We start from the raw sequence: 278,919 nt of genomic DNA on the forward strand, positions 1-278,919 counted from the left end.
ATGTCTGGTCTTATCTAAATAGAACGTACCAAATTAACACATTTGCTTGTACATATTGTGTTGTTCAGATACACAGGCGTCATGAGCAAGCATTAGGGTAAAGGTGGCCATAAAGTTGCTTGGAGAAAAGCATGGTTAAGTGGATGAAACAATACAAACTATTTAAAGCTAAAGGGAACGCGTACATTCGCTTTTTTCTCGAGAACACTGAGATAACTTCACAATTTAATATAAATAGTTAAAGAAAGCAAAATACTGACTAAGCAAACAAAAAAGGTTTTGATTGCTTTGATTTTGTTTTGTTTTTTTCTTTTTCTTCTTCTTCTTTCTATTAAGGATGAAAGTCAATTCTTAGATATTTAGTGATTTAACATCGGTGGTATTGATATACCCGTGACCGTCTAAACCGCTCCGGTGGCCTAGTGGTAAGAGCGTCCGCCTCGGATGCGGGAGGTCGTGGGTTCGATCACCGGCCGAGTCATACCAGAGACTTACAAAACTGGTCCTTACAGCTGCTTCGCTTGACGTTTAGCATTAAGAGGATAGTGTTAGGACTGGTCAGCCTGGTGTCAGGATAATGTGACTGGGTGGGTCATCATGCTATATGTCTGCGGCATGATGCCCCATTGTTAGACATCACTATAAACTGCCACATTGCAGACATCGTAGCAATATGACTGAAAAATTGTTAAAGCTACGTTAAAAAACAAAATCACATCACATCACATCACATCACGTGACCGTCTAAATATCAGTGGCCCAATGCTACACTGCTGACCGTATTACCAGTAGTGGTCCGTTAATATATCAATGACCGTATTATCAGAAGCGGTCCATTGTTGCACCCGTGACCGTATTACCAGAAGTGGTTCCCCTGACACATTGCATTCTTCTCAGCCTTATGGCTGTATCTAAATAATTGTTGAACAATATTTGGAGTATATATAGTTTGATCTAGAAATCACATATATACATATAGATGTCATTTATTTTTTTAAAGTAGTAATTCTGTTTTACCTGTTACATATATTGGATTTAATTTAATTGTTTGGAAGTTTCAAAACAAAATATTTTTGATTTCATAACATGTCAAAATAATGTAGTTTTGTTTACTTGGAACTCGATATTTGTTTAGAACATAGTTTGACCTTGACTCTTCAGTTGTAAACACCTAAAGCTGACCTAGTTCCCGACCTTTATTTAGAAATCAGTGAGAGAAGTAAAAAACTTTTATTTTCTAAGAGTAAAATGATTCGATTTTGTCAAGGTCATATGTAAATACTTCTCGAAGGTTCTGAAAAGTTGACCCTCATCCGGGAATTAATTTTTCGTTTCGAGTTACTGTCTAATCATTGTTTATAGAGATTTTTCTCAGTCGGGTTTAAAAACACTGGGACGTAAATGTGTTCTTTTGTTGTGTCAGTTTGGAGTTATTTTAATGTGTATTCGAATTATTTGAATTCAAAAGGATTAATTCTTTTTCCTGAAAATATATGAGTGCTCATACATAATTCTTGGACAAAGAAATTTTATTACATCTTATTGGGAAACTCAAACACTGGATTATTGTTTGCGAATAACACAAATCTGTAGACACATCACAGTAATAGCTACAGTATGTGTCATCGCCTTTCATCTTGGATTCTTCGTCGGGACTCGAATATTTGAGTTCATTATAACATTTCATTATTAGTACGTCTAAATTTTAATTCGTAAATTATTCTTTGATTATTTTTGGAGTTGATTCTTAAAACCGTAAGTTCCTTTGTATTTTATTTTTATTTTTTCACAGCTTTACCAGGGACATAAATTATTTGTTAAATTTTTCAAAGCTTGTTGTTTTCACTCTTTCTTTTGTTACTGTTTATTCGATCCTAAATACGTAGCATAAGATATCGCAAAATAAATGTTGACAGGATTCATATATATCCTTTGAAAGAAATGTTTCCTGAGAATATTTAGGACCGGGCTATATGCTTCATCCCCGATTGGGCCAGCATGTAGTCAGACAATCGGTATTCGAGACTGCATCATGTGATGTACTAATTTCCTTGTTTTGTTTGGTTGGGGGTACAGTTCCAAAAAAGAAAACAATAATAGGTTTAGTTAGTCACATAACGTCATGTAAAATCATGTCGATTCAGCTCGTGGCAATATCACCCATTGGAGCGAGTATAATTCCTGTACCTAAAGGACAATACAGATACTCTTAAACAACCTGTCTTCAGCCAACTGGAAAACCTGTCATGTGATCAATGGTGGCGCGAGGGTTTGATGCACCCTGGGGCTATGTTCTAGTAGCGCCCCTACGTTGCTACAGAGAACTGTTTTATGTAAGTTACCCGTCTCTGTGAGCTCCCGCAGTGGGCCCAGGGGCTGAACCCTGACCACCGACGATTTTCTTGCAATTTAATGCCACTTGGTGGCTTTTTCTGGTATCCAAAATCTTTCACAGCTATTTTGGCGTCCCAAAACCTCTGGCGCCCGGGGTGACGACCTCGTCCTCTTCCCCCCCCCCCCCCGCCCCAACCCCACACACACAAACTGATTAGATGTCTGTCCTAGGCGTACAATGTAAGACCTCGACTCTGATATTTATGTTTTGGGCTGAGATTTCTTACTGCTCAAATAATGGCGCTGTGTAACCTGTTCCGATTTTAACATCGAATGATAAGTCAAATTTTCCGGAATATCTCACACACTTGGCAGCCCACATCGTCGCTTTTCTACAAATGAAAGCTATAATATTTTAGTCAGACTTTACTTACTCAACTGTTTTTTTAATTTTCGTAATAAATTCAAATTCCCACACAAGCAAATGGACACGTTTTCAACTTCCGTTGGCCTACAGTTTAGTTTGCTGGAATGCGATGGTTGCCAGGAATACTGAAATCGGTTAAAAGGATGATAAGAATCCTGAACGAAACGAAGCTATCAAAACTATTTCTTAAATATTAGTATATTTTTATATCGTTTCGTGAAAGTATTCTTTAATTTAACCCGATTTCGGCATTCCCAGCTTCCATCGCATTCTAGCTAACTGAAACGTAGGCCAACGAAACATGAAAACAGGTCCATTCGCTTGTGTGAGAATTCAAATTTATTAGGTAAAAGACATCAGAATAAATAAAGTCTGACCAAAACATTATGACTTTAATTTGTAGCAAAGCGTTGTTATGAGCTGCCAAGTGTGCGAGATATTCCTAAAAATTTGACTTTGTTATGGTGTTAGTCGACATCAAAATACGCTACACAGTGCCGTTATTCAGGCAATAAGACCTCGGCGCCCAATACACAAATATCCAGGTCGAGGTCTTACAATGTAGGACTAATGTCTGCCCTTGCATCATAAATTTCGTTTCCGCATATAAGTATATTGTAGTTAAGTTCAATTTTGATCGATGCATGTAAACTTAGACTTTGTTATGGACTTTGTACGGACTTTGACGTGACCTTGGTGTATGAATTCTGTTTCCACCCAAAACTTTATGAAAGACTTAATCGACTGTAATCAAATCAAATTAAGCACGAGGATTTGTATACTGAGGGAACATAGGGCAAGTTCACTTTGATCAATTTATATAAAGACCGAGTAATGAATATTGCTTGACATTGCAGTTTAGCGTTGAATCATTAATGTTGCCTCGCTTGTTACTTTTGAAGGCCTGGGATTCAGAGTTTATATTGAAAGGATTGCGGTTTTTTAATTGTCACTAGTTTCGTAACCTGAATATTATAACGTCATTAAATTCTTGAATTTGCAAACTTTATATCTCTCCTTCATTTTTCTTCTCTGAATCTCACTTCAACCAATTTATATCAAAGCTCAAAGAAGTTATAAAATAGTATTCCGGTGGTGCAGGACGTTTATCAAGAAAGCATTTTATTCGAAGTTTATTCCCACTGTCAAACCCACCGTTTACAGACTTGACAGCCAGAATTTATTTATTTCTTTTCTTTTTAAAAATTAAGTCTCAAGCTTGTTTTAATAGAATTTCAACCTTTCAGCTGAGGACAGAGAAATGAGCTAGTAAATTAACATACAAGTGCGTGTTATATTTCACCATCACATTTTATTCCGTGTACTTTATTGTTATGTCATATAGGAGGGCAAGCTCATCTAGGATGGCTGCGGAGACTGAGACATAGCCAAAGTACGTGCTGCTTCACGTACCAGGCTAGACCCCGAATCGTATCAGATGCAAAGAAAACTATTTTTTCAGTTTTGTGTGTAGTTCTATTTATGTTTTCATATTCGTTTGCCTATAAATCCAAATCAACAGTTACGTTTACATGTTTGAGAACCTTTTGATAAATGTATTTCTTTGGGAGAGATATTGACATGTATAAATGTGAAAATGTATATGTTGAAACATTAATTATTTGGATTGAAAATATAAGTAATACTTGCATTCAGCCTCAATATAAATTAGAGACACGTAGGACGATAATATCCCTCTCTCTCTCTCTCTCTCTCTCTCTCAAATACGTTTCTCTTTTTCTCTCTAAAATACGTACATATGTATCATTTATACGTACATAAATTCCGTCTAGAACATCAAATAACTTGAAATCATTATTTTTTTATATTAAGCTGTCATTTAAACTTCTATTTAAGCATTCTACATCTATCAAGCATCTCGCGGCTAATATTCACACACTACATTTAGTCTAAACTACTATTTAAAAAAAAATATCTAGCCGTCTTTAACATATCCTGCAGCCTTTATCTCAATTAAAATCTAAAAGAACATAATTTTTTTTTTTATTCTACATACGCGTAATTTGATTCCTTGGCAAATCGTTAGATCTAAAAACCAAGACATGGAGGTTACCATGAGTCACTTACTTCATCTGCTGGTTTATTTTCATGTCCTTTCCCTTGCTTTTTTCTAAACCGATCTGGGTCAAAATGTACTTTATTCAGATGATAGCGTAATTAATATTAACCAGTCTAAAACGTGTCCCAGATGAAAATCCATCCCAAATGGATATCACATGATGGAAATGTTGCTATGGGAGTTGTTTCCAGATCTTTTTTAATCGCTCTTAGAGACCACACCAAACGACTGTATGCGCCATTGAACAAAGTTCTTAGAATATGTTGTCCAATCTGCGTGAAGAAAAATAAATAAATTATAGAAACCTTTTTATGCAAACTAACCCTACTACAGAAATACAATCAACTATATTTAAAGAAGTATTGCCTACAGTAGCATCAGCTAAAATAGTAGTAGCAGTTGCAGTAACAGGTGTCGTGGTAGTGTACGTGTAATGGCTGCGGTATTATTATTATTATTGTTATTATTATTATTATTATTATTATTAGTAGTAGTAGTAGTAGTAGTAGTAGTAGTGGTAGTAGTAGTAATATTAGTAACCTTCTTCTTCTTCTTCTCCATCATTATCTTCTTCTTCTTATGATTATTATTAGTAGTAGTAGTAGTAGTAGTATCGGTCTTTGAGTATAGCATATGCTATATGCGCCCACTTGTATGTCGTAAGAGGCAACTATTGTAAGCAAATGTAGGCAAAATGTTTTACAATGGGGTGCGTCCCGGGATAATATTCCGACTGAGGAAGTCTTGGACTTATTCAAAGGTGCTAGGGATATCCAAAGTTATTTGCACTATATAGCTATGATTGAACTAAATCCTATTATTATTATTATTATTGTTGTTGTTGTTGTTGTCGCGTTTATCTTTTCGATGGAAGAAGTCAATCAATAGAGACATCTTCAATCTTTCTTTCATACACGAATATCAGTATTGTCTATAAGGGCAGTCACACAGAAAAAGCCAGTTGCCTGAATAAGTACCGTATGCCCTACGCCTAGAAGTAGAAACAGAGCTTTCCCTGATCAAGTTTCGTTCAGAAACTTGTGTGCCTTTAAAGCATAATTGCAAATCAATTATCTTAACCATCATAAACATATGCTGTAAGTTGAGTTTGAGAACTTTTCTACGTGGATTGAAAAGCGGTTAAATCATCGTAATGACTGACATATCATGGCTTATTCCTCATTATTGCTATGACCGATACGATCAATTTTGTTAAATTTTAGATTCTGACATATATTTCTCATTGGCTTATATAATACACGTATTTATCAGTAAGCTTTTTACAGGGGCCCGGCATAGGGGCCCATCAGTAAGATTTTTACAGAGGGCCCATCAGTAAGCTTTTTTACAGAGGCCCACATAGGGGCCCATCAGTAAGCTTTTTACAGAGGCCCCGCATAGGGGCCCATCAGTAAGATTTTTACAGGGGCCCATCAGTAAGCTTTTTTACAGGGGCCCGCATAGAGACCCATCAGTAAGCTTTGCATAGGGGCCCAAATACCCTAGCTACGCCACTGAACCTACGTTTAATACTATAAAAGCAGGATCTGATGCATCAAATAGTTTGCTTAATTGTTATGGACCTTAAAAGAGAATCAGTTACCACTTAAAAGAACCAATCTGACAACATTACCTTGTTTAAACAAGGATGATGCAAATAAGATTTCTTACTTAGTTTATTTTTAAGTTTGTCTATTCTATTTGCACGTAATGCACGTCAGCATCGGCCAATCATTCTTTGCACTTAGAGACTTGTTATCCAAAAGTGGATTATGTGAACTTTGGGTTAATCAAGGGGTGGGTAATTTATTTATTTATGAGTTATTTATGGGTACTTTCTAACAAAGATTGACGGCTAATTTTATTTCAGACTGAATGGAGAGGTTACGGATTTCTTTTGAAGCTTCCATTTATGCAAATGTCGCATCCTTTTATTCCGCGTCGGCTGCAATTAGCGGTACATTTCCTCGGCATGATATAGTTAACAATGTTTTTGACGCGCATTCAAAACGAAAACAAATAAAGAAATCATTTTATCCTAAAATGTATCTGGATGACGTTCACCTTTTAAAATGTATAAGTGTTTTAGCTCCGTTGCGAGTTGATTTGGAGTGGATGCTGTTAGGCGGGAATGAGTATACAATCCAGTTAAAGATGGGCGATAACAATGGGTAATATACACTTACTTAGACGATATTAATATGCAATACACTGGATGATGATTATCATTTTTTGTAGATTGTCGCTCATACAAGGATGTAAAAATTAAATATATAATGATAAGTATTTCTTGAAAATGCCAGATATGCTGAATTGACCGAACTTGTAAATTATTAAATAAATCCTTTTCTGTATTAAAACAACTATTGATGTTAATGATGATGATTATGTTATCGGTGATGCTTATTCTTTTTCTTCCTATTTTTTTAATTAAATGTCCAAGTATCTTATTTGTAAATATTTCCAACTGTTATGAATTGGCGAAGTTTTCTGCAATGTGGTTGCATATACAGTCATAGGGTTCCTGACCTCGAACTTTATTTACATTTTGAGTGATTAGGTAAAATGTACACATCGATAAATACACAAACCTGATTATGTAATCCTATATTATTTTTAGTAATAACAAAACAGGTATGCTTCAGTTCTTGATCCCACTGAAATCCTTCTCCCCATTATTTAGTTTGACACAAGAAGGGAGTGGGGCACGGGTGTGTGTATGTGCGTATGTGTAAAGGAAGTACGGTTTATGTAACAATGCCACTCTTTTGATAACATTATGGATTTTTTGTTTTTGTTTTTGTTTGTCTTTTTGTGGGTTTTTTACGTTTGAGTGTGTTTTGACCTTCAATGAAACCATGTAAATATACTGACAAATAGGGCTAATGAAACTAATAGTCATGTCTTTATATATGATCTTTCAATACCTTTTTAACGAATTATTTGTGAGCACCACATATTTTCAATTAAGTTGTAATTTCTTTTTAAGCATTTTGTATGTATGCAGTATGAAAGCCTCATGGTAGACAAACGATTAACTAGGCCAATTAGTAGTATCATATGACACTAAAACATCATCAACAACAACACTATCAACAACAGCAACAGCAGCTGCAGCTGCAGCAGTAACAACCGCAGCAATAATAATAATAATGATAATAATAATAATAATATTATTATTATTATTATTATTATTATCCCATTGTGATTTTTATTAAAGTATATCTTTTGCAGCTATAATATATATCTCTTCAACAGAGTTAATTCTTAAATCTGACATATTTGATTAAATATCTTATAAATATCCGATACATTTTTGCACATATCGGGCTTTTAGCGGACAAACATTAATTTAGCTTGCCATATATGGGTGATAAAAGTAACATAAGGAATATCAAATTACGCGTATGGATTCTAAATAGTCTTTAATTTGGAAGGGTAGGTCTCACATCAATTGAGTCTATAAACCTTGAGAGTAACCTTCCTGCACCTCTTTAGTCTTTCGTCAGCTAGATTGTTTAAATTAGCAAACTTAAAACATAATGCATAAAAATATATTTTTTTTAATCGCAATTTTGTAACTTACAAGGTTACAATGTAGAGAAATTGCCAAGACTGCAACTCTCCGCACTGTCTCTTAGTTTTTATTCTCCTTAGTAAGTATTTTATAAACAAATTAAATCCTCCAGGTTTCCTTTTAAACGGCCATTTCGTATAATTTATTGCACTCTAGAAACTGGAACATAATCTGCGCAAAGAAATGCTAATAGAGCTGGAAGGAAAGCTTAACAGACACGTCAGACGACCCATGAACCCCTTTCACACGCGTCGGCCTGGGAATTATAGCAAGCTAAATAGACCATGTTGCGGATTCATCCATCATTTTGTGTCAGGACTTTGGTTTTGTTCGAGGCAGATCGATCCTCTAAGCGACAAAACAGCAGATATTAAAGAACTGGCTTGTTCAACTTGACTTTCATAAGTTATCTTTCGATGTGGAACTATTATCAACATACGGAATGTATTAATTTATTTAAAAAAAAAAACGTGAATTTAATTTGACTTTAATGAACTTCTTATAGTAATTGAAGTTAGATGTGTTGATATTTCGTGTCTTGGGCGCCAAGCACTGTCAAATGCTGGACCGATTATACTTTATACATTTTGGCGTTGGTAAATAAAAATAACGTCAGTGGAAATGAAGACATTTAACAAGTTGAAAGACAAATCTGAAGACGACTCTGATTCTGATGAACACGATAACGGCGATGACGATGATGATGAAGAGCATAAGGAAGGAGGAGAAACCGGAGATTATGATGATGGTGAGTTAGCTGACCATTCCAGTAGGAAACAGATCACTTCCTCTGAGGTATTTCAGACTATACACGATGTTTCAGTGCCACTAGACCCGTTGGTCCTTCCAAAGCCGTTTATCAAGTCTTCTGCAAACGAGTTACCGCGCACTGGTCGCTGGGGCGCTCAACGAAATTCAGGACCCAGGACGCAACGAAAGCCTCAGCTTCCAAACGTGGTCCCTCCGATTTCATTTCACCCAAACAAGCCGTTAACTTTCAGTGGCATTAGTACTACAAAAAGCAGCAATAATACCAAAATACCGACAAGTAAAAATGACAACCAACACACGATTTCCAACCCACCTATTCGGACTTCATATCCTGCTGTTACTGGTTCTATTGGAGGTTTAAGTGGTACTGTAAATGTAAATTTTAACAATGAAACAACAAATAGCGCGTCCCTGGAGGTTGATGATGGACAACAACAGCTACATGTAGGTAATCACTTGTACTCTGAAGAAAATGTTACGTCAGATTTTAATAATCATGGCAACCCACATGATGTGACAAATTTGCAAAGCCTTTCTTTTTCTGATGTAACTAGAGCAAAAGAAATGGTCCCAAACAGAGAAAACACGACTGCCCCAACCACTGCCGGCCAGGAAATATCGTTTACCGGTGTTACAATCCATCAGTCGTTTGTCTCTTCAACTTTAGAAATAGTTGCTGGACAAAGTCACGTTTCAAAGGAACAGAAATTGGACCTTAACTCCTTAGCTACGACAAGAAGTTTTCATCCCGAGACAGAAGGAATGATACCAAAGACCTTTGAAAAGTCCAATGTGCCTTTAGGTATCATGGGGTCATTGTCAGGTGGTGCTACGAATGACGCATATGCCAAAACTACTAGAACGTTTCAAGACACTAACCCAGACGTTCCTGACAATGTAGTATCTGCAAGGCTTCACGTGCAAAGGAAATTCAAAGACTTAGGCCAGCAAATGGCTTCCGATCTGGGCAAAGAACTACCTTTGGCAGAGACATTCTGCCATGGTAAGTATTTTAAATCCATAGTTTTATAAACAAGACGAAAACAGTATATTGGTTTGGTAGCATTAGTTTCAGTGTTGCTAGATACAAAATAGGATATTATGAGGTAGCACAAAATGTGTGTGCCGTCAGATAATTCTCTATAATCCAGCACAGAAAAATTTCGTTTGTTCGGATCTATGTGATCCTGATTATCGATTTCGTCCAAACATACGTAGTTTTCAAAACGTACTCATTAAATAACACTTATACTCTTCAAACTTCTGTTCATCAGAGAGGATCCGATAAACGTTCTCTAACTGTGATTGTATGCAGAAAGGAGACGTGAAAATAGCCGCGTTTCTCGGTTCGAGGAAGAAATGAAATAGTTCATCATGTGACGAATCATCAATATTATCTACCTTTAAAAGTACCCAATAATATGTATGACCTTTATCTTTCAAGATTCATTATTATTCTGATGATTTGATATACACGACCTTTTGCTTATAATAGCGGCATTGGAATTTGAAGTTTAATAAACGTTGGTAAATATGGGTACATAAACAATTTTGGCAAGTCTTATCACATTAGATCGCTGTCTAACAGACAGGTTTAGTCGAAGAGTTCAACTGATTTCGTTCACATCGTCTTATACCGTTTACATCGTCTTCAGAATTTAATAGATTGAAGTAGTTACTTTTGATTCCTTTTTCACAAATTTTAAAGGATTTTTTTTTATACTATACTATATATACTCGATCAATATCTTTAAATACTTATAAATCGATTATACATGTTATAATGTGTTTATCAGTGTTATGTTCATTGTGCCCTTTATCCTCAACATTTGGAAGAAAAGTTTGCATGTATTTGATCTTGCAAATTAATCGTTCTTAAATAATTAGTCAAAGTTATTTTTCTTATCCCTTGAACTAATGGGCATATTTGCTCTAAAAATGATAATGAAAACCGGTGCGTTACCATGACCTTTCTGGTGTGCCTCACCAACATGTGCGACGACATGTATAGCACATTATGTACGCGTAATCTGTCAGGTGTACCTCACCAGCATGTGCGAGGACAAGTATAAAACATGACATGATAATGATTACGATGACAAATGACAGTGCTGTTCTCGTGTCGATCTGTCAGAATTAGGCGAATAAACTTTCGACATAATGGTTCACAGATTTCACGGAAACAAAAGCTCAATCGATATTTTTTATGGCCCTTTTCGCATTAAATGGTGCTGTAAAATTTCATTAGATTGCACTATATGATGTATATGTTAATTTTTAAGAAATTTAGTACAAAAATATCTTGGTTTTGAAATCTGTTTCCTTCTATTTAGGTTCCAAACAAGAAAGCAGTCACTGTTGCAGTATTATTCCAAATAAATACATGTACACATATGTTTAGTATTTTCTGAACCATTTTGTTATTTTTAATAATTCCTTTTATAAACAAAGTTTGCATATGTATTTTGGTGTAAGAGAATTACAGACCAGCGTCACATGTTTCAAGGCATATCGTACTCAGAAATGATATGAAAATGCAGTCTTAGTTACATTAAACTTGTCATATTCTATATATAAAAAATGTTAGAAAATGTATTTAGTCTTCTTTAAATGCTAGTGTTTACTATTACAAATAGTTGTTATCACTGGGAGAAGATTGTCTATGTCTAGTAATGATTTATGGAATTAGAAGGAAGTGTTTTAATAATATTACCTTTGTATGGTCGTGTGACAGTAAAGTATAATACCAATACAGTAAGTCGTATAAATCAGAACATTACAGACCACATGCTAAGACTGGTTAATTATTTGACCTTTCCGGTGGCCGAAGTGGTTAGAGCGTCTGCCTCGGATACGTTAAGTAGCGGGTTCTAAGCTCGACAGTCATACCAAAATAGTATAAAAATGGTACTAGCAGCTGCATCGCTTGACGCTCAGCATTAAGAGGTTAGTTTTAGGACTGGTCGGCCTGGTGTCAGGCCAGTGCGACTGGGTGGGACAAGATGCTATCAGATATAAAAAGAACTGGCAGCTGTAACAACAGATTTGATAGCCGATAATGTGGCCGGAATCAGATAATCAGATCATTTTTAGATTAGCTTCAATACGTGTAGAGAGAAAGTGTGTGTGTGTGTGTGTGTGTGAGAGAGAGAGAGAGAGAGAGAGAGAGAGAGAGAGAGAGAGATCATAAAAAGGGCAAGTATGAGTTGGACCTGATAACTTTCAGAGATTAATGGTGACCGGATGTAAAACATTCTTTTAAAGACCACATGTTGATGCTTAAATCTTAATATTATAACATGGTGCTTTTGCTACGAAATATATTAAGTACCTTAAAATACAAGGAAAATTGGATTCAAAATAAGATGAATCCTGTCGGAGCATTGATTAAAGTGCTTATATTTCAAGTTTAACGCTAACATGTACTCCATCTATTTGCTACCGAGTAAAGAAGAGCGGGCACAGTAATATTGGTGTCAGATGCTTGGATATTACCAAAATCCAAGATCAGTTTTATTTTGCTTCTGCAAAAGGAGAAATATTACTACCGCTAAAAGTTAATGATTCAGGTTTATACTACTACAACTGCTGCTACTAGTACTACTGCTGCTGCTACTACTACTACTTTTACTACTACTACTACTACTAATAATAATAATAATAATAATAAAAGCAGTATCAACGTCTTTATAATCTGATCATGGTCTTTTCAGGTTTAAGTATTGTCTTCCATACCACAATATTCTATTTTTCAGAATTACTTTCCTTATTTTCACGCTTAGGACTGGATTTAGTTTTCTTTTCAGCGAACGAAGGCGTAAAAACTGGATTTCCAATCCAACTGGTTTTTTCTTGCACATTTGCCAGGCTATACCTGCCTATCACTACAATTACAAGTCAGGTGCAAGTGCAAAGGTCTGTCCACTATCACATTCAAAAGAAATAGTAAACTACATTGATAATTTCACATTGACGTTATCACTGGCATTCAACCAATCAAATACCGCTATCTGACTCATTCGAATAGGTGATTGACTCTGTTTTTATCCTTTTAGACCTTTGCCTTTGATAGCGGAGGAAATTAATCTAGCACGCTATTTTTGTTTTAAAACTAAATATATAATACCAATAACATGTTTAAATGTATTCAGAAGATTTTCTCAGATTTATTTTGAGAAATTCTTTGATAGCGAAATTTGACTCTTGTGAGGCAAGAAGAAGAAAAAGAAATGAATAAACCAAATATTTTCCCCTGGCTGATACGGGCATCAAGCCTGTTGTATAAAGATATGTATCAATTATCAATACCCCAACTTGGCATTTCATGTTGCATCTCCACCCCCACTTCCGCCAAAACAAAAAGTAAGAAAAAAAACTCTGTTCAAATACGTTTTTGCACATGCTTAGGGTGATATCTTTCTTATTTGTAATCTAAAAAAGATGCACAAGTGACAAAATTTGTTCAGGGCAACTTTCGCCAGCTGAAAGGGTATCATCATAATAGTACGCGAAGGAACGTCGCTGATCAGTGATCCCGAGTGACCGAGTGATCTAAAGCGCTTACCGTTACGGATCACTGCCATCTCACCTCTGTCTGCGTGGGTTCGAGTCTCGGGTTCGGCCAGTGTGGGTACGTGAAAAAGCTTGCCAGTAGCTTCTCGCGGGTTGGTGGTTCTTTCCGGGGTTTTCTCGAGTTCTTCCTCTACCATTTATACTAGCCGCCATGTATAGCCTGTATTGTGCTGAAAAATGTCAAAAATGGCTTTAAACCTTACAACAACAACGTCGCTGATCAGAGAAGGTTTGTCCGTAAACCACGCCCAGCACTTACGTCACGTAGAATAAATTGATATACAGTGTTCTATTCAAATGCATTACTCGTGATTAGATTGCGCATTGGAACAGTATCTGCAGCATGATGCCCCATTGCTAGACATCACTATAAACTGCCACACTGCAGACATCGTGCGATATGACTGAAAAACTGTTAAAGCTACGTTAAAAATACAAGTCACATACACACGAACACACACACACACACACACACACAATGAGTATCATTAGAACGAGAGCGCGAGATGAGGCACACGTTGACGATTTCTACTTAGTGGAGACTTCTTTGAGGTATAAATGTTTATTCGGAAATACAGCCAAACATAAACAACGTTTCTTTCCATCGTAACTTTTGCAGATTGTGAATCGTGTATTGAATTAACGTTACGATAAAGAATTCAGTCGCATGTTGCATACAGAAACAAAAAACTATGCTATAAGTGGGCCCAATAATTCTTACCTGGAATACATTTGGTATAAGAGGCCTTGGAAAGAAATATATTCAAGTCAGGAAAACGTCTAGCTATTCGGTAGAGATTGGTGGTATTTTACGTTTTTTTTTTTTTAGTTTTGGGTTGTTTGTTTCTTTGGTGGTTTTTTTTAGTGGTTCCTTTGTCATTTCTTTTTCAGTAAAAAAAACCATCTGTGTTTCTTCTTTAAGTAACTTCAGCTTGACTAATGATGTATTGGCATCATTTGCATATTAGAGTCCGCATGAATGTTTCCGTGGTAGGTGGGTGGGAGGCAAAGTCATTTTTCAGGGGTGCAAAGCCAGAGCCAGTGTAAAAACGACCTGGTCAATACTGCACAATGAATTTTGTAACAATCGGGGGAGAAACAACTGTCCTCTTTCCCCGTCTCCCTTCGACGGACGCACATACAATTGCATAAATGTGGTAGGTGTTTATGCTCATATTCTATTGATCTCACCTGATCTATTTTGATTAGACAGTTTTGGAGAGAAAGTCATTTTATCACACACACACACACACACACACACACACACACACACACACATATATATATATATATATATATATATATATATATATATATATATATATATATATATATATATATATATATATATATATATATATATATATATATATATATATATATATCGTTATACTTGATGTAAGATATCTACAATGTATGCCACACCATTGCTAGGGAAGCCAGCTCAAACACAACATAGCATGTCCCAACAAAAAATCCTAGCACGTTTGAATAAAGGAGGCTGAGCCGTCCTGGAAAAAAGTTGAAAATATGTCGTAATAAACATTCCTACAATGTTCAATTGCATCTGGCTCAGCCGCTCAGGAGGAAACATTAAAAATAGATTGTCCACCTGGTTGTTATGGAAGCCCATACCGTTGCGAAGGTGGGTGGGTGTGTCCCATAAAACAGGTTTATTTGAGTATATCCTAAGATTCATACCCTGCTTGACTGCAATTAGCTCCATCGTTCTGGAGAATAAGTTGAAAAGAGGATTTTCACCTGGCTGAAGAGAACGTCTCGTCATTACTACAGGAGCCAATACGATCACAAATTTGGTAGAGTATGATAGGCTTTAAATGTGGCCGGTGTATTTGGTTGAGAAAGAAAATATTAACACCCCGGGGAAGAACCACCAACCCACGGGAAGCTACTGACAAACTTTCTGACATACCCACGTTCGTCTAGTCGAGGCTCGAACTCACGCGGACAATAGTAACATGTATGAGCGATCTGTAGAGGCGAGCGCCTTAGACCACTCGGTCACATGTCCTAAGAAACATTCTTGCTAAGTTTGATCCAATTTGGACCGGTGATTTTATTAAAAGGGGAATTATGAATTCGCAAATGTTGCGGGACGACAGACACGGGGCTCTGCCATAATCTCCTGCATTGCTGCTTAGGTTTAGTAACGTGGAGGTTTCGAAAACGAGACTCGCTTCTCTTGGTTGTTATTTTGATGATTTTCTTGTTTCTCGATTTGCTATAATGCACTTTTTGAGCCAGATGTTAGGTCAGATTGAAATCATCTTATGGAGTCACTAGGGCAGCAAGAGCCCATGCCGTACTCGAGTGTATTATTGGTGGGCTGTGTACAGTTGCATATGCTAATTCTTTTCTCCCGTATGTTTACCCATGAGTGATGAACAAGGTGCTGAATATCATCCTAATTCATTTATGTCATCTCATCTATTCACCTCTATTCTACCACCCCATCCCTTTTATGACAGTGGTTTACAACTTTTGCAAGATATTTTTTAATAGTTTCCATCAGAAGAGACACAAAATCATGTGAATAGTATGTTTAACTTAGATTGTTTTTCTGAGGGAAAACAATTTCTGAATAGCTCTTGAAGTATTCATTTAAAAACTTTAAATCAAAGATTATATTAAATTTCTGCAAAGAGAATAAGTGTTTGAAGAACGACGGTAACCGTTACTCTATACATAATACGTTCAGAGTGGTACTGATTCTGAATAAAGCAGAAAATGTTTCGAGATTTTAGCAAGGATAATATTTTACACCAACCCACTCGCGTATGAACAAGAAAACATTCAAATAATTTGGAAAAAGTCATTTTAAAAATACCTAGACAGGTCAGACTTGAACATACCAGTTTTCGATACAAATGCTGAAATGAATGCAACATTGTTAATATTGGGAAACGATGGGGGGTGGGGGGGTGGGGGGAGGTGAGTGTGTGTGTGTATGTGTGCGATCTGGATTTTTAAGGTAGTTTTAACACTTTTTCAGTTATATCGCTACGATGTCTGCTGTGTGGAAGTTTATAGTGATATCTAGCACTGGGGCATCATGCCTCAGACATGTAGCACGATGTCCCACCCACAATATCCTGACACCAGGCCAACCAGTCCTAGCACTAACCTCTTAATGCTGAGAGCCTAGCGAGGCAGCTGTTTGTACCATTTGTATAAGTCTTTGGTATAACTCGGCCTGGGTTCGAACCCTAGACCTCTTCCATCCGACTCTCTAACCACTAGGCCGCCGGAACGGTCGGAAAACGATGGAATGAAATAGAACAAAACAACATCAGATATAACTGCATACCCGTTTCCAGCTTTTCAGCTGCTTCTCAGTTTGTGCATTAGAAGCTAGATTTACTTGTATTGTGTAAATCAATAACAGTGATGATGATTCATCCTCTTACGATCTGGAATTCATTGGACAAATTGCACCTGAAAGATAGAATCATACTCGATAGTCGAATTCCAAAGGATTTTTAAGACTTATAGCAGAATGTTTCATTTTAATATGCGAGTATATCAAATTATGAGCTAATTGTCGTTTTTTATTAACAAAATGAACCGTATCTTTTAGTATTGTGTAGAAGTAAGCTTAAGTTATCTGTATCAATGCCGCATCTCGCCTTGGCGTTGACCTGTATTTATATATCCTTTGCATATTCGAGCTTCATCATTCATTATTTCTTATCATTAGTTGATTTATTCATCAGTGTCTTGTATAATCAGTCATAGAGTGTATATTTTATTACCTATTTATTCAGGAATGTTAAGTCATCAATTATATTAGACCGCACGGACAGGTATTTTCTATTTACGTCCGATAAGTCAATATACACAAACTGAGAATGTATCTCACAAAAGAGTATACATTGAATTGTGTACATTGCAAACCATATTCGCTACAGAGTGTTTTTCGATATACAAGGTGAATTTTATTCCCCTATAATGATATAACGAGCAATGTATGCAATTTCAGCTTCAATTGTTTGTTGCTTCTAGAAAATAAGGCGATGTTTTTTAATGCAATATTTTATCGCTGAATAGTTACATAATCTAAACTAATGTATTTATTTGTTTAGAATTCATTATATCTTTGTAGCTTTGGGAATGCCCAATGGGTCATCTGCTCATAGCATATACCTATCCAAATCAAGCACCTGTTCAGAATAAACATCTTCCCATAACGAATGAATAGATTGTAAATCAGAATGTCAAAATACGTTAAATTAATTAATTAAAAACAGTAAGTTAATTTATTTATTTTGCTCGTATTGTTTATCATTGCACTGATAACAAAATTACGTTTACTTATTGATGTCATTTCACACAAATACTGTCATATTTTCTTGATCTGCTTCTGCCATCTTAATTGGTTAAACTATCCGGAAGCGAGTTACACCGAGGTGCCCTCTGGTGTTTTCAAGGAAAGATACTAACCGTGAAACCCCCTTATTGATATATTTGTTCTCTCTGAACATCCAACGTAGACACACATTTGTTACAAGCATACTAGTCTGCTTATAAAACAATAACATGCTATTGGACTTGATTCATTCATGCACTAACACTCAAAAAGTGAGAAAATATTATCAAATATTTTGATACATTTTCGGCTAGAATCTAATTAAGACGTATGAGATACAAAACTAATAGACTCCAGAAACCCTTATGGTATTAAGTGATTTATTATGCATTTCAAAACTATTTCATAAAAAAACTCTATGGTAGTCACAGAGGTAGATCAGCACTCTTTTAATTTAATAAACACATATGTAAGGGAAAATAAATCAAAAAGAAAAAAAGAAAACAATGTAATGGACCTTTACCAGCTAACAGGAAAGTATAGAGCAGATATCGAATTTAACTTGAACTTTTTATATCTAAATATTTACTACTGTTAACTGATAGCATAAAACGATCCCGATAACTGATGTAAGACTTTCTGGGCAACAATTAAACTATATTTAATTTGGCAATGAGTTCGCAGTTGATTTATGAAAGGAGGAAAAGAAATAAACGTTTCAGGGACAATCAAGTCTGGCCATAGCATGAGATTAATGGGACGGTTTACATAACAGGTACCTACAAATTTAAGTGATGAAAAGTTTACAGAAACACTTAAACAGTTCACATATCCAAATATAAGAGGACAAACGTTTTCCAAAGAAATGGATTTTAGTTTTGTTCTGTCGATTTATCATAGATTAAAACTGTCACCATTTAAATAACGGCAAATGCGTACGCTGATGCACAGCCCTTATCGCTAGATCAAGAGCTGATGCTGGCGAAGATGATTACGACTGTTCAATCCAAAAATCCTTTATAAAAAGATATTGATGTTAGCAACGCTGGTTATATTTTACATACTGAATGTTCAGTCGATGATATTGTAAATCTTGATGATTTTGGAGATGGTACTCAAATGGGATAAAGTAGAGTTTTACTTGAAGTTATTGCCATACACATAAAACAAAATACGACTAACAACCATTGAAATAAATGAATTACAATGCATCTTGGACAATAATACAGTCTTAAAATTCAAAACAAAACACACTGATATGTAAAACCAGTTGGTAAGACATTTTAAACCTCAAGGCAAGGTGTCATCAAAACAATGCTGTAAACTCAGAACTATAGCATTCCAGGATGGAGAAAAGACTTCAAAAAATTGATTTACATCAGGGTGGACAAAACAAGGCGACAGGTGGGTGTCACGTGTTGAAGAGATCGGATGCAAATAACCGTTTAAACCCACTGTTTTACAAAAGACAGCCAATCAAACCACGCTGTGAAATAGAGATAAAATATGTAAATGGACACAGATGAGACATTTGATTAAAAGAGAAGCAGATATTTAATATATCGATACCAGTGATACATTCAAAGCGGGAGCTTCCAGCTTCAGTGAAGAGACTATTAACTGCAAAAAGGGAGATAATTACTGGGTTATGTAAATTCTGCAAATGTTCAATGCAAAAATACGATCGTGAAATCAGATGCTGAAATGTATGAGGAACGGACCACAGATATTTAAAGGACATACGCAAATAAACAGATTGAAACAAAAGCATTCAGTGTTTTCCTTTACCAGCAAATCCTTTTCCTCCTTAAATTGTATATTGCAGTTGTCCACTCGTTGAAGATTTCTCTGAAAGCACCATGTATGTAATCTCGCGCATTTGTGTTTCTAGTGTATCATCCTAAGTGTATTAAAAAAATATATACCACTCTTTAAATGTATTTATATCCGTTGTTGTATTTTTCATATCTTTGCATGTCAATATTTCTTGCCTATGACTGATCACCCACGCGCCTCAAATGCGCCTTTTTGCAGGAAAATATTTTTCTTGTGTGCTTTTGTGATGTTTCTAGATTGTTTAATTAACCGTTCTTTCCATTCATTTGTTCTTTGCTTTTTGTCCGTTTTATCTGTATCTGCAATTGATATATGTATAAGCAACTGGACTTTCAAGATTGTAGATAAGATGTTTTAAATGCCGTTCTTTATCGTGCATTGAAAACGAAACAAAAGCACTGAATACATTATGCTTGGAAAATTGGATATCGGTATTATAAATACACCAATAGAAAAATGGAGCCTTTGTTTTCAACAATTTGTAAACGTTTCGACCCTTTGTGTTTATTTTTATTAGAAAATTTGTATTTTATTTCTAGTGGTATACAAGGACGATTTTCCCACCTGCATGTTTGTCCCCATTTTGATTCTGCCATTTTACCGGTTTCGTTCTCATATACGTACACGAAAGTACATAGTTTTTATTTAATTGCAAACAATATACATATATAATGCTTTTCATCTCTGCGACATCTAAACAAACTTACACACAACTTAGACAGTGTATCAAGAATCAAGAAAAAGGCTGGTATTTAAGGATGAAATTGTAACTTATTGAAATTTAAGTTCAGATATGAAACTGCATTTTTGTCCCCTTTTCAAATTACAGGTACCGTGTCTTATTTGCTAAATACCTCAGAGAAGAATCAGTATTTTGACTCTGCCTATGTTTGTTTATATTTTACACAAATTGAACCGTTTAAAACACCAAATGCACAACAAAAGTCTAGGCTCTAACAAATGATATTGGTCGTATCGTTGCTAAGCAACAGGAATGAACATGAAATTAGACGAGCCTTTACTTATTGTTGCTATAGTAACCAATAAACAGGTAGGACTCAAATGATCATAATTGTGAAAAATGTATATTATTGCCTGGATTCATCAGCAAAATGAGTGTTTTTCAAACCAGCATAACTTGATACATCCGTTGGGTCATCTAATCAAAAGTCTAAATTAAATATTCATTTTATGATCGGAAGGTTATTTATGAATTTTATTGATAATGGGTGATTGGTGGAAAATAAAGAAAACGAAAACGTATATTTTTTGCAGGCGATAAAGGAAAGTATCCTGAAATGTGCTAATAGCATTACCTTTGATACGCCCCGTTATGTCCGTATGCAGACAAAACTGGAAGTAAACACACACATAAAGATATATACCATCAAAAATGATATGTAACAGAGTCGGTGGTATAGGCATCCGTGCGTAGCTGACATATCGACATTTCAACCCAGTGTTGTAGTAATGTTCTCCCCAAAACTATTCTAGCTGTTCTTTTTGAGTGGCAGCTACATGGGAAATTAGCAGGTAGAGGAAACAGACACAAACTTTTAGGCTATATATTTACTGGTTTGTTATAAAAATTTATAATGTTATGCATAGTTGGTCCAAAATGAAAATGTTGTCGATCTGATATCCAATATACCTATCCGACCTCACCCATGTGTACACACCAGCAAGATACTTACTCTCCTCTTCTGACAGTCGTATACTCATTATTCCCACTATGAAAACAGTCATATGGGCAGCGTTCTTTTACATACCAGGGCCCAGCAACGTGGAATGAATTGCCCACTGAACTTAGACACAAAGACACAGTGATCACATTCAAGAGGGCTTTCAAAACGCACTTATTTCTACTGCAAGAACAAACTTAAAGACCTAATAATATTTCCTACCTTAAATATTTATCAGCATGTTTTTTAATGTTTTCTAATTTCATGGTATTTGCTTTTTGTAATCATATCATTATATGTTTTTATCTTATAGGTGTTGTCTAATGTTGTAAAGCGCTTAGAGCTTCTAAAGATTAGGCGCTATACAAAGTCCTCATTATTATTATTATTATTATTATATGGTCTCCATAGTAACCGTCTTGAAAAAGCAAACAATTATCACTACAATTTCTGATATCTTGTTGATCTTAATGATTTCATTTAATACACCTTCCACAGTAACCATTTTTTCAGAATCTTTTTAGGGCTGTTTCTCTTGAAATAATAGACATATCAGCATGGGGGTTTCACTGAAACAATTCTTAAGATGACTAATTAGCCATAAATCGAAATGGTACCGATCCGACGGTATGAGTGTTATCAATGCTTCTCCTATATGGTTTATCGTTGTGATTTCACTAGTAGACTTCGTATCATATATGTTTAGTACTAATTAGAAATGGTGAAAAATTTACATCGATTATAGCCATAAGGGATCCATCTTGAACTGTTTTTATCGTTCCAAAACGAAAATTCCCATGAACATGGAGTTTCCACCAGAAGACATATATATGCTCTGTTTGTCCCAAATAAATATGGTGTCAATCCTTCATCCAATATGTTCACCATAGTAGCTAATTTGAAGAAAACCAACCACAACAACAAAAACAAAAACGTTTTATCACTGAAGAATATCAAAGATGAATTCAACCTTCATCAGTAAATAGGAAGAAATCGTCTTTTATCTTGAATTCCTGAAAATTCTTTTCAGTCAGCTGAGCATCAGTCCTTTCGAGGGACTCTTCCCTTTATCTTGTTCCTTCCAAAACGTAACCTCAATATATATGCATGCATTACAAATTTACCCTTTTTCGTGGTCAATGAGGCATCATGGTTAACACTCAAAATATGCGCGACGAGTAAATTCAAGATATATATATTCGTATGCATGTATGTATATATATTTGATACTGTAATTGCCCACTTCAGGTGCTAAATCTGATTATAAATTTCAGTCAAAACGAATCTCTCGCTCAGTAAAATATACATTGCTTCCTTCTTATGTTAATTTTGATTTGGTCTCGGCTATCGAAGTTTTATGTCCGAGAATTATTATTGGTTCATATAAAAGGGAACATCCTTGTTGAACACCCCGCGGCAGTAGGAAGTGACATGAGCATGTAGTCGGTGTTAAATCAATGTATACTTAAGTATGGATATAAAAGATGGCGCATGTTACAGTACAGCAAAAAGATGGGAGTTTAAGTATATTTGGTAAGTAAATAGTATTGTGTTTTAAATGACTATTCCGCTTGCTGTCGTATCTTCTTAGTCAAAAATAGAACAAGTTCACCAACGAAATTATTTTCCATTTATGATTATATCCGAGAAATATGTGTGTGCATTATATTTAATATTAAAATAGCGTTAAAATAGACGATATTAAAGGGTATTTGTTGGGTACTCTCTCTCTCTCTCTCTCTCTCCAGACACTTTATCTCTTCCTAGACTTAACTTCTTCCATTTTATCTCCTAATCTCTTCAAGTTATCGCCTTCTTTCGTCAAATTTTGATAATTCGTTTGCATCATTTCTTTCTTCTAGCATCTTTTTCTCTGTGAGCTGTTGATTTTCCTGTCGATCTTGATATTTTTATGCGGTTCATGATAATACCTTTAGCAAGATCAAGCTAATATCTTTACAAATGTTGAGATTAATCGCCATTCTATCTTCTTAGAATTCACCGGTTTCTATTTATATTCACTATTATTTTTAAATTATCAAATTCATTTCGAAATCCGCAGCACAAAGGACTGGCCATGTTTTGAGTGTTTAGACGTGCATGATATATAATACATACATACATACATACATACATACATGCATGCACACATACATACATTCATACATAAGGCATCCATACACATACACACACATACATACATACATACATACATACATACATACATACATACATACATACATACATACATACATATATACACACATACATGCATACATACATACATACATACATGCATACATACATACATACATACATATACATACATACATACATACATACATACATACATACATACATACATCATGCGATAATTGTAAACAATTCAAGAGCATATAATTACCATATATAAAATATGCAAATTTTATATCACTGACTTTAGATCACATCTTACTTATTTGTCACCCACATGCATTGCCTAGTTATATCGACAGGTCAGTTTGTATGTATATGTTATGATGAATGTTATGCCATAGTAAAGGAATGCTCTCTGTCATCCTGTCTTGGGTATCTGTAAATAACATTTACCCTAGATTCTCTCATTTATATTATCACACTTGCATTGATAAAAATGTTACTTTGTCGAGGAAATTCAAAAATTAAATCATATCCAAACGTAATCAAATTTTTTATTTCCAAAATCCAACGTTAGTTCACAGATCATCGTATTCGCGGAGTGAACTCCCAAACCCAAAAAGAAACGTACCCAACCCACACAAAAACACACATAAGATATGGTTAACTATTTAGGCATTAACAAAAACCCTTAACCCGACCCCCCCCCAACTGAATCGTACTTTTCGGATAAATGAATAAATAACATTTATTCTCAAGCAGAGATTTGGTAAACTACATTTTCTTCTCTTATCAACCGTAAGGAAAGAAAAGAAGTCAGCATCCTCCCCGCCCAACCCATCAACCCCCTACGCGTTACATTGGCTTTGTCTATAAACTGAACACCCCGAGGGGACAGCGCATGTACTACAGTGCTTTTCTAAACCTATTACCTATTTGACTTTTAAATTGATCAGACCCGAGGCGAAATAAAAGTGTATCAGTCTAAAGGAAATGTCACCGATAAATGACAGTCACGAACGTTGCATAAATATGTATGAAATGAAAAACATGCTTGATTTGTTCCCGTATAAAATATTAACAAAGTTATTTACGGAGAAGGCAAAAGGTCTGGTGGGAGTAGATCATTTCCTGTTTTAGCTCACGACTATTTTCATCAAATCCACAAAATCAGGCCAGGTCCTATAAATCAACATCATTTCTCTGATGTTTGGTAGCATATCCTAAAACAATATGATAGTATCATTGCTCAAACTATTTTCTATTTAAAATTGAAGGTGTTCTCTGTTACTCAACGCGGGTCACTTACTAGCAAATCCCACAATGCAACCCTAAATGGTAAACATCCGCTTTCTTTTCTTTTTGTGGGACTTATCTTTATTCACCCTTGCCCTCATCATGCACAAACTATTTATCCTGACATTTCCAGCACATGAAAATAATAATAATACAAAACCAGTACTGATTCGGGATCGTCCAAAATTATCGCTCTCCACCCACCTCATTACCACCCTAAAAATAACAACGTCGAAGGCAAAAGGACCAGACTGTGGGAACAAACTCGTTTTCCTCTATCTATGTAGTCTTTTCTTAGCTGAATCATATGCACCATAACCAAAGCCGGGTCCAAGAACTATTAAGTTTCCTTGCAGGGTCTGCAACAAAGCCTGTAAATGGACAACACATTGTGTGTGCTGTGATTCATGCGAAGTATGGTATCATCAAGAGTGTATGGGTTTGCCAGATGCCGTTCTCAAAACCCTCCACAATGTAAGCTGAGAACGTATTCAGTGTGGTTTGCCAAACTTCTTCACTGGAATATTTGACACATTTATCTTCGATACCAATAACAGTTACCAATGCCTTAGTAACAGTACCCAAGCAGACAGTGAGAAAAGTTTTAACAACCCAACTGCTATTTCATCTCTACACAAACAGAGGAACACCTCTGCAACACATGGTCCCACTGGAATTAGCACTGACTTGTCGATGAGAATCCTAGTAATTAATTGTCAATCTATAAAGGGGCCTGGAAAGAAGGGACTGCTAAGCAATATGATCTCCTCTACCAAAGCCACCAATGGTATTGGTAAAGAATCGTGGCTAGACAGCAACATAAATTCATCTGAAGCATTCACTGCAAATTTTAGGTCCTACCGCAAAGATCGTCCTGAGGGATCCCATTGAGGCTGTGTATTAGTCCTAGTACAAGACCAGTATTCTAGCTGCGAGCCAGAAGAACTTAAGGCAAATAATAACTTGAGTTAGTTTGGGCCAAAATTATGGTTAAAGGGGCATCAGACCTATACGTGGATGCCTTCAATAAACCTCCATCCTTAACCGACCCAAACTACCTAGATCAGCTTCACTCATGCCTTACAAGAATCCCACGAGGTGCGCGCGTATGGCTAGTAGGAGATTCAAACTTGGCAGATATTGACTGGGTGAATGAGTGTCCACTACAATAAGCCACAAACAATGCCCAATGCCAACAGCTACTAAATATCATAAAGGACTCCTTCCTTTAACAGGTTGCAGATGCAGCAACACGTGTAACGGAATTTACTTTAAATATGCTTGACCTGTTCTACACAAACAACAAAACACTAATCAACAAGTGTGATGTCATACCAGGAATTGCTGGCTATGAAGCAGTCTACATAGAGTCCATCCTACGACAAAGAAAGTGAAGAAAGCAGCTCGTAAAGGTTTCCAATACAAGAATGCAGGCTATGGCCAAATACGGGATGAGCTGAAGTCATCACAAGAATCATTCATACGTGAAGCAGGTAACCTTTCTGCAAATGACACATGGAAATATTTAAGGAGAGCATCACACGGTTAATGGATACCATCTAAGATCTTTTCTGGAAACAAAACAAAAAAGTCTTGGATAGACAAATCCATTAGAGCCCAACACAGAAGACGGAACGAATTGTTTGCAAGACAGAAAACAGAAGGAAAAACAAGAGATATGAAACTTTACAAAGAAGCGAAAGCAAGATCACAACGCTTAGAACGGCCGGCCTACTGGAGATATATTGAAAACTTGATATACGTTGGTAATCCAAATAAAGAACAACAATCAAACAAGCAGAAGAGATTTTGGAACTACATTAAGTCCTTACTTAGATACAACTATAATGTGGCACCAATCAAGGACAACGGGAAACTACTTTCAGAGGCATCCGACAAGGCTAACATACCGAATCGTCAACATCAGGCAGTCTTCACACAAGAGGATAACAGTGATCTACCAAGCATACATGGAGACCGTTACCCATCAACGTCTGACATCCAAGTTACTGAAGAAGGAGTATATAGCATGTTGCGGAAAATTAACCTTCAGAAAGCCACAGGACCAGACATGATTCCAGCAAGGATTCTGAAAGATCTAGCGGAAGAGTGTGCACCATACTTGAGTTATATTTACCAGAAGTGCCTCTCAACAGGTTATGTCCCTGATGTGTGGAAAACAGCAAACGTTACAGCTATCTTCAAAAATGGAGAATGATTCAAGGCCAGCAATTATAGACCTGTCTCCATTACATGTATCTGCTGCAGAATGCTTGAACACATCATAGTCAGCAACATGATGCAACAGCTAGATCGCTACAACATTCGAACAGACTGCCAGCATGTTTTCCGTGCCAGACGAAGCTGTGAAGCACAGCTAATAACCCTAGTGGATGAGCTCACGAAATCCTTAGACAGCAGGGTTGAATTGTCCAGAGACCTCTCTTGCGAAAGGCACATAGATAATATAGTGAAAAAGGGGAACATAACCTTGGTTTCCTCCCCCGAACCTCCAAATCAACAATGAAGTAAAAGGTGCGGCATATTTCATTCTGGTTCGACCAGGTCTTGAGTTTTGCTCGACATTGTGGAACCCACATAATAAAGATCTAATAAATAAGATAGAGATGGTTCAGAGAAAGAGCTGCTAGATTCACCACAAATAAATATCGCAACACTAGCAGTGTCTGTGCAATTTTGAACAATCTCCTGTGGAAATCACTCGAATCCATGCAAACCAAGGCCCAGCTGACCATGTTGTACAAGATTGCGAACAATCTAGTGGACATACCAGAGGACAAATACCTGACCCTGGCATATAGCCAAACTAGGGCAAACCACATGAAAAAGTTCTAATTTAAGTCAGCATCGACAAATTATTTCAAGTTAAGCTTCTTCTCATGTACAATAGGGACTTGGAACAAATTACCTTCAGCAATTGCAGAGGATGCTGGCTTGGTATCTCACAAGCAGAAGCTTTCCAAAATCACGTTCTAATGAACTAGTCAGCAACAAGTAAGACCTAGTGATTCTTTGGGCTATGCTGGCTGAGGTTCCATACCTCATGGCCACTACGGTAGCCGGATTGATCTGAGTATGAAGGGATGAAAACTTACACTGACACTCCTTTACTTATTACTGTTTTTCCTATCATTACTCTTCTGACTGTCCTATCACTTCCACTTTTACTTTATCTATGACCACGCACCACCCGTTGCTAAATAGTCAAGTGTGACTGTGTCAACGCATTTATATATAAATATAGATAGAGGGAAGTAACATAAGAAATTGAAAGAGAGTCTTTAATGCGTGACATTATTAGCATGTCTTTTTTTTTTTGGTAAAGGGCAGAACATTTTCACTAGCCAAAGTTCCGATATGATCACATCGGAACCTTGACTAGCGAAGATGAGGACAGAAAGCAGAGCACGTGCCTCTACCGTCACGCGAAATGTTATCTAGGAAATCACATACAGCTTTTTAAATTTGATTTGCCCGAGGAACATAGAGCTACGGGAATGCACTGTGCACATGAAAGGGGAAATGAATAGTCGAGAATAGATAAGGGATGCTACAATAGATCAAATATTAGTAGCATTTGGTAAAGAAAACCTGTAAATGTTCTGACTCGACTCAACCTGCTTTTTCTGACAGCCGACAAGACACGAAACTCTCTTCAGTAGATATATTGTGAATTAAATTACTACCATTTCAGTGAGACATCATTTCAAACAATGAAAAGAAAGGTTAAATATTTCCTCCAGTCTAACAAATGAACGCAAATCTTGTTTCAGGGTGAAAACTATGAATATTATTTCTTTTGGATAGATTCTAATGGTAAGAACCCAGGAGGAAAGGAAATAAAATGCTGTGAGAATGCGCTGGAGTGTTTCGACGACCTGCGCGAGACACTGAAGACTGTGATTCAGTCAGGGTACAATGGAGAACTGGCACAAGTCTGCAAGTAAGTTTCTAAACTTCAGGAACATTAGAATGATATCAGTTTGAACAGAAACCTCAAGGTTATGGCAGTTTAAAAATATGTTATTTTTAACTTTTCGATGATCGTATGGAAACATAATGAACATATAAGTAAATAGGTATATAGGTAAGTAGGTGAGTGGTAATGTATTCAGGTGGTTAATATTCTTCAAGATCCCTTTTCGCTTAAATTTTTCAATCGCTGAAAGGAATAAATAATCAGACATAATTTTTATACTTTGGGAACGATCTACTTTGTCTATATTCAATTCTGTTCCAATACATAAGTGTCATTCCTTCTTGATTCTATTATATTCTGTTATAATTTATTATACTCTTATATTTTTCCGTCTTTCAGCTCTTTGGAAGAAGACATCAAGATGCAGACGAAATGCATCCAGAAGGTCTTGGATAAATGTGACAAGGACACAAGGGATATATTGCGAGACAGATTCGAGAGCAAAATGCAGCTCTTAAACAGTCACGTACATAAACAATGCTTTCACGGTGACTATTCGTTTGCATCTCTTCTTTGAATTTTTATGGATGGGTGGGCTTTACTGCACAAGTTTCCCTTGAACTTTAATAAGCATACAAACAAATAGACATTAGGTTTTCATTCCCCGAAATTGTAGGTACAATTGTAGGTACATAGTACACTCGCAAATGTTATCATACAATAACTTATTGTATCCAGACTTTCCTGAGAAATTTTGGAAACTCCTAGATTTTCCGGTATCCGGTGCTTGCGAAATGTAGATCAACTATTTATACAAATGGTATTTGAAACGTTCTTATTATTTTGTTATGGCCTTTTCGTTTCTTTGAACCATTCAATAAATGTAATGTCAATCGATAAACATAATATCGTTCTATAAAAAATAAAAAAAAGTATACTATACTACGCGTTCAGCATGCCGGGCACCTGCAGATATATGCATGTGACGTAACATACGTAAATGAGACTGACGTAAAAATGTTTAGAAAGATACATTTCAGCTACTGAGCAGAGAGCATATTGTAAAGTCCTGGAGCAGTTCGTGTACTCTCTGATATCTAGGCCGAGTTGGATGATGTTTACAGATGCAGTATCCCTATATTATCTATTATACAGGCTATCAGGTACTGTCTACTTACTCATGTTTAATGTTACTAATACACATGTACTGTTTATTTTCAGATACCTCTTCTGCCAACCAGGTAATCCCTCCTAAAATGCAGGCGAGTGCAGTTCAAGGAAGTGGAGTCAACAACGTTGCTTTTATTGCTGGCTCTGTGTTGGGTGGAGTTATCTTGATCGCCATCATCATCGCCATATTCTTTGTATGGGCGCGAAAGAAACGCGACGAGTAAGTAATCCATGTAGAATTTATTTCAGTTTGCTGTTAATTATTCTACATGAAAGGTCAACACTTAGTTCACGGTCTAAACGACAGCGATGACTGGATTGTGCAGAAGGGCCACCAGAAGGCACCAGTCTCTTCACCTTCTTGTCTCCTTTATTTGTTATAGACAAGTATATCGTAGGTAAGTGAGTGGCGCCTCGTCTAAGGCAGCTAGAAAACATGGGGGAAATGGGTTTAGAAATATTTACATTATAAAATAAAAGAATGTTATTTTACTGAACATAATGTGATATGGACGTCTTCAAGTCTAAACATTTAATTCATGACATGAGCTGCATACAGTAAACCGATGATAAACGGTTTGTTTTAATAATAATTATATCATCTGGTAATTGCTTGTCCCGATAAATATATTTAACAATGAGAATATATTTCACATTTTTTAAACACGTTAGGTACCCACGAAAGAAACGTTCGATGCTTTATTTCAGTGCCAATGAGCTGATACTTTGCATTGTCGCAATGTGGGTCCTTTAGATTACGAAGTCACACGCATACAAGTACTCACGTGAGATCTTATGTCCACAATAAATCAAAGATAAGTGAACTATAGGAGTTTCTAAATAAAGGTTAACATGTTATAAGAGTTAAGAAATTTAGTAATTTGGATCATTTTTCACTGCATAACCAATCATTATGTTGCAATCAGTCTGTGAGAAAATTTGTCTGAATATACTGTTTGTTATTGAATTGATACCAAAAGAGGTCTGTACACATATGAAGACTTCATTGTGTTCTCGATACTTTACTGTTTTTTGTTAAATACGTCACTAGTGTAGGAATGGGAATATGCGTGTAAAATCTTTCTGAAGATCCCTCATCAAGTTTTCTACTTTTTGCGCCACGAAACTGACAAATGACAATTCACTGAATGGACCGAACATGATCCGAAAGTGCATAAGATATATTCATTGTTGAGAAACGCTATAAACAAAAAATTAAAAAATAATTGACATCGAGTTAAAAGAAACAAACTTTGGTATTTTCATAGAATCTCCAATGGAAGCCCCAGAGGAGTCAAGCAACTTTTGCCTCAAGGGGGTAATGCAAACCCGGCCACGGTGCGGAGAGATTCCGTTATCTACGAGGAAATAGACGAAAGATTTGTAAGTTTAACACAAATATATCCGGTAGTTGTATAGACTATTTTCAAAAAATGAAACGCAAATTTATTATCACTGAACACCCAAATTGTAGACTGAATACAAAAAGAGCGAAATGAAAGGAGTAGTCAGTGCATATATCACACATCGCTCAATACAGCTAGTATTCTATCACCTATTATGCTGTTGTTGGAATTCATAGATTTAAAAGTTGGACCATCCTACTACTTTTTCAATAGAATATAAAGTTAAATTGTACCAGTAGTTTTTCTTGACTTAAGCAGGGACTATCTAATCAGTAATGGTTTATGGACTAATAAGACTGAACATCAGTTAATAATAACACCAATGTACAAACTATAAATAGTCCTTTATATTCACAACATATAGATGCCTTATGTTTTACAATATTATGGAAGAGTTGGCGAGTTCTAGAGAAGTCGCAGCTGAATTTCAGCAATTGTCTTCTTCAAATGGAACTGTAATTGAGTCATTCGCATGTTAAAATTATGTTTTCTATGACAGTGAAGTTGCCTCAACATCTCCCAAAAATGTGTATTTTAGTTGATTTTCAAGTGCAATGTAAAATTTGAACATTCAGACACCTAAAAAGCAAATTAAAAAAATAGCGAATGACCATAATCGATACTTCTTACTACTAATAACTTTTATGTATCGAGAAGTAATGATTGTGATACTGTCAATACAGCTATGCAGGGGATGGACGTTTTCAGTCCCATTAAGAAGCCAGTTAAACTTATCAATATTCCTACCGTGCAGGTTAAGAGTGGAATGGGGGTAGGGAGAGGGTAAAGGTGAATGCAAGTAATTTTGCATAAAGGTGAAAAGAAAGTCTGGGTTTGGAAATACATGCGAACTGGATTATGAGGGTTTTCAGTTTTGTTTTAATATTGTGTTTAATATTATCAACAAGATCGATATAGCTGACATATTAGACAATGTTATTTGATATAACCTATGGGATAATGTGGATTTTATTTTAATATTGCTTTAGATGGACCCAAAGTACGCACTGGAGAATATGCAGAATAACAGGAAGTTGATTCGGACTAGCGCCAATTTGACTTATCATGGGGACCAACGAACAATTGGTGCAAAACCTGTCCAAAGCGACAAAGAACCGTTACCGGATCCGAAACAGGAATACGAAAACGATGGTTTCGAAAATCCTGCCATCAATGTAGATCCAGAGTGGACGAAGGAAAACCAATACGAAAACGCATACGAACTTCCCAAAACTAACACAGTACACGAAGGAAAGAAATTGGGCATGGATACAAAAATGACAATGGACTGCTTAAAAAGCGGCAATTACGAAAATATAAACGTGGACGTAAATAGGTACGAGCGGCTGTCCGAAATGTCGACCATCCAACGGAATGATATAAAATTCATCGAGACGCAGGGACCTCCTCACCTTCTGACAATCGAGAGGAAAGCAAAGGAAGCTGAAAACGAATTACCCTACACATATTTCACACTGGAATCACAAAGCAAATTACAAAGTGATAGAAATATGTGAAAGAAAGTGAAAGTTGTCGAAGAAATCGGTTGGATGAAAGCTCGTGCTGCAGATATTTGTACACAGAAATACACATTGTAATATGTGGATTATCAGTGAACGACAATCAATTGCACACAATTTTGTTTTTCGTAATGATTATTATGTGCGTGTTTCTGTGCGTGTACTTTAGAGTGATTAAGGTTTACATGTAGCAGATGTGTGGCACTGTTTCGAGAATTTATATGGCTGTACTCTAAATATATAAATTTATATCAGTATAAATGTATATACTTTGTACAAAATCTGTTCCCATTTTGAATTTTGTATGGTGTTGAAAACAATGTACAGTCAAGACTTTAAACTATAATTGCAAAACAAAAACCAATTTTCCGCTTTTCGACCCTAATTGGTATTTGTGATGCACATGTTTAGGATCGACGTGGACGAAGATGTTTCCCAAACAAATTAGGTTCTAATTTGAATAAAAGGCTTTAAATTGTTTAACTTGTGCCAGTAACTAAATATGTTTCACACTTTCGGAATATCCACTTCTGTTTCTGCAGAAAGGCAACCATAATAGTCTGAATAGAACAGATAGGATATAGCCGGTACCATGCCTAAAATGACAAGCCGGTAATTAGTGGAAAAAAGTTTTCGCCCTATTACTTAATTTTTAGCCCTGTGCAAACAGTGAGCATACAATCAGAGAACCAAACTAATGGGTGCGGTGAATAATGGGAATAAAGTACATCGATTCAGCTGTACTCAGTTGTCAGCGTTACTTAATAGACTATAATACCGAAAAGGTCGGAGACGTTCTGATTGTTATCTCACATTGTCGTACTTATTTAGTATGGGTCACTTGTCTCCTGAATCAAGCTACAACTCCTGACACTCCGCGTCAGAATGAAATCTTTACGACCCCAATATACATGTAATTTTACTAGAGTAGTAACAAAATGGAAAAAATCTTTATTTTTCTTTATTTTTTATAATCTCTAACATAATCAATTATTTTTATGACATATACAATATCTAAATACGATGTTTAGGTTATTAAGTTTATTTGAAATCCTTCATTATTTTGATTTTATTTTTATAACGGAATTAAATGTGATTTGTCTTCGTATTTTTCAGGCATTTTTGACAATCACTGGCGTTATAAATTTGACACGAGTTACGTCAAAATAACCACTGAACAATTAATTATGTAGTTTATTATTGTAGTTAATATAATATTTACGTGTACGTACACAATACTAGTCGTTCGTCCGTCCGTTAGCATAAGTTTATCATCACTACTTTTTACCAACTTCATGGACGACTGTCGTGAAACTTTGCCCACATTTAATACATGTTCTAGTTGGTCCTAAATGAAAATTATTCTGATATGATGGACAATAGGGCAGCTGCATCGGCAGCCTTGAAAATCTTGTTGATTGGATGGTTATCAAAATGGGGTCTGCACTAACAGACTTCCTATGATGTGTAGCTGATCACAAATAAAAAATATGCCGAATTGATGTCCAATATTTATTATGTCCACCACATCACCTAATTTGAAACTCTCGTTATCGCTAAAGAACATCAAAGATGGTTCAACACACCGCAGTTAAAAGGAAGAAATGGTCTTATCTTGAATTCCTGTAAAATGAAAGGTAAGCCAGTAGAGTGATAATCCCTTCGAAGGACTCTTGTTTTCGATTGCATATGTAGCTGTAATCACATATGTCACATCAATAGAGGAATAAAGTGAAACCATTGATAAGCAAATACGTCGGTAACTGGAAGGGAAAATTATATTTTGCGAACGGTGGCTGCATGAAACAGAAAATTGCATCTAAAACACATCTCTTAAGAGCTTGACAGTGTGGATGGATAATTAGGGTGGCAGTTAATTAGATGCAAATTCTTCAAGAGATTTCACAATGTTATTATGTGTGACTCTCTTGATAAATCGGCAAATACTTTCATTTGCTACTGACTGTACAATTGTTCCTTAATATTATTTTATATCATTGAGAGTCGCAAAGTAAAATGTTCAGATGTTTGAGAATACGTTGACCAGCGTCTTTGAAATTTGTTTGATAACTAAAGTTTCTGCTTGTTATGAGAAAAATAAAAATTAGAGTAGTGACAAGTTGTACTTTTGTTTTTTTCTTTCAAGAAGTACATGCATGTGTTAAGAGCCCTAATTAAATCTATAAGTGTGTTCGTTACGTCTGCTCAAGACCAGCTGATCTAGAAGTTATAAACGTCTGAGCTTGGATTTGAGCTCGACATTTTGTGACAGCTAATCACAAAGGACTTTACCTTTGTAACGCTACTTTCTATTAGCTGAGATGAAAAATTTAACAGCAAACCCAAGTTCAGAATTCATTTATATATTTAATTTTGTCTTGAGGTCTGTACTAACTATACCGCGAAAAATAAGAATATTTTTAAATCAAAAGCGCAGAAAGTGTCATATATCTTTATATCAATATTACTAGTTAGAAGTGTGTTACTATCACTTATTTGGCCGACCGTAAGTAGAAAATTAAAGTAATTTCAAACGAAATTCCTGTTAGTTCTGGTAAAGCGAAAATTACGACTGCAAGTAGGTGAGACAAAAACTGTACCCATGTAAGATAATTAAGATGCATTGCTTTATCGACATATACACTCTGATTTTTTATATTTATATGTTTTTAAACATTTAAGATACAAACATGTAGTTTTGTATTTAAAATATCAAAGGATATAATACTCCACTGTTTTGGAAAATATTCAGATTTTCAAATAACGTTCAAGGATGGTAACACTGAGCTAATTAACATTAATTTTGCAGGAAGATGATTGAGACAGCGCAGTAACAAGGATAAAACATAACCCATGTGATATAGATAATTGCCCACATTTTGTTTGAGCTAAAGTTATAGCATAACTTTAAGATCTGATCAAATTTACAAGATCAGTCTGCTACGGTTCGAAAGAAAACCCCATATAAAATTTATGGAAAACAAAGTTAGATTAAAAACAGCACATGCTGATTTCGTACGTGAAGTATCTGTAAACCAGTCAACGACAACACTCATTCCAAAGGCAACATTTGACACAATTTTAAAAATAACAATAAACAATAAAACCTTGGTAGTTAGAGGAAAACGAAAATACCTCTTGGCTAGTTGATAAAACCAACTGACGATGTATCAGTAACATTATTTCGATGGTGTTATTTTTCTTATAACGATAGATAAATAAAAAAATATAACGCTAGTGTAGCACAGCCTTGAACGTTTTTAACACAATAAATGGTCAAGTAAACTTAATAGATAATCCCATTGCAAACATGAAGCGAATCTTGAGCGGAACCATTTTCCTCACCTGTATCCGTATATTTCTCACTTTATCTGTAATATTGCTGACCATGATTCTATGACAGAAGAAACTGTAAATGCAAGATCTTCTTGCATATGAGAGTAGGATAAAATTCAGACCTACGTGAGCTCATAATTCTTATGAAGAATCGTGTTGCCATAACATAGTATGGGTCGAACCCCATCCGAGTCATACCAAAGATTTTTGCTAACAGCTACCTCGCTAGGCGCTCAGCATAAGAAGTTACTGTTAAGACTGGTCGGCCTGGTGTCAGGATAATGTGACTGGGTGAGATATCATGCTATATGTCCCAGTGCTAGACAGCACTATAAACTGTCACACGACATATATCGTAAGCGATATGACTGAACAATTGTTAAAGCTACATTAAAAATCCGAATCGCACACACACACACACACACACGCACCTCTGTCTAGCACGCCATTAGAATATTATACACACCGAACAATAGTAAATCCAAGCAATGCAAAGCCTTGTCCAGTCATATCAATTTTACTAGGTAAGGGTTTTCTTCTGGGTTGATACGAAGGTAAAGATAGTTTATAAATATTGAAGTGGTGAAACAAATAGAACTGGAATACTAAAGAAGGACATAATCATATCCTGCAGAAGTGATGATCTTTTCGATGTGAATGACAAACACAATTTCACCACATAAAATTATTTCTTATTAGCTGATTTAGTTAAAAACAAGCTGGATTGAAAATCGTACGATGAGTCAAGAAACTTGAGCCCTGGAGCGGGTAATGCACAAAATACTGGCAAAGAAGCAAGTTCGCGGTCGATGGCAAACTATTTAGAATACCACTTGTCTTCCAAACGCTAGCGGTTCGTTGTTCATCGCATCTTGGTTTTCTTCTACAATATGTTGGATTCAACACGACACTTGCTAAAAAATCTGAAGTGACAGAGGGAGAGGTAAGTGGAAGGCAAGACTACGAACAAGACAAATACTTGCTTTCAGTACGATGTGCAATAATATGCAATTAGCTGATGGAACATAGAAAAGACGTGCTTTCTTTGGCAACTATATTACATTATAGAACATTTTTGATAGAGCAGCCTAAACAACTTTAACAAATGTCACTATTTTGTCCTTAGAGAATGAGCTTGATGTGTGTTTTAATAGTGTGCAAAGAGAGTGAGGAAAGTGATCAAATCATTTTACAACTCATGAATAGCAACAACTATAGTAACTATACAGCAGCACAGAGAAATACTTAACATGTCTGTCAGACAATCATTTTTACAGCAAGGACAAAAAAAGATCATCTGAAGAAAACCATCTTATCCCAGATGAGATGAAAGGAAATTGTGTTGATACGTTAAAATAAGAATTTCGGGGTGGGTGATAAAATGCGTTTAGAGTCTTTTTACTATATAGAATTTACGTTTCCGTACGTTAACACATTTACGTTTTTCAATTAAAAAAAAACATTCTAAACGCTGCTTTATACACGTCATGCTATTAATCTCGTGATTACATAATATGAGTTTATCTATTTATTTCTCATTTTCCTTGTGCTTGGCTAAACATTTATTCATTTCAAAATTCAAATTCTTATTGATTATAGTTTCATTTCTTTACAAACTTTCTATTTGTTCTTATCTGTTGTGAATAAATAAAATTATCTTATGGAGACACCATTCACCTCATCCTTAAGACTTAAGGAATTTCCTTATCAAGTTATTGGAAATCAAATATATGTACATTATCCTTTGGATAATGATTAGTGTTATATAGCTTGATCTTAGCTTTCAATGTAAATATTGTCTGTTTGCTAATAGACACGCCATGACTTTGTATCATTTGGATGACTCTTAACACTTGGTATCCACACTAAATTAGCTTAGTTAATTCGATTTTCTAGTTTGCTTGTTTTTCAAACTGACCAGTACAAAGACATCGTCAACAGTTGTTCACCTGGCGTCATTAGAAATTTCGTTTTCTTTTACATACGTTTTTAACACTTGTTCTCATTCCAACAGTTGACCGAATACAGTGCAGTCTTTTTGAAAATTATGTGTTGATTTTTTTTTCATTGAAATTGTATTCAGCTCAATTTTATATTTTTATCATGGTTGTTAAGCAGGCAAGATTACTGTATGTCTGTTCAGTTTAGAACACAATTACATATAAACTTTTAATTTTTGCAGCCAATGACTTGTGCCACTTTATTTGTCAACGTACATAACAGTTTTGATACCGCTGGATTTATACATTTCCAATAATTTGTATCTGAAATGAATTTTTCTGATACTAATAGGTGTCCTTGAAATAGTCATGAAAGTGTAATAGAATCTCCAGGTCCACTATTATAATAAAACCAGTATCATAGTCAACTGTATTTCAAGTACATTTTGTAAGGCATTGTTTGCGGTCTTAAGAGATCTTTAATACCTATCAACTTACAAATGTAGATTTTCTTTTCAAATGGAGTATTTGTTGTTGTTGTTGTTGTTGTTGTTGTTGAGGGTTTAACGCCATTTTTTCAGCACAAGATAGGCTATACATGGCGGCCAGTATAACTGGTGGAGGAAGAACTCTGGGAAACCCTGGGAAGAACCACCGACCCACGAGAAGCCACTGGCAGGCTTTCTCACGTACCAACGTTAGCCGAGCCTAAGACTCGAACTCACGCAGACAGAAGTGAGATGGCAGTGATCCGTAACGGCGAGCGCTTTAGAGCACTCGGCCACTCTGGGCACCCAAATGGAGTATAAAATGACATGAATTGTTCCACTTAAATACAAATATAAACCCAAGAGGTCTTCAAAGATTAGGGTACATGAAACATCAAAAGATGGACAAATAAATAAATAAAAATATAAATAAATAAATAAATGTATTAAAATTGCACAATATTGCACCCTTGTATGAAATTTACAAACCAATCACGAGAACCAGACAACAATAACACCCACCCCCCCGAGCTGCAGTTTTTGTAAAATCTGTGATAACGCTCCTAACGGCTCACTCCCAGAATCTTTGCTGATGTAAAGCTGGTTTGATTCATGGATCATCTAAACCTTAGTCACCTAGCGTTAGTACACAAGCACGCTGACTGGATTCTGCCTTACTTATCGTAAAACAATCTTATGTCATGTTTAAAAAATGAGAACAAGAACCAGACTAAGTAAAGCGGCTCTTGATATCTCTTGTTCGTAGATGTAATGAAATGGGATAACCTATTTGTCTGTATAGAATGCTATGGCAGCAAAAGCGGCATTCGCTGACAAATGCCTCGCATGTGTCGTGAGAATGCAGATGACTATCAGTTTTCACCTTATGTGAAAGCACAGAATCACCGAACTTTTTTTCTTCTCCAAGACAGACTGCGCTTATGCTTAGCGACTAAAAAATCACTGTTATTCAAGACAAAGTTCCCAAGCTAGATGTTACGAGATCACATGACTGTTGTGTGATTATCTTCACTGACTAACTAATCAATATACAGATGTTTTTAGCGGCCTGTGATATTGGCTTACCAGCGAAATGGCGGCTCAGATGCGCTAGGGGGCAGTGGCCATTTTTTATGTACAAATTTAATGCCGCAATCAGCGACCTAGTATAAAAAATCATACAAAAATCAAATACACAAGTGAGGTCAAAAAGGTCCATATTTTTGGATACGTATATTAAAACATAGCCTAAGAGTATCATCCACTTGACCAAAGAAGTCAATGACAGTTCATAGCAGAATAAGTTTATGCACCCCAAACCCAAATTTATATACCTGCAATTTTCATGACTATCGGTTATTTTTGACACCATGTGATGCTCACGGTGCAAACACAAGCCCTTTTCCTAGATGACAGTTTTGCAAAACAGTGTGTACTAAACAGGCTGATGCAATTGAAAATAGGTGTCATCCAAGCCGTTTTTAAGATATTCTACTTTCCCCAAACCCATTTGTTTACTGATATGGGAGGCTAGATCTTCTTCCTAGGCGACTATTAGTATTTCACTATCAACATACTGCACGATAACTATGGAAGGTGTACATGCCTGACATATATTTCAAGAACAACACAAGCCCAAAACACCACAGATGTATCCATATCTTTAGATAGTAAACAATAATAGCTGAAAACGTCACGCCATAGCCTTAAGTTAAGAAATTTGCCAGGGGCCAATTTACGAAACTGTACCTTGCCACCTTATAAAGTCATTGTTGAGTGTGATGTAGCTTTTAAAGCCAACTTTTTACTTCTCCAGATGGCATTTCAACCACAAATTTAAATAACGCACTGACATGGTTATTATTATGGTAATATCTTATTGCCACAAAGTCTATTCCACAAAATCACATGACGTAAATTATTTTATAGAAAAGACCAAAATGCAAAACAAGTTGAATATTTTCCTTAACGGTTTTTGTTTTTAACCAATATTTCTAAATTGTTAAATATTAATTTGGTACTCTTTAAAATCAAGAAGCCGCTACATTAGTCACACCAAAAACTGTTGTTCGCTTCATAAATGTATCCCTTTGAACAATGTATCCAATCGTATACCATAATTCCGCTTCAAGATCAATAAGAAACTTCCGGTAAAGGTTTTAGTTATCAATCAGACGATATTATTTCTACATACTATTCAGATTTTGTATATAAATTCTGAAATAATATGCAGCAATAGGTTCGAAAACCGTGTAATCAATCTCATTAAAATCGAGATATATTTGTAAGAAGTAAATCTGACAGGCACCAATGACGGTTAAATTCCTAGTCCATCTATGTTTAGTAACCTATCAAATAATGCGTTGTATTCGTATTAAGGGGATTTATCGTTATAAACGATATGTTCCGAATTAATTGAGTTACTGTCATAAATATGAAAATTGATTTGATTGGTAAATCTATACGTCAAAAGAGCGTGGCCTAGTAAAGATATTCAGTCAGATCTCCTTTATGTCCGCACTCTCGACATATATCGAAATGTAATTCACGATTTTAATCAAACTGCCGATTAAATATGACAAAGAACTCGAATGCCATAGATTCCATATTGCTGGCAACTAGATGGAATACGCCTGGCAACAAAGTTTATTTAATATTAAAATTTATTTATTTAATGTTTATCGTGCAAATTTAATATTTCATCCACTGATCAATGTCTCAGAAAAGCTAAATGAATACCGAAGTTTTGTCTCCATCTCTTAGAAAATGTTACTTTTTAAGACACAAAACTTAGCGCACCTGTCAACATCTTGCAACTGCTCCTTTCATCCTGAAGCTGTTTAATTAAATTCCTGTATAGTGTGACGGGACAAGGTAAATGACCGTCATTGTTAATTCAAAAACTTCCAAGGATGTCATATTGCTTAGAGCAAATGAAAATGTACACCCATGTTTTGCTACGGTTTTTCAGTGTCTGGATGTTTAATCATGATTGATCATAACCCGTTGATCATATGACTGTCTGATCACGGCGCCGCTTAATCAATGATCATATTCCGCTGAGTAAAAATATTTAAATTTACAAAATATGTTAATTTTAATTATTAGAGAATTTTGAAAAATATTACCCACCAATTTATTTTTAAACAAACTGAATGCTTATTATACTTAAAAAAAATGTACTAAAAAATGCTGGACTGAAACCAATAAGTTATTTCAAACAAAATATATATTGCAGTTAAGTGAATCAGTAAAGAACCGACAGAATCGTCGGGTAATTTTTAATTTTATTTGACTGACTAGTCGACATGGTTGATCTATGGAATTGCTTTGTATAGTGAGTGAATTTTTATACTGACTGGCAAAGTAGACCTACTGAATGGCTTCGTAGAATTTCTATTAGGCTTTGAGGTCACATATGTGTAGCTTTTCGACATGATGCAGAAATGTAAACCCTAAAATGTTTTTCTTCTATTAAATTTGGCTTATAAATTATTTTTTCTTTTAATTTTTTTTATCATTGATCGTTCATTGTTGAATAATTCACGAGATCGATGATTACATGTCCAGTGATCAAACTGTCCTTTGATCAACGGGTTATGATCAATCGTCCTATGATCAACAGGACAGTTATCTAACGTCTGTAAATCGTTCTGGTAACGAACTTTTTCCATCATCCTGGTCCTTTTTATTGTCTTAGGTTTTAATATTAAGGTTGTTTACATCAGAAATATTTATTCCTATTTTTGAATCTTAAGAGGAATCAGTTGTTTCCAGTTTTAATTTGAACAGATTTATTTATTTAAATTATTTGGAGGAATTACAAAGTGTTCAGTAATACTTTCGGACTATATCACTATTTTAGGATTATTGTTAAAGTTATTTAGAGACATTTTGGATTATTACATTGCGATATATGACTGTTAGTGCATCAACACAATTCCAGGCTATTGGTACATCCGCATTCACGACTGGAATTCATTCGGAAAACCATTGGAATTCATTTGCAATTCTCTGTACTTAAGGATTATTTAATTCACAATATTGTAAGTTCTTTTTAAATGTTCACTTTATATTCTTGAGAAATAAATTATTTTTGAATGTTGCTAAACATGTTGGTTTAACTCTCTTCATTTACTTAGTTTAATGCTTTAAAGTCATAATAGATAATGGCCATCTTCATTAAATCTTTGCTCAACAGCTTTATAAGGGAGACATAATAACACAGCAAATATCAAACATGACAAAATAATATTTTGTGAGGAGATAAAGTGTTACAGGTATATTTAATGAGGTCGGATATATGCCATTGTAAAAAACTGTACATTATTTTCGAAGAACGTTTTGGTGTTAATACATTTTGCTAAAAACAGGGATTTGATGTACTCATTTTCTCAATGTGGCTTATAATAATATAAAGTTTGAAAATATGTTGAGATCGCACGTATTTTTGTAATTCTATTGTTTGGTTCTTGACCTATTAATTACCATAGTGATCAGTAGTGTAGCAATAGTCATTTAAATACTTTCAATTTTGAAAGGATTGCCCTTCATTCATAACCTGTCATAGATTCCATACACTTAAATCTCAACATTTGCAAGTTTTTTTTATTATAGTAATGTCACTTAGATGTACACATAAGGGGAAGGTAATACCTAGGTCAACTTTTTTGAGTCATACTTTTAAAATCTAATTATTCATAAACTATGTAATCAAAATTTATAACAACATAAATGGATGATTTAACAACAAGTTTATTCAAAAACCTCTCTAACTGACCTTTAAAAATAGAAAAGCACAATAAATGTAAAGATTTGTTTTATTTTGCAACTTTGCTTATGTGTACAGTTAAAAACTATCAGATTCCATTTTCGAAGAATTTATGGTTTTGAATACAGTTTAGGCTAGCTGATGCACCCAATAGATGTACTAGTAAACAATCTAACAGAAAGAGCCACTGGCATTTAATATCTCTCTCTCTCTATATATATATACCACATAAATTAAAAATAACATGGCATTTAAAGTGTTGGTATAAAGCAAATTGATATACCAATACTACTGGTATATCAAATTGTGATCCACCCATGGCACAATAATATGAATATATAAACATTATTTCAACTTCATGCCTAAAGATCAATGATGAATTTCTACTCATTAATTAATCATAAATGACATATGAAAATAACTATAAAAGTATTAATAGTCCATGTTTTCTAAATGAAATTAAAATGGTACACAACTTCATCAGAATCCTTTCATTTTTTATATTCCCTTCTCCCATCTTGTGCGTGTGGGACAGAATAAGCAAAATATCTGGAGCCAGTCGACACTAGGCCTATATGTTATAATTTGTCAGTTACATACTGTAGTGATTTAATCCTTTTTTGTTGTTTCTTAAGCTTATTATGTTCTAAAAATCGATTATTAATTATTAAAAATAAAAATGTCCAAATGGTTGCACCCACCCCTCTATTTCTCTCTCTCTGGATTATCGTAGCTTGATATCGGGGCAAATCCATGAAAATACGAGTGCTGGGGATTTTCGCTTGTGTCATACGATGATGTCTCTGGACCTGTGAATGATGGTAAAGTTTAGTCAAATCGTCCAAAGGAGAGAGAGAGAGAGCGAGAGAGAGAGAGAGAGAAATTTTATAGTTTAGAAATGTTAATTAATGCAGAATGATGACTTAGATGAACTGTCAATATATTAAAATATTTTAATGACCTCTTGTTGGTTCTTAATTTCGCTTAGTTTCTATTCCAAGCTAATTTCGATCCGCCAGTATGTGAATGCCTGACAGTTCAGGTTCAGTGTACAAGAAGCTAACCATGTGTTTAGTGCACTACTTTCCAAACAAAAACCATGATTCATGTTTAAATCATGAGTGTGTCTTATATTGCTTTAATAAATGTAAATAAAAATAAAAACTCTAAAAGAAAACAATCAACTTATCCATTTGCATATGTGATTGTGAACAACAAGAAAAATCATAGAACAACATTTTGTAGCGGACACACTTGCAGGGATGTGAGGATTTCATTCACTTGGTCAATACATAGTTCCCCAGAGCATATAATAACTCAATTCAAAGTGCAAATATGTGTATTTTTACGTGATATAAATAAAAGATACGTAATGTATGTATGCTGTATCAATGATAACCACTCGTATATATTTTCCATTAAAAGGAAACTCAGCAAGCCTTGTTTTCTTTTAATGAAACATTTATACAAGTGGTATATCATTAATACAGCATACATACTATTCTATATATATATATATATATATATATATATATATATATATATATATATATATATATATATATATATATATGCCAATAGTATTTAATGAAATAACACTAATACCTTTGAACAGTACACCATATTACCCCATGTGTTTAATAGTCATCTCTGTAGATAAATTAAATTTTGTGCCACAATTTTGTTTCTTCTTTTAGTCAGTATATTCGACATTTAACCTCAACAGGCTTCTTCCTTGCTGCAAGTGCAAGCCACCAACAAAGCCTAGTCTTGTTGTCTGATGTAGAACTAATGTTATTTGTGAAAAACAATTTTTTTCTTTCAGTCTCAAAGACCTTGACCTGAAAATCAATACCCTTCTAGCCAAGTGCAAGCCAACCACAACAGATCCTACTGAAAATTGTGAAAAACTTAAGTTACTGTGCAGAAACATTTTTCTTCTTTGAAGTAACATGATTTTTTTAAAAAAAGATTATAAATGTAACTTTGATCTGACCATTTTGTAGCAGCCTGGAAAATAGTTCATGTGAACAGCCTAAGAACTGACCAAACAATAATATTATTCCACACTAGCACTTTGACATTTGTTTATTTTTCACATTTCCTGTTAATAATTAATGTAGCTCTTCTAAAAATAGGTAGACTTAGCTGACTTCACCTAACATTTATACAGTACTTGCTTATGAGTCCAAATACAAACAACAGAGACCCCAATCTGCCATTGCATAATGCACCAGAAGATCAGGATCTATGTTGCTTCTTCTACTGATTACTCATAACAGTACAGAACCAGACCCGCCAGCTCATTATACAATAGCATATCCTCAACTGTGCAGTTGAACTGGTCTTGTAAGCAAGTATACATAGTATTTTAAAGATGCATACCCAATAGAATGAACCAAATATACTTCAAGTCAAAATGCAAACAACAAAGATCCTGACCTGCCATAGTATACTGTATCTGCAGATCAGGATCTATGCTGTTTGTTCTACTGATTACTCCTGATAAACTACACTCATCCAGATCTGCCAGTACATTATGTGATCGTAAATCTGGGTCTGTGCAGGTTGCAGTTAGACTCATAAAAGAGTATATATGGTATATATTAGGAGGCAACTGATACATGCTTACATCTGTTTAGGTCAACATACAGTTCAAAAGACATCATCATATTTTGTCCCATTCTGCCATCCAGTGCATGTTTTATTTATTTAACTGGTTGGTATTAACAGCACTTGTAACACATTAATGGCTATGCCATGCCCTGGGAGCTAAGTGCATTTCCCAAGGACACACTGAGGCATTTCACATGTGCAGCTATGGAGTACATAAATCAAAATATAAATTATATGTAAGCATTATTGTTTAATATGTCTGCATCAAACAGATTGATAGCTTAAAGAATTTGCACTTAAAATAAATGACGTATTTAGCAGGAGGCTATATAAAGCAAGCAAAATCATATTTTTGACTGGCAAAGTCTGGTAATATAAAATTGTATAACACAGAAGAAGAAAAATAAATGCTGGTAAAAATATAAAAGAAATCTATCAAATTTGCTTGCAAAAGAGCAACTCGACATACTGAGGGAAAAAACCCTGTTACATGATAGTTTTCAAACTTGAAATAATTTTGTTACAAAATATGTAAAATCAATCTGTTACATAAGTTTTGTTTGATAATATGTTATAATCATACACTCAATCCTCAGTCAGAAAATAGCACAATAAAAACAATAGGAAAATAAAAATTTATTCAAGTTATTATCAATCAGATATTGCAAGAATGCATATATGGTTCAGAGAATTAAAAAAAAAGCATGCATTATTTTGTGCCAACTCAATTCAATGGCATCAAGGCATGAAAATCATGTGATTCATGCAATTAGGAACTGGTTTGATAATATATAAATATCATCTTCAATATACAACACTCCCTCACTATAATACTCTTCTTTATAACACCATTCCTATTTATAGGGTGACTATGGTTATAGATCCCATTTCATCATATGCTGGTAAAATTATATATACCCAGTTTATTTCATTATTAAGCAGTCCAACTATAAGGCTGTAAACTATATGACCCCCATGGGCAGCTTTACAATGAGGGAGAACTGCACTTCACAGTGCAAATTAATATGCTGACAGTTTGCCTTCTTTACAGACACTGAGGAGTGATTCCTCCTGTTATGATTTTATAATACATACATGTATAGTTTTCATGCCACAAAACTAAAGTGAGATTATCTCTGCCGAGCAGGCTTGAATTTACTCCTACAAAATCTCTATTTGATGACTTGTTAGTTATTTACATTTTTAACTGCAGAAAAAATCAACAAGAGGCCCAAATGGACATGTGACTGTTCACCTGACTGACATTTAGGCAATCGATCAAGAAATCTGGTTTTGCATACTTTCTGATGTTTAAAGGTTATTACATTTGTTTTCATAAAAAGCTCATATTGGCTGACAGAAGCCACATTAGTTGATAGTAGCCACACTGGTTAAGCAGCCATATTGGTTGACAGTTGCCATAATGACTTACGGAAGGGCATAATGGATGACATTAACCATACTAGTTGTTGTTGTAGGGTTTAATGCCATGTTTCAGCACAAGATAGGCTATACATGGCGGTCAGTATAACTGGTGGAAGAAGAACCCTGGAAAACCCCTTGAAGAACCACCAACCCACAAGAAGCTCATGGCAGGCTTTCTCACACACCCACGTTAGCAGAGCCTGAGACTCAAACCCAAGCTGACAAAGGTGAAATAGCAGTGATTCGGAATGGTGAGCACTATAGACCACTAAGGGCCCTACCATACTAGCTGACAGAAAGGCATCATTTGCGCAAACTCAACAGCTGTTATGTGATGTAAAATTAGATAAACTTCTGCTGACCAGTTTTGGGAAGAAGGCCTTCATGCCAGGATGCTTTCTGTTAATTTGCAAATTTGATGCAGTATACATGTACTTTGATAAGTCATTTAGAGGTTTTCTATTTTTAGAAACAGTGGCCATATTTGATGATTCTTTAGTATCATGTGTTTAAGTCCAATTGGCATTCATGCCAGAAGGCTTTCAGTAAAATTTTGTTCAGTGCTTGCTTAAAAGTTGTTTTTTTAAAAATTCTTGTTTTTTTAGTAATGATGACCATGATTGATGGCGTACTGACGTCATTTATACAAAATTAATAAAACTTAAATACCACCATGCTAGAATTTTTTTTCTGCTGTCAAAATCAGGTCAAATTTTATTCAGCTGTTTTGAGCACTTTTTGAGATTTTTCTATTTTTGGTAAATGTGACCTACTTTACAACAAGTTGGCATAATTTGTAAACATTTTAAAAGTCTTTAATAAAAATGTTTTCTGTGAAATTTGTAAACATTTTGCTAGCAGTTTTTATGCCTTTTTAATCAGTATAACTAATGTTTTGTATTGGCTGCAAGAAGTGATGGCAAATCTTGTAAAAATGTTTGTTTTTTCTCAATGCAAGGATACTTTCTGTTGAATTTGGTCAAACTTTGTTCTGAGATTTTTTAGAAGAATTCAGTGAAAGATTTTTCTTCTTTCAATTTTAGTAATGGTGGCAATAATTGATGGTGGATTGGTGTTATTTATATAATCTTGAAAGTCTCTTAAACCAGTATGTTTTCTGTCAAATTTTGTCTAATTCTACTCAGTGGTTGTTTAAAAGTTATTTAAAGGTTTTCCTATCTGACAACAGACCTTAATAGTAAAAGTGCTAAGGACGGTATGACAGAATGCTCTCTGCTAAATTCATGTCAAAGTCTGTTAAGTAGTTTTTCAGATGTCATATAAAGATTTTTCTATTATTAGTAACAGTGGCCATATTTGATTATGGATTGGCATCATTAGTATAAACTTGCAGGACCTTTATGCAAGGACACTTTCTGCCAAGTGTGGTTGAAATTGGTCAAGTGGGTTTAGAAAAGTTGAAAATAGCATTTGCTGATGCATTCTAAGCAATATGTATCAAACACAAGACCATACTGTAAAATCAAATGGCATTATGGATGGTCAACATCACCTAAAAATCATTATTCTCTCTCTATCTCTCAAAACTGAATGCTTTAAAACATGAATTCATGATAAATCCACCAATAAAAATATTGATAAATAGAAGAGCAAAAGTAGCAATTTTAAATTAACTCCACATTATAGAAAATGCTAGATATGATTCAGATTTTTATTTTCATATGAAAAGAATCTAACAATATACTGACATTATAAAATGAAAGGAAAAAAGACGTGGGCAAAAGGTAGAAAAATATTTATCCTAATAAATTAATACGATGGAATATTATAATATGTAATGTTTAGTTTAACTACCTTAAAAATTCTTCAGAATGCCAAGTCTTGCCTTTTCTGCAAAATCACTTAAGGTAGATCACTGTGACCTACTTTAATAAATATCAATATTAGCCTTGGAAATGAATTCCCTTATCAAGCCTCATAAATGTGCCAGCTAAGATTTGATCAGTGTAACTTACAATGCTATGATGAATGGATCCATTAAGTTTCACAGCCTTTAATGCAACATTGTCAGAAAAACTGTTTGAGCTGAATGAGCTAAAGTGTCGGAGATAAACGCAAACACTTTATTTTCATGCCTATGCTTCCATAACCAATGCTTTGCAGGTGATGTTGTTGTTGTTGTTGGGTTTAACGCCATTTTCAGCACACGATAGGCGTTACATGGCGGCCAGTATTAATGGTGGAGGAAAAACCTGGCTAAACCCTGGAAAGAACCACTGACCCATGAGAAGCTACTGGCAAGCTTTCTCACACAACCACATTGGCCTTTGCAGGTGAAACAAAAATACAAGTGGAAAGCAAACTTTTCAGCAAATTATGTTTCTCTGTGAATACTTACCCAATCACATTACATGTACATTAGGAATATTAGCCTTCTACCTCTTAAATGCAGCCTTACTAAAAGACAAAATCGTCTCATCCTGTCTCAAATAAGCAATGGGCAATAACTCTTGCCCATTTCCTCCCCTTGTCACTGCCAGGTGTCACTAGTTTTTAGTTGAGTGAGATACTAATGAGGATGAATGCATGGTGGGATGGTTGGGAGGGTTTTTAAGTAATGTGATTGGGTAAGTATTCTCCGAGAAACATAATTTACTGAAAAATTTGATTCTTCATCAAATATGTTCCCCAATCATATTACATTAGTAGAATAGGTAACAGGAGGGGATGCTGAGCATCTGTCCTCTATCTCAGGTATCTTTTCTTGGGAACGACAGATGGATACCCCATCTCACTAGCTTGCTCCTGAAGGCAGACGGTGAACATTCTGATGTCCGACATTGTCAAACTGCTAGTTGGTGTGCTAGGTGTATGATCAGCCAGGATACAGGCAGTATACAAAATAGTCTGGCTGCCACCAGTAATGGCTGCTCCAAAGGCTTGGCTGGACTGACAGATTTCTCACTGGACTCTCAGGCATAACCATGTTAAGTTGCCCATGGTGCAGCTGTCATTGGGATCCCCATATGATCTGTTTAGCTGGATTATTTCAATGAAAAGGTCCCCATATTGGAATGGCTGAATGGTTGGTGCTGGCTGAATGGCGGACAGTCAATAATGGTGGGGCAGTATTAAGAATCAGACTGAATGGCCCCATGCACCATGCACCTGACTTACAGGTCCAAAGGCCATTTTTGGTCATGTAGGGGGGACTTACACCCATTGGGCTGCCTAAAATTGGGGGAATACTCCCCCAATTAGTCAGAAAAAGGTGTAGGAGAAAGCAAGGAATAAAAATGGGTAATATTTGCCCTGATGTCAGGAGTTGCATCGTCGTCTCATGTAACAGACAAGCATTTGTTCGAAAGATGGTTGTAACCTTTCCACATCATCTTTCCCTTGCTGCTGCTGATGTGGCTGTGGCCAATGGTTGCACCTGATGAACTTTCCTGTGGGAGGGGAAACCAGTATGTCCCAAAAGACTCACAATCCAGGTTGGCTCGAGACCAATGCTGAGGGCAACAATGATTTCATTCCTCAATTTAGCCCATCATTCCTTCCCATTAGCTGCCGTTTGGATCACTAAGGCCCAAATGTCTTCTGACCATGTGTTACATATACTGTATGGAGTCAATGTACATTTTGTACATACTAAACTGGAGTCATGGTTATCCTCCCTTGCTTTAAATTTATTTGCACTTTAAGCACTTAGATGGCATTCCAACTGAAACAACACAAGAAAAACAAAGCATAAAACTAGTAATGCAGTACATTACAAACTTGTTAAATCACTGTCGTTACTAATGTAAAAGTTAACAAAAGTGACATGTTATAAGTCTATAGCCATGCTAAGAACTGATGCAGAATGCCACATTAACTGATGCAGAATGCCACATTAACAATTCTATGACAACAACACCAAACAAAAAAACTAAGCATAAATTAACAATACAGCATATTAAAACTTGATAATATATTCTTCATTATGAATGGAGTAAGCAAAATAAAGTCATGTCAATTTGTAATGACCTTGCATGAGGTCAGTGACAGAGTGTATAATGTAGTTTAAATACACAAAGTTCCTAAAGGCGATAAAATAACTCACATTTGGCAGAAATTGCAAAAAATAATGTATACAACCGTGTGCAAAATGATTAATCCACACAACAGATCCAAAAGGAACATTAAATGGTTCAATTAAAACACAAAAATGGCTTGGATTGTCAGAGATTAAGCAGTACATTGTTACTATTACAGCAGCATACCTGAAAACTAGCAACACCTGGTGGCAGCAAGAGAAGGTAATGAGAAAGAGTTATTGCCCTTTGTCTACATAACAGAAAAAGACACTTTTCATCTTTTATTAGGGCTTGATTTGCAAGGTAATAGGTTAATATTCCTTACATAATGTGACTGGTGAATGTATTTGAAGGAGAAACACATAAACACAAGCAATATTGAACATGTCATATATGTCAATTAATTATTCATTATTTAAACTTTATCAAATTATTAACCTTATCTCCCTTTAAATGATAAAAATTATCAACTGTTAGCCATATACATAGTAAATCATGCATAATCTTATATGGCAATGGTTTTGCCTTGTTAGTTTTATCCAAAATATAATTCTATTGTCAATATTGAATATTTTACCTTTGTACAGTAAATCACGATATTTTTACCTTCATAATTTTTTTTGTGCAAATGCAGTGAAAGAATGAAGTTAGTAAACAATTTATTAATAGTAATACAGATATAGATGAGCTTTACTGACAAAAGCAACCAATCAAACTTTAAAGTGACAAATGCAATGATATCCTAGCAGGACATACAGTATACATACAAACATAAATTCAAGGCGGATAAGAATATCTATATACTGGCAAACAAATTTATCCAACTTACATCCAGACTGCAAGATAAAACTTAAAGCTCTTTTGATACCAGAAGTGTTGCTGAAATACACAACAAAATTTCTGAAATCTAATGCCACTAATTACCTCAAATACTGCAAATTCATTTATTTTCATAGGCATATATAGGTGTTCGGAAAAACTATATTTTTGTCACTGCTGGAATTCACGGATTGAGGAATTCCTTTTGTTCTCACAAAAGGATCATAGTTCATTGGGACTTTGAATTCAGTTTGTAGCAAGCAAAATAATCCATAAAAACTGGTATCCTATGGTTTGAACTCACAGTATTCCTCATTCACTTAAGACTTTTTCATATCATTCTAGATACAGATATTTCATTATCATCACTTGATCCTAAAAAAAGGACATTACACCAAGTTTCAAAATTATATTCTTATATTCTTGCAATGTTCTTAACTCCTCAACATATTTCAGACTATCTTTAAATGGACTATTTTCTGGTGTCAAGACTTTTATCTCCAATATCCTGCTCTTTTAAAAATAACTTGACACTGACTAAGATAATTTGAAAATTAATACAAAAATAGATAGATATATGCAGTCTACTAGGTTTTATCCAACTGCCATTTAACCAAGAAAACTGCATAAAATAGTACTTCACATCATACCTATCCCTCAATGTCACAAGTAACAAGGTCCTTAAACACTGATTGCAGCAGAAGCCAGGGCATGAGATAGTGAGGGAAACAAATTTTGGAGAATACTAATGTGTGTGAGGGGAGGGGTGTCTGGGAGTGGGGGGGAGGGGTAGCTATCCACTTTCAATGATAAATGATGATCATAATCTTTGTCCATAACAAATATTCCTATAATGGACTTTTAAATATTAATCTATATTAGATCTTAAAAGGTCAATTAAAGTTAATAAACTGATGACAGACTTTTCATATAAATCAAGCTGACATGCAGTACCCACAAATTTGTGTATCAGTCAAGTCTGAGTTGCCTCCCTTTCTGCATCAAAAGCATATATTTCCCATGTTAGCAAACACAAATGAACTAACCTTCATAGCTAGAATTTAAATTGTAAACCTGCAGAGCCAAACCCATCATTATGTTCAAACCAGTTCATTTCCAAAGACAGTGATTTTAACTGTCACCATGCAATGTAAATAACCCCATTTCATTTGCACTCATAAACATATGGAAAAGGAAAGAAAAGACATGTACATTTTATTGGAACTTGCAAGTTATCATCAAATGTATCAGATAAAACTTTGAAGCACAATCAACAAATTAGCAAAGTGCACTCTCATGCACGGAATCCATTGTCTTCATCTGCATAAGAAATGCTTTAATTATATTCAATCTTAATTCATTAACCCAATGTTAATTATCCTGGCCAAATTGCTCTACAATCTGATGCTTACATCCCTCGAGGTGACAATAATGAATAACTGACATGTGTTCACAACAGAATGGTCAAGGAGCATTATGGTTATACTTCTCAATTACTTAAGTCTGATTACCAAAATGTAAACAAAACATCAGTGGTAAACAATGAACTCTGTCTTATAGTAAAACTTGCTTATTTGACGGTCACCTTTATCTGACAATATCGAGTCCAACGAACTTTGATGGATAAATTGGATCAGACCGTATATGATTGATCCATACATGATATGAAGGACACACAAGGACAGTAAGACAGAATGTAGACATATAGATTGCTACAGGGTATATGTATGGATTACACCATACATAATCTGGGAAACAAAATTTCCTTTGGGGCAAAAGAATATTAAGGAAGCAATACAATACTTCACACTTATAATTAAATAATAGTTACGTGTTAGTTTATTAAACATAATTTACAGCAACATTAATATCCACCATATCTTACATTTGTACAAGTTAGAATTTATTTTACTCTGAGATATGATTGTGGCAGCAATAATTGTTTCTAAACTATGAAAATTGATTAATTTTATAAATGCCATCTTGATCCAGAGGAAGCTGACTGGGAAACTGAACATGCTCTCAGCAGATTTGAGCTTGTGCCAAAATATGACAACATAATACAATTATTATTATAACATACCATAAAATAAAAAATGGGATGTTTTCTTGAAACAGCATAACATTTATTTTTAAAAATGAAGAATGTTTGTTTTCTTGTTATCTTTGCTTCCACATTAAAGCAATATGCCAATAAATTCATACTAAAGAGGAAACCTCACTAAGTCAATGGGACTTTTGTGCACACTTTGCAGCATCATACAAGTTTTTTCTTGTTATATATAAACTAGAAGATTTGTCTCATCAACAACATAAAACAATAACAAAAGGTACATGATTTATGTATACCCACAATTAATAAATTGTAAATATATGTTTTTAATCCATTTTAATTATTTGTCATACTATAAATATATATGTTTTCTGTAGTTATTATATAAATATTAGAAGTTAAACACCACTTGTGGGTCTTATAGCTTTAATTACATCAATTGCACTTTTAAAGAAATCTAGGTGGCTAATCACTAGGGACAAGTACCTTTTATTTCCAGACACTTGTCAAAAAAATCTCACATTATATTATTACAAATCTGCACCTACTTTATCACCATGAAATCAATACTTTGCATCGAGTCAATCTCTGATGTGATTTTTGAAAGCCTGTGCACAAACGTCCCTAGCTTTAAAGTTGGCAAACCCCGTATATTAAGATTAAAATGTTACTGATGAATTAAATACAAACATTTACTCCTTATCTGTCAAAACTTATAAAACAGCAAATATTCACATTTACCATGCCAGCATGAGATAATGTGAGATTGACCTTGGCAATGACAACCAAATTCTTAAATCTAGTTGATTACATGTGCTACGAAAACTAATGTTCTTTGCATCTTGATCTATATTTCATCACCGACTATCATCATTTATTTAATACTGAAAAACCCCTATGCAAAGACACTGTATATCAGGGTAGGTCAAATTCTGTTTGGATTTTTTAAAGAGAAAGTTATGCATTGTTTTTCTACTTTTATGCTTTTCTATTTTTAGTAATAGCAGTCATATCTGATGGCAGACTGACATCATTTGCACAAGTTGAAAATCCCTTCATGCCAGAATGCTTTCTGTAACATCTGGAAAATCCTGTATTGTGGTTTCTGACAAGTCAATTAAGAATTTTCAACATGATCTGCATACTTTAAAAGAATTAAAACACTAAAATGGTTTCTCTGCTAACCAGTTTCTGAGAAGTCATTTAAATTTTTCAAATATGTTTAGCAGTGGCAACCATTTTTGATGGCACATTGGCATAATTTGCATAAAACTGAACAGATTTCATAATAAGACGCTTTCCATCAAATTTGTGGCAAATTATATTCAGCAGTTCTGGAGTAGTAATTTAAAGGTTAGCATTTTAAATAAAAATGGGTTTATTTTATGTTGAAACAGCATCATTTGTACAAATTCAAAAAGATTTCAAGGTACGATGTTTTCTGTCAATATTTGTGAAAATTCATTCAGTTGTCATTGAAAAAAAATCATTCTAAAAGTTGTTTTATTTTTGGTAATGGTGTCCATTTTTAATAACAGATTGGAATCATTTATATAAACTTTAAAGTTGTTTATGCGAGGATGCTGTTTGCCAAGTTTGGTTGAAACTGGTCATGTGGTTGTTCAGGAAGAAGCTGATCATAGCAATTACTGACGGATAATGGATATTTTTATATTTTTGACATGGCAATCAAATATGACTGCAGATAGCATCATTTGTAACAAGTTTAAAGGTCTAAATACCATGATTCTTTCTGTAAAATATGATCAAATTTTGCTCACTACTTGGAGACAAAGTTGTTTAAAATTTGTTCTATTTTTAGTAATGGTTGTCATATTTGATAGTAGACTGGCATCATTTTACACCAACTTGAAAGACTTTGATGCCAGGATGTGAAACGATGCATAAAAAGGCCATGAACCTAGTCCACTTGGTTTATGGCCTTGTGAGCAAAATATCAAGAACATATTGGAAGAAAACTTTTTCCTAGAAATTTAAAAAAAGACAACAGTGGCCACATTTGATGATGCAACACAAAATGATCAAGCACCAAAAGAAAAATATAAAGAACTCTACTGAGCACAAATTCTGAATTAAAACATTAAAAATTAAAAAATGATACAGTGAATTCACTCAAGTCTGACATCTCTGTCAACCAAAATCACTTGAAACTTAATCTTGTTACTGCTCACATATTTTGTTTTTAATTTTAATAACTAAAGCTGTAGGCCCAAAAATTCCCTGAAACTATTCCATTCTGAAAATTGAAATAAATATTTGGTCCCAAATGTCAATGTTATATTAATGAAACCCACAAAACCAAATTAATGGATATGGTCAGCCAGTGGTCATTAAACAGGGCATGTGGTCAGTCAATGGTCATTAAACAGGGCATGTGGTCAGCCAATGGTCTTTAAAGAGGGCACATGGTCATCAAATGATTTCTAAACAGCCTAATGACATAAACAGAAAAGTAAAACCAACACTTAAACATGGATCCTATGAAATCCAAGTTACCACATTTATCTGACCAATGAAATTTTTACATTTACTTGAATATAAGAAAGAAACTGGGTAACATCTTATTCTTGGATAAAAACAATGAACCCCAGTAATGTGAAAACCCCTTAAAACCAACAAAATCATTTGGGTCCAAGGGATTTTGGTCTTGAAACAGTTCAATTTGAAGTAAATAAAGTGGATATAAAATCATATTAGTATGGTCTTCTTCATTTCATTAAAGAAAAATTTTCTAACTTCAACCGACTTCTGCCATTTCTTGGCTGCCATGTCATTTCAACCAAATGAAATATTTGTAACTTGAACTTGAAAACATATCCACTTGCTTGAAACAATTTCATTCCATTAGGAAAAAGACATCAGAGTAAGTATAGTCCAACTAAAGCAATTAGACATTAATTTGTGGAAAAGTACCAATATGGGCTACCATGTGAGTGAGATATTCCAAAAAATTCGGTCTCTAGTTCCTGTCAGTCAACTAGAGAATATGTTATACAAAGAAACTGAATAGTGAATGTAGAATGGATCTAAAGATGCTGAATGACTTTTTCCTGGAATCTAATGTTACTTTTGCTACTGATCCTGAAATCATTACTTATATATCCTTATATATCATCAACTCTTGGATTCAGCGGGTTTTTTTTTTCCAAGGCAGGTGCTTCCAAGGAACGTGGCCTGCAAATTTTCACATAATGGGTACAGACAAGTTGTCTATGTCTCTTCTGGAAATCTAACTCATGTTAGTTGCTGCCCATTTATAGGGCCATATGTGAAAGAGAAAAGAGATTTTGTTCCACTGTGACAATATCAGTAACGCTAAGATAAAATGTTGATCTAAGTCGCCCATGATAATGAAATTGCTCAGGTTTTTAACTTGAATTTCAGCTCAATATTTGGCGAGATTTAAGGAGAATATGTCCCAGGAAAAAATAACCTAACTGCAGATGCTGTCTCTTCTGGCATCTGGCAGAGAAAACTCCTCATCCATGCCCCGCCCTTGAGCAGCTGATACTTTACTAAACAAAACTATGGACCAGTTCCTGCAAGCTGCACATAAACCACATACAATTTTTTAATTTGTTGGGTTATAAAGCCTTCAGACAATTCCTGGTCATGTCGTACCACTGGGACTGCAAATGTGATCTACCTTCAGTACTCACTGATAAAGATGTCCTGGTGGAGTTTGTTGCTGTTGTTGTTGTTAGGTTTAACGCCATTTTCCAGCACAAGATAGGCTATACATGGCGGCCAGTATAAATGGCAGAGGAAGAACTCAGGAAAACCATGGAAAGAACCACCGAGAAGCTACTGGCAAGCTTTCTCACATACCCACATTGGCCGAATCCGAGACTTGAACCAACGCAGATAGGTGAGATGGCAGTGATCCATAACGGTGAGCGCTTTAGACCACTTGGCCACCAGAGTTTGTTGCATATTGCTACAAGATTATTCATATTTAGTAAACATCAAGATGTACTTGTGTGGCATGAAATATTTCCATGTCAAATTGGACATATATCATCCCCCTGATGGTGCATTATATTCATGCTGTCCAAGACTGCAAATGGTATTAAGGAATGTTAGGACCACTAGCACAAGGTTACCCATACCCTTCCATATATTGATGCACAAGTGTCCTGTGCTTGCAAATGGTTTCTTTGGTCCCTCGGAGGATGGTATACTGCATCTCCATTAGCTTTCTTTGCTTTCTTATGCTACAGTGAATTTTCTGTTATACCAACCACTGATATGGAGTACTTGCATATCCATGAAGTCAACATTGCTGGATATGTCTAGTGCAACTGAGGGCTTCAAAATCTGATCAATTCTGATATGGGGTGCGGAATAAGCTTTTTCCAGTGGATAACTGTACTTTCCCCATATAAAGAATTATCTAGCAATCTGCAGCAGTGTCGACTGTGTTAGGCCTCCCAATCTGTAATTTACCACAGATGGTATTAATCCACTTTCTAGATCAGTTATTCTGGAAAGGTTATATCTGCTCCTACATGTACCAGGCTATCCAGACCATAAATTCAATGACCACACATTAATGCAGTTACTGAGGACAACCTTATTATTATGCTGGGCCAATGGACTTCCGATTCATACTTGTGTTATATCAGGACCATTTTACACACACATCGACCATGTATGGATCTACACATTCCACAATACTACTGACAGTTTGATCTACTTGGATCATGTTCACTTTTCATTGTGACGAAGTGTTTGTGCACTAATTTAGGGTTAGTATATACTGTGTGTTCAGTGTATTCCTTTGTGATCATTGTGTTTCTTTGGATGGATGTATTCCTTGGAAGTTAGCTATTTTGCTAGTATTTCAGTGTTCTTTGGAAGTTCTCTTTATGGAGCAGGATCATCAGATTCTCTGTGCAATGTATTATGTACCACTAGTGTTTGTACCCCATCGTTGCATCATCTTTTGTTTATTTACTATTAGGCACTTGTCACTCCTATTTGACACATAAAGTTCAACCGATCTAGTGACTGTGCACAACAGGTCTGTTTCTTGCCTATCTACATCATTTATTTTACTCAGTCAACTTTAACTGTGGCTGTTTAGTGTCATTTTGTGGCAACTGTACAATTCTTTGGGACATCACGTCCTTGCTGATAACTATACCGAGTGTTTATAGTCTTCTTTACATTTTAGGCACTGACCACAAACAGGGAACATCACTTGCAGTTCAGAATATATATGCTTTGTTGCATTTTTCTTTTATGACACTCTTGCAGATTATTGTATATCATCACTGCTTCCAAATGCTATATAATTATATAGTGATTACATTCTTGCTATCGCCCATAAATGCTATAATTTAAATATGAACAGTGAACACTCTGTGAACATCATGATTGGTGTCTTAATTATCCTAATAATTTCCTCAGATTCATAATTGTTTATGTTTATAATTTAATGTGTTACTACTTTCCAGGTTTGCTTATATGGTTTGTCATTGTCCAGCTGATATTAACATAACTGTGGGTACGTAACACATGCAAATCTGTTTCTACGAGCTCTGCACCGCATACTACTCAAGTAATTCCTTTCGCACCATGCAGCATCATTTAGGCATTCTGTCCCATATCCACTCAACTTACAGACGTAACAAGTCATACTGACTCTGCCTCAAACATTGGCAATGCTGCCTTGAGAAATATGTCATTAAATAAAGTCATGGTGATTCTGTCTTGCAGTGTACATCAGCTCTTTGGTCTTGACAAATCTGTCATTCATTAGTACTGGCAATTTCTGCCTTCATAGAAACTATATGCTATTCTACCAGCTTACTGCAACTAACTTCATGCAGTGGAGGGTGAGATCCAAGGAATGCCAAAGATATATAAATATGTACTGTTTAATATTTATATAACAACTGTTTTATTAAAAGTTTTGCATTGAATAATTCTCTCTTATTTCTTCTTATGCTATAATGTATCGTATGTACAGTTCACCTGTCTGTCATTCGATCTAGCTGTACATGGGTAGTGAATGAACTGAATGGTTTCAGTTCTCATTCCACCTATCCATCATCCAATTTATTTTATAGTGTGTAAACTGAGATGTAAATCAGGTTATAAAAAAAATATTTTTTATATGCATAGTTATCTTCATGCAGATGTATATACCGGAACAATTGTCATGAGTATCGGTAATGTTGGGTCTGAGATACTGATGGGATAATGAAATTCTGAGAGGGTTGTGAATAAACATGAATGACCTCCTGCATCTGAGGCAGATGCTCTAACTACTAGGCCACAGGAGTGGCCAAATAAACAGGTAAAATGCTACTTTGCTGGCAAGGAGATAATCAACCAATGTCTTGTTATCGACTAAAGCATGAGAAACAAAAATAAAAAATTTGAATTGCACTTTTGTAATACAGAACCAGGCTTCCAGAGACATCATGGGTGTAAAAAAAAAAAAGCTATTTGAAAGATTTTATGCCCACTTTCTCTGCAAAATGGTCAAAAAGGTTTGATACAGCTGACGTTTCCTTGTATTTCTGTTTGCGTGTGATTTTGTTGGAGTAAGCATTGTTGAAAAGCCGTCGAATTATATCTAGTTTTTCTTTTCTTGGAGTTAGTTCCGATTCAGCGGCCTCTTCACATCTGAAGTATAAACAATCAAAAACAGACTATTAAAAAATCCTGAAATTTGTATAAATACACCAATATCAATACTATACACAGAAAAATAAAGGGAACAGCTATGATGAAAAGGGTATACCCTAGTGTGTTCTGCATTTGTGAGCAGGCAAGCTAACTTCACTGACAAACTACAGCAAAGTCTATGTTCCAAAATTTATTTGAGATACATATAATAAACTCTTCATTAATCATTTATCAGAAAAGTGTGTATAGGGCAGTTCTAGAAACATCTTAACCATTTCACAATTTAAAACTCTTTTTAAGGCTCATTTAGGGTAATACCCATCATGAAATGGGTAACTTACCAAATCTAGATTTCATTTGCATTTAAAATTCATTCTAAACTCATGTTATTTACACACTGTATGCATTCCATTCATCTTTGCATTTCAGGTATCATCTTGTCTTCTTTTTCTGACTGACGGTCTTGGAAATATTTTCTGATTTTGCATTTTGATTCATTTAGAACAAAATGGACATGTATTTACCAAAGCCCCCCCCCATTTTTGACATAATTAAAGGGAAAGAACTACTGTTGTAGCTTGCCTTTCTAAATGAGCCTTAATAAAACAGAAAATGCATAAAATGCAAAATGCAGCACTGAATTTACAAACAAAAATATAACTGCAACTGCAATAAATGTAAAATACATCTGAAAGTATGCATCAGCACAGTTTATATTTTATTTATTTTCATTGAAGTAAAAATTATACAGATATAATTGGTGATGATGTCATGACATCAATGGTGGCTGTTTTGTCTGCCTCGACAAGAAAATATGATGGCTTTTATATAGTGAAAAATTGTCAATCAGTGTAAAAGAACCTGGTCCCAAATTATCATGCAAAATTGTTTTTGACTGAAAATTCAGTGTAAGTCGGAAAAATAATTGATTTTATAATCTATTCAAGAAATGCTTTCCCACATCTGTCTGTTTTCACCATCCTACACTCTGAATTTTAAATTTGCATTCAATATTTCATCATTTAATTCATTCATTTTGCATTTCATTTGCATTTATTCTGCATTTCATTTGCATTAATTATGCATTTCATTTTTGTTTCAAGTGTACAAAATACAGGGTCTCTATATCTTAATCTATGCTACTTACAAACATATACTTAAATTATAAATATAACGAATCCTAACAGACAACTAGGGTCCCCGGGTTGGCAAGTGGTCTAAAGCACTCACCTTTACCAATCATTGCCATCTCACCTATGACAGCTTGGGTTTGAGTCTCAGTCTTGTTTAATGTGAGTATGTGAAAAAGCTGCCAGCAGTTTCCCACAGGTTGGTGGTTCTTACTGGGGTTTCCCTGGGTTCTTCTTTCACTGGTTATACTGGCTGCCATGTATAGCCTATCTTGCACTGAGAAATGGCGATAAATCCAAAAACAACAACAACAAAGAATAAGTAACTTACGAGTTTAACCATGGACTACTTGCACTGGAGCTGTACTGGGAACCGCTAGATGGGCCACTAGAACCCCCCATGATGGGCAGAGATATAACTTGCCAACTGAAAGTAAACAGGCATATTGAATGATAAAAATGTACAATATGCTAAAACCCAATTTATAGCTCGATTAAACTGAAGATTTGTTATAAGATGGCCTCAACTGTAAAGGGGAGAATGTTTCCCCTTAGGCTGGATAATATTCATATTTTCAGATCCAATCCACTGAAAACTTCAAAAGTAGTTGCATTAACATAATTCTGAAATATATTAATCCAGCCCTAAAACCTCACAAGCATAAAGATTTGTGAATATGCACATCATTAGATGATGACCATCATATGTGTCATATTTTGCAGTGATCTATTAAAAAACAAAAGCAAGATAAGTTGTGTTTCATAAGATTCAGTCTCACAATGCCATGAGCTACAAGAAAAAAATGGTAATAACTTAAAAAAACAAGTGTGCCACCATGAAGAATCAACAATAAATACATCTACAGATGATGGCCATAACAATTACTAAGTTTCAAAGTGATATATACATGTTGCGAGAAAAGTTGCATTCACAAGGTTCTTCCTTGCATTGCATTCAGCAGCAAGACATAAAAGGGCAATAACTCTGGCATAAGTTGGGAGAACACGGAAATTTGTGGAAATGCACATCTTCAGATGATGCTCACAATATCAACCAAGTTTCAAAGTAATTCATCAAAAGCTGGGATTAGTTGCACTCACATAATTCTGTCCATGGCAAGATAAAAAGGGCAATAATTCTAAAACAAAACATTGTGGAAGACCAATTTCTGAAAATTGCATGTGTGTGTAATTGATGGTCATGGTAGGTACAGTTTCATGTTAATCCACTCTTATTTTAATATCTTCATCCGTATTTGATTGAACATCCAAGGTCGATGCTAGGGGTGATTCAGGCAAAATAGTCCCCCTCAAGTCTGTCATGCCATTAAACACAGAAAAAGGCAAAGTTCATCTTTCCTTGCCTTGATTTCTCTTCATTTCCCCACACCTTGCTTGTGTATAAAATTGAAGTAAAACATCAACTTCTGTTTCATTTTCTATTTAGAGCAGAAGGTACAAAGTTTTAGAAAAAGATGTTTTATGCTCTGCACTCACTTCTGGTGATAACCTAATGATGATAAATGTCAGAAATGACATTTTTATCTATGGAATAACTATGAAAATGCACATATGATCATTGAAAAACAAGAGATATTTGATTATTTTTTAAATAGCTCATCTGCAAGTGAATTATGACTGTGGATGGTTTAAATCCATTAATCACTTTATCCAATAATTCATAATCATATTAAAAGATCACTTCTCCTATGAAAACATTGGCCAATTTTGTCTGTAACCTATTTTTGACCCCATGCTTATGTGACCATCCATTCTATAAAAAAAAACAGCAATAGCAAGATTTCAATGTGGGAGCCATGCTGGTTGCCTGAGCAGAATCATTTTCATTTAGGATCATCTAAACCTTGGGAAGAATTTGTGTAAAATGTCATAGCAATCCTTCAAGTAGTTTAGGAGGGATAGCAACATCAAACTTGTGCTAATCAAAAGACTGATAATGGAAAGACTGATAATGGAAAAACCATCGACAATGGACAATTTCCATCCCTTAAGTCCTTCTGGTTTATGACCAGCAGAGCTAAAACAAATTGCAAATGCATGGTTGATTTGTCAACTTCAGGTGATGACCATAATATTTACCCCGTTTTATGGCAACCATCAAAAACTGGGGGACTTGGGGACTGGTTGTTTTAATACAATCAAACCCACTTATTTCGACCATGGTTATCTCGAGAATCTTTGCATGTCAAGCATTTTGGTCTGATTGCAAAAATTCCATAATTGTTATGCTCATTCTTCCCCACATATCTCAACCCTTGCTAAGTTGACAACCCCGTTATGTTGGGCATAAGTTTTGGTGTGGTGTCTCTGAGAAATTTTACAAGAAATGATCCAGTATTTCCACTATTACCAGGATGCTGCAACAGCATGGATGAAAAAAGTTGGTACAAGACCAAATTTTAATGGTACAAATGCTAATCAATCAATCTCAAATTAAGTTGCAAACAATACTTTAAAGTAAGAAAATGTTTCTGACCTTTACAGGAGATGCGTTCAAAATGGACAGCATCACAAGGCAATGCCACAACAACATAGTTCATTGTAGACAGAATTGTGAATTTTATCTTATCTGTAACTCAGTAAATTATCAGTTCAACATCAATAAATGCAGATAAAAATACCTAATTTGTTTCACGTGATAAATTTAAAATGAATTAGATATTTTTTAGCTACATTGCACAGTGCTGAACTGAAAATTTCACGAAGTAACCAACTTAATCCATACAGAATTAACAAATTTGGTTCAGAGTTCACTTATAAATTAAATAGTTCCTATGTTTGGTGTGAGTGAAAGCATTAAACTTCAGCACGGCTTGATCACATTACTTACAGACATCTCTAAACAGAAACCGTCAAACTTCCAAACCAAGGCCATCTCCAGCAAACAAGCAAGTGGTTTTTAATTTATTTAGAACAAGAGTAGATAAAAGCACCAATGGTATAACAAAAATCCATAGCACCCTGTATATTTTTAAACAATTTTTTAAACCTCCAACTTAATCTAGATAACCAGGTTTAACTGTACTATAATGTAATGTTGACTTTTTTCAACATGAACATTTTCCATATGTGTAAATAATGTTAATAATGTTAACAGTATTCACCTAAAAATCTGCAACTTAAAAAAAAGAAAATCAAGGCATATTAAAGTTCATGGAATGTATAAATATTCAACAACCTAAATTTATTCTCAAATAAGTTCTATGAAATCCGTTTGTCTACTTTCTCACCAAGGTTTAACAGAGGTACATTTGGCAATTGTATTGGGCCTAAAGAAATATGCAACCTCTGAACATTCATGAAAAATACCATCTTAACTTATTTATGTTGAGTGCAATTGCAAAATGCACAGACCCAGATCTGCCATCACATAATGCTCCAGCAGACCTTGGTCTATACATTTTATTAAGAGTATTTAGTACAACAAACAACATAGACCCTGATAAGATGATGCATTAATTATCAGCAGATCAGGGTCATTTTTGCAGATGGACTTGATTTATACTCAAGTATATAAAGTGGGACCTGGATTTTCTGAGGATAGCACACTCAATATAAATCTCTGTGGTCCAAGGTTTGAGTTGACACATGTTCAGACTAACTGCTGTCCTTTGTTGATTTGTGGGCGTTGCCCTCTGGGTCCACCAGTTTCTTCCACTTAAAAGACCACTCCTTTTGAGCTGTTATCCGTTAACTGATGAATTTTCCTAAAATCTGCATTACTGAAATAGAATAAACTAAATAAAGTATTTTGTACCTTCCACATGAAGGAGAAGGGGATTCTGTCACATTTCTACGTGGTGATCTCCCTTGAACTGGCACATCCAAAGGACTAGATGAATGTGATAAAGGCAAGTTGTGTGCTGGCTCCATTGAAAGAATTCCAGAACTGTTGCTTGAATGTCTCTGCCTGTAGGAGCCACTACTGGGACTGAAAGCATACAAGCTAGAAAAGTGTTTATTGAATAGGAATACCCCTCCCCCTTTGTAATATATAAATGCTTTGACCTAACCGAAAAACAGGACCATGGTGTGACAGATGGACAGATGGAAGAATGGATAGGTTATATGTCCCACTGGTGACGTGTTATACACTTATTACAATATCTGTAGCTGTATAGATTTGATAATAATGACATTCCTCACTAAGATGATGAGTAAAAATAAATATGGAACTCCCTTATTACAATGCTATCGATGGGAGCAATAGAACATACCACTTTATAGCCAGACTGCTTGATAATGAGACTGCCATACCTTTGTGACAAAGTACCCATATTAGTTACCTGAGCATGTTCAGTCAGTGTTTAATCGATGCGTATTAGAAAGAGTACTGAAATGAAAGTGTCTGTCTGACTGTGACATGTAATGGTTCTAGCTTGAACTGATAAATGAAATAAAAATCCACCCAAAACAGAACTATTAACTTAAAGTCCCATATTTTTATTCAATGATAGTTCTTAATATCATGCATTCTTTCTTATGTCCAATCATACTCAGCAGAATCAGATGTAACTTCTGATGTTTGATTAAACAGCCCATTGATTAAAACTGAAAGTTTAAATTGGCAAGCAAGTTCTTCTATTCCTGAAAAAGTTCAGGCCTGACCCTAAGATGGACAGTAACTGAGACAGTTGTTTCTAGATTCCTGCTTCCTAACTGGCTCATACAATTTAATGCATATGGAGGTGGGGAGAGGAAGAGTCGTAAGAAGACAAGTGTCATAATTGTCTCACCTATTACACATAAAACAGCATTCTAGACTACATTTACAGCAACCATGCCATTATACTGAAGGCTGGGTAGCTTTGGGAAATACATCCAATTGAGTTCCAGGTTGTTAGTGATCTTTTTAGTTGACATATTTTACTTATATGACCTAAAGGCATGTAGCATATTATGCTCTCAAACAGCAATCTTAATAAACACCCTGTAAATAAAGCCAGATAAATACACATTTTATAACATGTTCATTTTCTTGCCAGAGGCATTAATAACTTGTTTTAACCTCCAATATGTCTGACATGTTATTGGAATTCAATACTGACCACTCCAGTGGCCTAGTGGTTGAAGTGTCTGCCTCAGATGTGGGAGGTTGTGGGTTTGAACCCTGGTCAAGTCATACCAAAGACTTATAAAAAAAATGGTACTAACAACTGCCTTGCCAGGCTATCAGCATTAAGAGGCTTGTAATAGGACTGGTCAACATGATGTCAGAATAATGTGACTGGGTGGGACATCATGCTACATGTCTATGGCATGATGCTCCAGTGCTAGACATCACTATAAACTACCAAACTGCATGAATCATAGCAATTATACTGAAACAAACATCCAAATCACACACACACACACATGCATTTAGTATTTTTTATATGTCCATTGGACATATGATAACACTCTGAACTCTATCTATTGTTCCAACAATTTTTTTATCAACAGAAACATTCTAATTCTTACCATGTACATCTAAATTTTGCTAACTCCTCAAATGTTACAAACACTTTCCACTTCTTAAAGTTCTTTATGCCATTAATTCTTCCACCCATTTACCGTAAACCTGATACAACCTAGCTTATTACAAAGCAGAAAGGATTTTCAGCCTTCAAAAATAACTTTGATGTGGTCATCAGATACATGCTTTACATCAATTCCGCTTACTTTCTTTTACCATGACATTTGATACAGTATAGTCTGCTATCTTTTCCAGCATTGTCAAGTTTCCATTCAATATCTTTAGAAGGTCACATCTACACAGAGCGGACATGACAGTGCTCAGGAAGCAATTCTGCTGGTGACACATTTCTGAAGACAAATATGCAGGGACAGTTTTTCTGATTTTCTGTTTTGTTGGTATTACAAGTTCCCAAGATAGTGGTCCTGGACGATTTTATCATACAAATGGTTCATATAGCCATCAAGAGTTGTTTTTCAGGGACTTCTCAAGGAGTTACAAAGACTTCTGACAGTTTTAAGGAATATGATTTTCCTTATCAAAACTTGTCTTTTCCATGTTATTTTTGTTTATTTTACAGTAAAAACATTTACAAAAAAACAAAGAAATAATAAAACTAATTGTCATGCACTCCATCAAAGGGATGTCACTCCATTTGGGAACTCACCCATGTAAAGTGGTTGATCATCCCAATTTTATCCCAATTAATTAATCAATGAATTTGTTTGTTTGTTCATTTATTAATTAATTCATTCATTTCTGTAAAATAGTTAAATAAAACAAATTCTTAACTTAAAAAGTGGCATGAACTTTGGCAGAAGAAAGAAGTGACTCAGGCTGCTGTAATGAAACAAGTCCACAGCATAATGCTCACCTTTACTAGCATCACAACATCATGCCACAAAAATCTTTTCGACACACTGTGGCATAAATTAATACTTATGAATCACACTCACAGAAGTAATCAAGTAATGCAAAGTACTCAATATCATGCAAAAATCAAAGGACTAACAATACTGATGGCCAGGAGAGGTTTCAAAAATATGGTACAGTAAACACAATTAAAAAAAATCCCTCCAATAACACAAAATTTGCAATAGATGTCTTAGGTCTTTTAATTTCTTTATCCCTTCATATGGAACTAATTAAAAAAATCACAAACTATTTTTTGGAAAGAAAGAATCTATGCAGTTTGCTTTTACAAACAACTTCTACTAAAATGATGCAAGAAGCAGAAGTTACTTTAAGTGAGGTAACCACTGTGACACGAGGCAGCAACTCTTGTAGTAGAGTTTGAGTTACCTCCCCTTAATGAGTTCATTTAACATTTACTAAACCTAAATCTAGAAAAGAACTGTTTTGAGAAATACAACCATTCATAGTAGCATAAGAGTAGACAGCATACCAAAGGAAGGATATAAAAGGATCCATTCATTTGACCTAATTGAATACACTACTCCCTCGATAACTTGTGTCCTTATCAATCCGCGAACCCACTTATAACATGGAGTCAGGTATAGATCCTAATTTTTTTTACTAGAAACTACTCCAAAAACTGAACCCTATTTCTTGAACTTGAAGAAAATCGTGATAACAATTGGTAACAGAAAGTCTGATATATCGCTCATTTTAATGTCAAAAACTGTAGAAAGGACCTGGAAATTTAAATCAACATTAAGAAATTGTAAACTTTTAAACAGCAGTTATAAGTTTTGTTACATTTTCTTTCCAAACAACATTCTTAGTATACTGCAAATAACAATATTCAACTAAATTTTAATTGATGAAAATATCACATCTACTGGAGACAGTAGTTAAATAAATAAAAAACAATTAAATATAAAAAAATTAACAAGTGAAATTTGTATATTAGTTTTACAGTTTAGTTAGGTTTGCTACATCAAATCTATGTCACTAGTTTTGAAAAAATAATCTTGTTTCATGGCATTACAACAAGTAGTCTGCTTCCCTGCTTCGCAGAATTCCAACTTTAAACTCTGATATAACATAATAAGCAGGAAAGCATACTAATCAACAACATAATTTAGTGATATACTACACAAATGTTTTCAATTACATGTGAATGGTTGTTGAAACCAGTTGGAATAATGTTCACAATCTTTCAGATGTTGGGCAACTTGAAATTAACTGTAATTTACACAAAATAATGAACAACTTCTTTAGAAAATGCTCCATATTAACAATTATTCTAAAATGTGATTATAAAATGAGTATTCAGCAATTAAACAGCCAAGTTTACACACACACACATACATACTTTTGTCCTGCAGGGATGGCGTAACTTATTTTTCAAAGGTCCCATGGTAACTTGTGCCCTTGCTTAAAGTGCAGTCTATGTTTTTAGACCCCACTGCATGTGAGTTATTGAGGGAGATGAATACAACAATAACTAAGTGAAGAGCACAGTCGATAATAATTTAAGCAAAATATAAATCTTAAAACATAACAATGAAATACCTGTTACAAAAAACCTCATCTTCTCCATGATTGTTGATAAAAAGAATCGGAGCAGAATCCATACTAGACAGACTGGTGAAACTTCCGTTGCTGACATTGTGTCTAGGGTCAAATGAACCTAAAATTGGAGATTTCATTGCATGAATTAATTTTTATAATATTTTATATTGCACCTGCAACATTTTCAATGTTATGCATCACCAAATGACAGTGAAACACTGATCAAAGTTATTCAAATGTTAATCAAGATCCTCATCTGACAAGTTTCCTCTTAACTTTGGTCTGGCATGGGATGCTGTCAGCTTAAGCCTAAATCACCTCATACCATCCAAAATAAATATATCAGTATTAGCTGGTGACTTTTTGTTACTCTGAAATCAGACATGTTCTGTACAACTCCTGGTTGTGACCATTGAAAATTCCTCAGAAATGCCCCAAATTTCTGCCCTGTCCCTGTTCAAACCAGTGAAATGTCCCACACCTAGACTTGCATGGATATTTAAATATTTTAATTTCACTGTAAGCACATAGCTTCATATACATACCATGTGATATTTATAACGAGGTACATAACTACAGCATCAGGTACATACTGAATACTTTAAGAAAACTGTTTTGCACCAAATTATGCATTCACAGATTCTTTGCAAAAAAAATAACATATGATCCCATACATCAGATGTTTTCCCACTGAGTTGGTCCTTCCAGAAATGAAAGGCATTGATATTTGCCTTAATTTGAAGAAGGCTGAGGAGAAGAGGAAGCTCCCTGACCCCTGTATGCCGCTCTCTGTATCGAATTCTGGCAAAAGGTGAACTCCCTAACCATATGCACTGGTTTAGGCTTCTCCAGAGGAATTCATGTTTTCAGCCATTGAAACAAGAATTGTGAAACCTTGGTAATCTTGTGATCAAGTGCACTGGAAAAAGGGTGCTACTGAGCCAACAGGGTCATTTTTAAAGGGGCCAAACAAAAGAAAAGAATATGGCCAAGTGGGATCAAATCTGCTCCGAGAAACTGCAAAAACTCTCACTGAAATCCAGATCCTGTTGGAATCAGACTCAACTAGTTTGACAATCTGTACAATAGGAACATGAGGAAGGCAGAACAGACAGCGATGGGTGAGAAATTCCATACCCAGGTGGACAAAACGTTAGAATGGATGAAGATCAGACATAACCCAGTTCATGAGAAACCCTCGATCAGTGGTTGGACATCTAGCAGCAGGGAAGTTCTACAGACCCCCTGGCACAGACCAAATTAACCCTTCCGAACAAACAATCTCCGTAGAAACCTCAGATTTCAAAAATAAAGCCTCCTACGAAAAATAATCCGCAAAATTTCACCCCAAGATGCATTTTCAGGCATAAAAAAAAACAACAAAATTTAGGGGGGGGGGTCATCTTCTCCGTGACACAAAAATAATCCTCGACAAAGGAAGTTCTACAGACCAGGTGGCTCAGATAAATTTAACCCTCCTACCAAACATTTATCCGTAGAAGCCTCAGAAAGCAGAAATAACGCCTCCTACGAAAAATAATCCGCAAAATTCCCCCCCAAATTGCATTTTCGGGCATAAAAAAAATGGCAGCTTTTTTGGGGGGGGGATATTGTAAAATTTATTTGCCATAATTGAATTTGGGTCGCGGATGCTAATTTTATTTCACAATAAAACAATATCGTTGAAAATAAGATGAGTAAAAAAATTAGCACAGTTGGAGAGCCTCACTCGGCTAGATTAGCGCGAGAGCAATTAGCGGCGGTAAAGAAGCTTATTCCGACAAAACGATTATTTAAGAAAAAAGTTCGTGAATACGACGACGAGCAACATCATATTGGTGAAGTATCGTCAAAGTGGTTGAGTCCAGTCACCGGAGTTATCGAACAAGTCGCATACGGTAAACAAACGAAAGATAAGGAACTTAGAGATCTTGGGCTTATTCCTATGACGAGAGATATTGAGCAACACTCTAGAATTGTTCCTGGTCAACTTGAGCAAATTCATCAAGGACAAGCACAAGCACGTCAAGAACAAGCACAAGCACGTCAGGATAAAGCACAATCGCGTCAGGATAAAACACAATTAAAAAAAGAAATATTAGTTTTACAAAAACAATTGCAAAAATCGCAAAAAGATAATGAAGAATTAATTCAATCTGGTAGAAGATCTTTATCACCGGATTGGCGACACGAAGAAGAAAAGAAATTTTTATTTGGACAATCTGAAGAGGAATATGAAAAAGAAAAACAAAAAAGAGAAAAAGAAGAACTAGAAGAAGAAGAAAGAGCAGAACTACGACGAATAAGAAATGAAGAAGAAAAAAAAGAACAACAACGAATAATAGCAGAACAAGAACGAGTAGAAAAAGAAAGAGAAGAACAAAAAGAACTAGAAGCAAAATTAGCAAAACCCGATCCTCTCGCGAATATGAAAACTAAATTTTTTACACCAGAAGGTTTTAACGAGGTATCTGGAGAATTAGAAAAAATTGATTCTAGTAATCTTGAAGAACTTGGATATTACGCAAAAAGAAGTTTTTATATTAGTAATAATTATTTAACGGTAGAAGGAAAGAGAAATTATAGTTCTAAGGAAAATTGGTGTAAAGCAATATATCGGATAAAATATAATTTATCTCAGGTTAGAAGTAATGATGAAACATATAAAAAATTTGAAGGTTTTGCATATGAACCGGATCCTCCTACAGTATCAACAGAATTTTCAGAAATTACTAATAAAAATCCCAGAGAATATTTTACAGAAAATGGACTTAACAAACTAAAATATTTAAAACCAATTGATGTTGCCACTAAATATAGCGAAAGAAGTAAATATTTACAACCCAACAAAGTAGATAACTACACCCGCGAACAATGGATACCTGTTGTGTATTTTGCTTCAAAGGATAAGAAAATAGACCCTGATAATCCCGGATTTATACATTTTTATAAACAAGCAAAAAAAATAGGTATAGAAGAAGAAGGAGTAGAAGAAAAAGAAGAATTTTTCTCGCCATCGTCATCACCAAAACCAAAACCAAAACCAGGATCATCAGGAAGCGGATATGGAAGCGGATATACTGTTTGCCCCGACAGTGTTGTCAACGACGTGTCTCGTCTTGAGGTATTAATCGGAGGAAAGCGAGCTGGAAATAACTCTCGTGAGATAATCAATGAAGCTTCAGATATTTGTCAGCGATTATTTCGCGGTGGTGTAATTGATTCCCACATTTATAAAGAACTTGTTGATGAGCTTATCGATTAAAACAACATAATTGAAATAATATGATTATTCACAAAAATCAACGCAGACCAACACTGGTTCGCGTAGTAAACTCTAGATTGCCAGTATATAAATATGTTCACGGCAATGGATTAGGCGATATCGTTGGAAGTCTCGTTACTCGAGTAATACCTAAAATTGGACCAATAGTAAAACAATTAGGATTGAAAGCGATAGGAAAGATTGGTGAGACCGCTGTTTCTGGTATTGGCAATTTAGCTAGTAAAGGATTCAACTTTGTCAAAGATAAAATATTAAATTTAATACGTAAAAAAAGACCGGTCAGATTACCTATCACTAGAGAGATGCCGCCAGAAATTAGCAAAACCATAAATGAAGCAGCAAATAAAAAAATAAATGATCTGGCGCAGGAAGTTGCTAAGACGAATATAGCACATGAAATTGCAAACACAAATCTGGCGCATGAAATTGCAAATACAAATCTTGGAAATACAAGTTTCATTTCAGGGGATGGTCTTCGTTTTAGACGATATCATTAATAATAATGTTTTCACAAATGTCAAATGAAGCGTTTGACATGGACGAGCCAGTAGGTAGAGACACATCAATGCGAGATCTTCAGTATTTCTCGTACGAGGTAGTTGAACCAAATACACCTAACCGCAAGGAAATTCAAGTTCACGATACAACAAGATATTTTCTTCCGTCTGAGGCGTATATCGAGGTTGTTGGGATACTTAATAAAACCGATAATACCAACTATGATGCAGAATTTAACGTTGGATTTGTCAATAACGGTATCATGGCATTATTCAAGAGTGCCACTTACATGATTGATGGAAGAGAGATTGAATCAATCACTGAAAATGTTGATGTAGCAACAACGATTATAGGCCTAGCAAGATACTCGGATGATTTCACCAGATCGGCTGGTCCTAGTATGATGTTTGCTAAGGATAATTCTAATGCACCGATATTCAAACCGTTTGTTGTTAGACGACCGAATAATAACGCCGGCAATGCTGCTGTTGATGTTGAAAATATGATAATTAATCAAACTGAAGATTATAATCTTGGATTTGCCACGCGAAAGAAAATGTTAGTTGGAGCCGAGAATAATTTCTCCTGTGCAATTCCGTTGTCTCACATTTTTGGATTTTGCCGGCATTTCAGGAAAGTTATTTATGGAGCAAAGCATACAATTTCCTTTATTCGAGATGCCGCGGGTAATGATAGAGCCATTTGGCGAGAAGCGGGTGCAGCCGGCGATGTCGGTAAGGTAACATTAACTAAAATTACTTTGTGGATGCCAGCAATAACACCATCAATTCGCGAGGAAGAAAAATTATTATCATTCATGAATCAAGGAGGAAAATCCATCATGTCCTGGCTAACAACAACAACCGACTCCTCCGATGTTAATATGAATGGAATATACACTTGGCGAATTGCGTCACAGCAAGGTGTTTCAGCGCCCAGGCATATCTTCATTGTTCTTCAAAATGCAAATAGATACGATCAAACTCACAGTCACATGATATTTGATCGATTCGAGGCAACAAACGTATCATTAAGAATAAATGGCCAACAAGAACCAACCGAGGAAATAGCTATCAATTTTGCTAATTATTCCACTGCACGCGCGTATCATCGATTATTAACTTATATGGGTCGCGATCAAAATATTGATACCGGATTGCAAATATCACAGTTAGATTTTAATACTCTTTATCCCATCTATTATTTTTCCCTGGAACATCTTGATTTGGTAAAGCAGTCGGTTGTCGATATTCATTTCAAAGCAAGAATAAACACTGGAGGGCCAGCGAGAGCCATCGCGGTTATTCTTAGTGATAGAACAATGATCCTAGAAGGCATCAGTGGTAGAATGAGAGTCATCGACGCGCCCGTAGAAAATATGTGATAAATTCTAAATTTAGATAAAGTGATTATTAATATGCCATACGAACACGTCAGCGTAACACTGACCCCGGGTCAGATAAAAAAACTTCAAGCAGCAACAAAGGCGCGGCGAGGATTGAAATTAATCTTGAAAAATAATCAGATTCACGGTGGACCTAACAAACTATCACTGACACGAGGTCAACACGGACGATTTACCAAAGCCAGATCAGCGAATTCTGGTATTCATGTAACTCTCTCCATTGGCGCAGTGAAAGACATGATCAAGGTAGGTGGATTCCTTCCTTTCCTATTGCCTATATTATCTGCGATCGCAGGACCATTATTAGGATTTGGAGTTAAAAAAATAGCAGAAAAAATTACCGGAGGAAGATACAGTAAAAAAAAATACCATCACGGATCTGGCCTGAGACTAGGACGACCCCCAATATACGGAACCGGCCTAAGATCATCACGCCATCATCGAATTTAGATTTAATCAACGAAGCAAAAAAAAAGAAAATAAAATTTTTCAGAGGAGTATTCATGCGAGATCAATTACCGGACAAACCAAACTCTACCGAGACAGGAATAATAAACCTTGATAAAAATTCCGGTCCTGGTACTCACTGGGTTGCCTACGCGATTAATCCTCGCGAAATCATTTACTTCGACTCATACGGATTAGCGCCACCAAACGAATTTTTCAAATATGTTTCCTCGCTGAAACTTCCAGTTTGGTATTCAACACTTCCAACACAAACATCAACCGATCCGCCAATATGCGGTCCAGAATCAATTAACGTTCTTGATGCAATTTCAAAATCATCCCGCCCTTATCACAAAATTTTATTTGAATATACCGTAGATAAATATCATGGTTGACATTTACGGTAGATCAATCTTTAGAAAGAAAGAAGAAACAGATGAAGAAAAAAAAATCGATACATCAAATTTTGCAACCAAAGGTGATATTAACAATCTTCTATCGTTAGCAGAGATAAATCCTGGTGAAATTGCTGTTTTTCAAAATACCGAAGGTCGATTACAAACTAGCAATGTCAAAGTAACTGATATGATTAGCCGAGATGAATATAACGAACGCATCAAACAATTTACTCAGTTATCAGATTCAGTAACAAAATCTATCGCTGACGTTACTAATATTATCGCAAGTTTACCATCAAAGGCAAATATCGCAGATGTAGAAAAATCTGATAAAGAACTATCAGCGACATTATTGTTAAAGTTGGATAAGGCAGTCTACAATGAAGATCAGGAAAAACTTACAAAGCAACTAACTAAACTAACTAACGATCTTAAAAAACTCGATGAAACCTTAAAACAACTTAGCAAGAAAGTTGATGATAATATAAAGAAAACAACTGATACTTCATTCGTCGCAGATCAACTAACAAAGAAAAAAGTTGATCAGGAATTGCACGATAACCTCATTGATAACGTAGAAAAGATCAACGAAGATATTACTAATATTATCGCTGACGTTTCTGAAATAAAAACAACAATGAATGAAAAAGGCGATAAAGTGTTATACGACGATCTTAGCAAGACAACAAAGAAAATCAACGACGATATTGCAAAAATCAATAAACACATCGAATCGTTACGTGGAAGTGATGATTACGATAATCTTGTTGAAAAAACAAAATCCATCAATGATGATATTGCCAAGATAAACAAAGATATCGAAACTGTGCGTTCACTAACATTCCAAAAAGCTGATAAAACATCACACGACGATCTTAGCGATAAAACAAAGAAAATCAGCGCTGATGTTGAAACGATGCGTGTGTTAATGAATCAGAAGGACGAGAAAACAAAATCTATCAATGATGATATTGATCAAATCAGCAAAGATATTGAAACAGTTCGCGGATTAACACAACAGAAAGTCGATAAATCAGCACACGACGATCTTGGTGAAAAACTAACAAGAACAACCAGGGATGTTACTGGTATTCTCGCAGATATTAACGCGGTTCGTGAACAGAAAGTCGATAAATCATTATATGATGAGAAAACAAAATCCGTCAGTGATGATATTACTAAAGTTAGTAAGGACATTGAATCAGTTCGTGGATTAACACAACAGAAAGTCGATAAATCAGCACACAATGATCTTGGTGAAAAACTAACAAGAACAACCAGGGACGTTAATAACATTCTCGCCGATATTAGCGCAGTTCGTGGATTAGCGATTCAAAAAATTGATAAATCATTGCACGACGAGAAAATAAAATCCATCAGTGATGATATTGAAGCGGTACGTGAATTAGCAAATCAGAAAGTAGATAAATCAGCACACGACGAAAAAACAAAGAAAATAAACGAAGATATTACTAAGATTAGCAGCGACGTTGAAACGGTTCGTGGATTAGCAAATCAAAAAGTCGATAAATCAGCACACGACGATCTTGGTGAAAAACTAACAAGAACAACCAGGGACGTTAATAACATTCTCGCCGATGTTACAAATATAAATACCGCAATACTTCAGAAAGTTGATAAATCAGCACACGACGAGAAAACAAAATCCATCAACGATGATATTAACGCGGTTCGTGATCAGAAAGTCGATAAATCAGCACACGACGATCTTCACAAGAAAATCAACGAAGATAATACTAAGATCATTGAAGATATCAACGCAGTACGCCAAATCGCAATTAAGAAAGTTGATAAAACAATACACGACAATATCCAAAGGAAACAAAAGAAAACTAATGATGATATTATCGCAGATGTTACTAAGATAAATACTGCGATAGAAGAAAAAGTTGATAAAAAAACAATTGATGATATTAATGAGAAAATAAAATCTATCAACGAAGAAATTGCTAAGGTGAATGCAGCAATAAGAGAAAAATTCGATAAATCATCCATTCTAAAAATCACCACAGAATTAAATGATCTTTCTATAAAAATTAACCAAAAAATTGATGAAATATTATACGACAGAGAAATTCTTAACATCAACACAAAACTATCACAGTTGAATATTCCTGAACTGGCGTGTATTGTGTTACCTGATGAAGTAGTAACAAAAAAGATAAATTGCATGATACCGTTTGTAGTTCACATGGATAAGGCAATCTGGACATTTGGTTCTGATGAATATACATTTACTCCGCAAATTAGTGGAATGTATCGAATAAGTGTTAACTCAGATGCTAATTATAAATTTATGATAAAAGAATCAAACGATGATCTCTCTCTTGATTATTATCCTGGATCTTGTATTAATTACATAGAAGCAAATGTCGCTACAAGATTCATATTATCACTACCAAGACATATTTGGGGAAAATTTAATTATACTATAATTTTCGAATATTTATCAAACATAAAAACAATTAATCAACCCCAACAAAATGATCAACCTCAACCAGATGAAATTGAAGAACCCAAGGAAAATGATCAACCTCAACCAGATGAAATTGAAGAACCCAAGGAAAATGTGAAAGTTACAATTCCTTATATCGCAATTGGCTAGATAAATAACTAATAATGACCGCATCAGATTACCGATATAATCTTGCGCGATCATGGCAAGATTCGCTAAAAAAACAAATAGACGAGTATCAGATAAAAATAAATAAATACCAGCGCAGATTGGTTATCATTGATGTTGTTGTTTATACCGCATCAGCTATAATCGCCGGTGCGGGTATTGTTTTATCCGTAGTAACAACGATCGCGCCGATGGTAGCAACGATAATAATTTCATCAACAACAACGATAGCTGGCGTTCTCAATATTATTGCAAGAAAAATATCTTCGTGCACAAGTGAGAAATTATTATCGTACAAAAACAAACTAACTAAGATCAATGACGCGTATTCGAAGTTATCGTCGCTGATTTCCGAAAGTCTCAACGATGGTATTATATCCGATTCGGAATTTTCCTCAATGATAGAAATCTACTTGGAGATTGAACAAATAAATATTAATAATGTCCGAGTTAGTCCAGATAGTGACAAACACAACACCGCCAACAACGACGTTAATATCACTAAGTTCAACGAAACCCGAGTTTAGTATTAATTTTCCAACTCCAATTAGCGTCAAGGAAATAGCATTGATACAACTTCGTGTTTATAATAGCTGGCCTAATATCAGATCAAAATCATTCGGTAAATTATTATCAAACAATTCACTTGTTGTTGCTGATAAGAAACACGCCGATGGAACTCCTAGTTGGTTTGTCGTTAGTATACCAACCGGCAGTTATGAGATTGAACAGATAAATAGCGAGTTCAACACTAGAATATCGAATATTACCGGCGATGCTAATCCAGGAATAAAGATATCAACACACGATCCAACGTTATCGTCGATCATTGAAATATCGTCGCCGTATATGGTAGATATTTACCGTTCATCTATTAGGACAGTATTAGGCTGGCCTGATATTCCGCCGGGTAGAATAACAACACCAGAACCAAAGAAGTCCGACTTTATCAGCAATGAAAAAAACTTCCACGGACTTGACTTGGACTATATTGATCAATATGAGAAAACTAAGGCGAGTCTTGATTTTTCATCAGGATCAGTTTATATGCTAGATTTGTTCGAGGATAGCATTACAATATTATTTGTTAAAATTATCAACGAATACGAAATACAAAAGAAATTGTTAGAACATTATTTCCAAGATTGCGTATTTAACGTACAAACTTCGTGTAACGAAATTATAATTACAACAGAACGGATAAATAAATTAGCTGCTGATATGGAACTTATTAACGAACTAGCAACGGGCTATATACAAAACAGCGCCGTCTTTGGTATGGGTTTTATTATTAACGCGTTTATGCAACGACATAATCTAACCGAGAGGACGTTGCCAAATTATAAGTTTCCCGGCTACAATGTTGATGAGATGAGAAAATTTGTCACTGATACGACTGATAAGTTATTTCCTAAATTGCATGACGCTTGGATTAAGAAGAAATCACAAGCAGAATCAATCTTGATGCATGATAACGATGGAATTGGACAAGGGAGACATATTTCTCCTGGGATAGTTAATATAACCGAAGTTGTTGCTGTTTATCTTCACGCTGATGTTGTAGAAGGTAGCTATAATGTTGATCCAGCAATATCAAAAGCGGAACAGGGTTTTGTATTATACACATTCTCTCCTAACGTCTCTCCTGGTTACTTGATAATAAAGGAACCGGTTAATCCGTTTTACCTACGCTGTCATAATCGATTATTATCAAGAATAAATTTCAAACTAACAAATCAAGATGGAAATTTACTTGATATTCGCGGAGAAACGCTGAGTATTAGTTTGTTGGTGAAATCATGAATCTATATCCCGGAAAAAAACAACGAAAAAAATAAATAAAAACCAGGAGAATTTTTCAAAAATTATTTTTTTGTGAAATTTATACCGTCTTAGGAATCAAGGATTCTCTTGCTTTATTCTCATCAACAAGTTTTTTCAGTTGTCTGACACGAGAACTTGTGATTTTCCTTGATTCATATGCGTCGGATAAAGTCGATCTAGCTTTTTCTACTAGCGTTGATAATTTAACGAAATCTTCGATGTGATCATCGCTGACTGTCGCAAGTGATTGATACATTGCAATTTGAATTTTCTTTATTAATTTATATTCTGACGGCAGGGTATATTTATATTCGAGTCTCCCTAGAATAATTGTTTCGAATTCTGATCTGATTTTATTCACATCAAGGTCCGATGGGAGATCTATCTTTTTTTTCAGATCATCAATTGCCACAATGATGTCGTTTATTATTTCTTCGTCCATTATACTAATTTTGTAGTATTCAATTAATTTTCATCGAATATTATTGGAATATAGGAGAATTTGATCCACTCACCAAGATTGTAGGAAAATGTTCTGTGAATTATTCCCTCAGCTGCTCGCCATATCGATACTGAACTAATTTCATAATACTTCGCAGCAGCATATATCGACACAAATACAATTTCTTCATTTGTTTCTTGATTTACCGACTTAATTGATTTGGCATCTTTAAAATTCTTTCCAGTGTTACCAAATTTTGAATTTTCACTTGGAGTTACCGCGCGAAGATTGGAAAGTTTGTTGTTGAGTTTATTTCCGTCAATGTGATCTATAACCAAATTATCCTTGATGAGTCCATTGAAACACTCGAACACAAATCTGTGAGCGAAGTAATCTGCTCTTCTTCGTCTATTATTTTTGGCGATTGAAATTTTGAGATAACCATTCATATTAATATGACCAACAAGATTTTTTGTCCTGATGTGTCTGATATTTCCATCGGTAGAAGCTTCATAATCATCAATGATGGGATGCGATTTATATTCGCTCATAGGAATCGTTGATTTTGTTTCCATATACAATATTCTCTTTGTTTAAATCGAAATTTGCTTTGAATCGATTAATATAATCTTCTTCGCATTTTATCACTGAGGAGGATCTTTTTTCATAATATCTCCGTAACTCACGATATTTCTTTCCTCCACAAGAGAAACACAATCTTGTCTTTCCTCGAGTTCCAACTTGACAAACTAAACATCGTTGTGGTCCTTTATTGCCTCGTCGAACTTCGTATATATGAGCGCCGCAGTATTCACCTCTGCAGGATTTATCGCATGATTTTGTTGATCCAACTATTATCCACGCACATTGATTCATTATATAATTAGATATTTGTCTAAAATATAATAATGGATCTATTTGATCTTGATGAGGCAGAATATATCATTCCCGAAGTAGATCGTGCAAAGAAAGAATTTTTCGACGATGGAGCGATTCATGTTTGGTCAACGTGGAAAACTAATTTCATTGATGCTACGATGAATCTAGAGCGAGCGAAAAAGATAATCGAACACATAAAATCTGAACACAAAGATGAGCGATTTATATTTGGAATAAAATTTATTGCACAAATGCCGGACGATAATTGGATTATTCGCGACAAACGAGATCCGGTGCGCGGCGGTAAGAAAAATGTTGTTCTTGATAAAAATTCGAAACCGGGATTGTTATTGGGAATTGATGGTCCTTATTATGCTAGAGCTTATCCTTCTAGCGCTGTTGTTTATGGAATTTATCGTCTGAATAACAATCCTGATGCGAAAAATCTGCCAGCGATGAAAGAATCTCCGATGATAAATTGCGTGGCTGAGCGAGTTATCGAGCACATGAGAAATGCTCGTCGCGGATCTGGTCTAACTCAATTGAGATTGGATAAAATTAATTTATGGGCAAGGACGGTTGCTGATGGCGCATCAATCGATGATGTTGCTGCGTTAAGTAAGAAACTTAAATTTCCTATTACGGTTAAAACGTTATCGGGTGAAATATTATATTCGTCGCCGTATAAATCTCGAGGAACTCCAATCGAAATTGTTGATCATAATTCACACGCGTGGTCGCAGTCAGTGATGATATTCCCGAAGGATCGTGTTGTTAAATTCTATCCCGCGGAATTTTCCACGGATGGCGCAAAAGACAATTCTGATGCAATGTTCCGATATATCAAATTATTAGCCGCATCTGATCCAATATCGGTTTGGTTATTCTCAAGTGAAGAAAAATACGATCAGTTTATTTTACCACGCGGAGATATTTACCGTGATGAAATATTACACGAAACAATGAAAAATATCGCGGAGAAATATTCGTCAAATCCAGATCGATTACTGACAAATTGCTTTACTGTTCCGTCTGTTGCTGCTCACGCCGCGAGAGAAAGAAATTCGTGGAAACCTACAAGGAATGAGTTTCTTAATGATATTCAACTTAGCTGTATCGAATATGGCCATGGAGGATTATGGAATACCAAATACAATTTCGAAGATATGATCTCCGTTGACATGAGCGCGTGCTATCCTGGAAGTTTCCTTGGGTATGGTGATTGTGCGGATTACTTTGCTAAATTCGGCCATCCCACCAACGAGATGACGAGAGTGGCAATTAACGGACCATTACCTGATTTTGTTATGACAGGATTCGCTAATGTTATTTCATTCGAACTCACTGAAAATTTACATAGGATTTGCTATATTTGGTTTGGTCGGCATTTATCTCAGCGAAGATGGATTCCTATAGTGCTGTTGAGATATATGTTGGATTCATCGATGTTAATATCGCTGACGATAAGTGAAGCGATTATATCCTACAAGAAACAAACCGAGGTGTGGTTGCCAACGGATTGTGAGAACGCGAAAGATATTGGAAGAAAAATAATTGGTAAATTTACTCAAGGAGGATCAGTTGATCATAAACACAGACACGCTAGGTTATTTATCAATGATGCTGAAATGGATTTTATTATTGCCGATACGGTATCGCGTGGAATATTTTGCAACAGGGAAAATATTATTATTGATGGAACGAAATTAGGTACCGTGATAACTTATCTCGATGGAGAATCAGCGCAGTATACTCATTTAAGATCATCGATGCTCGCTTATGTGAGTATTAATTTGTTGTCAATGATAAATAAATTTGCTGATATCGCGGTGAGGGTTGCAACGGATTCATTTTATATCGATAAGAAATATCAATGCAGATTAGAAAATTTAATCGCCAATGGAGATTGGGGAACCTGGAGAATAAAAAATGAGGATATTCTAGATTATTGTGAAGACGCCGATGTAGAAGATTGTGATAAGTTTCACAAAGACCAGCGCGATGAGGTATCAACGGCCGCATCCGCATTTGATCCGATTTCACGAAATAAATTTGTTTATCTTAATGGTCCTGGCGGCAGTGGTAAAACAACAAGAACAATAAACTTATTTTCAAACTCTGATATGATCGTGTTAACTCCAACACACAGATTAGCGCGAGAAATAAAACAACGTGGCGTTAGTTCTTGTACTTATCACAGCTATTTCAAGTACAGCGGCGGATTGTGGGATCCGGCTCGAATGGGAAACAAATACGTTAATAAGATTATAATATTTGATGAAATTTGCACAGTAAATTTAGTTTTGTTAAAATCATTCCTAAGTTGGCTAGAAGAAAAAAATACCGCAGTAATAATGTGCGGTGATCATGGACAACCGGATCCTATTGATGGTGAATCTCCACATGGATGGCTTAGAAACTTTGTAGATTATTATGAAGAGATTGATGCTGATTATAGATCCAATGATAATTTATTAACTGAGTTTAAAAAAATGATTCGGCTGCAACCTAATAAAATTCAATGTGATGTGATGAGAAAAATAATTGACGAGACTTCGATGGATAATTTTCTAAATTTGTGGCGTCCTGATCATTTGATAGTTGCTAGTAGGAAAATTATTCGCGATGCTATTCAGAAAATATTATTTAAACTTCAATGTGAGAGATTTCCAACGTTGCAGGTTCCGTTATGCTATAGGCCAGCTGATACTAGGAAACAAAATATTAATGTTACTTTGCCGTGCGGAGAAGAAAAAATAATGGTTTTGAACGATATTATTTTCGTCGATATTAATCTTGTCAATGATGCGATAAGCGCAGAAAGATCACCGTGGAAACTCGGATACGCAGCAACAATACACTCGTCACAGGGATTAACAGTAGATGGCCAAGTTTGGATTGTCGATGATAGAATTTCCTGGTCAAATTTAGTTTATCTGGCAGTTTCTCGAGTAAGAAAATTATCTCAGTTGGGTAGGATTAGATTTCACATTAACGACGACGGCGGTAATTGAGTATCATTTGGAATTACTTGTAGTTCTTCTTTGGTAAATCCGCGTTGTGGTGCCGATAAATCTAGAAAATAAATTGCTGGTCTTCCCGATGATCTTGTTACGGCCGATATTTTATGTGTTGTAACACTCCAGTTTGGATCGGTTGCTCTTTTTCTGCCACCTTCAGCTTCTCCCTCTTTATACAAATATCTAACCGTGACGCTACCTAGTACCGGTGAAATAGTAGAATCTCGCTTTAGTGGTATATTTGGTTTTGTAATTGCAGTTGCGGGTTTCATTGATATCGTTCGTGTTACTTCGTTATTTAGCGCATTAATCACGTGAGGTAATCTTGTTACCCAATCGTGAGATCGTTTATCTTGAATAAATTCTCTCGCGTACTGATATCCGAATAATCTTTCCGCTAGTGTTTTGTTGAATCTTTCAACGATAGCTTGATTGCGATGAACACCAACTATACCGCGACGGATTTTAACATTATTCTTTTTCATTAACGCAGTAACCGCGCCAAGAAATTCTCGTCCTGGATCAATCTGGAGAAGATTCGGCCATGTCAATGGAGATCGAGAATAAATTCTCTCAAATGCATTTGCTATTTCCGTTGCTGTTTTATTTGATAGTGGTTCTGCTTCTTTGTATCTGCTAGCAATATCAACAATTGTCAAAACATATTTGTATGTGATTCCATTAACGGTATCGTGAGGAAGAAACATTAAATCAGCTTGATGAACTTCGTTAGGGACGTTCACGGAGAAACTCGCATATGGTATTTTCTTAGGCGGAGGAAGATAAATTTGCCAAATAGCTTGTTTTGATAACCATAACGCAGCGGTGGATTGTTTTACTTTTGCAGCCTTGGCAAGTTTGGCAATTGCTGATTTTCCTTTCCAGAATCCTCGCGGAGAATAATATATTTGCTCCATTATAAATTAACCAGCACCTAGGACTAATTTACCTTTCATCGCTCCTTTTATCAACCAAGTTACCAATTTTTCTTTGAATTTTTTATTAGGAACGGCGTCTATTGCGTGAATTAGCTTCACATCAGCGAGATGTCGTTGTTCTAAATCTCTGCTGCGATATGCGAGATCGTGATAGTAGCACGCGTTATCAATAGCGTTTATTGGTTCTTCGCCAGGATTTGGTTGATCATTATTATTAAGTCTTATATCTAATCTTGTGCCAGGCCCGCAATAATTGTATCCTGGCAAATGTTTTTCTCCGGGATATTTTGCCCAAGGCAATCCTGGTAGATTTTTCATGGAGGCGGTAATATCTCCTCCGGTTCTACTTTTTTTTTTACAAATCTAAACTTAATTGTCTTGCAAACCGCACATTCTCCCTTAATTGCATTCCTGTTGTTGCGTGTAACGACTTCGATTGGATTTAGCGTAGCAGTTCGAGTGCGACACTTAACACAATATGAATCCATAATATTCTAATAACATGAATGTAATTGATTTTTCAGCCACAAAAAAACGCGAGCAAGTAAAGCACACCGAGGCATTACCAAATTCGATTAGAATGATAATCATTGGACCATCTGGTTCTGGAAAAACGCAATTGTTGCTAAATTTGATAATGAGATGGTTAAAATGGGATAAATTATACTTGGTTGCGCCGTCCGTTGATGATCAGCGATGTTATCAAGTACTAAAGGAATTTAGCGATAATACTGAGGATGGCACAATAGAATTTATCACGGACATCAATGAATCTCCATCAGTAGAAAGTTTAGATGGCGATACTAATAATCTTGTTGTTTTCGACGATGTGATGCTGGATAAGCAAACTAATCCGGCCAGGATATTCTCGCGTGGCCGACACAAGAACACCGATGTGATTTACGTGACGCAGCGATATACGCAAATTCCAAAGGTGATTAGAGATAATTGTAATATTTTATCAGTTTTCAATGGCGTTGATACTCACACATTGAGAAATATCCATCAAACTTGGTGTAATGGCGACATGGATATAAATAAGTTTAAAAATTTCTTCAGTCACGCTCAAGCAACTCCGCACGGTTTTGTCACGATTAATCTTCACGATCCACGTAGTAGGTATCGAGTCGGTCTTGATCAAATTTACTCATAAAATTACAACCCAAATTTGCAATCACAAATAAATTTTACAATATCCCCCCCCCAAAAAAGCTGCCATTTTTTTTATGCCCGAAAATGCAATTTGGGGGGGAATTTTGCGGATTATTTTTCGTAGGAGGCGTTATTTCTGCTTTCTGAGGCTTCTACGGATAAATGTTTGGTAGGAGGGTTAAATTTATCTGAGCCACCTGGTCTGTACGACTTCCTTTGTCGAGGATTATTTTTGTGTCACGGAGAAGATGACCCCCCCCCCTAAATTTTGTTGTTTTTTTTTATGCCTGAAAATGCATCTTGGGGTGAAATTTTGCGGATTATTTTTCGTAGGAGGCTTTATTTTTGAAATCTGAGGTTTCTACGGAGATTGTTTGTTCGGAAGGGTTAATTTGGTCTGTGCCAGGGGGTCTGTAGAACTTCCCTGCTGCTGACATCTAGGGCAGGTTTTGTGTGACATGCGAAGGGCAGCCAAAAATCTAGATTTTAGCAGTGTTACTCTCTTACTGGTGGCATGCACTCGTTTTGTAATTAATCTGGAAAAAAGTGGCATACTGTATAAAATAGGTTGCCGACCCCTGTCCTAGATGATACAGATTAGCCATATGTGTAGGGACATGAATGGGTCAGATGTAGACTGATGGCTCACAGAGTTATATAGATCTTACTGTTTCCATCTTATACTTCAATGGAAGAATGTACTGGTGATGTTGGTCACCTCAACTTGCTATTGGCTATTTGAATTATGCAAAGCCTCGAATAAAATCCTGGAAATTATGGTTTCTGTACAATCTCCATATTTGTTGATGACTGACCTTATCTAATGTAGAGAACATTGTTCTTCTAATCTGACGGCATGTCTGTTAGAAAAGGTGTCGAAGAAAGGGGAGGTTGGATAAATGAAATCCAAAGCCCTGCTCCCCCCTCTGAAATGACTGTGATCACCTATTTGTTTTGCTAACATAGGTTGATCCAATGAGACTAGAAATGCAGAAGTCTTACACCCATCAGGCGGCTATCTGTGGTTGGTGTGGGTGGCATGTCAACACTGAAAGTTGGGAGACCTCAAGAAGAAATGTTGTTTTTTTCTACCCGATTTGTAAGGTTGCCTCCTAAACTGGTGAGGTTATTGCTTCCTCGAATTGGGTTGAAGCCAGAACTGAGCTTGTGATGGAGAAGAGACTTTTCCTTTCCTCAACCATCAACCCTCCATTGTGGCACAGACAAATTGGATTTAAAAGACTGGGCCAGTTGGCAAGTTGGTAGAGAAAATCCTTATACTGCCTGCCTCCAAATGTTTGCAACAAAGAATAATAGTGGGGCACAATGTGTCATCCTTAATAACAGGGCATTAGCAACAAGTAATGAAACATTGTGTCAGGTCAAAATTTGACGAGGTGGTCGACCATTAACCTTAGAATGGTAAGCTGCCCCCCTAATAGCCCAAGCAATTTAGGCCACTGCCTCCCAAGCATGTCTGATGGACAACTTCTCAACAAGTAAAAAACAAATCAAACACAAGACAAGGTCTAATATCAAGGACATGGTCATACTATTCTGAACCAGCTTCTATGTGGCATGGACAGGATTCTTGTCTACTTTGTAGAAAAACAGAGCTGACATGTTAACCAACACTAAATTATTATCCAAAGCCGGGAGTCTGTGTGGAATGTGCCAGTGTGTCTTGTCTCAGGGTAATAATACATGATGCTGATTCTTGGCTCTTGTAGAAGGAAGCCTTAGAATTCTATGGGTTACAAATTTGTGCAAACAGGTGATAGTCTATCTGATCTTCCCTGATTGAGACAGCAGATGGAAGGCTGTGGTTTCTTTTCCATCATGATATCTGCCAAAACTTTGCCTTTACTGTCATGCATGATGGTACAGAGTGATGAGCATTAAGAAATTTGTAACACCTGGTATGCCTCTTAAATGGCAGCTCTAAAGATGATCTCAGTCAGCAACAAAAAAATGAGACTCGAAATGAAAATACTAACAAAACCTTTTAAACAGTAACATATCCACTGAAAATTGTACTACCTTACAACAGAGCATTAAAAGTTAACTTTACACAAAATTTAGTGTAAAGTTTACATGACATTAACATTTAAACATATTTTAAATGACATCTAACCATATCTATAGCTTTCAAAGAATAATAGTTGATATGTCTATAGTAATGGCAAATCACTGCATCTGAACTGTGTACTTCAGCTAGCTGCACAACGATGAAAATGTGAACAGGTCAACAAAAAAATCTCTTATCCACGAGAATAATTGAGTCAGGCAAAATATAATGAAATAGCCCTTGATTCAGCTTTGATGTAGAATTAATTTACCCTTCATATATATTAGTCTACGAGTCTCAATAAAGGTCACAAGGGAGGTAGGATAGAGCTATCCTTTGTGGTGCTCGATATGAAAAAACTAGACATATAGGAATGTGAGAAAACCCAAGTCAGACTGACCTGAAGCACCATTTCCAGCTGCCATATAACAATCAGAACTGGTCCTCCTGATAGGCTCCTGCTGTGGTCTGTGGGAAAAAAAGATCATGTACAATGCATTTTACTATCATTAAAAACATTCTACTTAGTACATCAGTATTTATCTGGTATAAATGAGAGAGAGAGAGAGAGAGATTGAGAGATTCCATTTTGACAATTCAGGAAATGAAACATTTATCTTTCATTTCTTCATTCCCTGTCTTCTCTCTCCTACATTAATTCATTATCAATGAAGTAGTGAAAATAATCACGTAATTCAATCTCTGTACAGTCAATTCAGCTTTAATTTACTCCCTTTAGTCCTGTATACGACTTTTACATCTCAAAAGACTTCTGATAATCAATGAATGATAAAAAGTGTGCACTACATCACAGATGGTGTTTATAAATACATCCTACAGTATTGTTTTAAATGATTGATTGATTGATTATTTTTAAAGGCACATCAGCACTGTATGGCTATTTAGCGCCAAACAAAATGTTATGTGTATAATCTTTTAAAAATTATAAAAAGTCTCATATCGACCAGCGATATAAAAAAACAACAAATAGTTGAAATTAAAATGGTAAGATGGTAATGGTGCAAAATAAAGCATCCCGACCAACGGGGGATGTAATTATTCTAAGTTAATGAAAAATGATGAAAAGGTATTAAAATGGGAAGGTAGTATTGTTTTAAATGAAAACAAACAATATTTTTTAAATAAGTAATTTGCTCAAGTAAACATATTTTCTCACATACCCACAAAGGATGAAGGTCACAAATCAAATAATATTTTATGTTTCCTGCCTATTTCATCATTTCTATTAGAAAAAAGTATTCAAAAAAGCAACAAAATATAACATTCTTACCTTAATTAAATGGCAGTGAACAGTAAAATGTGTATATTATTATGAGAAAAAAAAATCACATAACTGTAATTTTTAAAAACTTTTAGTCATTTAATTTTAATGTTTTCAACCCGATTTCTTCGTGGTGTTAATGTTTTGAAAAACAACCACTGAAAAATATCCAAGTTTTATTTGTAAAATTAAAAAGCAAAACTGACGAATACTACATATAATGCATTCAGCTGAAACTTAAATATAAAAAAAGTAAATAACTTGTGAAAAATAGCAGTGTATACGGACTGGTCACTAAGCATATCTTCTAATGATGACCACAATCATGTATATTAAGTTTCAGTGGAATCCATTGAAAATGGCAAGACAAGTGGAATTTACAAGATTCTGTCATATATTGTGAAAAAAACAGTAAGTTACCAGCAATTGCATGAACTACACATTATATCCCCCCCCCATATATTTAATAGTCCCACACGTGGGCACTTAACATTCTAAACTTAAAGTGCAGAAACATTATTATCTTATTAAACAAAACATTATTGATTGCAAGCGCTGCACAAACTTTGGTCAAGGTACTTGGTCAAGGTACTTAATCTCAAACTCAAGACATAACAATTTTTCTTCCTTCTGTCAGTGATCTGGACCTTTTGACCCCTTAAACCACTTTTCTCCATCTGTAAGTCACCCACAAACTTTGGTTAAAGTATTTGGTTTTTAAATGAAAATTCTGAGCTTCAGTTACAATGACCTGGACTTTCTGACCCCAAATTAATAAGGTTCTTCCTTACTCTAAGTGCAGGCCATCAAGAAAGTTTGGAAACTATAGACAAATCAGAATTTGAATCATTGTGTGAAAACCATGTTTTAACTTTCAGTGGCAATAACCTTGATCTTTGACCTCAAAATTTATAGGTTTCTTCCTTACCCCAAGTGAAAATCATCCTCAAGGTTTGGTAACTGGTTGGCAAGTTGGGTCGTGTTGTTGTTGTTGTTATAGAGTTTATTGCCATTTCTCCTTCAAATACGTTCCCCGATCACATTAACGTTAGGGGATATAAGCCTGCTACCTCTCGAATCCAGCCCTACTAAAAGACGAAAATTCGTCTTTTCGGTCTATCTCATATAGACCAAAGGGCAATAACTCTTGCCCCTTGCCTCCCCTTGCCACCGCCAGGTGTCACTAGTTTTTAAGCTTCGCTTGTACGGATAACACGTACATTATACCTCCAAACAATCCAAGCCATCTTAGCGTTAAATTGGACCATCTGAAGTTGTATACATTATTTTAACAATTTTTCTCAAAATTGTGTGACTTTGTCACCCTTACGGATTTTGTTTAGTGAAGACCATGTTACACACGCTATCGCGGAACTCGTGTTGTTAATTAAGAGTTAAAGCGACACTGACTAATTTCGCTTACTCCGTTAGTAACGGTTGTGGTATTAGCGAATTAATAACATGCTGAATTGCTAATTTGTGCTTTGTTTTCTTTTCTTGTGTCGTTTCAGTAGAAATGTCAACCAAATGCATGAAATGCAAAAAGTTCAAAGCAAAAGAAGACAACCATGACTCTTGTATTGTATGTACCAAGTGTACATCATCTATACCATGCAGCGTGTGTAATACTTGGACAGAGCAAACGTGGGCTGATGTAGTCCAGAAGGCAGCAAAAGGGAGGGATAGACAGAATAAGTCGAAGAAAGATAGCATTGATGTCCTCAGTATACATCCGAAGACAGCCTCCATTGCGAGCCTTATGGGGGATGTTGGGGTCCCCCCTCCACCTAAAGTTAGTCGCTTGCAACCGTCAGCCACAGTAACATCAGCAGCAATGGAGGAAAATAATGTTGACAGGGTACAACAGTCCAACTTTGAACAGATGCGTCGTTTGGTCCAGGAGACGATGATGCAGCTATTGACATCAGGCCAGATATTACCCTTATTTCCCTCGCTCGCTTCCACAGCTTTTTCTGACTCTTTGGGGGAATGTTCCCCCAATTTTAGGCTGCCCAGCATGTCCGAGAATGGCCTTCAGGCCTGTAAGTCAGGACGCATGGGGTTTTTACCGGATCCATTTCTTTATACAACCTCTACGTCACCGGCCGTCCAACTGTCCCAGCATGGGGACCCTATTGCTAAAATGATCCGACCAAACATGACTTACAGGGATTTTAGTGATAAATCCGTCCGTCAAGCTGTACCACCGGCAACATACCAATACCATGGTGGAGATTTCTGTGAGAAATCTGTCCATCCAGCCAGGCCATTGGAGCAGCCGGTACCGGTGATAGCAGGACCGTCGCCAACATTCAGACCGACCACAAGCCAGACAAACCAGCCAACAGGGCCGGCCATCCATATGTTCATGGCTTATCCACAAGGGAGAGTTAGTGACAGTGTTAAGGATGAGGGAATCGTGTCATCTATGCCACCTGGTATGCTCTATCCAGAAATGCAAGCTATTACAGAACACAACGCGGCACACAGTGAGGGTGATGAAACTCCTGCAAATCAGCTGTACACAGATCCAACCATGGAATGGACTGAGTTTGGCTTCAAGGCGGCAGTGGAAGAAATTTATAGGGTGTTGGCAATTTCAGAATGCCCTTCACCTCCTACAGCCACTCAAGACTACAAAGTTAAGGCGTCTGTAGATCTTGACAGGGAGGAAGAGACGCCGTCCTTCCGGCTCCTTCCCCAGTCGGCAAAAATTAAGGAGATCAACGATCATCTATCAGGACGAATAGGTGAACCGGGGAACGCTAAGGCATTCTTTTCAGAAAGCCAAGTACCAGCAACGTTCTCGGGTCGCTGGTACAAAACTCATTCAGACGCCTTCAGAATGGATCTTTCGGCCCTGGACAAAAATTTGGCAGCAGTTCACATGTCCGCTCCACTGTTTTACAAAGTGGACAAAAATGTGTTCCATGCCACGTCAAAGCTAGTCCGGAACGTAGTCGCTATGTCTTCAATGTTAGACTTGGCTTCATTAGCCATTTTCCGACTCGCAGAAAAATCCGACAATGACCACACTTGGGAAGCGACGGCCCAGATTGCTAGAGTTATTAACAGGGCAGCTCACCATTCCATGGCTAATGCGTTGACTGCTTCTGCCAACTTAGACCTGATACAACGTGACGCATGTCTGCAGTCCACGTCACTCAAGCCCCATCATACTCTGGCTTTACAGATGACTCCGTTTGGGTTGCCTTTACTCTTTGGAGGAAAAATTAAAGAAGTTCGGAAGCAGGCAGCTCAGGAACTGCCCCTCCAACTCGCCGCCCAACCCTCGCAGGCGTTTAGAAAAAATCAGCCCCTGCCACAGCGGAGGGATGATTGGCGGACCAGGGACAAGGGATCCTTACAATCAAATGTGCATTATAGATCCCAACCCAATGCCAGGAGACAACAGTCTAATCAAGCTAGGAGGCAACCATACAGAGGCAGTAAGAAACAAAGTTTCTCCACCTTCAAGCCTCCTAACTCTAAAAATTGACATACCCTCTCCACCACCCGCGGACAGCCTACATGGGGGCGGCTGCCTCCTGCAATTTCAGGACCACTGGACCACCTTTTTTCCTCAGAACGATTGGGTGATCCAGGTCATTTCAGAGGGACTTCGGATTTCATTTATCCAACCCCCTCCCCTGTCCTTCTCTCCCCTCTTCACGGACGTACTGTCCGATCGGGAGAAGGATACCTTTCTACAACAGGAGATACAGTCGCTCATAGAAAAAAGGGCAGTGGAGATTATGAAAAAACTGCAATCGCCGGGGTTTTATTCCAGGCAGTTTCTTATCCAGAAGGTAAACGGCAAGTTGAGGTCGATCATCGACCTGAGTCACCTCAACCAATACATTTTACCACCGAAATTCAAGATGGAAACAGTGAGATCAATCCGTCTTTTCATCCGGCGGGATGAGTATGCCGTCAGTCTAGATATGACTGACGCGTATTTTCACGTCCCTATCCACCCCACGTCATGGAAATTTCTCTGATTCGCTTACCACGATGCGGTTTATCAGTTCCAGGTCCTACCCTTTGGCCTCAACATCAGCCCTTGGGCTTTTACCAAGGTTATGGATTGTGTCATCACCCTGTTCCACTCGACTTCATCTACAGGGATGGCAGTGTACTTGGACGACATCCTCCAGAAACATATGGTAAGTTCTATTCTGCTCAAAGGCAGAAACGATCTTTTAGCACTTTTAGATCATCTAGGCTTTCTCATGAACTGGAAAAAGTCCGATCTCCGTCCATCTCAGCATTTTGTCCATCTGGGTATGGAGTTTCTCACCGAACTGAATCTGGTACGGCTTCCTCGCGCTCGCGTAATCTGGATCGTCGAACTCGTCGAGTCCATTTCCAACAAGACGTGGATTTCAGTGAGAGAATTCTTGCAACTCCTTGGATTATTCAATGCGGCGGCGGACTTGATCCCGCTTGGCTGTCTTTTTATGCGTCCCTTACAAATGACGTTACTGGCACAATGGCGCCCCTTTTCAAGTCCCCTCAATCAAACAATAATGATCACGCCCGAGATACGATCATTCCTGAGTCAGTGGCACCACCCAGGTTGGCTGTCCACGGGGATTCCGCTGAGATGCCCCAAGTGGAGATAACGGTATGTACCGACGCCAGTACCTACGGTTGTGGTGCCCACCTGATGCCGGACTTCGCTACAGTCAGCGGCATGTGGGAGCCAGGGGAGAGGCCTCTCCACATCAACCTTTTAGAAATGAGGGCTGTCATCAATGCCTTTCATTTCTGGAAGGATCAACTCTCAGGAAAAACTGCCCTCATTATGTCAGACAACTCAGTGGTGGTGACTTACCTCCTCAAACAAGGGGGCACCAAATCACCAGACCTGTGCATTCTGATCTGGCAGTTTCTACGTTGGTGCGACAACCTACAAATCAGACACATTCCCGGCAGACTCAATGTCTTGGCCGACACTCTATCCAGGAAAGGTCAAGTCATTCACACGGAATGGTCACTCCATCAATCAGTCTTTCTTTGGATTTGGACACTTTGGGGGCATCCGATGATCGATCTTTTTGCGACAAGGTGGAATCGCAAGTTGCCCACCTTCGTCTCTCCAGTTCCAGACCCAGAGGCTTGGGCTGTGGACGCTCTGTCAATCAGCTGGGAGGGGTGGAGGGCATTCGCCTACCCTCCCACGGTTTTGGTACCAAAAATAATCCAGAGGTTAAGGGGTCAGAACTGTCAGATGATTCTGATTGCCCCTCTCAGATGGAACAAGTCCTGGGTCACCGATCTACTCGATCTAGCGATAGATCTACCCAGGAAGATTCCAACCAGCCCAAATCTTCTCAAACAACCGCGGTCACGGGTGTTCCACCCCTGCCCAGACCGTCTTCTTCTTCATGCTTGGCTCTTGTCCGGGCAGTCTTGCGAGACAAACAATTTAAACCTTCGATTGTGGAGAGAATCTCAAGAGCAAGAAGGCTCTCCACTCTGAAGGCTTACGAGGGAAAGTGGCGTGTTTTCAGGGACTGGTGCCATATCAATAACATCGTCCCTTTGAGTGTCTCAATCCCTCAACTGGCCGACTTTTTTCTCTGGCTTTTCGAGGAGAAACAGTTGGCCCCGATTACTATCAAAGGCTACCGCTCCATGATATCAGACACGTTCCGCCATCATGGTAGATGTGATATTGGGCATAACAAAGATCTATCAGATCTTTTAGCCAATTTTGATTTCAATCGACCAAAATCCCTCACCCTGTTTCCAAAATGGAATCTGTCCTGGGTTTTAACATGGCTCAATTCAGACAAATTTGAACCTTTAGCCCACACTTTGTTAAAGCTACTATCATACAAAACATGTTTCTTGATAGACTTAGCTTCAGCATGCAGGGTGAGCGAGTTACATGCCCTTTCCAGTGACCCAAACTTTCTTCAGTTCAGATCAGATGGTTCGGTGGTCCTCCTGACACAACCAGGCTTTGTAGCCAAAAACAGGCTACCATCCATTGGCAATCAAAGAATCGTCATTCGCTCGCTCTCTTCCATAGATAAGTCAAGAGCAGCAGCCATGCAAGATCCTGTTCGTGCACTCAAGCAGTATTTAAAATGCACAGAGGCGTGTCGGGACACACGTAAGCGCCTCTTTCTTCTGGTCAAAGCTGGTAAACGGGATATCACCCCTCAAGCCCTTGCTTCATGGCTGATGTGGGTCATACGCTCAGCGTACTCTGAGGTCTCACAAGATCAGAGTCGCCTCATGAAGATTATGGCTCATGAGATTAGAGCAATCTCGGCGAGCCTGGCATTCAAACGCAATGTTTCGATCCGAGACATAATAGAAGCTGTTGGCTGGCAGTTTTTATCTCAGAGATTTGGCTTCGCAGAGGCAAACCTTGAATCTGGTAGGTCCAGTGTCGGCAGCCCAGATGACCACCAGACCCATTTAAAACAATCAGCACAGCCTATCAGCTTTGCTGGATTCGCCAGTGAAATTTCGTAGGTAAGAAGATTTCAAAAACTATCTTCTTAACCGTATATAGGGGTCACATATCACGTGACCCTAGGCTGTGTTGCTGACGAAATTAGGAGAACGGGTTATCGTTCAAATGGGGAATCCAGCCATCATTCCCTAGAAGGTACCCGGGGTGGAGGTAGGATGCTCAGCATTCCCTCCTCCTATTACTTATTCTCCTAATGTTAATGTGTTCGGGGAACGCATTTGAAGGAGAAAGCAAATTTTTAGTAAATTGTGTTTCTCCGAGAATACTTACCCGATCACATTACTTAAAAACCCTCCCAACCACCCTGCTATGCGAGCATCCTCATATAATATATATCGCTCAGCTTAAAAACTAGTGACACCTGGCGGTGGCAAGGGGAGGTAAGGGGCAAGAGTTATTGCCTTTTGGTCTATATGAGATAGACCGAAAAGACGAATTTTCGTCCTTTAGTAGGGCTGGATTCGAGAGGTAGCAGGCTTATATCCCCTAACGTTAATGTGATCGAGTAAGTATTCTCGAAGAAACACAATTTACTAAAAATTTGCTTTTTCAGCACAAAATAGGCTATACATGGCAACCAGTATAAATGGTGGAGGAAGAACCACAGAAAAGCTTGGAAAGAACCACCGACCCACGACAAGCAACCAGCAAACTTTCTCACATACTCCCATTGTCTGAGCCCAAGACTTGAACAAATGCAGACATAGGTGAGATGGCAGTGATCTGTAGCGGTGAGCGCTTTAGACCACTTGGCCACTGGGGGCCCACAAGTTGGGTCATTATGTGGGAACAAAATTTGTAATAGACCAATGGACATCATAACATGATACACCTAGCCTTATACTGTGATATAAAATGGGTTATAACTCAAACAAAAACTGCAGGAGCTCAATGATTTATTATACGTACGTTTTCTGATGATGATCATAATAAGTACCAAATATCACAGAAATTGATCATGAAGTCCTGAACCAGTTGCAAGACATAAAGAGAAATAACTCCAACAAAAATCCCTGAATCAGGGCACATTTTCTGATAATGCATTACATTCGATATATTATGACATCATACAAACCGAATTCCAAAGAGTTATTGTCACAAGGTTCTCAAATACATTCCATTCAGCTGCAATTTAAGGCAGCCAAAAACTAAAGTAATGAAATTTACAAAAGCACCACGACTTGTCAATATGCAAATCATTAGATGATGATATCAATATGTACCAAATCTGACTGTAATGCGAGATGAATTGTGTTCACAATATTCCATCACATAATACATTCAGGTGCATGTCAAAAAGGGCAATACATTTAACACAATTTGAAAAAGCATACCATAACTTGTCCACATCACATCATTTGATGATGAGCTTAATTTGCATAAAGTTTCACAGCAATCCATCAAAAACCAGTTACATTCACAACATTTTCTTACAAAAAGAATGATGGAAGGATGGTTTGGTGTATTACAGCAATGCAACATACATAGGTTATTTAGCGCTTAGGCAATTGCAGACAAGTGCCTTGCCCATGGGCACACCATTAAAATTAAACCAAGCTGATCAAATGATAGTGTTTAAACCAGCATCCTTTTGGATGCAAGTCCAGCATGCCTACCACTGATCCACAGGTACAGCCTCCATCATTAGGCATAAGACTCTTCTTTACCCCAACTTCAATGTGGCAAAGAATTAATAATGTGGAAAACATCATCTGATCATTGATTAATAAACACTTTCAAAACAAGAAATAAAGAGTTATAAAAGAACTATGAAAATATTTTTCTTGAAATGACTTACTTCTTGGTTAATACTGTGAATTCATCAGAGGTTATGTAGTACAGGAAGTGAAAACAGAAGTACAAAATCTGGGAAAAAAATAAATCCAATGTAAATAATTAATGAAAGCATAAATTCATTTTGAAATAAAACAATGCTTACAAAGAAACAAATATATACTGAAGTTTAAAGAAATTTACAGTAAATAACAATCATAACTTAGAATAATTACTTACTGTATAACATAAAATTTGAGCTTTGTAAACACACAGCTATTATGGAAAATCATAATACACTTCTAAATGTAACCCAGTTTCTCACTGGCTGAAAGTAAATATTTGTGGCAGTAAAATCTATAACACATTGTTGTAAATTATGATGCTACTGTGATGTGATGACTTTCCTGGTGACAGAACATAACTGAGATTCACCCTTTATGCTATTGTGATGTGACGCCTTTCCTGGTGACAGAACATAACTAAGATTCACACTTTATGCTACTGTGACGTGACGACTCTCCTGGTGACAGAACACAACTGAGATTCACCCTTTATGCTATTGTGAAGTGACGCCTTTCCTGGTGACAGAACATAACTAAGATTCACACTTTATGCTACTGTGATGTGATGATTCTCAAAGTGACATAGCACAACTGAGATTCATACTTGATGCTATTATGATCACAGCAGCACGTCATCAGTAGTATCATTTATTTTCGTTGGGCTCAATTTTCATGGTTTTGTAAAAATAAATTGCATTTTCGTGGGTACTTAAATTCATGGTTTTGCCTGATAAAGTTTGCAGATTAGTAGGTATTTAATTTCATGGTTTAACCTCTACAAAATACCCAAAATAAAAAATACAAAAGAATAAAACTATGCTGAGGCAAATGGCGGTCACTTTAATGTTTAAAACAATTACTACCACCTGTATGAGCACAAATCAAAGACCTGGAAAGTTCAATACTAACACCATGTTTTTGACCAAGTGAATAACATCAGTCAAAGCCGACGCAGCCCACAATACTAAAATAATAATTCAATCTCTATGAGCACAAATAAAACACCTGTCAAGATTAATCACTTTTGCCATGCTTTCGTTTGAATGCTCAACATCAAAGGAAGCTGAACCAACCAATAGTACTAGGTCAATCGGTTATTAAAGTAGGTATGAATGTTCTCTTACTTAAACTACTGTCCATTAAGTTGTACCATCTGTATTTTGTAATGATCATGGCGTTAACACAGTGGCTTAAGATTGGTAAAATTCAACTTAGACCCCCCCCCTCAATTCCTGGACTTCCCAACCCATTAGAAGCTGTGAACACGGCACAGGCAGTTGCTTATACGGAACCTAATGACACAGTAGAAAACTGTACCAATGTCCATCAAGTTGTACCATCAGTACTTTCTGACAATCATGGCGTTAACATAGTGGCTTAAGAGTGGTAAAATTCAACTTAGACCCTCCTCGGTTCCTGGACTTCCTAACCAATCAGAAGCTGTCAACACAGCACAGGCACTTGCTTACCAGGCAGCTAATGACAGTAGAATCTCTAATGTGGACAATGCCATCATTCCACATATGAACAAAACACATGACCAGCTGCCCCTTGTGCAATGCAATCAGAAAGCAGTGGCAATATCTGATGTGTTTAGAGCCCACCAAATTCCAAGATGCTAGCTAAATTGAAGGACAGTGGTATCACTCCTTTACTTGTGCCTGCCTCTTGTACAGACCGACTTCAACCACTAGACTTGACAGTAAATAAAGAGTACAAAGAAGAATTAAAGTTACACTTCCACGAGTGGTATGCTAAACAGGTCATGGATGCCATTACACAAAAAGATGTTACTGGAGAAAAACAGTGCACAGAATTAGTAAACCTTGCAACTTCATTAATCAAGCCAATTCATACTGAATGGATAACTGCAGCTCATGCGACAATGAGTGAATGATTGGACCTAATTATCAGTGGTTTTGAGAAAGCTGGATTTGTTTAATTCAGCAATTTGGGGATTATTTACCTGAGAAGCATTTGTGAGTACCATGAGACTTGATTGACACAATGTTGTTACAGTGACTTTGTCCAAAAATCTGTGAATGTGAGCTGTAATACTCTGTTGTAATTAGTGTATATACATAGTGTTTCATTATTAATAGTGTTTCGAGAAATAGTGATAGTACTTTACAGGATTGTTCTTTTAGATTAAAAATGCATGGATAAAATGAAATGTGCTTTCAGAACGATTTAAATGTTTCATCAACAGTTGTACTTGAATGAGGGATCAATTTGAATAAGTATTAAATTTAATTTTCATATACTGTTATTATGCATTATTTTTTCTTTCATTTTCAGTATTATTATTATTTGAATACCTTATGCTTTTTCTCTATTTTCTCTCTATCCTTACTTACCTCACATATCGATTTAAGGCAGTGAGTATACAATTACAGCTATCAGATACCTTATCGAACGTGTGCATTGAAACAATATAAAATGATTTATAATTCTTGTTTCAAAAGGTTAAAATAAAAAATAAAAAAACACATGAAAATGCTAATATTTAATTACAGATTAAAGCACTGACCTCGATTTATCAAATACTAGTAGCAGTGTTAATCTCTAGGAATGAAAGAAACACTGTAAGAAAACATGGGGGGGGGCATCATCCTATGTGGCTCATTTTTCGTTGGGATTTAAATTCATGGTTCAGGGCAACAACGAAAACCACAAAAATTGGTCCCCCCCAAAAAAATTAATGATGCTACAGTATATGCCAGTACTCTGTAAAATCAAGAAAATGTATTGCTTACCTCTTCTCCTCTATTTACCCTGTCAGAAAGACTATGTCTAAAAAATAAGAAATTTAAACAAATGAAATTTGTTTAACTAATACTTCAAGTAACTTTTATATTTTTGTCATTAGTACCAAAATTCAAACAAGACAAAAAGCTAATTTGAACAGTCCCATCAATAATTACTGAGACAAAGATCAATGATTACTGAGACACAGATCAATGAATACTGAGACACAACTCAATTTTAAACTGAGACAAAGAATGACTGCAAAGACAGATCAATGATTACTTAGACAATGATCAATGTTTAATGTGATTAAAAGACCAATACTGTACAATTTAATTTTGCTGACCTCTAAACTGAATATGAATGTTGATTAGAAAAAATATTTATGACATCTGTTTAATTATATAATGCAATAATCACATACTGTATAATTTTCAAAGTTTCAGAAATCCACTTTTTTTTCCCATTAAACAAACCCCATTTGTGAATGATGCTGATAAACAGTGATTACGCTATGTGGTAGGTGTCTGTCACCATGTCCTGTACAATACTTATCACACGACACAATCATATGGAATACAAATACTGAATGGCATAATATAATTTACAAAACATATGAACATGAATTGAAGAGACTACTTGAAAATATTATAGAAAACATAGAGAAACATCAAGAATCTGTACAAAAACAATATAGTTTTTCCATTGCAGTTGTGCTCTCCAATGTTCCTCGAAAGGTGATATCACCTTGACACTTCGAAAGAAAACTTATGGATTTTAATATTTGATTAGAACCATAAGACTAATAAACTACACATACCTGTGGAAACCTTTTGTTACCTGTACCAGTCTGTCTGTGCAGTTCCATATTCACAGGTGAAAATGTATGCCACTAAACCTACTTTACCTGTAATAGGATAAGAAATACACTCACCCAAAGAGATACCAGTCATAGGCAAGAGTGAGGTAGAGAATTTCAGCTGGTGAAAGTGAACGATGAATGACTCCATCTGCCCACAAAGACAGCCGTAACAGTGTCATGAACATTGGGGTTCGATCCCAGCCAGAAATACAGTGAACCAAAAGGCCTGATGTGCCTGGAAGGTAAATGTACTATTTAATATATTCATTGGTGACAGTAAAGTGTAACAATGTGTCTTCTTTTTGTTTTTCAAGTAATGTGTAACAATTCTTTTCTTTTCATTTTTCATGTATTTTTCATGTATTTATACAACATATATACATTTTATATATATAAATAATTAGTAACTGAGTGTGTCTGAAGCAGAAGGATAGTGGGGTTTTCTGATACTTTCAATTTCCACATTTATTTCACAGTTCATGTCATATTTTATTCTGTTTTAGCCATAACTACATTAATTCCAGCATTCAAATTTAAGTCATTGGTAAATATCAGAAAGTTCTTTAAATGAATGGAAATTCCTTGAAAAATTACGAATGACGGATGCATTTAATAAAGGATAGCATGCCTGATCACTCATGACCAAAAGTGTATGGGTTCAAATCCTACCATAAGATTGGCCTGGGTCATGATAGTTATCATGGTATGTCCCTTGGCAAGACACTATACTTCAACTGCCTCAGCACTAAATAACCTACTTGTGTTGCTGTGCCATAAAGCACTAAGAATAGATATTGCTGGTATTGTAAGTGTCAGAGTGTTCTGTATTGAGATTAAGCTAACTACTTGGAATACAGCAGTCAAATTTAAATCTCTGATATTTCTTAGAATGTACCACATCAGTCAAATGTAAATAACTTTACGTATTTGACCAATAATGCAACATGTAAGACTGACTGGTGTTTTGTTTGTTTTGGAATGTATTTACATATGTAAACTTGTGTTTTGGAGTGCTAATGGAGAGCACTTTTGCTCTATTATTATCATATTAAAAGTGTGCTTCAAAAAAAAATAACAAATACATAAAATGCAGAAGGCAGAACTGAATTTACGATAAACAAAAATATTTTTCATTTGATTTGTTCAATAAACAAATTTATGGATATAACCACCAGTAATGATAGCATCAAATCAATTTCAGATGTTATGGCTGCCTCGACAAGAACAATGTTGGCAATTATCATGCAAAGGGACTTTTATCCAGGGACATTTAGGCTGATTGAAAATACACGAAATTTAAATTCATCCATAAAAGGCATTAGTGATCAATTCTAATTTCATTTATCATTCTGAATTTTGCAGTCTACCATTTTCTTCAAAATGCATTTATCATTTCACTTGCATTATTTCTGCATTTTGCTTGTATTTATCATGCATTCCTATTTTATCACCAGTAAAATTAACCATTTCAGGGCTTTGTATCATTACATGATAAATTCAAATTTTTTTGCTTCCAATTGTTATTGACCACTCCAGTGGCTTAATTGGTTACAGCATCTGCCTCAGATGTGGGAGGTTGTGGGTTCGAACCCTGACCTAGTCATACCAAAGACTTATAAAAATGGTATTAGCAGCTGCCTCACTTGGCACTCAGCAACAGAAGGTTAGAGTTAGGAATGGTGGGCCTGGTGTCAGGGTAATGTGACTGGGTGGGACATGATGCTACATGTTTGCCCCAATACTAGACATCACTATAAACTGCCATAATGCAGACAATGATACTGTAGCAATCTGACTGAAAAATTGTTAAAGCTACATTAAAAAATCTAAATCTCACACACACAAACTAGGGGTGCAACGATACACCTGTGCCACATATCGATACAATTCATGATACACAGCTTGCGATATGATACATATCGATACACATATGAGCTTCATGGTCTTTCCATCTTTGGAAGTTAGGTGGTACCCCTTTATGTATGTTGAAACACTTGTTGTATTTCCAGCATACAGATTACAGATAGAGATATAGTTATCATATATTTATATGCAATTCTCTTTTATTCAATGTTTTAGGACATTAATGGTGACCCCTCTTAACTCAACTTAGCCACCAGGCCCTTTGTTTTGAATGACATAACATTTTGAAAAGATCTTATTACTGATTTTATGTCTCACTTAAATTTGGAAGACATTATAATGTTATCTTCAAAACAGAAGAAGAAATAAAGCAATTCATCATGCAAAGAAAATTCCATTTAGAACAAATACGGGCATGGGAATGAGGATTAATACCAACAAAATCTATCACAATCTACTTTCTGCAGATGCAAAAGGCTGCTGTGGCCACAGCAGGGTTGCATCTAGGATTTAATAAATGTGGGTACTTGCCGCCACTGAATCTGAAAAAAAAAGGGGGGGGCAATGAAGCCATGAGGGAGGGCTTTCAAGTATGGTGTAAAAAAAACTCAATGTATTCAAAAAGAGAAATAGCAAGTATAATAAGTGCATTAAATGCATATCATGTCTTCTGTATTATATAGCATAACACTTAAAACTGAAATTAAAGTCTTATGTTTTCTAATAATATTCTATCTACACACTAACCATCAAAGAATCAAACCATAGACTGAAAATAGTGTCATTTCTCTGGCCAATCTAAAAAAACAATGTCATGTACTTCCTGATTGACTACAAATTCATACAAAGAAAGAGCTGAAGAGCACATATTTTCCTTTCATGGATGAGAAACAATAATTTTTAAGGAAAAGTCCAAAGCTCAAAATGAATTAGGGAAAGTATAGATACAGTTTCTATTTAGTTAACTCTTAACTGGAACATATATACATCTGCATCCAGACTGACTGTAATTGTGACTGCATTATTCTGCAAATATGATCACTATTTCCTAAATAGCCCCCTGTCCTTCCTCATCCTCCACTCTACCAATGCCTTGTTAAAGTTGAAGTCTCTCAGAGGAGGTCCTTCAATTGAAATCATCATGAGTCTGTTGAGAACTTTTTCTTCTAGACAGCTTCTTCCTGCAGTTTTGGTTCAATTTTTATTGCTGAATCCTCTCTCAGAGTCAGCAGTTTGGTATGGCATAACCATGGCCACTGATGCTAACTGAGCACACGATAACCCGTTACAGTGATAATGAAATGTGACCTGTCTAGACAGGAAGTAATTTCATGACAAAAGAAATAGGTACCAATTAGCCAGCTTGATTAAAAATATTTTTGTTGTTGTTGTTGTGGGGTTTAATGCCATTTTTCAGCACACGATAGGCTATACATGGCGGACAGTATTAATGGTGGAGGAAGAACCCGGGAAAACCCCAGAAAGAACCATCGACCCACGAGAAGCTACTGGCAAGCTTTCTCACATACCCACATCGGCCGAATCTGAGACTCAAACCCACGCAGACAGAGGTGAGATGGCAGTGATCCGTAATGGAGAGCGCTTTAGACCACTCGGACACTCGGGGCCCCCTGATTAAAATAGGAAAACATTATCCACCAATAAACGTTGACAGTAAGTTATGACAATGAGCTACCGTACGCAATTATGTTGGCCAATCACGACGCTTGGTGCAATTGTTATTAACACAGGGATTCCTCAAGATATGCACTGATCGGAACCTAACTGATCATGCTTTGGTTGCTTGTTAGCATATACCATTTTTCCATCTACATTTCAAAAGCAAAAAATGTAAATAAAATAAAAGAAAGTATTTGAAATTCCTCTACAAAACCTCTTGACAAATATACTGAATTTCCTCCTACTCTCATGTTGCCAACACCAACACCCAGAAAGTCAACAAAATCCAACCGTGAGCCATATTATAGAGAAGCAATATTATCCTTCACCAAGTAATAGGCAACTGACATAGCATGAATAATTGATTCAGATTTCTTGCTGATAGCTGCCATGCATGTAGTTGTAATATTTTCACTTAGTTTTAAATCAAGAATTGCCTGTTTGTGAGCTGCTAATTCAATATGACTGTCAAGGGTTGATGTCCTGAAAGATATTTTTTTGTTGCCAGTTTTTACACACCATCTGCAAAGCATCTCATTTTTTCATTCATTCCATCCATGGTTTATTTTATTTCCAGTCAGAATTGAAAGAGTACCTTTTTTTCTTGCCTTAGTTTTGTTGCCACCATCTTAAAGCACATCATCACTAGCATTATCCAATAAGGGATTAGCCTGAGGAAGTCTTTGTTTGCTACCATTGTGCCTACTGACAGAAACTTCTGCACTCTGACTGTTATTATAAGTGTCCAAGTTTTTACTGATTTTGCCATTTAACACATTGTCCCGCCAAACCAGCCTCTGTATCAAATATGCTCTTCTGTCCTTTCTTATTAACCAATCAGAACTGAGCACACGACACACAGAAATATGTGAATATTTACAACTGTACAAGTACAACATATTTGCATAGTGACAACTGGGAATTTCACAGCAAAAAAATAATAATAAAATAATGCATTCTGCATGAAAAAATGGGCACAATTCTTATTTTTTGCATGATTTTGCCCACATAGGATTAAAAATCTTGTGTGAAATCTTATTATTGGGGGGGATTTGCATGATCACACGTCCTAGATGCAACCCTACCACAGGTACTTGTATCTGTTAGTGATGAAGGAAAACTATTGAAACACCATGCCTTATTATATAATTTTGTTTGAATTTTACACATGGTGATGAACTTGTCTGAGTGGTTTAAAATTTGTTTCCTTGCTAATTTTATTTTTGTCATCACCTACATTCACTGGTAAAATGTCTTAACATAAAAAGAGAAACTTCAAATTTGTTCCCCGTGTACAATTTAAGGAGAGATGTTGCCATGATTTTGATTTACGAGGGACTTCACCCTTTGTCACCAAAAGAAGGGGAGAGTAGAAAAGGAGGGGGAGGAGGAAATGGTCATAGTTCAATATTTACCTAACACTTCAATATCTGTCTCTCTTTCTTCCTGCACACGTTTTTAGAGCTCTACTGAAATCAAAATCTTTAAAAGATGTCACCACTAGTTGTACAAGTATTAATCTATTAATTATTTCTGAGCATACTCTGTTTCTCATCTGAGTATGAATATTTCTCTGTGCTTCCTTCTTAAGGGGCAGAGCTAGCCTTGTCAGCTTGAAAATGTCAGGGAACTGATCTTCATAGCTGTTATTTACAATTTTTTGGAGCTTACAGATATTATCTTTTGGATACATATGCTCCAAAAATAGGATTTTTCAATAAAATAAACTTACTTTCTTAAATCTAGTTTACTGACCACCATGTCAGATTTCTTATCTGTTCCATAATAATGTATTAGGGTTTTTAGTCCATCAATGCCATAGTCTGCTTGTGCAGATAGAGATATTCAAATAAATATCTTTACCTCTTTATTTTATTTTTCATCCTTATTTATTCAGTTTTGGCTACTGAGAGACCCTCGACATTAAGTTGTAAAACTCGTAGGGCTGGTCTGATGGATTGAAAGTCAGCAGACATTTGCTTTGCTAGTGTCACATAGCCGGGATTTATTGCTGAATTCGGTTTGCAAGTTGGATCCTTTGTTTCCACAGCCTCGGATGGAGCCTTGGCTGAGTACTTATGGGGAGCATGACATGAATGCAGATCAATGCTGTTGTTAAATGGCTGAGCATGCATGCACACGATAATATAATATATATAATATTTATTCGGTTTATCTTAACCCTGATATGGATGCTTGGTTTTGTAGCATATGATCCACAGGACTAAACTGATTGATAAAAAAGAATGAAAATTTTATTCTATTAAATTGTCTTTATTTTAAATATGCTCAGTATTCTGCCCTTTCTACTTTCTAATGTTGAAATACCTCTAAAAAGGAGACTGACAGTCATGCCGTCTAGTTTTGTCCATCCAACATACATGTCTGACTTACTTAACACCATTTTCAGGCCCCAAGTCACTAATTGGTATCTCCATTAACAATTTCCCAAGCTAACATAAAAATACTTCATAACTTTAAAAATTGTTGTAATCATCACTATCACCAGCCAGTATTTGCCAATCGAAAATGTAAAGAACCACGCCAGGAATCATACCTTTTGGGGTTTTCTAGGTAGCCCATATTTTAAACATGAATTTGTAAAACATTACTGATGGAAGGTTCAAACTACGCCACAATGCTTATTCCAGGGCACAATGTGCCAATCAAATTTAGTTTAACAACCATTCATGTCATGCTTGAAGAACCCAGATGTGTAAACAGTTGCTTACCAGAAAAACAGATGTTGCAACAAGAATGGTTCAATTAAAATTGTATACTTTGCTGAGCACATTCTTCTATGTGGGACTTTCAACTAATTTGCAGGAGTGCTTGCACATCAATGTTCAATGTTCTCTAATTGTGTGAATTTGTACAAATTTTGCATGATTAACTCAAATGCACACCCCGACAGCATCTCTGTTTAAATACTATCAATAACGTTTGCGCAACGTTTCTCCGTTGCTTTGTTAGTACATCTTGTTTGTCATGCTGGGAATAAGCTGCACTAATTTCTGATTGGTAGTTATTATTTAAGCTGGAACAGAAAAAACAATAACCATCAATGTGATATCAATGATAACATATTTCACTGTGTGACACACCAGTAGTGTACCAGTAGTTTTAAAATCATCCAAAGTAGAGAAGATAAATTCAATGTAGAAACTTCAAGTAAAAGTGTTTATTAAATGACAAGTAAAGTACTTCATCATATATGTAGAACATGTTTGGAATGTATCATATAAGCGGAACAAGCTGCTGGGATAAGATAATTAGCATAGAGTGGGGGGGGGGCAGATTATGAACCATGTCACTTTGTTTTAATTTGCAGATGGCAAGCGACTATTCTCAACAGTCCTTTCCATTTTTGCTAATAAAAATAAGTGCCTAGGATTGTAAATGCTGTTTCAGATGAATTCTATATTTAAGAAAAACAAGGCAAACTAATAATAATTATTCATGACTGCTGAAGACTCAAATAACTTATATACAGTAAGTTATCATTTTGTATCAATTCTCCATCCCTTGTATCGATATGTGCATCTTTATAGCAAAAGTACTGATGCATCAATATATCAATGAATCGTTTCACCCCTAATGCACACACTCATTTTTACTGTAACTATGCTTCTTACCTCCTTTTAATATGTGAAGTAGAAGTTTCAGATAATTCTGTGTCAAATGTATCAGGTTCCATTGCTGAAATACAAAGGAATATGTAATGCTACATGTGAATATACATGTGACCTAACTCTTACTCCTATATAACAAGTATAACGTAGAAGTCACCCAGGATCAGTTTTTCACATCTAACTTCTTTTGCCTGTACCGTTACTGTACAATTGAGACAATTAATTTTTTTAAACATACTGTTAATTATCATTTGTAAATAAATTAACACATTATAAATACATTACGACATTCAATAATGCTCGCCTCCTCAGTTATATATCATATCAAGCTTGTAACTGACCTCCCTCTGATACCCACTCACATCACCATGTATGCACACACATACAGCAAACAAACTGACCTATCAACAATTGTCAAGCAAGTATTGCATACTGGTAGGCAGGACCAGTTGACAAGTGATCAAATCATGATCCACCTCTCAGATATTATGTGATGTCCTCTGAAACATTTGGTTGTTTAAGACTTCACAAACTTATTAATTACATAAAATGTACACATCAATATCCCTATAATACCCCATAATTTGCCCAATTTTCAATTAAATCTTCACTGGATACTAAGTTGTGCTGTTAAAATAAACATTCAAAGTATACAAGATAAATACTCCCTCATTATACCTTATAATGAAGAACATGATATAATTGTACTACTAATTGATGAAATGCGATCCATAACCACAGTTGCCTTTTAACCGGAACTGTTATAATGGAGGTTGCTATAGTGAAGGAGTGCTAAAATTGATATGCAGATGAGCAAGAGAGCGAAAAGAACCGATAAAAAATAAAGGCTGAAGTACATCAGTTACTCACAAATGGTCTTAAAGCTTATTTCAGTATTATCTCCTGCACTAGTGTCAAATACCTAGTGCACAGGGTACTAGTGTCAAATGTATATTGTACAGGGTACTCTAGTGTCAAATGCATATCTGTAGGGCATTCTAGCATCAAATACATAGTGCATAGGGTACATTACTGTCAAATACATAGTGCATAGGATACTCGTGTCAAATACATAGTGCATAAGGCATACTGGTGTCAAATACATAGCGCATAGGATACTCATGTCAAATACATAGTGCATAAGGCATACTGGTGTCAAATACATAGTGCATTGGGTATGCTAGTATGAAATACATAGTGCATAGGGTACACTAGTGTCAAATACATAGTGTATAGGGTATGCTAGTGTCAAATACATAGTGCATAGGGTACACTAGTGTCAAATACATAGTGTATAGGGTACTAGTGTCAAATACAAGGTGTATATGGTGCTCTAGTGTCAAATACATAGAGCATAAGGCATATTGGAGTCAAATACATAGTGTATTGGGTACATTAGTGTTAAATACATAGTGCATAGGGTTGTTGTTGTTGTTGTTCTATGGTTTAACGCCATTTTTCAGCACAAGATAGGCTATACATGGCGGCCAGTATTAATGGTGGAGGAAGAACCCTGGAAAACCCAGGGAAGAACCACCGACCAACAAGAAGCTACTGGCAGGCTTTCCCACGTACCCACGCTAGCCGAGCCTTGGACTTAAACCCACGCAGACAGAGGTGAGATGGCAGTGATCTGTAACGGTGAGCGCTTTAGACCACTCGGCCACTCGGGGCCCCAGTGCATAGGGTACTCAAGAGTCAAATACATAGTGCATAAAGCATCCTGGTGTCAAATACATAGTGTATAGGGTACTTGTGTCAAATATATAGTGTATAAGGCATACTAGAGTCAAACACATAGTGTATAGGGTACTCTAGTGTCAAATATATAGTGAATAAGGCATACCAGTGTCAAATACAGTGCATTGTGTACATTACTGTCAAATATATAGTGCATAGGGTACTAGTTTCAAATACATAGTGCATAGGGTACTAGTTTCAAATACATAGTGCACAGGGTGCTCTATAGTCAAATACATAGTGCATAAGGCAGACAAGTGTCAAATATATAGTGTATATGGTACTCTAGTGTTAATACATAGTGTATAGGGTACTTTAGTGTAAAATACACAGTGCATTGGGCACACTAGTATCCAATACATAGATCATCTGATGGTACATATTTTCCATGAAGTGTCATGTTCTTGTAAATTTTCTTTTAGCTGTTTGAATATATGTACACTTTTTTATATCTAATACAATGGAATACTGGAATAAAATTAATTATAAAAAACAAGTAGTGAACTGGTGTCTTACCCTGTAATTTGACCAATCCACTTCTAAATTGGAGAAGAGAGAAATATCTGGAATGTCTAGACATGCATCAACATATCCCTGCAAATCAGATCAAGATGTGTTAGATATGAAGATAAATACAATGAAATCTACATTCATGGACACTTGCATTTAATGGACACCTGCTCATAACAAAATGTGTTTATGTACATCTGTGTCAAGTATAATTACATAAAACAATATATTACAGTTGGATGATGAAGGGTAGCCAAACAAAATATTTTGGTTTCATTTATTTTTTCCCCTGGATTTTTGCCTTTCAGAGTTTGCATATTTGAAGGCATTTTATTTTGTTGCGAAAACTCTACATATACCTAAAAAAAGATTAAAAAATAACAAAACTATATCAATAATAATGGTTACTTGAATTGTTAAAAAAATACTGCCACCTGTATGAACACAATTCAAATGCCTATCAAGATCAATCACTTACACTTTGTTTTCATGTGCATGCTAAACATCAATGGGCACCTATGCAGCCAACAACACTAAGCTAATGGATTACTAAGATACATGTGTAAGATCTTGAACATCAAACATTGTCCTCAAAGTTGAACCATCAGTATTTTCTAGCAATCATGACATTAAAACAGTGGCTTAAGAGTGGTAAAATTTGACATAGATTCATGTCAGTTTGGATAACAAAATATTTCCACACATGAAGAAAAGACATGACCAGCTGCCGCTTGCATAAAGAAATAGTCAGCAGTGTCCCTATTTGATGTGTCCAGAAACCATCAAAGTGCAAAGATGTTAACTAAACCAAAAGCCAAAGGAAGCACTCCTTTCATTGTGCCTGCCTTGTGTATGGACTAAATTCAACCACTAGACTTGACAATAAATAAAGACCACAAAGAAGAAATAAAATCACATTTCCACAACTGGTATGCTAAACAGGTCATGGAGACCATCAGGGAAAAGGAAGATGCCACTAGTGAAGATAATGCGTACTGTATTAGTGGATCTCAAAACTTCAGCAACCAAGCTTCATCCTGAATGGATAATTGCAGCTCAAGCAAACGTGTAAAAGATAAGACCCATCTATCATAGGCTTCGAGAAAACTGGACTTGTACCAGAAGAATTGACTTACACAATGACAATTAAGCGGTTTCCTGAATGTATAATTGCAGCTTAAGCTAAAACAGGTGAAAGACCAGACCCATTTATCAGAGCCTTTAAGAAAACTGGACTTATACCAGAAAACTTGACTGACACAATGACAATTAAATGGTTCTGACTAAAAATTAGTGAAGTGTTTGCTTCAGTACTTGGCTGTAATTAGTGATGTATGTATATAGTGTGCATTAGTAATGGTGGGAGTATAAAAAAGGTTATATACTTCAGATATGATCATATTAGCCAGTTCTCTGGTATATTTCTTATCCATTAAATTTTTTATTATTTTGACATAGAGTCTAAAAGAAGTCTAAAAATTGCATGTTATAACAAAAAGTGCAAAAGGCTTGTTTTTGTACTCGTAAATAAAATAAATTTGCCACATGCAACCAAAATAAACAAAAATATACAGATTGTGTATCTGATTTAGTCATTCAGAATAGTGTACCTGGCTCCAGTCAAACTTCATTTCTTCTCCAAGATAACAATTATCTTTCCAAGCCTTGAAGAACTCGCACCCTGTAAATGACACAAAAGAGAATAAATCCAATGTCTCTACAATAAAAAAAATTTAAATACACAGCAAAACTTCAGTAACTTAAACATGAATCACTTGAATGTTCAGCATATTTTGTCTCACTGTAAAAAAACATTGAAATGTCTGCAATCCAGGAAAATTCTAAACAACCAGAAACTTGAATGATATATTTAGATCCTTGGTGATTCAAGTTTCTGAAAATGTTTTCTCGGAGTAAAATGCCATTTTTCAGCAAATGACTGGCAGCCAGTATATCTGGTGGAGGACCAACCTGAAAAAATCTTGAGAAAAAGCACTAACACACAGGAAGATACTGGCAAACCCTCTCACATACCCACACTGGTCTAGCCTAAGACTTAAATCCATGCAAACAAAGGCAAGATATTGCTGATCTGTAAAGGCAAGTGCTTTAGACCACTTGGCTACCCTGGTAATGGTAGATCTGGGTCAATGCAGTTTGCAATTGGGCTCAAGTTTTGAGTATTACAGTAGCCCAGTTATAACAATTGTTGCAATCAGGTGGTTGGTTGGTTGGTTTTTAATGACACTTTGAGTGCTTTATTTGGCTATGGCATGCCATGGAAATTAAATGCCTTTCCTAACAAAAAACCATGGCAACCGAACTGGACTGACCTGGGCGAATATGTAGGATCACGAGTCCAATGCTGTACCAAGTGAACTACTTCAGCTGTGAAAATCAATCCTGACATAGTTATTCTACATTATTCAGGGGCCACAACTCCATGAAAATATGTCAAAAAAGGAATATAACTGATGATGATCCAGATCTTCTTAATGCAATGCCACATACCAAATTTACTTTTGATACATTAACTTGAATACATTATCAGTTACTGAGCATCAACAAATCTGTGCGATGTGATGAAAAGGAAAATTACATGGCATGAGGGGATGCAGGTCTGGCCTTAGGCCAATTGGACTGATTTAGCCTGATCAGGCCCCACGCATTAGTAATATTTAAAAATATAACTAAAGACCGAAAGTAATTTTAAAGCGATGGAAGAAATTTTTAAGTTCAATATCATAAAAATTTGTTTAAAAGTTTATTTCCAAATGCCGTGCTCACAGGGGGCCCTGCACCTAAATCCAGGGGGCCCTGCCAAAATTATCAAAATCAGGCCCCGTGTTTGCTAAGGCCGGTGCTGAGGAAATGAATAGACACAAGCAATGATAAATGTCCCCTCAACTGAAATGACAGGCATTAATACAATAATACTGAAAATATCAATTGCCCACAATTCAGACTTGATGAGATGGACAGAAATGAGCAGAACGACATGCTAACTTAATTGATGTGGAATTTATAAAAATGAAGAAAATGATGAAGAAACTCGACATGTGGTTTTAAGAGACCTAGATGGCCATAGGTAAAATGCAAACATATAAGACACCATGGACTAGTAGTTAGTATTAATGACACTCATTAAGGGGAGCTGCAACATCACATTTTACCACATAAATACAAGTAGCAATGCTGAGTACTCCAATTAGCACAGCTGCAAATTTGCACCAGTATGCACTTCTATTTTGACTACCTTTGCATCTGAGGTCATGTACGCTATGTAATTTCATGGCATTTTGATCCAGATGCACAATATAACTAGATGGACTCAAGTATGAACAGACTTATAGAATGATAAGGATAACATAATACTGTATGTACCTTCCACATTCATCACAGGCATAAAATAGTGAAGTGAAACAAACCTGGATATGGAATCGACATGATGTGGAAATCTTTATACCGGTTCTCCTTGTCAACTTTTTCTGATGATGTGATACTGGAAGATCAAAGAAATAATACAACAGTGGCTTTATTTCATCAATAACATTTATTTATGTTCTAATTTTCATTTAATACTATGGATCAAATACAGTTGCTGTTTCAGTCTGGTGTGTGTATCTATACACACAGAGCTTCCTGTACTGAGCATCCCTGCATTCAGGACTTTTAATTTCTGTTTTCTACAAGTTTAAATGCCGGGCTCCATTTTTCAAGTCCCGTGGTCCTGGATTGCCATTTTCACAATGTACAGATATCTCTGGATATTGTTATGAATAAGATAAAGTGAAACCTGTCAAAATTTTATAATCCTCCTTTTGAAATCTCACATACTTTTTTTCCCTCTATCTAAAATAATCTGTCAAAAAAGGGTCTTTAAGTGTCCTTTATAAACAGCCATTAAAAGTACTTTTAATTTGCTTACATGTAAATATCTACTTATAATCATTAAATTGTGCTTGTATAATTTTTTATTATGGTATTAAAATAACCAATTAAAGGAAATATAATCTAAGTTTGTAAATAATTGTTAACATGGTGACTAAAAACAAAAATCAAGGTACTGATAATACTGATGGCTTGGAGGGTTGATATGATACTAAAGTACATCAGATCATTTGGAAGAACATAACTCTTGTATTCATGTCCCTGTTTTCTAGCTTAACATACTGCTCTAAATAATATGACAGATTTTTCTACTTTCTTTTCTATATGTGACAATACAGAATCATTACCATCCAAAGCATTATTTGAGAAAGCAACTATTTTTCAGTAAATTATGTTTCTCTTATAATACCCACATGCTCACATTACATTTGGATAACTTTCTCTTCTTCCTCCAAATCCAGAACTCCCCAAAATATACATTCTATAGAGAAAGGGAAGCAATTCTTACAGGTTAACTCATCATTCTACCCTCAAGGTGGTTACCATTATGGTGACTAGTTACGGCAACCTCTTCTTAGGAAGAAACCAGGTTGTGTCATTAAAACAATTAACCATCAGAACAGATCTGCATGTAGTTAAGAGAACCGGATGTAGTTCAGATCTATGCATGTCATATGTAACTCACTCTGCATCCTGCATTTAGTGTTATTATAAGCTGCATTGGTATGAATGATAGCTTCAATGAAGGGGGGAAGCTGGAGGCTCAAACTTGGACATGTTTGGCTATGTCAAAACCAAGGAGAGATTTCATTTGGTAGTAATGTGAGTGTATTCTGGATATGTCAAATCTTGTTGGAGCCACAGTTGTCTTTTCCTTAAATTCTTAACATATCTGAGATCATAGAATAATATCCCTTGATTGTAATATGGGCTAACTTCTTCTCTTCCAAGAGAAAGAGTTGGAAGTTTACCATCAGGGAATGGATGCTGACAGTAAAATGGCATTGATGTGATTAACAACACATAATTTCCCCTTGTGTCTCCTAAAAAGCAGGTGATCTTCAGCAGATGCTATCCTCTTCACAAGTAAAGCTCCAAACTTTTTTTTTGTCAGGACATCACTTAGGAGATAATAGTGATGGTTTTTCTGGACATGGATGGATCTCAACTGCTTGAGATGAGTGGACATTGCTATGACTCACCTCATTATATCTGTTACAAAATCAAAGTCACTTTTGTTATGTACCCCTCATTTCTTTATTATCTTTATAATCAAGGCTAATGAATTGAAGATGAATGCCCACATTACCCCTTTTCTGATTATAAGAGCATGTACAGCCTGTGCTTCTGGGGTCAGGAAATTCATGAGAAAGAAATGCCAAGCAGTGGATGACTCCAAAAGGTACAGACCCGATGGAAGGTTCCTTGAGGGACAACTCTGTATTAAGCAGTTGGAAACCCTATATCATCAGTCAGCCAAGACAATGAGATGGACAGGAATGTGTCAGACTTGAATATAATCTAATATCAGGAATTTCCATGAAGGTATACCCTATCTATGCCTTGTGAATGTCTTGCCTTGCAGAGGTATTTCAGCACAACTGAATCATTTCACAATATCAGGGCCATGTTTCCTTGGAGATGTTCCACCCATGTATGGAAGAAACTGAGATTGACATCATTTCCAAGAGGAAGATATGAAAAACTTTCTCAATAAGCATCCACATTCCACTGATCATAGCAAGTCAAGTAATAACTGTGCTCACCAATCAGTTAAACTCAAACTGCAGCAGGTCCACCACCGCATTGAGAAGGAAGAGGAGCTATGAAACTTCCTCGCCTAAACGACTCATTGTTTAATGCTTTCTCCTTTGCATGAGCTATACTTTCTGTGCATCTGGGAGAAAGAAGCCAGGCTTTTATATTTTAAGAGTTTCATATCCTGATGAACAATATGCTGAGGGGGAATAACTCCTACTTCTCTACATTGATTATTCACCCAAACTGAATGATGAAGCAAGGTTGTTCATGTTGTGAAGCCAAAACCATACTTTCCTAATTGTTGTCCAGCAATGCTGCTTCTTTGTGGAAGATGTTTTGAACTTGGATATGGAATGGTCTAACATCTTATTGGTGGCCTACCTTAAAGGTCTTGGATGATGCCTTCTCTGATGCATGAATGATTCACTCAATGTATTTGGGAAGAAGATGCCAAGTTGATACGTGTTAAGGGTTCCATACCTAGATCAACAAAATGTTGAGAACAGGTAAGGTCTGCCTTCTCTAAATTGATTATCCACTACACAATGAATGAAGTAAAGTTGTTCATGTCACAAATCAAATATGAAACCATAACTTAGAGAATATTTTTGTGATGTGTCATGCAGGAACATTGTCATCTCTGCCGTCAACATCCTGAACTCTAAGTGAAAGACCCAAGGGCTTCAACTTTTGGGCTGTATGAATCAGTATACAGACAGACATGTTGGACATATCAAGACAGATCACATCATATGAAAAGAGTGTAGTCAAGCACCTCAGGTGGGTCACAAGAGGGTATAGGTATATTGTATCATTGACGATTGATCAGATGGCCTGGGCAAGTAGAAACTGTGTTTATTTGTGGGCATATGGCCACATATTTCACTCAGCCAGAAGAAAACAGAAAAATCCAGCACTGTAAAGACCAACCACTGCGACTGTTTCATGAAAATAGTCCCTTTTCTTGAACAGTCCCTAATGGGGTTGTGCAGAAAAAGGAGTTGTAATGAAAGTTAATGGGCAACTCTTTTGCCTCTTGCTTTTATACCTCCTCAATCTGATGCCCTTTTTAACAAAAGTGGAGAACTTAAAGGGAGGAAGAGTATTTAAAAACAGACTTATCCCCAGTGGGATGATAATATATAAATGCCATTTCTACTCACTGACATATCAACAACAAAGAGTCGAACTGATCATATGAGATTCTAATGCTTGATAGGAGTCACATATTCTTTCTACCGTATTCATGAATACAGTATGTTCAGGCACTGTTTCTGAATCTGCATGGGAAATGTCAATTTGATATCATCCATGAGATTAAAAATCATTATATTACATTCACTGATAAAGTATATTCTGTTGCCGTTTTGCATCATCATGTGAGCAGAGGGAGAAATTAAACAACACTCATGAGACTAATCAAAGATTATGTGGTGTTCACAGATACAGTATACTCTGTTGCAGTTTTGCATCTGTACTGGGAGTTGAGAAGGCATTTTGACATCCACCATGAGATAAATCAACGATTCTCCTATGAGGCATACATCTAAAAGCTTCCCATCACGTCTCTCAATGTGCTAAGTTTTGTGGCCCTTGAGATACTTTTCAAAATGTGTGACATTACATGCATGTGCCAACAAGCAATTGTATGTGAATACACTCAGAGATCTTAAATTCTTTAAACTTCTTGCACTTGGCTGCCATCTCTGCAATAAGGAAGAGAACAAACAGGTACATATAACAAATATACATAAATTGAAATAAATGAAAAAGGCAATACCAAAATGACTTAGAAGAGTAATAGGTGATAAGTACAGTCCCCAGAAATTTCTCGTGTGAACTGAATGTTACTGATCAAAATAATAACAGTATGATAATCACAAATAAAACAGTATTCTGACTTACCACAACACTGAAAACAAAAAATGGATGATGGCATCTAAGTATAAGATTAAAGGGAATCAATGGAGAACATTTTTAATGCATGATAGCAAAAGTGAAACCAGACACATCTGTGTATAATGGTAACTACCTAATAGATAGAAAGCGGCAGTAACCTGTAAGAGCTCATTTTCTTCATCTATATATTATATAGATAGATGATTTAGAGGTAGCAAAGAAAGTTATCCTAATGTAATGTGATCAGTTAATGTATCAGATGGAGAAATTACTGTGATTTCCTTTTAAATACATTGCATACTACTGTTCCAGTATTACTATCGGTGGAACAATACCCAAAGGGAAGTAACTACTATCAGGGTTAATCATGCACATAAAAAATGAGCTGTCTCCCTTGTGACTTAAATTGCAATTAAATGTCAGGGGACGTATAATTTCTTACTAAATTTTTGAAAAACTATAAACACTGTTACAAGTATAAACAGCAAAAATAATATTTTGCACATGAGACTGAACAAAATGCCATACTGAAAAACTTGTGGCAATAAATGCTGTCACTGTAACGTAAATAAGAATCATTTCTGTTGCATTCATTTTGTAATTTGTAATACAGAATAGAGAGTATACCGTATTTACTGTACATATTGGGATACAATAAAATAATTAAAAAATCCTGTCCCAAAATTTATGGTGAAACATTTTTACACCTAGGTCAAATGTCAAATCTGTGTTGAATTTGCGCCCTTCCCACTGCATGTTGCATCAAAATAGATAAACAAAACACATTTGATAATAAAATGAAAGAAACCAACCTCGTATTGTTATTATTTATTCCTCTTTTTTTTCATCATAATCATTAAAGAAAAAAAATATATTCACAAACTGTGTCACATTTGCTAAGCCCCAGCTATAAAGTCATGTATAAGCTATAATCTAGTGTCTTGGAAATACATTACTGCGGCCATGTGTTTGATGTCAAAAGGCTTCCGCAGGCTAGTGTTAATCTCTTACACAATGTTACCGTGACCAACCAGAAGACTGGAAACTTGAGCTGGCGAAGGCGACTGCTTGCATCACTTAACAAAGGCTTGCCATATCACACCTAGGTGTTACAGCTTAGTCCCAAGATCAGAGGGAAGCCCACAGGGTGAACGAGACATGTTCTTCTCTGTACCCATGCTGACAGACAGCAAGAGGGACATTGTCTGCTAGGTTTGATTGGATCGGTCCACAGCAATGTTCAATCAAAAATTGAAATTAATGGTGTGACTAAAATTTGACGCAAGTTATACCTTCTAACTAGCAAGCAAAAGTTTAGTCTCACCCCTGAAGATTGCTGAGCAATACAGGGTTACTCAGGAAGCCACTCATAATTTGGAGGTAAAACTTAGACGCATATTTAAAGGAAAGTAAGTTATTTGGACGATTTCTGCAGAATATTGCAGCATCATAATTTTAATTATGTGTACTTAATTACTAGCATCGTTTAGTCTGTAGAATTACCTTTGTAGTGTTTCATTTACATACATATTTGAGAAATGGGCTTGAATCTACGTAGAGAATTATTAGAAATGTGGCGGAATTATGTAGATTGTTAACTTGTGGTCAGAACTGTTGTTGTTGTTGTTGTAGGGTTTAATGGCATTTTTCAGCACAAGATAGGCTATACATGGCTGCCAGTATTAATGGTGGAGGCAGAACCCAGGAAATCCTTGGAAAGAACCACCGACCCTCGACAAGTTACTGGCAAGCTTTCTCACATACCCATATTGGCCGAATCCGAGACTCCAACCCATGCAGGCAGAGGTGAGATGGCAGTGATCCGTAATGGAGAGCACCTTAGTCCACTCGGCAACTCGGGGCCCCCTGTGGTCACAATTAATTTTGTAATTCACTATCAGGTTCCTTTGTAGTAAATTAGTGCATTTATTAATGTGTTATGTTTGAATTTACACATGCTTGGATTGTGAATTTGGAAAAAGGGTGAAGGGTTAATATGGATGTATGCATATATCAGAGCATGGATATTTGAATATTTGTTTACTTTGTATGAGTTGCAAATTTAGAAATGCATCTGATTATTGTGATATTGTTTAGTATAACAGGATTAGGAATATGTATTGATGTGACAGAATTTATTGATGTGTGTATAAGATGTAATTTATACAGTGCTGTATTATGAAGTTTATTTGACCATACAAGAACATATGGGTATCTCGATGTGAATGAATGCATGACCAAATTTAACAGCTGTTATCTGATGATAGCCTGTGTGTAGTGTGAGATGAGAGGGCTAAGGAAAAATAATATACCGTCCTGTGTTTTCACAGGAAGGTTTTTAGAGGACACAGAACCCCAGGCTTGATTGAGTCCTGAGTCTTCAAGAGTTGGAAATGGAAGTGAGACTAGCTGAAACAGTCGAAGTCGACAGAAGTATAGTCGGTGGAAAGTGGAGGAATTTGGAGAAAGTTGAGGAGGAAGCGAAGGAATCTGGAGAAAGTTGAGGAGGAAGAGGAGAGGGAGTTGGGAGAAATAGGAGAAAGAAGAATTCCACAGATGAGTAAATACAAGGACAAGTGGAAATCGATCTCACACTGCTAATCAAGTGATGCAGTAGGTTATTAAAGGGTCAAGCAGATGGAGTGTAATTGGGAATTTGAATCATTTGATCATTGATGTGTTATTAAATTGTTATTCATTGAAACTTCAACATATTTGTATATTTAACCTTCTAACCATCGGCATTGCTGGCTGGGGACGAGGAGCTTTACATCTATCTTTCACTAATTTTACTTCCAACCAAAAATCTGAGCCTGGGTGGGACTTCTATAATAGTTTAAATAAAATATTGGGAGAACCCCACCACAACTATAACAACCCTCACAATCTGTATATATAGCATAGGCATCCATACTGTAGTGTGTATTGCTTATGTCAGATAACACACAACATTGTTCATTGATGTGAACATAGAGAAACAAATCATGTTTAATTGTACTCAAAGGTTTTAAGATGTTACCTGACTGAAAACTGGATCCAACAAAATTGCCAACGAGAGTGAAATAATCAACTGATTTCTTCAAGGCATGTCATTCATGTATGACATAGTGTTATATGCAAAATAACCATGACCTTATTTAATCCAGGTCAACTATATAACAGTATCTAGGAAATAAAAATCATTATTTGAAAATATGTTCACTTGATTGTAAATGAAATTTTTTTTGTTAGCATGGGTTACAAAAGCATTATTAAAGCAAGCTACTGCTGTGCATAATATTTACCCACAAACATCAATGCCTGTTTGTATTAATTATGACTACAGATGCTAAGCAAATAGAAGTCGGGTGGTGAATAAACAACACTGACAGCAAGGAATAACTCATTGTTTGAACTTAGAGACAGGATATCAAAGACAAAGGTTATTTTTATTACAAAGCAAGCTGATCTTGGAAGCCGACTTTGGATTCTTTTAAGCCCATTTATTTTTAAAGGATATCAATACAAAGGTTATTTTATTACAAAGCAAGCCAAAGTCAGGAGCCGACTTTGGATTCTTTTAAGTGTGCAAATTCCTTTTTTTTTTAAATACAAAGTTAGTCGACATAGATAGCTAACTTTGGTTCTGTTTCACAGGAATTTTGAAAATAAATCAAACATATTTTAAAGAGACACAATATAGTGCTTTGTTCATGAACAATGGTGTCCCAGTGTTGCCCAGAAGATCTTAAGAAAATAAAATCATTTGACGAATTTGTGAAGGAAAGAAAAGAAGATAAGATGATTTCACCTACTAAATGATCATTAAGATGGATGAAATTCCAGTGTACATTGATCTTATTCCTGGATGGACTGTCGATAAGATGGGGGTTAAAAATGTGAGAATTAGCATGACTCATGCAGATTTAAAAAATCTGACTTTACTCCTTGCAGTTTCCACTTCAGGAGATGTGTCACCTCCAAAGATAATTTTTCACGGCATGAGAAAGCTAAAAGATATTCATGCACCGCAAGAATAGATCATACATGTGCAGGAGAAGGGTTGGGTTGATGAGATGATGCTGCAGTGGAGTTTTATCTCAAGTACACATTTTTATATTTTAAAAAATTAAATTTCAGTTGGAGTGCATTTCCTAACATGTAATTTTGAATGATTTAAAATGTGTCACAAAACTTATGACTAGAAAAAAACAAACGACGTGTCCCAGAACATGTATTGCACAAAAAATTACTTTACGGTGTCCCAACACATACGGTAATTACAGTATGGAGATTATTTATAAATTTATATTTACTCTGAGTAGGTTTATATTATAAACAAGTCTGTACTTGTACAATAAAACATCATAAATACTTCATTATCAAATATTTTAACACTTCAACAGTTCTGGAGACACATATATCAAACTAATTTTGCATTCCTTGCTTTTGTCATACACATAAGTAACAGAATACATACGCCATTCCAAACTTGACTTTCTTCTTTTCAACCATAAGATCACAGATATAATCAACAGAGAGGGATTTTAACAGCTTGATGTCCTGACCTCTGTATCGATCAAACATCTGCAGCTCGCTGAAAAAAAATGAAATTTCCACCATGCAAATAAGTGCATGTAAAAAGTTTTCAAAAGTGCTAAAAAATATTCAAATGCAACTTTGAATAATATGTACTATTAGACTGGTTACAAGGAGTATTAATGAAGTACCTTGTACAATATACCAATAAAAATAAACTGATTTCATAAATGTCATAATGATTATTATAAGTGCTGAATCTTTCTGTCAATAAATCAATTCATGTACCTAAGTTTAAAACCTTGATGGATTAAAATATCTTGCATACATCTTAGTCATAATACAGCGATCTCCACTTACATAAAGTTCTCTAATTAAAACGTAGCTTAATATCGTGAATTCACTATTTTTCACAGGGTACCCATTTATGTGAATATCACGACTAACAGTCAATAATAATCCTGTATGGAAACAACAGGCTCCGTTCCACAGTCGACAAATTAAAGTACTGATATAAACACCATTTGTTAAAAATCCACCAAAAAACTGATATTCACGAATTGAATGAATTCACAATATTTCTGGAGTGGGGGGTGTATGGTCACTGCAGATGGGCCACTTCTTTTAAATTACCTATACGGCTTTTGTCCTGTCCCTGAGCTCAATGACGAATCTTCCCCACCTGGAATAAAAGGTTTAAAAAATTAAGTTGTTGTCCTTGTTTTTATGTTTTCCTTTATCTTTGTATTTCACATTTAGTATTAAAAGTCATGCCTTTTTGGATTCTTATATGAAAAGACTGGCTTGAATAGTTTTGATGTGGCCAACTTTGTGACATCAGCCATCCTAAAACATTCCAAATGCATATTAAACTAAAGTATAGTTTTTCAAGTTTACAATGTTCATTTGCAACAGAGGTATTTGGTGTATAATTTATGTACTAAATAATTGAGAATATATGAATAATGATTATATATGGCATACTATGTGCAAACCGTTAAGTGTCAGAAAATACTCAAAATTAAGGCTGAAAAATATGATATGTATCAGAACTAGCATAGACATATGTTCTAAATAATTTTGCTTGTAAGAGTGCATGAAAGACACATAAGGAGAAAAAAAGAGACCATTTCATCATTTGAAGACTGACCAGCGTTAAGTTAGAAATATATGCACACTAACAAAATAATTATTTACATATATACACACACCAACAAATAGCAATTAGTAGATATTATTTTTGGTCTCCTCACCCATCCAAAGACATATATTTTACTTATTCTCTGTAATTTCATCATTAAACTAAACCATTGTTAACCACACTTAAGACACCCTATACATATAAAGACTTACTTGGAAACAGAAAATCTATCCCTGATCGCCCATACATCTCTGCTCCCCCAGCTAAGGTAGCTGACCGGCAAATATGCTGAATAAAGGAATGGAAAATTGATTAGAAATGTAACTGGTAAAAAAAGAATAACATTAGAAACATATAATCTATCCTTTGTAGCAGGTGCCCTGTTTTTGAACCATATTTTAAAAAAAATGAAGATATCCAGTATTGATCAAAAATATCTTTGGCTTCAAAGCTAGAAATATGATTGGTTACAGATGACATTTTCTTGATTTACGTCATTTTCATTTCACAATCTGAGCTTTATCTATGAAAAAGCTGAGGAATACTTGAATATTTCACTCTTAAAAATACATTATATAGCTGAATACTGTACATATAAGACATATTAGGTTCAAAAGGACTTTTTATAATAGAGACTTATTACGTTATCAATGATACTGTGTTTACAACATGAAAAAAATTATTTGTATACTGACATGGAAAAATGATTTGTATACTGACAACATGGAAAAATGATTTGTATACTGACAATATGGAAAAATGATTTGTATACTGACAACATGGAAAAATGATTTGTATATTGACAATATGGAAAAATGATTTGCATTGACAATATGGAAAAATGATTTGTATACTGCCAACATGGAAAAATGATTTGTATACTGACAATATGGAAAAATGATTTGTATACTGACAACATGGAAATATGATTTGTATACCGACAATATGGAAAAATGATTTGTACACTGAGAACATGGAAAAATGATTTGTGTATTGACAATATGGAAAAATGATTTGTATTGACAATATGGAAAAATGATTTGTATACTGACAACATGGAAAAATGATTTGTATTACTGCAGTGTTTTATCTACAAATGGCTTCATGTACGTCATTTGACTCATCAAGGCAAAAAACTGAGTAAAAATCCAAACCTGAGTCTTATTTAAGCTGATGATCAGTTTTCAGTAGTTTTAAAAAAATAATTATATTGTTTAAATACACAACAAAAATATTAGTTAAAAAATGTGACTAAAGCCAATAAGCCAATTCCCTTGCCAGAAGCATCTGAACATTTTATACTTGTTAAAAATCTTCTTGATGGTTTCATGTCATCAGAAAAATTCTAAGAATATATGACAAGACGTTTATTGTTGGCTATGTCATTACTTTCATCTGCCATTGCTGTCACAATTGATGAATGTTGCAGGTCACATATAAGACTATCCTCAACATTTGATTGGCCCCTGCAGTAACTCTGAACTGGTAGTAGCCAAGTCATACTGATTGGCAGAATTCTTCAAAATGCCAATGGCATAAATATCTTCAGCCATTAAGTCATGTATTAAGAAGAGATTTGTATTTTAAAAAAGGGTTGTCTTCTAAACTCAGCCAATGTACGCACTTACACACTTAAGTAGCACTTTCACTGCTATGTCTTGCTTGGAAGAATGTTTTTGTAAACCTGCATTCAAATCAGCCTGGTGTTGTGGACCTTCAATCAGCAGTTTGTGTTCTGGTGGTGTACTGTTCTGAAAGTTATTTTTTTTGTGCTTTTGTAAAGGAGTTTTTTTAGCCTCTGCACATATATGGTAAAACATAAAGGCATCTTCACTGTCACATCCTTCACTTGAATTAACTTCTTTTTGAAAATGTAGCCACTGTGTTTTCAACCATTGCGGCACAAATTACATTTCATCTTACGAGTAACCATTACCTCATCTTTGGATGATGAAGGATTCACTGGTTCAATAACAATACTATTATCATCATTGTCACAAATGTGGTCCAAAAGATAATTTTGTTTCTTTCGGATCTATTTTAATATTTTTGCCTTGGATGCAATTTTCAGTTGAACACTGACAGATCTTGGAACAATGCAAGGCACACAACTGAGTGAATGGAAATTGTTGCTTCATTGCATGACAAAGGTGCACATAAAATAGTTTCTCATGAGAATCACTTTAAAATCACGAGTTTCTTTTCCGCCTTTATTGGGTGGTTCTAACATCCTATTGTTACAAATGATGTGACAGTTACAGGTCACATAAGGTCAGCTCCAGGCTCCACGCTCCATTGAAACCCTATGTATTATAATAACAAACGGATTTGCATGTTTTCCTTGTTTGTGAGAATTGTAATCTAGCCATTAAAGTAGGTAGACCAGACCTTAATTTTGTGTTAATCAGCAAAACATAATATTGAGGTGTGCCAATTTATATACTGGTGACCATTTTTAGATGAAACCTTTGTTTTTTGTTAATAGGCAAAACATAACATTGGGGTGCATCAACTTTCGTACTGGTGACAATTTTTGTGCATCAAATCGGAAAAGTCTGTGTATTCGACACATGGGTAGATAAAACACTGTTACTGTATTACAAGGTTCTTTTTGTAAATTCTTCATAAATTATACTATAATTATTTATCATACTTTATCAGCCTGCTCCTACAGCTAGTACCAAACAACTAGGTCAACGTAAGGTATCTTAGTAACCAATGTTCTGACTGGACACAAGCAAAAACGTGAAAAAATGGGATAAGAGTAACAACAGACAACAAAGCAATAGTGGTCAACAGTCAATTTAGTTTTAAAGGAAAAGTAAACTAAATCAGTTTTCAAATTACAAAATTTTTTTAAAACAATTTCTAATTAATGAATCACAAATTCTGACAACAAAATCCCTTTTAAAATAAGTTACTCCTCTCTTTTAAGAACAGTATCCAAGAGAAGTAGAATAAATTCATGAGGAATTCCGTTTAAAAAAAGACAATCTCTTGTAAGGGCCATAATATTCTTATTCCACTGGCAAGAATGTGATATGGATGGTCAACTACTCTTATGTAATAATGTTAAAAAAATTAAATACAAAAGTAATTATCACTTGCATGAACTGATGGTGTGCAAATTAACACATAAAATGTAACTGATAACTTAAGTCATCTGCCAGATATCAGCTACTACAAGCATCTGGGAGTAAATAAACTTAAAATTTTAGCTGTCTTTTTAAAATTAGTGCTGATAGCACAGTATATTATTGCCAATTTAGATATAAGGTCGTTTAATAAAGAAAATTCAGCACCACTCAAATGACATGCTTAGCCCTGACATTGTTAGTTACATATTAGTTTACCATGGTGTATGGATTGTTATAACCATCCTGAACTCCATATATAAAAGTCAATGTTTGTGGAATAGAGGGAGCAAGGTGATCTTAACATATGTAAATGTACAGGTAATACATTTTGTACCTCATAAACCATCTTGTTGAAAAAATAACGCTTAAGAATCTCTTCGATTCCATAGTTTGCTATGCAGAAACTTGTTTACAAAACATGGGCTAGTTACAGCAGCTTGGACATTGTCTTTTGTTTTTGTTTTTTAAAACTCTGCCAAATGTCTAATATATCAACATTGTTTAATTAAAATCTAGCATTCCCTGGGGAAGACAGTTTCCACTGATGAACAAAGTAAACTCATTTCTATTTATCAAAAATATTATTTCATCATAAATCAGAAACTTACATTTTCAACTTTTGAAACAGAAGTTGCCTGCCACTTTCTTTTATACAGTTGTGCATTAACAGTTGTTACGTGACTGATATACAATGTTTGTAATTCACATGATCTAGTTACAACCTTGTTGGAATTATTACACACCACTGCAATATTTTCTAACAGAAATACTGATTTTACATTGTAATAACTGATGACTCATTCCTAGAATATCATGTACAAGTTAACAATGTGCCTTTTGCCAACAACTCTGAAAACTTTTAACTTGTAGCCTCTAGCACATAGAACTTTGGAATATCCATTATTTAAAAAATATAACAAGAACTCTATTATAGTAATCTCCATTATATAAAACAAGTTCCTATACAACATGATTATGGAATGACTCCCAAAATTTTAAAATAATTTTTAACAACTTTAAATAATTTACAGTTTTAGTGGCCCACAAAGAGCGAAAATTTAATTTAGCAATTTGGCAAGATTCTTGAAGAAAAAATATCCTATCACTGTCTTTTATATACAAATAATGATGTTAAAAGTTTAAAGTGTAAGCATTTGTTTCAACTGTGTCAATATTTAAACAATGTACTTTGAGCTTAGCTTAATTTTTGAAAGGTCAACTCTTTAAAGATCTGATATTTGTTAATCTAATCATCATCAAACACTCACCCATAAAGCTATTAAGTCCACTTTGTGTTTGTCTTAAGTGTATCCCGTGTATAATTGTTGCTTAGTCCGGGGCAAAACAAAGCTGACAGTTATTTCTTCACTTAACAGGCACAAACACACACAACCAAATACCAAACAATCTGGTGGTTGCAAAGGTTTCTCACCCGAATTTGTAAATCAATTAATTTACCACCTAATTAATAAGACAATCACTACTGACAATCATACAGATTATTAAAATTATGAAAGCCACAGTTATACACAAGTAATTTTAGTGTGTTGTGAGACAGACATGCAATCAATCAAACAGTGAATCACAATGCCCATTCCTGTAAAAAGTTACTCACTAGTAATCAGTCATACTGTAGCCAGTATTCAGATGTCTATGGAATCTAGCATAGAACAATGCTAGTGGGTTTAAATTTACACAGATGCCACTTAATAAATTCAACATGCATACATAATGTGCCATAATTGTTCCATTTGTAGATCTTTGGGGATAAACATTTAGTTAATTGACTTGTCAGGTTATTGTAACAATATGTAGCTTAGCACAATGGTACCTGCAGACCCCAACCACTATGTTGTAGCAGAGTTTTAGTGCAAAGATTTTCATGACATTTTCCACATTTTTTCAAAATCTGTAAGGGTGAAATACAGCTATTCATTATAAATCCTGCCTAATATTAACCACCCTGATATTAACAACTACTAAAATAGAACAATTAAAAATGTCAAGATTAAAATTTTTCTAACTGGTAATAAGTGCACCTTGTCAATAAGAACACCCTGATAATATGACCATTTTTATCAAGTTCTGTGAGTAGTCTAGTCATATCAATGAGACTGAACTGCACTTGAACTTTAATTATAACACGATTCTTTCTCATAGTGATCATTATATTAATATGCAATTATCTATTTTACAATCTCAATACTAGTGAGAGAGCTAAAATAATTACCCTTCCTTCATACATCATGACTGGTACCACAAATCTTGAACGACATCGTGCATACCTGGCCTGCTTGAACAATTCCGTTAGTTCATGTATGTTATACATGCTCTCCATCCTGTAAAGTGGTTAAAAGAAAAAATCACACTCGAGTCACTTCCCACAAACCTAGAGAAGAAACGATTCCACACAACTAAAATACTTTTGACAACTTGTAGTTTTAATGTGCTGCGTTAAAACTCAGATCTGACTTCCCCTAGCAAAAGATCTCTGCCTCTTTTTTTTTTAAATCTTGCTGAACTTATTATCGACGGGAAGCAATACTTTGGTAAGGTATTATAAGACAAAAAATATTGTACTGTACTGGACCTTTTGGTTATATAATTATAAATATCATACTGTTATTCAAAGAAAAATAATGAGATTTGTTTTTAAATTAATTTCTAAAGTACATTTCTAATACAATTTCAGGCCAGACAACACCCTTGTATCATTCATGCCCATTTATCTGAGATGAAGCAATATCTTGAACATGAAAGGATTGTGATAAAATGCGCAAATTGTAACCATCTATGTGCATATAAATGGAATCAAGTTTCCGGCAAAATAAATTAAATATTGCTAATTCATTTCCTTTTGCAAGCCAGCTACAAACTATGCAGACACAGATCTGCAATCACATAATGTGCCAGCCAGTCTGAGTCTCTGCAGTTTGTTAGAATCAGTAAAACAACATGGACCATGATATGCTGGCACATTATGTGATGGTAGATCAAGGTCATCATTGTTTGCAGTTGTACTGGACTTATAAGTCAGCAATTACTGTAGTCTAATGCCCATTCCACCAATGATAATTTCTTTTACAACAGGACCTGCAAGGCCATGACAGTATCATGTTGTCATTAATAGTTTATTGATATAATGATACATCTGACTGGTTGCTTTTATGCAATTAGCTTTATATCAAGAAATGATGAAAACTGGCCATCTAGCAAGCATGTTGTTTGCAATGCAGCAGTGGCATTCATTGTGATAAGAAAAAACATTGAATGGTACCAATTCTGGAGACTTTTCGTTCAAGGGAATAGACAGAAACCTAGATCAATCTGAATTTAAATCAGTTTGTGAAAGTGATCTTCAATAAATGTAATAAGTTATTGGTGTAGTAAAATCCATGACCCTACAGGTAAGAAAACATTCCCCCATCCCCTTTTAAAACTGACTGATGGGACATCTGGGTCGCTATAAATGAAATCCTGGCATGAACACTGTTAATGTAAAGCCAAACTACAACATGGCAAACTGTGAATCCAAAATCCAAGGGAGATAACTATGCATGACAAAAAACTTCTATATCTGCAGTAAAGATAGTCTTCATAGATATTATCCATGGATAATGTGAAAATATCAGACATTTTATTACACAAATAAAAAGAGATAAAGTTTCTAAGATAAACCAGGTATTATATTTTAAAGGAAAGAAAGAAAGCTAGTTTGTAAAGTAACTCAAGCTTAAAAATTCAAATTTCACTTCTGTATTAAATGACATATACAACAAAATACTGAGAAATTAAAAATAAATAATTTCAATTCAGGCACTGACAATGAGGGAAGGACTCACGTGCAGAAGGAATGGAAGCCATTTAATTTTCTCTAAGTCTATCTAGACAGAACAGTTATTTCCAGCTTCAACCTTACAATCTGTGGATTTTTCTCTTAAAATTACTCATACAAAAGAAAATTGAACTAGAACCTTGTTCACGGAACATGTATTCCTACCCTAACCTCGTTGTCATATAAGAAATCACTGACCTATATGCAAAACTCTACCAGGTATGATAGATGGATGTATGAGTGGACAGAAAAAAGACAGATGGACAAATGTTTAAAAACAATATGCTATTCCCACAGTGAATTTATGATGGGGAATAAGAACAAATAGCTCTTTGTACTGATTGGATTCCAATGATGGCTCCTTGATGGAGGCAGGCTCCCCCTGTGGGTCTGGTTTTTCATATTCCAGCAGAACAATCTTATTGGGGTAGTGACCACACAGCTCTCCATTGAAGTTTTTCACAATCTATAAATGAAATTTGTTTTCTGTCAGTTGTGCATTATACAGATTAAGAAACACATTTCTAACAACAAACTCTGCTAAATCTGAATGATATAATTAAATATACTATACATCTACCTTATCAAAAACCTCCATATAAAGGTACCTTCACCAAATGACAACATAAAATAACATCCCTCAATTAGTGTTATATTAAACCTATACATTTAGAATAACTGCCTGCAAGGAGAGATATTTGGTAGTCCTTTGAATGTCAAGGGATTCATTAAGGGATCCAAAGGGCCAATAATGGACTCCTGTCACAGTGAAACTTATTTTAAGTTATGTCAAATTTTCAAATTTAGCAATTTATTCCAGACAATTTTTTTCAAATTTTAATTCCCATTCATCCTAGAAAATTCCTTGGTGTTTTTATAGGCTGGTTCCCTTCTATTTTGGCCTGCAAAGGCTACAGGCATCATCAAATGAAAGCCAATGTAAACCCATCTAATTTCAACTATACTATACATTATAAGGTCACTGTAAACCTATCTTTTTCACATATGCTGTGTATCAGAAGGTCAATGCATACCAATCTGTTTCACATACTATACATTAGATGTGCGGAATAAACCAAATTAAACTGTCAAAACCAACCATTCTGGAATTTTACAATGGGACAAAATTTGCTTGTGATTTGGATTTTTAATGTAGCTTTAAACAAAAATTCAGTCTTATCGCTATGATGTCTGCAGTGTGGCAGTTTATAGTGATGTCTAGCTCTGGGGCATCATGCCACAGACATGTAGCATGATGTCCCACCCTGTCACATTATCATGACATCAAGCTGACCAGTCCTAACACTAATCTCTTAATGCTGAGCGTCAAGTGGGACAGCTGCCAGTACCTATTTTTTATAAGTCTTTGGTATGACTCGGCCATGATTTGAACCAGCGACCTCCCACATCTGAGGTCAATACTCTAACCACTTAGACACAGGGCCTCCCTTGAAAATATTTTTCTTTGTGCCATGAAATTTGCCAAATTAAAAAATTTAGAGCCACTTTTCAACCAAAAGAGCCGTTTATGCCATGATGCAGCGAATTAAAATATATGCATAATATTATATTGTCCCTATCTACATAAACATGACAATAAAACAGTTTCTAAATGTTTTTTATATTTCAAAGAGGAAGAATAATTATTAATAAATAAAACAATACCATTATATACACATGAAGTTCAATGTATAACATATGAAAGGCAAGAATGCATAAGAATATTTCTTTATAACTGATAATACAAAATACTGCTTAGTCTTTACGAACAATGTCAATGCTTCACCAATATCTGTCTCATGTTTTCTCAGACCATTTCTTAAATGCCTTCCTAAAATAAAAATGTACAATACTGGGACCATCAGTAGAAAGAGGGGTGATAAGTAACCTGGTAGCTGCTTCAGATGCAGCTGGATATAAATCTTTGTTTCTCAGAGCTAGATTAGCCAATTCTTTGTGCTTAATACAGACTTGTTTTATAAAGTGAACTTTTTATTTTTCATTGATATAAGCATCTCTGGCCCTTTACAGTCGATGACTGGCATCCCTGTAGCAGCATCCTGTGTTATTCAGTTAAGTTCAGACCACAAAAGCATGCTAAGTAAATAATCCCTAAAACAATGATCAGTCCCAAGTTTACAATAAACATAAACTAACAACACAATGCAAATAACACTGAATCTTTTTGCTGACCTGTGGAACAATAGAGTATATAACCTAGTCATTCCTTATTTCTTTCTAATCACATTTAATTGCTTCTCAAAACTGACTGACAGCTTGCAGTTAGCTGCAGTCATGTTCGAATGTCTTATTCATCATTTACCAACATGATCCACTGATGCCGCAGATAGTGAAAACAGGTATTAAATGGCCCGAGTTGCTTATATAAATTAAAAATTACAAATTTACCTTATAAAAATTTGCCACCAGCAGCTTTCACTGGTCAGAGAAAAACAGCAACTTTCAAAATTCTTTTGCATTTGTCACCAAATGTGAAGCCTAGCAGAGGCCTGTTAAGACCACCAGAGCAGTTATAATGGAACAAAAAGCTGCCATTCTAATGCTAATATCTATAGTACCCAGATCTAAATGATGAATAGGTAAAAACTGCATCATGTGATGAGGAGAGCTAAGAATTATTAGTTAATAATGCCAGTATGGAACTCTTTATTAATCTTCCCTTCCTTTGTGCTGGATAGGCAATATTTGTAAACAATGTTTAAATAACAGTTCTGTGATTTATATCTTGAGAGTCATTAATTTATAACAATTTGTAATTACAGAAATTTGATTCATATTTTACTGGATATATGAAGTCATGAAGCTTGAAAATCAACTTTGCAAACCTGTTTATTGTATAACTGATTTTCAACCTTCAAAAATTCTATAAAATATAAAGTTCAATCCATAAAAAGTAACAACACTTACTGAATATTCATAATCCTTAGAAAACAGCTCCAGGCATTTCTCTGTGATAAACTCACTCTGAAAACATATTAAGAAAGAGATATATATATATATATATATATATATATATATATATATATATATATATATATATATATATATATATATATATGATATATACTTATACATGACATTTGTTCCAGAAAATTAACATCGAATCCATATATCTCTTTATCTGTGAAATTTTTCATAAAAGCACTCAAAGATATAACAAATTCTGGCAAACTTGACACATAGTGTCTACCCATGCTACCAATCAATGTGGCCATGACTGTGTCCGCTTAATATACCAGGGCAATGAGCTGATTGGAATACTGCCATCTCATTAGTCGACTAAAAGTGACAGTGCATCCAATGTCAGTCAACCAACAAGGGGGCAGTAATCCATTCAATGCACAGTGATAGTGAAGGAAAATGATCTGGCATTCTTTAAAGGTATGTTAGTAAATCAGAGATCTCAGAAACACTTGATCACACATATTTGGACACAAATTGTTTATTTGGGATGCAGAAAACACAGGAGTCCTCCATACACACTTTTTTGTTGCAAACAGGAAAGTTTTGCGGCACAATAAACATGTTCTAATCACTATGAAATATGAAACAATAATTTTATTGTTGCCGACTTCCTTTGATCAAAGGTCGTTGGTTTGCTTTGATGAAGGTGCATGTGCTATTTAAGGCGCCGCTAAAGGCTCTCTTTGAATGACCAAATAAATATTTGTTTGTTATTGCTATGGCAACATCAAATAATTGTAAAACATTGAAACAGATTTTTTTAATTTGCTTGGTATATATCGGTATATCAAATGTAATCAGTTTTCTTTGAAGTTACAGTAAAACTATTTTTTCTGTTACATTTTCTTTTTAAATTGCAGTCCTCTGGTCAATTGTAGTCATTGTCCATTCTCACTTTCAGAGGTGGTCGACTGTAGCTAGTCAGTTGCATGGCTATTTTGGTTATATTACAGCACAGAGTACCAAGGCCAGACACCAGGGTAGGCGGATTATGATATAACAATGCACTGTTGGGGTGGTTTGTGAATATGAAACAAGGATTTGTTTATGTAAAAAAAGATTCCAGTGCATTTTTATATCCAAGTTTGAGGGGACCAGTCATCATGCCTTTGAATTTCTCCAGATGTATTATTTTGTTGCTAATCAGAAGAAGAAAAAAAAATCACAATCTGTGACATTGGCGAAGCCGAACATGATCCCTGTTATTGTGTCTATCTCTGACTGTAGCCATATAAATATTGCATGCGACCTCAAAATCAAGGCACATCAAAACTTGGACAAAATGCCATGTGCAAATTTGGATAAGTATTTTGGGGATAAACGGAAAACTTATGCAGATTTTAATGAGATTCAGAACTCTGCTAAAGTTGCTAGAACTAGTAGTTTGGATGGAACAGTAGCCAAGTGTAAAAAAGTGTGATGCCTGACTTAGTGTTTGGAGTAAAAACTTTCCCTGGATTTACAAAATTCATTCTGATTGACAAACTAAAGCTATATGCCAGTGGTGTAAAGAATGTGGAAAATTAAACTCAATGGTAACTACTGGTTCTTCTAATCAGCAAAGTTCCACATTTTCTAGGCATGAGATATCTTGAGACCACCTAGTTGCTAGGTAGTCATAAAAATCATTGAACTGCACACTGACAGAAGCCTGTACAACTTTACTTTAAGAGTACATAGACTTCCAGACTCTGCAGTCCAATCTGTGATTGTATTGGTGTCACCAATGACATCCATGACATGCAAGAGAGGTTTCAGGTTGCAGAACAAAGTCAAGACTAAGGGAAGGTCCACAATAAAGCATGAGACCTTAACACAAATGATGCGAGTCAAAGAAGAGGGACCTAGTGTGGAGGAATACAATCCAAAGTCAAGCATCAGAAAATTTTGTGAAATGTGAGAGACAAAAGTGAACTATATTGTAGTTAAAGAAAATGATATTTGTACATGATATACATTTTAATAAGTTTTTTTTATATGTACAGAATAATAAATGATTACAAATAAATAAAATTGACAAAGTTTTGTGTCTGTTTATTCCAGGCATTTTAATGGACATTTAGCCACTTCAACATGTTTCTGGGAGGGGACTGCAACTTTTGCTGGTGGGATTCCGACTTTTACAAAGTTAGGAGTCTTGGACTCCTAGTTTTAAAATCCTATTGAGACCTCTGGTAAATCAAACTTTGTGTAGGCATACAATGTTGAATGCCTGAGCTAAACATTGGTACCAAGTTTATTATGCTAAGCAAAGCGTGGCTTGAAATATCAGCATTGATTCTTAAATTTGTGCAAGGAGGGAATTGTTCCCCTTTGTTGGATTATATAGTGCAGGTTACTAAAAACACCAAAATACACTGAAAAAACTAAATAGACCAAAATATGTACCGAAATACACATGTATTTACATGTTCTTGGTGTATCTATCAGAGTACACAAAAGCAATTATGATTTTTTTTGTTTGAATAATAATATAATAATATAAAGCAAAATAAAATATGATTTCTGATTTTTTTATGTTTCCTATTTAGAGCTAATTTCATGTAATGGTGTCACTAGGTCATACTTGATTCGACATATATGATACACAGAAGTGTAGTAATGCATACACAGAATTAAAGTGAAAATTAATCAAGAGTATTCACCCACAAGTGACATTATATTATATATTTGCTTTAACTTTTAAAGATACAGTTACTGTATTTGATAAATAAATATGAATTAAACTGACATGTACTGTCTGTTCTGGACATTACCTACATTCCGGAATAATCAGTCTGTCATACCATCTTTGTTCCTGAACGGAATGATCAGCTGTTTATAATACCTGTCTAATACAGTATGACCAATTGATGAGCACTATAACTAGCAAAAAATAAAATAATTCATACCAAAGTTGCTCCAATCATATTTTATTTTGCACTATACTATTATTCAGACAAAAAGAAGCCATAATTTCTGTTTGTACACTGATATATACACCTAGAACAAGTAAATACATATGATTTCAGTATGTATTTATTTTTTCTTCGCGTTTCTAGCAACCAGTAGTACATGTATGATTTGTAGGTAAACTGATAAGAGCACAAATTACCTTCACAACATAGATTTTTTTATGGCAGTTTTCTTGATTTCTTGGATTGGACAGGTGGATGTGTTTGATAAATGGAGGGTCAGTTTATATAACAGTAGATAACACGCTTGTATCTTTGTTCTTGCTTTCATATCTAACATGATGCTTCAAGTCACCAAAATTGGATGACTGTGTTAACTGTTACATCATTGTTAATAGTCAGTAAAATAGCTAGTGTTTCTTACTGAGTTAACGCAATTCCATATGGAAATAAAAGTTTGTCTTATGTCCATTTGCCATATGTTGGCACCATGGCAATATTCTGTATGTGGCCCGTCCGTTTTCCATATACAATGTTGTCAGGCATTTCTGCGCACTTTCCAAAACCATTATTGAAGCAAAATGCATACCAAATTCAACTGATTGATAAAAAAAAGTACAACCATCCTTACCATTTGAAAAGAGGCAATTGTCACCAGAATATTCTGTTTAAAAAAATATTAATTTTGGACACATGGGATACCACTCCTGTGTTTTCATGACTCGTGATATGTCGGCCTATTCTGCGCATAGCTTTGAAAAGATGCAGTATTTATCTATCAGGCTATGGAAATGAAATACATTACATGTACTTTGGACAATTTCTGTCGGCATTTCAATTAAATAATTAGGTCAGGTTTATGGCTGGCTTTACAAAATTCAACATAACTTTGCCAATAAATGTCAAGAGATATTAAGCAGAATAAACAGATCTTGTAAAAAAAATTAGTAAAGTTTAACATTTTGTAAAATAAATAAGCTATTATGTTGAAGAGAAACAACAATGAATAGGATGTAATAAGTTTACAATATCTCGTTTATGGGAAAAAAATACCAAAGAATTTAGAAACAGACTATACGCCTGGCAATTTCTTGAGAATCCCGTTCTAGCTGCTAGTTGACATTTTGGATAGCAGACGATTTTGTGTGAGACAACTGGTTACAAATTTGGAAACTTGGATTAAAAAACAGTTTCATTTTAAGGTATATATTTAAATTACAGTCAAACCCGGTTATCTCGATTACGTCGGGGGTGTAAAAAAATCGTCGACATAACCGGGTCCCGAGATATCCGGGTTCATAAAAACCGGTAATTTTAAAAATGTCCTTGAGCATTACTCCTGTCTCTTGCTGGTGTTTACTGGAATCCCCTCCCACTGCATGTTACAATAAAATAAACAAAACGCTTAATTGATAATAAAATGAAATGAACTAACCTGGTGTTGTTATCATTTATTCCTTTTTTATCATCATAAGTAATTTATTAAAGAAAAAATATATCTATGAACTCCTTATATCACATGTAGCGTATGCATCCATTACTGTAGTGTGCATCACTTATGTCAGATAACACACGACGGAATTTTTATAATTGATGTGAATATTGAAAAACAAATCATGTTTGGTTGTACTCAGAGGTTTGAATATGTTATCAGATTGAAAAATGGATCAAAGAAAATCACAAACGAGAGAGTGAGAGAGAAACATCCACCGATTGCTTTCAGGCACCCGCCATTCACGCATAACGCGGTGTTAGGTGCAAAATAACCAAGATTGTATTATATCCAGGTTAATATATGACAGTATCTCGCAGATAAAGATCAATAAATGTTTTTGAAAATACATGTACATGTACATGTACATTGACTGTGAGTGCAAATGACACTCCTTTCGCTAGCATGGGTTACAAAGAGTATTTATTAAAGCAAGTTAATGTTGAGTAGACTACTTACCCCGCAGGCATCAATGCGAGTTTGTATCAATTATGATTCCAGATGGCAAATAAATAGATGCGCGGGTGGTGAATAAACACATCCGGTAGCGAGCAGTAAACTAATTCTTTGAACTTACCGGCAGGATATCAAATACAAAGGTTATTTTATTGCAAAGCAAACCGACCCTAGATCGCCACTTACAGTTTGAAAAACGAAAGATCGCATTGATAATAGACAACTGCCGTGCTCACCCACGTGTAGAAGGGTTACAAGCAATCACAGTGTATTTTCTTCCTCCCAATGCTACCAGTAAGCTTCAGCCACTCGACCAAGGAATAATTCAGGCTTTTAAAATCCATTATCGGAAAGCTTTAGTTTGCAATTATTTGCTTGCAGTTGAGGAAAAGCGATCCTATAAACCAACTCTGCTAGACACCATCATGTATGCCCGTGCAGCTTGGAACAGTGTATCGCCGAAAACCATTCAAAACTGCTGGTTCCATTGTATTTTTCCGGAAATTTCTGATGAAGAATTTCACCAGCAGTGTTTAATTGCACAAGAAATTAAAGAGCCTCAATCAGAAATAGGTCTTGAAGCGATGGCTGATGAGATTGCGGACTCCATAGGCATTGCTTGGGATGAATTTTCTAATTATGTTCACGTGGATGATGATGCCAATGCCTATGGTGAACTTACTGATGAGGAAATAATCCAATCGGTGACAACGAAGCAGATACAATCATGCAAGCAAGATGATGATGATGATGATGATCAGCCTATCACTATCCCAAGCTACAGTGAAATGGCTGAATGCATTAAAAAAATGAAATTGTTTGTGGCAAGTGTCGACGGTGCCGAGCATATGTATGAAAACGTAAGTGCTTTTGAATCGTTCGTTACAAATCAGCACCGGAGTAAACAAAAGCAGACTGATATTACTTCATATTTTCTACAAAAATAATGTAGTGCACATTATGATATGTTTATGTACTTGTGTGTTTTATAGATGTATAGATTCAAAATGAAAAAAGTATTCATTTTTTTATTCATATATAGTATGCGTTTATTGTACATGTACGTGTAGGTAATTTTACCATATATTTTTGTGTTTTCGTAAAATAAAGTTACATTGTAATTTGTACACACTCTTGTCTTTGTGAATCCTTGAATATTTTATGTAGTGAACATGATATATTCTTAATAAACTAATCGATTAAGCTACTCTTACGAACCAAAAATAGAAAGAATATGAAATAAACATGTGACTACTGCCGTAACGGACCAAAATTGTGCCTGAAAATCGATCGCTTTTGCTGACTATTTCTTGTACAATTTCTGTGAGATTGACGTTAAAAAGTTGCATTTCGTCAAATTAAGCGGGTCCACATGTTACTTCGGACCGAAACTTATGCCCGACATAACCGGGTTATCGACTTAACAGAGGTCGAGATAAGCGGGTAAAAAATAGCATAACAAAGAAGAATTTTTTCGGGACCGGACCAAAACGCTCGACATAAGCGGGTTGTCGAGATAACCGAGGTCGAGATAAGTGGGTTTGACTGTATTTATATAATGTATTTATTTGTATGATTCGAAAAGATAAATAGTAAATAGGACTTTCTGGGTTAAAAGTTCAAAAAGGTCACGGAGTGTGTCTTCATGTTGACAATTAGAAATCACATCTTCATATGCGTTTAGGGTAGAAATATGGGATATTTTTGTACACTTTATGAATATTACTTTCCCTAATTAAAGGATGATCATTCTTTCATCATACAAATTGGATTTTCTACCAGAAAACATGTGATCAAATGTTTGCAGGAATGTCGTATCATTGCGCAGAATTATAGTCTGACTATACCAACCCGTTTGTTTGTACCCCCCTACCGATTTCAATAATGGAAACCTTTAATGTGATAAAAAGTGCAAGGAACTTAGTCAATTCATTCATTGATTTATACTATCTAACGTGACCGTGTGTAGAGTGGCCCTAACACCGTCATCATCTGCGCATTTCATGCTAAATTGATGTTTTCAATATAATAGACGGATATGCTCAAGATCCATTTCCAGTTCCTGAACAACTCCATTTTCAACAATGGGGTGTCTGCACAACTACAGCAGCAGAGAGGGTGAACAGACCATAGAATTCCGACAAAACAAATAAAACAAACAAATAAATCATCTCGTAGAAAGGTCAAGATTTTGCAAATGAACTTTTCCTTGAGATGTTTTATTTTTGCAATGACCGATTGTACTAATAAAACCTCAGTTTGAAATAGTATCTGAAAAAATAAAGTACTCTACGTGTTTATTTATTTCTTGTTTATTTTTTTGACGACCAATGTTGGTAGGTACCCTCTCTGCTGCTCCTCTTCTGCTGATATTAATTAAATTATTATGTTATAATAAAATGGTACATCCAGAATCTCATACTGCAAGAACAGCACGAGAACGATTAGAAACAATTAAAAAATTTCTTCCTGTCAGAGACTCATTTAGAAAAAATCTGCAAGCGCAGCAGGTATCACGGTACCAATTGTTTTTCCATATACCTCAATGCTAATGTTTTGTGAAATAAATATACTTTCTGTCCTACTTGGGCATGCATGTCACACGCTGTCATATAGAACAATGCTAGATTGTCAATTTGACAATGACATAACCAGGTACTCCATTGCATTTAAGAGAGATAACTCTACTGGAACTAGACAGGGGTAAGAGTTATCTAGTCACAACAAGCACATTTTCAGCCATGTGTACCATATTTTAAAAAAATCATAAAAAATACAAAATATGATCTAGATAGAAATTAACACAAACTCACATGTTGCCAAGAGGCTCAACTTTTTTTTAAGCCAAACAGAAAGTACAAGTCTTACATAATGCACCAATCACAGCTAGTTTTGTTCTTTAATTCTGAATACAATGTTCCATACACCTTAAGCTCCGCCCACCTGGACTTGTGCAATTGGTACCGTTATACCTATAGCAAACTTTAATTTTTCCAATAATCTGTGAAATAGTTCGGGACTGTATAAGTAACAAATATACTTAGTCTCACTTGTGAAAAACAATTTGCTGAGGTACTAACCTATGTCTTATATGAATGTGTATAGAAATGTCATTGAGCTGTTGGAACTATTGTTTTCATACTTTTGCTTCACCATCAAAATCATCTTTTGAAATAAAATGAATTCTTTCAACTATGAGTTGTATCTTATTCATATCAGCACTTACTGAACTTCACATAGGTGATATGGGATAAATCACATTATATCATATTATGTAATAACTAGGTCAAAGGTCAGTGTACCAAATAGTATGCACCTGTCCTACTTCAAAATGTACAATTCACCTAAAAGAAAGGAATTTATATTTGTTTGGTAGGTGCAGAACTTAACATGAGAGACAGGTGGACATGACCCAATCTTATTATAAAGTATAAGCTTTGACCACTTTACGCTATCTGCAGATACAAGAGGTCACTAACCACCAGTCCTCACACAAAGGTCCACCTACTCATCCTCTTTGTAACACAAATAGTAAGCTTTCCTCCTTTGTAATGTGAATAAAATTGTTTCAATAAGCCAGTCAGTCACCAAATATAGTAAATCACAGCTTCTAAGTGGTTATGTTGGATTGGGAGGTGAAATTAGGGGAATAAAATACAGAAAAATGCCAAATATAAACACTAAGTATAGCACATCAAATGGAGTTAAAAACAGGAGGAAAGTGTTTATCTAAAAGGGAGAGGTAGCTTATGATAAAGGAATTAAAGGAGGCAAAATCAGCAATGCGAAAAATGAGAAGTGAAAGTTTGATCACCTTACCTTGGACAAATATTTGGGGCAGGGCCCAACAGGTCCAAGGACAGCCCAAAGGCAACTGTGCTATAACATCCCTTACAGGACCCAAATTTCAAGTGAAGTTGTGTTCATTTCCATCTAATATAAAAGGGTGAATAATTTAGATAATATAGATACATATAAAGTATATTTCTTCTACATAAGAATTTAATAATAATTGGCATAAGATAGAGAGAAACTTATCTCAGATCCAAGCAGAACATACCTTATCAGTTTTTAAACTTGCAAACTTTACTGTGAGAAATTATCAAATTGCTTCTACTTACATTTGCATCAAGATTGAGTGCTAATATAATACTTCACAAATCTTCTCTTTATTTTCATAATCAATCACTGAAAATGTGAGATTTTATTTCCTTGAAATGTTATGACTGGTGTAAGGGAGATAACTGAATGATATACATAAGGTGTGGTAACCTTGAACACATTATCCATGTAATATAGATGAGTTCATCAACAACCTGTATTAACTTCATTGCAATTAAATTATCTCAAAATACATTACTGATAAAGTGAGAACCTAACATTTAGACTCCTATGTTTAGTGGAGACCTCAACAGTCATGTAATTTTAATTTCTAAGATGACGCAGCTCTTTCATATCACATAGTTCATATTTTCTACAATGCCGGCATGTAGAGTGCAACCTTCCATAACCATGCAGATATCATCTCATGCCAATTTGGATTCTTGCAATGGGATGCAAAGTTTCAAGAACAGTGTGGATTTGAATGGAATGAATACACACTGTGTGACTAAAATGGTTATCATTCTGTAATGTTGGACCAAACATGGAAATTCCACAAGAGCAGCTTGACAGAAAGAAATAGGATTAATTGAAAGTCAATAGTAGATTATAATTGGGCTTATACAAGTGCCAATGGGAAATGCTGACTTAAGGAAACTGTTCTTGTTTGTTGGTATTCACTGCTACTTCAACAAAAGGGAATGCAAGAGAACTGAACTAACTACATGAACAATTTCAAAGCAGGAGAGTGTAAAAAAAAAGGGACAATTAGAGCAGGACAATTCAAATCAAAATGGGAAGGAATACCATATCCTTAATAAATTACCTAAAAATTACTCATGCCAGAACATCCCACATGGTACAAGTGATCTATCTACAAGTGTACTTAGAGTGTTCTCTATCCTGGTTTATAGCATGCCTTACAAGAACAAGATAGCTGTTTTTGTACACATGATTTTTCATCTTTTGCAGGTAAAATAGCCAATATTTGACCAAAATCAACTATATTATGTTTACATAACTTATTTTGTTGCATGCATTCCAATCTAGGAGGTAACAGCACATACATAAAGGCATCAGGTAACACAAGTCTATATCTATCATAGCTATAGTTATCAAAAGTCCCCATCCAAAGCCATCTTGTGCTATTTTCTAAAGATTTCATACATTTTATTCTTAAAGAACTTTCAATATTTGACCAAATGTGTTCAGCACACATTTGTTTTCCTACGTCAAACTAGTATAGTTCATAAATGCCGCCCACATGTATGCGTTTCTATGGAAACACTGTGAGGCTATTCTTTCCTTTAGGTATCACGGTACCAATTGTTTTTCCATATACCTCAATGCTAATGTTTTGTGAAATAAATATACTTTCTGTCCTACTTGGGCATGCATGTCACACGCTGTCATATAGAACAATGCTAGATTGTCAATTTGACAATGACATAACCAGGTACTCCATTGCATTTAAGAGAGATAACTCTACTGGAACTAGACAGGGGTAAGAGTTATCTAGTCACAACAAGCACATTTTCAGCCATGTGTACCATATTTTAAAAAAATCATAAAAAATACAAAATATGATCTAGATAGAAATTAACACAAACTCACATGTTGCCAAGAGGCTCAACTTTTTTTTAAGCCAAACAGAAAGTACAAGTCTTACATAATGCACCAATCACAGCTAGTTTTGTTCTTTAATTCTGAATACAATGTTCCATACACCTTAAGCTCCGCCCACCTGGACTTGCGCAATTGGTACCGTTATACCAGCAAGAATCAAAAGTTGAGTACGAAGAAGACACTAAAAAACTATTTAAACCCGTCACTGCAGCTACTAAGAAAGCTGCAGCGGCTGTTGAAAAAACTATATGGGGAGATATTGCGGAGGAAGATGAGAAGAGGAAAAAGGGTATTTTTCCGGTATTAGAACAAACTGCAGTGCAGGCTGAAAAAATAGCAGCGAGAACTAAACAGACAAAGAAGATTTTACGAGACCTTCCAACTGACATAGCTGCAGCTCAACCTCCACCTGTTGATGAGGAAATACTTGAAGGCATTGAAGAACTTCGTACCGAAGTCGCCGATGTGAGAAAAAAACTTGCATCTAAATCCAAACCAGCAGGAGAAAACGTAGAATTAATTGCAAAATTTAAAGAAGGAGTTGTTGAGGAAATTAGAAAAATTGAAAGAGAGAGATTACCTGAAGCAATATTAAATAGTATATCTAATAAATCTAGTATTTTAAAACCCCGTTATGAAAAAACAAATGATGATAATTTCATTAAATGGATATATCGCGTATATTACAACAAAAAACAAGCTAGAGGTCCAGAATTTGAAAGACTTAAAGAAGAAGTAAAAAGACTTTATAGAGAGAGATGGGAACAACTAGAACAAGGAGAGTCCTCCCAGTATCAGCTTCCTCCACCTCTGCAACAAATAGAACAACAACAACAATCTTCTTCCCCGCAGCAAAGGTTGAAGTCGGAAATTAAAAGGACTAAAGAGCTAATTAAATTACTCCCCTCGAAGAAAATTTCTGCACCGGATGTAACATTTACACCGACAGGTTCACCACATGGATTTCGAGAAGGTGACTCACCCCCGGCCACCACTGAAGTACTTGCTCCGGTAATGCAACCACCAGTATTTAAAACACCTCAAGATGAACCTAAAACAGGATCTGGTTTATGTCCTGATAATATCATCAATGACGTGTCACGGTTAGAAGTTCTCATAGGAGGAAAACGTGCTGGAAATAATTCACCAGAAATAACCAATGAAGCAGCTGATATTTGTCGGCGACTATTTCAAGGTGGTATCATGGATATTGGCGTTTACCGAGAACTTATTGATGAGCTCGTTGATGACTAGTTGTTAGATAAATGGTAAATAAAATAAGATGATTGTGCATGATAATCATCGTAAACCCACACAGGTTAGAGCGGTAAACTCACGATTACCAATCTATAGTGTTATTTACGGAGATGGACTTGGTGATGTCATTCGAGGATTATTCACGAGGATAGCTCCAAAAGTAGCACCTGTAGCAAAACAATTATCGATGAAGGCTATTGATATTGTTCGTGATAAAGCTCCTGGTGCAATTGTCAATGTTGCTGGTAAGGCGTTCTCGGCGATCAAAGAAAGACTAGCACGATTATTGCGACGAAAACAACAACCACCGGTGAAACTGGCAAGTACTGAGGTGATGCCTGCAGATGTTAGTAAAATAATAAATCAGGCTGCAAATCAAAAACTAACGGCGTTAGCAGATCAAGGACTCAATGAATCTGGAAATAATATCTCAAGTTTGATATCAGGAAGTGGAACTTCCCGAGGTGGAACTTTCCGGCGGCGGTGATCAACGTGTTAGACGAAAAATAATTATAATAAAATGTTCAAGCGCGTATCCGACACAGCATTTGACATGGAAGCACCCGTCCTTAAGGATGAATCTGTACGTGATTATCAATTTTATTCCTATGACGCAAAACAACCAGATCAACGTGGAAGAATTGAACTACAAGTTCATGACACAAGTAGATACTTTTTACCCGCTGATGCCTTTCTTGAGGTAGAAGGTACAATTATAAAAATGGATGATACTAATTACTTAGATCCAGTAAAAATTGGTTTTGTCAACAACGGGATCATAGCATTATTTAGTGGCGCCACATATATGATTGATGGAAAAAATATTGAATCAATTCAGAATGATGTCGACGTTGCTACAACAATAATTGGTCTGGCGAGATATTCTGATGATTATACAAGATCAGCAGGTCCCACAATGATGTTTGTGAAAGATAACTCCGATAACCCTGAAAGTGATCTGTATAATATAAGACGACCAAGAAATTTTGCCGATAACGCTGATGTTGATATGTGGCCAGTGGTTCATGGTTCTAATGACAATTTCAACTTGGGATTTGCAGCACGTAGAAATATGTTGCTAGGAGGCAATAGAGGTTTTTCATGTACAATTCCATTATCGCATATTTTTGGATTTTGCAGGAATGTTAAAAAGGTTATTTTTGGAGCTAGACACACGGTTGTTCTTGTAAGAAAGAACGATGATAATGATGCTCTGTGGAGACCCGCTGGTGATGCTGGTAAAGTAATATTATCGAAACTTTCATTGTGGATGCCGGTAATGACTCCAACGATCGCAGAAGAACAGCGATTAATTTCTTTCATGGATGCAGGTGGTAAATCCTTGTTGTCATGGTTAACAACAAGCATGGATAGCATGCAAACTAACGTTAACGGTCAGTTTACATGGCATATAGCATCACAACAAGGTGTTTCTGCACCACGGCATATTTTTATTGCGTTTCAGAACCGTGATCGTTTAAACTCACAAGTTCGCTCTCATATGATATTTGACCAACTAGGTCTCACAGATATTTCCTTACGGATAAACGGACAACAGGAACCAACAGAAAATGTACAACTAAATTATGCATTAAATCACATAGGACGTGCATATCATCGTTTGATGTCATTTATGGGACGTGATCAAAATGTAGATACCGGGTTGCAAATATCACAACTAGATTTTAAAAAATTGTATCCGATTTATTATTTTTCATTAGAACATCTTGATCTATCAAAACAATCTGTCGTTGATATACATCTCAAAGCAACATTAAATACCGGTGGTGTTGATTACAGAGCGATCGCGGTCATACTTAGCGACAAGGCCATGTTACTTGAAGGTGGTAGTGGTCGAATGAGGGTCGTTGATGCACCGGTGGAAAATCTTTAATCGTGTTATTTAGAAAAATATATTTTATATAAAAATGTCGTATAGTCATGTTAATGTTACTCTGACCCCGGGTCAGGTAAAAAAGCTTCAATCAAAAACCGCCAACAAATGCGGAACTAAAATATCACTAAAACGAGATCATATTAGTGGTGGTCCAAACAAATTATCGTTGACAAATAATCAGATTAAACATTTCAATAAAGCCCTAGAATCAAAAACTGGAGTTCAATTCCATCTCTCCCCGAGCGCCATCAAAGACATGGTTAAAACAGGTGGTATATTTCCACTACTTGCGGCCATTCCGGCATTAATAGCTGCGGCTGCTCCAGCCGTAGCAAAAGCGGCCGCGTTAGGTGCTGTTGGAACAGCCGCTGGAATGGCACTAAAGAAAGCAACAGGGCGGGGATACAAAAAAAAGGGACGCGGCCTAAGATTACCGGGATCTCGTTGGGGGAGAGGCCTAAGGCTTCCAGGATCATTTCGTTAGGCGTTCCAGCATCAAATTTTGATTTACTTGATGCTGCTAAAAAATTAAAAATATCTGCCTTTAGAGGTGTTTTTATGCGAGATCAATTACCGAAACAACCAAACAAACTTGAAACAGGTATTATTAATCTTGACAAACGTTCCGGACCTGGTACTCATTGGGTATCATACGCGGTTGATCCGCGTGGAATTGTTTATTTTGATTCGTACGGGCTGGCTCCACCTGTTGAATTTATCAAGTATGTCGCACCACTCCATGCAACAACTAGAGGTTCCAAAGTTTGGTATTCAACGCTACCCACACAAACAATGACAGATCCGCCAATATGCGGCCGTGAAGTAATTAATGTACTCGACGCTATATCAAAATCATCCAAGCCGCCACATAAAGTCGTGCACGATTATACAAGCAACCGATATGTTGCGCGTAAAGCATTTTAAACAACGGATCTTATTATAATGGTTGACATTTACGGAAGATCTTCTACTAGTAAGAAAATAAAATCCGACGTTGATCTGTCAAAGTATGCGACTAAGGATGACCTCGCTGATATCATGAACCTGGCTGGAGTTGATCCAGATGAAGTTGTTATTTTTCAGGATCGATATGGTAAACTAAAAACCAGCAATATCAAATGGAATGATATAGTCCGGCGAGTACTCGGTGCAGTTGCAGATAATATTCCCGTGTTTACTGACGGTGGTAGAATCAGAGATTCAGTATGTCACTTAAAACCATCAGAGATGAAATTACAAAAAGTGTTGCTAATCGCGTGAGAAACACCGGTGACACAATGGCAGGTGAACTTAGCATGAACGGGAACAAAATAGTAGCTGTAACAGCTCCAAAATCTGACAACGACGTCGCAAACAAACTATACGTCGACGACGTGGATGGAAAACTATCCACGCTACGGGCCGAATATGATGTTCACGTAAACGCGTTCACAAATCTTCGCAGAAATTTTAGAAAAATTAATGAAACCGCAGAAGATTTTTTTGGTAATCCGTTGGTCGCTGATATAAAACTCGTTGATATCAAAACTGACCTAGACACGATCAAACAAACACAGCAAGACATCGTAGCAGGAATTCCTGAGATTGTCAACAAAACCAATTTGATTAAAATTCCAGCTGGAATAACTCCCGGGCATATTACAAACATCGTATGCACGGTATCATTGGGATTTGCAACATGGTCGCAGCAAAATAATACTATCAAATATACCGCAACAGTCACTGGCGTGTACAGGCTATCTGTGTTTAGTGCTGCAAAATTTAAAATATTTACAATGTTTCCATGACGTCATTCCACCGACAGGTTTTCCGGGGTTGTATCTGTTGTATTAAATATTGGAACCGAAGAAATATTTATCCTGGATGCAGATGATAAGACATTAACCGCAACATCCTTCTGGTGGTGTTTGGAATTTGTAGCTGAAACACCTCAATTGGTTACTGCATAAAAATATATATGGACGGTGCACAATACAGATACAATCAAGCGCGTGAATGGCAGGCGGCGCTAAAAGATCAAGTCGATCAATATACAGTAAAAGTAAAAAAATATCGATGACGATTGGTTATCGTTGATGTGATTGTTTATTCAGTATCCGCTGTTGTTGCTGGAACCGGTGTAATATTATCAGCGTTGACAACGATGGCACCAGTAGCTGTAACTATCTGTATTTCAGCAGCAACAACTATTGCAGGTGTGCTTGGTATCATCACAAAAAAAATATGTACTTGTACGAACGAAAAGTTATCCGATTACAAAATAAAATTACATACAGCTACGGTAGCATACTCGAAATTATCCTCGTTGTTATCAGCGAGTCTCAGTGATGGAATTATATCTGATTTCGAATTTTCAATGATGACCAAAATATACGATGAAGGTATCGGTATTAAAGATACAAGTATCAATAATGACAGAATTACTCCAGCAGATCGTGACCAACACAACTCCGCCAAAGATAACGATGATCTCGGTAAGTTCAATTAATCCTGAATTTAGTGTTAATTTTCCTACTGCAATTCCAGTAAAAGAAATAGCACTAGCACAATTACGAGTATATTACAGCTGGCCAAATATCAGATCAAAATCATTTAATGGTACACCAGCAAATAATTCACTCGTATTTGCCAGTAAAAATAAACCCAATGGAACACCTGACTGGGTTGTTGTTGGAATACCAACCGGCAGTTATGAGATCGAACAAATCAGTGAGGAATTTGCGCGTAGAATAAAATCAATAACAGGAAAAGAACCAAAAATATCAATTAATGTTCATGAGCCGACGTTGTCCTCGACGGTTGAAATAAACTCGCCTGATTATGCCGTTGATATTTATCAATCTTCAATCAGATCCGTGCTAGGATGGCCTGAAATTCCCCCGGTGCATGAAGGATCACCAGAACCAACGAGGGGTGATTTTATCACAGATGAAAGAAAATTTATGACAGTTCCTGAATATAGAGGTAAATATCCATGGATCCAGACCGGTGGTCTTTCCGTGTTTACAATTACTCCTGATGGTGACGTTCCTAAAATAATAAATAATGTACGTAGTAATCGTTCAGGTGTTAGAGTATATCCACTCGTAGATGAAGAATTTATTAAATCATATTCTGATCCTGTTAATTTTGAATTTAAACAATCAATCAACAAACTACGAAATTTCTTTACTGATAGCTACAGCGATGACGTAAAACAAAAAATCATTGAGACGATAAAACATCTAAATCAGGTCATATCAGATATTAGATACGTTAATAAAACTATCATTGTGAACATGGTTAGACACGGTGATGAAATTATTGATAATTATAAAGCTGGACCATGGTTTCTCAATCATTACAAAATAACTAAACAACAATTACCAACATTTGTAATACCGGGGATTGATGCTGGAGAACTAGTAAAATTATTAAACGATCTTATCGACGAAAACTTCCCTAAAATACTCGATGCGTGGAAAAAACTAGCACCACCTCCAACTGTTCTCAGATATGATAATGATCCACATGGCGGCGGAAGACACGTATCCCCGCGGATCGTTAATATAACACCGACGGTCGCGGTCAATCTGGTTTGTGACGTAATCGATGGCAGCTATCAAATAGATCTCGGAAGATCAAATCAAGCTCAACAAGGATACATCCTGTACACGTTCACACCACAAGTTCCCCCTGGAAGTTTAATCGTGCAAGAACCAACTAATCCCGTGTATTTGCGGTGTCACAATAATATGTTAACACGAATCAATTTTAAACTCACAGACCACCTTAATCGCTTGATTGACATACGTGAAGAAGAGCTTGTAATAAATCTGTATGTAAAGTCGTAAAGACTTCCGTCGTAAGACTTTATCGTAGATCTTTATGTGGAGGAGGGTTTTTACACGCGAGGATTTCTTAACAGTTAGAAGAACATTTGTAACAGAGATCAGACTCAAATTCGATCAACTTAGAAAAATATTTTATTATTACTAGCACAAATTTGTGTTTGGTACAAATTAATCGGCCCAGGCAACTAAAAAAGCTAGTCGATGAAAGTAAAATTAAAATTTCTATCACAAAAAAAAATAATATTTATTAATTTTCCTGATTTTTACTGAAATTGTACAAATTACTTGATTTTGACTACCAACTACCCCGTCAGAAACATAAAAATGCACGAACTACTTGATTTTGACTACCAACTACCCCGTCAGAAACATAAAAATGCACGAACTACTTGATTTTGACTACCAACTACCCCATCAAAATCAAGAAAGTTCTAACCTTGTCAAATTGTTCCTAACAAATTTTATTTATTATAAATTAATTTTATTTATTAATAATATTATTTTTACTGAGATTTTTTTTTTTTACTAAAATACAACGAAATTGCTCAATTTTCCTGATTTTGACTACCAACTATCCCGTCAGAAATCAAGTAGTTCGTGCATTTTTCTTTGATTTTGACTACCAACTACCCCATCAGAATCAAGTAATTTGTGCATTTTTCTTGATTTTAGTAAAAAAAAAATAAATCCTCAGTAAAAATAAAATTTATAATAAATAAAATTTATAATAAATAAAATTTATAATAAATAAAATTTATTAGGAACAATTTGACAAGGTTAGAACTTTCTTGATTTTGACTACCAATACACGTGGTCAGCGTTGACATGGACCCCAGTTACCAAAACTTTCATTTTCATTATCACCAGTAACGAGGTTACCTTGGATCGTTTCACCAGTAACGAGGTTACCTTGGATCGTTTCACCAGTAACGAAGTTACCTTGGATCGTTTCACCAGTAACGGGGTTACTCTCTGACATAATTTTTCTTAATAGTCTTATGCGAGTACTAATCGTTTTCTTTGCCTCATACTCGTGGGATAATAACGACTTAATTCTTTCTACGGCGGTAGAAAGAGGAACGAACTCCTTCACATGATCATCTTCTACGGTAGCTAGCGACTGAAACATTGCCGATTGAATCCGTTTCATGAGCCTGTATTCAGATGATAGTGTGTGTGTCCCCATGGTTTTACGTTCTTGTAAAATCTCAAAATCGGAAACTATTTTTTCAGGATTAAGTTCATCAGATATATTAATTCCATCTTTTTTTAATTTTTTAATAGCGACAATTACATCATTGATATTTTCATGGTTCATTATATAATATATAAATCTTTAAAATAAAAAAAATATCCCTAGAACACCTATCGAGTGTTTAGCGAGTTCGTCGGGATGTTTCAGGGACGGCACAACCAAGAACTCGTAGCTTGCCACCGCAATCTACCAAGTTCATTAGGCAAATATTCCCTCTACGAGAGCCCCTAACCCGCCAAACAACGGTCTAGAGGCCCAAGAGGGAGGACGGCACAGTCCTCATTAAACTCGTAGCTTGCCACCACAATCTACCAAGTTTAGAGGATATACACATAACATATAACTAACTAAGGACAGCACAAGGACAGCACAGTCCTCATTAAACTCGTAGCTTGCCACCGCAATCTACCAAGTTTATCGGACATACATATAACATATATACAATGAATGGTTATATACAATGAATGAAGAGCCCCTATCGAGTGTATTAGCGAGCTCAGATTATGAATGAAACGGCACTAACTAAGGACAGCACAAGGACAGCACAGTCCTCATTAAACTCGTAGCTTGCCACCGCAATCTACCAAGTTTATCGGACATACATATAACATATATACAATGAATGAAGAGCCCCTATCGAGTGTATTAGCGAGCTCAGATTATGAATGAAACGGCACTAACTAAGGACAGTACAAACATGTACGCTCAGCAAAATCACACCCACAATAATTAATCCAGTGGGTGATACGAAAATATGTATCAACCACAAGTCAATATTGTGGTTGTGAATTTGCTGAGCGGGGTGGGTTCTTGCGGTTCCCCCCACTATTATAAAAATCGCAATTATGCGCACCACCGACAAATTGTCAGCCATGGGGATTCGATCCTGGACCGCGAGCGTCACAGTCCAATACCATACTGATCGAGCTATCAAACATTGTTACGAACATATGTTTCGGAAGTTAATATATAGCTAAGGAACCAATATTTACACTAAACAGCGGTTTCTGAATCATAACAGTTTCTGTATTTAACAGTTTCTGTATTTATAACAGTTTCTGAATAATAACAGTTTCTGTATTTATAACAGTTTCTGAATAATAACAGTTTCTGTATTTGTAGCGGTTTCTGAATAATAGTTTCTGTATTTGTAGCGGGTTTCCCAAGTAGACTGAGAATCAATAATAATAGTTTCTGTATTTGTAGCGGGTTTCCTAAGTAGACTGAGAATCAATAATAACAGTGGCATTAATGCACAACTGCAGGTCGATTACAATGAGCAACGGTTTCTGTTTCACACACAGCTTCCTACGGATCAATAATATTATCATGTGTTGTATGATGGGGAAATATTTAAAAACCATAAATAATACTTATGAGTCTAATGAGTTAGGTTCGTCGGCACTATACGATGTAATTAGTTAAACTGACTAATTACGATCATAAAAAACCAACCATCTACGAAGAAAACTATATATTACAAAGTAATCTCCCCTTATGTAATCAAAAAGTCAGTAGTGTATGGAGGACCTACTGTGACATAAATTAAAAAAATTAATTCAATGTGGTGATGATAGTTAATAATGTGGTGATGATAGTTATTGATACTTAAAGATAATTTTCTGTTTATATTTTTTCGATAAAGTAGATCTGGTTATATTATCTGCTACTTCTTGTACTGAACGCGAGTTAATATCAAAATATGTCGCAGCCGCGTTCATAGACTGAAACATAATTTCTTTCTATGTTTGTAGAAATTACCGCCCTCTTTCCGATTGTCTTATATCTTCCTGTATTTCCACGTGTATTATTCTCGCTGTATGTAACAACACGAAGGTTGGATAAATTATTGTTTTGAGTATCCCCGTCAATATGATCAATAACAAGACCATCATTGATCAAACCCTTGTGACATTCGTACGTAAATCTATGACATAGATAATGTTTCTTCCCAACTGTAAATCTAAGATAACCAACATTATTAATACAACCAACTGGTCTCTTCAACTTGCAGTGTCTGATGATACCATTAATATTTGATTCATAGTTTGTTATGACAGGATGTGGGACAAATATATTTTGCTCCATTATAATAATATTATATGTTTAAATCATTGTTTGTCTGAAATCTTGATATATAATCCCTCACGGATTTTATAGCGTTTTCACCGCTATTATTTTTTTTGTCATAATATATTTTGAGTTCTCTGAACCGTTTCCCGCCGCACTTCCCACATAATTCTGTCTTTCCTCGCACTCCAATACCACACCGTAGACATGGTATTGGTCCTAGACTTCCTCGTCGTATGTTTTGTGAGTGCATCCAACAAAATTCCTTTCTACAGGATTTGTTGCATCGATTTACTGAGCCGATCATCAACCATCTACATTGGGACATTGTATATATATATATAATTTTCTTTATTTAAATATTTGTTTTAATTATATGAACGAGTTTGAGAGATTATCCCAAACTAGGCCTGTTAAGTATAAATTCAACCTTGACAGATTATCTTCTGACTTGCCAGTGCGAGATCTGGTTGATCCGAAAAATAAAAGTTTGATCTCGAAAATTCACGACGCCAAGAAAGAATTTTACACGGATGGTGCATCTCATACATGGTCAACGTTCAAGATTATACGCAACACTGTCACGGACGCTACAATGAATGACAAGCGAGCGGCAACTATCATTAACTACATCGCTGAATACGAGGGCAATCAAAAATATTTCTTCAGAGTAAAATTTATTGTATTAACAGAAACAGATAGTTGGATTATCCGTGACAAATATGATCCTGTCCTTGGTAATAATAAAACTATCATATTAAGTAAAAATTCCAGACCGGGTCTATTGACAGGTATTGACAAACCGTATTATGAACGAGCATATCCTGTAACAGCAGTTATTTATGGAATTTATGAGATAAATAAAAAACCTAACGTTGATAAACTAGCGCCGATGAAATTTTCAAGGTTAAATTGTGTGGCTGAACGAGTAATAGAACACTTTACAAACGCGATGCGTGGAAATGGATTAACTGATTTAAGGCGTGAAAAAATAAACTCGTGGGCTGATTCAGTTAAGGACACCGGTGCTACAATAAAAGATGTTGCTGAGTTAGGAAAAATATTAAAATTTCCAATAACTGTGGAGACAATAACGGGAGAAGTACTGTACCAGTCGAAATATAAATCGAAAGGAGCTCCAATAAATATTATCGATCATAACGCGCACGCATGGACTAACGCAGTAACAATATTTCCACGTGATCGAACTGTTAGATTTTATCACACAGATAGTATGTTTGATTTTATCAACGAAATAAGTAAAACCGATCCTGTATCGGTATGGTTATTTAAAAGTAATGAGGAGGGTGAATTTGATCAGTTTGTCAAACCGAACGGTGAAATATATCGCACAGAATCCCTCCATGACGAGATGAAAAATCTCGCGACGTTTTTACAGTGCAAGCACGCGGAAAATACTGACAAATTACTAACTAATTGTTTTACCGTTCCATCTGTTGCGGCTCATTTCGCCAGAGAACGAAATTCATGGAAACCAACACGATTTGATTTACTCGAGGACGCACGCGCAAGTTGCGTCGAATATGGACATGGCGGATTATGGAATACCAAATACAATTACAATGATGTTATTTCGGTTGATATGGTTGCATGTTATCCAGGAAGTTTTCTGGGATACGGAGATTGTTCTACGTACTTTGAAAGATTTGGTCACCCTACAAACGAGATGACGCGAGTGGCAATTAATGGACCATTACCTGATTTTGATCTGACTGGATTCGCCTGTATTGAGTCGTTCGAATTTAACGAAAATCTTCACAAGATTTGTTATGTTTGGTTTGGTAGACATTTTTGTGAAAAACGTTGGGCACCTATAGTTTTGTTGCGATATATGCTAGATTGTATGATACTGACATCGTTGGTGGTCAGTGAGGCAATTATATCATATCATGCACAGACCAAAGTTTGGTTGCCCATGTCAGATTCTGAAGTTATTAGCGAGTTTAAGAATGATATTCCTAATAAACTCAAAACCGCAAAAGATCTCGGTAGAAAAATTATAGGTAAATTTACTCAAGGTGGTGCATATGATTATAAAAGACATCACGCACGATTAATTCTAGATGATGCCGAGTACGATTTTATAATCGCTGATACAACGGCGAAAAATACATTTGTAAATCGAGAGAGTGTTTATTTATCCGACGGAACAAAATTAGGTACGATCGTTAGTTACATAAATGACGTATCTCCGCAATATACTCATCTAAGATCTTCCATGTTGGCTTATGTTTCTATAAATTTATTATCGATGATTAATAGATTTCCTGAGACCGCAGTCAGAGTCGCAACGGACTCGTTTTATATTTCAAGTAAATATTTAGAACCTGTTATGAAATTTACAAGTAATGATGAACGATGGGGTTCGTGGAGAATAAAAAAGGAACTATTACACAATTATGTAGAATCAGCAGATGTTCCAGTGAGAGATTTTTATCGTAAGGGTAATAAAATATCAGAAATGTCAAAGGCACCATCGTTGAGTGATCCAATAACTAGATATAAGACAGTATATCTCAATGGACCTGGTGGATGCGGCAAAACAACTCGAACGATTAATGTTTTTAGAAATTCAGATATAATCGTGCTGACACCCACACATAGACTTGCACGTGAGATGAAACAGCGGCAAGTACAATCGTGCACGTATCATAGTTTCTTTCGGTGGCGCGGGGATACATGGACTCCTGAACGGATGGGAGAAAAATATATACCTAAAATAATTATTTGGGACGAGATATGCACGGTCTCATTGGATACATTAAAAATGTTTCTTGATTGGTTGTTGACGAAAAATACCGCTATAATAATGTGTGGCGATCATGGTCAACCTCCGCCTTTTGTTGGACCATCTCCACCTGATTGGTTAAAAAATTTCGTTGATTATTACGAAGAAATAGATGATGATCATAGAGCTCTTGATGCAAATTTGAAGGAGTTTAAAAAATTAATCAGATTACAATCAAACAAAATTCAGTGTGAAATAATACGTGGAGTGATCTCAGAGACATCAATGAGTGATTTTTTGAACTCATGGAGACCCAACGATTTGATCGTAGCAAGTAGAAAAATAATCAGAGACGCTTTACAACAACAGTTATTTCAACTACATAAAGAACAATATTCAGAATTACCCGTTCCGTTATGTTATAGACCATCAGATACACGAAAACAGAATATTAATGTTGATATTCCAGGACAGACAGAGTCAAGGAAACAGATTCTCGTATTAAATGATATTGTCGCCGTTGATATCAGTGTGGTCGAAGATGCATTACGCGCTGACAAATCTCCATGGGTGTTGGGATACGCCATGACAATCCACTCGTCTCAGGGATTAACTATTTCTGATACACGAGTCTGGATTGTAGACGATCGCATCGAGTGGTCAAATTTAGTTTATTTAGCGGTATCGAGGGTCAGAAATATATCTCAATTACGTAGAATTATAATTCCTGAAATCGTTGATAAATTTAACATCATCGATGATGATATAATAAGAAAAAAATTAATCGGATACAAACAATCTGACAAAAAAAATAAACGTGACTTTGATCTTGATGTTGAATTTATTATTGAGTTAAAACAGCAGCAGAACAATCATTGCGCATGTTGTAATTGTATAATGTTATGGCGGTATTCGAGTAATGATTCAAGACAATTTACCGTAGATAGAAAAGATAATAGTCGCGGTCATACACGAGAAAATACCATGTTAACCTGTCTTGAGTGTAATCGACGTAGAGGCGCTAGTTAAGTGATCGAAATCACCGAAGTGATCGCGGCGGTAGTTGTGTATCCGCGGGAATTATTTGTAGTTGTTCACGTGTAAATCCACGTTGAGGAGCGGCCGAATCTAATCTGTAGATTGCAGGTCTGGAAACGCCTACATTTCTTCCAGTGGATCTTGTCACGGTAGATATTTTGTGTGTGGTAACACTCCAAATAGGATCAGTCGCTCTCGCTTTACCACCTTCAAGTTCACCAGGCTCATATAAATATCTGACTGTGACATCACCTAATATTTTTTGTTTTCCAGCATCTTTTCGTTGTGTTGGTATATTTTTTTTTGTGACCGCGCTAATGGGTTTCATGTTGGTTGTTCGTGTGATTTCATTATTTAATGCAGCTATCACGATTGGTAATCTTGCAACCCATTCGCGAGATCTTTTATCCGGAATAAATTCCTCTCGCGTATTGATATCCAAATAACCGCTCAGCAAGTGTTCGATTAAATCGCTCAACAATTGCTTGATCACGGTGAATTGCAGTATGACCTCGTCGTATTTTGGTATTATGTTGTTTCATCAACGATGATACTGGACCAAGAAATTCCTTGCCAGGATCAACCTGTAGTAGCTGTGGCCATCGTAGACCACCTTGTGGTCCGAGTCCTCGTTGATAAATTCGTTCAAACGCATCGGCTACTTCAGATGATGTTTTCGCTGATAGCGGCTCTGCTTCTTTATATCTACTTGCAACATCAACTACGGTTAGTGCGTACTTGTACGTTTTTCCACGCACAGTATCATGCGGTAAAAACAGAATATCAGCTTGATGAACTTCATTAGGAACACTGACATCGAAATACGAGTACTGAATTTGTTTAGGACGTGGTAGATAAATTTGCCATATTGCCTGCCTGGACAACCACGTTTTAGCAGTAGAATGTTTAACCGATGCTGCATCAGCGAGTTTACCAATTGCTGCTTTGCCTCTCCAGTATCCTCTCGGTGAATAATAAATTGATTCCATTATTAATTACCAGCCCCAATCGCTAATTTACCTTTCATCGAGGATCTTACTAACCAATTAGCTAATGATTCTCTAATATTTTTATTTTTATAGAATTTAATGAATGAATTAATTTTACATCTGCAATATGCCTATCTTGTAGATTTTGACTTTTATAAGCTACATCATGAGCATGACAAGCTCGATCAATAGCATTTATTGGTTCCTCGCCTGGTTTTGGTTGATCTTGATTATCGAGCCTGATATCGAGTCGAGTACCAGGACCGCAATAATTATATCCTGGTAGATGTTTTTCTCCGCTGTATTTAGCCCATGGAGCACCTGGAAACTCTGACATCAAATTAGCAATATCACCACCGCGCCTATTAGGTAAAAATGAAAATTTCTTTCTACAGCATACAGAACATTTTCCACCGTACGCTATTTTTTTATTTTTTGTTGTAACTGTAGCTAAATCAATAGTTGGAGTTTTAACTTTACAGCGTAAACAATATAAATTCATGTTATAATATATATGGATATAATTGATTTCTCAGCAACTCGGCAGCGAGAGCCAGTTAAGCATCATCCTGCGCTACCGAACTCCATCAGAATGATTATCATAGGACCATCTGGATCGGGTAAGACGCAATTATTACTTAATCTGATAATGAGATGGTTGAAATGGGATAAGTTGTATTTAGTAGCACCATCCGTTGATGATCAACGATGTTATGATGTACTTAAAGATTTCAATGAAAACGCGCGATTACTGGATGAAGATAATGATGTTATAGAGTTTATAACCGATATTGATGAAGCACCATCCGTAGATTCCATAGACGGATTTATTAATAATTTAGTTGTATACGACGATGTGATGCTAGATAAACAATCAAATCCAGCCAGAATATTTTCCCGAGGGAGACATAAAAATACAGACGTGATCTATGTTACTCAACGATATACACAAATACCAAAAGTGATCAGAGACAACTGCAACATTTTAGTTGTGTTTAATGGCGTAGACACACACACGTTGCGAAATATTCATCAAACCTGGTGTGGTGGTGACATGGATATAATTAAATTCAAAAATTTCTTCTCACGAGCGCAAGCTACCCCGCATGGATTTATAACAATAAATTTACATGATCCAAGAACAAGATATCATGTGGGTATTGATAAAATATTTGGGTAACAGGGGTGATGATAAAATTAAATTTAATTAAACAGATATCATTAATATAATGAACAACTGTGCGTGGCTGCGTCAAGGAACCACTAACAATTGTAATAAAAAATGCCGTGGAGAATATTGCAAGAAACATAATTATCTTATAAAGAAAAATCCTCATGCTGGTCCATGAAGATGTGTTGGATGTAACAACGGCGTTAGAGGATTATATCAGATTTGCAAAAATTGCGGTGGAGATCGATATCGAAGTTTGATGATATATTATAAACACAGAAAGAACATAAATCCCAAAATAGAAAAACCACCATCAGAACTTGAATATTACTTGAAACATAGAACAAATTCCGAAGATTCAGATGAAGATGAAACAGATGAGGAAAAACGACAGCGAGAACGCGTTGAAAAATATTCATCAAACTTGGTATGGTGGTAAATTAATAGCAGCAGAGAGGGTACCTACCAACATTGGTCGTCAAAAAAATAAACAAGAAATAAATAAACACGTAGAGTACTTTATTTTTTCAGATACTATTTCAAACTGAGGTTTTATTAGTACAATCGGTCATTGCAAAAATAAAACATCTCAAGGAAAAGTTCATTTGTAAAATCTTGACCTTTCTACGAGATGATTTATTTGTTTGTTTTATTTGTTTTGTCGGAATTCTATGGTCTGTTCACCCTCTCTGCTGCTACTACAGATGTACATAAATAAGTTGTCTGCTTCCGATATTTACAATGTCAAATCAAGCAAAGTAAAAGAATGATTGCAACAAATTTGCCTTTTACATGGATTTAACAAGCGGTTTAATTTCTATGTTCATGTGTGCAAACGGATATAATTCAAAATTCATAATGTTATGTAATTTCCGGAATTATCCGGCAGTTACCAAACAGGATGAACTATGTCATTATGTTGTGTGATGGAAATAAACTAGCCCATAAGGTACGCAACATGGCGCCGTGTTATGTTAAGTCCGTTAAGCATTAAAGGTACAGGGGATGCAAGTATTTGTGCCATTCTGATCACAGTCACGATAGAAATTATAAATCAATGATTCAGTTGACTTAGTTTTGTGCACTTTTTATCTCACTAAACATTTTAATTACTGAAATCGGCAGGGGGATACAAACAAACGGGTATGTATAGTCAGACTATACCTGATGCACAGAATTGGCTGACATGGTGGTGTGTGTGATTTGGATTTTTACCATAGCTTTAACAATTTTTCAGTCATTTCGCTATGATGGCTGCAGTGTGGCAGTTTATAGTGATGTCTGCAAACATCTACAATGATGCACCACCCAGTCACATTATCCTGACACCAGGCCGAACAGTCCTCTTAATGCTGAGCCCCTAGCGAGGCAGTTGTTAGTAATATTTCTATAAGTATTTGGTATGACTCGACCGGGGATCGAACCCACAACCTCTTGCATCCGCTCTAACCACTAGACCACCGAGCGGTGTCCGACGTGATGGTATATTAATACTACAGTATGGCGACAATCAGTACGCTGTCATGACTGTTATACAAAGAAAGATTTCCGACACACGTTACAAATAGATTTTTTTGTTTACCTTCAGATTTGCATCTTTAACTTTGTAGGTATTTTCATATATGTGGGCCAGCAAGTCATGGATATCCTCTGGCTTTATTCGATCTTGTAGATTTTCACACATTCTAACATTTTCTAAACCAGATAAGCACTGTAATGATAAACCAAACACGAGACCAAACCTTAGTAAATAAACAGTTTTGAGAGGGTTTATGAAATTTACTGTGATTGGATAATCTTTAAGAATACACAGGAAGTTCTGGACATTTTGACCAATACAATGAAAGGATAGAAACAAGTTTCGACGTTATAGAAGGGAAAATCCACACCAAAGCACTATAATCCGGATAAGAGCAACATAAGAGATATCCGGATAAGGCTAAACATGAAAAATAATGCATAAAGTGTATCAGATATAAGCTTAAAAATGTAATTAATATTTAAAGCATGCTTATGAGTCTTAGCATCTTTATTGGTTTCTGTCATACTATATAATAAAATATCCGAGGATGATAGTTATGAAAAATTTTGGGAAGTTAAAATAAACACAAACAAAAACAGGCTACACAACCAGTCTATCAAAATGGAAGTGCTCATGAACATGTGTCGTACCATTTTCAATTAGCAACAGAACATTTATGAATTTGACGGGAATTAATAAGAATGTAATAACTGCTGATACTGTCAGAGATGATAAGAAACATCAAAACAATAGTATGCGGTGTCTCAGGCGGAGTTGACAGTGCCGTTGCTGCCTTGCTTCTCAAGAGAAAAGGTGACAGTCAAAACCAGACAACTACAGTACAGTCTGAATATACCTCCCTACTGATTTCAATAAAGGAAATATTTGATGTGATAAAAGTGCACAGAACTTAGTCAATTCAGTCATTGATTTATATCTTCTAACCTGAATGTGACCAGAGTGGCCCTAACACTTGCATTCTCTGCGTGCTGATCAATCCATCTCTCTAGTCCTACAATGTAAGACATAGTACATGATGTCTTTGTTTTAATGCTATGTCTTACTATCTCATTTTCCAATGTCGGTTGTCATCAAAATGAGTAGTCAAAGTTTCAGGAACATCTCACACACTTGGCAGCCTATATCAACACTCCTGCACTAATTTATGTATAATTAATATACTTATTGCGCTGTCTTTATCCTGGCGGAATGAAAATATGACACTAGCAAATGGACACATTTTCATGTTCCATTGACATACCTTTAAATTCGTTGCATTGCAACGGTAGTCAAGGTATGCCAAAGTATGTTTTAAGTAGGTTCATGTACGAGATATGTTTTTTGAACAAAACAAAACATTGCTTACAGTTCCAATAAACATAATATATTTTTATTGGTTTCGTTATAGAATAATATTTCAACTTAACCTGATTTCGGCATTCTAGGCTTTCATCTCTTTCCAGCTAATTGAAATGTAGGCCAACGAAACTTGAGAACAGGTTCATTTCTTTTGTGAGAATTTTAATTTATTAGAGAAAAGACATCAGGGTAAGTAAAGTCTGACAGAAACATCACTTTTTTTTGTAGAAAAGCATCGTTATTGGTTGCCAGTTATGTGTTATATTCCTGAAAATTTTCCTTTTGTTACACTGTTAGTCGACATCAAAATACACTACACAGCAACGTTAGTGAGGCAGTAAGGCCCATCAGCCCCCAGAACAAAAATATCTGGTGATGTGTCTTACGATGTAGGACTATCCATCTATCCATCCTATGGGATGAGTATGTCTTCAGTCTCGATCTAACCAACTTATTTTTCACGTCCCTATCCACCTGGCTCCTGGAAAATTTATCTACAGAGTAATAAATTTTTCATCTTTTAAGTTTTAGTTGGCTGGATTCATGTGGAGATTTTTTTTAATTGGCAACATTGTTGGCTGTTTAAACCTTTATATACAACCATTAGTTTGGAGTGCAGAAATTCAGAGGCCCTATGAAAGGAAGCTACTAACTGGATATAAAATGAACTGAAATTTATCTATTGTTACATAAACAGATTCTTTATCCATATTGACAAACCATCTAAACAGTGCATTGTTATATCATAACCAGCTTATCTTGACATCTAGCATGAGTTTTGTATGTTGTGAAATAGCTGCTTTTTTGTTGTTGACATTTCTGGTAACGGAGATCAACCAGACGAGGCATTATATATGTATCTCATAATCTATCTTTTGTCACATTTTCGGCCGCTTGCTAGTAATTAATATATTTACAAAGACTTCAATAGGCATAGAGGGACAGTAACTAGAATAGTCCAAATGATGGCCAATTCCTTTTTAAAAATGTACCCAGATAAAATAGTTTGCTGAAATTTAAAAGGAACAATTACCTTTGAAGCACCGATTGTTATGAAAACGTACTCAGCAAATGGAAAAAATACCAGTCTCAATCATGCAATACAATTATTTGATGTTGCCACCACAACAAGATATGGGCATTTGTTTGGTTCTCCAAAGCTGTCCTTTAACAGTGACTTAAATAGCTCATGCACTGTTCATCAAAGAAAGCCAACTACTATCTTTCGATAAAAACAAGGAAGACAATACCAAACTTATAAAAGTGATGGAATCTGATGGATTTTTGCATTTTCCAACATCACTGGATTGAAAGTTTCCATTTTGTAGGGAAAAAGTTTTTGCTTACAAACGCTACCAACGGTGGCTTAAAACACAAACTAACTTTTACCGACTTGCAATGTACTGAAAAGTAAATGTGCTTTGTCATTCGTTACATGATTGTGCTATGTTTTTCCACTGAATTCAGAGCAATATGACCTGTTATAAAATTATTGAATATATTAAAGCTGTGTGCATATTTTCGATGGAATTACTTGTATTGTGGATTCAATGTATATGATAAGGTTCACAGGTGAGTAGACAATGTTGATACTCGATTCATGCTATACATTAGACCAGTGCTGTCCAACCTTTCTGACACCATGGGCCACTGGAAAATGTTTTTCTTGAAGCTGAGGGTTGCAGCAGAAACACTGAAAAGCAACGACTAAATAGCTGCTCGAGCTCTGGCGGGCCATTTAAAATCAGCCGCGGGTTGGACAGCACTGCATTAGACATTTATACATAAACATGATTCATGTACATGTATATGTACCAATTCGTGGTTCTCTAAATAAAGAAAATTATTATATGTCTTCTCTGTTTTCACTACAGGTGTATTTCTCATCTAATATGCATCAGTTTAAGATGGTAGCTGTGCCGATGAAGCACGTATTTTACCAACCGCATTTATTACCTACACCTCCCACCCCACACAACGTTTTTGGGGTACATTTTCTTCAGCTAACTGACCTGGTTGCTTATGACATGGTTCGGTCTATAATGCGGTCTGGTTTTATGGCTCCCAACTACCATGTTATAGCGGGGTCACACTGTATTTGTATGACCCTTTTACCTTAAGATACAACTCTCAGCAAAATAATATTTGCATACAGGTGTGGGGTAAAGTTTTTTCATTTGATTATATTTCCTAAACCCCTTGATGGATTTTAGATGAATCATTATGAACTTTTTTAATCTCAGGATCAAAGTTGTGCATTGTATAACAATGCATTGATCATGATTGATATAAAAAATCTTAGAAAAGGTTGTTCTATCCCAGCTTGTATCTCATCTGAATTCAGTCTTTCTAGCAATGTACAATCTGCATATTGCCCTTACCACAGTACTGAAACTACTCTTCTAAAAGTAGTTAATGACTCTTTCTGCATTGGATAGCGTAAAGATTACAGTCCTCACCCTCCTTGATTTGTCTGCAGCATTTGACACCATAGACCATGATATATTACTTCACCATCTCCAGCATGTATTTGGCAATCATGATACAGCCTTACTGTGGTTCAAGTCCTACTTGATGTGAAATCATGGATGATACGTAACAAGCTGCAGATGAATGATGATAAAACTGAGGCCATTCTGATCACAACACAAAGACTTTCTCATTCACATCCTTTATCTCAGACAATAAATATCAGCAACACCAACATTAAATTCACACAATCAATACGAAACCTAGGTGTTTTAATCTGGACAGCACTCTCACATTGTACCAACATGTCATGAACATATGCAAGGCTGCATATCTTGAGCTGAGATGCATCAGCTCAATTCGCAAATATCTTTCAGTTGATGCCACTAAAACACTTGTGTGTTCATTAGTACTTTGAAGACTGGACTATTATAACTCAATTCTGTCTGGATCATCTCAATATCTACTCCAGAAACTTCAAAAAGTTAAAAACACAGCTGCTCAGATCATACTTAGAGTACTTTGATCAGAGCATACCTCCCCGCTGCTCTGTACCCTACACTGGCTATCCATTTGATCCAGAATCAAACACAAAATTTGTTCTCTGTGCTATGTTTCACTGTCGGACTCTAGTCCAACATACCTATCCGACCTCGCCCACGTGTACACACCAGCAAGATACTTGTGCCCCTCTTCTAACAATCGTATACTCATTATTCCCACTATGAAAATGAAGTCATATGGACAGCATTCTTTTGCATACCAGGTCCCAGTAACGTGGAATGAATTGCCCATTGAAATTTGACACAAAGACAGTGATCCCATTCAAGAGTGCTCTCAAAACTCACTTATTTCGACTGCAAGAACAAACTTAAAGACCTAATAATGTTTCCTACCTTAAATATTCTCAGCATGGTTTTTTAAAAGTGTTTTTCTAAATTCATAGTGTTTGTTTTTGTAATCATATCATTATAAGTTTTTTCTTATAGGTGTTGTCTAATGTTATAAAGCACTTAGAGCTTCCAAAGATTAGGCGCTATGCAAAGTCCTCATTATTATTATGAGCACAATATGCAGCCCCCGGCCTTTATTTTAAAAGCGCTAATAGTCCTTTTTTTTATAAAAGTTTTGTAAATAATAAGGGAAAGTAAAGCATTTATGCAGGTGTAGAATTTCCAATTTATTCTCAGACTTATTCTCAGACTATTTGTACAGGTTACAATGTCATTGGACTATTCATGAAGAATTGGGATGTAACAGATGAGAGGGGCGTCTGCAAAACAGACCAAGACAGAGAAGATGCAAAGTTTGTCTGTGACCACCTGAGAATTCCCTTTTATGAAGTCAACTTTGTGAAGGAATATTGGAACCAAGTCTTCAGGTTGTTATTTGTGTACATACTCATTATTAAGTCAAATCAGATATTTGGACCTAATAATGCACCACCTGATCTGGGTCTGTGCAGTTTGTTAGGAGTAATCAGTAGAAGAAACAACATACACCCAGATCTACCAGTGCATTATGCAGTGGCAGATTGGAGTCTATGATGTTTGCAGTTGGACTCGACGTACAAAGAATATATAAAGTATATCTTAATTTCACTGTGTATAGTCATCCTTTATAATAATACTCATCACTGTACTGTGATCCTTTCTTAAGATCTATCATTGCTAGTTATTTTATTTTTCTTGATTGAAATCCCAATAAAACAATCAATTTGGCATTCATATGCATGACCATTTGTACATATGTATCAGTGTTTCCCATTATGCACATTTGTGTGTCAGGGACACATGCTGGAGAAAATTGATGCACACATTTCTTTGCAGTGTGTCTTTTTTTAACGCAAAGGATTCACATAAATCGATCTATATTTATTTAATCTACAATGCTTTGGATGAGGGATGGCATCTTGTATACTTTGAGCATAGGCATAGTCTGGTTCCCTGCTTCGTATGCTCCCTGTGTTGCACTCCGCTATTCGTACATTTGTACATATGTATGTACATTTGTGTATATCTATCCATCCACACCCGAACTGCAATTATTTGTTCTCTTACATTAAGCTCACTTTAAAAAAAAATCACTATCCTAAATATATACCTTTTCTGGTCACATAACAGGCAGGCCCTTCTTACATAAGAGATTCATGAATTGAGGCTACCAGAAGAGAAACTTTGGTCAGAGATGCAAGTTTTCTACTAAGGAGCAAACTGCATCACTTTCTAATTAATTTCAGCCGGGTTAATTTTTTTCCTTTTTATGTTTGCTTTATGTTTAGTTAGCTTTATGTTTAGTTATCAGTTTTCACTGAATGCCTAATTGATAACAGTCTTAGCTTGAAGAGATTTATGTCCTCCTAAGCTTTTTGCATGGTATGCATTCTATTTTACCAAATACAGCTTGTGTTACTACTAGCAAACTTGATGGTCTTACTAAAATTAGATACCAAGTCTAGATCTACTGGCCTGTCATTTCAGCTTTATATGTCAAGGGAGGCCAGTAAAATTTAGCTCAGATAGTGGTTCTGACCCATGGAAATTGTTCTGCTGATAGCAATGTTTGAAATGATAATGAAATTGCTATTAAAAGGAAATATAAAAAATTATCCAATAGAGTTTCAAATGTTAATATTAATTCTCAAGTGCTGTATGAAGAAAATAAATTGTAGAAAAATATTAGACACATTTATAGCAGTATGTTTACGATAGTGAAAATGACCATAAGTGTGTGTGTGTGTGTGTGATTTTGATTTTTAACATAGCTTGAACAATTTTTCAGTCATATTGCTATGCTGTCTGCAGTGCGGCAGTTTATAGTAATGTCTAGCACTTGGGCATCATGCTGCAGACATATACCATGATGTCCCACCCAGTTACATTATTCTGACACTAGGCCATGCAGTCCTAACACTCACCTTTAATGCTGAACACCAAGCAAGGCAGCTGTTAGTACCATTTTTATAAGGCTTTGGTATGACTCTGCCAGGTTTGAACCTGCAGCCTCCCACATCCGAGGCAGATGCTCAAACCACTTAGGCCACCAGAGTGGTATGAAGAAAAAAAAGAAAATGACTTTGAATGGCATTATCTCTGGAGTTATTTTTTCCATCTTCACGTTGCTTCAACCCACCAAGCTATCAGTATTCGTTATATTTTGTCTTCTGCATCTGTTCGTTTCAGTTCCTTTGTTAAAGATTATCAAGCTGGCCTGACACCCAACCCTGATGTCCTGTGCAACAAATACATCAAGTTTCATGCCTTCTTCCAGTATGCTAGAAACAGGTTTGATGCCAATGCCATAGCTACAGGTCATTATGCCAGGACTGATGTGGGAGAAGATCTCGATAAAATAGATCCCAAGAAAGGTATGATATGCAAGGCTTTTAAATCCAGAATTAGAATGACATTTAAGTTGCAAGTAAGAAGCATTCACTTCCACAAGAGACATCTTGGCGTCTTAATGGATTACAATTATGCAGTTATGGTGACAATTGGTCATGAGATTGATGAAAACTGTTCATATTATATCAAACACACAAAGTCATTATTAATGTATTTTTCCTAAATGAACATGTTTTCAGGACAGTTTTTAATAACTTGACATGATTTTCATCTGTAGTCATCTCAAAGATTTATTAGAACTCTAGAGGTACAGTTACTAGCAAAAGTATATTTCCGAACATAATCAAAATCTTGTATACAGTCTTATATGCTCAACTGTTTCTGCATAATTAATTCAATCCAGATCCTTATTATTTGCTGTCAGTTATCTTGAACACTTAAACTAGTGCATCATGCTGCTGATTTGATAATTTTGTATGAAGAAAATATTTCCCATTAAATAAAAAATGATTCCAAGGTATTGATTATTTATATAGGTTGTTTACTTACAAGGGCATTTGGGTGGCATATTAGTGCAAGGCCATTGCCTGTCTTGATTACTCCTATCTCAGCTCTGGCCACGTAAGTTTGAGTGTCAGCTTGACCAATGTGGGTATGTGTGAAAGGTTGCCAGTAGCATCTTGTGGGTTTTTTGCTTCTTGCCAGGGTCTTCCTGTGTTCTTCCTCCACAAAATATGCTGGTTGTCATGTATAACCTATCATGTGCTGATAAATGGTGTTAACACATTAACCCCTAGCGACGACTTAACGGGGCAGGAGGTAGCAGCCTACTGCCGAGCTCTGTAGAGTCATGGTCATGCATGATACACTAAAGTGAGTGGTAGTATAGAACGGTAGACAGATGTAGCTCTACAATGATACCAAATAATCAAGAATATCTAGTTGCACTACAAAATACAGATTAAAAAAACTCATTTTTTTTGGACCCGACTTTTTTCTACCCAAAATTTGCTCGTGGTCGGAATCCGATTTTGTGTCTGGATTTTAGACTTTTTGGTCTCAGATCTAAGGCAAACCGGTATGAACTGCAAACAGACAGATGAGCCTTTGCAAAAATTAGGATAAGATGGGCATTTGGAATAAAGAGTGGTCTCCATACAAAAATAATGGCTCCGTTTAGGAACAAAAAGGAAAAGAAAAAAAAGAACTCCAACTTTTACCCTTCTGCTCATGAGCAAGTCAAATAGCCAATGAAAAACAATGTTTCTAACACAGCTAGGCAGTATGTTATTGAAAGATGACTGGGGGTTTGGTGTTTTCGAGTCTATTCAGAAAAAGCTTTCAAAATGTGTTTCCTACTCGATTTAAGGCGAAAATGACAAAAGCTCCAGGGGTTAATTTGATAAGATGCACAATATTAAACCTTTGCAGTTACAGTAAAGGATTTATCCCTGATAATAATCAATCTGTAATGAATCTTGAAGGTGTAACAAGAACTAAAGTTGTATGTGTTGGCATGCTAATTATGTTGAGTGTTTTATGAGTGCCAAAAAATAGATTAGCAAACAAGTAGTTCCATGTATGAGTGATTTACAAAATATATTTTGTAACATGTGAATAATGGTAAAATGTATTGTTATGCTAAATATAGTTAGACCTATACAGTGATTACCTGCAAATAGGAAACTTGAGAATTTCAAGTACAGTAGCTTCCCTGTATAAATAAATAACTTCATATAAAGACAATCAGTCTGTTGACGTGGACTTCATTTTCTTAGCTGCTTCCCTAGGAGTTTGTTATGTACAAATTTGAGAAAATAAAAAAACTATATAAATGTTTGCTTTTATGTCTTTTTCCAAGATATAAATAGCTGTTCAGATTGGTTTATGCTGGGCAAATGAGGGCTCATTACCATTCATTTGTTGTAAAAATTACTTGACATTTTCATGAAATCATTATTAGACAAAGTTTATAGTGTCAGAATACACTGAACCAGTTACAGTATGTAAGTTTTGCAAGAAAGTCAGAAGCTCAGATAGATCAGTTGGTAGAGTGCCTTAGTAGAGTTAGATGGATTCCAGGTAGGGGTGAAACGATTCATTACTTTTGCTGTAATGATACACATATCGATACGAGACAGAGAATCGATACAACATGATACTTACCATGTGCAATTTTTTTGTCTTCATCAGTAATACTTATTATTAGTTTGCCTCATTATTCTTTAAAATTAAACTACATCTGAAACATGATGTGCATTCACAGACATTCATTTTTACTAGTAAAAGCCAAAAGGACTATTGGGAATACTAACTAGCCGTCTATAAAAACACTAAGTGACATGGTTAGTAATTGCCCCCCCCCTCCATGTTCCATACTAATTATCTTAACCCAGCAGCATATACTATACATTCCAAACATGTTCCACATGTATAATGAAGCACATGAAGTACTTTACTCATCATTTAATAGCCACTTTTACGCAAAGTTTCTATGATAAATTGTATCATGTCTGCTTTGGTCGATTTGAAAGCTACACTACTGGTGTGTCACATGGTGAAATATGTTATTTTGAATTCTCTTTGGTGTTTATTTCTTGTTAAACAACAAACACCAATCAGAAATGAATGTAGCTTCTTCCCTGCATGACAAACAGGAAGTATTGCCAAAGCAACAGAGAAACTGTGTGCAGAAGTCATTAATTGATATGTAAAATACTAAACAGTTGTCAGGGTGTGCGATTGCATGAATCGTGCTAAATTTGTGCCAATTCATGAACTTGGAGAACATTTATATGTGAGAACTCCTGCAGATTAATTGAAAGTCCGGGGTAAGAAAATGTGCTTGGCAAAGTATACAAGTTTTATGTAACTGTTCCTTGGCATAACATGTTTTTCAGGGAGGTAACTTATTGCACATTTGGGTTCTTCAAGCATGACATGAATGGTTGTTAACTAAATATGATGGCATATGGTGCCCAGGAATAAGAATTATTATGGCATAGTTTGAACATTCCATGAAGGAAGTTTTACAAATGCATGTTTAAATTATGGGTGACCTAGAAAACCCAAAATGTCTGATTCCTGGCATAGTTCATTACGATTATGTTTGGTAAATGCTGGCTGACGGTAATGATGATCACAATAATTTTTAAAGTTATGAAGTATATTATTGGCACTGGGAAAGTGTTAATGGAGATACCAGCGAGTGATTTTGAGCCCAAAAATGGTATTAAATATGAGTTAGATGTACATGTTGGATGGACAAAAATAGACGGCATGGAGGTCAGTCTAACTTAAAGCGGTAATTAGAAATCAAATGTAGAAAGGGCAGAATACTGAGCCTAATTAAAAATCAAAATTTATTTACGTTTAATGCGGTTTTATTTTTTTTTTAAATCAATTTAACCCTGTGGATCATATGCTTCAAAACCATATATCCATATCAGGGTTAGGATAAATTGAATAAATAAGGGTAGAATAAATGAAATTACCATACATACTCACATATAAGCTGAATAATTTAGGAAAAAATAAAGGCCTGGAAGAAGAGAGGGCTCAGCTTATCTGCGGTCCAGTGTCTAAACTTGACAGTTTTTGGGGTCTTTTTGTTGACTTCTTTAATGGCTGTAAATCTTAGGAAATGAAGCAATAATATTTTCCATGTCCTAAGATGAAGGCATGTAAAAAAAAAAAGTATCTTTTGGTGACCCGACAATTATTAAGCTGTTATAACGTACTATGATTGATTTTGTTATTATTTTGCATGTGCATATTTTCTGATTTTTCCAGCATAAATTTAAATAAAGGTAAATACAGACTTCATAATTCGTTGGCCAGTTGAGTTTACCAGGGAGACCAGGCTGAACTATAATGTACTGTACTTACATAGTGCAAAGCGTGCATAGCATCACTTGAATCCTTACTTATTCCCAAACATTAGATGTAGATTTTCTTTATTCATTGTTTCGACCAAATTGCATTCTTCCAGATACTGATCTGTTATCCAATATGCTACCACAGCCCATATCTTGAAAATCGTGTTGCTTCTCCTTCTAGTTGGAACGTTATGATTGAAAATTGATTAAATAAAAACAGAAAGAAATAAAAATGGTATTTTCACTTGTTCTATATACATGTTTTACATAAATGAGCTATAACCAGTCTAGGGGTAACTGGAACTGTTCCTCTGCAGTGGTATGTGGCTGAGTCATTGGATTATGGCAAACATGTGTGCACAACAAGCTGTTAATTATTCTGGAAAGTTTAGGCCAAAAAGCATGATAGATTTTGAGGTGTTGTAAGAAATAAAGAGATCAAAGTTGGTCCATGATGGTTTCTGAGTCTTTGAGTAAAAATAAGCCATTCTTTAGTGAATTTGAGATATAAAAAAAGGAAAGACCCACCAGAAAAAGTTTTTTGGCAGAAATACTTCAGTAAATAATGGAACACTGGTTAGTCATTTTAAGCAGCACCTTTGACCAGTCTCAGAAGTATAAAGAGAAACTATATAATGCTAATGAACATAAGATTGCTGATCCAATGAGTAAGATGGGTAATGATGGAGCACTTGAAGAAGGGTTGACATCAGGACCTGGCTGAAAACTTTGCTTTTTGTGTAATATTTTTAGATTTTTAATAAACAGAAGTCAATTTCATATAATTTTCTTTATTTCTTTTGATATTTAAAGTAAAGCAGTTGCAGCATTGTGTGAAAATAGTAGTAAAAATGTAGGGTCCTTTTGGTAATATGAAATAGTTGTAGGCTTGTGGAATTCGAGTCAGGGCTTGTGATTTTTTTTTAAATCACCATACCTGGGCCTTTGTGAGAAAAAAATTGCTGAGCACTGGATGGATTCAACACTCAGCAGTTTCAGGAAGAAATGGTCTTATCATGAATTCCTGGAAATTCTTTTTTGGGCAGTAGAGCATCTGTCTCCTTCAAGGCTTCTTCTTTTAGGATGAAATTGTTAAATGATTGTGGTAAATTATTTTCCAGAACTAATAAACAGCAGGCCAAACATTGCTACAAATATTTTGAACATCAGCATCATTGTCAGGGTTTTTTGGCCAGTATTTAATTTTAATCTTTTTTTATCTCAGGTGTTAAACTGTTGACAGCATATGACAAGCTGAAAGATCAGACCCTTTTTCTGTCTCAGATTCCACAACACGCACTTCAGATGACAATCTTCCCTATAGGCGAATTCACCAAGGATGTTGTCAAGAAAATAGCAGCATCAGCTGGCATGGAGAAAATTGCTAAGAAAAAAGAGGTATACTGTTAATTCACCTTTGTTCATGACTTTTTGTGGATTACATGGTTGATTGCTACAGTGTATTGTTACCCTTCTGGAAGCCATATTTCTGTCTGATCCCATTTTGATGAAACTTGCAATATGGGGTTTATATAACCATGGTCATAGATGGGTTTAATAATGAGTGAATTCTAGGCACATTAATGAAGCGATCTTGCATCTGATTGGCTGAGAGCCAAATCATTTTGGAAGAAGTCATATTTCTCATTCTTTTAGGGTCAGGTTTGAAGTAGATGCTTATATCATCAAACTCTTGGATGGGTTTGATAATGAGCCAGATCTGCACATATAAGATAATCTTGGATAGGACAGGCAGACCTTTTTACCACTCTGGAGGCCAAATTTCTGATCAGATTTTAATCAGACTTGAAATATATGCTTATATCATCAAGATCTTTGATGGGTTTCATAAGGAATGAGATTCATACATAATAGGTGATGTTTCATCTGATTGGCTGAGAGAGTTACTGTTCAGCCTCTCTTTTTGTGTGTGGGGGGATCCAATATTGATGATACTAGGAATATATGCTTATATCATCAAGATTTTATACAAGGTTGATAATGAGTGAGATGCATGTATATTAATGGGTTGATATTGCATTTGATTGGTTGAGCTTGTTACCACTCTGGAAGCCATATTTGTGAGCTGATTTTAATAAAACATGGAATATATGCTTCAGTCTTCAGGATCATGGAATGTTTCAGCAATGAGTGAGATCGATGCATGTTAACAAGGTGATCTTGCCTCTGAAGTCATATTTTTGTTCTTATGTGGTTATATTATCATCAACACCTTGGTGAACTTCATTATTGAGCAAGAAACTGCATAATAGTTAAGCCTTCATCATTAGAATGAATTTTAACAGCAAAGTAGGTAAAATCTTCAAGACATAACATTTAGGAAATTGTTCATATAGCTCGTGTTCTTAAACTTCTATGTAAAGTAAACCAGGTGAGTGATATCAGGCCCACCTGGGCTTCTTGTTAGAATATGATATGGCCCTTTGTCCATCAACAACAGCTTTTTTCATCCTCTCAAAACCTGTCAAACCAGTTTCAGCCAACTTGCCACAATATCCTGGTATAAAGGCCTTTCGGGTTTGAACAAATGATGCCATCAGATGTAGTTGCCATTAAAAAAAATAGGAAAACATGTATGTGAACGATTGCTAATTTTCAGCTTCTTCCCAAACACCAATCTGAGCACAGAGCATCCTATCATGATGGTTTTTTAGCTTTCAACAAATACTATTAATCCACAATTAAAGATGGCCACCATTATTAAAAACTTGAAAAACTTTTTACAGTACTTATTTCCAAAATCAGCTGAATAGAATTTAATAAAATTTGACAAAGTATCATGACACAAAGACTTTAAAAATTGGAATCATGCCAGCCTGCTATTGAATATGGCCAACATTAAAAGAAAATAGGAAAACGTTTCCACAACCTAATCTCCAAAACTGCTCATTAGAATTTAATAAAACTTGACAGAAAATTTCCAGACTTCATGATATTGCTTTTTTGTTTGTTTTTGTTTTACAAATGATGCCAATCCACCTTTGGGACCCCAAATGGTCTAAAGCGCTCTCCTTTACGGATCACTGCCATCTCACCTCTGGATTCAGCCAATGTGGGTATGTGAGAAGGCTTGCCAGTAGCTTCTCGTGGGTCGGTGGTTCTTTCCGGGGTTTTCCTGGGTTCTTCCTCCACCATTAATACTGGCCGCCATGTATAGCTTATCTTGTGCTGAAAAATGGCGTTACACCACACAACACCAACAACAATCCACCGTCACATGGTTACCGTTGCAAGAATTTAAGACTTCTTTAAAACTGCTGAATAGAATGTGAGCTAATTTAACACAAATTACCCGTTGTTAAAAACTTAAGGTTGGTAAAGTGATTCCTATTCACCATCAAATATAGTCAGACATACGGCTCACTTGAGAATTTTATTTTTGGAAATTTTACATGTTGCCATTGGTAAGATGAAAAACTGTATTTTGCCGAAATTTGTTTGAATATATCAAGGATAAGATATTATTAATATATATTCTCAAGATAATAAAGTGACATTGTTGCATGTCAGCAAAAATATAAAATAGGAGAAATAGTTCCATAGCCTGATCTGAAAAGCTTTATGTAGATTTAATTATAGCAGGTCAAACATCATCATCATCATCACAAAGGTTGTGTTTTTACAGATTTTATTTTTATGAAAAGTTCTCTTTCCTTATTGCAATACTCCAGAATTAGCATTGTGCAGATAAGCTGTCACATCCAAGAACATTGGTACAGACTGCTCAACACATCATCAACAAATAAGGTCCAGTATATCTGAAAATAGATTATCAAATATTAGCTTTAGCAAATAACTATTGAACACTAATGTAAATATGACATTAAGTATTAATTTAAATTTAGGGATGTAGCTATACATTGATTCATATCTGGTATAATTGTGATAATTTCTTGACAGTACAATATCTTTATGATGCCCCCCCCCCATTACAGTTCTCATTATATGGTTAAATAAATCAGATTATATTCCATTAATAAAAGCATAGTATATGAAGTAAAACGTCAGCATGCATTGAATGGATGCAGTTTGCAGTTTTTCCAGAATGGCAACTAACATTATCTGAAAAGTAAATTGGAAAAGTTGAAAAGTCAAGTGTTAACCAGAAGTTTCTCAAGGTTTATACAGATATTTGGACTGTAATAAAACAGTCTAAAAAAAAGGAGTTAATTGTGTTTGCTCCGGTGTGTGCAAGTCAGATTTTTCTGTCCCATGTGATGGTTTAAGTGATATAAAAAGACATGTTGAGTGCAAATCTCACAAGGATTGGGCCAAAATAAAACCCACAAATAAATCTTTGTCCACATTCTGTAAAGGACAATGTCAGGCAGTGAGGAAGTGAACATTATCAATGATGAAGCGATGAGAGACTTTTTGGCGGAGTTAAACTTGCTATTGAAAACAGCTGATTCACTGAGATGGAATTTATAGAAAATGTTTTCAGACAGCAAACTACATCATGAAAGGTAAACTATTCATGAATGTATGTAGAATAATTGAGTGATACTGGTTTTAGGAAAGGGTATTTCTTTTCTTGGTAAAAGAAATAATTATGTATTTTGACATTATATACAATAAATGTATTTCTGGATGAAGGTTTTGTTATTGTTGAGCTGTTTGCTTTATATCCATACTACTGACAACAGTTGAAAACAAAAGACAGACTGCTTTTGGAGCCAGAAAAGGGTAAACATGTATGTAATATTCATCTCTGATACATTTGTGTGACTATTTTATGGTTTATGGGCCCACTAGTCATACAATTAAGATTCCTCCCTTGATATTTGCATTTTTTAGGTTGCCACCTTACAGCCTAAATAACGGTATTGTGTAGCATGTTTTAAGGTTAACTATCATCATATCGATGCTTTTCTACAAACTAAAGTCATATTGCTTTAGTTGGACTATCACTTCTCTGATGTCGTTTATCTAATAAATTCAGATTCTTGCAGAAGTAAACCATGTTTTCAGGTTCCATTAACCTGCAGTTCAGTTGGCTAGACTGCCAACATCAGATTAAGTTGCAGTATGCTTCTGTAAATAAATGTTGTTGTTGTAAGGTTTAAAGCCATTTTTCAGCACAAGATAGGCTATACATTGCAGCCAGTATAACTGGTGGAAGAAGAACCGTGGAAAACCCCGGGAAGAACTACCAACCCACGAGAAGCTACTGGCAGGATTTCTCATGTACCCACATTAGCTTAGCCTGAGACTCGAACCCACACAGACAGAGGTGAGATGGCAGTGATCCGTAATGGTGAGCACTTTAGACCACTCACCCACTCTGGGCCCCATAATGAAATGAATAAAAATATACTACTATTGAAAATAAAGAGTTTTAACAGATTATGGCATTCCCTGCTTCAGTCACATTCCAGCCAACTGAATTGCAGGTCAACAGAACGTGAAAACATATTTGTTTGCTTCTGTCAGAATTTGAATTTATTAGAAAAAAGACTGTAAGATGGCAACCTAAAAAACACAAATATCAGGGAGGCATCTTACACTGTAGGCCATGGGGCCCTCATCAGGATACCAAGGTCTTATAATAATCACTTTTTTGTCTGTCAGTTCATCTGTCCAGCCATTCACATCTGTTGCAGCCAACAAAGCTTTGCAATCCTTATACCTAATTTTTATGCCATTTTGTACATTTATTGCCTGTTGCATGTATATTGTACAGTAGGGGGCAGGGGCATTATGCTATGCACTCATTGCTTAGGGCTCTAATTTGTCTTAAAATCAAGAGAATGATGTTATACTGCCTTATAGTTATGCAGTTATGTTATTGCAATGTGTATTGTAACAGGTCATTCATATTGTGTTACATAAAGTGGTGATATACATCCCTACATGAATCAGTATAATATATTCTGCTTTATCTTTTCAGAGCATGGGAATTTGCTTCATTGGATCTAGAGAATACCACAAATTTATTGAAGAGGTTTGGAATATTTATAATTATGTGCTCTAATCCATGAATCATCTGTGTTTACATTATCCAGAATTCCCTCAAACAGAATACTCCATGGATAGAGGATTTGTTTTCATATAATACTAATTGTCCACACAAGCACCTTGTCATGGATTTGTTCAGCCCAACCTTAATAATTTTTTAACTGAACTGAAAGTTAGACAAATTTCACATTTTAGGAATGATTTTTAGCTGTTAAGTATTTTTTAATTCACATGAGCTAGAAATATTTAATTTATTTTTTAGATCTACTGGTCATAAACCAGGAGAGCTTATGGAATGATTTTCTTTTCTTCGTTTGATGCTCTGACATCCAATGTCCATTCATCTGTTAGCAAAGTTTTTTTTATCCCTACTCCTCCTAAGCTACATGGAGGATTGCCATGAAACTTTACATACACATTAATCGCATGATCTAGTTGGTTCTAAATGGAAATGGTGCAACTCAGACATCCAATATGGCCACCACAGTGGCCATTTTGTAAAATTAATCTTGTAATCACTTCTTCTGAATGAATTATTATATCATCATGTGGTTTTCACTGAAAGACTGCAATTTATACCTAGTTGATTGTAAAAGAAAACAGTGTCTGTCTGACTTCCAGTATGGTAGCCACAATGACAACATTGAAAATGTTATCACTACTTCAGCTAGATTTCTGGTCAAATTGACAGTGTTCTTTCACCGAAATACTTCTTATGATGTCTGTTTGGTCCTAAATGGAAATGGTGTTTATCTAATATCCAGTACTAGCAGGGAATACTTAAAGAGGGCATCTGTGTTTAACACTGAGTGAAATTAGGCTGGAGAAATGCAGTTTGGAGAACGGGGAAAGGTTGTTCTAGGAGAAATATTTCCCTGAGGGAGCCATTGAGTGTTGGGGTGAGGTTGGGGGAAACATTGGTCATATCAACCAAATCACTCAGGATTCATATCTCAGTGCCTTTATATTTCAAATAATGTACAAAAAATGGACAAAATAAATATACCTTATGTACTTGCTTATAAGGTGAGCACAACTGCAAATAACACAGACCCAGATTTGTCATCACATATTGCACCTGTCCAGCAGATCTGGGTCTTTGCAGTTTGTTAGGAGTAATCAGTGGAACAAACAACATAGACTCTAATTTGTGGGAACGTTATATGATGACAGATCAGGGTCTGTTTTTTGTTGCAGTTAGTCTCAACATATAAGTGAATGTATACAGTATATTGGGGTGGTAGTGTATACTACAAATGATACAATTAATTTCTCAGTTAACTAGTTTTCATCTGTCAGTGATCAGTACATAAATGAGCACTTTTGTTATACATTGCATTGAAGAAAAAGACTTTATGTGACTGACACATGTTTTCCGTGGATATTAAAGATATTCATTTATCTACATTCAGTTAATACATGTCTTCCTGTATACGGTACATGATATATTGTGAAAAAAATATTTCTTCACTATATACTGTCGGTCTGATACAGGGTGATATTTGGGTTGAATTTAATTCTTCACAACTTTGACTCGGGTAAGAATCACAACTTTGTTGATCACAGCAACTGCTGAGTTTAACATGATTACATGATTACAGTCCAAAGAATATTGATGCTGACAGTGCCATCAGAAAGAAATATTGACCAGCCGAGTGTGCTCATGGCAAAGCACAGTTGCCTTTCCTTTTATGTTTTTTCAACCTGTTCCAGGTATCTGGGCAATGAACTATTGCTGCATTGTTAAAATAATTGAAACTTTGGATAGGTTAAGCAAAATATTTGTTACATCAAAATTGTATCAAAGAATTTATGATAGGGTATAACAGTTTGAAAACTATGATTTAAAGGAGCAGACCAGATACAGAAACACTATATTTTACAAGTTTGGTTAGTTTTATCTGATAGAGCATTGTGTCTTAGTATCTGGAAAATATTTCTGAACATGTAAAAAAAAAGTACTGGGTAAACTTATTTTCTGCCATTTAGCATTTGTACAATGTCACATACTCTCATAAATCTGGTAACCCTGCTACAATGGTCATCATTATAACACAAATTCAGGTTTAACGCAGTCATAGCATGGCTTCTGAAAATTCACAATTTCATTGATCACTACAAAAACATTATTGCCAAGGTAAACAAGAGTTTGATTTATTAGTTTGGTAAAATATATTTTATTTTTGAAGAAAAAATGTCTTATGACTACTTCTTATCTTTATTTACTTTTTTACAAATTATTGTTTGACAAATTAAATCAAAGATACCATTGAGTGAAAAAATATATTTTAATTTACATAAGCTAAAATAATTGTTATACGTTTAACTGGTATTTTGTTTATTCCTCACACACTTCACCCATGCCACAACAGCATTCTCTGTGTACTGCCATTCCGTATATAGCATGATTGGCAGTTATGGACCCCAGCATCCACATTATAATGCAGTGGGGCTGCATTTTGAGCTCTTTTGCATATTAGCCATAACCTTTTGTCATAGGGCTACAGTACCTATCACATGACTGATATGCAAGAATCAATGGATCAGGAAAAGAAATAACTTTAAAAACTACGATTTTAAATATTAATGTAGTTCCTTTTCTTTTCAGTACGTTGAACCCAAACCTGGTAGATTTATTCACCTTGAAACAGGGGAAGTCATTGGAACTCACAAAGGTACGTTCTTCAGTAAGCAATAGATCGATTGCTTTTCATTAATTTCAAGATATGCTTTTAATATTATCATTATGCTTTAACTTGTTTTTGTTTTGTTTTCACTCATTCAGTTTTTTATGATAATAATACTCTGTCTTATTTGTCACATGAACCACTTGTTATGATTATTTTAGAAAAATGAACATATTGAATAAAACAATAATAATGGTTTTTGACAAGCTTACACTTAAATTGAAGGCTTAACAACCCCTTAATTATAGGTCTGCTTTAGACAAACCAGTATGTTCAATGTAACAATTAGAAAACCTGAACTGTTTATGAAGGTAGCTGAAATTCTATTTATTGATCATAAATCATAATAAAAGTTTAATAAATGGCCATATATCTTTGTTGGTATTTTTAAATACTCCTGGCATTCTAGAGTCAGCTTGTCCATCTCTTTGCCCATCATGCCTTTGTTTACTCAAGAACTCCTGAATCCTTTCAGATCTCTTCCTGAAACTTTACATGCTTCGTACACCTCTCCCTCAATAACACAGAGGGGTCCAAAAATATAGACTTGATAATGAGCAAAGGTGCAGTTTACCAAAAAAAATTAAGAAAGAGATGGACAATAACAGTGAGAAGGGAAGAGTTAGGTTAAATTGTTGAATGCTCAATTTTTAGTCTCATTGTGAATAATGGACAATATCTTGGCATCCATCCGTCTATGGGAGACGATGGCGTAGCTCCAAAGTAAGCTTTTGTTTATCCTTCTTTCTAGCTCTCTTTTCAGTTTGTTTTATTTTTCTCTCTTCCTCTGCATTTTGAACTCCCTGCCTGACAGCTAGACACCAGCTGGAATGGTTGTTTGCACAGCTCTCCCAGCCATTGACATTGATGTTTGCGTCTTCATATCCTTCTTGCAGACATCTTTGTTGCGCAGATGTGGTCGTCCAGTTGGTCGTGCACCTTCTGATAACTCCCCATATAACAGGTCATTGAAAATAAGGCCTGGGTCCATTCTCTTGACATGGCCAAGCCAGCGAAGGTGCCTCTCACTGAGAATGGAGAACATGCTGTTCATGTTGGCGTGTTCTAGAACCTGTGTTGGGGACTTTGTCCTGCCACTGGATGTGCAGAATGCGCCGCAGACATTCTCAGGTGGAAGCTGTCAGTTTCCTCTCGTGTTTTGCATAGGTGGTCCATGTTTCGCTGCTGTAGAGAAGTGAGCTGAACACGCAGGCTTGGTAGACATGCAATTTGGTCTTCTCTGTGAGGTTGGGGTTGTTCCAGACCCTCTGGTTAAGTCTGGCCATCACTGCTGCTGCCTTGGCAATCCTGCCGTTCACCTCAGAATCAATGGAGAGTGAACTGGAGATGTTAGACCCGAGGTATGTGAAGTTCTCGACAACTTCCAAGTTGTACCCATCAGTGGTGACAGAGGGAGGGGAGTCTGCGTCCTGCGCCATGACGTTTGTTTTCTTCAAACTGATGGTCAGTCCAAATTCCTTACAAGCATGGGAGAGGCAGCATACCAGCTGCTGAAGTCCATCTTCCGTGTGTGATGTCAAGGCTGCATCGTCGGCGAAGAGCAATTCATGGATGAGTACCTCTGTGACTTTAGTCTCAGCACGGAGATGGGTGATGTTGAACAGCTTGCCGTCAGCCCTGGTAAGGATGTACACTCCCTTGCTGCACTCCTTGAATGCATACTGGAGAAGCATGGAGAAGATGGCAAAGAGCGTCGGCGCAAGGACACAGCCTTGTTTGACTCCGCTGATGACTGGGAATGCTTCAGATGTTGCGCCATTGAATGTGCATGTTCTTGTGGAACGACATGATGACAGCAAGCAGACATGTGGGGCAGCCGATCTTCTGCAGGAGTCTGAAGAGTCCACTCCAACTAACCAGGTCAAACGCCTTCGTCAGGTCTATGAAGGCAATGTAGAGGGGCATCTGCTGCTCGCGACACTTCTCCTGCAGCTGATGTAGTGAGAAGATTATGTCTACAGTTGACCTGCCAGCTCGAAATCCACACTGGGACTCTGGGTAGACGCGGGAGGCTAGGATCTGCAAGTGCGCTAAGGCAACGCGGGCGAAAGCCTTTCCGACGATGCTGAGGAGGGAGATGCCCCGATAGTTGTTGCAGTCGCTACAGTCTCCTTTGTTTTTGTACAAAGTGACGATGTTGGCATCGTGCATGTCCTGTGGGATGTATCCCTGTTCCCAGCAAAGGCAGAGGAGTATGTGTAGGGGCTGGAGCAGTGCTGGTTTTCCGCTCTTGAGGACTTCAGGCGGAATGCCGTCACTTCCAGGAGCCTTCCCACAGTCAAGGCAATCGATGGCTTTTCCGAGCTCTTCCAGGGTGGGCTGTGTGTCTAGCTCCTCCATGACAGGCAGGTCTGGAATGGCATCCAGGGCAGTTCCAGGGACATTGTTTTGGGTTGAATATAGCTCGAGATAGTGCTCAACACATTGCTGCAGTTGTTTCCCCTGGTCTGTGATGACTTCACCCATCTTGGACTTGAGGGGGGCGGTCTTTAGCTGTGGGGGCCTGTCGCCTTTTTGATACCCTTATACATTCCTCTTGTATCCCCGGTGTCGGCAGCTGTCTGTATACTGTTGAAAGGTTCAGCCAGTAGGTGTTGGCACATCGGCGGGCCGTCTTCTAGGCGTTGTTCCTTGCAATCCTGAGGATTTGTAGAGTTCTGGGGTTAGGTGCAGCCTTGTATGCAAGGAGGGCTTTCCTCTTTGCCTCAGTCACGGGCTCCATCTCCTCCCAGTTTGCCTCGTACCAGTCAACATTCTTTCGTTCCCTCTTCCTGTAAGCTGTGATGGCTGAATTGTACACAGAGTCACAGATATGGGACCACTTGGAGTCATTGGTGTTATCAGGTGTCACTTTGGTGAGGGCTTCCTTCAGTTTGCTGATGAACTGCTGTGTTTTCTCTGGGTTGCTTGCACAGCAGGTGTTAATGCGTGGGTGACCCTTCTTCTTGGCATGGTGCAGATTCTTGGGTAATAATCGCACCTTGCTGGCCATGAGGGAATGGTCCGTGTCACAATCGGCACTGTGGTAGCTGCGGGTGAGGAGAACACTGGCCAGTTCTGCACGCCTGGTGATGACGAGGTCTAGCTGGTGCCAGTGTTGTGAACGTGGGTGTCTTCACGACACATGGTGGATCTCCTTGCATTTGAAAAAAGTGTTGGTCACACATAGGCTGTGGGAGCAGCACATCTCCAGCAGTCGCTGACCATTCTCGTTGATCTTGCCTCCTCCGTAAAAGCTGAGACAGGTGGACCAGGCCTCATGGTCAGCTCCTACTCTAGCATTGAAGTCTCCTAGTAAGTAAAGGCTTTCATTGTTGGGGATACTGGATATTGCCTGATCCAGAGCCTCATAAAACTTGTCTTTCTCCTCGTGGGTGGAGCAGAGGGTTGGGGCGTACACGCTGAAGATGTTGACTGGGCCTAAGGATGTTGACAGCCAGAGGGCATGGATTCTCTCAGTACCTGTTGATGGAGGTTCAATGAAGGTGATTAGCGTGTTCTTTACGGCAAAGCCTACACCATGCTGCCTAGGTTCATCCGAGGGCTTCCCGTGCCAAAAGAATGTGTAATTGGCTTCCCTGATGGTGCCGCTGTCAGCCAGTCGGGTCTCCTGGAGGCAGGCAATGTCGATGTTCAGTCGGGAGAGTTCTCTTTCAATGACGGCAGTCTTCCGTGCATCGTCGATCTGCTGTAGGTCAGCGGTCAATCCAGGACACATGGTCCTGATGTTCCAGGTTGCAAAACAAAGAGTTGGAGTCTTCTTATTTCTTTTTGTCTTTCCTGGTGCAGAGTTTTGTGGCCCACATGTCAAGATGGTTCTCTAAGCTCCACACACCCAGTGAAGCGGGCAGGCCATGGCGGGCAGCACCTTACTGACTGGGGGCTGCCAGCTTGAGGTGGTTGGTAGCTGTCCAGTGAGACCTGGTGATCTCTCCCACCATCAGAAGTAACCCCTGGCGCCAAGCTCTATGCCAATCGAGCTTTGACTTAGAACCGGTAAACTGCTACTTCTCGTGTTGTGCCGATGCCATACAACGACACTGGAGTGTCCTCTCCAGTGAAGCTATGAAGCCTGGGCAGGGTGGTATGGAGAATCAGCTGTTGTCCATGCAGCAGATCCCCCCTCTCCACGCAGCTGGTGGGCCCAAGGGAACGACGAATGCCGATACAGCTTGGCACCAACAGCGTCGCAGGAGTTGCCGGAATGACGTTGAATTCAATGTCAGACCGCCTTAGGGATTCCATCTCCATATTTTCTGTCGGGGTTTACTCCCTTAGCCTTTCCCATGAGTGGGTATAGCCACAAGGCAGCAGAGGTTTGGAATCGGAGTTTTCCTTTTCCTAGATGAGCTACCATCAAAGGTTTACGAGTCCCATCTACCCAAAGCAATTGGTTTTAAGGCGCCAGTGGCCCGCCTTCACCCCTTCTCCTGTTAGTGGAAAACATTGTCTGCCGGACTTCAAATGTAAGTCACTCGCGAAGGCCAGGAGTTGGATTTTAGTTGACAGGCAATCAGAGACGCAAGCCGTATGGTGCATTTTTGGAGGATTGGGGCACTTGTCTCCCACTCCCACCCCAGGCAATGTCAACCTTAGACCACAATGGACAATATATAACTTTTGTAATGAGTTGTTTGATTTTCTATAAAATTTACCATTTATTTTCAACATAACCAATCTATGAAAGAATGTTGAAAATACAGCTACAAGAGATTTCAACAGACCACATATGTTCCAGTGAAAACATTTTGTATTATGTCTCTGCTGATTGAATGTGAATGGGGATACATTCTGGTATCATTGTTGATTCAGAACAAAACAAGATTTTTTTCTCTCAAAACAATGGACATTTTTTTTTTAGAGAAACAGCAACATTGAAACATTTTTTGTTCCTTTTGTAAAATATTGATGCTGTGAATTTATTGCTTGTAATGTAATTTATGTTCATCCTAGTTCAAGTCTTTGAGGACCAGTTCACTAATTTTAAGTTCACTTTGATCTTTGCACTTTGCTTCTTCATTATGAACCCTCTTTGTGAAACAAAGCTTGTCTCGATGATGCCTTTCATTTGGTTCCCTTGATATCCTTGATCAATTTATAAATGTGAATGATAAACCATGATCACTGAGTAATATTAGATACATTAATTATATTAAATACATAATATTTATACCAAAATTCATTTGGTTATTTAAAATGAGTTCACTTGACACATGACCACTATAGTTTATGCAGGTGGGATTTGGATGCCTTTTAACTTTTGATATTCTACCGCCTTTACTTGATTTGATGCAGAAGACATAATTAAGCAGTTTAATCGATAATACAAAGCATGTCTGTTTTTAATTGATTGTAACAATGAAGCAAAGCACGGCAAATGCAAATAATTAGGTTTTCACATAAATGCTCACAGACATAGCTGTGATGGTTAAATGAAACTTTTTACATTTGAACACTCAAGGACATGTAACGATTTTGACAGTTACACTGGAGCTGAATTAAAGATTAAGCTAAAGCATGATCTTCCCTTATTTAATTGCTATTTGTTATGTTGCCACCTCTAAGCCTTTACCAACATTTAAATATTCATAGTGTATTGACAATAGTGTTTGGAGAGAAAAAAATTACCAAATGAAATGTCTTTATGTTAAAAGTTGCAAACATTTTATGTTGATTCAAATTTCTGAGCACTAATCACCATTTTGGATAATAAATAGACAATATATCAAGGTTTCATTTACCAGTTTTTATCATGCTTTTATTCATGTTCAGCAATCAAGGGCCTATTTTATTGTGCATGTTTTTAGTAGAATAAATGGGGTCCACTTTTGCCTCTGCATTATAAGCAGATTTATGGGTTATCCAGGCATTCTGTAAAGAGAGAGTGGTGTATCATTATTTTACTTTGTGTCATGTGATAAAATATTCTGTCTGATCAGCATTGTAAGAATTATCCCCATTTTTATTTCAAATTATGTTTGTTCATGAAACTTGGCATGCTTTCATTACATAACTAGATATGTCCTGTAATTATGCAGTGTCTCGGATTGCGATTTCAAAAGTTATCCCCATTTTTATTACAAATTGTGTGTATGTCCACCTGTCACACTCTTTCAGTGTTTAATGGTTCCTCGGTCATCTAAGATAATTTCATGAAATTTGATATATAAGCATTTGTATCAGGACAAGATTTTGTGCCCCATACACAATTTGACTTTTTCAGTTTAGAACATTTAGTGTTGGCTCTCTCTTTTTGAAAATTGTATTACATTTCCTGAACCATTTGATGAAGTATCTTCATTACACTTTGTATGTTTTTGTAGCATGACAAAATAGTCTGTTTGATGAGCATTTTAAGAACCATTTCAATTTTAAAATAATTGTGTCCATCTGTCTCTCAAACACAAACAGTTAATATCTACTGGACCGTTTGAGATATCGTCATGAAATTTTGTGTGCATTTGTTTCGTAACAGAGTTTATGTCACATATAAGAATTGGCTTTGATGGATTATTGCTTTTATGGGAAGTGGGAGAGGTATTTTTAAACACTCTTAGATCTAGTTTAGTGACTGATTTTTAAGTTCTTAACCAATCACATTTTACAAAATGAAACTTTTGTGTGTGCTTGTTGTAATCGGCTCATCTTCTGCGTGTATCATCAGAAGATCAGTGGTGTTTCAGAAATGGAATGATAAGATTGTATTGATTAGATGAAAGTTATGAGATATTTTATAATAGGTCATAGACATGTGCTCACAGTGTCATAGAATGCACAAAAGCCATGCCTTTATTAGTCATGTACTCACAATGTCATAGAATGTACAAAAGCCATGCCTTTATTAGTCATGTACTCACAGTGTCATAGAATACACAAAAGCCATGCCTTATTTATTAGACATGTGCTCACAATGTCATAGAATGCACAAAAGCCATGCCTTTATTTCAGTACAGTGGCAAGTAAGTAGCAGCATCTGAAGGAAATTCTCCAAATTCTTAGAAATGCAAATGTTTTCTCCAAACATATTGTTTGCATTCAGGGTTACACTGTAAAGTTCAAATCGGCTGCTTTCGCAATTTTCTTTTCTCGTTTATATAATAGACAAAAATAGGAGCATATTGGCTAAATGACCAGACTGATCAGCCTACAACAGATCATATAGAATAGTTGGCACCATATTGAATTGACCTAATGTTTGAAGTATATATTTGAAGAAGTCCTTATGGTTGCATACTGTGGACCTAAAATTCTCAAGGACCATCTGGTATGTGCCAGGGTAACTTCAAGCATGACTATAGATTCAGGCACACACTACTGCATAGAAAAGTGTTGCCTATTTTGCAAACATATTCCTTTTAGAAGTTCAACAACAGGAATTAGCTACAGATCAGTTGGAAGTTAGGATGTCAAGCCATGAATCTGTCTTCTGTCATGCATGATCAGTGCCACACATTAAGTTGAGGAAGTTGTTGATTTCCCAGGAGCAAATGAATAATCACAGAAGCCACATTCACAAGAAAATCAATGCGAAAGTCACCAACCATTTATCGAAATGGTACCATTTGAATCAAACCTGGGATGGACTGACATAGAATGCACATGTAAGGAAATATACTCGATATTAAAACTGATAATTAATGAGGAATTTGGCCTTAATGAAAAAAATCTAACCTTCCAGTTGTAGTCTTAGCAAAATTACAGCCAGTCATCTGTTTTTCACCATAAACAATTATTGCAACAATATTTGCCCAAATAATTACATGTATTATCGTATTATTTTAATTATATTATAGTCATTATTATTTTATTATTTTTATATTTCTTGTCCATTATCCTCCTACACAATTCTCTTGACATCTTTCCTTGAAAAACATCTATGCTTAATTCTACAGGGATATAATTTCTTTACCTACTCTTGTAGATGGTATTGATTTTTCATCATACCATGTTTCATTTGTTCACAACCTAGAATTAGCTAAAAATGTTGATTCTCTATGTGATGGAAACAATAACCTGCTCTTTTTTTATTGTACACAACCTTTTATTTTACAACATATTGTATATTCCCTTAGTGAGCCTCGAATGTTTCTCAGAAATTTGTGTTTAGTTTAAAAAATGTAAATGATAAAGATATTTCATTCATTCAAGATTTCAGTTCTTATTTTAAATTTTGGCCAATAAATGATTTACCAAGACTATCTTCATGGGTGAAAATGTAAAGATGCCCTATGCAAATTATAGCAAGATAAAAGAGATCATTCATCAATTTTTGTTGTAAGACTAGGTGAACTGATGACATAGCCATGCAGCCATTATGTGTTGTTGATATACACCATCAGTTAGAGTCATTCCTCAACATTTCCTTCAGAATTTGACCACATTCGACAGCACCATGGCATGAACGGCTTTCAGATTTCTTGATACATTTTTGTCTTCAAATACTGTGAACAGTAAAGGGCCGTCCATTCATAGTACCTATGCATGGGTGGGGGGGTAACCCAAATGCATCTGCTTGTGTATGGGGGTGGTCTAATGATAATGTACATACACATATGAAATGGGGGGTGGGTGAAATCTCAATAATAATCTGTCTAATACATAACCTGTTCAACTGGGTTCAGTCAGCATTTGAATTTTAGCTGACACTAGACAAACTGTTTAAAGTTATGCAGCTTATTTCTTTGATGCAGCCAGACATTCAGTGTCAGTGGACTATCTGTTTTATTAAACACGTTAATATTGTTAATCCTTTATGGTTTCTGCATGGATTAAATATAGGCCATTCTATATAATTGGTGTGTGTGTGTGTGCGTCAAGCGTACATATGCAGGTGTAGTTTGGGGGCCCCGAGTGGCCGAGTGGTCTAAAGCGCTCACCGTTACGGATCACTGCCATCTCACCTCTGTCTGCGTGGGTTCGAGTCCAAGGCTCGGCTAGCGTGGGTACGTGGGAAAGCCTGCCAGTAGCTTCTCGTGGGTCGGTGGTTCTTTCCTGGGTATTCCAGTGTTCTTCCTCCACCAGTTATACTGGCCGCCATGTATAGCCTATCTTGTGCTGAAAAATGGCGTTAAACCCTAGAACAACAACAACAAAAAAGCAGGTGTAGTTTGTGAAAAATGTCAAGCTTTGCCAGATTTTTGCATACTAACTAAATGGATGGCCTCTAATAAAACCAGACAAACCTTTAAACAACATTTCATCCAAACCATCTACCAGATTTCACCAAATTTGACAGAAGCATCCAAGAATGTCACGCTTTCAAACTTCTACCAGTAGTACAGATTATGCATTTGATACAGCCAGTATTACTAAAAAGAAGCAAACCTTTAATACTTATCGAAAAGTGCTTGACAGAATATGTATAACCTTGACATAAAGCATCCTGAAGGTCTTTCAGTTTTATTCTAAATTATGCCATTATACCATCAAATATGGCCACCTATACTAAAAATAGATAAATCTTGAGATTGCTTATTACAAATCTCTTAATAAGACAGAAAGCATGTGGACATGAAGCATTTTTAAAAACTTGTACAAATGGAATCAGTTCATCAAATATGGACACTATTGCCAAAAATATATGCATCTTAATGATTTTTTCTAAAAATCTGTTGAACAAAATTTTCCAAACTTAATATAAAGTATCATAACATGAAGATGTTTTAAATTTCTACAAATGATGCTATCAAATATGGCCACTGTTTCTATAAATAGATAAACCATCAAACCACTTGTTGTCATGCTCGCTTTGGCAGAAGCTTGACACATTGATCACTTGGTATCATTTTAAATGTTTGTTCATACATTCATCTGTCTGTCTGTCTGTCCCTTCACACCCAAGATTAACCTCAGTGCACCCATCACTACTAGTGCTAGTTTCCTGTCCCAAAATGGGTGCTTGACAATAAAAGTGTCTTTTGTTTTCAAAAACCACTGAACAGAGTTTAACCAAATTTGACAGAAAACATCCCAGCAGGAAGGGCTTTTTAACTTTGTACAAATACAAACCTTCAACCCTTATGATTTGACCTTAAGTCTTATGAAAATGACCCTTAAAATAAGGACTTATGGAATAAAAGCAGGAATTACAAAAATATGATTGTTGCTGTAAAATCAGGATAGTGACTTGTCCTTGTTTGATTTGGATACATTAGATTGGCCAATAAGCAGACTAACTTTACAGAATTACCTCAGACACTTTAAACTGCACATATTTACATATTTGTTCGCGCAAAACATCAGCATGATCAAGCTTTTGCTTATACAATTTTTTAAAATAGTATCCAAGTTTTACGTGTTCAAGATGAAAGGGACAATACACCTCTTAAAAGGTTTTAACAGTACTGAGGAATGAAAAGGAATATTCCGAGTCTTGTGGATAAAAGCAAGAAGGGCAACAATTATGTTTATTTGGACACCGTTTGTTGATTTGATTATGTCTAATAGCAGTAGAGATGATTACAGTCATTGCATGAAATTGGAAAAAAAAGCTAAGGATTATGTCAGGTTTAAAGATAGCAAGGAACCATTGAGCTCCATAGGACTTGGAATTGCAGTTAAGAAACTGTTCTGGAGGTAATTAAGGTCCACATCTATTTTGCAAACTTTTTAGTCGAAGATATGTTTACCATCACCGTATCAGTCTCAAATCACACTTTTCAGCTTTTAAAATGCATGCTTTCCAATCGACACTAGCAGTACATGATTTCTTACTTCTGAAAAGAAAGTACTGCCTAAATGAGAATCTCTTGTTAGTGTTGGCAGGTCTGCAAATGATGCCAGTTTGCCAAAACTACAGCCTTTATTATTGAAAGTAGAAAGACTTGAAGTGACTTCTTGAAAACTGCTCAACACAGTTTTATTAAATGAACAGAAAGTATTCTGGCATGAAAGGGATCTAGGTTTGTACAACTGATGCTTGTCTGCCATTAAATACGGCCATCATTACTAAAATTAGAGGGGCCCCAAGTGGCCGAGTGGTCTAAAGCGCTCACTGTTCTGGATCACTGCCATCTCACCTCTGTCTGCGTGGGTTCGAGTCCAAGGCTCAGCTAGCGTGGGTACATGGGAAAGCCTGCCAGTAGCTTCTTGTGGGTCGGTGGTTCTTCCCTGGGTTTTCTAGGGTTCTTCCTCCACCAGTTATACTGGCCGCCGTGTATAGCCTATCTTGTGCAGAAAAAGGATGTTAAACCCTAGAACAACAACAACAACAACAACTAAAATTAGAAGAAGAAAAAAATTCAAACATCAGAAACTGCTCATCAGAGTGACCCAGTTGGATGGAAAGCACCCTGGATTAACTGAAAATTTTACAGATGATGCTGATTCATCATTACTAAAAATAGAAACCGTTAAAACAAATTTTTATTTAAAAAAGTGCTTACAGTTTATCAACTTTGACATTATTGTGTGAAGGCCTTTCAGTCAAATGTTGATGATGTGCCTTCATATGGATGAACACGGGGTCATGCTACCAGGCAAAGTAGGCGACTAAGTTGCCTACAAAAATGTCAGTTTCACCTTCTTCTGTTAGGAAAGCTGAACGACTTTGCCCTCTGTTTTTTGTTAGAGGTACATTGCATGGCCATACATTTTGAGATGCCTCCTTGCCTTAGCCAGGTTAGTTCTAGTGTTATGTGTGTGATTTTGATTTTTAACAAAGCTTTAAAAAAAATTAAGTCATATTGCTACGATGTCTGCAGTGTGGCAGTTTATAGTGATGTCTAGCACTGGGGCATCATGCCACAGACATGTAGCATGATGTCTCACACAGTCACATTATCCTAACACGAGGCCGACCAGTCCTAACACTAACCTCTTAATGCTGAGCGTCAGGCGAGGCAGCTGTTAGTACATATTTTATAAGTCTTTGGGATAACTCTGCCAAGGATCAAACCATGACCTCCCGCATCCAAGTTGGACGCTCTAACCACAAGGCCACCAGAGTGGTCTAATGTTGTGTAATGTAGCAAAATGTAGTCATCAAGCCATCAGTAGCTAGGCATAATTTTGATATCAATTATGCTGACAAACAAACTATTGCACATTCACTGGCATGTATTTTGATAGCTGATTGACCATTAACCATTTCCCGAGTACGTTAGCAACTATCATTGCCCGGTTTCTGCATGTTATTCCTTGATAATAAAAACATACAACATTGTATTTCGAAATTTTAACATTAGTATGTAAAAAGCAATTTGTGTTTTAAGAACAGAATCAGTTATCTGGATATTTTAACTGCCTCTTGTACACTATTTCTTAATGAAATTCATTTGAAACTTTAACTGAAACAGTAACAGGAAAATCCCAAATGGCGGACATCACTGTTTGGGAAATAACAGTTTATTAGATTGTTTTCATAAATCATCGGGCAAATATATTCAGAAAAATATTCAACTCATAGAAAGCAAAGCCCATATATTGTTTTACTTAAGATTTAACATTAAAATGCAATTATGTAGGTCAGAAACGTATGGGGCAATGCTATGTTGTTGAATTAGAAAGATGCAGATGCGCTGTAAGGTCAGAGTTATTTTCTGACTTGACTGGTATTTGTGAAAATACAGCAAAAAGCAGTGAAGCAGATACTTTTTAACTAATGCCTAAAATTGCTACAAGTACATAGATAAATAAATAAATCAATAATTTACAATCCTCTCAATGGATTGTTGTAATGTAGTGAGTGAATGCATTACGAAAACCCCTTCTTCGAAAAAAAGATGCACTCACATGTCTGTGTTGATTCGATTGGAAAGAAGGGTTTAGTTCATATACTGTAAAGGAGCCATGTCTGTAATTTTATGCATTTTATTGTGTTAATTATGAATAGTTATGGTAGAGTTTTATCCACAACAAAGAAATTAGGATGAACAGTATTGATCTGAAGACATCTGTTCATTTGCCTTCATGTACTGGGGACAGAGGTTGTTTCAAATGCATTTATAAATCTTTAAAAATGCCATTATTTTGAACTTTCAGAACATATATAAAAAAAGTTAAAAAATTAAAAATCGATTAAGGGTAGTTGATTAAGCATTTTTACTATCTGATAATTACAGTAATATCTGGTTTGTTAGTTAAAATTCGTTAAAATGCATTTTTTATTTTTCTCTTTTAGAGCCATATGGCCAAAATAACTCAGAAAATGTTCTACTTGGGAAAAAAAGTATTGCTTAGATCAATGTTAAATGCAAATATGAAAATACTGGGAAATAGAGGGCATAATTCAATTAAGAGAGCACACACACACACATATATATTTCTTGCTTCGCTTTCACTTCTCTCTACTGAGCTGCACTACTGCCTGTTCTGTCCCAAAGGAGAAGTCACTTCTCCCTAAAATTCAAGTCCAGCTTGACCCATGGATGAATGTATTAAAACAGAGAATCCTTGAAACAACCATTGTAATAAAATATGCAATTAACAGCTAGAAATTTATATAGAAAGCAACCTAATGACATAGATGTTTTGGCCAATTGCTCTTGCTATCAGTCAAATGTTTCAGATGAGTAATCTCAGGCCCACATGGGCCTCTTGTTTTTCAGGGATACATTACTGGACACTAGGTCAGAGGGCTCAAATAGGAGGCAAAAGTGGAGCTCTTTTTGTTGCTGATAAAAACACAGAAACTCAAGACATTACAGTGGTAAGATGTAGAATTGGGCTCTCCATTTAAGTACCGACTAATCAGAAGGTCTTCTTTTCATCGCTGACACATGCATGCACACATTATAAGTATCAATGTATTCAGCAGCCCAAGTATGAAATTTGTCGATAAATTAAAATCGAGGGATCTCAACAATTTGTCCTTAATGGCCAGATGTTCTTTATGTGAATGTTAAATATATAAGTAAATTTAAGAAACAAGATTCATGAATGTTACAGTTTATTAGCATGTGTCCTCATTATGGAGGTGTCCACTAAAATAAGTTTCATATTATAATACTTTTAGAATTGCATCCTAAATTGTAAAAGCTGATCAATGCACAATTCAACATGATGACTATAATTAAACAATAAACATTTTTTGTTAATGGAACCGTTCTGTTAAATGTCACCTGTGTTGTTATAAATTTGTGATTTTTTTAAATCCAAAAGCATTTTTGTTACATAACACCAACGAAGTTAATGTGAAATTGTAATTTTCATGCTCTTTCACACTTATTGATTCCACATTTATTTCATCAGTAGATCAGCTATTTTAATGAGTGTTCATTAAACATGAACATTTTGAAAACAGTCCAGTTACATGATATGCCTTAGGCATACGAGACATGAATATTGTATGCCACATGCATATCATATCATTGACGTTGTGATGGTATATTTTAATTTTCTTTGAGCCTCATAAATTTTGTTACTTTTTAATCATGATTTTAAAAAATTCTACATTTCTTTAAACTGTTGGGTTTTTTTGCGGTCTTTGTAGCTGTCATATTACAGTTTGACATACTATTTGTATCACATAACTATAGAAACAATTTACATTAATTAGTAAAAAATTTCAACATGTGATTTCATTTTTTTTCTCCATAGGTGTATGGAACAGATCATCCAGCCTTGTTCAGCCAGACTATGTTTACAGAGCCAGCTCACTGGATTAACCAGCCTCCACATGAGCTACTCCAGGATGAGAAATGTGATATGGACTTTAGATTCCAACACATTCAAAAACTAATAAAGTGTACAGTCACATCTAGTGGCTCAAACTGTCTGACTGTCTCTCTTCAGTATCCTCTAAGGGCCATAACTGGAGGACAGTATGCTGTATTCTACAAAGGAGATGTGTGTTTGGGAAGTGCAAAAATTCTACGTCCAGGACCCTCATTGTACATGATGAACCAAAGAGAGAGAGTGAGAGAACCAGATATCTACTACTACTGATATTTAGGATTTTTTTAATGGGGGTGGGGAAATGTTAATATAAACTAATATCAAACAAGCCTGTTTTTGTGTTTTGCCCCTAATTTATATATTAGTATTTGCATATTGTTTTACTTTCTTTATAGGATGGTCTTTTCAGGATTCAGTATATATAGGTTACTGCATTTGTATGGGAAAATATGAACGAGTTTTTGGGATGGAATACTGCATGACCTTGGGAGTGCAGTATATCCATCCAACAAAACGAGTTTATATTTTCCCATATAAATGCAGTAACCTTTTTATTATATGCTCATTTTTTTATTCTACCTATGGATTAATTATATAAACAAAATACACTACAAGAAACAATGTAAATAAATGTATGCCGTATTCCAAACTAAAGATGCAAGGGCATATTCGTCATTACACAACAACAACATTATTACTGCACACATAACTGCCCAGATAAATTTGAACTTAGTTGCGCGTTCGACATAACTTTCAAAAGAAGATGGCGTGTCAAGTTAAAATTGAAATTTGGAGTCATATTGTGAATGAATGTGCATTGCACAACTTTTCCATTTGATCTGGAATGAAAAGATTTTTTTTTTTTTTTTATTCTACGAAATTTTTTGATTATGGACTGGATTTGTATGTGACAATTCCACATGAAGCACAGGGGATTGAAGAAGCTAGGGAGAAGCATGTTGACATCTGCAGATCTGTTTCTGTTTCTGTCATTGAATGTTTGAAATCATAATGTGGCAAAAATATGAAGTCTTTCAGTTGCAATTATCAAAAAGACGCTATGGAATTTAATGGATATTTCATTTTGAGTGCAGTAAGGAGGATGTAATTGCACTTATTATCAAAATTACAGTACAATTTCGAAATATGTAATCAAGAAGATTGAGAACCTATGACATGGCTCATGTAATTCAGATTTGCAGAACTAAGAAAGTACATTTTGAGGAAATTCAGGATGTAAGACTGTAAGTATATTTTTTTTGCCATTCTTATCACCAGCTAAAGAAGACAGTATATGACTTGTCACTTGTATGTTATTTGTAAGGACCTGTTCTTGCGTCTGTTATATACTGTAGCTAGCCTAAATCCAAAACATTGTATCAACGTGGAATGTGCCAAAGCAGCTGGTATGTGGCAGTCCACAAAACATATGTTTTAGTTCATTCAGAAACAAATTTAAACAACCACAACGTAAAGTGCCTCTTACGCGAGTGTACATGATTTGTTTACAAACCAAAGGTGCTGGCATCTGCGTCCATTGATTGTTTACAATAGAAAGTAGTTCCTTCATGCACGTGAATGCTATATGTGTAAGGCGCGTGGGTGCAGTATTACCTGGTATCAGGTAATGCTGCACAATTCTGACAATGTAAAGTTAATGGGGGGAAAAAATGAGCATATAATAAACATATATATGTGCACACACCACTCCCTTGATAACTTGCTGCCAGATAACTTGTGAGCCCACTTATAATGCAGGATCATGCATGGATCCTATCTTTCTTTTATTAGAAAATACCCCTCCAGATATTGGCCCCTATTTGTTGAGCCTCAGAAAAATCACAATAAAAATTGATCTATTAAACCTTGAGTTATCTCTCATCATATCATCATAAATGGTGATTAGTACCCCAAAAGTTTAATCAGCTTCATGAAATTTCTCCGCTTTTAATGAGAAGTTATATATTTTGCTGAAAGGACTATAATTAAACTACCTTGCATTAGCCTTCTTATTCACAAGTCTGATCAAAGACAGCAAAGCAACAAAATGAGTACTTGGTGAATAAACTGCTTTGTTTCACAGATACTCATTATAGAGAAGTGAGTTTCAGAATTTGAAGTAAACATAAAATTCTTGAACTGGCATTCAGATTGTTCCTCAAGGATGAGAAGTTTCATTAATACTTGCAATGAAGTCATTGCATCAATAATTTACTAACAAAACAATAAAAACAATGTTTTTGAGTATACATGATGGTTGTAGAAACCTCTTGGAGTAAAGCTGCTGATGATCTGTCTGAGGTTGAGTATCTTGACAAAAAGTAATTCATACACAAAAGTGAACAACTTCATTACAAAAAGTTTTTGTTCCCAATTTTTTTATGGAACGAGTTTTCAGTCATAAAACAGTGTGGTAACCTCATACCCTACACTGACGCCTTCCCCCGCTCCAGTTTTTGCAATGTCCAACAGTAAAAACATCCTCAATCTTAATTTTTTTGAGGTCCCTCAGTAATTCATGCCCTCAATTATAGTATTGTCTATGTTTCTGAACCCCTTTGTTATTGAGGAAGAGGTACATCCAACTTTCAAAAAACCATTTCTTACTGAGGAAGAGGTGCCTCACGCTTTCTGAAAACTCTTTGTTACTGAGGAAGAGGTGCATCCAACTTTCAAAAAACCATTTGTTATTGAGGAAGAGGTACATCAGGCTTTCTGAAATTCATGTATTTGCCAGATATGTCTTTTAGTTCAAAGGTTTGACTGACACATCAGCTGAGAAACCTGATTTTGGTCATAAAATAGGCAAAAAATATGATTATATCACACTGTCTTTGTTTATCCATGAAAGTGTCAAATAAATATCAATAACAAAATAAAATCCAAAAGTCACTGTGTCTGGTTTACTAATTGTTCTGTTGGACATTCAGTAGAGGTGTCACCGACTGGGCTTGTTACAGTTCAACTTCCTGAAGGCTATACAACTCGTATTTAGCTAGTTAAACAGTGTAAAGAGGGGTAACAGTGTTTTGTTTAGGCTGTTTTAAATGGTAACAAGACAAGAGTGAAGACAACAAGCTTTGTGAAATTTAACAATTTATTTCCCTAGAAAAACAAGGTAAAAATGAGAAAAAGAACTTATGGTTTTACGAATCAAATCCAAAAATAATCCAAGAATAATCCAAGAATTAAAAAATAGAAGTCCTAGTAATAAACTTAGTTCAAATCCCGATGAAATTAAAAATGGAAGTTAATGACTTATGATATGGTCAGTGTTGTACTGATGTGTCATTTCGATAACTGTCCTTGTCCAAGAATTAATTAAGAGCACAAATATTTCCAGGGGAAAAATAATCTCTTGGAATCAAAATAATTTGAAGAAAAATTAACAAATTCAACTCAAACTGGTCACAACATAAAACACTTTGACTTCTCAAGTGTTATGACAAAAAAGACTGTTATTTCTCAATACATCGATATTAAGTCTAGCAATGCACAAAACATATGCTCGGATGTGGGTCAATCCTCCGGAAAACCCAGAGTTTGAAACAATTGCTACATGTTATTTGTCACATACTTCAAGTATGACCTCAATTTCACTTTATGAATCTACTCTAGGAAGGAATTTTTAAAAAAGTTGTTTACTTCAACTCCTGCTAATTTCTGAATCAAGGTCAGGAACTAGGTCAGCATTAGATGCAAAGTTTCTATTATTAATGTTTACAAAAAATCAGTCAGGTCAAACTGAACTGAATTTCCAGAGAAAACAATTCTGAAAAATGAATTTCTGGAAAATATCAAACCCAGTAAATAAAATTACGATAACATGGAATGGAATTTGAAAAAAATTAAAACTAACATACAAACAATTAAATTAAATCAAAAATAAATGAAATCAAATATACATAACAACTGAATCCTTTAGTAAACAATTTTATAGTAAATTTCAAAGATGGGCTTCACTTTAAAGATATTTCTTATTTTAAAAGGTTTATTTAATACATTGATAGTATTATATATGTCTAGCTGAGGCAATAAAATGTATGTCATTTGATAGAGCACTACTCATCTTGTCAAAGTATAATAATGGTGAAAACAGAAACCTGTCTAACACAGCTAGAACTATTTCCTCAGCTGAGGGATGACAGCAATGTTTTGTAAACTCTATCTACCAAAATCATCATAAAATAACTTTATCACTTTGATATACATACTCTAGGAAATCTGCATTAGTGGATCGTGCTGCATGCAATAGCAAAGTTGATATCAGTGAAAGCCTGTAATACAGCTGAGGACAAGAAGCTGTTGACATCATTAAATAATACACACCTAATTTCATACCTAGATCATTAGACCCATTACGACCCTGGCTTTTTTACTTAACATTGCCTCATAAAAATTCATGTTTTGACAGCACTTTGCTGTACATAACTGCAAAGCAACTCGTTGATGGATTTTTTACATCACTAAAACTGTAGGAGATACAAAGAGTTTCTTACAGTCAATCACGAGAGACATCACAGCAGAGTTAGAAAACTGAAGTGTTTGTCACGTGACATTGACTTGCCAACCAAATCAGTGCAGTGTACGCAGATGATTCATTATGGTCAACCAATCGAAAACAGTGATGTAGTCCTCGCTGCCAGTGTAGTTGTAGCATCAGACTGTAAACAAAAATAAGTTTCTACAAAATTCAAAGGTCTCAATCAATGATGTATCTAGAACTCAAACCTTGCAACCATTTTTACCCAACATGACATTAGGCATGTAGGCCCAAAGATTTAACCTCAGCTGTGGATAAAGGACAATCTCACAATACAGATTAAACATACATAGCAGAATACATGGAGCACGATGAGTTGGGGTGGGGGGTGCACACCAGAATAAGATTTTTTAAAAAGGCAGTGTTGACATTCTGTGTGAACTTGTAAGAATAAATCTTGATAATGCTGATATCAGAGTTTGATCAGATGTTGGCAGTCAGGAAATGGAAGAGAAAATAATGTACATGTCTATTGACAAAACAAAAAGAATGCTATCACCAAATTTATGTTCTTTAAGTGAGCGGATATGCCATTGTGTAAATGTGGTAGCATCATGATGTGTATATATGTATATATATTAAATAACATGCACACATAAGTGATGAAAAGAAATCATAGGAATAATTGTAATGTTTGCTACTGCCACCCTGAGATAACCTATGGGGGAACTGAAACAATTTTTTTGATAAAAGAATATCTAATTGCAAACAGTAGTGTGTCTATGAAATATTGCAAAATCTCAGGTTCCACTAAGGAATATTTAATGATCAGTACTTTATATTATGTCAGAAAATTCTGAAAATATGACAGGTACAAGGTATAGGTACAATTATAGAGTCCTACCATGCTATGGCTACATGCCATTACAATTATGGGGATCTTGGTGATAAATCACTCCATCTCACCTGTTTTACGGCTCCACAAACATATTGTGCCAGGAATGTTAGTGGCAGATCAGTGGGCTATGTCATGCCCTTGGCTGGGCTTATACTGGTATCAACTGGACTGCCATCTGCATGCTCGGTAACCATGCCAATCATCCTTCAGGTGAACATCCATCCACACTGGTACGACACATACATCTGGCAGTGCCAGCTTTATGTTCACAGCTAACCCGCAGGGAAGCTACCATGTCTTGTGTACAGATGACAACATTACGTCATCTAAGCCATTCAGGATGATTTACCCGGACAGGTGTGGAACCAGAACAGGATATTACACACAGTGAGGGGGAGGAATGTCATGAAGAACAGCCTTGCTCAGATGCAAACATGCAACAGTCTGCATTTAACATAAGGTTGCCATTGAAGAGATCTACATGATGTTGTTAGGTTGAAAATGCCTTCAACTTTCTAATGTTGTACATGATTATAAGGCCAAGGCTTTGTTAGATATCAACGATGAGGAACAGACTCCATACATCCAGCTGCTTCGGATCCCCAGTCAGTGAAATTCATTTAGATTAGTATTCATCCATCTGTAAAATATGATTATGGGGAGGCTAATTTCTTTTACACTGATACACAAACTTTCTGATGGCTTCAATACTGAACGAAAGACTGTGGATGAGAATTTAGCAGTTGTCCATGTGGACAATCCACTTTTTTATAAAGTGGACAAAGATTGTGTTTTCGTGCCACATCGAACCTAGTTCAAAATATCGCCACGTCTTCAACTTGGCCTCATTGTCAATGCATGGGAAGCAGTGATCTGAATTGTTCCAGCCATTAGCATGGCAGCTTGTCATACCTTGGCAAGTGTGCTGGCTCCTTCTGCTAAACTTTACGAGTGTTTTGCATTCCACGTCACTCAAGCCACAAAATTCATAAGCATATTGGATGACGCCGTTTGGTTCGCCATTACACTCGCAGCAAAATTGAAGAACGTTGTCCGCAGGTGGGTCAGGAACTGACTCTCCAACCTCTCAAAATCATTTAAAACCAGTCGGCCTATCCACACAAAAATGGACTATATGGAAGCAAAGGAATACGATCTTTTACGTGAAACAGTTTAGGAGGCAACCTAATGAGGGTAGAGGTGAGCAAGAAACTAAGTTTCTCCTCCTCCAAACTCGATGCTGACCTATCAACCCGGCCGCCTGCATCCAACCTATTGGGCGCCAGACTCCTGCAATTCCAGCTTCTATGGCTCATACTATTGTCTCAAAACGAGTGATCCAAATAGTATTTGAGGGGATTCAGATTTTATTTATTCATACCCCTTCTCATTTTCCGCTTGTCTTCTAACATAAATATCTGAAGAAGGGCGATATTCTACAACATTTGATACGTAGCTTATCGACAGAAAGGCGATGAAGTGTTTAAGAAAATCATAATTTCCGATGTTTTTTTCAAGACTTTTCTGTTTACAGCATCTACCGGAATCGCCTCATTTAATACATTCTTCCGCCGAAATTCAAGATGGAGACAACAAGATCGATACACCTCTCCATCAGAAGGGACGAGTATGCCATGAGTCTCAATCTGACCGATGTATATTTTCACCTTCCTGTCTGCCTGACATCACGGAAATTTCGTTTTCCTTACTGCGACAAGGTTTGCCAGTTTCATGTTCAACTGTTTGGTCTCAGAATCATGGATTGGGTCGTCAGCCCACTCCGGACGACTTCGTCTACAACGACATCATCCAGTAATAGGTATGTTTATTCTAACAAAGGTCTGGAACAATCTCCTATTTCTTTGGAATCGTCTCATTTTTTCCATGTCAACTGGGGAAAAAAACACCCACACCCACCCCAGTGTTTTCTCCACCTCGGTATGGAATATATAACCAATCTCACTCTTGTATGTATCCCTCATATCCGCAACATACTCATTGTCGAACTCCTAGAGTCCGTTTCCAACAGGACGTTATTTTAGCATGTTCTTGCAACTCCTTGGGTTATTCAGTGCTTCAGCAGGCCATCTTTATATACACCCGTTACAAATGACTGCTGGCTTACCGGTACCCCTTTTTCAGCCCACTTAAACCAAAGGTCAATATCACAAAACGACCTGTGTCAGCAACGCAGCCGTGGTTAGCTCACAACAGGGTTCCCTCTGGAAAATACCCTTTGGAAGTGATGTATGTACAAAAACAGTACGTCGGTTGGAGAACCTACTTGTTACTGGAGATCAATACGGTTAGCGGTAAGTGGGAACCAGGGGATATGCCTCTTGACATGAACCTCCTCTAAATCAAAGCTGTAATAAGATGCTTTAATTTCCAGTGCCCCGACCATCGCTCCAGAAAGTGTCGTGGTTATTTATACAAAATCGCCCATCATCCATCGGTCTTTCATCAGATTTGTGCACTGTGAGGTCGTCCGATGATCGACCTTTTCGCGACAAGGTGGAACCACAAATTGTTCACTCTTGTGTCACCGGTTCCTGACCCAGAAGCTTGAACAGAGGACGCACTGTCAGTCAATTTGAAGGGTTTGTGCAACTCCCCCAGGTCTTAGTACCGAAAATATTAGAGAAGATAAGGGATCAGAATTGAAACATAATTATTATAGCCCTCTCAGATAAGACAAGTCCTGGGCTACCGATCTAGCGATAGACCTACCCAACAACCACGGCGGTGACAGATTCACCCTGCCAGGACCATCTTCTCCTTCACGACTAGCTTTTGTCAGGCCAGCCTTGCGAGAGAAAGCGTTTAGACTATCGATTGTTTAGAAAAGGCTTATAAAAGAAAGTTGCATGTTTTCAGTAACTAGTGCCGAATGAATGATTTCGTCTCTTTGAGTGCCTCGATCCTTCAGCTCTCCAACTTTTTTCTCTGGCTCTACAAAAATAAAACGTCGGCCATATTTACAATCAAAGGCTACCTCTCCATGATATCTGACACATTCAGGCATACAAAAGATATATCAGACCTGCAAACGAATTTAATATAAATAGACCACAAATTCTTCACCCTGTTTCCACTCGGAATCTTTTCTGGAACTTAACATATCTCAGTTCAGGTAAATTCGATCCTTTAGCCCGGACCACACAGAAGCTGCTATCATATAAAACCTGTTTAACTCCAGAATGCATGGTGAGCCAGTTACATGCCATTTCATTCGACCCCATCTATCCAGTACATATGGAATGGTCCGGTGATCCTCGTGACATAACCAGGCTTTGTAGCTTAGATTCTGATAGGATAATGAGCAATCAGAGAGTTGTCGTATGCTTCATTTCGTCTGAAGCAAAGTCGATCACGGCGTTTATGCAATATCCCGTCTGCACCCTCAAGAACTACTTGAATGGCACAGAGACAAGCAGTGGCGACCGCGAACAACTCTTTCTCCAGGTGAAGGTGGAAAAACGGTGTATCACCCAGCAAGTCTTATTTTTGGAGCTTAAGTGGGTTATACGCTGTGTGTACTCTGGAGTCTCAACGGATCAGCAACACCTCATGATGATTTCAGTCCATGAAATTAGAGCGATTTCTGCGACCCTCGCATTAGAACGCAATGTTTCATTCCGAGAAGTCACATGAGCTGTTGAGTAGCATGCAGACTCAACCTTCTGGAGATTTTATATTGGGGATTTAGCTTCGTAGAGACCAAACCTAAATTTGGTGGGTCCTGTGGCTGCGGTCCAACCGACCGCCAAGCCCAATTAAAACCAACACAGCCTCTTAACTCTGCTGGATTTGCAGAGAAAGTTTGGCGATAAGAAGATTTAAAAAATCGTCTTCTTAACTTGATATGTCGGCCATTTTGAACCATGATAAACAATATAAAGTGAAATAACATTATTTAAAAGCAGTGTGCCGCATTGTTGCATGATGGTATGAAATTACGTCGTTCCTAAACAAGTTGGCTCTTCAACTCGTGTCTCGTATTTCAGCATAGCATGCCTATGCAGCTATTTCCTACATTTCATACCCAACCTTCATTCTTATTGGGATCATATTGCAACAGAATGTGAGAGTGAGTTTGCCTAAATCTCGTTCTTCCACATCTGGTGTTTCAAGCTCTTTTCCAAGGTTTTTCACAACAACTGTAGCTGCGCAACCAAGCTGTATGAAGTGTGCATCAAGCTTTGTTTAGAATTCTTTTGGCATTTTCTTCAGCGCAATTTACAAGTAATAATATCATGCATTCTGTATGAATCCGTGAGAAATATTTGTACAAAGGAACAAGTTTAGTATTCTTGATACTTTCTAAAGAGCATTCTCGAGTTGTACATAATCTCTTATTGTGTGGATATCCTATGAATTCAGACTGCCGCGTTCCCGATATGCTTTTCACTGAAAAGAATGTTGATCCATCTGTGCTTTCATGTGCCACGCCAGCTGATGTACCAGTATGGAAATTTGGCAAAATATCTTCGTAACAAATTTGCAGTTCGTTTGGTTACTCTTGGATAATTTATAATGACAACTAATCGATCAGACCGGACCAGTTCATATTTGTAAAAAGTACAGTTATTGACCCTGCACTGGAAATTTAGTGTTTTCCCCATAACTGTTTGGGAATTGTATGCATGGTCCTTGCACCTGGTCTGAATAATGTAGCAGACGGTCGGATTTGATTCCGAGAACGGATGTACTTCTCAACTGATAGGTTAATACGATAAATATATTGTTTCGTCTGCTGATTTTTTTTTTTCTTCTTCTTTCCTTTATTCAGTTTGATACAACTTGATTTTAACTAAGCTATGATACTTTTAAATTATTACCTACCCATCCTTTCTTATGGATGTATTAATGCGCCACTGACATTTAGCCCAGTGCTTTCTTATTTCATGTGTGTGTGTGTGTGTGTGTGTGTGTGTGTCTTAACGTAGCTTTAACAATTTTATGCATATCGCTACGATGTCTGCCGTGTGGCAGTTTCTAGTGATGTCTAGCAATGGGGCATTATTCCTCAGTCATGTAGCAGTCACATTATCCTGACACCAGGCCGACCAGTCTTAACACTAACCTCTTAATGCTGAGCGCCTAGTGAGGCAGCTGTTAGTATCATTTCAATAAGTATTTGGCATGACTCGGCTGGGATTCAAACAAGCAATCTCCCGCAACCGAGGCGGACGCTCTAACCACTTAGGCCACCGGATCTGTTTCCTTATGGGGGGTGGGGGGAGAGGGATACTTGACAAGAGAACACAGTTAGATAAGCTGTTAATTTAAGGCACATAAAATCAGAAATTGAAAACTATCATTCGTACTGCTTTACAACTAAAAACGTGGAATTTGTCACAATGAACCCCATATCTTATACTTTTGCAAATCGTATTGTAAGAATTTATCATAGTGCGTTTAAGACTTTTACAGATACGATCTTTTATTGTGGGAATTTGTCATAAATCACCCTCCATCTTAGACTTTTGCAAATATGGCCCAGTATTATGGGAATTTATCGTAGTGCGTTTAATACTTTTACAAATATGGCAAAACGTTCCAAGCGCAAAACTGAAGCTCAAACCCCCCGAAACTATATTTGTATTTGATACCTTAGGTTTAACACGCATTTAAAACAATACACGTTAATGAAATCCGGGGATTTGTTTGATCGTAACTTTGATCTAATTAATGTTACTTAATACCCAGATATTTAGACTTTTGGCTTTATATTAAGTTTTGTGCTAAAATATTTTAAAACTGAGAGTCGTTGAAAGATAATATGAATTACTGCTAAAAATTGCATCTAAAAATGCACTGGCAAATGTTTCACAGTATTTCAGGGCTATAATTGCATTTCTAAAGAATCTCTGCTGAATCACCAACCAAATTTGAAGCATTATGCTGTATACTTGAGAAAAATGTGGATTATTTTAATGCCCATTCGAAATGTGTTAAAAGTGAGCAGATGAATGCTTCATGGGGTTCTTTTGAACGATTGGAGAGGGGGGATTTAATTGACAGAATTTACGATCTTCTAGCATTTTAGGGCTTTCAAAAACCTTAACATTGAACACTTATTTCGGCTTAAGTAAGGAGACAGCAATAATCTATTCAAAATTTGTAAAGCGAGGGTACATTTTTGTTCAAATCCGTTTTTAAAAAAAAAATGCTTTCCTATTATGCATTCTTTCTGTTGTTTAGGCACGAAAGCATGAAATGTATTAACTACATAAATATTATAGTAGCATATGTTCATCACCGGAATCCAAAACACAATCATATACTGTGTATGGTTAGGTCTGGTGAGTGGGGGAGATGTCAGATGCAATTGGGTATTTGTTAGATGCAAGTAGAAATTGAAGTCAAAATTACAACGAGACAGGCTTTCGACTTCAAACATTCTCAGGATACACACTTCACGGGAATTATCGTGTAATTTGAGTAAGATGGAGTCGAATCACGTCGTTATTTGAGTACAGTGAGAACCTAATCACATCGTTTTTTGAGCACAAAGAGAGCATAATCACTGTTTTGAGTACAGAGAGACTTTTGACATCGTTATTTGAGTACAGAGAATCTTATAACATCGTTTCTTGAGTACAAAGAGAGCCTAATCACTCTTCTGAGTACAGAGAGAGACTTTTGATATCGTTATTTGAGTACAGAGAGAATCTAATAGCATCGTTATCTGAGTACAGAGAGAGCCGAATTGCATCGTTATTTGAGTACAGAGAGAGCCGAATCAGATCATTATTTAAGTACAATTATTCGAATGGCACTCAATTGGCCTGTGACTTTAACCCTGTATATAATTAAGAATGGTTTATTGCACTAGTGTATTAATAACATGGTCCCTTTGTAACATATAAACTTCACCAGAATTAAAAATATCATTGAAATTTGACTACCATTTTCGTTTCGTTGGTACAGATTGCATATATTTGATGTGATATTTAAACTACGGATGGATTGTTTTTAGTATCTGTGACAGACATTGTGTTTAAAATATATAAAGGATGTGTATCTATGAATCTACCTGTATGTCTGTTTGTTAATTTGTACAAGTGTTTTCTACCAATCTCCTACAAAAGTCGAACTATATATATATATATATATATATATATATATATATATATATATATATATATATATATATATATATATATATATCATTAGAAGTATCTCGGTTCCAAAGAGTTATCTTTCCATGTCTCTACCTACATACCAATCTGCCTTTCTCAATTGATAAAGCTATACCAAACAGAGAGGAAAGTACTTATCCCTGCATTCCACGTGATATATTTAGATACGTGACTGTATGAATGAAATTTGTATATAATTAAAACAAGATCATCAAACAGATTTAGAGAGCTGTATTTCAAACCCATGCTGCGAGTAACGGCAACTATCGCCAGGCTCTCCTGCACCAGTATCTTAATCTACGTGACGAATCGATTATTATCTTGCAGATAACGAATGAAAGAAAACTTTGAATAAATTATGTCTCTATTGCAAAGAACGGATACTAAAATTAATGCTGACAAAATATATATTGGTATAAAGGTTGTCTAAAGGTTTCTTTTTATATTCGAAAACACATCACCTAGAAATAGCTTAGTTTTTATCTTTAAGACTGCTTTGTCAATGCAATGGTTCTTTGAATTCGAATATAAAAGGGAATCACTGTAAAAGTTATAAAAAGTTTGTCGTACATAAAAAATAATATACATATATTGCATGGTGAAGCTGTTAAGGTTCCTAAGAGTTTTTGATCAAACTTAAAGCCATTATATTTTGAATTAGACTTATAACTGTAGCGTTTAGTACACATTTAAACATTTTATATGATATTATGTTACACTAGGTTGCTGTTGTTGATGAATGATTTTATAACTGATTAATTTTTGTCTGTCATTCTCTTCTGTTGGTTGGCTGAGAGATAATTATATGCCAACCTGGTAATTTGGTGTTTTGATTCCCCTAAACGTAGAGTTTACCCGATGTTTGAAAAATCTTTAAATATTGAACCTTTTTAGCATGTATATAGCAAATGTAGAGAATAAATTTAAGTTCCGCACAACGATATATAAGTTTTCAAAATGAAACTGGAAACAGTTGGGAAAGAAAATGTGAATTATATGTCTCATGAAGGTAAGTGATGAATTTCTTAATATGTATCAATATTTTGTTGAAGTGGGGGGCGTCCACCACAAATGTTAATGCAAATTTAGCAATCGGCAGACTAAGGCACATCTTACAGATAAGAACAAATCATTTTATGGAACTCGTATTGTAGTCATTCAGTTCACATATAAAAACTCAGACTGGTTATGCCCATCACCGTTACCTTCCATTTTGTCATGTATATCCTAAGTATTGATTAAAATATGTCTTTCTACCATTTCCTCTTCCGTCTATTATACTACCACCAATATAATTTTTGTTTGTACTAAATCTGATAATTTTTATTTATACTTAATCAGTTATGTCTGTTCTTAGAACTAAGATGCTCAATGCAAATTAGTTCTGTTCTTTTATCATTTTTTTGTTGTTGTTTTATTGCATTTTGTCTTGATAATTGATTTGGGTTTTGTAACGGATGCGAGAGAGAGAGAGAGAGAGAGACTAATACAAAGCGCACTATCGTTACTTGTATGATTATTCTTCTGTACGCATTGGTACCCAACATATTTGTAAATTACCATGGTCTTTTGACATTATGGTTATTTGGACTAACAGTAGAAGTGCTCGTTTTATCATCCATTCGCAAGTATCTTTCAGTTGATGCCACTAAAACACTCGTGTGTTCATTAGTACTGTCAAGGCTGGACTATTGTAAATCAATTATGTCTGGCTCATCTTAATATCTACTCCAGAAACTTCAAAAAGTTCAAAACACAGCGGCTCGGATCATCCTTAGAATGCCACTATCAGAACACACCTCTCCGCTGCTCTGTACCATAAAATGTGTTCTCTGTGCTACATTTAACTGGCGGACTCCAGTCCAACATACCTATCCGACCTCACCCATGTGTACACACCAGCAAGCTACTTACGCTCCTCTTCTGACAATCGTATACTCATTATTTCCACTATGACAACGAAGTCATGTGGACAACGTTCTTTTGCATACCAGGGCCCAACAACGTGGAACGAATTGCCCACTGAACTTAGACACAAAGACACAGTGATCCCATTTAAGAGTGCTCTTAAAATTCATCTATTTTGACGGCAAGAACAGACTTAAGGACCTAATAATGTTTCCTACCTTAAATATTTTCAGCATGTTTTTATGTTTTCTAATTTCATAGTGTTTGTTTTTTGGTAATCATACCATTATATACTTTTTATGTTATATGTGTTGTCTAATGTTGTAAAGCGCTTAGAGCTTCTAAAAGATTAGGCGCTATACAAAGTCCTCATTATTATTATTATTATTATTATTATTATTCATTCATTCTCTATGACACGAATGTACACGTTCACAAAATCGATAACCGTCTTAATGAGCATGCATGTATATGGGGGCGCTCTACAGATATTATGAACTTCTGAGAAAGTGGTGGCTGTAATGTGAATTTGTTTACATTTGCAACATGCACAATGTAGAGATTGTTGGCATACTTCTATGTTACTGACATGTACTGTGGCTGAAATTTCATTGGATATTGTACTTGAAGAAATTGTAAACGATCATAGCACACAGCTAATTAAAACGACTGTTCCCTTGTGCTGAAAAAAATCAGCCTGAATTAGTCTGAAGTACACTATCTTTAGCAGTTATACTAATAGGGAAAATGAAATTTGCCAGACTAGACAAAAACAGTTTCTGAAAGTGTTATGCAATTTACCTCTGAAGTCCAGGAAGTGAAAATGAACAAGCGGAGCTTGCAGCTTAAGATGTACATTTGAAGTAAGGCCAAGCTGTATACTCTATAATCCATATTACTCCCATCAATCATATACCAAAACAAAGGAAATTAAAGGTTCTTTGAATAATACCTAAGATATACAATGTCTTTTTTTAAATAGCCAATATAACCAGTGAGGACACCCGGGGAAATTCTTTTTTTTTAAAATTCTAAACCCTATGCACAATACGAAACTGGTTAGCGCCACCTATATCGAATGTTAGCCCAGCGCACGTCCGGGCAGTTTTTATTCACCAGGTTTCATTATTAGTTTATTCATCAGTTAGGTATATCTTCTCAAGAACATAATAGAGGCAACCGCAATCAACCCTGGCTGGCATGTTAGGGCATCGAACCCGCTATATTATATTACGAATTCCATGCTCTACCACCATACATACCCGAGTTCCTTTATAAAGTAGTTATATATGTATATTTCATAAGTGGTGATGCTACAGTTTACACGAAACGTAATATTATTCGAGCAGTGAAAATTGAATTCATTTGTACTCAGGCTGTTAACTTGCCTAACTTATCAATTAAGTAAATGAAAGGGCTCCTGGGAGAACGGCCAACCTGTATGTTATGCGATTTTATTAACACGAGGATCTTTACGATGCATTGCTTTGCGCAGTGTATGTTAGCTCAATAAGTATTTCGGATATTATTTGCAGTATGGGTTAAGTTGATAGGCAATCGATGCTTTTAACAAGGATATTTACACAAAACATGGTAATTAATCATACCTTATCACAACCTGCGTCAGACAAATGTATTGCCGAATTAATTGTGGCCTCCTTGGCGGTTCGAACAAAGGTATCGTGTAATACTTAAAGTAAAACGTGCTCAGTAAACACGTATTTCTTGTAAACGAGTTGTTATCTCCTCGTCTCCCTTGACACAAGCATTCAATATATTTGACTCTTTGAATGGTGAAAAAGATCAATCTAATTTGATAGCGAGTCTCTCGAAAGGTTTATGCATCTGCCCTCTTGGTGAGTTAGCATTCATTTTTGCCACAGGACTGTATCGACAGTGTTTAATACAATCGAATAATTATTTCTTTAATTTCTTTCTTTCACTTGCAATTAAATGTGTATGCATACTTAATTGTTCACTTGGAAAACTGAATAGATCTATATTTTCAAAGTTACGAGTAGGCAGGTCCATTTATGGGTTACATACATACATACATACATACATACATACGTGTGTGTATGTGTTAGCTGTAAGCCTAACGTGCAGATCGGAGGATATGTTATGCTTCGAATTGGTTCGATTAAACGGCGGCGTTTCATTTATTGTATTATGTACACGTTTATAATTTTTGGGAAACGTTGTAGCCTAAGCATTTTCAGTATTTAATTTTCTCTGAAATAAGAGCATGAAATCGTCTTTCACAGTTTGTATACCTCCTGCCCCTCAAATGTATGTATGTATGCATGTATGTATGTATGTATGTATGTATGTATGTATGTATGTGTGTGTGTGTGTGTGTGTGTGTGTGTGTGTGTGTGTGTGTGTGTATGTAGGTAGGTATGTATATAGGTATGTAGGTAGGTAGGTAGGTATGTAGGTATGTTGTAGCCTTAGCATTTTCAATATGTCTTAATTTTCTCTGAAATAAGAGCATGAAATCGTCTTTCACAGTTTGTTTACCTCCTACCCCTCAAATGTATGTATGTATGTATGTATGTATGTATGTATGTATGTATGTATGTATGCATGTGTGTGTGTGTGTGTGTGTGTGTGTAGGTAGGTAGGTAGGTATGTAGGTACGTATGTATGTTGTAGCCTTAGCATTTTCATTATCTCTGAGTTTTCTATGAAATAAGAGCACGAAATCGTCTTTCACAGTTTGTATACCCACTGCCCCTCAAATGTATGTATGTATGTATGTATGTATGTATGTATGTGTATGTATGTATGTATGTATGTATGTATGTATGTATGTATGTATGAGCACCAAATAATTAGTTTGAAAATTTCTGACAAAGAATAACGACAATTAAGCTAGAAATAAAGATAGAATGAAAGGAAGAAAGAGATTAGTAAAAATGTACATATTCTGAAAAGTACCTATTAAACGGATCAGGAAAGATGAAGATAAATAAAAGAAATATTGAAAGAAAGAAAAAACAGTGGAAGAAAGAGGGAGAAATATTCGAGAAATTTGTTTTGAGTCAGCATGAATCATAATTATTTTGACTTACATTATTTGTACTGCAAAATACTTAACCAGTTAGGATACACTGAGAAACGCAAAATTCAATATAATTATGAAAAATGTTTTATGTCATCACTTGTGTTATGTACGAGTTTTCACTAAAAGCTATTATTATGTCAAATAAGCTCAAGATCAACAGTAACGCTGCAGATTGTGGAAAAGGAAAGGTTTTCATTATTATTTACTTACCAAATCATCATTGTTACAAATTCTTAATGAAAATTCAAAAAATCATACCTCACATGCTTACAATTAGACAGCATCCGTCTTCGATACAACGTTTTCTATTCTAATCATATTTTAACTACATTTCAAGCTTTCATATTTTTGCGACATATTTATTTTCGACACGGAGAAGAATCTCATATGAATTAAAGATAAAATGTGCCAGAAGATCAGAAAGTCTAGAGTCTCTTGCCCGTTCTAACCTTTCTGATGAACTACTACATAAATCTTATCATTCTACTCGAAAATAAAGATGGTGTTTACCACATTTGCAAAGCCGACAATAGTTTTTCTTTGTTCACGATCTGTCTAATTTGTAATTCGTGTTACGAATGGTGGACTATTCATTAATAATCAAATAACAGATCTTTTTTCTGTGTTAAAATGAAAACATGTAGTACATATTTGTCCAGGCTTACATACCTGATTTGAATCCTGTTATGTCCTCATCATTACCATCTTCAATAAGCAGGTCGGCTATTACTAAATGGGGAAGTGCACGTTTCGAGGCGTGTCCCCGGCATGTATGCTGTGTAAGGTCACCAGAGTCAATATTTTTCAACACACACACACACACACACACACACACACACACACACACACACACAGAGCCTTATTAATGATTTGCTTTTGTGTTTTATTTTTCGGAAAATAATCGATACTAAAACTATTATACGGTTTCGATCCAAATATCTTTCATAACCTGCCTTCTCATTAAGATCAAAGATAATAACAGTTTTCTGCTCTATTATTATTGGTGTTCATCAACAATGTGACAAAGACATTGATCCGTGCTATCTTTCTTCATACAACCATTACAGTTTCAACCAAATGACTTACATAAGCGATGTGAATAACGGCAACTCGTATAATGAGGGAAAATTGGGCACTTCAATTGAAATCACTTGTAACCGATCTAAGATCCTCTGAGTATGGAAAAATCAATTTGATATCCTGATTCAAGTCGGTGAAATAAAATATAGAACATTTAAGTAAACATGGAAAAATAAATTTGACATCCTGATTCAAGTCGATGAAATAAACTATAGAACATTTAAGTAAACATGGAAAAATCAATTTGATATCCTGATTCAAGTCGGTGAAATAAAATATAGAACATTTAAGTAAACATGGAAAATTCTATTTGATATCCTGATTCAAGTCGGTGAAATAAAATATAGAACTTTTAAGTAAACATGGGCATGCTCTGCGATATCATAAAACTATAGAAATGGATCGTTACATGAGAGTGTTAAGGAACAAGCAACTATGCAATATGTATAATGCAAGCGCTTACAAAAATGAATATCACTTTCTGCTTGTTTGTCCATTTTACAGGAAAATGAAAAGAAAATACGGACCACGATATTTTTTCTTGGCTGACTATTGACAAATTTCAAGCCAGTAAGTTTGGAAACTCCAGAAAAATCTTAAAGGCATTGTCCAATTTCTATACTTGGCGCAGCAAGAAAAGGTCAGAAAATAATTCATTGTATATAAATAATCAGTTATGAAATTGAATTATAGGACTAATATAATTGATCAGAATTTTATCTTTTCATTTTATATAAATTTAATAGACTTTTTAACCACATGTAATACATTTTATATTTAATATTCAATAGAATTATGTTCCTTATCGTTTGAAGTAAGATTTGTTTCCATTCTCACTTCTGTATTTATAAAATGATTTTGCACTTTAACGCTAAATAAAATTTGTCTTCTGTTCTCTTCTATTTATATACCTAATGTTTAGTATCAGACTGATCCATTTCTTTTGTGGCTCCAGTTTTATGAAGGCGTCAAAAGTCTCTTGAATATTGTTTAAACAAAAATCAACAGGAGATATAAGTTTGATTTTATTCGCTGGTCAGTTTAAAAAATTACCATCTATTGCTTATAGCGATTACTTTCTCCAGATGTGAGTTTTACTGTTGTTAATGTTAGGGAATAACGCCATTTCTCAGTGCAAGATAGACTATATGTAGCGGCCGGTATAACTAGTGGAGGAAGAACCCGGGAAAGCCTCGGTAAGAACCACCTACCCACAGACATATAAATTGTCTTTGCCAATACTCCATCTTCACAAAAACGTATACATGTAAAAATGATCTTTACTATTTTCACTTATTTATGTATTCATTTATTTGCTTGTTTGTTTAAATATCATCACTGAGATTAGCTGTACGGATGGATATTCAAAACATTTAAATCGTTTTCACTACATAATAACAATTCCAATTTACTATTGCTAAAATGTAAATTTATATCTCATGACAGATGCAAGAAACTTTTCGTTGAGAAATGTAATGCATACTTTCTATTTTCACTTAGCTAAGCTCGGTCAGGAAATCGAACCTAGTACTCCACCATAGGCGAACAGCATGCTATCCCACACATACAAATATGCATAAAGCTAAGAAAAATATAAGTAATGCTTAGTTGCGAATCTCTCAAAGATATTAATTCATCTAACAAAGAATTTTAATATGGTGCAAATTGAAGTTTTGTCAACCACTTCACCATTTCAGTGACTTACAGTAGGATTTTCAGGCCAGATTTTAGTCATTAAATTTATCAAATGCAGGTTAGATTAGGCGGTTGCTATGGGTTATTGGTAATATAAATTGGCCTAACTGGTGGATGGGGAGTATTGCCCGATTACATTGCAATTATCTTGTTGCATGAAGAATAATCAGATGCAACGAGCGTTACATTTTTCATATACACTAAATCGTGCATATATTGCACGTGGGAATTATCACGATGCCAGATAATGGGGTCTGCCATATTGGACTTCTTACAGTCAACGCGGTCCCTTGGTACCTATAACCCCATGGATATCAAACTTTCCATTTTGAAAGTACAGTTGTGGTCGGTGCTGTGTTACCATCGGGTTCAAAGGACATACAAACACCAAGTAAGGGTCCTACAACTTTATGTAACATAAATCTAAAATCTTCACAAAAACTAAAAATCCAGTGTTGCTTACAGTACCAAACCCATAACTGCCTGCTATACCAATCTGCTCTTCCTTTAGTAAGAGTTAAATATAAGGGATCTCAATTAATTTAATATTTGTGCCTTATCGAAGGGCATGACTAATCCAGGTTCAATTAGTCATGGGAAGATAAACAACAGAACCGGACTTGTTGACAGTCTCTAGAATCAAATATCTCAAATGTTTGGATTAATTTTGTGGCCAACTGTCACTACTAACAACTAAAATCTGCTAGAATCTGATACAGGTACTGAGCGTGAAATCATGCTTACAACACCTCCCTTCCTACGAGGAAACTTTACATTTTCGATACAACATTTTGTTTTTATAAAAATAACTTGCTTGCTTGGTACATCAGTAAAATGATAAAACTTGCATAAAGCTTACGTTACTACTAAAATGCATAACACTTAGAGCCACTACTATTAACCTCTGTAAAATTCTTGAATTCCATTAGTGACCATCCAGAATAGAAGAAATCCAACAAATTGGTTGCCGTCTATGTCCGCATAAATTCCTTATGAATAAAAAAACAGAACACACTGAAATTCGAACAATACAGGAACCATGAGCTATTCAGTGGGTTTCTCGGCGCCTTTGAAGTGTACTAAGCACGCCAGTATCTTTTGTCGTTTAATTCCTACATAATTCAGTTGCATGCCCGATAATCCATCTGCATTATCATGTTGCTATGCGCATTTGTGATTTATAATGAAGTTATAAGGCTGGAGTGCCAAACATCATCTAAGCAGACGCCGATTCTCGCTTTGCATTTGATTTAACCATGTCAGTGTGTTGTGGTCAGTCACGATTTCAAATGTTGTCCCTGACAGGAAATACCTTAACGAATCAATCGCCCACACGATCGCGAAATATTTTTTCCATAGTTGCATATTTCTGCCCTAGCGGAAGAAGTTTCTGGCTTATTTAGGCCACCGCATGTTCTTCACCGCCCATTGTCTGGCTTAGACCATCCTGAAATTTGTCGCAAATGTTATGTATATTTGATTTTTGATTTTTGTATCTGATTTAATTGTTTGTAAGTTTTAAAAACTTTCTCCTTTTTTAAATTTCATTATATGCACAAATAATAAAGTTCTGTTTATTAGGAACTCGTACGTTTTCCAGAAAATAGTTTGACCTTGACTGTTCATTTTAATAAACACATAAGGCTGACCTGGTTCTTGACCTTAATTCAAAATAAGTAACAGTCACGTGAATAAGCTATCTGTTTAGATTTATTTTTACTGTGGGATTTTAAAAGAGTGAGATCGAGGCTGTATTGAATACGTGATCCTAGACTTGTAAATAGTTTTTAGTGAAGTAAACAACCTTTATTCTTGGAGTAAAATTATTGGTATTTTCAAGGACACACAGGGGCTATGTGATCTATTTATATGCAAACATGATCAAGTGACCCTTATCCGGGGCGTAAACTTTAAGTTTTAAACCATCGTGGTCGAGAAATAATCACAGTCTGGGCATATAACATTTGATGTCAAGGTGAATTATTTGGATTCAAAACGATTAATTCTTTCTTCCTGGAAATATACGTCTGTTCATACGAAATTCTTGAACAAAGACATTTCTTTTTAAAATTTATTCGCATTTCCAGAACCGGAGTGATATTTCTTGTTTCTACAAAGAACTATAAACTTCAACGCAGTACAGGTTACAACATACGTCATCGCCTTCCATCTTGGATTCTTCGTCGGGACTTTATTATTAGGACTTCTAAAATTTTATTCGTGGATTATTCTTAGATTATTTTTGGATTTGATTCTTAAAACCGTAACTTCATATTTTTTCTTCATTTTTACAGTAGTTTTCCAGGGAAATAAATTATTATATTTTTCAAAGCTGTTGTTTCTTGTGTTACTGTTTATTGGAGCCTAAATACGTAAAATAAGACAAAGATTTATAATATCCTCTCGTTGCTCTTGTGCCCGATTTACACCCATCTTGACGTCAGCATCACCTTCACCTGCTGTTGGTGGAAAATCATTGTCCACTTAATCGTTCTCGTCTGTCTGCGTCGTCAGCAGCAAAGTTCGCTTGTATCCACGCAGTAAATTTACATGATATGTTACGTTACCGCGCCTACCGGGTACAGATACCTGGTGGTTAACATTGTTTACCTTTCGGACCACACGATAAGGTCCCTGTCATTGTGCCTTCACATTGAACGAACTTGAAGGCAAGAGAATAAGGACTTCATTCCCTGGACTAAATTCTCTTGTTTTCCTGTGACGATCGTACCTGTAATACCCTGATGTTCCTTTTGGCGATTCAACTGTTTATCTGTGAGAAGAATTCCGACGTCTTCCACCTCCTCGTGCATATTCACAATATGCTCCACAGCTGACTTCTTACTGACATCGTTTTCTCCTATAATCATGCCTCGAACATTCGGCTTTGGACCTCTACTGGGCCAACCATGCAACACGACTGGGTCTTTCTCAAAGGATGAGAATCCAATCGCATCATGCGGCACTTCGCGGTATGTAAACAACAAATATGGTAACATTTCATTCCATTCATTCTTGTTGGCTGTACAGAACTTACGCAACATTGACTTCAACGTCCCGTTAAAACGTTTTGCCGTTCCATTCGCCTGTGGGTGATAATGCGTTGTTGTAACTCCACGGATACCCGATAGCTCATACAACTGTTTCAATAAGGTGCTCGTGAAATTGGTCCTTTTGTCTGTCAATAAGATCTTTGGAAAACCAACACGGCTAAATAACGCAAACTGTGTTCTAGCTACACTCATTGTCTCCATATCCTTCAAAGGAAAAGCTTCAGTGTCACGGAATTGTATAAATCCTTTTATTTATTAAATACATGTACTTGGGTTTCGTTTTTTTTGTGTACAACGATACCCGAGGGTGATTTAAGTATATTGTAGTTCGGTTCGTCCTATGCCGCACGTGTGAAGTGCTTTCGATGAGAAAAACCGAATGCTTCCAGCACACAGACAATGTATGATGACTTCGTCTGTGTATAAATGCCTCACCGTAAGATTAAATCTTCACATTACGGAACGTCTTGTCAGTGAGCGGTCTACTTAAAGGACTTGCAGATCTACAGCTGTAAAGCGGACCCGAGCGATCACAGAATGACGATAATGATCGGAGTGGTCGGACTGACCCGAACGACCAGAGTGACCCGATTGACCGGAGCGATCCGAGTTATCGAAGTGATCGGAGTCGATGTGGTGCCAGCTCCAGAGCTAACCATAGAAGTCGACCATATCAGCTGTGAAGCTGAACCATAACAGCCGTACAGCTGAATAAGCGGTGTTGCTGGCCGAGTAGCAGGTGATCGGGTGTTGCTGACTGAGATTGGTTGGCGCTGATTGCTTGATTGACCAACCTGGAATACTGACGGCTTGATTTGCCAGTGTGACTGGTAGCTGAGTGTGCTGGTGACGGAGTACGTAACTCAATACATGTAATCGTTTAGCCGTGGGCTATTTTTGGGGGTTTGTAAAACCCAGTGTGGTTTTGGGACTGTAAAGAGAATTTTTATTTGTCCCTTTTGTTTACATAATTTCACCTTTTCGAGCGAATACATTTTACTATATGAGTAAAATATTACATTTAGTTTTACTAAAACACATTAATATTTTCATTGTGTAACCACTGTGAATCATTCACCTCTTGTCCTTGTACTGTGTAAGGTCATTTATTTGTATTTTCATTATTAGATTCGTGCGTTTTATGTTAATTGATCCAATATTTGGATCATATACACGCATATATTATTCATAATTAATTGCTCATTAAAGTCGTTCGTTATTAAATATTGTATTTGTATCACCATCAAAGGTTTCCTGTTGTAAATCCGAAATCCTACCCGGTTATCTTATTACATTCGGAATACCTCGTTGCATCATCAACCACCGTTAGAATGTATTTGTGTCCAGACTTCGTTCTAAATAACGGTCTTACAATATCCATTGCAATTTTTAAAGAACGGTTTAGTTATCACCGGTGGGCAAACCATTGATGCTTTCTCACCTGCAGTGTATTTTGCTGTCATATGACATTCATGATACGATGTACAATATCATTTTACATCTGAAAACATTCCAGGCCAAAAGAACTATTGGAGAATCTTCTCTGTTGTTTTCTCCAAACCCATGTGACCCGCAAGGGGTCCATCATGTGCCAGCAATATTACCATTTTTCGTAATATTGCTCGTACAACAATTTGCTCCCCTCCACGCGAATATCACCAGATTCCCATTTCCGCAGCAAAATATCATTCTCCCAGAAGAATGTCACTGGCTCCTCCTCATCATCTTCACGAGTAGCAAAGGACTTCTCGCTAATACTTTGCAGTGAAATATCTACAATCTGTAGCTGCGACAGCATGTCCGCATTCATTGCTGAAAGTTTGTCAACTTCAGTGTCATCACGCTGATCAGTATCTTCTCTGTCGATGCTGTTGTTGACAACTTCGTTCTTATCATCATCCTCACATTGGTGAGTATTTTCCACAGTCATCTCATCGACGAGTCCTTTTAAGTTCTGAATATTCATCTTTTTATTATTCACATTTATGTTCGGACGAAACTTATTCCTCTGCCATTGCTGTTGTAAATTGGTGGTAATATAATATTCCGTAGCCTCTACAACTGGACTAGAGCAGTCTTGTTCCTCCTAATCCACTGTGCTTGATCTTGTGACAAGGTATTCAAGAAAAAGTCCTCACGAAGACAAATAATTGGGTCACGATCCTCCAAGAAACGCTTTATGTGCTGATCAATCCTGGCCATCAGACCACGTTACATCTCGGTGATTTCCTTCTTAATGCTCACCAACGCAGTGAAATGTTCATGTGGTCTCTTTCCAAAGCGATCAATCAGTCCTTTACTGAGTTCCAGGTAATTGCCACAAGCTTGAGTTGCAACATATCTAGCCTCACCTGTCAAAAGAGTTCTTAGCTATAACACGTTCAACTCGTCAAACCATATAGCATGTTTTGCAGTTGATTCAAACTCTGCTAGGAAAGTTACAATATTTTTTCCTCGTTCATGGTCATATGCCTGAAGCTGTACTTTAAATGGCATTGAAGATGTTTTTTTTTTCCGTCGCGTTTTCTTGATGTTTTACTCTTTTTATTTCAATTTGCATGCGCTTCATTATTAATCTTAATTTCTCTCTTCCATTTCCCATTCAAGCTCCTTGTGTCTTAACTCCAAATCTCTTTCATGTTTCTTTACACCAGGTTTTCGCTTTATTTCCTTGTGTGGATGCGTGTGCTCAATGTTCAGTTCCTATTCATACTCCGGGATCTCATTATCTGTAAATTCCATCAAATCCTTTCCTGCCGCTTTTCTTCGTGGTCGCCCTGAAGCAACCGTTGCACCCTCGACTTCGACGTCATCAACAACCGACATAATGACAAACTATATGTACGTACTGTAAGTTCTATCGCGGTATTCACAGCCACTGGACTAGATTTTCTTATATATGAATTTCTGGGCTTATACGTTTACACTCGTTACAGTGATACACACTTTTCACTTAGCAATCAACAACTTTACGTTGTACACACAATATAACCAGTCACTGCTAATATTGCACACATATTCGCTGAATTCACTGCTTTCAGAATTGTCAAACACCATAACAACGTATTGAAAAATTCCAAATAATTCACATATAATTATTGGAGTCCGTACCGCTGCCACCAAAAGTTTACCTTCGGGTTAAAAGGACACACAAACAACAAGAAAGGGTCCTGCAACTTTATGTAAAATAAAGCTACAATCTTCACAAAAACTAAAAGCCGGTGTTCCATACAGTACCAAGCCCATAACTGCCTGATTTACCACTCTGCTCTTGTGTTAGTAGGGGTTAGAGATAAGGGATCTTAATTAATTTAACAGTTTTGCCTTATCAAAGGGTATGACTAGTCGAGGCTCAATTAGCCATGAGAAGATACACAACAGAACCGGACCTGTTGACAGTCTCTGGTATCGGATATCCAGAATGCTGGGATTAATGTTCTGGCCAAATGTCACTACTAACAATTAGAATATGTTATAATCTGATACAGGCACTGAGCGTGAAATCATACTTATAACATACAAACTGAAATGTAAAGATATACAAGCCGTTGGATACTTTCCAAGATGGTGGATGTCACGATTGTCACTAATCCCGATTGTTAAAGTAGGTATAAGGCAACATCCTGCTTAGTGACGATGAATATGGCATCCATGCTTGAATATATCCATGTTCTTCTCTGCGTTGTATTATATATCGAACAGGCCATGTAAAGAATTGACACGTAAGTAGTGCAATTAGTTACGTGCATGTTAGTAATGATTTAGTGACATTTTACTGTATTTGTAATTACGCGTTATTTGTGTTCTTTGTGTATGACATTTGAACACTGGATAAATTTGTTTTTATCATTTTACAGTGTAAACATTTGCCAAGATGCTTTAGAAAGCAGAACCCAAGGAAGCAATTTAATGTGGCCTATGGACTAAATAAAAAGAAATTAATAGACCAATGTCTTATATTGTGTACATTTTGCCGTGAATCCATTATTATGATACCAAGAAAGTTGTTTGAGATTTTAACTCAAAATTAAATAATTAGTAAAGTTTAGACAACTGAATTACCAATATTTGTACAATGGATCGTTCAGCATGTACAGTACGACATGAGCAGCAGAAAATATGAATATTCCAGACTCTTCATTTTGAGGAATATCATAATGTTGTACTTGGCATTGTCATTATAGTATTTATTACCAAATTATATTGAGAATTGTGTTATTGTCGTCATCATAAAATGCTGCATATGGCCGTCATACGTTTTTAGAAATTATTGTCACGGTTGTTCTGAACTAATTAGAATCCATTTTATTTGCAAAGAGTACGTGCAGAAAATAGCTCACGTTCATTCTCTCCAAGTTTTATTTAAAATACTCTTCTTCTTGCCACTAAATGAATTATTCATTAAGTGTCAGAGTCATTTCATTTTCACTGCATACAGACTTCATATTGCTGTACACTGCATCAAAAATAGTGGACCAAATGTAGGAAACTAATTTATTACAACTTATAATTTAACATAATGATTGCTAAATACTGCACAATACTTAATTGAAACAGATGGGGCATTGATATTACCATGATCTTTTAACCATTTCTTCAAAATAAGAGTACTACCTCCCACCCACCTGTACTGCATTGTGCATTACCAATAGTCCCTAGTCCCTAACATTGTAAATTTCACAATATTGATAAAAACCACATTATGAATTGCCGTTGTTAAATTCACAGTGGGATGAAGATTAAGAAACACTCGACACAATATTTAAGATAAACAAATCAAGTTCCCAGTGGGCAAAAGTAACAAATCACGTACACTTGCCTTAAAAATAACAAAGACACTTATTACACTGGTCAACAGTGAAATCATTACTGACTTGAAAAGGCCCTAATCTGTAGTATTTTGGTGTGCCGAACACGAATATAACCGTGAAAAATTTGTATTGGCTCTCGTTTTGAAGATATTCATATACCTCATTTTCTATGTTTCACTGTGTAAATTTCTCCAGTAGGACTGCAGCAACATCCGGAATAATGATGTAACATTGCATAATACCATCATGCTCACATCATCCACAGTTGATTGCATCATTTTCTGATGCAATGCAATACTAATGCCATGCGGCTGCTGAAGTAAGTTGACGTCAGCAGTGTACTATACATGTGTAGGCCTATTATACTAATGCCAGGCGGCTGCTGAAGCTGACGTAAGCAGTGTACTATATAAAGCCCAATCAGATAGGTTCAGCATTTAAAATATTTTAGACGTTGTGCGAGACAGTTCAAGCTACTGTTACATAAAACTTATTATTTTATCCATTTACGTACAATAAAGAACAGTAATGCCTCGAAAGTGTGTTAATACCGCGGACAATTTTTGCTATATTTGTGGGGAAGTGACATTTGCCAACCAGAAGAAAAGTATCAATTCTCAAGTGAAGAAGGCATATCATCTTTACTTCGGATGCAAGGTTGGTGACCAAGACAAGCCTTGGGCTCCGCATATATGCTGTGCTACATGTACAACACAGCTTTCACAGTGGTTGAATTGCAAAAGGTCATCAATGCCGTTTGCAGTCCCAATGGTGTGGAGAGAGCCAAGCAACCACCTAAATGACTGTTACTTCTGCTTGGTTCCTCCTCTTTCCGGCGGAATAACGAAGCGAAAGAAGTCGAGAATAGTCTACCCAAACATTCCGTCTGCATTGAGACCAGTTCCACATGGTGAGGGACTTCCTATTCCAGAACCTCCAGCAGAATATTCTCTTGATTCATCTGACGAAGACAAAGGTGAGTCGACCTGTTCTTCTCCTGGTCCATCAGCATGCAGTGATCCAGATTTTCACTGTGGTGCATCATCAACCCCACACAGAATAACACAGGAAGAACTAAATGACCTGATTCGTGATTTGGACTTATCAAAGAACAAGGCAGAATTGCTAGGATCAAGACTCCAACAATGAAATCTTCTAGAAGAAGATGTCACAATTACTGCATATCGAAAGCGCCACCAGCAATTGGAGCCTTTCTTCAGAAAGGAAAGTAATCTGATATTCTGTTCCGATATTGAGGGCCTCATGAATGCTTTAAAAATCACTCATGACCCACAAGAATGGAGACTATTTGTGGACTCTTCGAAACTGAGTCTCAAGGCTGTGCTTTTGCACAATGGAAACATTCTTCCATCTATTCCAGTAGCGTATGCTGTCCACATGAAAGAGACATACGATAACTTAAGGCAGCTACTGAATTCCACTGAGTATAACAAGTACAGCTGGCACCTCTGTGGTGATTTGAAGGTAGTTGCCCTTTTAATGGGACTGCAGCAAGGATATACAAAATACATGTGTTTCTTATGCGAGTGGGATAGCCGAGCAAGGGAAATGCACTACATGAGGAAGGAATGGACTCACAGGCAGAATGTAGCCATTGGAGAGAAGAATATCCAACACCCAGCTCTGGTTGAGGCTCAGAAAATCTTGCTACCACCCCTTCACATCAAACTAGGTTTGATGAAGAACTTCGTGAAAGCCATTGACCGGACTTTGCCAGCATTCCGATACCTGCATGAAAAATTCCCTCGACTCAGCGAAGCAAAGATTAAAGAGGGAGTTTTTGTGGGTCCTCAGATTCGAGAGCTTTTCAAAGATGACCGGTTCAACAACTTGCTGGAAGGTGACGCGAAACAAGCATGGAATGCTTTTCGCCTAGTTTCTACAAACTTCCTCGGAAATGTTAGGGCAGAAAACTATAAGGAACTAGTAGAAGACATGTTGATGAAGTATAAGAAACTTGGCTGCAATATGTCTCTAAAGATTCACTTCCTTCATTCCCATTTGGATTTCTTTCCTAGCAACTGTGGTATTGTTAGTGATGAACACGGCGAACGTTTTCATCAAGATATCGCAACAATGGAACAAAGATACCAGGGAAAATGGTCCACTACAATGCTGGCTGACTACTGCTGGACACTCCTCAGAGATGCTCCCGAACAGCTGTACAAGAGACAGGCGAAGAAATCTAAGATGTAGTCAATGACTTGATTTTTTATAGGTAGGCTATTACAGTTGACCTTTTACTATTGGAATGCATTTCGTTATGTAAACATTAATTTCTTGCAGATTACAAAAAAACTAGAGCCAATTTTGCAATTTGACTGTCATATTCGTGTTCAGCACATAAAAATTGATAAGAATTGACTAATTTTATTTCAGTAACATGACTTTTGTAAAAATTTGTTGTCCAGTGTTATCAGTGACAACAGTGAGTGCAGGAAGAGGTACTAAATGGGAGACGCTTTTAAATAATAGAAAACTAATGCAATTTTGAAACGACACTTTTATGAGAAAATATCAATGAAACAGATATAGGAGGTGGAACAGCCATGTATTAGAGTTATGACACGTCTTGGTGATGGCAGGGAAAAAATTGTACACTTTAATCAAGAACGCTGAAAATCAAAGATTTAATTAAATTTCTTGAATAGTTTGTCCTTATTTCACGATTTTATCTCGTGAGATGCCCTTGAAGATATCAGGCTGCTAATGCATGTACAAATATATCTAAATTACACAAAGAAATTCAGTTCAATGTGTCGTTAAGTTTTCCATGAGCTCCCATGACGACGGGAAATAAATTGAAACAAAGGTATAAAAAAGATCAAGTTGTATCAGTCTTCATTCCGTGTTGCCGATTCTGATTATAAAACACCATTATATCCCGTCTCGCAACTTTGCAGGATGGGAGACAGATCGGAAGTTGATCTTATCAACAGAGATCCAAACAATATCAACGATTACTTACTGGTAAGAATTTTATATAGTACAACTTAACATGTGATTTAAAAATATACGTATCCCAATAATAATGGCCGATCATGCAGTTTACTGAACCTAATTCCAATGAATGATTCAAATGTTAAAGAGGAACAAATGCTAGTCTGAGTTTTGATTTCAATTCATTATTGCAAATATTTCGCTGAAGTGCCTGGTGGATTCCACATTTCGTGCTAAACAGCTATTTGTCTCCGAATCATCTACTTATTTAAATTTAAACTGGGAAATCTCCAGTTTAAAAAAACAAACTACCATATCAGTAATTTACGAAACCAAGTTAAATCTGTTATCTTATAACGAATTTACTTTCACTTTATAATTGAAATGTCCAATATATCAACTAAAAAGGCTTACTATATGTTTGGAGAGATATTTACACCTCACATGTTGTGACATTCAATTTTTGCAATTCGTGTTTACCTAATTAATATATTTATAGTGCTGTTAGTAGAATTGTTCTCTTTTTCTGTTCATTATAACCAAATACCCCTATATAAACGAATGAATATATATATATATATATATATATATATATATATATATATATATATATATATATATATATATATATATGCGCGTGTGTGTGTGCGTGTGTGTGTGTGTGTGTAACTTTTTTCACCATTCATAAGATAGCAGCATTCACGGTTTGACTTTTTTAAAAGGAATTATTTGGTGATGGAATTCAGGTCTCATAATTTTTCAGAATTTCTAGCATAACAATCGTATTTGCCTGGACGTGAGTTTTACATGGTGCTAATAAAGTTAGTAAATTTTCGAAAGCTTCTTTTTCGTTATTATTAGAATGAAAATGAAACTGGTTCATACGTTACGTAGTCAAAATAAAAAATTTCCATCACTGCATTTTATTTCTATTCTAACTACCAATAATTATTAAACTACGAAATCGATCAGGGTAGAGTCAGTGAAACCAAATTTTAGTCTTCATATTCTTAGCCTGAAAAAAAAAAAAAAAAAAAAACCATTTACTTACTACTTGAACAAAAGAATTTATTTTTTTTATAACTTTTATAGAGTGACGGATAATGGAAATGTAGAGAAATTTATGGTAGGGTTAGCTATGAGTGTAAGGATGGTGTTATAAATGCATTATGTTCATGGCGGTACTTGCAGGAATGAAAATTTGGCAATATTACAGGAACAAATATATTAATTTGGATTTTTATTTTATAGTGTCATTTTGAGGATGTCCTAGCCGAGCCTGAGAGCACGCACAGTATTGACTGTGTATGGACAATGTCCTACGCTTGCTTCAACTTTTGGAAGAACTGCTGCTACAAGCTTCATACTCTGTGTTGCGGACTCTGTATTGCCGCACAATTGGGCTGTGAGTTCGCCTACATCTCTTTCATCCACATCTGGATCTACACGCCGAATTTCAAGATCCTCAATATCAACTGCGGATACACGAAGAAGGTATACGGAATGTATATCAAGTGTTGCCTGGAACCGTGCTGCGAAGCTTGTGGCCTTCTATTCTCCGCCTTCAAGAAGGACTAAGCATGATTTTCCCTGTCCGCAAAGAGAATTACAAATCTGACGCAAAACATTATATAATTGTCTTTTAGTTTCAGGGTACGGTTTTAAAACTGGGTTAATCTTGGGATAATATTGCTCTAATTCGAAACTTACTTTTCGGCATGTTTGCGCGAATATTGTAGAGAGTATCCAAATCAAAGTACAACAAAATGCACAGAGTATGTGACGCGACAGCATGTTCTTCACCTTATGTATAAATGTAATTGCAATGAAAAATGTTGTATTATAAATAATTTTTCTTACTAAGTTTTTTTGCTGCTGCAGAATGTTTCATTTTATGTAAAAATAGTAAAAACTCTGTTCGGAAACTTTCTGCAGATTTTACCACGACAAATGCAGAGTGCATTTCTCAATTAACTATATTTAAAGACTGTTGTCATGCATTAAACACAGTGTAACAATTGCGATGGTTAGTTTAGCGCAATACACATTACTGCATTTTATTTCTCATTAGATCTTGGAGAGTTAAGGAAGCAATACATTTTTCAACATATTTCTCGTCACCAGAGCAATATTTTTCATGCGACATTTCCAAAATCCGGGTTCAACCACCGTTAATTATAATGTTGTTGTTGTTGTTGTGGGATTTAACGCCATTTTTCAGCACACGATAGGCTATGCATGGCGGCCAGTATTAATGGTGGAGGAAGAACCCGGGAAAACCCCGAGATGAACCACCGACCAACGAGAAGCTACTGGCAAGCTTTCTCACATACCCACATTGGCCGAATCCTGGACTCTAACCCACGCAGACAGAGGTGAGATGGCAGTGATCCGTAACGGAGAGCACTTTAGACCACTCGGCCACTCGGGGCCCCTTAATTTAAATAAGAAAGCTGATTACTAATACATTCAAATATAAGATATTTTACAGATTTATTACATGGGATAATATTGCTAATTGCTAGTAGTTTCTAAGATACTTTGGGTCCTATTGTTTACTTTAGGTAGAGGGAACATTTCCCACACTTTGACTAACAATATTTAACATGCATGATGCCAACTACTAACAGCGGGACCACGCTGGTAGGCCTAGAATTGGCCATAGGTGCTAAGCAATTATGGTAGCAACTTCCAGAGAGAGAGAGAGAGAGAGAGAGAGAGAGAGAGAGAGAGAGAGAGAGAGAGATATTAATCTGTACATAATAAAAGATTAATAATTAACAGGGCCGGTCAGGTCAAGTGTTTGGTGGAGGTTACAAAGTGTTTGGTGGAGATTGCAAAATTTCAAACGGTCCCTGTGTCTATTTACTCAAAGTGTGCATACAACCCAAAAACGTGTGTAAGAATAAACCTTTTTTTAAAATTTCAAGTGACAGTGTCCGTACGCGTGTGTGTGTGTGCGTGTGTGTGTGTCTTTGTGTTTGTCTGTGTGTACGTTTTTCTTTTAGCCTGGATGAGGAGTTTCCTGAAACCCCCAGCCCACCCATCCTCGATACGGGCCTGTTTAAACAGTTTCACAGTCGATACTAGAAAAGACATGGTGATTAGGTTTTTAATGTTTTATATTAATTTCAAAGGGATGTGATTTACTATACACATTGGCTTTTCTAAATTATGGAATCCCTACAAAATTTCAAAACACAATCTGGCATAAATGCGTTTTTATGATGTTAAGTGTCGAAATCTGTTGTTGTGGTTTGAAACGCCGTTGTTCAGCACATGATGGGCTGGCAATACATTTCGACCAGTATATATGGTGGAGGAAGAACTCTTGAAAAACCACCGACCCACGTGGGCAATCTTACACACCCACGTTGGCTGAGCCCGAGACTCGAGCCCACGGTGACAGAGGTGATTTGTCAGTGATAAGTAATCACTCGTAGAGGTTTCCCGAAATGTTTGCTTTTAAAAATTAGCTGGAGAATGACCCCATCAAGGTCGACTCAGCATGACTCCAGTCTACTCCCCCCTCCCCAGACAAGAACTGTCACTCATGATTAATAGATGCCAGCATGACATGATGGTATTAAATTGTGTCAGTTAGAACTACTGACATACATTAAACATAATACAAGAGCAGCATTTATGCATTGTCCCTCATGTATATTTAATTCCTGTTTAATACCCTTTATTAATAAATTCTGTGTAAACAATTGAAATTTTCTTAGAAAGAAATTTACAGTTAGCAAAAACTTAATAGGCCAGATCTATCAATCACAACTGTCAAGAAAGTATTTTCATGAGAGTTTCCTATGTTTCATGAGAGTTTCCTTATTCGAGGCATTGTATTTTAATGATTTTTTGCTCATAAAAAATAAAATATATTTTACATAGTTTGTCTCTGAAAGATCTCATACTGATTTAAATCAACGTAATTATTCAGTGTGTCTTTTAAGTTGATGAAAATAAAGCAACATAAATTTGAATAGATGATCAAAAATGGAAATAAAACCGACTACCAAAACTACCGTTCTGTCTATTAACTGAAACATGTTGGGTCATTGTTCTTTAGTCATTCAAAAAAAAGTCAATGTAGTAGAAAAACTACTTTTATACCAGACGAATTTAAACACTGAATTTGGAGTCCTGCAATCACTGAAAGTATATATACTTTCTGAGAGCATACATCAATATGCTAACTACCTCCTCGACTTCATTCTAATAATAATTTAAATACATGTCTTTGAAAAATGCTGACACGTAATAACTCTCAAAAAACACGTACGCTTCAGATTCACCTGAAACTCTCCACACACGGTACATGCTGTATTAGATTAAGGGGGTTTCACGGTTAGTATCTCCCCTTGAAAACACCAGAGGGCATATCGGTGCAACTCACTTCCGGATAGTTCAATCAATTAAGATGGCAGATGTAGGTCAAAAAAATGTGACAGACCACTCACATTATGCAATCAAGATCGATATCTCACTATCTTAAAAAGAAATTCTATCAATATTTGATTAATTATTTTTACATCTTTTCTTTTTATCACTAACTTGCGCTTCTCCCAGCTTTCAAATAAATATTATCTGCCCATTTCAGAACTTCATTATCTTTCCAATACTACCTTATGCTCTAGTTTGTATTATTTGATTGTGCGAAAGCGTATCGCTGTGTAAAAAGTTCTTGCAATTTATCTCGCTTGAAGAATAAGGAAAATATGTTTATTTTGTACAGCTTCAATCATAGCAGTTAATGGAGGTTGAAGGACAACGAAAATTTTTTTTCTAACTTCTTAAGGTTTTTTATTGTTGATTTAGACTGTTGCTTTTCTATTAATGTTCATTATATTTTTCATGAAATAACTTGAGTATTTTCAAAATGCACAAATGTCAACCACGCTTGAACAGACAGGCGCACGTACGAGTCTCCTTGATGATTATTTTAATTTCATTTCCTTGAACGGTTGAAAATTTTAGAGTATACAGTTTGGAGCAATATCGATGTTAGACACACTATGCATGTATAGGACATTTGTGGCTCTCACTTATCTGTCTATCTGTCTGTATGTATGTCTGTCTTCTTTCATCTAGTACATTTGTATGTATATCCTCGAATGAATGTGTGTTCGCATACGTATATTACATAAACATACGTCTGGTTAAAATCGAGTATAAAATGCTGCTAAGTTAGAAAGAGTGACTGATAGATAAAGACAACAAATATGAATATATGTGAGTATTCATTTATTATTGACTTATAGAGTATGTTCTTACAAGCAGTCTCTTTTTTAAATCATACTGTTTGCAATTTTACATCCGGTCACGTGGATCAATATTGATTTAAAAGGCGAACCAAAGTAATATGACTGAATCTGTGAAATAATTGGATCTTTAAAACTTACATACTTGATGCAAGGAAAGTTAAACAGAATTAAACTAATTTTAAGAAGGCTGTTCTAGATGAATTTGCTGGTGGCAATCAGAAATGTTGTCTAAAGACCACAGCAAATTTGAGAGTTATTACGTGTCAGCATAAGCAAAGAAAAATCATGCTGAAAGTTATTGCATGTACCCTCCAATATTTGATATTTCAAAAGTCAAAAAGAAAATGAAACAACAAATAAAAACGTCATTGGGCATGTTATTTAATCTGAATATTGTACGATATTTACACCCAAATATGAATAAATATTCCGTCTGAATTATTTACACTCATTTATCGTTATGATAGCTAATGCAATTATTGCTTTGTTAAGTTCCTCTGAATACATTAAAATACTGTGTTCCTCTTTTTTTATAAAAAGAAATTTTCTGGTTTAAAATATTCAACATTACAAATCAGCTGACGTATCGAATTCGTGTTATAATTTTCTTATCGAACTTGTGTTATAACTTTCTTAACTCGTATTATAAACGAACTATTAGTCTTGCGAAAATAACTGAGAAAAAAGGATATATCAACATATAAAAATGCAAATTGTTTAGAATGTTTTCGTTAAGTTTATATCACCAAAAATGTGCAATAAATGTTTAAAATCGGAGAGCAGAGTAAAATGTTCCTACAAATGTATATGAAATTATGGATAATGAATTTATATTATCAGGTATGGACAGTGTATTTAATTTAATTATTTGATATCATTTAAGTATGGAAAGTAAATATTATTTAATTATCTGATATAATGTTAAGTATGGACACTGAATCTAATTATCTGATTTAACGTCTATAATTATTCTCCTAGCATGAACAAAAGATGTTTGACATATATAATTGATTCATTGGTTTAACCATAATGATCTGTATAGTACAGCTAAGATACCTTCCTTTGTTGACCTTATGTTTCGCTAAACAAGTGTAGAACGGTGAACTATCCGGAACTGTAAAATGTATGTGGGCATGCGCATTGGAGCTAAGGGAGGTAATTTTAGGCGCTACGATCAGTAACTCCATTGTAACCGTGAAATCCCCCTTATGATGAACAATGGGAACAAAAACATGAAAGAATAATATTATTAACTTTCCAAATTAACAATTTGCTTTGCTAAATGTTCTTGTACTGCTTTTATATATATATATATATATATATATATATATATATATATATATATATATATATATATATATATATATATATATATATATATATATATATATATATATATAATTTTTTCTTTCTTCATCTCCGGTTGCAAAATAACAAAACCAATCTGAAATGAGTTAGCTCTGCCTCACCTTAAATTAAAATTCTGGGGGTCCCTCACACACACACACACACACACACACACACATAAACATATATATATATATATATATATATATATATATATATATATATATATATATATATATATATATATATATATATATATCTGTGTGTGTGTGCTTCAGGGACCCCCAAAATTTAAATTTGACCCCCAGTGTTGATACCAAAGTTTTTTTAATTCAGTCTGACCCCCAATTCGGACACCAAGGGAATTTAGACTCTCATTCTTTGACCGCTCCCGCGGTCTAGTGGTTAGAGCGTCTGCCTCGGAAGCGGGAGGTCGTGGGTTCGAACCCCAGCTGAGTCATACCAAAGACTTACAAAAATGGTACTAACAGCTGCTTCGCTTGGCGCTCAGCATTAAGAGGTTAGTGTTAGGACTGGTTGGCCTGGTGTCAGGATAATGTGACTGGGTGGGACATAATGCTACATGTCTGCGGCAAGATGCTCCATCACTATAAACTGCCACACTGCAGAAATCGTAGCGATATGACTGAAAAGTTGTTAAAGCTACGTCTAAAATCCTAATTACACACACACACACACACACACACACACATTCTTTCACCCCATGATGATATACTACTATATTGTAAATATCACAACTCTGTGTCTCATTGTATTATATTCTTTAACTCCAGTTGCAATATAACAAAGCCAGTGCGCGAAAAATATTTTACTCTGTTCTTTGGTTTCCTCGGCAGTCAATAACCTTGTATGTATTGACGTTCCTTTCAGTCAAACAAATGAATTTTACTTCTAGTGTTTGTCAGATAATGTGCCGGTTGCGCAAGATGTTGGTCAAAGGCTGTGAATTGTTTTTTTTTGTTGTTGTTGTCAATAGGCCAGTGTCCATTGCCCTCCAATGAGTATATATTTTATTTATTTTTTTATTTTAAGTAAGGTTTCTGAGTCTGGGGTATCATTTATCACTCGAAATCTCGAGTCATGTAGTAGGATGGAGAAGACTGATGTGACGATGTAACTGCTAAAATTGTCCACCATTTTTCTACAATGTACACGTTTCCTCATGACCTTCGTATGACCTTGATCAGCACGAAAGTGATGTACTAAGAAAGGTAAATTGCCTTGGATAAGAGTGTTTGCATTAAGTAATAAAAAAAAGACTTAGATACATTGCGCCAAAAACGCCAGTGCGATCAAAGGACTGAAAAATCGATGCATAAGTTGTGACTGATACGTGGATTTAAAACATAACCATGCTGCTATGCACGAATATAATGCATACATTGATACCTTTTCACCTGAACAACATTGACATTGAGACTTGTGCTACTAGAAAGGAATATACTGAGTAAGGGCCATTTTCTGCCCCCGTTTTTATGGGGGAAAAATTCTTGTAAATATCACAACTCTGTGTCTCGGTGTATTATTCGATGTATCACCCTATTCGGCATTAAATAAGCATATCAATTTCTTTTTCATACCTAAACACGACCTTTGAACATGGCCTGGTATGGGAAATTTAAGAGAAAATGTTACATTTGAGCAACTTGAAACTAGAAATAAGATATAAGCGCAGGCTTGATCAGATAATATATTTACACTGATTGATTCATTTTTATTACAATTTTTAGGTTCTAGTATTAACTTATGTGTCACGTTTGCGCTAATCACAATTTTTTTTTTTAAATCTTGAATTTTGTTGTCAATTATTATTGCCGTAGTTTTCCCTGTTGCACCGTAGCTGCCTACGTATTGCTACGCGTGAGCAATTAGACCAGCATTTCTAGAGTGCGCTATATTTTTTTCTTTCATTATTATATTTAAAAAATCCTTGAATAATAACGATTGAGATATTTTAAAACCAATGTTATCCATTAATTTATGTCTTTCTTCACTGTTTCTAAATTGCCTTGGGAACAAGATTTTTTTTTCGAAGAGGCGCTGAAGGGGCAATTGGAACTATATGTAAACAAAGACTACGTGTAGTAAACATTAAAAGGAATTGTAATTTTAGGTTGCCAATTATTTGCAAAAGGATTCTGTTAATAATAGGGTAGGTACATATATATTATTTATTTTATACATTAATATAAATTTTTCTTTCTTCATTTCAATCACTATACCGTTTGCGACGTTTAATTAACTATTACAGTGCAATTCTACTGCACATGTAATCTTTAAATGAATCTGTCAATTTTCTGATGGAAATAACATTTACAACTTGCGTATTTTTTCATTAAATTTTGTTGACTTGGCCTCTCTTCCCATAGATACAATATTAATTCTTTAAAACTAAAGCAATAACTGGGCAAAGAACAAAGTTTAGTCTACAGTTATATAAATCTGCTTGGAAATTTTGTTTTGTCATCCTCATGATATGTACACCCAACACTAGTTCAAACGGTATATCATCTATTGCACCAACTTGTAGCACCAAGTTCGAATCCCCAAAGTGTAAGTTTTTAATGATTTTTCTTTTTAAGAATTAATATCCATAATATAAGCAGCTGTCAATTTACAGGTTTGAAATAAAATTAGTAACTGCTCAGTTTTCAAAACCAACAAAAAATAATGCGCAATTTGAAAATCATTTTATTTTTATGTCATGCAAGGTAAGAGTTTTGTCAATATGTTATTCATCTAAAATGGAACATTACACGGGTGGCCAGTCTTACCTGCATCAGAAAATAATTTTATTGAACCAGTGTTGTGAAGCGGCTATTCTTCCATAATTAGATAGTATAACTTTCATACAAGTATATTTATATTCAATTTTTTCATACTGAATTTTTATCACATTTTCTGGTGCACTTATCAACATCAAGAATAATCGTTTTAAGACTGACATAACAATTTTAAACTTGCTTACTACATCAATGATATTACTAACAATTACTGAATTAGAAACCATTTCCAAACATTGGGAACCATGTCAACAGTCGCGATGGAAACCAAGAAACTGAATTGATTTATGGTTTTTTAATTTAAAATATTATTTGCATTACGCCACAAACCAGTAATTATATGAGCTTCAATCATTTGCAAATCATTTTATTTTTATGTTCCTAAAGTGTAATATTATTATGGGAAAGGTATTCATCTAAAGGAAACTAGAGGAGAATGGCCAAATATCTTTGTATCAGAAAATGATTGTGGTGGAACCAGTGTTTTGAAGTGATTATTATTCCATAGTTATATAGCATACATTTTTTATACATGTTTGTTAGTGCTAAATTGCTTAAGGCTTAATGTTTTATCACATTTTCTTTAATCATCCTCCAAATCTAGAATTGTTTTGGACTGATATACATTTTTACTTTGCTTCCTAAATCAATGATTTTTCTAGCAATTACTGAAATTATAAATTACACATTTTGTTTCCAAACAGTGTGAAACATGTTCCAGAGTCAGGGTGAAAGCTAAAGTAACTGAATTGATTTATGGTTTATTAACCGAAAAGGAAAATGGTATTATTCATACCTCCTAACCAGCAAAATAAAAATTAACAAAACAAGTTAGTTCAATCTATTTATCTAAATGCTGTATATTTATTACATTTTCTTTATTTCATTAAATGATGACCTCATAACCTGATAGACCTAATGATTATAACAACAGAAAAGCACAAATATAATAACATTTACAAATGAAAATCTTTTATTCGAAGGAAAACCTGCTTGAATATAAGTACCGTTACTATGATTACTACTACTACTACTATTAAAAATACTACTACTACTACTAATCACGGCATTAATAAAAAATACTAAAAGAATGTCCATCTGCCTATTTTTTCTAGTGGAAACAAACATGGGGTGGCGGTAGGAGTTGGCACTAACCATGCAAACATATCAAGCATACAATATATTCAGACCAAAACTATTCTGAAAAGGAAAATGTTGGGATGTAAAATGGCACAATGGATGACACAAGAATTTATGACATGAAACACGAATTATGATAATTAATACATAATAAGCTGAGTTGTTTCTTTTAGATACTGTTCATAAAATCTATTTCTGGCTCCATCCCTACAATAACTGATTATATGGAATATGCAGGCTCTGCATGTGTATCATAGACCAAATATAACTGCCAAAGATAATGCTTGCAAATGTATGAAAAGCACCCATCACATTAGACTTAATGTCAGATATGACAATTTGGTGAATGGTCTAAAGCACTTCAAATGATGCCAGTAAAGGCCCACAATCACTTTAACTTCAAATTCCATCAACATCAAGATCTCACAGACATTGTGTTGTATGTAAAAGACCAAAATGGGTATCAAAATCATCTTGTTAAAGTCCTAATTTGTGCCATAACCTAGTCTTTTGCAGAGTGTAGTATTTTTATAAAGTCAAATAGTGGATGTTGCAAATTCCATTTGGAAATCTCCTACTTCACTAATGAATCCCTGCGATCTATAACTGAAACAAAAAACTTTTCAAGAACAGACATTAAATCACTTTTACAAGATCTGCGTGAGCTAATTAAAACAAAGTCATATCTTAACTTTGATGTTCCTTCTTCCTTATTCGATGATGACTATTTCCATCTTTTTGGCTTGAAAATGAATCAATTCCTGTAACGGAACAAGGAATAATACAATGTGTTGCAATTTGTTCTCATTATAGGTAGATGCTATTTATAAACGTGTACATTCTCTCATTTCACAGACAACTGTATGCAGTGAGTGTTTTGCAGTATTCCCGCGTTGGTTGAAAAATAGACGTAAAAGGCTTAGAGAGTACAATATATATATATAGTCTGTTTCTTTCCTGTATTCTTCAGTGTCATTACTTCTAAAACATATTTCACATTTTTTCAGAAGTTCATTAAAAATGCTGAACCAATAGTTTTTTTCTTTCTTATTAATGTTCATATTATATCTTTACGGATGAATATATAGTTTATAAATAGATTACAGTTTGACTATAGGCTACCTCAAGTGGTGTGGAAGACAATTTTTTCTTTTCTTCTAAAGATAGAAACACAGTAGTGTATGTGTTATATAGCCATGAAAATATAAGGATAAAAGTACATAAATACATAAAGAACAAGTGTTATTTGCAGTGAAGGCAACAAACCCATGTATTCAGCGAAGAAGCTAACATGCAGACCCCTGTTAACGCATCATTTACAGTCATATTCAATAATATCAAACAATCATTTGTATAATTCAATAAAAGTGAACATCATTCAATAATATTAAACAATATTTTACTGAGGAACAGTTTTTGTATTGTATGATTAAGTGCCTTTTTGTCGACGTATTTTAGAAACTGTTTTCAGTTAACGTATAGGTTCGACATTCTATTTTTGTCCACGATGGTCCATTTTGGAATAGTTGTAGAAACTAAACATTACATAAAGAGGCTTTATAACCCCTAAAATAATAAAAATGCATATTGCAAATTTGAAACTGAGTGAATAGCTCATGGAAAAGCAGTATCTATGAGAAGTAAATTGAAAAGATGACTGCTTTCCATGTTTTTTTTTTCTGAAAGTGTTTTGACACCCTGTAACCATGGCAATGGGCACGTGAACACTAAACTGATGTCAGAAATAAATGTTAACCACCTCATATGTACAGCATACATAATATAAGGACATGGGGGGGGGGTAGAAAATGAGCCTTATTCAAGATATTCATTAAGTATTATGTTATCTGACCGATAGTGTATATACTTTAACCGTTACTAATAATTCATTGTACGTTTCATTTCAGTCTGGTATTTACATTCTATTTTGTTTACTGTTATAATTTTGAAAGTACTGTTTGTAATTAGAAAGACAATTTTTTGGCGTTATCAATTTCGTGGATTGGTTGAATTGCAAGATTATTTAGCTTCTAGTTTAATTATTATTATTATTATTATTATTATTATTATTATATGTTTTTAATTTAGAATTGAAATTAATCCATACAGTATACGCCCCATACCCATTTGTTACCGTTATCTGTTTTCGTGGTTTAGTAACAGATTGCATTGTTTTACCTGCACGACAGTACTCGTATTAGTATGTATAGTGAAACCGTTACTAAGAAATAGGTTATATTTTATTTTGGTGCTGGCAATTACATTTCTTTTTTATTAATCCACTTTAAGTTTAGTACCGTTATTAGTTTTCGAGGAATGGTACAAAAATCATTGAAAAACCAATATGGTGTAGCCGACGATATTTGTTTTATGGTATCTCGATATTTGATCTTTTCGGTATTTCTTTTTCTCTATAGCGCCACATATCGTGTTCTTTTATGCACTACATGACCATACGTTACTAGTTCTGCATCACCAGTTTATTTTGGAAAAATGTGGGGATTGCTTACGAGTACACTATTTTATAAATAAACCCATGAATATTACTGTTTAAAAATAATATCCTTACCCCATGTTCTCAGACAGCATCAATATCTTCTTAAAATTATTGTCACTGTAACAAATTGCTTAGCCAGTTTGTCATCTGATATAATGTCCAATGATGTTATACAAGAGTTAGATCACATGATTGCTGTATTGGTCAAGGACTAGTAGATCGAATCTATAGCAGCAAATAAGAGTCAAAATGGGAAATATTTTAATGTCGTTTTCTGGTGGCTTTCGCATTTAACAGGTGTTGACTTGGAAGCTGTGTTGTATACAATTTATTACTTTTTACTGGAACACTGGTTGTTGTTCAAACAGTTGTTCAAACAGTCTTAGGTTGATATGTACTTTTATGCCCATGTTGATTGTCGATTCTCAGCAACAATCCCAGCGCAACTCCCTTCATCATGGGTAGTTGGTTACATATGCATTTCTTCAATTCTCTTTTATAAGGTTATGATGTTTTAAGGCAAAAGTGGCATAATGAGTGCCATAGAAGTAGCATTCATTTGTCAAGTTGATTACACTTAACTTGGACTGTGCATAGCGTCTGTTTATTGTTTGCTTCCCACAGTCATCTGATTTAAAGTGGAAATTAAATTCATTTTAATACAGACAAAGAACAACAAACAGACTTACATTATATCTTGAACTGGAAATCATTAGAACATTTTGTTATTAGGACTTCAAATATGTTATTCGTGGATTATTCTTGGATTATTGTTGAATTTGAGTCTTAAAACCGTAAGTTCTTTTTTTTGTTTTATTTTTACAGAAGTTTCCAGGGAAATAAATTACTATATATTTTTTAAGCTTGTTGTTTTCACTCTTTCTTGTTGTCATGTTTACCCCGACCCAGAGTAGCCCAGTTTGAAACATGTATAATCAAGGTAATTCTGACGGGTCATTGTTTGATGTCGAACATTGCCGAAGGCTAGCACTAATCCGTTACGTAAGATTGTTGTGGCTAGAATCGAAGGACCGGACATTGGAGTTGCACACAGCCAATTATCACCTAGGTGTCGAAATGTTTCCAAGATCAAAAGAAATTGCCTGAAGAAGTGGGAGTGTCCTAACTTCTTTCCCCTGCAAACAGACAGACAGGTTGAACTGGCCGCTAAGACGATTGGACAGGGGCACAGCGCCACCCAATCAGAATCGAGATGGGGGGGGGGGGAGACCTTGATTTGGGTAGAATGATATCCCTGCGTTTTCCGGCAAAAGTTAGTTCGCTGAGAGAAATTACCCAGAGAAGAGGTTAGCGTAACTCCGAATAGCCATTCGTTATTGGCGGGAAAATCTTAGAGCGGGAAGGTCTAAGTACAGAAAGCTTCAAAAGGTCAGTAGATATTTGTTCGGTCTTTGTGGAATGCGACTGCATTTTAATTGTAGGTCGTATGTATACTTTATTAGTACTAGAATCGTAGTACGAAGAATTACTTTGTTTTGTTAATATGTTTGCATATTTTGAAGAAATGAGTTGATATTTGTAAAGAATTATATAGCTTGCTAGCCGTCGTAAGAGTTAATATTGTAATTTACTATGTGGGTATTTTATAGTATGTTCATATGATTATAGATTTTGCCATTGTTGAATATTTTTAATGTACAGACATGCGTCTGATTTTGTCAGATTGTAGTACGATGAGATTAAATATATATGTGTATATACTGACGTGACGCAATGTATTGATGTCTGTATAACAATTCGCTGATACTGTGTTATTACGCCATTGTTTACCCAACAAGAAGTGTGTGGGAATTTCGATGTGTATGCATGCGTGGCCGAAACAGTGACAGCTGTCTGATGGTTAATTGTCGTTATAGTGTGAGGTGAGGTTCGATTAAACATTTGTTAACGCCTTGTGGTTTTTCACAGGAAGCTTTGAGGGACAGACCAGTTAAAGTTTGGTCCCGTTGTCTCGGATAGAGAGACAGAGGAAAGGAGGGAAGAAGAGGGTGGAGTTGAAGTCTGGGAGCGGAATTGGAGGAGGAGATAATAAAAGGAGGAGAAAGGAGAAGTTGAAGTCTGGAGCGAAGCTGGAGGAGATAGTAGAGAGGAAACAGAGACAAAGAAGGAGTTAGAGGAACGGAAAGAAGGAAGAATCAGCGGGAAGAAATAGATGAGTAGATGCAAGGACAGGGGGAAAATCGAACTCACACTGTAAATCACGGGATGAATTAGGCTGTCACTTGGTCGAGGGAAAGACGAGTGATTGGAAGTTATCGTTCTAAATTATCACATTTATTAAATTGTTATTGATTGAATTTCATCTTCGTGTTCTCTATAATTTAACCGTCGGCATTGCTGACTGGGGGCTCAGAGCTGTAAATCTACATCATCACTAATTTAACTTTCTAACCTAACGAGCCAGGGTGGAACTTTCAATTTAATTTAATTAAATTATATTGGGAGAACCCCACCCCAATACGACAGAACGTCACACTTGTGTTACTGTTTATTCGAGCCTAAACACATAACAGTATTAAAGTCTACTAAATAATAGCTCGTGGCACGTGTTTAAAACTTTTTATTAGAGATAAATATTTACATTTGCCTTAGAAAAGCATTTGGTATGATTTCTATGTCAAATTCAAGCTATGTACTACTTTTATAGTTGATGTTAATACTTTCCTACTTTCATTTTTAAATTTTTTTTACATGGTATTAAGTTAAACCTCTGATTATTTTTAATGACTGTGTTAATAACTTCATCTTTTAAAATTCAATTGCCCAACGTATGCTGTGTGATGAGTAATGGGCAAGGGAGTAAAAAAATCACCAAGTGTTTGCATATATGCTTTATGGACAACCCTTAACATTATTATTAGAATATTATTATCGCCAAAAGCGACTGTTCTTAGGTAAAGTTATTGGATCGATGAAATGGTATTGTTAACATGTTTTACCAGCTGACCATAATGCCATCATAGTTCATTTGTGCATGAAATATCATTCTTCATTATAACCATTTTCTCTTCTTTTTGTTAACATTGTTTGCAGATTAGTGTAGGTTTCGACTGATTTTGGTAATTATACAGACTTTTACAAATGTGCTTTGTCACCTGATAGTCGAAAAGATGTTCACATGACCATTCCTCTGATAAATGTTTGTACATGAAATAGGGGCCTCGAGTGGCCGAGTGGCCTAAAGTGCTCTCCGTTACGGATCACTGCCATCTCACCACTGTCTGCGTGGCTTCGAGTGTAGGATTCGGCCAATGTTGGCATGTGTGAAAGCTTGCCAGTAGCTTCTTGTGTGTCGGTGGTTCTTCCCGGGGTTTTCCCGGGTTCTTCCTCCACCATTAATACTGGCCGCCATTCATAGTCTATTGTGTGCTGAAAAATGGCGTTAAACCCCACAACAACAACAACAAGCTGAGAAATGTGATGCAGCAAAGGTATATTTTCCATTTAATATATCAAAGATGACTCGTATCAGGTATCAGCATCCATACTAGAATTCTAGAATTATATGGGTGTGACTGAGTATCCCATACTCTGCATGATTCGGAAAAAGCTATCTAAAGTTGTTTGCCATATCTCATAACATATATGCTATACATTAATGTGTATAAGGGGAACATTTTATTCATTTTGTGATAGAGTGAGAACATTTTAATTTGTCATAAAGAATGGCACATTTTACGTTCCTTACGCTATGGATCGGCATTTTGAATTATATATTGTTTTTAACATTAACATGAAAACTTTGCAATATTTTTGTTATTAGTCCAATACACTAAATGGTTTAGCCTTCTACAAACACTAAAGACATCAAGTTCTGTGTTTCTGGATTATACGCATTATGTCTTAGATATTTCACCTTGAATTGTTCGCGTGTAAATATAAGTTATTGCACACGTATTGTATTATTAGGTGCAGTATTAATTTCAATCTTTATTTTTTGGGGAATTATTCATAGTCGTGAATTAGTATCATTTAATTTTCAGCTTTACATGCTGGTTATGCAGATGAGTTTGAATGTTTATAACCCGCTGTTGCTTTGTGCAACTGCTGTTCTAGTATATTGATAGCCTCTGTATCACAAGCAGAGCAAACATTTACCTAAAGCTCGGATGTGAAAGCAGTTCTAAATTGTAGGTAATTAGTACACACACACACACACACACACACACAGAGTTCACAGGCACTGGCCAAACATAGAAACAACTTAGCATGATGTATCACAGAAGATTACAGTCTAGCAAAGAATCTTATAATTGCCAGTCTCAAAAATATATCATCATGTGTTAATTCTACCAGAGGCAAAGAACTCCTTTGTTCTATGTCTAAAAAGCGTAGCAATAGACAACATTATAATAAGTCCCAGATGAAATCAATGCCCAAAGTACTGTGACAAATCTTCATGCAACAATACAACTTTGATTCAGAAAGATGTCTTGTCAATGACTGTGCACAGCTTCCAAGTTACAGACAACTGTACCAAAGAGACACTGTTACAATGAGTAACTAAAGTTCCTTCCAGTCAATAAACAAACAATATGATTACACTATTGAGCCAACAGGAGGGTGGTATGTGTTAAGAAAGGTAGGGGCTAAATTCTGAGTACTGACTTAATGTTAACTCAGATGTAAGTAGTAATCACCGAGTTTTTCTGATAGTTACAGTTAGACTTGGTACCTCCAATGCAGTTAAATGTGACATCTGCTTTATGTCAGTGAAATAAATTATGTAAGATGGGTATGTTTTGATTCCTATTTGTTTCTGCCAATGGGATAAAAGGTGTTGAGACATCTAATACACACTGTTTATTTTACTTTCATTTGTTCAGTGATACAGTAAAGGCAGCTGGCAATTCCAGAAGGATAACATCATCAAAGGGAAATGCTGCATTACTAGACTGCAGCCAATTCTTTTGGTACGTTAATCAGGATGATGAACATCGATTTGGATGTTAAGGTTTTGTATTTCTTTAACACACTGGATACTGCACAGATTCATTGTAAAGATTCAATTTCAGTTCTATGGATAAGACTCCAATTGCATGTATTTCAATGCAGTTAAAGCAAGTTTTGGTCTGAATGTATCTGTCCCAATAGCAATGTAATGAGTATTGTGGACAGCGCTTTGATTTTAGTTTGCTTTTTTAACATCAAATTTTTATAGTTTAAACTGCTGAAAAAATTATCTCAGTTTATCAGCAACCAATGTTGCTTCATTACAAGGTGACTTTTTGTCTCTGTATTATATAATCGAAAAATTAAACTGTAACATATGAAAAATCTACTACATTTCTCAGCATTTTATAGAGAGAAAATTGGGGTGGTTCTAATAAACTGATGATCTATTTTGAACACATACACCGACATTTATTATCATTAATAGTATTGCAGAGGTTTCATTGTTTATCAATATTATTATAAATTAGTGCTACTTAACTTGAGCAATTTTAATAATAACTGTATATGTTGGACACAATAAAATAATGTTTTCCCTGTATTAGAACGTATGGTGAAACACTTTTACGCCAAGGTCATATGTTCGAAGACTTAAGAAACGAAATAAATTTGTGTTTAATTTGCCCCCCCCCCCCCCACCATATTGCGATAAAACCGATAAGCAAAATGCTTATTTGATAACAAAATGAAAAAAAATTAACATTGTATTGTTATCACTTATTCCTATCTTTTTCCATCATGAGCATTAAAGAAAATGTATCCACAAACTCAATATATGTAGCGTAGACATCATACTGTAGCATGTATCATTTACATCAGATTACACAAGACACATTGTTCACTGACTTAAACATAGAAAAACAAATTGTGTTGTTTGTACTCAGATGTTTGAAAGTGTTATCCGATTGAAACTGGATCCAGCAAAATCACAAACGAGAGTGAAAAAATGAAACGATTGCTTGAAGGTATGTGCCATTCATGCATGACACAGAGTTATATGCACAATAACTAAGATTTTGTATATCCAGTTCAATTATTTTACATTGTCTTGCAAATAAAATTACATCATTTGTCATTATTTGAAAATACATTCACTTAAGTGCAAATTACACCCTTTTTGCTAGCATGGGTTAAAAAATCATTGCAATAACTGCTGTGTATACTATTTACCCACATAAATCAATGCCCGTTTGTATTAATTATGACTATAGATGCCAAGCATATAGAAGCCTGGTTGCTGAATAAACACAACTATCAGCGAGCAGTAAACTCATTGTTTGAATCTGCCGACAGGATATCAAAGACAGGTTATTTTTTATTGCAAAGCAAGCTGACCTTGGAAGCCTACTTTGTATACTTTTAAAACGATTATTTGTTTTAAGGATATCGATAAAAAGGTTATATTTTTCATAGCAAGCCAACTTTGGAAGCCGACTTTGGATTTTGTTAAGTGTACTGATTTTTTATATACAAAAGCGGCCCATATAAGGAAGCTACTTGGCTTCCTTTTAACCAGTATTTACAGGAATTTTAGAAACAAACTGAAACAATGAAACAATTTTTAAAGTGACACAATATAGTACATCTTGCATGGACATCGATGATCCAGGATCACCTAGAAGATTTGGAGAAAATAAAATCATTTGATGAATTTATGAAGGTCAGAAGAGAAGATGATTTCGTAGACAATATGATCATTAAGGTGGATGAATTTCCAGTTTCTGCTCAAGATGTGTTGCCTTCAAGAATATGTTTTCACAGTATGAGAAAGCTAAAAAGATATTCATGCACTTAAATAATTGATCATACGTGTGCAAGACAAGAGAAGGGTTGATGAGATACTGCTGCAGTGAATTAAACAAACGATCATAAGTACACAGTTTTATATTTGTAAAAAAATGTTTTTTTTTAGTTGGAGTGCATTTTCCGACATATAATTTTCAAATGATTCAAAATGTGCCCACATCATAAGACTGGAAAAGAAACTACGTGTCCCAGAACATACAGTGCACAAAAAGGTACATTAAGAATTTATTTGTGTTGTCCTAACATATACGGTAAATACGGTAGATATAACATTTTGTCAGCAACAAACTGTTGATGGTGTTGCATAGCTAAATGTAAGTGAAACTGCCATAATTATTCCATGCTCTTACACACAAATATTAATAATATTGTCACTGTATGAATTGTTTACTAGTCATTAAAGACTTATATATTAATGTCATGATCTTTATATTATTATTATTTGGCAGCAGAAAATTGATTTTTCTATACACTTGAAGCAGTTCGCTAAGCTCTATAACTGTTAAAAATTTCACCAAAATGTTTCCAAAAGTGAAAAACAGTTGCTGCAATTATACTCGAGGAAAAAATTGTTTTTCCTTTTCTTTATGAAATCCACACTAAAATCTATTAACATATAAATTCCCAATAAGTAACATTTCATCTGAAATGTTATTTGCCATAACGTTTTCATTTATTATGACATTTTAAAAGGAAAACTCTTCTAAAATGATCTGAAAAAATCTTTTAAATTGCTTCATTTCTTCATTGAAATTCAGAAAAGGATATTCATGTTTTGTTTGCTAAATAAAATCATTCTTACTTCATTACCATTATTTTCACCCATCCATTCCTCCTTTCTGGGAGATACCTTATTTTATCCTTTGCTGTCTGTCCAGCTGTCATACTTACCTATCCAGGTCATAGCTCCAAAATGCTTCTGTGGTCTTCAGCAATTTGATATTCATCTCAAAGTCAAAGTGTCAACTAACAGTCATGCCTACTATTGATGATATCAAAAAGGTCAAAAGTTATAAGAAGCCGCTTTTCTTATGGGTTAGCAATATTTTGTGAAGTTATTTATATCAAATAATAGTATTTCACATACAAGTCTGAGCTCTGGGTGCCCATGTTCCATTATGTGCAAGGTCAAATTAAACTTGCCATAGACTTCTGCAAGTCGTAACTTTTCAGTGGCATGTGGGTTTTCAAAATATTTGGTAGCATTATTCAGATAAATAAGGCCATTTGTTGCATACTCTCCAACCCTGAACCCTTGAAGGTCATTGTCTTCTCTGCAGTTCACAGTGGCTTAATGCAGTCTTGTCCAGGCTGTAACTTTTAAATGGCTTGTACATTTTGAAAACTATTTGTTGGAATTACTCATATGAACATATTCAATATCACACATTTCAGTGGTCTGAATTGATATCGTGAGGCCTTGTGAGTCCATTTTGAACTAAGTTACAGCCTTACCCATGATCTCGGTATCTACCACAAGAGTGGCTGGAGGGGGGTGATATAATTTTGTATGAAGACCATTTTCTAGTTTTTAGGAATTAAATATGCGAAATAGAATTTAAATCTATTTTTTCTATGTCATATCCAAATGAAAATGGAGGGGGTGGGCAATGAAACATCTTCCTTGGAAGTGTCCACAAGTAAATATCTCAAAGCATACATGTACATATATATCCGGTGATGTTTCTTCTTCAACTATTCATGTCAAAAGTCATAAAGAGTGATGACTAAAGTCTGTAAAGGGGGTATGACCTTAATTACATTTGGCCATTTTTTGTGGGGAAGTATAAACAGAATGTAAATTATTGCTTGTATTTCTTTCAGCCTTTCAGTCAGATTGGAATAAGTCCCATATTCAGCTGGGACTAAGAATGGATTTGAAGAAAAGCAGTTTCATGGATAAAATATACGGTCAACTTGTTCAGTGATCTCTGCTTTTGTAAATAAATAAACGTATTGTTTTTGTAAGTACAAATTCATACAACAAAGTTACAGACTGGCAGTATGGCATTAAGTTGCAATTACTGTCATGTGTTGGCTTTTATGGTGTTAATGAAATTCATATATTTAAAGATGAAAATGTTCGATCAGTAGGGAAAGTGAGCACAAATTAACTTTATTCCTATTCACACTGGGGGTGGGGGTGGGTGTAAACATTTAGAATTTTGATGGAGCTGATTCCATGGCCAGGTTGCTATATCAAGTTTCCGCTCCACAGCAGATGCTAAAACACAAATTTGTTTGTTTTCCCCAACCATAATTCTTCAAACCCAGAAGGTATGTACAGGTAGTATTATTGGTCTGCTGGCTGTTTTCGATGTTTCAAAAGTTTCTGTCAAAATCAGAACCTGAAACATAAGAATCATTATCAACAAATAAACATCAGCAATTTCAATAAACAAACGTCTCCTTAAATTTCATCTTCACTTCTATCTTTTTGACATGATGCTGCTAAATGGGAGAAAAACCAATAAATCATTAGCTAATCAAAACAGTGTAATACAATCCTTTAAAATTTGATTCTTGGTTGGGAACCACAGATCTGTATTACTGTACATATTTTTAGTAACCCTAGTAAATTAGAGAGAACTCATGTACAAAGTCAGTTTTTTCTTATATTTAATTTCTGACTGAAAGTGTTTATCTTTCAGATCCAGTGCTGAATGTCATTCATCTGATTGACAGGAACAAGGTTATGCTCCAATGAAATCCATGTACCTGCTACAGATTGCAGATATACACAGAGAATGTGACCTCTGCTATGTCTGTCAGAGCACAAGCAGAATTCGTCAGTATTCAACAACACTAATTTTCAAGAATCACCAATTATTAGTACTAAATATGTGTTACTTGTATTGCTAGTTCATTATACAATACTAGTGAAAGGGATGTACATTTCTGACCACACTCTCTGCTGTTCCCATGCTTTCACACTTAATAAAGCATTACTGGTTTACTAATGTTATAATGTTGCTCTGTTGGAAGAGCAATTAATAGAGTTACATTTTTCATACTTGTTTCCCTTTCTTGTTTAGCAATGTCATCTGCTCCAACTGTATTTTGCATAATTGTGTTATTGAATAATGATTAAGATGTTGCTTATTATTTCAGCTTGGTAAACAAGTAAGGGAAATGTAAAAATCATATTACAGATTGCTTCTGATTGCTGACTAAACTTAAATGATGGCAGTCAGATTAAGGGCTGTTCCATTAAAACATACTTTGGACCCAGTAAGGCACTTTCAAAGTGGGATACTCACACATAGATGCAGTTTAGGATTTTCTTATAATTTTAATATGAAATTTGTGAAATCAATGTACCCTGGTATACATGTTCTAAAAACTGCCTTCCCTGGGTATCATTTATGTTTAAATGGAACAGCCGTAATAGTAAGCTTAAAAATATGGAACATATAGTGAATAAGCTAAATTTGAAAGAATCTTTAGGGGGGATGGAGGGAAAGAGAGAGCTCCACTGTTTAAATAATTAGATTATTACTGCATGATTTCTGTCATTAATTTGCTTAAAGCAATGAATCTGTATACATGTTCATAAATAAGTGAAACATGAACAGGCATCAAACCATGGGCAATACTTGTTGTCCAAAGAGTACTCACATAAAATATTTTGGTGGCTTGCTGGGTATAAAGTAGTTGCCTATGGGCACAAAACAGTGGGTAGTAGATGTGTTCCCCCTGTCAAGTAACAAAGTGAACAATATGTGCAGGCATGATATGATTTTGCCTTTGCATCAGTAAACCACTTTTGGATACCATAAATTTCATTTATTGATTTTCTAGAAAAATGCGACCCAAATGACTAACGTTTCATGGTGAAAGTTAGTCTGATGAATTTCCCTGAAAAATTCTTCTTTTGGTAACAAAATTCATTTGTGTATAGAACACGTACGCTGTTGTTTCATAATTTACTTACCTACTTTAACATGTTTTGATATGTATATATTTCCTGTATTCAGTCCAAACATTGCCACCGAGATTATCTAATCGTGACTGCAGTCCATCTGCAATCGCAAATTTGACAGTTCTTTAACGAAAGAGTACAGTATAAGTGTGAACTTTAGTGTTTCATCTGAACGTTTTAAATAATGTTGCAATGTACCTTTGGAAAAAAAACGTGGGTGCAGATTAAAATTATTAAGGTACATTCCTTGCAAATGTAAATTTTCGCTTCAGTGATTATACAGTGTTTGGCTTTAAACTGTTTCATTGATTTTAAATCTGTACATAGTAATGCAGTGAAAGTTACATTGAGTGTTTGCAAATGAATTTTTGAGGAATTAAGCTTAAAAACATTATACCAAATCAATGCAGTAACTGCACTCCCAATTATACCATTAGAAATAGTGTGATATGGCTTTTGTCACATCCACCATACTATGTCTTCCCTGGACACTTTATGAAAGGCTTTTTCCTAGCCTACAAGTGCATACCATATCTGTCCTTCAGGTCTACAACAGTGATTAATATGAATGGCAAGTTGTACTGCATTCTTCATAATTTGCTACCATTCCATTCATTATGTGCTTTAATAATGTTTTTAAGTACATAAGATGCTGTCCATAAAAGATGTCCTGCTTTTCAATAACTTTTCACCAGCCTCCCACCTCCATTGTCCCCCATTGTGTCCCAAAGGTTTTTCAAGAATTTAAAAATAAACCAACATCTTACACACTTGGACAGCTTCTCACGAGTGCATGAGTTATATCGTGATTTGTAAACACCATTAATTTCATTGTAACCATAATTATAATTTACATACTAAAAAGTTGCACTTTTGGTGCTTGAGCTTTTGCATTTAAATTAAGACTTGTTTCACATGTTTAGAGGTCTTGTAATAAGTATTAAAGAACGAAATAAAACATAGCAAATAGCAATGTCTGTCTTAGTTATATTTGAAATCCTTTTTGTTTGCTTGATTTCAAATTCTGTTTGTTTTCAGATGTTGTGGTCTTTATTATTTCTGTGTAACAAAATATTTTAATAAAACTTTTAACCTCATACGATATTTCTTTTATTACTTGCATGTACATAAGACCGTACTTATAGGCCACACATTGTCATAATTCTAAGGATCCACACTATATTATTTTAAGATAGGGAAATAATTGAATCAAAAGAAATTGATTTCTTTGAATTATCTGGTTCCATTATAGATTGTATATCTACTATCTTCTAACAATTACCTTCTCACAATTATCAAATGTATGTTCATTATCAAATTTAAAATCCATATTAGTCACTATATATAGAACGCATGGGCCTAGACGTGAAATTGATATTGGGAAATGATAATTAATGCAAAATAAGTTCCTTTCTTTAAATTATTTTCCATTTCAGGAAAACATTACTATTTAACTTGGACTCATGGGGCCAAAGTTCATTTCCATCAGTGTTTGTATTGACTTAATGAAGAAGGCTCATTGCTCTCTTTGAGAATGCTTAATACACTTTATGGTGAGCTACCATTGCACAAATAACGACATGAGTGGTTAAATGGTGGAGAGGTTTTGAAAGGGTACATAAATCATCTTCCAATAATAAAACGTCTTTTAATCTAAATTGAAATTTAACATAAACAAAATGAAAATCAGTTCCTTTAAGATGTTTTTAAATAAACACAAAAAATTACATTTATACATAAAATAAGGTTACAGTGTAACATATAAAGGACACATGCAATGCAAAGCAAAAATGTAAGTAGTATGCACAAATACTACTATTACTACTACTACTACTACTACTACTACTATAAATCCAAGTATTATCATAGTCTGGATAAATGGAATCAGTGGACAATACCACATACTGAGACAAAATGCTTAAGAAAAAGAATATAGGTGAAAAATAGCTCAAGTCGGTTCACTGCAGAAAAGGTGAGTTTTCTGAGCTTTCTTGAAATGTGTTGAAGTTTCACTATGTTTAAGCTGAAAAAGCAGACTATTCCAGAGAGGTGGGCTCTGATAATGAAAACGATTTTTCAAATGTATTTTAATATAACATAGGCAGTGATGATGTTATGAATACAGGAGATGAGTGCAAGTGTCTGTAAAGTATCTATACACGATGAACTCAACAATGTACTTAGGATTTGCATATAAAAAATGTTGTAACAGAGAAGTCACTTTTTAAAATCCTAGATATAACCAAACGCCTGTGAAGGATATTACGCACAGAAGATAAGTACTCACGGATAGGAATTCACTGACATAACAAGGAGCATTTTGCACATTTTGGATATTTTTGTACGATGTAATGAGGTAAAACAGAGAGACTGGAATCGAAATAGTGAAGCATAGAAATTACAATGCAAAGATGCGTCTCGATGAATCCAATGAGACCTCGTTGATGAAAATAAATTTAAGCATTTGTGAGAAAATTGTGTTCTTGTGACTTAGGGTTAGGATTATGGTTTTCCGGTAATAACGTACGAACAGATAGTGCTATTTTGATACCGTTTTCACTGAAATACTTGTCTCGTGGAGCCCGATAGAAAGGTATTTCGCTCATGAAAATCGGTCCAGTGATTTATGAGAAAATTGAATTCTTGTGATTTCCTATATGTTTATATAGTTTATGGTTAGGGTTACGGTGTTCTGGTCTTAACGTAAGAATGGACCCAACGATTTTGATGCGCTTTTTGCTGCAGTACGTCTGTCATAGAGCCCGATATATATATATATATATATATATATATATATATATATATATATATATATATATATATATATATATATATATATATATATATTTCGTTCATGAAAATCGGTCAAGTGGTTTGGGAGAAAATGGATTCTTGTGATTTCCCAAATCTGTATCAAAGGTCAGAATTAGGGTTCACGTTTTATGTTAATAACGTAAGAATGAACCCGGCAATATTTATCCTCTTTTACTGCAATGTGAGTCTCATGGATCCCGATAGATATGTACTTGGTTAATGAAAAGAGGTTTTGAGCAAAAATGAATTTTTGTCATCTGGTGTTAGAATTTAGGGTTACCCATGAAGTAACTATTTTCTCAAGATCTCGTGAATTTTTCAAGCGGTTTGCTTTGCTTGATCTGCCTTGGGGAAACCTATGTAAAGATGGTGCGTATGTCTTATAATGCGAAATGAGTGTTTGGTATTGTAGTGAGCAGACGGATCATCGGAGTTTTATGATACCTGTGAGGAGATACATCTATTAATACCTTGTTGAGATAGAGAGCTTTATATATTTGCAAAGTTATAGCCTTTCCAATGAAAGTTTGACTTCGCTGTTTTTAGATGAATTTTGTCTTTTTCTGTGAATATTTTGGTGACCCCTTTGAATTGCTTGCTGGCACTGGCCCTGTCAGATGAGCCCAGAAAAGACGCACGCTGAGTCACCTAGTGTATGAAGGAAACTCGAGGGCTTATGGAGTTACATGGATTCGAGTGACAAAACAGAGCCTGTACGACATAAATTGGAATAAAGCCCGTCTTGAAAAGAAGCATCTTAAGACAGTCTGCTTGAGGTAAAATGGCCAAGTTGCCACACCACTATTTTCTCATTTTCTCGGTACCGCCGTGGAATTATGACATTCGGTTTGCTTTCCTAGATCGGCCTTGGTGAGACATACATAAAGATGGTTCGTCCGTCTGTCTTCGACCTACAACGCCCACTATAATGTGTAATGAGTATTTAGTACTTAGCTAGCGGACGGATCATCGGAGTACTATGACACATGTGTCCAAAGATGCGTCTTGATGAGAGTAATCCAACAATAACTCGTTGGTGAAAACCAGTCGATGAATTCGTGAAAAAAGCGGATTATTGTGTCTTAGGGTTAGAGTTACGTGCTTCTGGTAATAACGCAAGAACGGACAATGAGATTTTAATGCGCTTTTTTTTTTACAGCAGCACGTGTCTCATGGAGCCCGAAAGATCGGTACTTGGTTCATGCAAATTGTTTTAGTAGTTTGGGAGAAATTCAGAATATCGTGATTTCCCATAGGTGTATCATAGTGTAGGGTTATGGTTACAGTTTTCTGTTAATAGCCTACGAACGGATGGGGTGCTCTGGTTGCAGTTTTCATTACAATTCTCATGGACCCCGACAGACAAGTAGTTACTTCATGTAAATTAGTCCAGAGGTTGGGTAGGAAAATGGATTTCGTCATTCAGAGTTAAGGTTATCTGTGAAGTCAGTATGTCGGTAACTCATTGGAAGTTTGTCATTTGGTTTGCTTTGCTATATCAGTTTTGGCCAGGCCTAATTAAAAATGGTTCGTCTGTATATCTTTACAGAGCCACCTATAATGTGAAATGAGTGTTTGGTGCTGTATTGGGCGGACGGATCATCGGAGTTTTACGATACATATGTCCCTTTTGACGTAAGAGGTTTTCTATGCTGGGTGAAGGTAAATCTGTTATCATAGTTAATCATATGAAATTAACTTTTACCCCTGGTATCCATGACAAGTCAAGCACTAGTCTTGCTTCTTAGTGGTGTTCACGCCAATTACACGTGTTTGTTTCATAAAATTTCAATTAACCTGAAGTTGCTAATTCATATTGAAATAGATGTAATATACAGGTAATGACCATTAAATATTGTATTCTGCTAACATCTTCAACACTCCAGGACTAATGAATACGATGCTGGCAATACAATTCTTGTCTCGGTTACTTTAATATATATATATATATATATATATATATATATATATATATATATATATATATATATATATATATATATATATATATATATATATATTGCTTGGATATATGTATATATCTTTATGCGTGTTTGTGAAGATTTTAAATTTTAGAATACATTATCGATCGGATGTTTATTGTATCGATATAAGTTATGAAAAAGTATAATTAGTTTATTGAATAATTGTAAATAATTTCTTATTGGAGAATTTGTAAATGCTTCGTATACAGGGGTTTAGATCTTGAGAGTACCCGTCTGTTGAATTAAAAACTGTTCTTTGTCGCTATGCGGCTTGAAAAGTGACCGGGGTTTACATGACCGGGGTGGGGGCCACATTCGCTAATGAAGGACATGAGTACAGGTTGGATGATAGTCATTTTCGGAACGTACGTGCTTGCCGTGTTTGTTTACGCGCTCTATCATTTGGAAGGCGTTAACTAGTATTTACCTAGGTGCAAGACAATTAGTAAAGAGTTGGTGTTAACTAATATGTTATTCTGTGTCATACGGATAAAGGCAAAACAAAAACCAATGTACACATATACTAGAACTAACAGGACACAGCATACAGTACACAGTTTCAAAGTGTAGTCAACAGAAGGGCAGAATGAGCGACAGCGTGAGTGACAGTGTGTGTATGTGTGTGTGAGAGGAGAGACGGCACGAGAGAGAGTGAGAGGGAGAGAGAGAACAAAAAGAAAAAAGAAAGCTTGAGACAGAGCAAGAGAGAGCGAGGGAAAGACAGCGAGCGAGAGACAGTGTGAGACAGGTACAGAGAACGAGAAAACTAGAGCGTGAGAGAGAGAGAGAGCGAGACAGAACGAGGGATATCAAGAAAGAAAGGCATAGAAAGCATGAGACAAAGTGAGACATTGAGAAGACGGACAGAACGAGCGAGTGAGACAGAGCAAGAGGGAGAGAGGGATTGAACGAGAGAGAGAGAGAGAGAGAGCAAGAGACCTATATATGGAGACAGTCAGAAAAAGACAAACAAATAATAGTCAAATAAACTTTTATTATGTATTCCCAGACACAAGAACAGAAGAGAATATTAAGAAAATATTTATAATTTGGAAGAAAAAATGTTACAAATGTTGATCTCTTGAAGACGTTTGATGCATTTTACTAAAACCCGATACAATAGACGACAAATGATAATACGAAAAAGAAACATCAGTAGGTCAATATTCGAAGGGGAAACAGTTCTGGTCAATTTCACAAGTGGACATCATATAACAGAGCGAAATCAAGACCCATTTATTGAATGGATTGAAATGTACATAAAAGTATGGGATTAGCAAAAATAATTTCTGACTATATACCATGATGAAAGGGGGTGGGGGGACCTAATAATGTGGAGAATACCTGTAGTTTAAGGAGCCAAGCAGTGAGAACCACTAGCTATGTCATCCTGTCCAGTTTGAATTGACTTGCAGGCACTCCGGAATTAGCATTGGTGTTAGAAACAAATTAAAAGGAAAATAAACTGTCCAATGTACAGAAAGATTCTGAATTGGAACAGCTATCGCATTTATTACATTAAAGAAATGAAAATATTTCCGACTGTCTTTTAAGTTTCTTGTTGATTAATACACACAATTGTTGTGTCTGTTAACAGTCATGAAAATAAACGAAGAAACGACATTAAGTGTATGTGTGTGTTTTAGATTTTTAACGCATCATTAACAATTTTTAAGTCATATCGCTATAATATGTGCAGTGTGACAGTTTGTAGTGATGTCTAGCACTGGGGCAACAGACAGAAGAGATATATCATGATGTCCCACCCAATCACATTATCCTGTCACCAGGCTGACCAGTCCTGACACTAACCTCTTAATACATAACTCCAAGCGAGGCAGCTGTTAGTACCATTTTTGTACGTCCTTGGTATGCTCTGTCAAATGTCATTAATTCTTACCATGTTCAATACCAGTGTATTGTCTATTATTTACTGAAAAGTAATGACTAGGGCTGAAAGCAGCCAGAGTTTTTGTAGATACAAACAATGTAAGCAGACAGTACTGGTTTACACCAGAACAACTTTCACTGGCTGGATAAGGTTTCTCCCAAGGAATCTACTGTTTTGAACCAGTCAATTGATTCATTGAAACCATTTTATGTGCGACTACGATGACGTTTTCTCATAAAGCATCTGGATGGATTGTTTTCTTATAAAGCCTGTGCAAGATTAAGAAAAGTTGAATGAAAAGTGATAAAAACAGATTAAAACTAAACCTGACTATAACATGGAATATGTAGAAATAAAGAAATGAAACTTCAAAGATTCTTGGCTGCAGAAGTGTCTGTGGCACGATGCCAACAAAGATCGAACAATTGCAGCCTGTAATGTATGTAAGAGATAGCCATCATACCACCGAAAACCAGCGGAATGTTTGCAGGACAGTTTATCACAATGAAAGATCCACTGTTAACAAACCAAAAAGTTCAAAGCACAATACATGTCAATTAAAATATTATAGTGAAAAGGTCAAATCTGATAAGAAGATGTTGTGGGTGAATTAGATAGAATTATCAATAAATACAATGTGAGTCAAACTGAGCTTTACAAGAATCTGTTTAACACAAAATATAATATAGCAAGGATGCAAAAATCATTTTGCAGACAATAAAGTTTTTGTGAGGTACAAATGAAAATCCTGTATATCTGATGACCTACCGAAAAATATCTAGACCTAAATTCTTATCAGTACTTTCAGATGCTACTTTTGATTCTGCAGCAGTTAGAGACCAGGAATGCATTCTTGTTAAAGTTGTAGACCCTGATCATAAAAGTACAAAACTAAGAGAAACTGAAATATCCAGTGTATTTTAGATATCACAGATGTCAACTTCATGCATTTATATGGTGCATTTAATAAAAGTAAACCTTTTCACAGTCCTGCCTTCCACTTTTCGTTTTCACTATGAAAACAATGACAAGATAGTCTTTTATACAGACAAGTCAACTTTTTAATTTACTTGTCCATTGTCAACTTACTTTTAACAAAAGTTATTCACCACTGTTCTCTCTCTTTCTCTTTCTCTCTCTCTCTCTGTCCCCATATTAAATTATGTATTGTATTTAGAAATGCAATACAATAATATGTACTAGTGTTGAACTACTAGTTAGTGGGATGGATACCATACCCATTGCAACCTTTGTACGGAAAACAATTAAGAAAACAAACATTAATAGAACTATCAAATGGCCATACAAGGAAATGTAATGCTATTATCATTAAACAGTGACAAGAGTATTCTGCTCTTCAATATGGCTAGAGTGTTAAAAACCTGAAAACGTGTTTACTACACTTAAGGAAGATATTATCACAATCACAAATAAATCTTATCTAAATCCAGAAATCTTTGATTAACATCATAACGTTAGCAAAGGATTCTAATATGTGTACAAATACAAATTCAAATATATCATGAACACTGTAAACATGATCATCAAATTTTAAAAATGTTGCGTTTACTAAAATTCAAAACAACAAAAGAAATTTATAATAATTATATTTCAATACATTTCCTTCAACATCCAATTATCATTTCATATATAATAAATAGGTACTTCACTGCTGTCCACTTTTATTTTAAGTAAGGTAAATATGACAACTCCCTCTGTACACTGAATAATTTGGAAAAGTGGATATATTGATAGCAGCATCCTCAGTTGAAGCTGCTTATTCTGTGAATCCATGAAATGGCACTCTATCAACTGAGTGATAATGTCATGTTCAATGCAAATGACTTTCTGTGTTTTTTCAGAGATTTTTCCAAATTGGTTGTAAACACAGGTTTTGCAATGGTAAGTTCAGATAAATCAAATTGTCTTTTACAATAAATGCTTAAGAAACATGCAAATAATTGCCTCCATTGTCTTTATATGAGAAACATGTCTGCACAGGTAACGGTTCTAAAGGAAGTCTTCCTTAGTGAATTTCACAGGACACTCATAACAGCCGGATACCTATAATGAAAGAAGAGTTTCAACATTCATAATGTTACTGCAAAATGAAAAGTACATAAATGTTAACCATACTGCATTGTTTTAAAAAATAGCTTATTATTGACTATATTTCTAGAATAGTGATGGAAAAATTGATAAAATCTAAAGTTAAGATTTTTACCTTTTCTGGCCAACTGTAAAAGTAGTATTCACAAAATAATATTAGGATACTGAAATAAAGATGAAACATATATTTTCTACGTACCTTTGCAGGAGCAATTCTCTGGAATAATAATTTCACCCTTGGCTACTGGTTCATAAAGGCAGCATGAATGTATTGATCCGTAACAAAATTATATGATGGCAAGAAATGAAGGCAGCTGGTAACAAAAAATGTCAACATTACTATGGTCAGATATAAAAATTGCCTACATGATCATTTAATGCATCCAAAATAAACTATGTATGTAATTACCTTTCTACTTGGGGCCCCGAGTGGCCGAGTGGTCTAAAGCGCTCTCCGTTACGGATCACTGCCATCTCACCTCTGTCTGCGTAGGTTCGAGTCTCGGATTCGGCCAATGTGGGTATGTGAGAAAGCTTGCCAGTAGCTTCTCGAGGGTCGGTGGTTCTTTCCGGGGATTTCCTGGGTTCTTCCTCCACCATTACTACTGGCCGCCATGTGTAGCCTATCTTGTGCTGAAAAATGGCGTTAAACCCTACAACAACAACAACAACAACCTTTCTACTTACCACATTATCCTTAATTTATCCAGAAGTTAATTTTCAGAACAGACATTACATTCACTGTAGTTGCAGCAATAGACTATAATAGACTATACCCCAATTATCAATAGACTAAAATAGACTATACCCCAATTATCAATTCTTTTCTTCCAATATTGCTTCAAAAAGTATATTTCTGATTGATACAATCATACCTTGGTACTGAACAATTACCTTGTACATGTTATGAATAGCTTTTGGTGATATGACAGCAATATCAACACCAGCATTCACTATTATCTTATGCTGTTCTAAGCAATAAAAAGGTATACATGTATACAAGAGCACACATTTAAAAGGATATCTCCCTTAAAAAAATCGAATATAATGAAATTATTCAAAGTATCTGCATTAACTACTGATACAAAAGAAAAAGACACCTGTTAAATAAGAGATCATATAAATGTGTCTCTGGCATTATAAATGTCAAAATAAACACGTCTTTCAAGAATAAAATACCCATGGGCTGTAAATGGGTGGAATTTGGAGAATATTAACGTAGATCTATAAAACATGAATTTGTAACAAACATGCATACAAATGTAGTTTCCATTATTTATGCAGTTTATGAACAACCTATAATATACATTGATATTACTGGCACCTTTAGTTTTTTCCTAGCAGATATCAATGTCTGTTTGTAGTTATGTTCCGTATATGATCCTTAAAAGTTAACAGTTCTCAAATGACTCAGTAATCGTGTTGTAACAAAGCAGCTTCACAGCCATCGGTAAATTACCATCAGCCAACACTAGCATCATTTCTCATTTGTTTCATACTCAAGTAAGTAAAATATCGATGGGACCTTTGCTGGCCATGGCTTTGGACCAATTTTATTTTATATGCACAAAACCTGAGTTACTGTTAGTCTTGACAATATTGAAAACCTTTCCAAGGTACCGAGTCAATGGTGTGATAGTGGTGGAACTGTGGTTTTAATACCATTATAGACACTTAGATGGTCGCATATGGTTGACATTATTATTGGTGGGGAAGCAGAATCGATACATTCAGAAAGCAGACCTGCCAACCTTAACAAGGCCTCAGTAACATAGTCAATTTGTTCCATAAGTTAGGTTAGTTTCCAGTAAGGTGTAATAAAACATAATGTTTTGTTATTGTCCAACTGGAATATAAACATATGTATGTATGCATTTATGAACACACAATACTTGATAATTGCACAAATTCAAAACAGTTCCAAAGGTTTCAGGCTAAACAAGCTCATCATCAGAGGAAGAGAAAAACACTTAACATGAAATCTGTGCAAAATTATGGATTCCTAGTAACGCTCGGTGCAAATTTAAAAAACGACATAATACAAAGTTACAAAATTATAGACGAGAGGATTTTTACATCTATCACATAGTGCACAAGTATGTTTTGAACTATTCTAGGTTTGTGAACAAAGGACTGAAACACAGGATGGCGAGAGATCAGCGCCATCTACAGGAGTTGGTAAAGAAATTATATCCCAGTAGAGTTATAAGGAGTTCTTAAGGAAAAATGTTGAGATAATTGTGTTTCAAGATAACGAAAGTTATCAATCTCTATTGCCTTTTAACAATGTGGCCATATCATGACTTGGGGCAAGAAATAGAATTTCATTTGGAATCGTCACTGTATTGGGTAGTATGAATTTGTTTATCAATATGCATAGCTTTAATTGTGACACCACAGTACACGAGACATTCATTCCGGATTGTACCAGATCACACCTTTAGGTAGTCCTACAATGTAAGACCTCGACCCTGATATTAATGTTTTCGGCGTCAAGATTTTACTGACTAAATAGTGGTGCTGTGTAGCGCATTTCGATGACGACTGACATTGCAACTAACGGCAAATTTCAGGAATATTTCAGACATTTGGCAGCCCATATGGGCGCTTTAGTACTAATTAAACTCATACATTTTTAGTCATACTTCACTAGCCCTGATGTCTTGTTTCTCATAAGTTCAAATTTTCAGTAGTTTTTATAGAACAGCAAGTTTATTGTTGCCTGTTTCGATCTCGCAAGAGCTGATGTGGCTCGATCGCTGATGTATCTTGGATAAATCTTTTGTGTATCATCATCTACTCAAAAACATTAGAATACCACTTGGTAAAAGTAAAATGTTTTGTTTCTCAAACTTCGGAATTGGATATTCAGAAACAGGAAATACAATTCTGGGAAAGTTTAGATTGTTAGAATGACAAATGTAATTTGATACTATGTCGGCTAGCATATCTATCGGGAACGACGCTGTTAATAACGCCCACTGGAAACATTTGTCATCGGTGTTCTTGACATTGATACAACATTTTGAGTTTTTAATTTTAGTTGGCACATCCACATACGAACTACCTAGCAATGGATTATATTTCATAGTGTGAAACAATTTGTTTGTAAATTTATCGAATCTCCAATCCGATCCAGATATCGTGTATTCTTCTATTGTTTCTGTATCTCTTGGAATATATCATTTGACAATATCATCAAACTTAAGGATCAACACGTTCTTCGAATTGGTTTAAGTAGATGAAATAGATTTGTAGATGAGAAATTTGTTAGTAAAAGTTGATTATCAAATCTCTAGCTATTATCGAATCCTGCTTATGCTGTTGCAATTTTTTCGGTTGATATTTAGTCAGAAACAAATTTTCGTTTTGCGATATATGCAAGTTTCAACATTATACTATACTGTGTTTTATATCTTTCTAATAATACGATAAGAACTTGTCAATTGGATATTTCAAAATACGTATGGTATATGATGGCAAATTTGTACCAACAACCCATTATCGTCAATAGTCTTGCAAGGTGCCAGGAAATATTCTGGTGTCATCCCAAATATAACATGTTTGCCGGCAATGAAGATGGAAATATTGCTAATCTTAAAGCTAAAGCTTCATTGGGGATTATGACACCGGAACGTTATAAGATTAAGGCAAAATTCAGCGATGATGCTAAGTGCACTGACATCTTCTTGCAAGACTTTCTCTGCACATTGTTCTGCGATGATATTTCAGCTGGAATGCAAGTTTATCATGTCAATAATCAAGCCACCGACACTAATATTGCAAATTTGTCTTTTAGAGAGGAGTGTAAACCACATCCGATTTATAATCTTTACCAGGCTAGTAGAGAAGGTGTTGTCAGAAACATTAAAACAAGAACAAATATTGGTAATGTTGGTAATGCCTGTTATTAGATGGTCGTGGTTAGAGGTACACAAACTGATCAAACTTTATATCTTTTGCATCGTGTTGTGTTTGAAGTTTTTCATGGACTCTTCCCAATCAACACTCGGCGTGATAGCTGTTAAGATATCTGATAGTTATCGCTCATAAAAACGGCATTATAAACGATAATCGCCTCAAAATTTTGATCTTGCATCACAGAAGGAAAATGCGAGACGTGAAAGAGGACGATTCAACTTTAAAAATCCCTCCAGACCTGTTATATCAACTAACTCTGCAAAAGGGGAAGAAACATTATTTCATTTAATCTCATCAGCAGCGAAACATTTTAATGTTTATCCAATGTCAACAATAATATGCCACTAATGGAATAATATGCCTTCTCAAAAAGGAGCGGTGATAGAATCTTGTTTCTATATTCATTTGTTGTTTAGTATAGCGGCAATATCATTGTTTTTCAAGCAGCAGTTGAAATAATTGTTCGGCCTTTCTCTGTTGTATTCTATCCAAATCTTACCCTATTTTAGGATGTGATCTTGTTCAATGTTGCTGAGCAAGCTAAGAATATTCTTTTCTCGTTCTAGTTCGAAGCGGTCCATCACATTAACATCGCCACGAAACATGTTTCTTATATCCTCTTCAAGTTGATATGTGTTTACAACATTAGCTCGAGTAACAAACCATTCCATGGTATTCAACTGTTTATCATAAAATTGATGATCACAGATCAATCGTTAGAATATTTCTAAGATTTTATATTGTCAAGCTGCAATGAGCTCACTTCATGACAGTTTCCCTGTTATATCTGACAAATATTTTTTTCAAGTTTATATTTCCAGCTCTCCCTGCTAGCAGCGGGCTTATAAATCCACCCCTAACCACGTTGCGGTTCGTTCTTGGGGTTCTTCTTTTTTTGTCATAGGACTTTTTAGTGCTCGTTTTGTCGGTATTGTTTATTATCACTGATCAGATAACACTGAACTAAAATCCATTTATTGTCACTGTTATATACCGTCTCCTGATTCAGCTTATTTTGTGGCTCCTGTTATTGCATCTGACGCTGCAGCTATATGTAACATTCCTAACACAGGTAGTATCTTTGGTAATGATGTTCGAGCTAAAGTTGCTATCGTTGCTCTGATTGATTCATCAAGGATTGCTTTCTTTCTAGCAGATGCTGTTATTTGTGTCACTAACATATCAAGTATAAAAGGCTTACATTTTACCAAATTGTTTATATCTCTTTGTGTAAGAAGTAATTTTGATAATACCCCTGGAACGCGTTGAGTTTTGACTTCTTTTTTTAGTGACATTGCTTTTCGTTTAGAATTAGATTGTGTTAGTTTTTGTATTTGTCCCTGCAACAAATCAATTGTTATGAATATTTGATTTAATTATATCTGAGTGAATATATATTTATTTCAATTTAATCAGGTTTATTTTTTTAATTTTTTATTACATGCTATTTGTAATATAAATTTATTCACTGGAGATGATACTTTTTCCAGAAAATAGTTTGACATTGATAGTTCGTTTTAGTAAACACCAGGTGTGGACCTAGATCCTGAACTTGATTCAAAATTAGTAGCAACCACGTAAATAAGTTCTATTAAAAAAAATATTGGTGGTTGTCGCGGTCATGATTGGACTACGTGCTTTAAGATGTAAACACATTTTGTTTTCTTAGAGTATAATGATTGTGTCTTATCAAGGAGTTACAGGGGCTACATGAATTTTTATATATGTAAACATGACCACGTGACCCTTATCCGGGGTGTAAAATTAAAGTTTTCGACCATCGTATTAGAGACGTAAACAGACTTGGGCTATAACGCTGGAAGGTGACTGTTGTGCCGTTTGGGTTTATTTCAAATTACTTGGATTCAAAAGGATTAATTCTTGTTTTCCTGGAAAATACGTGTACTCGTGTGAGATTCTTGAACAAAGACAGCTCTTATAAAAATATTATTCAGATTTCCAAAACCGGCGTGATATTTCTTGTTCCTACAAGGAACTGTAGACCTCAACACTACAGGTTACAGCAAATGTCATCGTCTTCCATCTTGGATTCTTCGTCGGACTCGAACTTGAAATCGTTAGAACATTTTATTATTAGGACTTCAAAACTTGTATTCGTAGATAATTCTTGGATAAGTTTTGGATTTGATTCTCAATACAGTAAGTTCATATTTTTTTCATTTTTACAGAATATTTTCCATGGAAATAAATTATTATATTTTTCAAAGCTTGTTGTTTTCACTCTCTCTCTCTCTCTCTTGTGTTACTGTTTATTCGAGCCTAAACACGTAACACAGTAGCATGGTGCAAAATATACTTCAATATTATTTTTATCAGATAAAATATTTTTAACACAACACCTGTACATTCATTCTACCTTTGACGGCGTCAAGTTTTATGTACCTGTCAGATGTTACAAGATTATAAGAATAATATATTTTATCTGGATCAACAGGAACCAACGACCATATTACTTCCATGTCAGCTATGGATCCAAATGCTTGTTCGCTGTGCTTACTAATATCAAAATAAAATATCTGATAAAGAGATCAAATCTCTTTGACAGATATTTGATATCCAGTATACTTTTCCATCGCCTCCATCAGATACATATACGCTCGAGATACGTTTTTATTAGCATTAATTCCAAAGTTATATTCAATCGCTCGTTCAGGATATTTCTTAGAATTACTTCTAACAAATATTCGTCATACGTCCGCGTCATTAATCATCCAGTTGTTTTGTAGTTGATTATTACGTTTATTTTGTCGCTGAAACACCATAGATATATATCTCGGCAACTGTTCTCTAGGTGCTGTTGTTATTCACCATGTGTTATCGGTTGAATTTGGCACAACTGTTTGATAAACCTTGTGCTGTTCAAAATATATTTTTCTGCTGAACGCGGCTGACATTGTCTTAAGTTTTATTCACTTTGAGACAGATACAACAACTCGTGAAATCCTTAACTCCAATCGTGAAGTTACAGACTGGAAATCAGCAATACCAGCAGTTCTAATCAGACAGTTCTTATCAGTTCCGTGAAGTATAAGAATATGTGACACACAAAAAAAAAAAAACGTTATTATAGTCCCAGCAAAATTCAAATATTGTGATAATTCTAATCTAGAAGATTGATCAGAGGAATAATACTCTGAGCTATTGCTAACAACGCAGCTGTATCAGCTTAAGCGGCTGCTGAATCAATTCAAATTGCATTACAAAGAGCTATCGGAGCATTTCACACATTTGCCATTGCACTATCAGCTGCTGAACTGTTCCATACTAATTATGAAGCCTCAATACAAAAGTTGTTTGTGTTAGTGCGAGTCCCATCATCGTTGGCATCATCAATTGGTGTTTCATCAATTTGAATTAGATCCCAATCTGCTGCATTTTATACCGATGTATCCTTGATCCACATCATATTTGTCGCAAAAGACCTCGAGTAATCATCGCTGAACGATACAATGTTAAAAATCGAACTTGCTATTTGCAAGAGTATGGATATAGCTTCTACTGTTTTATTAGCCAGCTGACACCTAGTACTTTTGAACACGGTCCAGTCGTTGTTGTCTAATGCAATAACGTAATATTTGCATCAACACCTATATCACCATCTGTGGATGTTCTTATACTTCCTCGTACTTGAAGTACGGCTTTGTGCGGCAGCAAAAACACATCTTCGTCTCTCGTATGAAATGTTCTGATGCCTGCTTTGTTAGGCTCATTAGAGTTTTCGTCGAGATAATCAATATACTCGATTTCCGTTGCAGAGACGTCTACGGTTATCTCATCGGCATGGAAAAGATAATTTTTAATAGACATTTTTATTGTTATCATCAGATAAAATCGTGCTTATTTTGCAATCACCTAAAACTCAGCAGTATCTTGTTTTGTTCTAGCTCGTGAAACTAGTTTCCTAACAATCTCTTCGCTGGCCGGAGACAACATTTTTCCGTTGTTATCGATGCACGTGCTTTTTCTGATGATATGGCTATTTCAGAAATAACAATTTTTGCATCCGAACCACGTGACACTCCACCTTTGATTTTATCAGCGATCTTTTGTCTGACAGCTGTTCCTGCTGCAGATGCGGAATCTGTTAAAAAAGCTTTTGACGCATAAAACCCGATTGGCGCTACATTGTTAGTCATTCCAGGTATATTTTCTATTATTTTCAAAATTTTATTTTAAAAACAAAAAACATCTACGATTTTTGTGATAAAGGTTTCGTTGTGTCATCTTGTTATACAAATTGTCTGATAAAACTTTACTTTGTTCAGAAACTGTTGCGCAGATGAAAACAGTAACAATTTCATTGTTGAGATCAATCTGACGACCTGATTGATCAGTAAGTGTTATCGAGAGAGATATTTGATTTTCGACACTAATATGAATCTGTATTATATGTCACGGATTGAGTGACATTAATGAACCTGGTGTAACACCAGGATGCAACGAATAAATTGTATGTCCTTGGTTACCTGTTGGTGTGTATGACCAGGTTGCAATATAAAAGTTTATAAGGATTGTAAATTGTATTTACATCTGTAATGTTAACAGCTGATTCACCGTCATACGACTCTGTTGCAGTTGTGTCATATCTTTCTTATTAAATCGCGTATTAAGTCCTATCAATAATCCTATTGTGTATTTGCCGCGAAGATCAATATAAAAATTGTTTTTTAATGTTATTCTTGCCCGTAACGTGTTGTAATTCGGAATGATCTCGAAATTTTCAGATGATATACCACTGCTGGCAGCAGGTATAAGATACAAATAAAACGTAAAATCACCATTGACATTAGCTTTAACAATTGTCATAGAGTGCCAGGCAGTGGCAGTTACTAGTCCGATCTCATATTGTTTTTGGGAACCTGGGATCGAGTTCAAGAACAGTATTATAAAGAAAAGAAAAAAGAAATGCTTGCGCTGTTCGATGTTGTCTCAGATGAGTCGAGTAGCAGCGTCATCGACATTTTTATTTGTTATTCGCAGAAGACAAAGAACCATACTCACGGTTTGCGTTAGCGAATAAAGTCACTGTGTAACACATAATACCCATCCGTTGTCAACAATCCGTTCGATCTTAGATGATCGATTATTTCAACTATTTCATTGTCTATTTCTGTGATTGTGTTTTCAGCTTCCTTCAATGAGATTCGCAACATCAGTCGATCAATACCATCAGCGGCCGAGTTAAAGATCTTTAATCCTTCTCCTTCAATAGATTTAAAGGAAACATCTGAGTCATACGATTCACCTTGTTGTTTTACTTTGAGGTAAATCTTTTTGAGAGAAGCATTAGACGAGTATAAAATATCGTTTTTTCTTTTCTCGAATGTTTTTCATTTAAAATTTCAGATAAAACACTTAACAAATGATTTTTCTAGCGGTCTACCCCTTTGTGGTTTATATATTTTTATTGTTCGATATATACAATTTGATATGATTTGAGTTTTGAGATAGCAACACCGTATTCATCTTCGCTTAATTTTAACCTTTTTTCATGTCTTATTTTTCTTTTGAGAGTCTCAGTAGTCTTTTAGAAAATATGGTGAAAACTTGATGACAGTTTTTTCCAATATGTCTTACCCTTTAAATAAATGTTTTCAGATCCACTAGTCATTAGATCCTGGAACTTTTTAAAAAAATTAAAAGTTCAATTTGTTTCTTTGCAGTAAACCTACTGTGTTTTAAACTATCATCATTTGATTTTTATTGTTATTGTTTTACGGCTTCAATTTCAGAAGCAGCTTTTGTAATAATATCAGCAGCAACCTTCTTTTGTCCTTCTTCAAGTAGTCCTCACAAACCATTTTCTTTTAATTTTTCTAGGTCTTCCGGGAATATTTTGTCGTTGCCGTGTTGCTTTCCAAGTACAAAATCGACAATAGGCTTAACTAGTCTTGCAGTTTATTCCGCGATTTGTTGTTGTCCAGCACGTTCTTCCTCAACTTTTTTCTTAAACGCAGCTCTAGTAGCTACATATGTCAATATAATATTTATCAGCGCCTTGGCCATTATTGTGAATCTTAGACTTCTTTACAGTCGAAGAACCTGTCGATCCCTCGTCGAAACATATCCTTGGTATCTCTAGCAAGTTTATTGAAAAAGAAAAAAACTAATTTCCATGAGCTCCCCCATAATACAGCTCAACAACTTTGTCCCTGGAAAAGTCGTCGGATTGTTCTCGTGATATTTTATGCACGTCAATGTTGTTGTCAAGTCCGTTAAACAGTACAAACCATCCCGTATTTCTTCTGATGAAAAGATTGACGTAATAAAAATCCTGGGAAAGATAAATTGTAATAATCTTCGATTTCTCGACAATGAAAAGTAAGTTTTGATATTATCCATTTCGGCATTGCTCAACTGGATATGATCAAAAACGACAAGCTTATCTTCGTCCGTGTTTAGCTCGGCAACAGGAACAAGATCTTATGGTGTCCTTATAACAAATGTGTCTTCGCCAGCACCAAGTTCATTTTGTTTTTGTTTTTCGTTGTACTCGTTCAGCAACCCAGCTTTGTCCTGCGGAGGATTTATCGTGTAGATATACACCCAATCGTAGATGTATATATAGTTGAGCAACAGATTCATGAATAAGTTTGTTTTGCCAGATCTAGTACGTCCAACTATCAGGTAACGACAATCCGTTAGCTCAAAGTTGTGTTTATTTTTAATTATTCGCTCGGTATCAAAGTTTATTATGCTCATTATATAACATATGCAGAACATTGTATCAGCAACAGTTACAATAACATTAGCTACTACACAAAATTTGGTTCATTAGTCAGTAGTTCATCTGCTGAAACAACTGCAACAACAACAGATGTTGATCTGACAAATTATACAAGCGTTCCGGTGACACAATGACTGACAACCTTATAATGTCACCAAACGAGTATTAGATCTAGAAACAACATATGCTCCTGTCAAGTCAATAATACACAAGTCGTTAGTTATAATCAACTAACCACAGCTGTGTCTGACGAACTTTCATTTGCTGGCGGCATAATGACCAGCAGCATCAACCTCAACAACATTAGGATAACAAGTCTCGGCTTATCATATTGGTTAAACAATGCTGATAACACACAATCTGTTAGTATAATCAGCTAACCACAGCTGTATCAGATAAACTTCCACTTGCCGGTGGCATAATTACCTGTGATATAAACATCACATGAATAATAAACCTGGAAATAACTTACCCTCTATCTAATCAGAATCTTGCTCAGGCGGTAAGTATCAAATAAATACGGTAGCAAATTTAAAAATAAGCAAATCTTGGGATTTTGTACCAGGTGCTATTTCATTATTAACGGCCGTACGATAACATGCCTACAAACAGTCTTTCCTCCAAGTGAAAAATCAGATGCAATATCCTATGATCACCTGAAAGGATCATTGATGCCATACTTAAAACGTGCTGGAGGATCAATGACAAGTTCGTTACACATGGGTGGAAAAGTGATATACACCACTCAGCTTGATAATAATCTGCTGTCCAACGATAGATGGATAGCAAACGTAAAACTTGTCAGACAACATTTTGTTATAAAATCCTGTGACACAATGACAGGTAATCTTGACATTGGCGTCAACAAGATAACATCAACAGCATTTCCATCAGCATCAACAACATCAGCTCTGACAAACAACTACGTCGATATGATCACTAGTTATATCGCAATACGGGCAGCAAACTCCGTAGACACAATGACAGGCATGCTAAACATGGGATCAAATAAAATAACATCATATTATCCAGTATCTCCATTTGATCTGACAATCTTACGTCGACGTGGCAGCAAATAATACAGATGCCGTTTCAGGTACATGAGTTGATGCCATTTACGTTAAGCGAATTGGAGGCACAATCACAGCAGCCATTGCTATGAGCGTCAACAAGATAACACCAACTTATAGTCCTATTGCTGTATCAGATATTGAAAATACACTTTATGCCGATATCTTACTGGCAGCACAAAATGAGCTCGCATTAACGTCGGTTCTATTCCACATCTTGTTGATTCGACAGATAATTGTTGGGGATTTACAGCAACAGCATCAGCACAGTATCCAGGAAATAATCCAAAATTATGCTTTTTTGTTTTACAGCGTCATATTCGGAGGTCCCGAGTGGACAAGATATGGAGAAACAACTAATGTTTTAATAAAAATTCAGTTCCCGGTAGCTGTTGCCGTATGAGAATTTCAGCTACGAAGACGATTAAATGCTTGTGTCGGCTGCATATACAACTGGTGACTAGAGGGATGGATAGATAATACCATATCGACGACTCTGTACAGTGCAATGGGTGTTTATATCTCAACTAGTTAACAGTTTACTATCGCTGATGCTTACACGGTTAACAAGTATATTTATTCTCGGATATATATCGTAGATGCAGCAACTAGTTACCGAGTTTGACAATGTTTCAGTTGTACGCGATTTAGTGTAGATGTAGTTTATAATGTATGTTGATCCTCCGTCGATCAGGGTCGCAAAAGAGTTTTACAATGTTGTATTTAATCCTGAAACAGAAATATTAGTGTTAGCTAATTATGATCAACTAGACCCAGAGAGTGCAAATGGAGCACGAGCAGCAAATATAATTGATGAAATGAAACGTTTAACTTTAGAATCACCTGGTTTAACAGATAACGAAGACAATTTTGTCAGAGTTGCAAGTATGAGAGGTCCACAGCAAAATCAAGCTATCAGAGAATGTGATATTATCAGCAAATATTGTCATCCAAACGATGATACAATCTCATGGTGGCAAAAAACAAGAACAAGATCGAATAAAAGAAATCATGATCAACTTAATGAAATAGATGAAATAAAAAATTAGATTACGAAATAATCGCAGAACGAGTGACAGTTTTGCTAAACGCAGAATATTTCGCTTGTATTAGATTATCCTGGTAAAAATAAAACATTACTCGAATTCACTGGCGACGGTGTGTCTGATATTGGTTGACTCGTTGACAAACAGCGATTATAAAAATATTCTGAGCAGTATATAAGTGCGGCACTGATAGCAGTAAACGCAATTGAGATGGCGATCGAATTTTACAGCGATGCTGAAAGAGATTTATTTTTATCAAACGCTCGATGACATAACAAGTATGAGCAATATTATCTAACATATTGATGTCAGAGTAGATTTAATCGTTATACAAAGATTTTACTAAAAGACTATAAAAATGAAGCTAGAAAGCTGCTGACAGAAACAAAATTCAAAAGTTTAAATATTTGATTGTTTGGTCTCTAAACCTAATATCAGATAACATCAATTTCGACACTGATAAACGTGGACGTTTGTCTTTTGCAACATCATATGCAGTACTTGCACAACATCTAGTGCATAACAATATTAAATTGATAATTTAATATCTGTACTAAATTACTTCGAATCAACAAAAGATCTTTACCATGACAGTGTAAACGATATTGCTGAAATACCATACAATATCGATCCCACGTTTCTTATTGAACCCTATGTAAAAATAATTAATATTAGTACGAGGATACATCATTTGATGTATAAAAAGAATATAAATATTTTCTTGCTGATCATGCTAATAGTAATTTTCGTCCGCTGCTAAATAAAGCTATTGCTGATAAAATGTTTAACTTTTATGAAGAAATCAAACTAAAAGATCTTTCAAATTTCAAACCAATAACAACAGAAAATTTAAAATTTGTTAGCGCATATCAATAATGACGAAAAAATATGTGATCGACTTCAACCACATATCATCAAGTCTCTCAGACAACGACAACAACAAGATAATCAAATATTACAAGTAGTATAATAAAAATCTTGACTGTATCAGACGCACCATACAATTATTACAGCAAAATCATAAACGTGTTAAACTATATTCCAGTTGTGTTAACAACAGCAGGAATAGAATCAACAGGAGGAACAGCAAATCCGTTATTGCTGATAGTGTTAGGAGCAGGTATTGCGATTAACAAAAGATACAACTAATATATGAGAACAAAAACGCATCTTGTAAGATAGCAACAGCGACTTATAAAAATATATTGAATCAACTTCGAGCTTATCTCAAAGGTGTAAAGATTATAATGTTAGATCAACTACGATTTAGTTGTAGACATGATACCAAATAGAGCTTTGAAATAGAAACAACAGAGCGTTATCTCTAGTTTGCGATGAGTATTCGGAATATTTTGATAAACTTGCTTTGATCACAAAAGATTTCGATAAAACTGTAATAATACAATATCGCAAAACAAATACACAAGACTTACAGTTGATGAGCAGCTGAAAATTTATGTTAATTAGACAATAGTTTCTCATGGAAACTTTATCAAAAAATGTTAGAACCTATTCTCTTATCAGCTGTGAAATAAATATGTACTTGTTCTGTCACGATGATGAGAGTTATATGATTGCAAAAGCTGAGACGTTAAAAATATCTCGAGAAATCTTCAGGATTTGTGTGTGAAATATCATATAATATTCTCCTGCAATTTTGTCTGAAATATATGAGTATTCGCATATAAGAGGTATTACTGGATCAAACTCTGTTTTGCTTGACGACGTCGACGATTCAATAACGTGTCATCGTGTTGATAATCGATTATGAAATATACGGTTACCTCAACAAGTTGTTTCCGTAGTTGTTTTGACTAACTTGAGGGGACTATGGAGGGGGAAGAATTATGTTGTCGTCCAATACTAAATAGTGTTTTGGTCTTGACACCTCCTTTTTAACACTACTGATATTATAGGAGCTGGTTGTTCATGAGCTCCTATTTTCCGACGACACTTCCTAAACGAAAAATCCGAGTCTGACATGCAACAGTGTATGGACCATTTCTCTTCAGTTGATGGCAGTTTCGGTTTCACAACCAGCATCTAACGCCAGAATTATTAAAGCAAATTTGGCGTTTATCAGACTAAACTCAAATATTGCGAGAGCGGAGGCATCAGTCTACAAACACAACTTAAGGTCTACAAAGCTATTGTGTTGACGACCTTGCAATGTGCTTGCGACACCTAGGTGTACCGACGTCATGCCAAGAGAGCTGTTCCATTTTCACTTGACGATAAGATGATAGGACTTGGTCCCAGACACTGAGATTCTTGCACGGCAAGCATTCCAAGCATTCATATCTTGCTGACAAAGTCATACTTGATTTTCATCAGGATGTCAGAAGGGTTATTACCAAAGAAGATCAATGTTTTGAGCTGAAGCAGGAAACACGATGTTGGATGGGAAGGGGAATATAGAAGCGTTTCAAAGACGCGCTGAAAAAATCTTTGAAAGACTTTGACATTGACCTTGACTCTGCGGACGATCTTGTACAAATTGTCTCCTTACCTGGCCGAGTCTCGTCCATACTGGAGCTACATGCTTTGACAAGAGAAGAATTGCAGAGGCAATACAGAAGCGCAAGCAGCAGAAATCGTATAACTGTTGCACATCTTCTATTGATTAAACAAGGGTGTTAGAGAGCACAAATTCGCCTGTTCAGCCACTTACATACGCGCATAAATCAAACCAATTAGTGATGTCGAACTCGAAGGACAAACAATAAAAACAAGTATCTATATTACCTCCCATATGTTTGCCTTTCATAAAAACGCGATGGTGTACTAGCTAGACAACTGTTTTGGGTATAATCACAATGTAACAAATACTGAAGCACACATTGGAAGAATTTAATAACCGTTATAAAACCAAGCAGAAAACCGATGAATGATATCCACTCACGGATACTACCATCGGAGGCTGAGAACTACCTTCCGTGATTGGTTGTTGTCCTTTCTCAAATACGGATGGTCTGATTAAAAATAAAATAAACCCACAAACGTTCTCATCGACGAAACTGTTCTGTTGTAGATATCTTTTTGAACCAATGATCCGACGATATACTGAAAGTCTTCTCGTTGGAAACATTGCTGGTAATAGCATCATCATCAAGGACATATCAGTATTCCTTCACTAAACTGATGCTTATATTATGACCGATAACAAAATTATTCAACTGGGATTTAAATGTAGTTTTCGTCGTGATGTTGGGAATATGGTGGCTGATCATGGTTTACTCATCGACAAGGTTTTACAACAATTCACGATGACTCAAGTCGGATTGAATCCTTTGTACGATAAAAGTTTTAATTGCTCGAATTATAGTCGTTATAATGATATGATCGCGATAGGAATAATATCATTTTTCTGTGAGGATAAAATGATAACACTGACCGACATGGAATAGTCAAACGAAGCTGACATGCCGATGTTAATATACGATGTAATCGAATTTCACGACGGCAAACAACCGGACGAGTACGATGTTGCAATACTCCCATTTAAAGTATTCGTTGCTGTATTTTTCATCAAGCGGAAAGGATTATGTTTAGAGATATCATCGACCGATCAGTTGCTCGGACTTTTTATTTGATGCTTTCTATTTAAGAAAAGTAAAATGTCACCTTATATAACAACAATGACTCAGTAGAGGACTCAACAAGTGTTCAGTAACTTTGAGAGCAATGACGACGATTAGTACGGCAATGTTCGACCCAAAGAGAGGAAAAGAATTTTACTGTATATCGCAATCAACGTTGCGACGAATGAGCAAACGGAGACTTCTTCGATACATGAAGCGTCTAAGGAACTAACTATTCACTGGAAGATAATTAATAATATCTGCGGTTGGAAGCAGAGAACATCGCTATGAACAATTAAAAACAGCAGTTTTACTTTCCGATACAAACTTTAACCATCTTATTTCTTCTCATAAACTGTTTGATATCTCAGCACCGATATCGGGATTAATTCGGTAATCAAGTCGTCAATGATTTTGAACTATAGAATCAGCTCGTGCATGCGTCAAGGCATCACCTGTGTTTATTCAAAATTTGCATGTACGTTACAAAAGCGTTCTTCGTCGTTTAGGTGTTTTTTGTTGTTTGTTTGCTTTGGAGTTTTATCATTACTTTTTTAAAGCTGATACCAAAAATAACACTGGCGATAGATAAAATCATCATAAATGGATTTACAGTGGCTCCAGTGGAGACAATGCCAGCGATAGTAACGTTAAGTGTGTTTAAACACGTAGGCACTTTTATAGTAATGTCGATTGAATTCGATGATTTATGTTTGATTTCATGATCATTCTGACTACATATGCAAAACGGGCAGTTTTTATTCGTTCGAGATCTGTCTAATTTGGCGAATTTTGTTAAGAATCGTGGACTATCCATTACTAAATAGATCTTCTTTTCTGTGTTAAAATGAAAACATAATATATAAGTATTTCGGTAGAAACGTGTGCGAGAAGGCCATGGAACTGACAAATAAAACTGTTACCCCGTCAAAAGGGACTGTTTTCCGACTGATACTCACTGAGTCGAGTAGAACGTGGGTATTTTTGTGCATGGTATGATGTTGAAGAAGACAAAACGACCAAGTGAGGACATACTTAGATACACTTTTTTCAATGTTTTAATTACTA

General features: G+C 35.7%; 4 protein-coding genes across 7 annotated transcripts; 3 read left to right on the plus strand and 1 right to left on the minus strand.

Annotated features, from left to right (window-relative positions):
- The first annotated feature begins 8,673 nt into the window (after positions 1-8,673).
- On the plus strand, positions 8,674-35,193 carry LOC149773537 (uncharacterized). The gene is made up of 6 exons (XM_089946405.1): positions 8,674-10,192; positions 28,867-29,002; positions 29,378-29,526; positions 30,200-30,368; positions 31,417-31,531; positions 32,544-35,193. The coding sequence occupies exons 1-6, from the start codon at positions 9,040-9,042 to the stop codon at positions 33,069-33,071; spliced, it is 2,250 nt and encodes a 749-aa protein (XP_089802531.1). The 5' UTR covers positions 8,674-9,039; the 3' UTR covers positions 33,072-35,193.
- Positions 35,194-43,640: 8,447 nt separating this feature from the next.
- Positions 43,641-163,686, minus strand: LOC149773538 (phosphatidylinositol-3,5-bisphosphate 3-phosphatase MTMR14-like). 3 transcript variants are annotated; one of them, XM_089946406.1, is made up of 20 exons: positions 163,533-163,686; positions 135,066-135,122; positions 132,476-132,603; positions 130,533-130,641; positions 125,378-125,453; positions 124,658-124,706; positions 123,966-124,082; positions 115,384-115,457; positions 113,566-113,636; positions 111,962-112,039; positions 109,709-109,772; positions 102,603-102,765; positions 101,677-101,713; positions 98,881-98,948; positions 89,708-89,775; positions 70,307-70,424; positions 66,131-66,304; positions 62,684-62,779; positions 60,997-61,219; positions 43,641-44,418 (listed from the first exon to the last, which is right to left on the minus strand). In XM_089946406.1, the coding sequence occupies exons 1-19, from the start codon at positions 163,632-163,634 to the stop codon at positions 61,036-61,038; spliced, it is 1,833 nt and encodes a 610-aa protein (XP_089802532.1). In that variant the 5' UTR covers positions 163,635-163,686; the 3' UTR covers positions 43,641-44,418; positions 60,997-61,035. The 3 variants fall into 3 exon arrangements, with proteins under 3 accessions (XP_089802532.1, XP_089802533.1, XP_089802534.1); XM_089946407.1 differs by lacking the exon at positions 62,684-62,779; XM_089946408.1 differs by lacking the exons at positions 60,997-61,219; positions 62,684-62,779.
- Positions 163,687-164,064: 378 nt separating this feature from the next.
- LOC149773539 (mitochondrial tRNA-specific 2-thiouridylase 1-like) lies at positions 164,065-198,153 on the plus strand. 2 transcript variants are annotated; one of them, XM_089946409.1, is made up of 8 exons: positions 164,065-164,285; positions 168,516-168,681; positions 170,483-170,667; positions 175,748-175,920; positions 180,434-180,487; positions 183,110-183,176; positions 196,757-196,857; positions 197,748-198,153. In XM_089946409.1, the coding sequence occupies exons 1-8, from the start codon at positions 164,201-164,203 to the stop codon at positions 198,093-198,095; spliced, it is 1,179 nt and encodes a 392-aa protein (XP_089802535.1). In that variant the 5' UTR covers positions 164,065-164,200; the 3' UTR covers positions 198,096-198,153. The 2 variants fall into 2 exon arrangements, with proteins under 2 accessions (XP_089802535.1, XP_089802536.1); XM_089946410.1 differs by lacking the exon at positions 164,065-164,285 and adding an exon at positions 164,306-164,491.
- An 18,786-nt stretch (positions 198,154-216,939) lies between these two features.
- Positions 216,940-233,526, plus strand: LOC149773540 (caveolin-1-like). The gene is made up of 3 exons (XM_089946391.1): positions 216,940-217,049; positions 228,893-228,959; positions 230,181-233,526. Exons 2-3 carry the CDS (start codon positions 228,894-228,896, stop codon positions 230,505-230,507), a joined length of 393 nt encoding a protein of 130 aa, XP_089802517.1. The 5' UTR covers positions 216,940-217,049; position 228,893; the 3' UTR covers positions 230,508-233,526.
- The last annotated feature ends 45,393 nt before the right edge of the window (positions 233,527-278,919 follow it).

Source organism: Sinohyriopsis cumingii, unplaced genomic scaffold (assembly GCF_028554795.1).
Source record: "Sinohyriopsis cumingii isolate HCF-2022 unplaced genomic scaffold, ASM2855479v2 utg000646l, whole genome shotgun sequence".
Classification (NCBI taxonomy): domain Eukaryota; kingdom Metazoa; phylum Mollusca; class Bivalvia; order Unionida; family Unionidae; genus Sinohyriopsis; species Sinohyriopsis cumingii.

Bases quoted from the DNA above. Each gene is read 5' to 3' on its own strand.
- LOC149773537 (XM_089946405.1), top strand. From the start codon at position 9,040: ATGAAGACATTTAACAAGTTGAAAGACAAATCTGAAGACGACTCTGAT. The intron at 30,369-31,416 runs GTAAGTAATCCA...GTATTTTCATAG, and splicing joins GCGCGAAAGAAACGCGACGA to AATCTCCAATGGAAGCCCCA. The intron at 31,532-32,543 runs GTAAGTTTAACA...ATATTGCTTTAG, and splicing joins AGGAAATAGACGAAAGATTT to ATGGACCCAAAGTACGCACT.
- LOC149773538 (XM_089946406.1), bottom strand. From the start codon at position 163,634: ATGTGTGAAAATCTACAAGATCGAATAAAGCCAGAGGATATCCATGAC. The intron at 135,123-163,532 runs GTAAACAAAAAA...ATATGTTTTCAG, and splicing joins TTAAAGATGCAAATCTGAAG to AGTGAGTTTATCACAGAGAA. The intron at 124,083-124,657 runs GTAATTTAAAAG...ATTTTTTTTCAG, and splicing joins ACAGGACAAAAGCCGTATAG to CGAGCTGCAGATGTTTGATC.
- LOC149773539 (XM_089946409.1), top strand. From the start codon at position 164,201: ATGATAAGAAACATCAAAACAATAGTATGCGGTGTCTCAGGCGGAGTT. The intron at 168,682-170,482 runs GTTGTTATTTGT...TGTTCGTTTCAG, and splicing joins TATTGGAACCAAGTCTTCAG to TTCCTTTGTTAAAGATTATC. The intron at 170,668-175,747 runs GTATGATATGCA...TTTTTATCTCAG, and splicing joins TAAAATAGATCCCAAGAAAG to GTGTTAAACTGTTGACAGCA.
- LOC149773540 (XM_089946391.1), top strand. From the start codon at position 228,894: ATGGGAGACAGATCGGAAGTTGATCTTATCAACAGAGATCCAAACAAT. The intron at 228,960-230,180 runs GTAAGAATTTTA...TTTATTTTATAG, and splicing joins ATATCAACGATTACTTACTG to TGTCATTTTGAGGATGTCCT.